General features: G+C 42.8%; 5 protein-coding genes across 10 annotated transcripts; 2 read left to right on the top strand and 3 right to left on the bottom strand.

Annotated features, from left to right (window-relative positions):
- Positions 1 to 865: 865 nt before the first annotated feature.
- cox7a2b (cytochrome c oxidase subunit 7A2b) lies at positions 866 to 4938 on the bottom strand. The gene is made up of 4 exons (XM_069657803.1): positions 4854 to 4938; positions 4421 to 4510; positions 1721 to 1805; positions 866 to 1130 (listed from the first exon to the last, which is right to left on the bottom strand). Exons 1-4 carry the CDS (start codon positions 4869 to 4871, stop codon positions 1072 to 1074), a joined length of 252 nt encoding a protein of 83 aa, XP_069513904.1. The 5' UTR covers positions 4872 to 4938; the 3' UTR covers positions 866 to 1071.
- Positions 4939 to 5298: 360 nt separating this feature from the next.
- On the bottom strand, positions 5299 to 10299 carry LOC138585460 (cell cycle control protein 50A-like). The gene is made up of 7 exons (XM_069657802.1): positions 9803 to 10299; positions 9011 to 9130; positions 8802 to 8909; positions 7870 to 7957; positions 7641 to 7787; positions 6977 to 7183; positions 5299 to 6857 (listed from the first exon to the last, which is right to left on the bottom strand). The coding sequence occupies exons 1-7, from the start codon at positions 10043 to 10045 to the stop codon at positions 6664 to 6666; spliced, it is 1107 nt and encodes a 368-aa protein (XP_069513903.1). The 5' UTR covers positions 10046 to 10299; the 3' UTR covers positions 5299 to 6663.
- Positions 10300 to 10977: 678 nt separating this feature from the next.
- Positions 10978 to 45425, bottom strand: filip1b (filamin A interacting protein 1b). Of its 3 annotated transcripts, XM_069657801.1 has the most exons (7): positions 45103 to 45425; positions 30710 to 30968; positions 27795 to 27968; positions 26944 to 27122; positions 18002 to 20780; positions 16393 to 16450; positions 10978 to 12060 (listed from the first exon to the last, which is right to left on the bottom strand). In XM_069657801.1, the coding sequence occupies exons 2-7, from the start codon at positions 30959 to 30961 to the stop codon at positions 12020 to 12022; spliced, it is 3483 nt and encodes a 1160-aa protein (XP_069513902.1). In that variant the 5' UTR covers positions 30962 to 30968; positions 45103 to 45425; the 3' UTR covers positions 10978 to 12019. The 3 variants fall into 3 exon arrangements, with proteins under 3 accessions (XP_069513902.1, XP_069513900.1, XP_069513901.1); XM_069657799.1 differs by lacking the exon at positions 10978 to 12060 and having other exon boundaries at positions 15747 to 16450; XM_069657800.1 differs by lacking the exons at positions 10978 to 12060; positions 16393 to 16450 and adding an exon at positions 17579 to 17864.
- A 5918-nt stretch (positions 45426 to 51343) lies between these two features.
- senp6a (SUMO specific peptidase 6a) lies at positions 51344 to 73895 on the top strand. Of its 4 annotated transcripts, none has more exons than XM_069686919.1 (24): positions 51344 to 51449; positions 56448 to 56541; positions 57282 to 57345; positions 58835 to 58941; positions 59175 to 59327; positions 60450 to 60470; positions 62079 to 62146; positions 62827 to 62921; positions 63000 to 63390; positions 63480 to 63718; positions 64170 to 64310; positions 65310 to 65343; positions 65654 to 65842; positions 66392 to 66585; positions 67025 to 67218; positions 67295 to 67411; positions 67505 to 67627; positions 67715 to 67807; positions 67901 to 68232; positions 70674 to 70762; positions 70894 to 70982; positions 71088 to 71156; positions 71457 to 71607; positions 72967 to 73895. In XM_069686919.1, exons 1-24 carry the CDS (start codon positions 51419 to 51421, stop codon positions 73201 to 73203), a joined length of 3315 nt encoding a protein of 1104 aa, XP_069543020.1. In that variant the 5' UTR covers positions 51344 to 51418; the 3' UTR covers positions 73204 to 73895. The 4 variants fall into 4 exon arrangements, with proteins under 4 accessions (XP_069543020.1, XP_069543029.1, XP_069543038.1 ...); XM_069686928.1 differs by having other exon boundaries at positions 67028 to 67218; XM_069686937.1 differs by having other exon boundaries at positions 60453 to 60470.
- Positions 73896 to 76673: 2778 nt separating this feature from the next.
- On the top strand, positions 76674 to 226962 carry myo6a (myosin VIa). The gene is given in 35 exon segments (XM_069657761.1): positions 76674 to 76802; positions 99573 to 99707; positions 106429 to 106498; positions 107203 to 107276; positions 110068 to 110197; positions 110458 to 110563; positions 111528 to 111583; positions 111666 to 111763; positions 113751 to 113915; positions 118868 to 118948; positions 128107 to 128287; positions 133263 to 133407; positions 152085 to 152242; positions 152613 to 152704; positions 153934 to 154006; positions 160342 to 160469; positions 162536 to 162631; positions 162929 to 163099; positions 168531 to 168569; positions 168851 to 168944; positions 176858 to 176988; positions 177091 to 177168; positions 180112 to 180241; positions 184059 to 184149; positions 186037 to 186187; positions 188376 to 188584; positions 192000 to 192078; positions 200253 to 200413; positions 202202 to 202240; positions 207782 to 207885; positions 212757 to 212888; positions 215590 to 215616; positions 218915 to 219133; positions 224423 to 224599; positions 224602 to 226962. Coding segments are annotated over 34 exon segments (4083 nt in total). The 5' UTR covers positions 76674 to 76802; positions 99573 to 99590; the 3' UTR covers positions 224883 to 226962.
- The last annotated feature ends 61396 nt before the right edge of the window (positions 226963 to 288358 follow it).

The raw sequence follows: 288358 nt of genomic DNA on the forward strand, positions 1-288358 counted from the left end.
ATCTCTTTGAATAAAAGCAAATGTTTAGTATACAGAGCGATTTCAAACAGACTTGGGGCCTGATCAGACAGACTGCGTTTTAGCAGCTGGCAGCGCCTTTTTGTCATCGTTTTCAATGAGAGGAATGCGTTTTGCAGGTTGCAAAACGCCTCTGTCTGATCGGGCCCTTAAAGGTCACTACCGAGGGAAGCCGAAGTGCTGCCAGATAACTTTTGTGACCTAGCAACAGTAAGCGCCGGAGGGAAGCGCTCTGAAATCAAGGTACCATTGGTGCAGACAGGCCCTAACAGTGATCTGATGTAATATATCTGATAGATAGTGAAGAGCAACAGGCAACATAATTCAGCTGTGAGCTTTACAAAATGTAAAATTTTAGATATCTACTCTACAAATCATCAAAACCCACCACATGTACTTTGGGAATTGCAGATAACTTCCTACTTTTAAAGTCTTAAAAGTCTTATTTTTTTGTAAAGAAAATCTTACCTGTTACATTTGCTTTTGTTAGATTGTGTCTGCTGTAAAAAGATGGCAATGTTTCACATGATTTCACTGACCTACAGGTGGCAGTAATAGCGAGAAATGTTGGTCGGAACACCCAACACAGGCTGTGAAGAAGTCAGAAGTTTTTCTTTATCATGTATTTAAACAGGATTTAAATGGTCAAACAATCAGGTATACAATAGTTTTTTTTAAACAAGAAAATGCAGCCATGATGTCAGTTTGAGCTCAAGCTAATCTTAAATTGTATTAATCAAAAGCTTTTTAGTGCCCAGACTGCAGGAACACATCCCATAGTTTAACTGCCTCCTTGTAACGGCTTATATACTGCATTTTAAACACAGAAAGTGGTGAAAGAAACCGGTTTTGGTCATGAGAGGCATTTTTTATTGATCCTCAGGTTATCAGAGAGTGTACAAGAAAATAAATATTGATCCCATGAACATGAAACAACATCCCACCATGACAGGAAACACACAGCCCGGTGCAGACGGAGGATTATCATCTTTTTTACAATATAGAGCGGCTGGCCGGTTTTTAAAGTGGAAGTAAACAGCTGCAGAGGAGGAGTTAGTCTCTCTTCTGAGGGAACGCTGCCTTCACCAGCTCGTATACGACATATCCAGCTCCTGAAAGGAAACAAGGCGGGTTAGTTTGATATTAAATATTAAACTGTTTGATTAAACACTGATGGTGGTTTCAGCTAGAAAGGCAAACACACTTCGACTGAAAATACTTTTTCAGGGAGCACTTGTTTCATTCTTTAATTTAGGTTAAATTGGTCCTTTAAGATATTTTTAATGAAGAGTGACAATATAAATATTTTTTAGCGGCTCTGTATTATAAGGGTATATTAAAGTTTTATACTCTGGGTCACACAAAACGGACCGATAACAGCTTTGAAGTTCATTATTTCTCACATTTAGTTAAAGATCTGCAATTAAAAGATCCACAAAATAAGCAGCTCTGGTGGACTTTTATTTTTCTAAAACATTCCCTGCTTTTTCTGAGTTTTAAAAAGTAAGTTTCTTTAGTCAAGAGTTTTTCATGGTTAAGTCAATATTATTCAAAGAACAGAATGACTTAAGATGGACACCATGTGTGCTTTGACTGGTTCCCTAGCCTAGCTTATCTTTTTATATGGGTACGAAAGGAAGGCTCGATTAAGGACACAAAGGAAGTAGGAAGACCATAGTGCTTTTAAGCAAAAGATTCTCACCGACGAGAGTGAGGGCCATCGTTGTTCTGTACAGCAGAGCGTCAAAGGTGCCTCCTTTTAGGTGAATCGGCATCCCGTTATCCTCCTGCGGGAGAGAAGCATGATGGGAATCTTACAACAGCAACACAAGGCACAGAAATGCTGTTAGGATGATTGACGCCTGTTTTGACTTGACCAAGTTTCCTTTTTCTTTCTTTAACATCATTGAACAACCACCCAAAAAATATACAAATGAGAAGTACAGTTTAGGCAAATGTCAGAATAGAAAAGAACGTTAAAGCCACATTAATCCTATTTTGTGATATTTGTTTACTTTAACTGACAAGTAAGGCGTTTTTTGAACCCTTTCTGTAACCAGGTGAATCCCATTAAGACTTGAAGATCTCCACTTCGAAGGAGACCTGGCAAAGAAAGCTGCAAACATTTGAAACAACATACAAACAAACAATAAAAACACATTACACACATACAGTAGCACCTCTCAGAAACATATGCTTCATAGTAACTAACAAGGGAAATTGCTCTGTCCTGGGAAGTGATTACAAACACAAATTGAACTAACCCCTCAGAACCATCAGTACATTATTTAATGGCCTAAACGTTTCCTGCTTCAGCGTCACGAGCTCACGACGTATTCAGGAAGCACAGGGCCGAAGCTGTAGCTAACCTCTGGGCTAACACAAGCCAGCAGCAAGCAGCAAGCAACACACAGGAACACGGCTTGAGTCTTGAGGAGTTGTAGGCTTTATTATGCACACACAGCCCAACTGTGCATTCATGGTGGTGTTTCTTACAGCGACTGATCACTCTTTCTCTGCTCTTACGCTGCTCCAGTCCATGACAACTCACGTAATTCATGCTCACACACACACTTCCTTTTTTCCCTCTCTCTCACTCGCTCTACCACCCACACACTTAGCTATTCCTGACAACAGAGCTACGCTTCTGGTATAACATTTAGATCACCTCCTCTTACTGAAAATCTGTCTGCATGTCTAAACAGGTGTAGAGAACACAAAGGCCTCTTTGTCAAGCTCAGAGCAAACCGTAGAGATCAATATAAAAAGAGTGTCTGTCTTCTTCCTGTGTGCCTTAGAGCTCCTTTTTTGTCCAAAGACTTACTAAAAATATATCACTGTTGCGCTTTGTGACGTGCTCCTTCATCACCATGGACACACATATTGTAGTTTACAAAGAGTTAATCCCACACACACCATCCTACTGCCCCAAATACTCACTAGAGCACCAAATGTGGATGAATCCGCTGCTTAAAATAGGCCCGGACAAATGCACTATTTCTCCCGTTTCTTTATAAAACTACAATCAAAAGCTGGTTTAGGATGTTACTGATCCCTTTGTCAAACTTCTTACATATGAACTGTTTCTAAAGATTAACATCTTCATTAGAAACCGAAAGACAGACATTCTGTAATCCTACAAAATGATTTTTAAAGCACCACATTGACCTTTTGGAAACAAGCATCCTTTGTTAACGTATTTTTCACTTCTAACAGCTGCAGTACCACAATTGGAGATCTAAAATGAACCTGTAATTGAGTCGGAGCTCTTGTTTAGTTTATCCTGCCAATTTTCTCTCATTGCCTTCAGGTTGAGCTGACGACCAGGCGAATCGTGCAAAAGGTCTGTAACTTTTAGCTGCCACAGTTCATCATGCAGGCTGGATTCAATCATTGCAGGTTATAAAAAGCAGATTCCAGCAGTCACCACTCGCATATTAAACAAACGGGCCATAAAAACAGTTAGTGTAGTCTACGGGTCATTAAGGCAGCTGGTTGAATCAACGGTAAATATTTCATTTGAACACCAGAAGTGAAAACATTTGGCTGCCTCAGACGTGAAAGCAGCAGACATCATTCAAAAAGAGAATTTCTACAGATAACGCTCAAAGTGCTGTATTTAGGTATTAAGTTCACTGCAGGACAGACACACACACAGTATAACATGCATAATTAATTAGTACTCCTCTCTGTTAAAGTGCTTTCACATTCTGGCTACTTATCTTTGCAGATAAAATAACTGAAGTTTCAGGGCTTCATGAGAAGAAGAGCCACAGCTAAAGAGATGAAAACATGATCCATTCAGCATGTGTGATTTACAATCATGTAAACTTTATGGAGCTTAAAACACTTTCCTTCTGTAGAGCTAAACTATCAATAGAAAAACATACAAAAATCTGTTGTAGGGAAGCTAATCTTTCAGTTTTAAGCTGTTTTTCCACCGTAGGAGCTTTCCCCAGAGGTCAGGGTGTTTTTGGAGGTATTTAGTGTTTCCATGGCAGTACAGTACAGTTATGCAGCTGTGACCATTTGTGTTGATTACAAAGACGGGGATGGGTGTAACCTCTGTAAATCTGGGTAAAACAGGTGTGACTTTCAACACTTCTACAGACTATTTTGCCTAATCTTTACAGGGCTTTAGAACCTAGTTGGAGACGCTGACAACAAAAGGCTTGAAGTCCCTTCAAAAGAAGCTCCTGTCAGCGAAAAAGTCCTGGGGACTTCAGGTGGAAATGCAGCTTTAGGTTTCATATTTTAGAGGATGTCTATCTCTTAAAACCACATTTGAGGATCGTGAAACCACGCTTTTACTCCAATTGAGGAAGTTACATTGTAGGAAACCGTTTCATTATGAAGTTGTGGGTGTAGTTATATCTATTTAATCAGTTCATTGACGTTTTACCTGAAACAGCTTCTGTTTCTGTGGGACTTTGTTGTCAACCTGTCGGCGGACAGAGCTGGAGATGGTCCGCCGCGCCACCTGCTGGAGCGCCTGAAAACAGCAAGAAACCAGCAAAGTCATCTCACACACAACAGCACGCGGACGGTGTCCTGAAATCGCGTATAACTACTATGATGTTAAAACAAATTAACACGCGGCAGGATATAATTACAGGCGAAAAAATGCTCAGAAAACTAACACGGAAGCTAAGCTAAAGCTAGCTCTTCCGGCGGCATCCTAACGTTACCTGGCTTTGACCCCTAGCTTACATTTTCTAGCGAAATATAGTCTCAATTTTCTTGTCGTCGCTTTTTTACAGACCAAATATCTACCTAATTAGTTACATTAAAATTGTATAGGGCAAACGGAAGCTATGACAAGAACATTGACTTACAAAAATGTGTCTGTTCATCTTAATAGTCTGTCTGCAGTCGCTCTTGTCACACAAGGACACAGGAAAACTCTACTTCCGTTCCCTTCTTCTTCGCGGTTATTTCAGGTAGAGTCCACTTATGCAACGCGCTCTGCTGCCCCCTACAACGTTTAACGCGAATTCATCGCTGACATGGATGATAGATGACTTAAACAGTATTTTACTCTTAAATTAATTAAAAGGTCACTGTAATATCGTATACCTACTGCAATTCCCGGGTGTTAATTCATAAACAAAATTAACATAAGACCAATGACTGTATATATAGAGATCTTTTTATACAGTCTATGGTTAAGACCTGTTTTTGTGCTGCAGTATAATGGGAATTTCAATCTGGGGATCAATATAGTCTTATTTATTCCAACAGGAATATTCAAACAAATGAGTCAAAGAAAGCTGCTTTGATTTAAATGACAAATTTATTCTTTAAAGCAACAAAACAACACAGATGAAGTATCAAAAGAAATGTCAAATCCAATGCTTGTTATATTTGCAGTTAACAATTTAGCTTGCTGAAATGACTTAAATGAAAATAAAAAAAATGTAATCAGCACGTTTTAACATGCAACTATATTACAACATAAGATGTCTAATCTCAGCTCCCAAAGATCTGATGTAAATGTCAGGACTTGTGTAAAACAAAGTGTGTGCATTAGATTAGATCTCAGCAGTGTAAACAGTGAGTGACAAACACAAACATTTACTCACATGTATTTGGTCATACAGTGTTATTGTTCTATCATGCTGTATTGTTAAACTTTTATTATTGCATGTAGACGACAAGGAATGAAGCAACAACACTGTGTTCATGTACATCATTCTGGATTAGAATTACACATTTACAGTTCCTCAAACAGAGACAGAAACCTTTAAACCCACTTTAGACTCAAAACCCCTGAGCTCTGACGTGCAAATACTGGCGTTCCAACGCAAGCTTCCCTTAAAACTCTGACATAGACATAAAAAATTAGAGACTTTCTCAAACAGCTCCCAAACATTTTGTCTTCCATGTAACATGGAGCAACGTCACAGTAAAAGCATGATTTTAATTTTAAAGTTGGCTGATGTTGCAGACGAAACGAGGCACAAAGACGAACCGTTCCAGCAGCTCATTAATCACATTAACATCTCGGCTAACCAGCATGCAACTCAACAACACTCAGCTCACCTTAACTGCATCTGCCATGAGATTAGAGATCCTAAAAAGGTCTGTAAAGTTGCTCAAACTCTCTAGATTCATTCCTGTTTGGGCTTTTATTTTACAAAGATGTTAGCAACCGGGCAATATGGCTGTCCACTAAAATAAATCAGACAGGGCCCGATTACAATGTCTGTAAAAGTAAGCGGAATCATGATTTAATGCTTTCTGTGTACGGTCTTGGTCCCAGCAAAGTATTGCAACCATTTCCCACAGTTCCTGTCAGATTCCCAAACGTTTCATGAACCTGCTTTAAACAACAGGAACTCAGTTTAAAATCTGTGATTTAAAGGCAGTTGATCATGTGACAAATCAGTCACCCTGCCCTTCTTACCAGGAAGGGCTGTTTTTAAAGTTGTTGGATGTGACTGCAATTTTTTGGCTACTTCTCTGTTCTTTTTGGCAAATAATCAGCCCCTGTCAAGCAATTTTAAATCCCTAAAATTGTGTGTGACTACTAAAGAATGGCATATTTAAACTTATCAAACAGCGCAGCCCTTCAGATTTTATTTTACCCTGACAGATTCATCACTGTTCCCTGCAGCAGAGGTGAGCTGGAGTGCAGCCGGGGTCTCAGTTAGAAATGTCAGCGCTGTTGTTGCGGTTGCCGCATTTGTGGTGGATGATCAGCAGGACGACGCCCAGGAAGAAGCAGACTGAGCCCACGGTGATGTAGGCGATGCCCAGGAACGGGTTCTTGCCTCCCATCCAGGAGATGGTGCTCAGGATCATCCGCTTCCTGCCCTCAAAGCTGCGAACGGGATAATCTGGGTTCAACTGGTTAAAGATGGGAACAGATTCATCTACAGAGCACAGTGATCTCAGGTAACCAGAAAATTAATAACAAGAGCAGTATTATATGCTGGTCTTTTCACATAAAGGATACTGTAGACGACCTCCAGGGTGTAGTTTCCTCGGGGCAGGGTTGGAACCATGTTGGAAGTCTTGTTGATGATGCGGTAGAGTTTGCGAAAGGTGGGCAAGGCAGCGGTCCTCATCCACACGATGAAGTCCTCGTTGATGAAGCCATTGTTGTCTGTATTTGTGTCCAGCTCATACACAGGTCTGCGCCAGTTCACCGGCTTTGTTGTATCTGAAAAAGAAAGAAACATGATTAGCCTGAAACCGACAATTAGAATTATTTTCAAGAAAGGATGAGACATTTCCAAATGTCGGCACTTTAGTTTTCAAACATTGTGGAAACAGGAGGATGTAGTGCATTTGTTCGAGTCTATATTCAGGTGATGTTAATACGTCTTTGGCAGCTGGACAGTGTATGTTGGGCTGATTAGAAATAAACTCAAAAATAAACAGAGGAATAAGGTATATTAGGCTCTGATGACATTGGTCTTTTGGGATTTTTAACAAGACAAAATAATAAACAGTTTTACTTTCAAATTAAAGCAAAGGCTTGCATACGTAATATACAGTAAGTTTTAAATCCTACAGAAGGAAATACCCTTCTTCATTCCGACATATTTGTGAGGGATGGCTGTAACTATGCAATATCCAAATAAAGGTGTGTACACAAGAAAAGCTGCTGCTGATACCTTGAAAAACAACTGTGAGGTTTGCCTTGTCCTCTCCAGGGTTCCTGAACTTCACATGCTTGTCGGTCCACCAGGCGATGCCCGTGTTCGACAGAGGAATCTGGACCTTTGTGCCGTTAGGATCGTTGTAAAAAAGCTCCAACGTGTCTGTCATATAGCAAAGATGGTTTATCAGAAATGTTCAATTATGAATCATATTGATCATTTGTGGAGCAGGAAACTGGCTCACCATTGAACATGCTGTTGGCGATGGCTCCACAGGGTGCAATTGGCTTGTTGTCATGAGTCGCATACGGCTCACACTCCTTACTGGGTCTCTGTGAATGATGAGGATGAGAAGGAGCCTTGCTTAGAGAGATTTTTTTGTCATGTCTGCATTGTATCCAGGTTAATGTTAGAAAGTCTCGACTGAAAAAAGCACACGAGATGTACCGGTAGTTCTTTGGTAATCAAATTGAAGCCCCATTTGGAGGTGGTTTGAAATGTGATACCAATTAGATTTCTACAAATGCGTCTCAGTCTGGTACTCAGCTGCTCAAATCGAACTTTAAAATGTCTTTTATCGATCGCAGCCCGACAAACAACAGCAGCTTCAAATCCTGTGTGTCAGAGCTGCTGAGCAGAACCAAACAGAATGCACGTTGCTACTAACAGAAAGGTTTGGATGACAACACAGAAAACATGTTGGACGGAGAGGTTCTGCACCACAACTTGACAGCACCATTGTTTGAAGGCTGAGATTCACAAGCCACATGTCACAAGCCTATGTAGTTATGAATGTCCAGACAGGTGGGTGTTCTCTGGTCACACACATCTGACGTGAGCACTTGCAAAAAACAGTGATGACATCTGTCTTAGAGACCTATTTTGAAGGAACAAATCTGATTTTCCTGCAGTCTGAACAAAGCCTTTAAGATAAATTAATTCACTGCTGGCTGTTTTTGAAGCTACAACAGGCATGTCTCTGTAAAAAAAATAGTCTTTTGCCAGTTTTGGTTGTTTTTTGTTGTTTAAATGAAGAGTATCAACAATATATCAACATAATAATATATCAAGGCTTCTGAAGTAGAAACCTTGTGTCCTCATGCACCTTAAACAGTGTGAACATGCATTATTACTGGTATCAGTGACCTCAGTCGTGTTATTGGCGGTAATTCTCACCACCAGGGATTCCATGTCTCCATGCAGCTGACTGTCATCTCTTGATTTCACGTAGCGACGGTGATTCTGGTAGAAGTTTGAGAGGCCGTAATACATGAAGACGTTGCTCTGTTGATTTAAAAAGAAAAATGCATGAAGTTTTCCAGATTCACTGAGTGTTGATATTAATGCAAAGTATCCTGAGTTTGGATTGAATGCTATTTTCTCACTTCATATGGCTGCTCCAGGTAGAAGGGTATTGTGCAGGTACAAGGCTTGGTGCTGTTCCAGCTGTAGTTCTGGGAGCAGTTGAAGCAGGGGCTGGACATGTCAACTCCTGTGTAATCAACCTGTGAGAAAGCAAGCAAACTTTATCATCAAAACACTAGCAACAAGGCAGACATGCTAAATGAAGGCAGCACACAGACAAACAAGGACACATTGTCTGACAAAATGACGATGTGCTTGTGTGGTAAAGCCAAGTGATAAAAATTATTGAGTGAGGAGAAATACATGCACAAGTACAAGAAAAGGTACAGCATATTTTTAAATCCCCATGAGCTGTCCTGCCCTGTAAAAGATAACAGTATACTCCATTAAAAAACTACCTATGCAGTATTGTATTTAGAATTCAACGTCTATTAATTTTAACATTCTTCACACATAAGTGACTATTTTGGAGGAAGATTATGGGATTACAAACTAACAAAACAATGTAATTTTAATAGGAATTTATTAATAACATAAACGCTTATTTTCGGTCACTGACTTGCCGAAATTACTGTTGGAACTTAATGTTTCAGAAAATGTTGACGTTATGGTACAAAAGACGTGAAAATGTGCCTGTGAGCAAAATAAAAATAAGTTGCGATTTTCGTAAATGGACTTTGGCGTGAGTTGTCTGGACATGCAAACCAGCTCTACAGGGAATGTTATCATTATATTGCGTTGCTGTGTCGTTGTGTAGGATAACAGGCGTCACATGTTAAATCTAGGTGTCATACCGTCCCTGTAAACATTACCTCAAACTCCTTGATGTTGTTGGACGTCACATACAGGCCGATGCCGATGGGGATGAAGATGAGTCCGATGATGAAGAAGGCAGGAAGCACGGTGCCCGCGGTGAGGATGGGCTGCCAAGCGGGCAGTCTCTGCTGTTTGAAGGCAGTGTTTTCTGGCTTCTTGCTCCGCAGAGTCCCACCACCAGGCCCGGACACGGTAATGTGTCCATCCTCGTCTTTGGCGTTGTAACTAGACGCCATCATGATTGCTGCTCAAAATTACGAAGTTATTGCTAACGTTAGCCAGTTAATATTGTTAGCTCCCCGCTGTCACTGCCCTGTAAACACACCAGATTTAAAGTCCTACTGGCGCGCTGACATGTGACGACTAACAACTTAAAGAACTAAATTATGTTGTCATTTGCTTTTGGTCATTTGTCGATTTAATCCATTACTTTAATCGCAAAAAGGCTAGCTTAAAAGCTAGCAACGACTGCGTCTCCAGGAAGTTTACAAACAAGGTAAACGCTAAACGTAATGAGCTAACGCGCGGTGACGTCACAAATGTAATCACAAGGGTTGCGGTTGCTGCTGCCTTCAGGTACTGTCATGAATGTCGGAAATTAGCATTTCAATCAATGATCCAAGAACGATCATGTATGTGATATTTACTGATCACTTTCAATGTTCCTATATTAAGAATACAGATGGCATGTAACTGTTCTGTGTTCAGTTAACAGCTACATGGTTTGTCATTTCATGCCATGTTAAACTTTCATTACACATCTTTCTTGTCTTTTTTTCACTATTTCTTTGCCTAATTTATTTTCATCTGTCTGCTACAGGCATCGAATGACAAAATACTTTTCTAAAAGGTAAATTTTGCGTCGGCTACATATTTCCAAATTGACTGATCTACAGTCAATTATTTTTCATGTCTGCTCTCGAATATAAGAATTTACGTAAAACACTTGAAGGCACTAGTGGAAAACGTTGCCAACTGTTAAATTACACAATATCACTGGAAACAAAAAGGATGAAAAACTGTGATTTCAGTATGTTTTTAGCCGTCTGTCTTTCTCCAGTGAACTGACAAAGAAATAATAATGTTTTACAAAAAAGGAAACAGTAGTCTTTCATTTCAATGTTTATAATTATTTTTTTTATCAGACAAATCAACTATTGGATACATCAAAGTATGGTCATCATTTAGCCAGTGCCTGCTTCCATCACCAAAAAGAGGTTATTTATTATGCATTTTCATGTCTGTGTGATTAAAGTCCTAAAATAATCACATGGACTTAAAGCAATGTGTATTATGTGTATTTTTAAAAACCCTAAACAGAAGTGCTTTTCAAAAAGATAACAAGACTGACATCCTCCATAGTTCCGTCTATGTTTAGATCAATACAAGTAATGTCTTCTAATATTCATCATACCAACAAACACACTTTAAACCAACATGCCATTCATTTAGTTTTGCTACTTTCCATACACTTTAAAAAGCACTTTTTAAATCCAACATAAAAACACATTTCCAGTACTGTCCAGAACCAAATCACCATATTTAAACCAAACACAGGCAAACAATTTTAATCCTTCCATGCCAGGAAAATAGATACCTAAAAAAAAGCTTGACTTATGGCTACAATAAGCTTCTCAATGCCAGGAAAAAGTGGGCCTATTAAGCCTTTTTATGTATATATATAGATATATATATATTGCCTTTCTATGGGGAAAAATGACCTATTATATATTAATTTGGAACCAAAACAAGTTTTGTGGCAGCATTTCCATGAAAATTTAAAAAAAGAGCTTACACCAAATTCAGTTAAAAAAAAATGCCTATTTTAAAGTTTCCTCTGATATCCAGTGCCACTTGCAATCTTTGTGCGCTTGTTAACCAACATGGGATGTTTTCTTTGTGAACAGAATAGCATTTAGCTTAAAATTATTTAGGAATATATGCAGAACTTGGCGTGAAGAGGTGACGATGTACATGTTAAACACTACATTGGGTGTGAATGTATTTTAACTTTATCTAACATACATAGATCCTGAATTCTCATTATATATATATTCTCTCTATTCATTCATTTCTAACTGCAGCCTCGTCTGTATCCTGTCTTTGAAGCACATATTTTATGTATTATTGCCTTAAGGGTCGGTTAAAGTCTTGAAGCTTTATCTCCCATCCGACACCCTCAGGTTTCTCCTCATGACGTCAGAGATCTCATCTCAACGTCGGCTGTTTGCAAAGAAAGCGTTGATCAGCAGACCTGTGGTGGAAAATTACAACAGATGTGTTTGTCCTTGAAGGCCACATTATAGTTTCATCAACAATCCCATTTATTTTCTTCCTTGTTATCATCTTAGCTAGCTCAAGGCAGCAGCCTAAACACTATCTTAGCACTTTTATGCTGACAAAACTTAAAACTCCATTATTTAGACTCAGTCTGTGTTTGTGTCCACCTGATGAATGTAAGTCCAATGTTCAATTTTAGCTCTGGTTTAGTCTCACCAACTCCTGAGAACAATATAAGCTGCTGAAGTTTCAATTTTCTTTACCAGCTTAGTTTTTTTTTTTTTTTAACTCTGTCATGTACAAGATAACTGAGCAACAACCAACCAATGAAGACTGCTAGCTCCAGATAAAGCTAGTAAGTAAGCCTTGTGTACAATGTTGATTTTAACAACTAAGTAATAATGATAGCAATATTTAATTAATCTTCAAAGTCTTTAACAATATTTTGCTAGTTATCTTTTAAATGTCTTCTTATGAAACTTCCTCATTGTTTGCATATCTGTAAGTTTTGAGCAGTTAGAGAACAAACAAGCTGAGGTTAGCCAGCTAGCGTTAACTTAGCAGTGGTGTATGGATTTGGTGTTTGTTGCTTTGTAATGTTAGCTGATAAAGAAATTACCAAACAAGAAGCTAGCCAAATTACCAGCTAGATCAGACCCAAGACAAGGGATGAGGTTTCCACTTGAGACAGTATTTTGCTGTTACCAAGCTAGTAATTTTTCCCGTGTGAGCCAACAAGCTAATGTCCCCCCATAAAGCTAATCATCTGCTTATGTTTACCCTCTGTTTTGCTTTGTCTTTGACTCTGTTGTGATGAATGTGAGTTGTATGTTGAAGTTAGCAGACTCCATTTCTAAGCTCATGTTAGATAGTGTTGTTGAAGCGTTGTTGTAGATTACATAGAAATCCGTCAAAAGGCTCTTATTAGCAACTGAGATACCGTGACTTGATTATCAGACAAGACCAGGGCCACAAAGATATACATATTATTGTTGGAAAAATACTGATTGCTTACATGTTAGCTAGCTTTGACTCCCATTACGTTAAATTAACACCACACTGTTTTTGTTTCTTATCATCACATGATGATCTACCTGAAAGCAGTTGGTTTTGGGGGGCTAAATTCGGATTGGTGCATTGTCTCCTATTTTGAGTTACATTTCAGTCCGTTCACACATTGACAACATAGAATCTTTAAAATAATCAACAGCCTCAAAGGTGATATTGATAATCAGCCCTGTTTAAAACTGGTACTGCAGTGAGAGTTTTAAGTCTGTCTTCTACATGTAGTTTCCCAACAGAACAGTTTTCTCAGAAGAAAAGGGACTGTTGACAAGAAGATCAGGCTCAGATGTGATTTTAATAATCCCGTTCAGCCTCTGATGTTGTTCCCAGGAAGAGCATTTGATCCACCTAAATCTCTCTGCAGCAGCCTCGGGGGAGTGATGGCCAACACACGGTTACTGAAGCGAAAACACTCAGCTTGTTATGAATCAGTGTTTTACACTCTCTTCATGTTTACCCTCCTGTTTTCCAGATGCTACTTCCCGGCTCTGTTACCGTCCCATCCCTCAGTCTTCACTGCATTGCTTAATATCCTTTCCTCACCCCATGTTTTCGAACATCAGCATTATTTCCCCCTCTCTCTCATTCTCCTGGCTGTTTGGTTATTGGGAAAATTAAATCCTTTGTTTTGGTCCACAGTCTCCTGCTAGAAAACATAATACCCGGAGGATAATTGGGCTTTATTGATTTGTGTTTAATCAGAAGTGAGAACAATTGGAGGATGTGTTTTGCTATTATTGTGGTATTAATCTTCTTTTCAGGTGTAGAGATTTCTTAATGGAATCAGTTTCTTCCTGGGGTCCGTTTCAGAAAGCGGGTTTAGTGAAAACCCCAGGTCTGTTAACCCTGAAATGAGGGAAACCTCGGGTTTGCCGTTTCAGAAAGAGAGGTAACTTTAACTCTGAGTTGGTTACTATGGTAACTGTGTCTGTGAACCTAACCTGGTCGCGAGCAGGTTTTCTTCAGGACACTCAGAGTTTCGCTCCTCCCTCTAGAATATAAAACCCTCATTCGACTTCCTCGTTCATTCAGCCCGTCTCACGCGTGTTTGAGCGGTTACCAAATTATAAAGACGAAACGTTGCGTCTCTGTGCTGCTCTGACCGCTTTGCAAAAGTCTTTTTTAATTATGATTAAAAAAATCAAAAGACAAATCTGCGTCAAAGTCATCATTTTTAGATTTTCCACCACCACTGCCTAGAGCACTCAAATAAGACGGCGTAAGTTATTGGATTTTTTTTTTTTTAAACTAACACAATTCAGTTTAACCAACATGAATTATAATGTATGTGAAGTCAGCATCATGTTAGGGATAAAGCTAATGCACATTAAAACAGCCACTGAATGATATTTCATGAGTTTAATATTTAAAATATGACTGAAGTGAGGTTCAGCCATGAGCCTGTTCTGCCTGAGCCGCACCTTTGAATGATGTTCTGGTGTTTTATTTTTAGCTGCTTCCATGTACGTTTTTTCTCCCGCTGGATTGCTCCCAAATTAATATACATTTTAGCTTCCGGTCGTGATTAAGTATTAAATAAATAGACCAGTTCAAACTTGCAAATTTACTCGAGCAGCAGTTTCTTCCCACGCCGCTTCTCTCTCTTTTGCAGCTGCAGCCGTGTTACTTTATTTTTCTAAAAACGTGCTCGTATTCGCTGAACGTCCGCGTGAGGACTTCGAGCTCCACTGGTGTGACGTAAGAGGACCTCTTTTTGTGTACCGTTGCCATGGTGAATCGTGGTATCGGGGCTCCATTAATACTGGCTTTTTAACTCCGGCTGAACCTACTCAGAGTTGATTGAACTAACTCTGATCAGCTGTCCTGAAACCAAAAAGCCAGCGAATTTTAACTCCGAGTAAGTCAAACCGCAGTTCGGGGTTAGACTGAGGGTTTGTTGAACCCCCTTTCTGAAACGGACCCCAGATGTAAAGATTTAATTATGTATTTTCATTCCCGTCCATGAGAGGGCGATAGATGTCTTGCTTGCAACCATAGAAATTGGACATTATCATGCAATGGCAAATTAAGCAATCTTCCTGTTTTTACATGTTTTTTATAGAAATTAAATCTTTGTTTAAAGCTAGAACAAGAAGATTTACAATTTACAAATTACTTATTCTCTGGTAGTACCTTGTTGGTTTGCAACCTTAATTTAAGTGTTAACGTTATTGTCTCTCACGCCTGGTGTCTCTCAGTTTGCACCCCCTTACAGTTGAAAATCCTCTGCTCTTGATAACCAAGAGGCAACCTTTTTCATTTAAACTACATTATTCCATAAAGAAAACGTCTTTGTCTTTAATTTGTGTAAAATAACCTGAGTATAGAACCTTGAATTTCTGTCCAATTTTGTCTGGTCAACAAGATTTATAAAGCTTTACTGTGTCTTGAGTTTGAAACACCTTTTTATACAACCAAAAAATGTATTTTTACTTTCACAGAGGGAATTGAAACATTAAACAAAGTTGAATAAGATAATTAGACTGTAGTTTAGCAGCTTGGGTTAATATTATGGAGGCCAACTGTTTTTAAGTCACACAAAGCTCAGACACACACACATCATGAACACATGAATGATATGAAGCAATGTCATACTTGTTTCAGAGATAAATAGTTTTTATTTTTGTGCCTGTCTCAAATGATGACAATTCATACTTTCACATACAATTCACAGTGCTTTAGTGACTGGAAACCTCCAAAAGCAGGGGTGAAATAAACACATGCTATGAAAAAGTGTAAATGATGAGGGCAAGTCCTCCTCTTTTGCCAAAAATCACCAAGATGAAGGTTATGAAAATACACTCAAATGCAAAAAGGACATGCAAAGAGATGCTTAATGGAAAACAAACAACCTTAAAAATATGCCCCTGATATTACATACAAACTTTATTGACAACATGTATTGTGTGAAACTGGATATCTGGATGAAATAAAATGGTGCTTGCTAAGCTGTTGTAAGAGGCCACATCACAGAGTCCCATTTGTGTACAGTGGGTGTACTGACGTGTTCTGTAACTCATATTTGGCAGCAGATTTAGCAACAAACTCAATTAAGAGACGTTCACATTGAGTCTTAGCATTGGCAGCCAGTTTAGCTCTCAGTTCTTGCCACCAGCTGCAGAGGCCGAGCCACAAACTGTCGACTTCCTCAGCTCTATTTTCATCGACTGCCTCTCTGCCCGTGACTCTAACCTCGTCACTGTCGACACGCCCATTACCGCCTTGCTGCTCGGTTTCATACCTTTTGACACAGGGATCCGTGTGGCTGCGCTCCGAGCTGACTGCACATCCGAACTGGGCTGGAAAATAAACAACAAAACAACATTAGGAAAGGATTTGGATAACAGAAACCCAAAACACAAAGTTGATCTGTTTGTGAACTGCTCTTATATAACTGTGTTTTAGATATCACTGTTATATTTAGGCAGCGATTGCACGGAAAGAAAGGGAAGCTCCCGAGTAAGCATGGTTTTGGTTAGCCCTGTGCCACATATCAGGGTTTATCAGACATTTCAGTCACTGAAACTTGTTACAGGAAGAATATTGAACTAACCAGCTAGCAACTTATTAAGCTTGTAAAATTGATGCCTGTAACAAACAGGCATGACTTAGTCCAATCTTGGAACCCATCAGCTACCAACAACATTTTACCCTCAAGAAGAGACTGCTATCTAGTAGATACCGAATGAATGACTTGCTCTGACTAAGAAATGTCCAATCAATTTAAGTTAATAAACCATTTAATATCCAAGATGTCACTGGATGTCTTTCTTGCTCAATGACTGGGGTACTGCCAATGAATTGAATGGAAAAGACCTTTCTTGGTCGGATTGAATAATTTGTCCATCCATCAATCCATTATCTACTACTGTATGTACCTGCTTATTCTTGGATTCAGGGGTTTAAGCCTGTCCTGGCACACATTGGGCAAATGGAGGCATACACCTTGAGCAGGTCACAAGTCTATCATAGGGCTGGCACAAATCCACTGACAGAGGCAATGCGCAGTTACCAATTAACTTGACCTGCATGTCTGGACTGTGGGAGGCAACCAAGAGAACCCAAGCAGATATGGGAAGAATATACAAACTATACAAACTGTAAGCCATCCGGGTCAAACCAAGAACCTTATTGCTGTGAGGTAACAGTGCAAACCATCGAACATCTGTGTTGTCCTCGACCAGAGCAAGTGTTCTTTTCTTTGAGTTGCTAAAATGATAGCCTACCATCCAAGGGATTTCAGTCTAAGCAAATGAAATGTCCGATTTACCAATGGTCCTAAATCAGGGCTAGACACTTTTGATTTGTTGACCTGCAAATCATCAAACCAATGCTTACTGGGTCCTATACAGAGGGCTGTCCCTCTTGGATATAAACTGACAGGGCAGGCTGGGTTAAATTTTGAGAGTTTGAACAAGGCTTCCCATCTGTAAATTCATGATCGTGAAATGCAAAAGTGAAACATCCAAATTGTTCACTTCTTGCCTGTGTTTGGTTAAAAGGAGTGAATTTGTCAGTTTGTCAATATGTGTTTACTCAAGACCCTTACAAAGGTCTCTCTGGGATGCGAGATCCAGTGCATGTCAGATCATTCCAGAGTTAGTTCATACCGGTGAGATGATATGTTTTTAAATTCACTGTGTTATACCTGGAGAGAGGGCTATCTAGGGAGCACACAGCACCTGATTTCATTTTGAAACATTTCAGAAGCAACTGCAATGTAAAAGATTAGACATTGATTAAGAGATTTTGTTTGTAGAAAAAGGCTCTATGCTTGTGGAGACACAATAAATATTCAAAAAGAAAGAAAGATAAATCACATAAACTACGAAAAACTCAAAAGCTCTCACCACTGACTGTGTTGGCCTGGAGGGTGCCGAGGTGATGGGTGTGATTGTTATGCTGCTTGTCATTTTGCTCATAGTTGTCTTCCCTATTGTGGATTGGCGTGGGGAGCGGAGCACTGTTCCTGTTGACATTTCCTTGCTGCTTTCTGAGGTAAGGCCGAGGGTCAACAATGGACTGCTGCAGCCCTCAGAAGGCCTCTTAAACTTGGGGCCCAAGTGGATGTGGATCTTGTTGTCTTCTGTCGTGATGATGTTGCTTTTGCCATTGTACTTGCTGTAAGTTGCTGGCCCAGGTTGCTTCTCTGGGGTCATTTTGATCACTGTTCGGCTTGCAGTAATATTGCGAGGCTCAGGTGAAGCACATGCTTCAGCCACAGGAGTTGTACTGACCGTTATGATTGACACAGGTGACAGAAGGCCGTCAGAGCTGCAGCCATTGGTCTTGTCTGGACTCTTGGCCCTGGAGATGGTGGTAATAGTAACTGGAGATTTGGCTCGATTAAGACCTCCCATCAGCTCACTGGTTTTGCTCTTTGAGGTCACAGTGGTGGGCTTGGGGACGATTGTGATGCGAGGTTTCTGAAGGCCAAGAGTCGGTATGATGGTGGTGCTAGAGAAGAAATCCTCAGCTCGAGGGCTGGTGATCTCCAAGGTGGCAGTACTGTTCTCATGATCTGGGGTCACTCTGATTCGCAAAGGCTGGCTGGACTTTTGGGAAATGTTCATCTCTGGTGGAGGGAGCAAGGATGCCCCATTCATCCTCTCAGGAGAGGTCTGAGTGAGCGGGCCAGCCTCCTTCTTTTTCATCCATGGTATCCAGGATTTTCCTGCCCCAAGTTCAGCTGATGCTTGAGGGTATCTTTCAAGAACTGTCGGCTTTTTGAGTTCCCGTTGTCTGAGGTTGCTCATTAAGTGATTTTCCTCTAGGACTGATTTTTGGATAAAGCCTGCAGCTGTCTCGTCCTCAGCACACTCACTGGCCATCACATCTGTTTGCACTGCTGTGGAGGTAACTGGTATATTGACCATCCTACTGCCATTCATACTGGGCCTCAAGGCACGGCTGTAGCGCTTGGAGGCTTCCAGCTCCATTGTAAGATTGGCAACTTCCTGGCTCATGCTTTTCTTCTTCTCTTCCTCCTCCATGAACCTCTGCTGAAGGACAGAATAATCCACCTGTAGCTGGGAGAGTTGGTCCTCCTTGTTCATCAATTCATGGATTTTCTCCTTCAAGGCCTGAACGTCCACCTGAAGCTCTCTGGTTTTAGTCTCTTCCATCTTGCAGCGGATCCTAAGCTCAGCTTCTGGACTCATGATCTCGCCTTTCTCAATAGCTTTGTTTCTGGCGATCTGACTTTTCATTTCTTCTAGCAGCCTAGACAGGGCGTTTGCTTTGTCCTGCTCTGTTCTGAATTTCTTCTCCAGTAGATCATACTCATCTTCTGTTTTCATTAAATCTCCTTCAACCACTTCAAGGTGTTTGAGCCTGTTCTTAAGCCTTTCAATTTCTAGCGTGAGCTCTTTTACTTTGTTGTCTTCATCTGGATTTCTGTTATTGTCCTTGTTTGCCCACATTCTCTGCATTTCCATGTCTGTCTTCTCAAGTCCGTCCATTCTTATTGTCATACCACTTATTTTGGTATTCAGCTCTCTACACTTGTCCTCTTCACTTGCAAGTTTAGTTTGTAACTCATCTTTCTCTTTAGTGAGAGTTGTCACTTTGACTTCCATTTCTGATTTAAATTTGAGAAGTTTTTTGCTCTCCTCGATCAACTTCTCTGTGACCTCTGTAACTTTGCCCTGCTCTGCTTTGAACATCTTACTTAAATCATCACTTTTCTGTTCCTCCTGTTTGAGTCTCTCTGCCATGTTTTTTCTTTCATCTACCAGAATAACTGTAAAGGACTTCAACTTCATAAGATCATCTTTGAGGACCATTTCTGCCATTTCAAACTTTGACTCAGAGCCCTCGAGTTCTTTCAGCCGGGTTTTCACTGTCTCCAGCTCCCCGGCCAGATCCTTCACAACACGTTTTTCCTTTTCCAAGTTTATATGAAGCTGAGAGCACTCTGTTTTGCTTTTATTGAAAACCCCCTCCAGTTTTTCCAGTTCAACCATTCTTTTCTGCAGTTTGTCTACCTCAATCCGCAGCTCTTTGCTGTGCGTCTCCTCGTCCTGCAGCTTTTTCTTCAGCTCTTTGCACTGATTCTCTGTTTTGGTAATCTCCTCATCCTTGCCCTCCATCTCAAGCACTCTTTTCCGCAGATTCTCAAGCTCGGTCATTAAAGACGAATTTCCACACTCTCCTTTGCTGATCTTCTCCCTCAGCTCCTGAAGGTCCTCCTCTGATTTATGCAGCACTTTGTTGCTCTCCTCCAGCTCTTCAATCTTGTTTGCCAACCCAGCCAGCTTCAGCCTAAGCTGTCTGCTTTGCGACTCTTCATTGGCCAGTTTGGCAGTCATCTCCTCGTGTTCTTGCGCAAATTTGGCTGCTTTATGCTCCAGCTCTGTCTCCAGCTTGAGGACCTTCTGGCCGTCCTCCTTGGCAGTGTCTGTGACTGCTGCCAAACGCTGCTCTTTCTCCTGCAGCTTCTGAGTCAGGTCCTGGACCTTCTGGCACTGTTGGTCGATTTGCTCTATATGCAGCTGCCGTTCGTCAACCAACATCAGGGCAAATGACTTGAGCTTAACCAGCTCCGCCCTGACCTTCTCCAACCTCCTGCTGTGGTCCTTGTCCTTACGAGCCTGGTAGGCCTTCTCCTGCTCCAACAGCCTTTTGAGCCTAAGAAACAGACGGAGAAGAATTGTTGTTTAATATTTCAATGCAGATCATGCCAGTCCAAAATAAAGTTTGCATCAAATTGTTTAAAAGTATGCTTGTTAACATGAATAAAAGGATGAAGATAAGGAATAATATATCAAGCACCCCTGTATCCTCATTTGACAAGATGCAGTATTGCGAAACCAAATCAAAACAACCTGGTGAGCTTCTCATGTTTTAGATGAGGAAAGATGGTGCACATATCTGAAAGAGCCAGACCAGACTCAGAAGGCCAGCATTAAGCCACTGAATGGGGAGGCAGGCAAGCAGAATAAAAGCATCAGCAGATAAGCAAGAGTACAAAGGAAAAGAAAAAAGAGGCATAAGAGGGGCCTGAACTTGGTATTATCTCTGACAGTGCCCTTTGTGTCTAGAGTACAGTCTAGGGGAGAATTACAGCGATAGGTCATGAACTCCATTAATCGGCAGTTGTGCTACATTAGAAATGTAAGAACAATTGTGATATTAGCTATGACTTACTCAGGTTATCTGTATAAACCACTGGAGAGGCGGTCAATAGTTCATTTTATTTGGGTATCAATGGGATCTATTGTGATGTCCACAAACACTCCTAACAGAAAACCCCATTCTGATCTCCACGATTGTTTTTTTGCTAGTTAACTGCACCAATTTGACTTTGACTTTTTTTTGTAGGCTGTGTTTTGACTTGCCAAATTCCTGTGTACTGAGTGAACAGAGGTCAGCTGTAAGTTTGATAACAAAATGTTGTACTGTGCCTGTGCGATAGCCTGACATTTACAGACCAGTTGCATATGCAAATTAGCCTGGAACTTCTCAGTTCATTTTTAATTTCCATGTCGCGTTATCAATGTGCCAGACCAAAGTGCTCCTGGTGGCTTCAGCTAATCAGAGCAACTTACAATAACACATGAGCCACGTTTCATCTAGTTTCCAGGTTACCTGTGTGACAGACTGTGCCTGATTTCAGGACTCTTATTTCCCTCGATTGTTATTTTTCCTCACTTGCCTTAAGTTGATGAAGTTAGTTTTATTTTTCGCTCAAGTTTCACCTCGCACATATGTGCCCCACTTTGCATCATCCCAGGCTAATTTGCATCAAATAGATCCACTATTATCTTTCCATTGTCTTGTATGCAATTGTGCCACCTTTTAAGTCTGGTTCTTGTTCTGTCTGGTCTTACCTTTTAAAGACAGAATATAAAAGCAAATGTGTTAGATATATCTCTACTACGATTCTGTTTAGAATCGTAGTAGATTTTTATGCTTTCACAAATGCACCAACACACCAAACAGCTTGGATGTAGCAATAGTAAGAGCCACTTCAGAGCTGCCAACAAAGTTCTGGGAACTTGTCTGAGTTAATGTCCTGTTTGTAGATGTTTAACTAATCTCTGCGGGAGTCTGTGAGAGTCTGCAGCAGCTTCCCTTTCATATGGCTCTCATGCACACTGACACTGAACACTCCAACACATAAAAAAAGTCTCAGCACTGCACAACAAGTGTCCAGCAAGTTTGAATAAAAACACAAATCCTCAAATTCAGATCAAGGACTCCAGACGATTACAGTCTTCCTCCTTTGTCAAAAAGTTACTTCCCTTACTTACCAACAAGTTGGGATGCAGAGCAGGTTGATCCATATCTGAGTGTGTTTTTAAAGCTGAGCAGGAGCCAAAGTGCTGCTGCTGAGACTCTCACGGGGTCAGAGAGGGAAGGAAGGAGGGGCACAGACTCCACGGGGAATTAGCCATCACATTCCAAACATGTCATCGGTGGACAATGAAAAAGGTGGATGTTGTGCTAAACAGTGCTGCTCCCGCTGGCTGGTGATGTCATCCACCTCTCCATATATGGCCATAGAGGCCCTGCCCTTGTTTGGACACTGAGGAGGAGGGATTCAAACCAGGACGGGGGAAGATTTCAGTAAGCTCTCCCTCTCCTTTCTCGCTTGCTTGTTCTCCCCCTCGGGAGGAGGGACGACTGGGCAGCAGGTATGACATAACACATGAAGCCACTTTGAAGTTTAAACCATCCATTTCCTAAAATGTTGCTCCAGTTTGACCTCATTGTCTCCTGTCCGTCTTGCAGCCGACAGTGTCTCCATAGAAGCGAGGCAACAATGCAAGGCGAGAGTTTTTGTTTTGGAGAGGACAATGCCAGACTTGCACAGCCTTTCTCATTATAATCTCCCTGTATCGTGCAAAGGGAAGGGACATGGATATAAATCCTCCATAGTGGCTAAATTGTATGTGTGTGAGATCATAGCTTCAGACAGCAGAGGCCTGTGGTTTGCATTGCAGAGGCTCCTAAATGAGCCAAATATGAGCAGTGCAAAGAGCTTACAGATGCAGAGGCTTTGTGTCACTGCTGCATGTGTACATAAATATCAACAGGATACAAGAACACTTTTACGTTTATCTCCATGCAAGATAGTTGCACATTTGTGGGCTGGCTGTAATTTTGGAGATTACAGGAAGAAAGAGCTTCTTCTGTCGCACACATTTCAGCAGGACAACAGCCTCTAAATTATCTTCTATTCATTTCAAAGAAGGAGAAGCAGAAGGACTTTGGTTCTGAAAAACATCTAGAACATCCTCCGTATTAAACCATCAGACTGCTGGCCAAGAAAACAGAATAAAATTAGTAACAAATGGCTACATCTTGGTGCAAAACATCCTTTTGGTCTCAACAACTGCCGGATAGAAATTTGGAATGGTGTTCAGAGAAAGAGGCCGTCTCATTTTGATCGTATCTCAAGGTTTCACCAGTCCCATCATCTGGCCAAAACATCAATTTCACAAATACTTTGGTTCATAACTTTCCATCAGCAGATGTACCTGGAGTTTAGTGCTTATTAGCAAATGTTAGCATGCAAAGTCCCAAAACAGAGATGGTGGACATGGTAAGCATTGTACCTGCTACACATTGTGATTTTGAGCGTGTTAATACAATATAGAGCTGTGGCTGTTATCCACAATTATGGTGGACTTCCTGTGAATGTGGCTCCAACACCTGACACCCAGGTTGTCAAAATACAGACATTTTGATGCACACTGTGGCCTCTTTTTTAAGGTACTCTTTAGCATCTATTTCCTTCTGTCCTAACAACGGGAGTTTGTATCGTCCTGTTAATGATCATAACGAGATAAAAATCTTGCTGCATGACAGAATTTAATTTAAACAACTCGTCTATCAGGAGAGGTTTCACAATCCTCAGTTTTATTTTATGAAAATCTTGCAGTGCAGCCTTTAACGTGTGATAATCCTCTTTAATTCCTATGATTAATATCTCAGATGGTTCCCCCTCACTCTCAGTGTGCATGAATCTCTGTCATTATAACCTCGTTGGCGGATGATGGCTCCGCACAGAGTCTCTCTCTGTTCGAGTCTATTCATAGCCTCGGTGCTGACAGAAGCCTGTCAGAGCGGGAGAAGAGAGCCCCAAACACTCATAAAACTGAGCCAAGCTGAGACCAGGAGATGCAGCTAATTATAGTCTCAATAATAACCCTCCTTATTAACATTCTGTACAGATGAGTCAACAGAAACGCTTTAACACCGAGGAGGTGCTGTTGTTTTTGACTGTTTAAGGGACAAACTTGTGATGTCTTTAAGGCTGACATTTAACATGAATCAGAATTGTACCACTGCTGTGAAATTACAGAGAATCAAAGCTACATTTTTCTTATGACAGACATAGTTTTGGGGTTGAAATTTTAACTTCTCAAACCACATAGATCTGTGCCAGGCCGGGATCAGGGGCCTCAGCGTGGCCTTAGCAGTCACGGTCACATAAGAGAAAGCTTAGAGTGCATGATAGAGTTTCTTTTCCTGTTGCAAACCTGTACGCTAAAAGTAGACGACAAACACTTTAAAAGACGCATAATGCATCTTGTGTTATGTTTATCAGCATTATAACACTTTGAAAGAACTCTTTCTCATCAACATGGCCCAGGACTCCCACTGACACTGCCCCCCCCAGTGGACACTACATGATACAATAAGGTCCACATCTGACTTAATTTTGATCCCTTCAACTGTTGGTAGAGACCAAAAAAGAGCTTAAAGAGGGGACCAATACATCCATTTAATTACATTACTTTGAAAGGCAACTCTTGACACATATAAGTTGACTTCTCTTCAAATAAGATGCTGCACTAAAGTGGAGTATTAATCGTACTATTTGCACATTTTAAACTCTTCTCGTGTAGTTCTGTACTTGCATGTGAGCATGTTATGAAAACAGAGCCTCTAATCATCCAGCAGCATCTCTGCAGGGAATGACATCATCCTGGATGCATTCATTCATGATATCACCTGCAGTGAATCTGCACGCTGACTGCAGCCAGCAGGAATGTGTTATCAGACCGAGCTGAGGGCCGTGAGCGGGGTCAGACCACACTAAAGACAGGACAACCTGACGGATCTGACTTAGAACTTCATATCCAAACTGACCATGAAGTGGAGCTTCTCTTAACCTGTAAAGCACCAACTCTCAATAAACGTTTACTGAATATAAGAAGAAGATTTGAAGGACGTTAGCTCAAGCCGTACAGAGATATAACCCCCAGTGACGGTGAACGACGTGCAGGAGAGCGTGGTTCCATTTTCAGGCTGGTATTTGAAGTTTGATTGAGCATGAGGAGCAGATCTGAGAGATTATTGTTTTTGGTCATCTCCCTCATTTAGCTGGTTTACTATTGTAGAGAGTTAATTAAATAAATAAATAATAAATAACATAAAATCTGCTGCATATCTGAAGGTCAGTCTCGGTGTAGTATTGTGCTGTGTGCATTGAGTATTGGATGTCTTGTTAAGGCACGATTCATCACTCTTCCTATCAGAGCCATCGTCAACAAACTGGAGGTGCTGGGTCTTATCTGATGCCGTCTACCAGGTGTATCCGCAAAGCGCACGTTTATAAAAGGAAGAGAACTTCTCACCACATTTTTACACGTAACTCCAAGAATCAGAGACTCTTTTTAAATATTTGTGAGGTGTTTTTAAAGTGTTTTTAAGTCTTCAGTAGGAACCAATAAGCTTGAAGCTGAGAGCCACAGACAGGAAGTCGAACAATTTGTCAGTTCATGTCTTTTCATGGGATTTGTTGACTTGACGTTTGATATTGAATTGCCATTTTGCCTTGTATAGTCAAATATTTCAGTTTTCATTTCCTGTTTTATTTTGTCATTCCCTCTTGAGTTCGTGCTTTTGTGTGTTTTCCCGCTTGCTTGATCGGTGCCCCGCCCTTGTGTCTAGTTAGTTTTACCTGTGCCTGATTACCTTCACCTTCCCAGTGTGTTTAGTCTTCAGCAGTGTCTCAATTCAGGGGCTGCATCCTTCGAAGGACACAGGCTACGAAGGATGCGTAGACCACTGAGGCCGGACTGAAATGAGAAGGTTTGGTCTACGGAGGATTTCCTGTTTGCGTCACCAGCTCTTCCCGCCCTTACCCCTGTGTCACAAAATGCTGCTCATGTCGCCTAGAAACAGGTAGCTAGCTGGCTAACTAGCTAACATATCTAACGTCACGTAACTTGACCTTTTATTTTATTGATGACTTGTTTCAAGGTCCCGTGTTTTTTTAAATATTTGCATCGCAGCTATTTGATTGAGTTGATCCAAAAACTTTTACATTTAAAAAGTATTCCTCAGCTGTTTAAGAGCCCGTCATCTCGTTTGAATTGCAATGAATCTCGGGATACGTTGGGCCGTGAAGGATGCACCTGATGGATTCTTTGTGGCCCGGGAAACTGAGGACGAATCTGAAGGAGCCTTTGAAATGGGACAGCCTTCGACGTGCTGCTGTGACACAATCAGCCTTCTAATACGTCCTTCAAAGGATGCAGCCCCTGAATCGGGGCTCAGCTGGAGTCTTCCCCTTGTTCTCCAGTGTGGATGCTTCTTCGTCTTCTTCCTCGTGTTATTTTCTTTTCTGGACCTTGTCGTTTTTTTTCTTTCAGAGATTTTGTGCTTACCTGCTTCAAATGGACAATTTCAGCCTTTTTGTTTTGCCTTTTGTTGGTATTAATTCAATCTTTATGTCTGCGATAAGGTTCTTTCTTTTTGTTACTGGATCAGAAATAACGTCAGCCTTGTTAAGCAGCATTTTAAATAAAAAGTTTTCCCACACAGCGGCCCTCACCTCTCCCTCTCCTGCTCCAGCAGGTTGGTGAAGTCGTCGCTCTTGTTCATGAAGTCGGAGTGTTTGCGTTTCTCGTTGTCCAGCTCCATGACGGTGCGGCGGTGACACTTCTCGGCCAGCAGCAGCTGCTCCAACATCCGTCTGTACGTCTCCTTCTGTTTGTCCTCCAGACGGTCCAACTGACGGGAAACACGACCACACTCATTATTAACAACAACTCTGTGCACACATCTGCCGGCACAGTATCCAAACCATTAGCTACGGTTGTGCTCATATTGTGTATGTGGGGTAACAAAGAGCTGAGACGCTTTTCACACAATAATGAGCTTTATTCAAATGTGTTCACACTAACTGCAGCCTGCAGACTCCACTGAGCATGGACAATTATACTTTACAGCGTTTTATAACACAAAAGATTTCAGGCTCTGATTTCACCCTCCTCCTGATGGTGTAAATGCACCGCCAAAATAAAAGTACAGACAGTGTTCGTACTCAGCTATTTTAACTCCTAAACTCTACTTTGTAAGAATTAAATATCATTATTTTGTAAAATGTTAAGTTTACTTCCTCGGGGTCTTCCTGTAAGGAGCTCCCAGAGGAGGACAACATTGGAGGTTGGAGGATTTCTTGGAGTTACTTCCTAATAATTTCCTTTTGAGTGTAATCCGGCAAATAAACTTCGCAACAGTTATTCATGTTGTTTAAAAGAAAACTAGCTTTAAATATAGATAAAAAGCAGAAGAAAATATATGTTTAAGTGGAGTAAAACCAAACACATGTACCTAACCTTGACCTCGATAAACTACCTGAGTACTTCTCCCCCCTGCCTTCAGTATATATCCCCCCCTCACCTCGGCCATGGGTCCCTCGTACACGTCCTCACTGCTGTTGTGGCTGCAGGTGAGCAGAGCGTCTCTCTGCAGACCCTGCAGAGGCTTAACGGGGACAGCCAAGCCGTAGTGAGCCTCCAGAGTCTCCGGTCGGGTTCTGTCCGTCTTGAGCATGCCGATGACGTCCTCTCTGGCCTGAGGACACACAAGATGTTTACTGCCTCATATAGCAGTGGCTGCACTCTGAGAATTACTTCTGTGTTGCTTTAATCCGATTATTTCACAGTTATATGTTGCCTGCTTTTTGGTGACTAGCGCTGGTTGGTCAGGATGTTTTTATGGAAGGTCAATCAAATGCCTGAGGTCAGAGGTCTCATGTCTGAGAGGGGTTTCTTTTTAACGGTCAAATATGTAAAATCATGAAAACCTAGAACAATTCTAATATTAATACAAATCTACTTTTAAAATCTCTATCAAAGGCAGTTTACCCCGAATGAATCTCTGTCCCACAGAGGAAGAGACACAACTGTGCAGAATAAAACTGTAAGACTTTTTATCTCTCTGAATTTTTGCACACTGACGCTCAGACACCAGCTGAGCAGCTATCAGCTTTGCTAACACCATCTGAATGTGATGCTGCACCCATAGTATGACCTCATCAACTCCTCTCGCATAGAAATCACATGACACATGACTTAATGTGTGCAATACACAGGAGGGAGGTGTGATCTCACCAGCAGAGGGAGACGTTTCTCTCATTCTACTCTGCACGGTTTAATTTCATTCAGCAAGGCCTTGACAATAACTCCTGTGCAGTGATAATAAACACCAAAAAAACGTTCGAAAAAATTCTTGTGAGGAATTCAAATCAGTCAATGTTATATAAGAACAAAAATGGTGGATGATTCAATTTAACCTCCCAGATTTGGGCGACAATGGTTCTTTTGGGAGCATCAGATCCAGCTGAACACCTTCTCTAATAAGTGTCACAACATTCACGAATGTCTCCACAGAATTTAACGATACCTTGATGCATTTGTAGAAAGACTTGCATGTAGACTAGATCGGTTTAAAAGTACACGAGCGGCTGATGTTGCAGTGCACCGCAGGACCTCTTACTGATAATGTATCTTGATGGTTGTCTCTGTGTACCATGATGGTGAAAGTAGTAAATAATCTTTAAAGGACACATTTCTTGTTGAGAACAAATAACAAACATTATTGGAGCTCTGTAAAGGCACAGAAACTTCAGATTGTTTTCAGAATGATCTTTCCAAACCTTTCTGCAGCTTTGTGCTGTCTTTAAACACTGCATGATGTTGCTTCATGTGTATTTTCCACACGTTGGGACAACCATAGAGTCTGTTTCTTTTAAAACAGTCAGATGCATCTGAAAGCAGCAAACAAAGCGGAACAATATATCACTCTGTGTCTGTCCCATCGCTGTGGAAAATATTTAACACACCCAAGCAGATGGAAACAGAGGGTGAGGTTGCAGCATCCTGCCTCTCTGGAGACCAGTTTTATAAATGTGTCTCCATTAGAAAATCACTGGAACCCAGCAGCAGCCAGTGGGAGGACAGTTTCCAGACCAGCAGAGGTTGTTTTAAAAATCGAACCCATCACACGCTGAGAGATGATGAAATATCTCTGCACTAAGGACAAACTACATCTAGTTTTGGTTTTTTTAAGAGAAGACTTCACAGTGATGAAGGGAAGAAGAAGAAGAAGAATTTGATTGACTGCATGTTTCTGAAAAAGATGATAACTGACTACAGCCTCTTTGACTTCAGCTGGCAATTTTATTTGTCACCTCAATCAGTAAGACAACTCCTCAACACCTCAGTAATCTCTCTCTCTATATATAATATATATAAGTCCACTGAATCAACACTTACTTCATACACTTGTGAAATATCGGGGTTTACATCAGAGTAATAATCTTCCCAATCTAAACACATGCTTACGCTGCTGTTGACTAATTCCATCATAAAAGCATGTCAAACCTCTCATTAAGAAATAAAATATATATTAAGTTTAATAAATATACGTCATCTATGCAAGAAACTTGAACACGAGATGTTGACTCGAGAGGCCAGTGTTCGTGTCCAAGAGTTAAATGTTGGCTTAGGTTGACTTATGTATGTAGGTTTATTTACGTAACGTGCTAAGTTTACGTCACGTTTACGTCACATGGCGCTATTTAAGTGACAAAACTTACGTGACGCCACTTACAAGAGGCTACTCACGGGATGCTTTTGATATGCCTCTACTTACGTGCCACTACTTACGTGACGCTACTTACGAGACGCTTCTTACGAGACGCTTCTTACGAGACGCTTTTTGCGTGACACTACTTACATGATGCTACATATGTTACCTTTCTTATGTGATGTTCCTTACATGACGTTGCTTACATTACATAACTTGCTTCTTACGTGACACTTTTAATGTGACGCTTCTTACGTGGCATTGCTGACACTACTTATGTAACGTTTCTTACGTGACGCTCCTTACGAGGCACTCCTTACATGACGCTTCTTACATGATGCTACATGTTACCTTTCTTATGTAATGTTCTTTACATGACGTTGCTTACGTTACATAGCTTGCGTGAAGTAATTAGTATGAGATAACTTACGTGACCTAAGCAATGTATGAAACTTTACATTACAAACGTTACAAACAAGCTTATGTTAACCCAACCACAATCAAGCCTATCCAAACTGCGACTGTTTCACATGTTAATGTTCTTGTTAGCCCATCACTGCTATTCTCAAACTGTCATATTTGTCTTATTGGGAGTCATTGCAAAAACCTTCTAGTTTGTCTTTTAGGTTATGGGGATGTTTTGATGAACAATAGGATGGTCTAGGTTATTAAACTTTGATAGAAATAACAATCTTTTATCCCTGTCGTGTGAATGTGATTCATACCTGAACTTCTCCCTCCATGATTCCCAGCAGCTGAAGCAGGTCTTTCTTTGACAGATCGAGCACTGCTGTCTTCCTGCTCTCCGCAGGTTTCTGAGGTTTCTTAGCGGTCCTCCCATCCTTCTCCTCTTTTTGGACTTTCATCTTCCTCTTTGTGAGCTCTGGTGTGTTCTCCTCTTCCTCCTTGATGAAACCTTTAGTGGGCTGGATGTGTCCATCATCTGGACCCTCCATGGTGCAGTTTCTGGATCGCATTTTTTATCTGGAAGGAAAAATGCAAATTTATGAAAAAGTGATGCCAGAAATCCAGATGTTTTAAGGGCAGATGTCACAGATATACAGTTCTTTTTGGCAAATGTTGACTGTTCCTGAAAGCAACTCAAAAGCATGTTAGCAAGTGTTGACAGCACGAACTTGACAAGAAAATATAGGCGCTGAAAGGTTAACCATGATGTATTACCTATCTTACCTATCAAAGGTTTTTATTTATATTGTACCAAAGCCTGCCTAGAAGGTAATATTCAAATATAATGGTGCGATATGCTGTAAAGATTCTTGCTGTAAAGGAGTGAATTTGAAGTTGAGTTTAACCCATTGAAAAACATAAAAACAGAGACGGTTGTTACTACTTCACTCTTCATTCAAGCTGCAGATGCCTTTTAAACACAAACAAACAATGATCAGATAGCTGATACTGGTTGGGGGGTCAGGATGGAGGGGGTCGTCCTGACAAAGTTATAGACAATCAGATCTGAACTAGGCCAAAGTTCCACGAGGCTGCAGGTCTGGATGAAAGCAGACCGTGACTCAGCCAGAGAGAATCCTGGCAGTAAAGCGGTAGCAACCACGTTACCTCTGCCTGTTATTAATAGTTGTTTCAGGGGAGATGCCAAGATCTCCCACACGTCAAAACCACAGGACTGTCTTTCACTCTGACAGTCAGCAAGGTGAGGTGGAAGTAACTGGTGGAGTTGGCAGGTACAATCTAACGCCAAGACCAGCCTGAAGCAGAAGCTAAAGATTCTGGCTGCAGGAGAGTAGCTATGTAGGGTATCTGGAGTCTATCACAAGTGCAGCGGGCTGCCAAGAACGTTTATATCTCCTATTCTAGACAAAGCTTGTTGGATAGACTCACATGACTTGTAAAGTTTTTTAAAATAACATTATTAGGATTTAGACCTCAGGTATGTATTTTCACCTGCTGGGGGTCTTTTAATCAACACAATAAACCATACTGTATTCACATGACGGCCATTTTCCCTTGTCATGCTCACGGCAGAGAGCTCAAATGCTGTTATTTTCAACCTTATAAATGACGGAAATCTGAAGGATATCTTTCATTTCACAGTTTCTAAATTGATCAGAAAGAAAATCCATTAAAAAGCAAAAATCCAGAGAGAAAATGGGCCATATTTCAAAGTTAAACAACGTATTTGTTCACCTATTAGCCACCTTCAAACAACCGTTACTTATGTGACGCTACTTAAGTGAAGCTACTTACGTGAAGCTACTTACGTGGCGTTTCTTACATGGTGTTGCTTATGTGACGTTGCTTGTGTTGCGTAACTTTCACCCTTCAACCTTCAACCACCTTCAAACAACAGCTAATGTTAGCATTCAACCACTTCCTAGCTAGCATTACCGTTAGCTAGAAATGACTGCCTTTCCTATTGAATTGCGTCACACTATCAAACAATAATGTTAGCATTCAATCAGTTCCTAGCTAACGCTAACATTAGCAAGGAGGTAGCTGATGCTAACATTAGCTGTTAGCTATGGAGGTTATTAAATATGTTCTTTTAACTCTAAGTATTGCCCAGTGTCTGGATTCTCACCGTTCAGTGGCTGATAACGCAACGTCATTTAACATTTTAGCTTCCGTCTGATGAATATGGTCAATACATAAAATAAAATGTAGTTTGATTATGTTGTGAATAAGCGTGGGATCATATGAGATGTCTGCATCGTTAAACAATTAGTGCTAGTAAAAATCTTTGTGAGATAACTCACTTTTATTCATGTTATTTCATTTTATTCAGGAATAACAGCAAGTAATGTGAGCAAACAGACTTTCTCGTCTTTCTGACATATCATCTGGTGTTTCCTCTGTTTCCCTTAGATTACAGTTACAAAATAAAACACACCGTTACCTAAAATCATGGATTTCTAAGGGTTTGTTCAATGTTGGAAACAAATAAGTTAATGGTATTACATAGCTCAAAAACATTAAACATTTTTGTTGCGTTTAGACATTTTTCTGCACTAATGTTACACCGTGTTCTTTTCAGTGATCCTTGAAAGTCTAGCTTTATTCTGAGCCTAAAAAGGTGCGGAAACATTTAGTATGAAGTCTGTAAACAGGGACAGTTTGTTTACAGGTTGTGTAATAGTTTTTATCCAGGTTGCCAAATGTCCCAGCAATATGTCTCAATTGAAGCGAGCCTCCACATGCCATTACGGTGTCGTATCGAGTCCCAGATGAGCAAACTGATCCGTGTAAACAATTTACCTTCACAAGAGAGGAACTCTGAATCATAGAGGCGTTTCACAGAGTGACCTTAACACCGTGATGAAGAAGAGCAGTCGAGCGCTGATGACAGATTCCACCACCAAAACAGTCCACTCTGCTTTAGGAAACAAACTCTTAGAACTACATGATTTCTTGGAAATGGAAACTTATTGGCCAAAAGTATGTGGACATCATGTGATTAAAAACAGGAGCAAATCCCTGCAGCAGGTTCAACATCCGAAACGAGAAGAGTGGAGGCTGTTATCATTTTAAAATATGATGCCAAATATGAGTGTTATGCACTTTACTTTACATTTGCTCCTATGGAACAAATGTAAACAAACTAAAAATAAAACCCAGCAAATGAATTGAAGATTGTATGTTTTGTCGTCCCTGCGGAGAGATATTTATGGAGATGCGATGAGGCTCCCTGATTTACGCCTCAGCCTGGATAAAACCCCAGACAGCTGTGGCCCGTGGTCGACACACGAGACCTACAGTGGATAAGTGGTTAGAGTTGGTATGTTGGCAGCAGGTTTTCTTAGTGGTTAGAAAGCTCATCCAGTAATAAGGTCACAGGTTTGACACCAGAATCAACAAGTGTCTCCAAAAATGTCTGAGGAAATGTAGTATGAGATGCAGCATTTGTCCGGAGTAAAAGTGACTCTGAATCATATTACAGTTTGTAATTTATTTCTTACATGTTAAGTAAAAGCTTTATGAGTCCTTTGTTTAACAGTACATCACATTTACATTAGCTCTTGAGATGGCAAGTCTGTTATTCAGTCAGTTTGTGGTTTAGTGCCTGAAGGGGTTTTCATGAAATGTGTCCAGACACTCATTGTTTTCAGAGGATAAGTTATAAAAACCTTCAGGCTAAGATCCCGCGACTTTTCACTTTTTACACTTAGTTTACACTACACTTTTTTTCTTATCTAAAAACCTAATTAAAATATAGCGCAGCTCATTCCAATTACCAGGCCAACTTAAAGCATGCTAACTGTACGGTATTGGTAAGCTTTAGCATGATTACATTTACACTACCAGTCAAAAGTTTGGACACACTTTCCCATTCACTTGTATGAGAAAATGTGTCCAAACTTTTGACTGGTAGTGTATATTGAAATATCTTCAGACCTATCAAAAGTTCCATTAGCTTTAATAAATACTAGCATGCTACAAACACTTTTCCATAAACCTAATAAAAGTATAGCGCACCTAATTCCTATCAGCATGCTAACTTAAAGCATGCTAACTGTAGAGTATTGGTAGCTTTAGCATGATTACATTTATATTTAAATATATACTGAGCTATCAATAGTTCCATTAGCATTAACAAATGCTAGCATACTTGAACACTTATCCAAAAACCTAATTAAAATATAGCGCACCAAATTCCTATCAGAATGCTAACTGTGCAGTATTGTTAGCTTTAGCATGATTACATTAATATTGAAATATTTTCAGCGCTATCAAGAGTTCCATGAGCATTATGCTAGTATACTAAACACTAAAATAAGACCGTGAGCATTAAATTGTTGTAATTTTATTAATAGGTTTACATTGTTAACATGTAGGGTTAGTTAAGCTAGCATGTTGCTCAAAGCACCGCTGTGCCTGCAGCCTCTAAAAGCCTAGCATAGATGTCAACACTTTTTTATGTTCCCACGTGGCTGTTTTTATGACATGATTTGACCACTGCTTTGTATTTATTATGCTAACTCAAAGCATTTAATTTAGCCAACATTAACATCAAATGACAAAGAACACACACAAACTGTTATACTAGCATGACTCAGCCGTAAGTTGCAGCTTTGTAACGTTAGCATGCTTTCATACAAAATGAGAAAAGCTGCCCAGTTTTTTAAGTTAACATCAGAGCCACTAAAGAAAAGAGCTCCATCGTAAAGCTAAAAACACTTAACTGTTTGGCTGTCCTTCGCCTCTATTTGTGAGCTGGACCCTGCGCAGCATGTGCAGCTGTTTCTTTGGTGAAATTTTAAAAGGGGTATTTTTAGGGTCTCCCCACTTGTGTCCAGTGTCCAACAAGGGGACACTCCAGGGCTATCACTTTATGATCTATCAGCAATCCCTCGGATGCCTTAACCTCCATTTTACTTCACAGCTGCAACTCTCACACTCCTCCACAACAACACTCGTAAACAGCTAGCATGAGGCCTGTTTATCAGGCTAGCTTAAAACGCCTCAACAGATGCTAACGAAACAGAGGTCACGAGTGGTAAATCCCTGTGACGAAAACACCAGAGCAACAACTTAACATCCAGTGGCTCATGTTTCCCTGTATTTGTTTCAGCTCACGTTGTAATGATATCCGGAGGTAAATATAGATCATGCTAGCATCTCTGGCCTCTGTGCTAAGTAATTGTTTTGCATCTTTGACAACACGAGCTGCACCGCAAGCTCCCTGTTCATTATCTAATTATTAAAAGCAAAGATGACACCTGTCTCACTTGGTCTACATTCATTTATATAAGAGTATGTTAGCTTTGCTGGCAATTTGCTGGATGAATTAAGGGCTTTTATTTTGCAAGGCTCAGCAGTCAGTCAAACATATTTTAGCTTAAGTGCTAACTCACCCTGCGGCGGCCATATTGGAAATCTCATATGGAATGGATGGCAGATCACTGAAGAAATAGTTAACATGATTGAAGAGTTGTCTTGTGAGTGTTAAAGTTACAGTTGCAATATGAACTCTATCCTTTAAATCTTGGATTAAATACCCTGAAAATAATCATTAAAATCTAAGCTAAAACTACGACACAAATTAAGCCTTTCTTGCATTTTGTGATACTTTACATTTTAAAAGAAGATATGATTAAAGTTAAGAGTTTGAAGGAAGTTTGTTGGTTCACTTAAGGCTTTCTTCTTCTCTTGTTCATGATATGAAACTGTGCTCTTGCTTGGCTGGCTAATATGACATTTAATACAAAATGACTAAATGCAAATGTGCAGAGGCTGCTTCCAAAGTGACGGCAGCCGTCCGAATTCACCAGCTCAACTTTGTAAATCTGCAAACTTTGTGCTTTTCTGGTGCAACATGATTTAGGCGTGTAGATTGAAAGATGACTATATAAGGGAAGGATCAGCTTCATGCGGAGGTTTAGAGAGGTCTGGCCTCTAACTCACCATAAGGGGGAAAGTAATGCAGTCAGTCATCTGTGCTGCAGGAGGGCTTTAGAGTCCTGAGAGGCAGGAACTTTACAGCAGAGCCAAAACAAACACACTCCCGTCATGAATCAGTGTTTGATATTTCAGACAAATTTGCATCATAGTGCAATTTTAAATCTCATTATTACTTGAGTGCCTCTGAGCTTACTCTTGATTTGACGTCCTTTTTTTTCAGCAGATCTGCAGGAGAATTATGTGCACGTCCTGAGACTGAATCACACCATTATCGTCTGCACAAAACCGCTTGCATGTGATGGTACGTGGGCTGCATAATGATGCATTTATGAAGCCTTAACAGGGTCATTCTCATAAAAGCAGATATGTTCCATAAACCTGCATGAACCACTGTTTTTGATATGAATAGAAAAATGGGAGACTTCAAATTTGACCCGGTGATGAGGCTAAAGGAAAAGACAGGATCACCAAAGATTCAGACTGAACTGAAGTGAACCAGTAGTGGGATTCAAGCGATATTTCAATGTTATAAGGGGTTTCCTTTTCCTGCAGGGAATGAGAAAAACTCTACCTTACATTTCCTTCAACACAACTAATTATCCCGCTGCAGACAACCTCTCTAACCCAGTCAGCTGGAGGTCACAAGGTCGAGCTTCGACAACACAGTGACACTTTGCACGCTAGTCCACCTTGCATCCCTTCAAAATATACCTGCACAGTGAGACATACAGCAACACAAATGCCCGGTTGCATGCTAACCAGCTGTGTCGCAGGACCTTTCTTGCACCAGAGTGTCGTTCTGCTGTTTCTGAATGCAACGGAAAAACCTCTTGACATTGCAGGCAGAAATATACCAAACAGTGCTCGACTAATATCAGGCTATCAAGCACCCGTGCCTGAAATAGTGACACTTACAGTTGAGGCTTAAATGTCACTACAGGCTCACATTGCCGCCTTTAGCGCGTCATAGCGCTATCAGAAATAGAACAATTATAATCAGCAACTGCAGCTGCAGCACGTGAACGGACCACATCATTAAAAGTGTTTCTATATTGAGGTTTAAGACCGAGCACGTTGAGTATTAATACCACAGAGAGGTGAAGGTGACTTTGTCCTCACTGACCCTCGCATAACCACACAGATAGAACCAGTGTCCACTAAGAAGTAAAGATATCACTTCCTGTACGTTTTGACAGCTGGACAGAGCTTTGAAGTACCTGAATAATTCTGCTTAAAGTGTAAAAACAATTTGTATTATTTCAGAAACAGGTTTTTATGCAGTCTATACTTGTTATGGACGCCTCTGCCTTTGACTGCAGCGACCTTGCCTTTATAACCTTCCACCTAATATGGGGGTCTTAAGGCTCCACAGATGAGTGAGCAGCAGGGCCGTGAAGACGCTGCTACTGGAATAGAAATCATACATGCAGTCCAGTTTAATGTGATCGGTCCGAGGTTTGACTTTGATGCAGATTTCAGAGATATGTCTGCATGTTTAAAGTCCTGTAGGGACGTTTACCTGCTGAAGTATTTTCTTTCAAAGACAAGTGAACTGAGCTGACTCCAGGGTGAGTCCATTTTCATTTCTCTTCACAGATTCTGAATAAAAATGCTGAATCTGAAGGCAAATGATACGATTTTAGGTATTGGAAGCATCTTGGTTTTCACTTGGAGTCTGAGTTTAAGGGTGCTTTCACACCTGGCAGCTTTGGTCCAGACTTTCGGACTTCACTTTTAAAGTCCGGTTTGTTTGCACAGGTGAGAACATGCATTCAAACTCACAACAAATTGGGCAGTGTCGTAAAACAGGTTCAATTCTGCGCATGCGCTGACTTTTGCACATACGCAGAACGGATCGGGCAGCCGGACGGATCGGGTACTGACAAGCCACGCAGCAAGATGAGTAGAGGACAGATGTGGGGGAGCGATGACGTGAAGGCTCTGATAGAAATATGGGCTGACAAACGCACAAGAACACGCAGGTGTTTAAACTGTTCAATGAAAAACTGAAGGAGAGTGGAGCTGATCCAACTGTGGAACAATGTCGGTTAAAAGTAAAAAAACAACAACATTAAAGTCTGTGATTCTCTCGATTGTTGTTCTCTCTCTTTGTTGAGTTTTCCCACGTGGAAATTCTGATCAATCAGAAAGCAGCCTGATTGTCCACTAGAGTTTAGCAGGCTTTGGTTGCATGCTGAAAAAACAGTCTGTGTGGAGAGCGAAAGGGGCGACGTAATACCATCCCAGAACCCATCATCGGTCATCTGCGTCGATCTACCTTCTTATTCATCAAAATAAACAGATACATGCACGTAAGTGAAGCTAACAGTTCATTCTTAGATGTCGTATCTCAACTCCACCTCCATTCTTGCTTCTCAATCTGCCAGTCGGACTGTAAACAACGTAGTGCTAACGGCTGGCTACACCAGAAGCCCTGAATTTGTTGATACACTTTGAGCGACGCCTCAGGCCGAGGAAGGGATGAGATTGTTTTTGGGCAGTGTTTGTGATTTCCGACTCTTTAACCAGGATGAGCGCTTTTTTCTTTTTTTTTATGAACAAAGGACATGTCATTACGCCTGCCTGCACACAGGACGTAGGTTAGGACATCTTCATTGCAAAAACTGTATGTATATCTGAGGAGGAACTGGTGTTGGTTTGAGTGTAAAGTCTGCAAAGTGCTAAGTAGCTAATGGCTAGGCTTACACTTGTGATTTTATGCCTAAATCAAGTTTCACCATCGAAACATTAAGCTGGTAAAGACCTTAGTAATGTGCAAATGATTTCAAGTATATGACAGTTCCACTTAGGCTGCATTTGTATTCAAAATCAAGATGTCTACCAGCATACACCTCAAAACAAATCAATAACGACCCTTTCTATTGCACTCAACATAAAATCTTTTCCAGGACGACTTTAACAGTCCAGATTACAAAACATTCCCGGACCACGTCAGTCATCGGGGGGAAATTTGTGGGCTGAGACAAAGCAGGTTTTTATCCTCCCGGCGGTTTGTGCAAGAGCTCTAATCAGCGCTGACCAGTCCAGAGAGCTGACATCACTCCCAACACGCAGCCGAGCAGCAGCCAACTCTCACATGCCTCTCGGATGGAATGAGCATGAAATCACTTCCCTCATAAACTCTGGGTGTAAAGAGAGCAGGGAGAGAGAGCAGGCAGGATATCATGAGGGTAAAGCAGGGTTAGACCGCTGCTCCTTTTTACGTCATTTTACGTTTTTACAAGCCATTACGCTCCCGAGTGCTGCTGAATCTCCTGTGGTTGGTGGTCAGCCCACCAGTGATTTAGCCTGTCACTGACTCGATAAATGACTCATGAGAGAGGAATAAGCCCCGACCATCCCAGCGGTGACCTCAGAGAAGACTCACCATCACATTAATCGATTTACAGACAAAGAAGTTTATGATTGAGGCATTAAATCTGTCGTAAAACTGAGCGGATCTTGTGTTTGCATTTCAGCTGAGGATAAATGTGACAGTGTTCAACAGAAATATGGAGTAACTAGACAGAAAGCTGCTTAAATCAACCCATTTATATCCAGGGGGGTAAACAAAAGTCTAGCCACAAGAGTTAGCACTTATATCTTGCATTTTAAGGGGGGATTCGGGTATTTTTAAACCCTTTTTACATATTTGGGGTCTAAACAAATAACGAAAGTTTTGGAATTGCTTCAGTAAATTGCTTCAGCCAGCAGCCATGAAACAGGCTGTAATGCCTGCAATGTAATCCTTGGGGTTCAAAGTGCATTCATTAAAAGTTCTTGTTGTTTCCACTGACAGGCTCAGATTGTTAATTTAAGTGCCTGACAACATTACAGAAAGGATCCCTACAGAGATAGACCTGTTTTTGAAGAGAAAGATCCTTTTACATTGTTACATCGCTCTCTTCAAAGACACCAGACTCCACTGATAAAAACAGTGATTTTACCCCGCAGAACATTGATTTGCTGGTCTATTACTGCCTTGATCGCTCAGTTTTGTTTGTGTTATTTTGTAACTTTGGTGTTTTAAACGGTAAATTTGGATGTATGACAATATTTCTGTAAAATACAAAAACTAAAACAAACTTGGCACCAAGGCAGCAGTAGACCAGCAACTCTATGTTCTGTGAGTTAAAATTACTGTTTTTTCTGAATGGAGTCTGGTGGCAGGGTAACATTACAGAAAGGATCCCTACAGAGACAGACCTTGTTGTTAAAGAGGAAGATGATTTCTTTTAAACCAGAAACAGACGTTACATCGCTCTTTTCAAAGACACCAGGCTCCATTGAAAAGAACAGTAATTTTACTTTGCAGAACATGGGAGATGCTGGTGTGCCGCTGCCTCAATTGGTTAGTTTGTTTATGTTATGTTGTGTTTCAAAATATTCTGTTTACTGTGAACTAACCAATTAAGACACCAAAGTCACAGAATAACACCAACAAACAACATCAAGCAATGTTAGACCAGCAAACTCTCGAAGGTAAAATTGCTGTTTTGTCAATGGAGTCTGGTGGCTTCAAAAGGAGCCACTTAAAAGCTACATCCTAACCTTGGCAAGTGGTTTAAATGATTGGATTAGATGCATCTTGGTGGTTGTTTACACTTTAATGATGTTTACTTGAGATTTGATTGTAATGTTTTTTTAAAACCAAACGTAATCAGGGTCTCAAACTGTCTCGAGGAGGATTGTAAATTAAACTTAATTGACTAAAATTTGAGCTCAGCAAGTCCCGGCTTTAGTCTGACAGAAAAATATCGTCATCGTCAAAGAAGCATCGTGGCTTCCCCGTAGTTTGTTTCTAACTCTAAACAGGCTCTTGATGGGGGTCCACAGTTGAGCTTCAGGAACCTCCAAATACTCAAGCATCCCATCTCTGCCACATGAATCCATCATGACGTTATCAGATGTTTGATATGCCCTCTTTGTAACAGAAACTGTTCCATCTCTGGTCCCTGTTATGCTGTCATGGGAACAACAGTGGCTGTTATGAAACCAAACATGAGGGCAGACGCTGCTGAGCGTCCCCCATGTGAACCTCCCGAACAGATAACTGAGCTGAATTAGCAGAATGATCTCACGGCTCTTATCAGCCGGCCTTGGGCTGCCACTGGAAGACACTGTTACCGGGTGAAGCAGCTGATTTAATGCAAACACTGTTATTAAAGACGGAGGACGTGCTGAAGAAAAGATGAAGGTCAGTGGAGGAAAGTTACTGAATGCCTGAGCAGATGAAGTCTTAATCTGTATATGAAGATGGAAGACTGATTTTATAGTTTGACCTATGTCCCATCTGTGGAGGAGGCGGGCTTTATGAGCTATACTGCAGCCCTTCAGCAGGGGGCGATAGAGAGGGTTTGGCTTTTGCCGTCCATCTTTTTAGACAGTCTATAGCTGTGGCCCAATCCAGGGGCGGCAGCCTTCGAAGGAGGCAGTCCACGGAGGATGCTCCATTCATGGCCTGCGTAGACCTTTAAAGCCGAACTGAAGTGAGACCGTCTAAACGTGTATCTCTAGCCTTTGGATTGATTTGAAACCAAAAACAAGTGTATTCCTCGGCCGTGTAAAAGTCCACCATCTCGTTTGAATTGGCGCGCAATGCATCTCAGGATATGTTGGGCTGCGATGGATGCACCCGATGGATCCTTCGCGGCCCGGGATATGAAGGTCTGCTGCACCTGAAGGAGCCTTCAAATTGGGGCAGCCTTCGACGCGCTTCTGTGACACAATCGGCCTTCAAATACAGCCTTCAAAGGCTGCAGCCCCTGGATTGGGCCACAGCTTATGACTGTCACATTTCGCATTGTTGTGGGCGGAGTCAGGCAGATGTCAATCAAAATGGGATTGGCCACGCCTCCACGGTCTTGAGAAATGGCATAAACAGCAGGATGAGCTTTCTGAACAAGGTTTTGAACATTTATTTTCACTTTTCGAGACTCATTTTAAATATTTGAACCGAAATTTCTAGAGAATGGAGCAATACAATTCGGTACACAGATTCCAACAAGTCCTAAAATTAAGTTCTGAATCTGCTGTGGTTCAGTGTTTTGTTTAAAGGCTCTGATGTCTGTCTACCCTCCAGACAACATGCTCCTGTTTGCCCAGCCTTCTAGATAAATATGGAAAATGTTCTCTGTGTGATCTACGTTAAATCCAAACAACAAACAGAGCAGCTCTCTGACCTGCCCGACCTCCTCCTTGTTATCGTACCCAGCATGCTTTGCCCTGCCAAGACCTCATGGGACTCTTTCTCTTTTAATAGCTTTTTTTCCCCTTGACTGTTTTCATTGCAAGCTATTTTTTTCTGTGCACAGCAGAAAACACGTTCTATTTTTAATATTTTCAACAGAATACTTTGACAAAAATATTAATGCAAAGATATTTTCCTCTTATTTAAAGTTTAAGCTCCCAAACTGTCAGGGTGTCAGACGTCGCAGGATTTATCAAGCTGAAATGCGTCAGCAGGTTTCTGTAGAATTTGTTGGACAGATCGGCCTCAGGCCAAAAATATCCCTGATTAGGTTTTGGTAACGATCCAGATTTTATATTTTCATCAGTTGTTACAAATCCTGCAGGAATGTTAAAAGGGTCGAAACATAATTTTCTCCTTAAATGTTGTGTGAACAGAAATGAAGTGTTTGGGGCGTATTGAACGATTGGTGATGACTGATCACTCCCTTACCTTTTAATTATCATTAAATCAGCGTACTACGTCATGTTTAGATCGTTTGATTGGTTCTCTCAACACTTTTCAACACTCATAAAGCCCGCCTCCTCCATGTTAACAGATGGGACATGAGTCAAACTATCAAATCAAAATACACGTCATACATTTCAGTCTGTTTAAAAGACATTCGCTTCCACAAAGAGTCTGTTTTCTTATCAGTGCGAGCTCGTCTCCAGAGGGCAGAGCTTAAGCACTCTCTGGTAAAGGATCTATTAAATGAAAGCCTCCTAATGTTCGGCTTCCTGTAGCAAAAGCATTAACTGGGCTGTGACTGAGGGGAGTCATAATTCACTGAGTCCCACAGCCGCTCCATTCATGAGTCAGGATGAACACACTGGATCTGTGGGTGCGTCGTCGTTCCAGTAACTCTCAGCCTGCACTCCAAACCTCATTACAACTTATTACACTTCATTACATCATGTTTACAGGCTTTATTTACTCAATACAGCTGTTCAGATTCATCATATTGTAATTCTGCTGCTGTTTGAACAACGTCAGTTCATCCTCAGTTGCTCTTCCTCCTGTTTGTCCTTTTAAAATGTGTTCGTGAAGCTTTTCATCGTCTGAATTAAGCTTCAAAACAGACATGGATGTCTGGTTGTGCCAGTTTTAAAGCTCTCTGACTGCCACTATCTGTGCGTTACGGTCATTAGTATTTAGTTTGTCACATGATTGACAATATATTTGGGAATATGTGTCATTTAAGCGCGATATGACTTGTATAATGAAGTCCTAACTCTAACTAAATTGATGCGTGCAGCCCTTGTGCGACACAGGATGATGGAATAACCCAGGTGTCACTTCAGGTTAATATTGAGCTTTTGTTCAGCATCCAGCATTACCAAACAAATGTGCATTTAATCAGATTACAGATGAATTTCCACATGTTGAGGCCGAAGCCTTCAGGGCTCCTGTGGGTCTGCAAACTAAGTATTCATGAGTTATTATTAACAGAAATAAACCCCAAAGTGGAACCATAGAGCAACCATGGGAATGAAACAAAGACAGCATTAATTATAAGTGACACTGTTAGCCAGCATAGTATCATGAATAATATAAATAATTAGTGATGTACGAGTCTGAGGTAAATCCACTTTACTGGAGTAATGTAAGAGCAGAGCAGAGGTGACCTGAAAACGTCACCCTCTTGAAATCGTCTCAGGAGGTCACTTGGACTTGGACTCGAGCATTCGGACTCGAAAGATGGAGAGGGCGTTTCAGACTTATTTACTGATAAGGACTGTTTTTGATTGTTTTTTATATTAATTCATTGAGTTTAGAGCGAGGGCTGGCACATGTTCCCCTGCATGTATGTTCACGTGCCGCCTTGTTCAGCAACAGTTGCCCAAAGAGGTGCCAGGAATCGTGTGTTTTGCTTTCAGAGACTTTACAGCGAGGGCAGTGCAACATGTTTGATCTGTTGAAGAAGCATCGAGGAGAAGAAGGGATGACCTCCGACCTGTACAGACACCTGTCCAGAATACACCAGGAAAAGCTAGTGCAATGCTAAAGTTACTGTTGATAATGTTACCGTTAGCTAGCTGCTATCTCACTGGGATTCAGACTCAGTTATGGGGACTTGACTCGGCTCAGGTAATGGGGACTCGACTGGGACTCAGGTAATCCATCCATCCATTGGACGGTGGGAGGAAGCCGGAGTACCCAGAGGGAACCCACGCATGCACGGGGAGAACATGCAAACTCCACACAGAAAGGCCCACTACGTCTGAACCGGGATTTGAACCAGGAACTTTCCAGCTGTGAGGCGACAGCGCTGACGACTGCAGGACGACGACGTGCAGCCCTTTAGCAGATCATATTTGGTATTTGTAACAAATGCCTGGTGCTATAATTCACTATATCGAAAATATTGGTTATCAATGAATTGTCTGTGTCGGTCTAGGTTTACAAGAACATCCTCTCTACATTATTTTTTTATTTTTTATTCTTCCACCAGCTGAAGTCAAACTTTGGAAAACACCTGTTAGTGATGACATCATGCTCAGTCTGTCTTACCTGCTCTCAGCTCTGTCAAAGGTGTCACAGCTGTTCAATCCCAAAATGACTCCAGTCCACTTTGATGAGTTCACCGACAGATTTCACAACATCACTGTGCTCACTTGTAAAGTATCTTCAGTCCTCTTCCTCTCCTCTGGAGTTTCTTCTTCTCTGACAAATGTGGACTTTAAGCTTCGTCCTCTCCAAGTTTGGTCTGTCAGAGAGAAAGAGTAAGAACTGAAAGAGAGACAGAGTTTTTCTTCCAGCTGAAATAAAATCTTTTCTTCACAGGATGTTCAGCGTCGTTCTTCAGCCTGTGTATCAGACTCTGCTCTATATTTAACCTGTGCTCTCAGTCTGTGTTAGCAGCTGAACTGACTGAGGCTTTAACAAACCCCCAACAGCTGAACTATCAGCCGGTCCAGCAGCCAGACCACTCCTCCTCCTCCTCCTCCTCCTCCTCTTCTTGCTCACAGCCAGGAGCTCGGCTTGGCTCAGCTTGGCTTGGTAGGATGAGGTTTACATTTAGTCATGTTATAGTTTGACGTTGGTGTAGCAGGTTTAACAAGCCACAAACATTTACTCTAATCCTGGTTCAGGTTCTAAAGTAGGCAAAAATACCAAATATGTCGAGCTGGATTTTGATGAAATTATGTTTAATAGAAATTCAGAAACCAGATTTCCAGTTGATCCTTTGTTGCAGCATCTAAATGTGTTATTTTCAGGAACGTAATTGTTCACGTACTTTATGCACTACGTGTGGTACTGGAGGATACCTCTAGAGGGCGCACCAGAGAGCTCAGGCCTTATGCAGCTACCGTATGTGAGGGATGTAAACAACAGACGTGGCGACACTCGAGGAGGTTGGACAGAACACACCGTCTGCTCCGTCCCCGCTCCGTCTCTCCAACATGTTCCTCTGTGCACGGATGTAACGGTCCCGGACAATTCCATTTAGTTTTGCAGGTTTCTATGTCGACCTTTAAAATCTGCTTCCAGCTAGGATATATTATCCACATGCATGTCATGTGGATCATTGTGGACTTGGTGTATCAGCTTGTCTTCAGAACTTTCTGCCATTGTTGTCCCTGCTGCTGTATTGACCCTGTCACATCCCCTCTGCCTCTACACTGCCCCTACTGTTCATACATGCATACATTGCATACTGTATCCTGCGTTTCTGTTCGAGGACACTCCAAAAACAAACAAAAAAAACACTCCAAACAGCATAGGGGACACATGGCAGCCATCATGCACATGTGTATTTAAAAGCAAGAATATATCCGGCTTCAGATGTATTTTAGGGTCATCTTGGTGCATCTTGGTGTTTTGGAGCCAGACGTGACCATATATGGACAAGAGGGTGGGGCTAGAGAGGAGTGAACGAGGGGCTAGCAAACAGTAGCTTATAAACTAAAGCTAGCACTAGCTAGCAACATGCACCCGTAATGGTAATTGAGATGCTAATTTTGGCTAGCAAAATCAGGCTTTGGACAAAATATACCTGCTGAAAATCAAAATTCTTAGAGTGTATTTTAGTACGACTGAGCTCTAAACAAGGTTACTGTGGTCAATCACAGGTAGCCCCGCCCTAAACCCTCCCCTCTTTCTGGTCTCTGTGACTCTAAATGGGAGCATCAGTGACTAAATGAACATCATGCTGTGTTGAAGAAGACTTGAAACTAGAGACTGAGACCATAAACTCATTAGGAACATGTTTACTGAGGGAATAAATCAGGAGAGGAGGAGGACCCCCTGCAGGCCATCAGAAAGAATGCAGGTTTAAGGCCCTTTTGTTGTTGGCAGTTTTTCAGTCTTTGGTGTGAACGTGCTGTCGTCCGACAACTGTTTTATTTCCTGTAATGATCCTTCAAACAAAGTCACGTCTCCGTGTGAACATATTCCACACATTCGTAAGATTTCATATTTCCAGGAAGGAGTGAGAGCTCTGCAGGACCAGATGGACCCGAAGATGTGTGTGTTCCCGTGTGTGTGAGTCTTATGCAAGACGACTTGGCCTCACTTCTTTGTTTTATGAAAAGATGAGATTATTTTTCAAGTGCTGACATGTTTGGAAGTGTTGCAGGATAAAACAAAAATGCTTTTACTGTGTTTATAACTAAAAATATCTTTGTAGTAAATCACCACATGTGACACATAACACCACACGCTGATGGGATGAGGCTTTAATGTCAGCTGTGTTGTGTCTGCTGCAGCTGGATGTCAAACTTTGTTACAACACAGAGCTCAAATTCTCACAGTTTCTTCTTTCTAACACCCAACTCCAGCTCGCTTTTATTAGGAACAAATGTTCTCGTATTTACAGCGAGGAATTAATCATTTTGTGTTTGAAAAGGCGCTCCTGGCCCCCGCTCGCTCCAGCTTATGTAAAACTCGCTGAGACATTCAGGGGAGCACGAAGTCCAAGTTTTTGTAGCTGCAGAACAATGAAGAAAGAGAAATTAGCGAACACCCGCACCCATTCATTTACAGCTAAGAGGCTAAATACAGAGCTGTGTGAAAAACTCATTGCTATTCTTTTTCCCTGCACCTCTTTGATTAAACACAAAGGTCAGCTCAGCATCATGGGAACACGGTTAGCTTTACAGGTGTTAAGCATCCAAATATAAGAGAAACGGACATTTTGAGCTGATGGTAAAGGGATCATTGGAGTCAGGAGGATTCATCCTGTGGGGATCATGAATGTGTGAACCATATTTTTGACATCAAATCAACCAAATGTTGTGGAGATTTTTTTATCTAGATCAAAAAATATTACCTCATGGAGTCACTATGGAGGAAAATTTAAAGTATTACCACCGTTTTTACGCTAAATCCTCTGGGGACCATGCATTTCTAAATTAAATTTCACATCATATTTTGATAAGGACACAGAGATATTTCAATAAAGAATCAAAATGACAGCCTCATTTTGGAGGTAAAGTAAACGTCAGGGGTCCCTGAGGTCAGGAGGGTTCATCCTCTGGCGAGGATGAACGTGTGAACCATATTTTTACATCAAATCATCCAAAAGTTGTGGAGAAATTTAATTTATGACCTAAAAAGTAAAACCTCATGGGGGCACTAGAAGTAAAAGTCAGATGATCACCAAAGTCAGGAGAAAACACCATCTGGGGACCATGAATCAATTTACAAAATGTCATAGCAATCCATTTAATAGTTGTTGTAGGATTTTCACAACAAATCGTCCAAAGTTGTGAAAACATTTCAATAAAGAATTTAAATGTGACCCGTATGCTGGAGTTTAAATTTAAAGTATAGTCTCTACACTACATCCTCTGGGGATCATGAATTTCTGATTTCATTTTCACAGCAACTCATCCAGAAGTCGTGGAAATGTTTCAATACTAAACTTAAAAAGTCAACTTTATGGTGGGGCGAGATAAAACGTCCACCACGTTCTACACATAGATCTTCTGGGTACACTGAAGTCTACATAAGATTGAATAGAAATCCGTCTTATAGTTGTTAGGTCAGAGTGCCCATCAGAACCATGCTGCTAAAAATGGCTAAAAATGCATTACTGGAATAATAGCTGATGCAGAGGCGTCATTCAGCACACCCAGACTTCCTCCTGCACTCACGCTGTAGCTGAACGTCTGCCACCTTTCCTGCTTTATCTGCTAATTTTCCTATAATTGAACCTCTGGAGTTACTTGAGATGAATGAGAGAACGTCAGCCTGATAATCATCACAGTGCATTAGCAGCAGGAGAGGCCATGACTCAGTTCACTGTAATGAGCTCCTCCTGCAACTCTGCACATTTCACTCTGAATTACCAGAGACTATATATATATATATGTCTGTACTGCGGGAAGCTGAGGATGTAACCCCTCGTTTTTTCACTGCTTAAAGACTGTAAATGGAAAGACACCTAGCATGGCTGGATCAAGAAAACACAACTGTATATTGTAGAGGTAATGTCAGGCACAGTGTAAGGATTCACCTGTGGAGACAGATGATAATTCCAAAAAACGTGATCTTTATTCGGGCAAGGTCCGGTACACAGAAGTCAAAAAGCGAAGGCAAAGGTAACAGAGATCCGACAGGCAAAAACAGGTATGAGGTCAGGAAAAGCTGGTCAAAAGGAGGGTCAAGGATTAACTAATAAAGAGGGCCGGATGTATCGACTGCTAAGGCTCGTGATAATCTGGCAGGGAAGTGAGGGAACACCAGGGCTTAAGAAGGAAAAGGGAGTGAACGTGACAAGAGAGACAAGTAATCTGATTGGATAATCAGAATCAGAAATACTTTAGTAATCCCCCGGGGGAAATTCAGGGTAAGTACAAAGTAGGAACCTGTGAGAGGCATTCCATGGGTACTGATATGAGAACAGCATCACTGGGACTTTTCACTCTGTGTATCACTCCGCCTCAGCCAGCTGTTCTGAATACAGTTAATTAACGTTACAGCAGACCGTGTAACAGCTGATCTGTGGACACCTGCAGACACAGAGTGCAGGAGGATGTCTGTCCAGTTTCAGCGGAACTAGTCGAGTTGGTGGAGTAAAAAAGAATCTGTTGATTGTTACTGCTTACTAAGCTACTGTTTGCCGCTTGTATAACCGTTGTATAAAAGCAATCTCACACTCCAGGTTGTGATGTTGTGCTGAATGTCATCACGGCTGTGATTCAGTCGTAGACACGAGGCCGCACAACATCACCCCCTCTCATGTTATATTGCTTAATTTTATTTTAGACTATTTATTGCACAACAAATATGCCGCCTTAGGGTTGAGATGTGCACATCCCCTCACTTTTGTTGCTTTAAGACAGTAAATAGTTAACTTGTTCATTTAGAGGATTGATAACAAAAACAAATTGTTTTATAAAAATGTCCCTCTATTCGATGAGCACAGAAAATATCAAGTGTAGTTCATTTAAATTATTTGCATGTAGTCTTCAGCATGATGACGAATCTCTTTGGGGTATCAGAACTTTACAATAATTATTAGGTGCAATAAAGTGAGTATAAACTAACCACTGTGGTGTTTGCACTATAATACTGATTATTCATCTCACTTTAATGAGGAACAACGCCACCTAGCTGTTATCATCGTCTCTTCACTTAATTTATGAATATGAATAATAACATCTCTCTCACTCTCCCCATAATAAATTATAATCTAATGAACCAATCTCTAATTATCACGTGATCCGAAATTAAATCAAATAAAAATACTCCTGTTGGAATTTAAGAATGATGTTTGTGTTTTTTTTATTCTCTTTCTATTTGCTAATCAAATGTAACATAATGAGCTGATTTTACTTTCTGTCGCTTTATTTAGTAAATTTCCTGAAGTTTTATTAAAGATCAAATTTACTCGTTTGTGTTCCTGTTTGGGGATTAATAACTGTCAGGATAAAAGCTTGACATACACAAACTCCAAGCTCCAGCTGTGTAGGTTAGTAGGCTACCAATTTTAACATTAAAGCATCGGACTTCCTGAAAATAACTTTCAAAATAAAACTAAAAGTGTTACACTTCTACAAAAAGTAAGTAACTAGATGTTAACAGGATTCTGCGGTAAATGTAAGCCACACTGAAGATACATTAGAATACGTTTTTTTTGGCGTTGAGAGGAATTTGCATTAACTCGTTATTATCGAGTTAACTTTGACAGGCCTAATAAAAATATGAATAGAAAATAGAAAAATCAATATAATCTGATGTCATAAGGTGTGTCTTTTTTGTCAAGAGTGTTAACATCTGACATTGATTTGAGGACACTGGGTCACATGACATGGAAACTATTGAAAAAAAACATACAAACTATTTTAATTAAAAATATTACACATGGCTTATTTTGTTATACACATGTTTTATTTTAGTTATAGACAATAAGATTCATTGAAACCTAAATCCCAGAAACTGACATGTGTGCATACAATTGTAATAATGTTAGTCAACATTTTAAACAGTAAGACAGGGACCGACTTGTGACTTTTTTTGTGAATTTTTCATCCTGTCCAGTTAAAATCAAGTACCAAAATATATCCCTATAGATTTTGAATGCAGGACTATAAACTGTATATTTGTATTTTTACAGTGTGGCATTAGTACTTTTACTTAAGGAAACAATCTGAATCTTTAAAAACGTCTTTGGAAACTACAGTATATTAGTTAGCTATTTCTTTTGAAAACTTTTACTTTGAAGCCTCACTTAACTTCCGGAAGTGAAGTGGATTTCGGCGGGTAACTTTCCGGTCAGCAGCTCCAAGCAGCAGTCAGACAGTCAGCTACATAGAGCCGATCTGCTACCCTCCGAAGCTGATGAGCAACACTATCATCCGAGGAGGATCATGAAATAAACATGGCCCACAATAGAAGCCTTTTTCTTGAAGGTAAGCTGTGACACTCCGCTCCGCTGCTCCGGGCAGACAGCAGCCATTTTACCCGCACACAGAGCTCGGATTCCTGCTTGCCGAGGCAGATTCTGGGTCCGCTGGTGTGACAAAAAAATTGGTCCAAAAATATGTGTGGATCCAGAGCGGGTGCACAGTTGGCTAGGTGGCTAACGTTAGCCTCATAATGCTCCCTTGCTGTTGTATGTTAACACACTGAAATGAGCGCTGCTAGGCCAGTGACAGTGCCACATCTTCGGGCCTCGATGGAGAAGATGAACCCCGGCTGGGGGCGGATAGGTTCGCGGGATTTTAAAGCTGAATCCCGGCTAGCAAGCCTGGGCTAGCGAACCTGAGCTAGCACCGGTAGCGCTGACGTTAGCTGTGTCTGCAATGTTGGAGCTGGATATTGAGACAGGCCTTCCTGCGCTCGCGAGGCTGTTAGCTGTCCCATAACGTTATAACAACACGTTTAAATATAAACATACTTTAATAAAACACATTTAAACTTCGCCCTGATTCCCAGCTAGCTGCTGTAGCCTCCAAGATAGCCTGCTAACATTTTAGCACGAAATATCAGCTGCTTAACAGTATTGTCAGAATGTGTAAACAATAATGTTCCCAGTGGTATATCCTGGTATTTATATTGTTTTTCACTCTTCTAATAGTTCACATTTTAAGTTTTGAGACAATACAAGTAAAAACATAAATAAAGTTTATGAAAATGATATAAAATCTGTCACTGACTTTAAGGTTAAGCATGCTATCACTGCCTTGCTCAGTGGCAGAGTCATGAGCACACAGAAGCAGGGCTGTACCTAGGGATGCATGATATTGGATTTTTTTGTTTTGCCGATATCTGATATGCTGATATTTTCAACCCTTTTGCTGATTTCGATACTGATATATTAGGCACATGTTTTTTTCCACCTAATGCAGAGAACATGAAGTCTCCCCTGTAGTGGAGTTGATATATTACTACTCTTATTGTAGTGGCCCGCTGGCAGATGCTGAAATAACATAATACAGTGCTTTTTGAAATGTGCACATTCACTGGGGAATATAAGAAAACTACTTAAACGTAGGTTATGTACAAAATGCCGTATTTATTTGTAACATTTTCTTTAAAATAAAACTGTAATATTCAAACTTAGACAGGCTTGGATGATGCTCTCCCTGAGACAATCCTGGCAGTAGTCACAACTAGGGCACATTTTACCTTTTGCACAGAACAAATACATAAAATGAAATCAACCTTGCTGTCCGTTTCGGACAGTTTGAAAAACTGCGGCAGACCTCTTGCACGCTTCTCCATGCCTGATGGAAGAGGCGTGGTGCAGGCAGTGCACGCACTCTCGCGTTGAGTTCATGTCGTAGCATTATTTCAAGATTTTTTAGGGAGTCATCGAGCATTTAGGCAAAATTACGGCGTTGTTTTATCGGCGGATAATATCGGCAGAAAAATGGCATATCTCCCGATAACGTGTCGATAATATCGTGCAGCCCTAGTTTGTAACAGTACTTTTAGTGGACAGTTCATTTTTTGTTGAAGCAGTAAAAACCAGTTAATCTTTTGTTTTTGTTGAGCCACCAAGCTTTAAACATCTCCTCACAAAGCAGAGTTAAAAACTTTAAAACTTTTTAAACATTATTGGACCCAATTTAAATGGTTAGACTGGTTATATTCTTTATTTTTCTTGTTGTCAACAATCCCCATTAAAACACCAAAACCAACAATCTCTCTCTACGCCTGCACTGGCTGACACGTTCCGTCATTACAATGAACACACACGCTGTAGTTTATTTTGACTTACTCCACATGCACTGTCTCGATGCCCTAAATTCTCACTAGAGCACCAAAGTTTATTCATTTTTTTAGATTGTTTTAAGATTTACCTCTGCAGTAGGAAACACAAGGTTTGAAGCTTCAAGCCACAGACAGGAAGTCAGAAAGAGAGCGGCTCTAACACACTGATGGTTTTGCTGTCTTTATGGGATTTGAATTAATTTGATCAGTTTTTGGATACTCTGCAACATGTACACATTTCAGTTAATATTTCAGCTTCCACACAAACAGCCTTGTTACCCACTTGACCAAAATAAGGTATCACTGGAGACTTATTTGTTACAGGAGCTGATGTTTAAATGCTCTTGGTGTCAAGTTTCCAAAATGACTGTTGCTTAGAATTTGCAGAAAAAAATGGCGTGTCACATCGGGCTTTCACACGCTCATGCATGCACTGTTTTGATCGTGAAACATGTCATTTTTTAGGGCATTAGTTGCTTTCATCAGATAAAAAAAGTGGACCGATGTCAGGAAACGTGTTCTTATTTTGCGGTCTCAACCTAAACCAAATGAGCACTCCCAAAATTGTCAGAAACACAGCAGACACTTTTCATATTGCACGTTTGGTGTTTTTCTGGTGGATTAGCTGCATGTTTATTACAGAGAAGAGTTACATTCCCTCTGAGGGTTGAGTGCAGATCTGAGTGACAACAAGCTGTTTGGATCTGAACATCATGTGAGAGTCAAAGCTCTCTTTCAGCCGCACAAGCAACCCCTCACTTCAGTGGACAAATAGTATCTGTGTGGTTGAAGCTGTCGTCAGAGGCCCCGTATCGTGGATCCGTCCTGCAGGAAATCCACTGTAGACAAAATAAATGAGCGTGTTTAAGCTCAGAAGGGACCTAAATGTCCCGTCCGACCATTATGAGGACATTTGTTACGATTTATGAAGCTGGAAAATGGAGCGTAAGTGGAGCATAAATCTGCAGACTCCAGTATTGACTTGAGTATTAGCTGGAGGAGATTGGAACAGGCTCTGGCATTATAACCTAATGTGTAATTGTTAAACTTTTGAAGATTATTTTTTCCTGTTTCCTTGAAATTGATGATTCACAAAAGGCCGACACCAGTTCTGCCACTATTGTCCCACATTTTCAGTGCCTGGTAATCCACTTCTGTGGCTGCCTGGGACGGACAGATGCAGAAAACAAATAGGCCTAGTTTGGAAATTACGCAGCTTTTAAGGCCTGTGTTGTAGCCACATGCATGAATAAAATAACTAAAACCGATTCTCTGATGAGCGAGGTCTAACTAATATTTACCTCCTGGGCTCGCAGCCAGCTGGACAACATGCTGAAACCCAATCCTGTAGTTGAAGTTTGGCCAAATGTGTTTAAAACCGCAGGACCAAAGTGACGTTTAATTGAGGCAGAGAATACGTCAGGCAAAATAAAGTATATTTATTAACTCCCCGGCCTGTTTTTCCAAGATGGAAAGGAAGAAACTCTTCTGCTTCTGGCTCCTCTGCTTTTTGTTTGTTATTGACCATTAATTTGGATTTCCGCTTCTCAAATTTCAGTTGATATTAGGAGGAAATGAGAAGCCAGGGTGTCAACAACATCAAGCAGATGTTCAACATTTCTGCGTCAACATCATTGTTGGTAGATGAGTGGTTTTTGTTGTGCTTTTGCTGTAGAGTGTTGGCGAGGAGCCCAGGCTTTCCTTTTGCTTTTGAGATAAAGTTGTCTTATTGCCAAAGACTTTAGGGAAGGCATTCATCACGTACAGTTGCATATGAACACACCAGCAGGCTGAAATCAATCCACATTATGAGCTACATTTCTCTGAAGAGTCTGATTCTAAAAGAGTCTCTAACATGTAGGAAACAGTCAAAGTTTACTTTGCAATGATAGTCGAACAGGGCTGCACCATTAATGTTCCGGCTCCACATTACCTGCATCGATCTACATGCAGTTTAGTCTATGTGGCGCTGCGAGTCTATATTTAACCTACAGCTTCTCTGATGGTTCAGGTAAACGGCCAGTATCTTAAATTGCATTAGCTTGTGATGCTTTCAACGTTTCTTTGCTTGGACCTTTTTATGGCTCTTTCTGTGCAGCACGCTTGTTACCTCAGGCTGCTTTCACACCTAAGGTCAGTTTGTTTGATCTGACTCAAAGAACAAATTGTTACATGTTGCATTTTGCCTCGAGTTTGGTTTTATGTTCACACGGCAGCTTTTACCAGCGGACCAAAGGTTCTGACCAATCGTGTGGGAAACCTCCCTGAAGTAAACAAAGAGAGAGAGAGCACACTGATCAATCACAACACGATCTTGGACTTTAATGTTTTGTCGTCAGAGTTGTTTTTTACTTTTAACCGTCACTGTTCCACAGATCCATCAGTTCCTTCTCCTTTAGTCTTTCACTCAACACTTTGAACACCTCTGTGTTCTCGTGCGTTTCCACGAGCATTTATGAAATTGTTTGGTCGCCCATATTTCTATTTCCTCGTCGCTCCCCCACGTCTGTCCTCTACTCATGCGTTTCTGTCTCTGCAAGTGTCAGCACCCGTTAACAACCCACAATGCACTGTGTTTTGGTTTGCTTCCTATTGAGGTCCTGCTTTAAGTCAGATTACGTTCTCACCTGAATCGAACCGGACCGTGATTTGTTTGGAAACGGACCGAGTCCCGTCTTTTCCAGCGGACCATGGTCCGGTTGTTTGGTCCGCACCAGAGTTTCAGGCTTTTGTGTATTGGAGAACAATTCACTTGTAGTCTGGACAAGTTGTCAAAAATGTGTATATTATTGACATGATTGATCTTTTTTTTAGTGAATCTAATGTTAAGAAATGTGTGTGTAAAAGGTACTGAATAACAGTACACGTGTGCAGAACTTTTACTCTTATGCTCATACTCATTTTTATTTGCAGACATTTATTATCAAATTAATATTACGCACCTGATTAATTAAAATAGTCTACAAATGAATGTAAAATAATGTCCTTTGATAAAACTTGAGTGTATTTTTGATGCTTTTGCAGTCTAATATTTGCGCTCTTCTCGTCTCATTTTAATTAACGTTTTTGTCTAGTTTAATAATGAGCCCTGGAATGTTGCTTAATGTTTTCTGGTCATTGCAGCTGATGGTTTAGTCCCAGCCTGTGTGCCTGCACTGATGGTTTGGTCTGGTTTTGTTATTCAATCCCAGCCCTGGATAGGTCAGAGACCAGGCGGGATGGAGGCTACAAGCACAACTGGAGCTTTCCTCTCTCTGGTGACAGTGAAGAGGAAAGGAGACATGAGTAAGCACTTCTCCGGCCCTCGTTTGTTTTCAGCACCACCAGCGCTGCACTGCATCACTTCTTCACCACACAGCTCAGCCTCCACACAGGAAAAGACCCCAGTGACACCTCCTGCTGATGAGCAGGCTATTCCCGTCTCTGATGATGTACTCAGCTGCCTTTTTAGAACAGCGGTGCAGAGGAGAGCGGCAGCAGAAAACAGTCCGGAACGGCGTGTAGTGGAGGAAAAGAACAATATTTCCCTCTGAAATGCTGCAGAATAGAAATAGAAAGCAGCAGAAATACTCAAGTAAAGTGAACACACATCTAGCTTCAGTCGGGTTAGATAGATTTCAGCCACAGTTAGGTTCAACCTGCAAACTGCAAAAATTCTGTTCTTATGACCGTTATAATAGAGAGGCATGGATCCAATTTTATATCAAGTGTTTTATTTGATCTGCACACCCCGATCAGTCGACTTAAGGGACAAAATATGTGCATCGCAGGACTCCATGTTGTGTTTTTCAATGTGAAAATGGTAAAATATGAACACATCAGCTGTTCAGCGCCAAAACGGTTGAATACAAACAATGATAGTAAATCGCTCAAACCCGAGAACACACTTTGTCCTATTTATTGTGCTAAAGTCCCATTTATACCCACACATACATACTCGCTTGTAATCAGACATATTGATATAAAATGTGCTGAGTAGAAAATGTATTCATGTGCACACTTAACGGTCTGTTTTCTCCTCTTAGTGCGAGTGTGGTGAGCATGGAGGAGATGGACAGGCAGCAGCCCACCTCCCCCGAGGAGAAAAAGGTAAACTGTTCCCCCTGAAATCTGCTCTCTGTCTCTTTTCTGTCTCCCACTCCTCCCAACGGGCCGCAGACGGGCTCCACGATCAGCCCTGCACCGCGCCAAACCCACTGCACCCAAAGGACCCCAGCAGTCCATGAGCTGACGCTGCTAAAGGCTCCTCGAGGGGCTGCTGTGTCTGGTTTTGTTGTTGTTGTTCTTTGGTGGTTGTGAGCCAGTGTGGGGTGTTGGCCTCTGATTGTTCTGTAAGGGTTGTATCCACATTATATTGTATTTATGTCAGACACAAACAGATTAAACTGAAGGGAATTTAAGTGTTTAACCTGCTTTTTGAAGTACATATTAACAATCACGTTACAGTTCAGGTCCACTACTTTAATCAGCAGGTAAAATATCTCAACAAGTATTGAATTAATTTGTAGTAGAGACGTTTATGTTCTGTGGACTTGATGTTCAGTGGGTTTGAAAATTAATGACACCAAAAAGAAAAGAGTTCATGATTCAAGGATTCAAAGGCTTCATTGTCATATGCAAAAAAAAAAGTTATTCTGTGCAGTGAAATTCTTCTTTCACTGTGCCACTACCTGATCGCTTATCAACTTAAAAGTAAGGATTAAAAACAAGAAGACTGCAATGCTAACAAGAGTAGAAGAATAAGAAATAAATAGGAGTTCAAGGCGGGATTATTACGCCTCTGTTACGTTCCATCTTCTATATAAAATGCACAGAGGGGGAATGGTGGAGCGAAGTCGTTCCACCTCTGAACCGACATCAGAGGTATTAACAGGCGTAAGTGTAAACTGCGGAGCCAGCAGGGCGGAACAGCGCCATGTGTGTGAAGCACACACTGTGTGTTCACACCTCGTGCTCGTTTTGCTTCTGCAGCGCTGGAGCGCTGTAAAAACACACACTGGGGCGGCTTTATACCGGCACTGCTTGGTCCAATGTAAAATGGCAAAGGCCACATGACGGCAGGAAATGGAATACAAACTGTCATGTTTATATTCTACATGTAAACTATGCTAGCCTACATGCATTTTAACATGCCAAGTTATTCATACCAACATAGTTTTAACATGCAAACTGCTGCAACATGCTAACATTAAAGAACTGTAAGGCTTTATTTGACTGGTTAATAACAGTGTAATTAAGCACAAATCATATGTAACTTAATGACAGTGTAGGGTTGATTAAATGTGTAATTATTTGCTAGTTTAGCAACTAAACAAATATATACCTGAAATACAGACTATATATATGTTATAGAGTAATAATTGCTTACAGAATGAAGCATAACCTTAAATCGTTTCATGCTAAACTCTGATAAAACTTTCCCCACTGGATTTAATGTGAGATTTAATATCTATTAGATGAATCCGATTTGTGTTGAGCTCTGCAGTCACGCGTTGTTGTTCGTCTGGCTGGAGGTGTTCCGTCTTGTTTCCTCTAACAGATGACCCTTTTTCATGAATGTTTTTGTTGTCTCCTCCAGACTCCCACGCTTCGGCACTTCACTTCCTCCGATCCTTTGAGAACGTATGAAAACCGGCCAAATAATCACATGAGGCCTCTGAACAGGCTGGCACCCAAGAGGCTCAGGTACACTTTAATATATCCTGTTTACAGAGACTCTGCTGCCGTCCACAGCTCTATAAGCACGGCTTATTATATATAAATGTTTTATCAAAGTGAAAGTGAGAAATCGGTCACTCTTTGAGACCGTTGAACACTGTAAGCTTGATTTACTAATGTTTAACTCGTGTTCCCTGTAAACTGTGGACTCACACTGTAAAATGTTTTTTTGACTCTATATTTTTTCTCTCTCCTTGCAGCGAGGTTCCTCTCACAGTAGCAACATCCTCCCCCATGCCCAACAGAACCAACTATTTCATCATCAGTCCTGCACCTTCACAAGGAATCGTTTTACAAGGGCGACACTTTCAGCACGCACAGATGCCCTCTGCAATAAGGAAACCAGTCCAAAGGTAAGACGCAGCGAGTCCACCTGTTTTCAGCTTGTTGTTGAGAGTTGACTTTGATTAAGTAACTCTGATTTGTTTACATTTTGGCACCATTCACAGTTAGCTGAATTAGCTAGTAGCTGTCCCTTAATCCATGGCTACATTGTAAACAGCAGCTGTTATAATTGAATTATTTTTATACTGAAGAAAACTTAAAAAATGGGAAAATTCAAGTTCTGCACCAACAGGGAGCATCTCTTTTTCCCTGTAATCTCTAAGCAAAAGTGGAAGAATGCCATCAGCAGTTGTGTGTAACAGGTTGTGTTTCTGCTCTCACTCCTGACTGCTTTGGAGGAATAAACATGCAGTCATTCTTTTTGTTCACTGCTTAATCGCTAGTTTAAAGTGCGATTATATATTGAGTGTTTTTTTCTGAATGGTGCTGCTGTGGTTCGATTTAAATAACAGATGAAAGGATGATTGACACTTTTCCTCAGTGTTTGTACAGTCGCCCTGTGTGATGCATTCAGGTTCAGTCCAAGCTTTTACTGCACCTTTACTGCTAACAAAAATGTCTCGCTCTGTACAAACTTGAGCTGAGCCTGAAGGCGGTGTTATCGGGGGTTGTTTCTGCAACTATATTTCTATTGATATGTCCGCTAAATTGATCAGGTCAAAGTTGTTCGTATAAACCCAATGTCACAAATATAGCATTCGACGTCCTCTATCTTTAGATGCCTGATCCAAATGAGGAAAAACCTAAAATATTGAAGATTTCTACATGCAAAATAGGGCAATTAGAAACTTGCTGTTGTTTTCCGACCACCAGCATGCACCTGTCCTTTATCTTCAAACAGTATCTTAACCTCAAGCCGCCCTGGCTGAGGCCCTCTGAACGCTTTAAACTCTCTTGTCTAAAGAAACGAGCGTATTTTCCTGAATCAGAAGAGAGTAAGCTTTTGTTTGATTGAACAGGGTCGTCTTAAAATGTACCCTGGTTCATTTAATTCGCCCTCCGTACAGCTCAGAGTCAGGGTGGGAGGTTTGGTGTTGCTTTAATTAAAAAGCAGGCTGTAAAAAATGATTTATGTCACATGATTTGAATGAATCAGTGAGACGTTTCTCTCCTTTGATTTTATCTTCAAGCAGCCTTGATTTAAAGGAAAGGTAAGACTCTGATCCGGCTGAATCTTCGTTAACAGACCGGATCTCATTTCACGCTTCATTCACGCCCCACAACATTTTATTTCAGGTTTCTCTGTCGACATGCTGTGATGCTAAATGTCTTTGTGGTTCCTTCTCCTTCATGATGTCTTATCTTATCTAATAAAGCTTAAGTGTTGTTTGTTGCTTTGTCATAACTGTAGGGAAGTTAGGGAACATCTCGTGAGCACAGTGATGCTGTGCTCCGTCGGTAACTTCTGCGACTCCTCGTCATCTCAGCTACAAATTAAATCCGTCTCTGTCCGAGCAGCGCTCGAACATCGTTCCAAATTTGTCGGCGAAATTGATAAACAGACTGAATGAGTAATAGACACATTAAAGACCAAACCACCGTAACATCTTCACTGGTTACTAACCCTGTCGACGTTTGTGACGTCAGACGGTGACGCAGCAGAAAAGAGGCCGACAGGAGGATACTTCACTGGCAATGGGAAAAGAGACAATCACCATCTATAAGCGGGTCTTCCCGGGTCTGAAAAACCTGCGTCAACGCGCTAATTTCGGTGGGAGAGGGATGTTATTGGGGCGAACTGAGGAGTCTTTTCACTGAAATCAACATCCTACAAGGTTTATGTACTAAATAATGTGTAGTGGATTTTCTTTAAATGCATAATTATGACATAATGAGGGAGCAAAGCTGTGAGAAAGTGGCAACGCTAGGTATCCCAGCGTGCTTTGAGCAGCGAATCGGCCGCTTGCAACAATGAATGGGGGTGTGAGTTCGTGTTCAGTGGGTACGCACTGTCAGTGTTTCACCGTGGCTAGAAAAATTCAGTATGTATAAGAAACGTTTAAACACAGTGCTAGCATGGATAAAACGTGATCTGTAATATGTCTAAATATAATCAAGAAAATGTTTGAAGCAAAAAGTTCCAAATATTCAAACTGTAGCGCCTCACAGCTGCTTGGTATGTGTTTTATCCTGAGCGAGGCTGCAGCTGTAACTCTTGATTATTTAAAAAAGCAAAATGTGTTGCTCTGAAATAAAGCGTGTTGGGGGTTTGGTGTAAACAGACTCAACAGATCTGGGTCAAAGGTCACTGGACAGATACAAGATGACTAAGATGAAAGGCATGAAGCTGCAGATATTTCACCACAGGGAGCAAAAATAGAGTCGAGGCCGGCTAATGATCAGCCAGACCGCAGTGACGAGTTTAATGTCTAAACTGCTGAAAACACGTCGCTGCTGCCTGAACAACACGGTGCGATTCAATCACAATGATCTTATTCTGCGGATGGCTATAGAGAGACTTATCAGCTGTGTGTTTTTATCCACATGTTCCACCGCTTAAAAATAGTCCCCAACACATGCTCTTTACATCCTGTTGGTTTACTCTTGATTTTTGACAATAGCACGGGGAGAACTCTAAAACTTCATTCCTTTCTATTCAAATAAATGAAAATGTAAAGCCTTTAAGGTCTTTAAAATCTTCTTTTAGCATCACCTGTCTGCGTTGTAAAAACCAGGTTCCAGTTGCTTTTGGGTGTAAATGTAAATCAGGTTTCGTGCAGCGACTTCACTGAACACACTGTTTCTGCTCTCTCCTGCAGAAATGACTCCACCACACAGCAAGCTGGAGAGCTGGACAGCATCGTCCTCACCTGTCCAGAGATCCAAGGTACACCTCGCTGCTCAAACACATCACACAGAATATTTTAAGAGTCAGACTCGAGCTGTTTTTGAAGTGAAGAGTCAGCTGGTGATTTACAGGCAGATCGATGAGCACGCTGTGTTCCGGAAAGGACTGTATCGTGTGTGTGTGTGAACTGAACCTCCTCCCTGCTCCTGCCAGCAGAGGAGGAGATCTCTGGCCTCCCACTTTTATCCTCAAAGCGCCTCACAGAGGGAGGAGAGCCTCCATCGCTCATCGCTCTGCTAATAAAGGACTGAAAGAGTCTGAATATGGGAAAAATGTGTCCCTCACTTTGAGGGAAGAAAGGTGACCTTGGAGAGGACCGATTCCCAAAGCAGTTTTTTGTCTCTCGCTGTTTATTTTTCATTTAGAAGATAAAAGCTTTGAGTGGAAGGTCAGAGTGTCCTTGGGCTGAACTGTGGGATGGTTGCTAATGCTCTGGTGTTATTATTATTTATTGATAATTGAGTGTAGTACATAAGAGTCTTATGTTAACCAATTCCAAACATCTGTCCAAGTTACAGATTTAGAGGTTTGAGTTTTCTGTAAAGTAACCCGATAAAAGTTTTCCCTCCAAAGTTTGATCATGTAAAGCAGAAACACGAACGATCTCTAATCAGGTCAAATTAAATAAATACATTTATTTTTCTTGTTTGATCTTTCAGAAGAGGAGAGCCTGAACATCAAACGTCGCGTCCAGCAGAAGAGGAAATCGCTGGAGGACTGCTGTAGTTTTCCTTCGCAGGTCAAAGCAGCAGAGGTAAGAGACTTCATTACCCAGAAGTCATGAGGACTGCACACTTCCTCCTCAGCTCTAACGTGTGTTTCTCACCTGCAGCCTCTCCGGCCGGCCGTCTACCAGTCAGTCTGCATGAAGTGCAACAAGCCGAGCGAGGACAGCAGTAAGTGTCAGACCTGCGGGATCAGTACCACGCTGGTGCCCTGTCAGCAGGCCACGCTGTCATCCCCAACCCCCCGACCCCCCATCAGAACCCAGCCCTCCCCCGGACCAAACAGCATACAACAGAACTTCTACAAACCGGCCACGACCATGAGGGCACCACGCGGGGAGACTCTGCCGATCCGGATCACGAGCGCCAGGGGAACCCTGCTGCCCCTGAACAACGGCAGGTCCCCTCTGTTAGCCGGGACGTCGAACTGCTGCGGAGCCAGAAACCCCCCCAAAGGGAAGAGGACGGCGGCCCAGAGGCACGAGCTCAACGACCCCAGTGAGTAAAAGAAGGATTTGGATTTGGGTCGAAGGTCAGATAAAAAGTTTAGAGAGTGTAAAAACAGCGTTCTCTGATCTTTCCTCCAGTCGTCCTGTCCAGTGACGAGGAGGAGGAGGCCGACAACGCCAGCACAGGAAGCGTCAACAGACTGGACAGCGTTTCTCCTCGACCCGCTGACTCGGCTCACTCCTCTCCGGCGCCCTCTGGAGGCCGCGTGGAGGCCGCGGTGAAGAGCCCCGAAGAGCAGGAGGAGCTGGCAACTGAATTCTTTGAAGACGTCAACATGAAGATCACGATACCACGGAGAGCCCGGATGAAAGACCAGGTGAGACCAACGTCACCTGTGTGATTCCTCTGATGAAGAGATGGTCCCGCTCGTCTGTGTGGACGGTGTTTGTCCTCTCCAACAAAAGAAGAAACTTTCAGTGTGTCGTTTCCCATCACTAATCGACACTAATCTCCGTCTGTTAGTGCAGCTCTTCATCGGAGCACATCGTTTATCTATTTGTGTGATATTTGCAGAATCGGTCTGTAGTCGAGAGTTTTAAGCACAGAGTCTTAAAATGATCTGAGGATGTTTTGTTCAATGCAGCCTTTTATTGAGAGCGTGCGAGTGTCATGAGTGCCTCCATTTAGAGTGAGAATAGATCTCTGACTCATTCATCCATTACTACTGAGACACAAATGTAGTCTATGTTAATGTGCAGTGAAGTGAAACAGCGTCCCTGAAGTCACACAAAGCTCATGTTGTGCTTTTTTTGTGTGTCATTTTTCAGTTTGGAAATCAGCCTCCTGAGCAGTTTCCTCCGAGGACGAAGAAGCCCAAAGTAATGGCCAACAAGTGTGACAGCATCATCCTGAAGTTTCGGAGTGTGAGAGTAGGAACTCTGCGCAGGATGGTGACCAAGCCTGTCGTCGTGAGTACTTTGTTTCAGCACTGAGAGCTGCATGAACCCAACCGCACAAAGCTCCACAACTTAGGCCTGAACAAGTTATGGAAAAGGAAGTTTGGTTAAATGTTTAGATGTCTCAAACTGTGTAGTGTGGACGAGAGTCAGCACCTCCAAGTCTGAGGGCGTGGTTCTCTGCCGGAATACGGTGGATTGCCTCTTCTGGGTGGGGAGAGAGGAACTGCCCCGAGTGAAGGAGTTCAAGTATCTTGTGGTCTTGTTCAGAGTGAGGGTAAAATGGATCCTGAGATTGACAGATGGTTTGGTGCAGTGTCAGCAGGAATGCGGGCGTTGTACCAGACCGTTATGGTGAAGAGGGAGCCTAAAGGCTTTCGATTTACCAGTCGATCCACGTTCCAACCCTCACCTGTGGTCGTGAGCTTTGGTTGTGACCAAAAGAATGAGGTACAAGCGGCCAAAATGAGTTTCCTCCGCAGGGCGTCTGGGCTCAGCCTTAGAGAGAGGGTAAGGAGCTCAGACATCCGGAGGGAGCTCGGAGTAGAGCCGCTACTCCTTCACATCAAAAGGAGCCAGCTGAGGTGGTTCGGGCATCTGGTTAGGATCCTCCTGGGCGCCTTTTCCTGGCATGTCCAACTTAGGGTAGACCCTGAGGTAGATCCAGAGCTCGCTGGAGGGATTATATATCCCACCTGGCCTGGGAACGCCCCGAGATCCCCCAGGAGGAGCTGGAAAATGTTGCTAGGGAGAGGGACGTCTGGGCTTTTATTGTGAAATATCATTTTAAGATTTTATGAGCAGCAGCAGTAAACATATACAGATATTTGTATAATATGTTTACAGACAAAAGAGTTGAATAAAGACCTTGGACATTATTTATTTTAGTTATTTTGCCATAAGAAGAAGAAGACAGAACATCTACTGATGTCGTTAGCATCCAGTCAGTCTTCATAGATCAGTGAAACAGAAACGATAAATAACTGTCTTTGTTTTATTTTGTCATTTCAGTTTTCTATCGACAGCATCCAGCTGGAGACTGAAGGTAAGAACAAGCAGTGATGAATTCAGGTGTGTGCAGAGCTGCTGGAGCAGATTCAGTCACACCTTTCACAACTTAATGTCCTTCTGAATGAGTGCAAAAACACCAGTGAGAAATATAAAGAACTACAAACTGTCACTTAAAACATACTTGGTTAATTTGGAAGCTTGAAAATGACATTTACTGTGATGTTTGTTTCTCTGCAGTCGTTACAGGAAAATAAAACCGTTCACACGCATGCTTCTTTGGTTAGCATGGAAACATGTTTTGTGATGTCATGTCTGACTCACACCTGTTACATGTTTGTCTTCAGGCGCGGAGAAAGACACCATAGAGAAGGTTTGTCTGCAGGCGTCGGGGCTGATCAGCTGCGAGTGGTGCAGCGTCCGGAAACTTCCGGTCTTGTTCTTCCAGACGACTCCAGAGGAGTGCGTCCGCCTGCGCACGCAGCTCAACATGTCCAGGGAGAGGGGAGGCCAGTGGTACGACTGTGCAGGAGACCGTGAGTACAGAATGACACATGCAGATCAAACATACTTTTGTTCGTCCTCGTCCTCCGTGTGCGCTCTGTCTCGCTTATTCACAGTTACATGCTTGTCAATCATTCATGATAGATAAAGAAATAGGAAACGTCTCCCGTCCTTTTCCGGACATTATTTTGAACCTTGAACAGAAGCTAAAGTCTGTAAGTCTGCATGTTAAAGTAAAGAGACAGTAATAAACGACCTGTTTTGAGCTGCGCACCGTCTCATTAGATAATTGAATATTCATCCTTTCTGCTTCACTGAGCCTGACGGGACTTTCTGTCCTGTAGAGTTAATATGCTGCTCACATTGCTCTTTATCTGCTCGCTTTATTCCACAATCCTGCTGCAGTACATTCAAGCACAAATGGTGCTTCCTGTAGCATGAAGTATATAATGTATATAGAGAAATATAAAGATTTATGAAGGAAAGTCAAAGCTAAAGGATGCACCTGCTGTGCAAAGAGTCTTTTAGGTTAAGGTACAACAAACATGTGCATAACGGGGTTCTTTGTTTCTCGCCGTCAGAGTCGGACGAGAAGTACATCGTTCTGATCTTCGAGAACGGCCTGGAGATGAAGGAGCAGAGGATCCTGGAGGACATCCTGGGAGAGATCGGCAGGGCCAACAACCTGAGTGACTTCCCCTCCAAGCTGCCCTTCGAAGAGGCAAACATCCGGCTGGTCAACTACAACAAGGCCTCCAAACAGAAGGAGGAGAAGGTGAGCATGCACCGACACGGTCAGTGTATTTATTACTCTCATCAGAGACTAATAAAACACTAGATATTTATAACATATCACAGGTACATTTTAATGTCTCATTTGTACATCTTTCATGTTTTTAGAAGCTTTAGAAACTGTCCTGACTGATTTTAGCTGCTGTGACGAAGTAATTTACTGTAAAGGATTAATGAAACTTCAATCTGTTATTTCACACATCAGGAAATTAAACATTTTCAGAGCTCAAGAAACAAAAACAAAGGCACGGCTTTAACGCCCGCTATCCTGTGAAAACTTTGGAAAAACTTTATGGATTTATTATATTAGTTTGGTTTGCAAAGAGCCGGTGCAGATTAAAAATAAGTAATTATTTACTTACAGTTATGACTGAAGTTTTTCTTCTCATGCTCCTCACAAACACACCTGTTCCTGTCTGCAGCAGAAGCCGACACAAACCCCTCCAGGAAACACCAACGCCTCCCCAGTTAGCAAGGCCGCTCCGTCGACCCCGCTGTCCCCCGTCATGCCGGCTCGCACACGGATGGCCACTCGTCAGCAGAACAGCTCGTACCGCGAAGATGAAGAGGAGGACATGACCGACCTTCAGCCCACCTTCTCCGGACCAATCATCAAGTGAGGGGCTCCTCTGTTACCTGTGAGGCTGCCATCAGATTAGCACACCTGATGTAACACGATGTTTGTCTTCCAGATTGATGGTGTACCCTCCTCCTCCAGCCAAAGGGGGCATATCGGTCACTAACGAAGACCTCCACTGCCTTAACGATGGAGAATTCCTCAACGACGTTATCATAGACTTTTATTTAAAGTGAGTGTTTGGGTCATTTGTAGCAGATAGAATCAGTGTTCACTTTTTGTCTTCTCAGCCTGAAATGATCGCCTCCTTCATCTTTGTCTTCAGATATTTAGTTTTAGAGAAATTGAAAAAAGAAGATGCACAAAGAATCCACGTGTTCAGCTCCTTCTTCTACAAGAGGCTGAACCAGAGAGAGCGGAGGAACGTCCCCGACACGACCAACCTGCCGTGAGTTTCCCACAGAGGAGGCTTCATTACGTCGCGTCTTCATGTCTTTGATACTGACTGCTCGAATGTTTGGTTTTGATCTCCCAGAATCCAGAAAAGGAAGCACAACAGGGTGAAGACGTGGACTCGGCACGTGGATCTGTTCCAGAAGGACTTCATTTTTGTTCCCATTAACGAGTCGTGAGTCTCCAGTTTGACACATCACACTGCTTGAATCCTGCTTTGCTTTAAAGCTTCAGTCCTCTAACTCGTGTTAATCTTTGTTTGTGTCAGAGCTCACTGGTACCTGGCTGTCATCTGCTTCCCGGGCCTCAAAGGTCCGGTGTACGAGCAGAACCCGCTGTACCACGGCCAGTTCCCCGCCTCCTCCTCCGCTGCAGAGCCCCCGTCAGAGGAGAACATCCCGGACCACTGTCGCCCGCTGTCCCCCGACAGAGATGGGCTGGACGGCTCCTTGGACGACCCTTCAACCAGCGCCTTTGAGGCGGCCGCAGAGGGTCTCACTGACCACGCTACGGAGAACTTCACAGAGGAGGGACAGGAGCCTTCAATCACCCCGGCGGCATCACGTAACGGCCAGGCTGACACAGAGCAACAATACACAAGTGAGTGAAGGTCCGAGACAGGTGAGGCGTGTTGTGGACTGAAACACTGAAGGTCTGATTTTTAATCTTAAAACATAATTGTCAGCTGTTCTTTCCCAGAATAAATCAAATCCTCTACTTAAAGCTTGAAGTGTGGAAACCTTCGTCTGTATATAATTTAGGGGACTGACCCCAACACTTTTAATTCTTCATTTTTGAAAGCTATTAATTGAAAAATCTCACCTCTTTTTGAGCCTTTCAATCTCTTGGATTCCCTGTACAACATTTTGTCTGAGCCCCTGACACATTTCATTCCTCTTAAAGGTATATGTCTGAAGATATTGAAACCTAAAGATGGCTTCCCGCCTAAGATGTTTCTTTAAAGTTGTAAAATTGAGCACTGGGAAGAAGATGACATCACCACCTCAACTGGTCCTTTTGTTGCTTTGTGTAAAATAGAAACAAAAGTTACCCTTGAAATTTGACTGATATTTACTTGGACGAGTTAAAGAACTTGTTAATGTCTTGAAACTCTTTGTTCTAAAGTCTTGAACACGATGACATCATAGCGATGCTGCACTGTTGGCGGCTTAGGTCGGCATGTTGACATATTCACAAGGATATCTTGTGTTTGTCTGAGTTTAAATGTAAACAAACTATCGGACTCAGATGTTTATAGATGTCTGAAGAGGCTAAGGATCATAGACCTGAGCAGGTGTATTTTTTTTTGTACCTCCATCAGTTCACTAATGTGGAGGGATTTTAATTGTAAAAGTTAGATGTTGTTTTTGTTGCTGTGTGTTTGTCTCTCTGGAGGTACACTACGAAGCAGTTAGCGGTTGTCAAGGTAACTTCAGGGTTAACTTTCAGTTCTACGAAGGTGGTTCACTTCTTACCGGGGGTAGATCCAGGGGCGGATCCAGAGGCAGGACTTCTACAGTATGTTAATATCATGTATATAGGCCGTGTTGCAACAGGCTGCTGGAAGCTTTCCTTCATTTCATTGTGACACATTTCCTTTTGTTAGTGCTCTGTCCAGTAACTCTGGACAAACATCGTCTTTGTGAGTCCTTAAAGAGTTAAGATAGAGGATGTAAACTGTATGTCCCCACACATGGATATAACATCTTTAGATACTTTCATGTTAGTAGCCACAGTAGATATGAGTAGTGGGGATAGAAAAGTGTCCCAGTTAGACCACCCCTGTCAAAAACGTCTGGATCTGCCCCAGGGTAGATCACCATGGTAACTTATGCTGCTCTGGAGCAGGTTATGTTGGAGATAAGAGATCAACCTGAACTAAACTACTGACCAATCAGGTCTCTTGATTCACGAGCTCTGTGAGCTGATCATCGAGCTTTACTGATACACATCTACAATAGAGACTGATCACAGCACTGAAGCCTTGTACCTGTTGTACCTATAAGATATGAAAGTAAGCTTCGTTCTGCTTTAAACTGTGGTTTTATGTTTATTTTTGTTTGTGCCATAGTTTGAAGAGAGAATAAGTCTGAATCAGTCATAAACGCCTCGTACTGTTAATGTTACTAATGTTACATATGAGTGTTATAATAAATATGTGGTGCTCTGATGATGGAGCAGTGATATTATAGACTTCATTTACACATTCACACAGTCTGTGGTCCTTCCTGCGTCCAGCCGCTGCAGCTGAGTGGATTTCAGTCTGACTTATTTTTCTAAAATCAGAGTTTCTCTGAGTTTGTAAAACATGCCGATCACCTGTGTGTGATTGGTGATAACACTTCTAGCCCCGCCTCTTTTATGTGAACGCGCTCATAGAAACCCTGGGTTGACTTATCAAGTTGATAACCAGCATCGTGTGACCACTTGGTGCAATCTCCTTTGTCAAGTTGAGTGGAGCCAGATCAGGAAGAGACCCTGGGTGTGTTGAACTCGCTTCGTGGTGTAGGTCCCCGGGAGCCTGTGCTGTTGTTTGAGGGACTGTTGATCAATGTCAGAAGACCTCATGTTTTTTTGAGAAAGCGTCAGTTGTCAGGATTTGTTCCTGAAGGTTTGTGTAAAAATAAATCTGCTGCTGTAAAGAAGCTAAAATGCTCCACAGAAACTCCCCTGCAGGGAAAAGAGGACTTCTTCAGGATAACAGGGGTTAAAAAAGTGGACACTGATTAAGGTTTTCTTTTCCTTTATCATCAGGCAGTGATGCTCAAACTGTTGTGTAATGAGCTGTAGCTGCGTATCTGTCTCTGATGTTAGCTGACCTCGTTCTAGCCCGAGTGTTTTCTGTTTGCTCGGCTGATAAGAGTTTAAAAAAAGCACAGACGAGCACATAAACCCGGCGTGTTTGAGTCAAAGGCCTTCAGATGACTCGTCATGCAGCAGCTTTTGCCTCTTTTGTTAGGGGGACAAAGATTACAGTACAAAGGAGACATGTTTGATATGGCACATGTTGATGGTGTGTTTGTGTGTTTGGTTTGTTTCAGGTGAGTTGCACAGAATCAGTGTTTGCTACGGTTCAGGAAAAGGAAACGACGACACCTTCACCTTCTCTGACGACCAAAGCTCCTGTCACGTACGAATCTCCCTTACTGTCCCTTTTCTCTCTTTATGGCCTCCCTCATCTCTCCATTAATATGTTGATGATCAGTTGGAATAGGAAATAAAAAGCGCAGTCACAGATGTTGGATGTTTTGTGTGTGTCAGGATGAGTGCAGCGAGGACGGGACTCTGGCGGAGGACGCTCTGGGCTCCGACGCCTCCACGTTGGCCTCCAAACAAAACCTCTGCAAACAGTGAGTTTGTGCACTTCTGCCTGTTCGCCTGCAGGTGGTGCTGCTGCTCAAAACATCAGTGAGCGTTTGAAAAAGATGACTCGGTTGTTTCTTCTCCTCTTTCAGGCCTTGTATCCTCATCATGGACTCCCTGCGAGGTCCGGCCCGGTCGACTGTGGTCAAAACGCTCAGAGAGTGAGTGTGACGTCCGTCTGAGGAAGTGTTATCGGTGCAGACAGAGATTTTAGAGATTTAATTATCTATTTTTTAAATTTAACACAGCATAAATGAGCCTGAAGAGAAGGTCTCTCCAGTAAATTCAAGTTTGTCTTCCGTATTAAAGTAACCAGTTCTGTTTGTCTGTACGTCCACACTGCAAACAGGAAGAGATCAATAACCAAATGTTGGAAGTTTAGTCTTGAAAGGGAAGTTGAACAAACAAACATGTTGAATTTAGATGATTTGTGACTGACACTGAGTGTGTGTTTGTTGTAGGTACCTGGAGGTGGAGTGGGAGGTGCGTAAAGGGAATCAGAGGAGTTTCGGGAAGGATGTGATGAAGGGCTCGAGCCCACGTGTGCCTCAGCAGGATAACTTCAGCGACTGTGGAGTTTACATCCTGCAGTATGTGGAGAGCTTCTTCGAGGTGAGACCGGGAACTTTATTCAAACATCCTGTCGCTCCAAACCTGAAGAGTTACTTTTATTTTATGGTTTTATTGTATTCATTTATTGTATTTTTGAACCTTTGGCCCTTGTTTTTACACCTTTGGTGTGTTAATGACTTGTAGGTTGATCCAGTAATTACTTTAAATGGCAACCACAAAATTGCTGTAATGGCTGTATGGGCCAAATGTACCCCTTAAAAGTTTTTTATTCCCCTGACAGGCTCAGATTGTTATTCTAAGTGTGTGACAACATGACAGAAAGGATCCCTACAGAGATAGACCTTTTTGTTACAGAGGAAGATGATTGTTTTAACCACACACAGACGTTACATCGCTCTCTGCAAACACACCAGACTCCATTTACAAAACCAGTACTTTTACCTCACAGAACACAGGAGATGCTGGCTCGATTTGTTAGTTTTATTTGTGTTATTTTGCAACTTTGCCGTTTTAAATGGTCAGTGTGGATCCAAAACAATATTTCTGTATCATACAATAACTTACACAAACTAACCATAGAGGCAGAGCTGAGGAAACTCCTTTGTTCTGCAAAATAAAATGACAGTTTTTCTGAATGGAGTCTGGTGTCTTTAAAGAGCCAGCAGGCGTGGAATGAGTTTAAGTGGTCACAAATCTAATCTATCAGAGATAGACCTTACTGTTAAAGAAGAAGATGATTATTTTTGTTACATCGCTCTCTTCAAAGCCACCAGACTCCATTCAGAAAACCAGTAATTTTACCTTATAGACCACGAGAGCTGCTTGCGCCTCGATTGGTTAGTTTTTTGTGTGATTGTGTGACTTTGGTGTTTTAAATAGTTGGTTTCAATCCAACTCAATATTTGTTTAAGACAACATAAAGCAAAAAAAATGAACTAATCTAGGCAGCTGTGGACAGAAAACTACTGTGTTCATCAGGCTTAAATCACTGTTTTTGTCAATGGAGTCTGGTGTCTTTAAAGAGAGCTATTTATTATCTGTTTCTGCTTAAATAAATCATCTTCCTTTTTGACAACATTAAAGAAAGGATCGCTACAGAGATGACCTTTTTGTCAGACACTTAGAATAACAATCTGAGCCTGTCAGTGGAAAAAACAAGAACAAGATGACGCACTTTGATGTGATGGAGGTTTATGTTGCAGCCATAACAGCCTGCTCCACTGCTGCAGGCTGAACACATCTACCGGAGCAATGTCCAAACTTTTCGTACTTAAACCTACCGCAAAATTATACATTAACATTTGCTGTTTGGACTTCCATATAATCCATGCTTGGTTTGAAAACAAAAGGAAACACATGCTCATGGAATAATAAACTCTCTCCTGCCTTTTTTTACAGAATCCGATCCCCAGCTTCCACCTGCCCGTGAACCTGTCCGAGTGGTTTCCTCAGCAGCGGATGAAGACGAAGCGCGAGGAAATCAAGGATCTGATCCTGAAGATCCAGGAGCAACAAGAAGTGGACAGGAAGGAGCCCGACCCGGTCGAGGCTCCGCCCGGCTCTCCTGAGGAGCCTGAGATCGAAGAGACTTCTGGGTCCACGGAGCGGCCTTCAAACTTTCCCATCAGCCCCTGAACGGACCCCACCCTCATCCTCCTCACCTGTCACTCCGGGCCCAGGAAGGGGCGGAGCCTGATTGTACGCTGCTGGTTTCACTTCAACTTGTCTGAAACGGTCCTTAACTCCCTCCATAACCACAGACATGAAACACCTTTAAATTTGTATGGAATAAAGTGTAAATATGCTGGAGTTTTCCCGCTGCCTTTGTAATTTACTGTTTTCTGACTCAGTCATGAAGTGGCCCATTAAGTTATGTTTTCATAGATGTTCTTCTCTCCAGGAGGATCTGTGCAGAAGATACTGTTGCGCTCATGCATCCTTATTTTTTATGCTTTCTAGTTGTGTAGAGGAAGACAAAGACTTTAAAGGAAACTGAATAGAGGAAGTTGCTGTTGTTTGTAAGTTATCGATCCACATGTCTGGAATAAAAAAAACTGTTTTCAAAGCGTCGCTCACGAGTCACCACCGTAGCTCAGCGCTTGTTGTGTCTCTTCCATGTGGAGCGGATGAATCAGCATTAAAAGCAACCGGAGATGCAGGAGCACTTCCTTTGCCTTATCTTTTTATTATTATTATTATTATTTGAAAAGAAACGATTTGTCAATTTTGTGTCAAAGGTCCAGAAAAGTCCTGAATGCATTCATGTTTATAGGGAAGTTTATTGTACGTATTTATAAATGTAAAGGAATTAAAAATGGAACCAAAAAATGTGTTCAAGAGGGAAGAGCCTCATGTCAACGTATGCTGCATTCAGGTGCTCCTCGGTTGTTCCCAATACCTGCCTGTCGCTGCGCTCTCAGTTGAAAATAGTTCAACTTTTGGAACACCACCACGCTCGTCATTTTCCCTCACCAACCAATCAAAATCATGAAAGGGCGGGGCTTCTGATATCGGCCTTTTCAACAACAATGGCGGAGAAGACTTTTATCCTCCTTTGGTTTTTTCAAGGGTACAATTTCCAGGTGTGGAGCTGCTGTTCACGCCAGGACACGACTCCTTTCACTGTTTTTATGTTTTCTTTGTATTAAATCAAATAATAAGCAAACAGAGCGATTTAAAACAGACGTAACGGTTACTACCAAGGGACGGGGAAGTGCCGCTAGACAACTTTCGTAACCTAGCAACAGTAAGCGTTGGTGAGAAGCGCTCTGAAATTGAGGTCGTGGCCGCTGCTAGTGCAAAAAAAAGCCATTAGAGAACACAGGCCTTGTTATTGTTCGGACATTTTTACAAGAATTTTCCAAGTCGCAAACATTTATTTCGGATAATTCCTAAGCTTAAATGAGTTCTAGAGACCAGGGGCAAGTTCAGTCTGAAAACACGGTGCACTATTCTGCTTCAGCTCCCAGGTAGAATGACTCATTTCCAGACCAGGTGTGAAACTGTGCAGCAGACTTTGAGGTATGCTCCATCAGCAGAAAGTCTGTATACTCCTGAATTCAATGGAGTTCTTCCTCACCCTGTCCTTCTGAGCTGTGATTGGCCGATACCTCAGGGTTTGCCTCCAACACAACTTAAAATGGGTGTTATCACAAAGAGAATAGTAGATATATTTATACATCTGAACGCCAAAAAAATGATGCATCGGCTCAGAGGTATTCAGTAGAAGGGAGTATACTACCTGTATGAATGAAGTACTGAGTAACTTCTGACTTCTGAATCAGGCAGTGAAAGAAATCAAGGAAAGCATTCGTCTTTAAAAATCAGAATAAAACAGAAAAGCAGACAGGTGCAGAGAGCAGACGTGTCTCAGGTGTTTGTTATGAGTGCCGCTCTCATCTTTCAGTCTGGTGTTGAGTGACTGATCCTTCAGCCTCAGAGGACTCACAGGGTTAAGTTACTGAACACTGAAACATTCATGAGTCCTGAATTGTTGTTTTGTCGTCCCACTTAAAGAGCTCATCAGGGAATCTTTACTTTATTAAATATTAAGTACAGCTTTATTAAGTGTTCACCAAAGAGAAAGTTCAGCTGAGGATGATGCCAATGTCATTAATTATGTAGGTTTAAGACAAATCTATCAATTCATTTTAATTTATACGGCACCAAATCACAACAAAAGTTATCTCAGGACTTACAAATAGAGCAGGTATAGAATGTGCACTTATTATTTACCCAAGAGACCCAACATGAGTCCACCATGAGCAAGAGAAACGTCCTTTAACAGGCAGAAACCTCGAGCAACACCGGAGCCTCGTGAGAAGGCCGCAGCTGTCTGCCTAACTGCAGAAACAAAAGTACTTTTCTAGCAAGCAAGGGACTGATGTTTTACTGATTTATTTCAGTGCTTCTCAAACTTTTTCATATCAAAAAGCCCTTAAATGACACAAAAAAGACCTCTGACCCTGATTTGGTAAGACTTTTGTTTTTGGAAAATATGCTTATTGCTTCTGTAGAGCGTAGATTTCATGCAAAGCAGAGGAGCAGGATACAGACAGTTTCCTGCAGGGTAAATTACTCACTCTATAACAGACTTTCCCCTTGAATAATAGAGTCTGTGTAGTGTTTTAAACACTGACTGAAAGGTTGTGTAAATGCTTTCAACATTCTTGATAATATATGGTCACAGTGAACCCTGTCGGACCGGATTTTTAGATGTTTTATTAGAGAAAATGTTGGAATCCAGTCCCCACAACAGTCACATTCTGTCCTTGTAATTCTAATCATATTTGGATTTATAGTGAAAATACATTTCTGGAGACCCCCTTAAAGTACCCCCGGGGGTCCTCGGACACGTCTGTCTGCAGTGACCAGTCGATGGTGCAGCAGCAGACAGATTAGCACCATTGTTGTCGTCTTTGACATTATCCCGGTTAATCCCGACCTTCTTCAAAGTCTTACAGCGCAGTGTGACACATGCCGACAGACAACAGAGATTGTGACGGGGTCGAGGTGATAATATGATATAAAACGACTTGATATAAAGAGCTGCTTTACAGATCAAACACGTGTACTGATACAAAAGGCAAAGGTTATTTAGTGACATTTAACGTACATTTAAATGTTGCTTTTTGGGGTAGGTTGCAACATCTGATGTTTTCCATTCAAATAATATTATATATAACAATATGTTATGTGTAATTGCATTTTAACAGTACTGATAAGAAGCCAATAGATGTTAGTTTAATATACAATCATTTGGTTGGTCTAAATAGTCTCTGAGGAACTAAGAGAAACTCAAGTGTTGCATCAGTCCCCTGTCTCCCCTACTTTTAAAGGGTTTCCTCTTCTCCTGTTGCCCCTTTAAAATCATCCTGCACGTGACTCTGAAGCTGAGGGGGCTCGCGTGGTCCCACCTTGGCTGCTCCATTGTGCAGCAGGGCATTATTAACCCCCATTGGATCGGGACAGCGCCCTCTGCAGGGAGACCCACTCAGCCTGTGAATATTTATCCAGCTCGTGACGTCACGGGGCCAGTTTCCCAGGATTGCTGCGGGAGTCGGAGGCTGCAGGGCGGGGAGAGTGTGGCCCAGCCTGCCGGAGAGGACACCTATCATCTGGAGACACCCGGCCGGTGCGGCTGCGTTTGGGACGTGCGCTTCCTCTCTGGGATTTTTAAAAGAAAATAACACAGTTTTCTTTGAACAAGTTGCGGGAATTCACGCACAAGCGAGGTAAGAAAACACCGACAGCCGTGTGCATGCACCGGGGAGAATTTATCGCAACAAGACGGTGATGTTAGCTAGCTGAAGCGGCTACAGATCGCAGCATTGCCCGGTGCTAGTAGCACAGGGAGGCTGTCAACACACATTGTGGCTTTCCCAGGAGGAATACCGTGAACACACAGCTGAGAGCTCTGACATATAACAGCGGTATATCCTTAATAACAAAATACACCTGCTTTCTATCATTTCGGCACTCAGAGGCTGACATTTTCATGTTTTTAATCATAGATATCGTGCTTCGATTTGTCTAGCTTTGTTTAGAGGAGTCTACACCAGACTTCATTCACAGCTCAAGCAATTTAATGTTTTATTAAATATTCAATGAGGGATGTACATTGAAAAACATTGTTCATGACTAAATGTGACCGTATATAAATTACTTAAAAAATCGGCTTAGAAAGAATCAACTGTGCCTGCCTTTATTGCTGTGTGGCTTCAACTTTTCAATACACTCAACGACGCTGCCATTGCCATCAAAGGGCTGAAAGAACATAGCTAAAATAACCGGCAAACCCCTTTTTAAAAGTTAGATTATTTTAGAATTAGCATACTTTATGGATCATATTAAAGCCGAATTAAAGAAAAGTGTTTTCGTAATCAGAAAAAGTGATGATTCATTGTTAATGATGTATGTATGTGGCTGATGGGCAACGCGATAGCAGATTCTCATGATTTTTAAACGAGGTTTGGCTCGGTGTGGGCTTGTGTTTGGACAGCTCGAGCGTTGCACACATCGGACGAGCATTTAGCACAAGCCTCATTACATTAGAGACAGTTCAAAAGGGACTGAGCTTGGCAGCTGCGTGGAGGATTCACTGGTGCGTACATGACATGAGAGGCTGTGTTGTTGTACAGCAAGTCCAATATGTCAGATCTCACAATGCGAGCACGACTGCGGCCTGCACACACATACACACACACCCACAGTGCTGCTGCTGAGCCTGGGAAGAAGAAGAAGAAGAATCAATGGACATGTTTTGCATGATAAAAAAAGCTGAGCCTGGTTGGTGGTGGTGGCTCTGGCCATTGTGATATTATTGCCTGAACGACGATGAAGGCTAATGTGGCATCCTCTGAAGTCAGGATGCAGGGAACAGGCTCAGTCACGGCTGTGGTTTTTATCTGTGTTGCATGATTACATAAGAGCTCTCTGTGCTTATTGTGTTTTTCCTGAGCTTGTTCTTTATGCTGAAGCTGCTTTGAAATCACTATAATGGTCATTTTAGTCTCCTAAAGCCACTGAATACCTTTCTAATAGATTCAAAAAGCACATTATGTTGTGCTTCTATTATTCCTAATGTTTCTTTATTAGTATACATTCAGGTTTTGGTATTTTTACTCTTCCTATGGTGCTACGAATGCTATAAGTTTACTAGCATGCATTAGTTAGGGTGGAGGCCTCTCCTGCAGCCTGATCCCTGCACAGACTTTGACTTTTGCTCCTTCTTTTACGACCGCATTGACTTATATTTGCATTATGTCACAACAGGAAACAGTGCTTATTGTAACCACACTGTCTTTCCTGAGTTCAGGGAGGTTCAGGAACTTCAGGGATCAAAGACCTCTCCCGGAAATGATCCTGAATGTCTGAATGATTATTGGATTAGTTTGCAGCCACGGTGATATACATATTACAGACTTGATGTAACAGCATTAAGTAAGAAGTGTGAGAACATGCTTTGCTTCTTGGCTGCAGAGATGTGACCAGTGAGAGGAGCTTGGCATCCTGGGTAATGGCGCATGTCCAAGTGTCTTATTCAGGATAAGCTGTTTACATGCATCTTCATCCACTTAAGATATCCTTGAATACATGAGAAAGCCAAGGATTCAGGAAATGAGACATCTACGACAGCAGAACATGTTAGTTTGACTCATGTGCGAGTATTTTCTTCCTGTAAACATATGTTTTCTGCTGTATTGTTTTGTGTTTAGTTACACAGAGGGAGAAGCGGCTGGAGGCAGGAGAGGGGAACTGGAAAGCTAGTAAAGGAATTCCTGGAATATCCTGGAACTTTATTTTGGATGTTGGAGTAAGGGGAATGAGATCAGTTCTTTGTGGAAGTTATTTCAGCGATACAATTTGGACACATGGAGCCTGCACTGATGACAACATTCAGGAGCATGAGAGCATCTGTACAAAAGTTAATGCAAAACAGCACAAAACTGCAGCTTTAATAGAGTTGGATTAAGGTGTCGCTTTTATTTTCTTAACTGCAGGTTAGCAACATAATTAGCTTGTCCAGTCGCTAACAAAATTTAGCAGCGTGTTTAAGAAATGTATTTTTAACACTGGATTTTTGTGGCGACTGAGAGCTAGCTAACCCCACAGATCTGTCGTTTAGCATCGCACTCTTAGCTTTGAGAATTGTTGGGCCATCTCAGCTAACTTTACATGTGTATGCTAACTGCTAGCTATGATATGGATAGCAAAGCGTGTAACTCACCAATTTGGACTTTGCGTGGCTTCTGTTCCTCCTCTGGATCTGACTGAAAGGACTCAATACTTTTATGTTGTTAACAAAATTAGCTTGCCAAAGAGTCAACAGTGTTTCAGGAGAGATCCGGTTTAGAGCCAGGATTTTTAAGGCTAATTTTAAGCTAGCTTTGCAGCTGGTGGGGCTAGCGCTAGCAAATCACAATAGTTCTTAAAGCTCTATTTTTCTCTTTACTTCCCCTCTTACTTTTTGTTTTTCAATTAAAATTAAAGGAGTGGATAATCACGTTTTTCATTTGGAAAATAGTTTTGCTCTTGCATTTGTCTTGGATTTTTTTTGTTTTTTGTCTCCACCTCCTCTCATTGCACAAAATTGAAGGCTTAATTCCCCCTGGAGCGGGCGCTGCCATCTTGCTCATTAGTATCCAGAGCGTGTGCAGTAGAGATCGGCTGTTGGAGCCGCAGTATCAACGTCCAGCCCCTTCCTCTCCTGGAGGAGGCGGGCTTTATGAGCTATACTGCAGCCAGTCAGCAGGGGGCGATAGAGAGGGTTTGGCTTCACTTTTACGGAGCTGTCATGTCGGCCATCTTTTTATACAGTCTATAGTTTCTCCTGATGGAAATGTGATTAAACATATAACACACCCCAATGACAGTACACCTCTCTGATGCTAAACTAACTAAAGTCTCGTTCACCTTCGCTCGATTACTCCTCCATAACATAAAAGCAGCACAAGATGTATTTTAAACGGTGTCAAACTATAAGACACAGATGTGAGTTCAGAAGTTGAACTCTGCTCATGCTAACCTCCCTGCAGCTCCAACAGCGTCGACTTCCTCCTGACGATGGAGCTCGAGGGTTCATACAGGTCTTGTTTCTGATGGTGTTAATGAAGGAGGTTATGAAGGGGTTAGGGACCCCCCCCTCCGCCCCCATCCTGCCCCCTCGTCAGTCTTTGTAATTAGGGGAATGTGAGCTGGATTAGCCGTGCCTCACAGAGCAGACCTCAGTCTCCTGTCGGTGGTGATGAAGAGTGTCGACTTACAGCACCGTCTGCGAGCGCGGCGGCCTCGCTCCGGGGGGGTCTCCGGTCTCTGAGGGAGCAGGAACGTCGGGGAAGGAGTCGACTTTGTTGTTGTATTTTGGTTTCACACACGCTGCGGGATTACAAGCGGACCAGGGCTTGTAAACAGAAATCATGTGGAGTCGCATGAACATAGTGGTGAGTTTTAGATGTTTCGGCCTCTGTGACTTTAAATCCACCTGATGGTTCTTTAATGTCGTTTTAAATCACACCATCGTAGCTCTTTGTAACACCGCCGGCTATCACATGTCAACATCTGTGTCTCTGTACCCATAAACCCCTCGTTTTATGAAGCCGTTTCCTGTAGCTGGGTTGGATTACCGTCCCTCTCTGAATGACGAAGCAAACAATGATCCTGTTTGAAAATAAAGGAGTTAAAGGCTGAATGTATTAACTCCTTCAAACAGGTGATCAAATGACAGAGTGGATGGATAATAACGTCTGTAATCAATTAACTTTTCTGATGTATCAAAGCTTCAAACGACGTCAGGATTAGTTTGTTTTTGTTTCTGTAGCTTGTTTTGATTGATTCCTTGGCTCAACAAGTGATCGATTACACGACAAGTGTAACATGGATCTATAAATTAAGATTATGTCGTTATGAGCCTACAGATTTTACATTGTCATGCAGATATCTAAATCCAAATGTAGGCGCTTTCTGAACATTTGTGTTTTACGGGTTAATTTCGACCCTGTCATGCTATTGTCACACAATATGACACGTGTGTTTGAGAAAGGTTTGTCTCGTCGTTGCTTTGCATCGATCAAATGTTTTGTTTTCTCTTTTTCATGCTTTTTAGAGCCGTCACAATACTGATATCAGTTTCTGTATCGGCCTCTGATACTGCCTAAATTTGCGGTATCGGTCATCAGCGAGTATACCAATTGATCGTAACCAATTAGCCCAAAATAATCAACTGCTTTCAGGTAAACTATCATGTGACAATAACAGACAACAACAGTGAGGTACTAGCAGAGACTTGAAAGTTAGTCAATGCTAGCTAAATGCTTTTCCACCAATTTTATGCATATTTTTCAATCACACTAGTATCAGAGGTGTGCTCGGTATCGGTAAGGAAAAAGTGGATTCATAAAAACTCTAGGTTTGGTTCGGCGTGAGAGTTTCCTCTGCAGGGCGTCTGGGCTCAGCCTTAGAGAGAGGGTAAGGAGCTCAGACATCCGGAGGGAGCTCGGAGTAGAGCGGCTACTCCTTCACATCGAAAGGAGCTAGTTGAGGTGGTTCGGGCATCTGGTTAGGATGCCTCCTGGGCGACTCCTTGTGGAGGCTTTCTGGGCACGTCCAACTGGGAGGAGACCCCGGGGCAGACCCAGAGCTCGCCCAAGGGATTAGATATCCCATCTATCCTGGGAACGCTTCGGGATCCTCCAGGAGGAGCTGGACAATGTTGCTAGGGAGAGGGACGTCTGGGCTAACTTGCTTAGCCTGCTGCGAATGCGTCCCGACCTCGGATAAGTGGAAGAAAATGGATGGATGGATAACTTTATTCAGTGTATAACATTGTACGCCCTATGTGAGGTCCAAACCTTTGCTGCTGAGTCACTCCTGTGCTTTTAAATGTGAACCTCTCTATCAAGTTTTACAGCTAAACAGATCACACGGATGTGTTTGGGCCACCATCAACCAGTCAGGGGTTTATATAACTTTTATCCCTGCCCTAACAGGCCACAAAGAAACTCCACTATTACAGTTATTTAAGCTTAAACTTATAAAAGTATATTTAGCTGCAGACTTTATTTTTAGCAGCAGAGTTCTTAATCTGTAGTTTTTAACAGCAGCAGACCTGTGTCTCACTCTCTCACTCTCCCTCCTGTCCATGTTTGACTGACTCACTCCGTCACATTGTGTCAACATGCAAATGAGCCCAGCCCATCATTATGGAGGCGAGCGCCGTAACTGAGCAACCTCGAGCACAGGATCACGGGCTGGTGACCTTTGAAACCCTGCTGGTATGGAGCGAGGCCTGACACGAGGCTCAGGTGTCACACATGTGGTGCATTGTGGGTAATAATTAGGGCGGAGGCCGGGTTTGACATGATGCGGGTGCTCTGCCTCGTCTGAAACAAGAAAATGTTGGATTGTAAAACCCGACAGAGTGAACGTCCGTCCTTCTCCTCCGGCTGTTTCTCTGAAGAGGTTTAATGTTGTTTAAAAAACCTCACACCCCCTCCTCTGAGATGGTGTTTCCTCGCCCTGCTTTGTCACATTGCTCATTAGTTTCTGAGGCTTTGCTCCATGAGGACTTTGAGCCGAGTTAATCCGCCTCCCTTCGCACTTCTCTTAAATGTTCAAATGCCACTGGAATACTTGTTTCAGGCTGCTGCCAGGGTTTTACAGCTCTGAACCTTGCACTGCTCACTGCTGCTTTCTTGTTGCTGATTTGGAGACTTTGGGATTCAGACTGTGGCCGTCTCTGATGAAACTGTCAGCTTCTTAATTTAAACGCAGACGACACGCTACAGGCGCTGGTTGCTTCCTTATTTCCTCAGTTACTCATTTACTTTACAGAATGTGTGAAAACAGTGAAGAACATTTCACATCGTCTGAGAGCCCAACAAGACTTCTTCAGACGTCCCAATGAGATATTGAAAATATGCATCGAAGAATTATTGATTGACACCACTATTGACCAAGATCTGCCCTGTTTGTCTCAGGTGTGTTCTTTGACTCGCTCTATAGTCCATATTCACACAGCGGCCATTTTCCTTTCATATCACGCTCAAGGTGGGAAGCTAAGATACTGGTAAACAACATATTTGATAACCAATTAGCTACCATTACACAACAGCTAACTTTAGCATTCAACCACTTTTTAGCTAATATTTCTGTTAGCTAGGAAATCACTAAAAGCCAAATCATTACACAGCGTGAATTCTTACAGGTAACGCTAGCAAGGAAGTTGTTGAATACCAAAATTACAGTTTGACAGTGTTATGCCATTTTAATAAAAGCATAAATGACTAGCTAACGGTAATGTAGCTAATGTTAGGATGCACCTGATCCCGAGATTCATTGCGCGCCAATTCAAACAAAATGGCGGACTTTCTCACGGCCGAGAAATAAACTTTAAATGTAAAAGTTTTTGATTTGAACTCGAATAGCTAGCGTCACACATGTTTAAGAAAACAAAAGAGCCCTTGAAACATATTATCTTTAAAATAAGAGGTTAACATACTCAATGTTATTTATGCAAGCTAGTTAGCCCGCTAGCTACCTGTTGCTAGGTGACAGGAGCGGCATTTGGTGACGCAAGAGTAAGGGCGGGAACAGCTGGTGACGCAAACAGGAAGTCCTCCGTAGATCAGACCGTCTCATTTCAGTTCCGCTTTAACGTCAGGCCACAAACGACTCGTCCTCCGTAGGCCGCGTCCTGCGAAGGATGCAGCCCCTGGACTGGGACACAACTGTCGTCTGTGGTGGCTAAACGTATTTCAGTTATGTTGTGTCAACTTGAAATAAGGCCTGATGTCCCACTGGATTTTCACGATACGTCGTCTGATCAGTTCATGATTAGAGTCAGAATCAGAGTGCCTTTAATGTCAGTGCAGCGTTAAAACCATACAACGCTGTGCTACTCCTGAAAAGGCCGTGTGTTGCTGTGGGAAAAAGGTTAGAGTCTGTTAGTCCGTGTTTTCAGCGATCTATAGTGCTGTCCAGGCTGCTGGCTGAGCTGCTGCTAACTGCCATAGCATTGATGTCATGTGACGATCTCTTGTCAATGATTTCCTGGTCTTTGGAGGATTATTGGACTTTATGGAAATGTTATCCCGATCCCATGATGAGATCTTTTTATCACCCAGCCCAACAAAGTGAAGAGGTGACACTGTGCCTGGCTGAAGGACACATTAACAGAGAAGGAAACAGCTTTAAGTGCTCTCCACCTGACCGGCTTCAGTGGTTGTTCATTGGGATCTTTCGGGGGCATATCGAGGCTCTTGTGGCACCAAATGCTGATGATGTTCGACACTATAAATGGGCCATTTCAGCAGCCGTGAGCAGGGACGGTGGATTTGTGTGCAGACTTTGAGTTTGACTTTTCCTCAGAGGGTTTCTATTATTAGACATCAGAGGAGTCTTTTCCTTCAGATATCTCACGTCTGTTTCCTGCAGGTTATATTTAGTCACTGCTGCACACTCAGCCCTCCTCTGGACCTCTGCTGGGAGATTTAGACATGCTCAGGACAAACCAGGTGGATTTTCTCTGCTGCATAAACACAGAGTGTCTGTTTTTCTAAAGATGCCTTTGGCTGAATAAGTGGATCCAGCTCTGGTCCTTCTGATCCTCCATGTCCTCTGTGTCCTCTGCATCATGTCCCTGTCTGTCAGGCCTGTTTAATAATCTGCTGGGAGGAAGCGACCCCACAGAGGACAGGTTACTGACATCAGGAGCAAACAAGACGGACAGACGATTTTTAGTTTCATAGACGGGAAGACGAAACTTTTTAATAGATTTCATGGAGGCTGCAAAAAAACCCCTTTTCATGCACAGATAAACTTTTTGTTCTGAACGTGCCCTCATATTTGAAAGATAAAATAGGTTCTTTCTCAGTTCCTCCTGAGAGAAACCAACATGGACTCAGAGATTGGACCTGTAATGTAGTTTCCAGGTGCCATGCTAATGTTTGGACAGCTCATCACTCCTGACTCCCAACAGTCTGAACCTTGATAATGGCTTCCCAAGCCCCGAACCCTTCGAGATGCCGGAGAAATCCAGTGGGACATTTGTCGGACTGTTGGGGATCTGGTATTATAATCTGTCTGGACAATGGGAGCTCCCAGGTTCTGCTTTCCAGGTCGCATATTTCTCCCAACTATCCAACCTGACACTTTTAATATATCGTATATCAAGTCCAGGTGGATTTAAGATGGGGTATCGTCCTACCGCCCAAAGAGTCCCTGCTCAGGTGGAAGGTCTTTCCACATGTACAGGAGCTTTGCAGGTTGGAGCTTGTGGTCATGAGGGTTCCTGAATAGTCCAGTGCTTCCTGCTTTTGAATGTTTTACTGATTTTACATGGCGTCATTGTGTTACAAAAGAGTTGCAGAAACAGGCGAGTTTATTCAAACATCAGGGAACTCATTCATCTAATCTTTGCAGGTGTTCAGGCCGTGTTGGGACTGAAGATAACAAAGAGCTAAAGGAACATTTTGGTTCCTGAAAGGTTCCTGGGACTCCAACATGTTGGGATATTTGTTAACAACTTCATTGACAAAGTTCTAGCAAAGAAAGATATACACATTTACCTGTTCAATCTGGTCTTTGTGTGCAGTTATATTCTGCGTGGATGCATTTAGTCACACGGGTTGTTTGTGTTGTGGAAACTTTACTTCTTAACTTTAACTCTTCTGTACTTGTCGATGCCGGACGTTTACTTCTAACAGAGTGATTTAAATAGTTTTATTATGACTTCCACTCCAGTGACGGATCTGAATACTTCTCCTGAGAACCAGTTTCTATCCAGTTTCATTTGTTGACTTTCTCCCTGATGATGTCTGCCTGCAGTGAATGAGATTACACACTCAGGTACCTGCCTTTTACATACTTGTACATGTTGTTAAAGCAGAAGGTTGCAAAGATAGAGAGCTTCCTGCAGCTCTGAGGATTACTCTGTCTTAACACCTCCTCAGTATTCAGAGATGCATCCTTAATGCGCTGCTGAGGCGACGATTTAACACTCTTTGTGTAATGTACAACTTTTTAGCTGCTTATGACACATTTTATTAGCGTTAGACTTCGCCTTCAGGAGGATGACTCTCGTCAATCTTTAAACGGCATCACAGGGAGTTTGTCGAACATCAGCACTTCACAAATTCCACAGATGTGCTGAAATCATCGAAAAGGAAGCTCCGGCCTGGAAAGACAAGAGAGAGGCGAGATCTTTGAGGGTCATGTGGTTATCAGGGAGTAAAAAAGAAACAAGGAACAAACTTCAGTCGAACAATAAAGTTAGATGTGTTTGAATAGTTTAATTGTGGGTCTGTTTGTTTCCGTGAGTGTGTTGGGAGGGACAGATTCATTTCTGCTCCAGTGAAAGGAATTACCTGCCAGCCGTCTGATCTTGTAACACACCCTGTTCAGGAGTCTGAGCTGTGGGTGGGGCAGCAGCAGCTTCAAAGGAATGCTGGGTAACAATCATGACAAGAGTCCTGACGACACAGGGAGGTTTCAAGAGCAAACCACAAAGCCAGACCATGACGCTCAGACTAAAACAAAGCTCAGGATGTCATCACTGTCAGGCTGATCCTAGGCCAGACTGCAGTTTGTTTACGTTGCTCTGTCCCCAGATGGACAATGTGTCTCCAGCTCCAGACACGATACCTGCACAGTGACGCTGCAGGGCTGTAAGCTGAGAGATTTCAAACTCCACGTTTGTATTTGTTTCCTCTCTGCACCCACTTCTCTGAAATGTCACGATGTGGCTGTGTGGGAGAGCGAGGAGGAGACACGAGGAATCATTACGACAGCTTGTGTAAAGATAAGCACCATGTCGGCCATCAGCTGTACAAAGTTCGTCATCCTCATCAGAGCGAGGAGGAGACGTTTGTTTCGGCACAATTAGAGAGAATAAAAGATAAAAACAAACAGCAGGAGGCCGATAAGTCTCTGCAGACTGGTGCTCGTTAGTGTCGATCTGGGTTTTTGTCCCTGAACACATCACAGCCTCTCTGTTCCCCACGTGACCCGACTGAGCGACGTGACAGTGAGCTCTCAGAGAGCGCCGACACACATCCAACAATCAGCTGTCTGTGTGTCTGTGAGCAGAGGAGGGTCCACACACGACACAGAGCAGCACTTCCTCTGAAATGTGTCGTCCTCTCGCACTCACAAAGTAACAGCTGCTGAAACTCTGGCGTCCAATCTGAGCACAGTTTGGTTTCATCACTGCTCCAACACATCCTCTGATTTCAAAGGATTGTCTCTTAAAGGGACAGTCCACCCTGTTAGCTTCATTTCACAGGTTGTTTGTTTGAAATACAACTTTAAAAAATGTACAGTCTGATGTCGGAGTGCTCCATGTTTTGCATTGTCCTTGGTTTCCTTGGTGTCATTGAAAATACTGTTGTAGGCGTGTTGTCCATAGATTGTATAAATCGCCAACGTTGCCATCTTGACAGTGGCAATGGTTGATCAACTGTTGTTTTGAGCATTTTCAGCCGTCTTGGTTTTCTGGAGCCAGAAGTGACAAGACGAGACGAGAGGGTGGCACTGGAGAGGAGTGAGAGTATCAGAGTTGTACCAGGCTGTAAACACGTTTATTTCTGCTGTAAAGTTTTAACATGGGGCTCTGTGGGGACTGACTCGCTTTTGGAGGCAGCCTCAAGTGGACACTCGAGGAACTGCAGTTTTTGGCACTTCTGTGTTTGCTGCTTGGTTTGTTGCTGCTCCACCTCTACCTAGTTAGCTTTGCAATACTCTTCATCAGATCTGCCCCAAAGAACACTTCAAATGACATTAAAAAGTAACATTACATTAGGCTGTGGCTCAGTGGTAGAGCGGGGCTTCCTTTCTGAACGGAAGATATCCTGTTCGTTTTCAGGCTCCTGCAGTCCACATGTCGACGTGTCTTTGAGCAAAATACACTCAAATGTACGAGAATGTTATTAGACAAGACCCTGATGAGCAGCTTGGATCTTCATATAGCAGGATGCTAACGTTGAGTGTGATGCCCTTTAGGTAGTCCATTTACAATGACTTCTCTTCCTTTTAAAGACTTCCTTGCGAGTCATGTGATGCAGCTCTGATGGTTACAGTACTTTAACTTCCTGTGTACACTGTGTCAGATGTTTAGCTAATCCTCTGCCTTTCTTATGGTGGCTGCACACTGCCCAGACTCATGCCAACCAACTCCAACCAACACCAACTGTCAGGTCAGCGTGTGCCGACAGTTGGTGTTGGTTTCATCCCTGTAAAAAAAAAAGCAAAAACTTAAACAAGAAAAAGTAAGCAACAGAAGTGTGTCCTGTCAGCTGATGTCTGGGCCGTGTGCAGCACCTTTAGTGACAATGGTACATGGAATATATGTAGTTTATTTGTGATGGAGGTGAGGCTGAATAAGTCGAAGATGCGGCTCTGCTCCATTGAAACTCATTCATTCGCTCAGTCATTAGCTAATGTTGCTAATAGCATCTGTACGACAGCAGGCCGACCTATGCGGCTCCTGTTAGCCGTCTTCCTGCGGCCCCCGAGGACAATGGATGGGTGACTGAACGCCGTCAGTTCAGCACCACCAGTTTCATGTCTGTTTGTTCATGTAAATATTGACCTGCCAACTCCAGTGCGACCTTAAAGGAACTGTTGAGTCCCACTTCACTGGTTTTTGGTTGCATAAGCGACCAGAATGGACGCTCCCTGGAGCTCTGTCTGTCTTGGTTTGTAAAAAGCCAGTGTCACCAAACAAACCCTCGAGTCCACCAGGACGTGTACATGGCCTGGTTTTCATTACAGCTCTGGTGCTATTAATAGATGTTGCACAGGCTTTTAATGTGTCAGCGCGAGGTGGAAATAACCAGAAACAAAGACACACATTTCCACAAATCAAAGATAAACACAGAACAGTGTTCCAGAGTGAGTACATCCCATAATAATCCCCCTGCAGTTTGTCTCCGGCCCTCATCGAGCTGTCGTTGACTCCGAGCGAGGAAGAATCAAACATTGTTCACCTCGTGGGAACATTCACACGATCTGATGCTCCTCCTGCCTCAGTGCATCGCGGCCGCTGCAGACGGGAAAGTTGAGTTTTGACAACGATGCTTCAGAGACACTGACTGTCAAAATAAAAGTCCCCTCTACGAGGCTTTTATTTGACTCTTTGTGTTGCAGCATCCACTAAATGAAAGTGACATTTTGTGAAGAAATAAGTTTTATATATATATAGCTATATTTGTAAAGTGTAACAGTGCATTAACACGGTTATATAACGGTGATTAAGAACTATCAACAGACCACATCAGTGTTCTTTCCACCACCAGTTGTCTCCCAGTCCGTACACGTGATGTAAGAGTTTGACATCACATCTTTTATGGCTTCATTCATCCATCATTGTCCAGGAGAGCAAACAGCTAGCAGCTATTTTGCCATTGATATGTTTGCACATGTAAACCCAGAGACTTTGGGACTTGTAACCAAATCCTGGCCCTCTTTGTTGTGGAAGGCGAAGCTCTGTGAAGGACAGGTGCGTTTAACTCTTTCATGTGGGGACAAGGACAGAGAAAGCTTTTCTGGGTCAAAGCGATCACATGCTCACAGAGCTGAGGTTTGTTTGCGTATCAGGTAAATCCTGGTGTGGTGAGTGTAGGTTACATGATGTTGGAATCCAGTTCACTGGTTTGATCTTGACCTGGAAACAGCTGTTTGACAAAGTAACTGTAACTTGGTGTCGACTTGCTGTTTTTTGGAGCTTAATGGTGTTTGAACCTTTTTAAGCCTCCAGTTTTTTTTTGCAGTGACCATATTTGGACGACAGGTTTGATACACATTGTTCTGTCTCTATTCTGGTTTACAGGTTGCTTTCAATCACAGGTAGCCCCGCCCTAAACCCTCCTCTCTTTCTGGTCTCTGTGACTCTAAATGGGAGCATCAGTGACTAAATGAACATCATGCAGATTGAGGTTGTTACAGGTTGTAACCACTGCTTCTGGACATTTTGATGTCTCCAGAAGAAGCCCACGCAGCTATCAGCTCCCCTCAGATTAACTGGTGTCAGTTTAGTGGTGGAAAAAAACAGCTTTTTGGATTCATGCTGGCTTCAGGACGGACATGTTGCAAACACAGGTATTGTTTTAAACACGCAGAACAGCAGAAAGACATAGAAGCTAAAAGTTCCAGCTAATATGCACTCTTTAATATTTGTTTATTTAACGCAGATTTCACATCTCGTATCGTGCTGGTTTTTAGTCACAATTCCACGTTCAACATTTTGATTCTGGCTGCATTCGGCTTTTTATTGTGTGTAGGATTTATTTTATTTTAAGTGTGTAGCAGTAACCTGAGGGTCTGAAGGACCTTTGAGCTGTAACCCAGAGAAACAAACAGGGAATACGTCTGCTGCATGTGGTGAACAACTTGTCTTTCTTGTTTTAAATGCACTGGACCGTTTTGCTAAAAGAAAAAAAGACGTAGACTGACACATTCAGTCAGATTATTTGCATTTTCTCCCTCGAATGAATGTGTTCACTCACTTTCCTGCAAAGCAAAAGCAAAATCTCAAATGACTTCCCGTTTATTAGCATAATGCTTCTGTGTCTCTGTGACTCATGTGAGTGCTGCTTTGGGAATCAGCAGCAGATATCAGCTCTGTTTGCACCTTTAATTTTTCACCTGACTGACGATGTTAATGGGAATGATGTTCCAGAGGCTCCGTTCACGCAGGATTGTAATATTTAGGGCAGCAGCTGGAAATAGATGGTGGCGTTTTTAAGGCTTTGGTAAGAAGAACACTAATGTGATCATGAGAGCTGCGGTCCGGGCTCGGCTCTGCCATTAGCTGACTGCTGTCGGGGCTTTGTGGGTTGTGAATTAGCTGCTTCAGAGCAGAGGGATCAGTCGACTCCACAGCGGGAGGCTTCTTCAGGAAACCAGAAATTATTGGGTGAGACTTCAGAGGATAAATGTAGCAGCAGTGTCCGCGTGCTGAGTGAGTTTAGCTGGAAAGTCACCAGCTTGGAAAAAAATAAATTAGGCTGAAGATAAAGGAGGTGTTCTTCCCTCGGGTCAAACTGTCCCGCTCATTTGCATATCAGCATGCGATCGTGTGCAAAGTTCACGTTGTGTTTGCTTAGAAACTAAATAAAGTAACAAAAGCTTTCATATGTTTTGCATCTTTTATTTACTGGAAAAAATGACGGTCTGACTGCACACTTTAATATTTTATTATATCCTGATAAGAATAATAATGAGACTTTTTTTAGTGTAAGCGAGGGTGAGCGTGGTGAAGTAACAGGAGGATGGGTTCAATAATTCAGGAGAGGCAGGAGGAGGGGTGGGACTGAGCACGCTGGCAGATAGCAGAGTCTTTTTTTAGCAGCGTTTACGTCTGTGTTGTGCTGATCAAAGCTACGATAAGTGTGCACTTCATAAACCCTCCTCTCTACCTCCATCATCCCACTTTCATGGCAACTTGAACGACTGCTTCACAGCACACTTCATCTCCTTAAAGAACACAGATAATGAAATCTCCCAGCTTGCATGAACGCAGCATCATTAGCTGCAATAACCCTCATTATAACCTCAGTGATACTTTCATCTTTCATCCACAGTTTTTATTGGTGTTGCTCAACCCAGTTTAACAGCTCGGGAGGGGGTGACATCACTTCCTGTGCTGGAAGGAGCTGTTCAGTGTATCAGTGGTGTGTGTGTGTGTGTGTGTGTGTGTGTGTGTGTGTGTGTGTGTGTGTGTGTGTGTGTGTGTGTGTGGGCTGCTCAGGGTGTTACAGCAGGTTTGATCTTGTTTTTTCACTTCCTGGTCCTGCTTTCAGACTCTCTCAAACCACTTGTTATTTTTTATGATTACATTTTGTATGTCTTACTGTTCAGTGCAACACCAACCTCCTACGTCAGCCTACAGGATTCTTACCTGCAAGATGCTCTTTGATCTTAGTTTTCCAAAAGCGGCAGCTGTCAATCAGCATTAAAACATTTCTAACTGACTACTTTCTTACTCTATCCTTACAAATAATGAAGGATTTCAGTCTGACAGTGAGCTAAAGTTAGCCTAGCTGCAGCTCGGCTCACAGCTTCCAAAGCCACGCCAAAGAGCATCGGCGAAACACTGAATTTAAAGTGAAACTGCTTTGCTAAGTGTTTTTTGCTGGTTATAATCTGAATATGTTTGTTTTGGAGATGATGGGACCTCTGTGGATCGTTCGGCTCTTCATACAAACTTGTGAAAATTGAACACTAAAAGAAACCTAACTTAAAAACAAGTTAAACACCTTCAAAAAGGCTAACAGCAGATCCGTTTGCAGCCCCTCCTGACTTCCTGTGTCCAGGAAAAACAGATTTTTTTTCATGACTGGACCTTGTTGACAAACTGAAACATAATCCGAGTGGCTGCTGTGATCGCTGCACGCGAGCACTAAACTGGAACAACATTGCATTGCGCGTTTGGCCAGCCTCAGCATCTGATGCTACTTTATTGGGAGCGACTACAACCCAATATCGCCCCGCTAAAGTTTCACAAAACAGTAAGCGGTTAATCTCCGGATAAATCCAGCTTGTTTCCAAACATCCACCACGCCTCTGATAGCTACTGATCGCAAGCATCGCTGGCTCGTGCAGAAAACAGGCCCCAGTCTCAGGACTTGATTTCGTGTTTTTGCCAGTCTGTTTGTGTTGGAGAGGAGGAGACCTTCTATATTTTGTAAACTAGAACGCCAAAGAGACATTTTGAGACTCGGTTTGTTAAGTTTACAGCCTGCTCAGATGTTGCTCCTGCTCTGTGTACAATGAAGTGCAGTTTAAACTTACAAAATGTGAGTCTACTGGAGCAGATCCATCTGTACTTACTCTGACTTTCACCCTGATTACTCTGCAGGAAATGCACCACCTTTGTCTAAAGTAGTTTCTGATGTAGAATCTTTATATTGATTAGAGGCCGATGATGAAACCCATTTGGCAGACGCGTTCAGACACGGTGCCCTGCAGCAGCAGCAGCCGCAGCACTGCAGACATGTTTCGTATTAATGCTCCCTGATGGTGTTTTGAATGCTTTCAGTAACCGGCTGCACAACACGGTTAGATCACAGAGCAGAGGAGAAATAACTTCATGTAAAGTCACATACTTCTGTTTTCTGCCTGTGCTTACTCGACTTCATCGCACTTCATCTGACAGCAGGAACGTTACATTGTGAATGCAGAAGCTTCACTTGTAATGGGGCATTTTAAAATCACAGTGAGGGTGAACTGGATCGTGAGATTGACAGACGGGTTGGTGAAGCATCGGCAGTAATGTGGGCGTTGGTTGTACCGGACCCTCGTGGTGACGAGGGAGCTGAGCCTGAAGGCAAAGCTCCCAGTTTGCCAGTCGATCTACGCTCCAACCCTCACCTGTGGTCATTCCGTCTGGCCTGGGAACGCCTCGGGATCCCCCAGGAGGAGCTGGAAAATGTTGCTAGGGAGAGGGACGTCTGGGTTTGAGGCTGATAGTAGAGTAAAGGGATGTTGACATTTTATCGTCCATTTAACTGATGGTTTGATGGCTTTGTATAAAGAATCCTGGTGAGTGCTGCTCTCACTGTGGCTCCATCAGATTCTTCCTCTCAGTGTTTATTCGTCAGACTGAGAGGTATATCGACGTCCTCTCTGTGATTTAAGGGACGGGTTTGTCTTTCTTCCTGCTCCTCAGTTATTCATTTGTCAGTGCAGCTTCCTGAATTTACCTTCCTGGTCTGAGAGTGCGTGACTGCAGATCTGTGGGTCATAAAATATTTGTAGACAGGACGACTCTGTAACCTGAAAGTCACAGCAGAGGTGAGTCACAGCCTGGAGGTGTCCTGTCAGCACTGACCAAACTGGCTTCTTACAAACATGAAAGTCGTATGAAGAAAAATCTTCTTGTCTTTACAGAGGATTTATTGATAACTCAGCAGTTTATGGATGCCAGCTGTGACACGTTACACTTCCATGTGTTTTAGTTTTACACATTATGTTGAAGTGGATGTATGAATCAGAGGTTTTGAGCACTTCTACGTCTGACCTGCCAAACGTTTTAACCAAAACATTTCAGGAGGAACAAAAACTGAAGATTAACTTAAAGTATAACAAATGTCGCCTCTTATATACGTATGTACTGAATGGATACTTAGGGAGTTCCAGCATATTTAGACATGGAGACTGAAAAGTTAATTCATGTGCATTTTCCCAAGTAAATAAGAAAGTAAGCAGCCTAAGTCAGTAAACATACACACATAAATACAACATGTCCATTTGTAAGTGAATAAATGCAAACAAAAGTTTATAAATCAATAAAGAACACCCAGACGTGACGGCTGAGACGTCTACCAAATGTCCAGAGTGAAACAATGGACGGGCACTTTTCATTTAATTAATTTGCGCATCCTGCATCCTTCACTCGTGTCGTTTCCTCGCGTCTTAGCTCCTCCTCACGTCACGTCTTTGATTGAAACACGTCCGTGTCGGATCCACCTGTGTATCCTCACCCGGAGCTCCTCCTGGAGCCTCCTCTCTCCACCTTCACCCCCAGGTGCATTTAAGAAATTGGAAGATCCTCCATCATGGCAGAGGGGACGGGTTTCCAGGTCAGCCGTCCTCGGAGGACGTGAGGATGTTGTACACAGAGTCAGTGCAGGAGGAAAGGCATGGGAGGCTGTTAAGCTTGCTAACAGAGCCTCAAAGCAAAAAACTTTCTGCCCTAAAAGCAGAGAGCAGTGACAGAAATGGAGGGCAGTGCACGATGTTACGATGGTAGAGGGCTGCTATCGGTGATTGACACTAGGGCATCAGCAGTCCTACCATTAACCTGCCTAACCTAATCTAAATAAACCAAAGAACCTTAAAATTAACATCATTCTTCTTAAAAAATCCCCCAAACCAAACCCATCATGTTCTCCGCCCTCTACCTAAAATCCTTCCTACCTACCTACATGTTTCCTCCACCTAAAAACCTCCCAACCTAAGCAGCCACTTACCGACCCACCCAGATTCCAACCATACCAACCTAACTATTAAAACCATAACCAACCGGCCTTCCTACTTATTAACTTACCATTAACTACCAAACCATTAATTACCCTAGCTTACCAACCTGACACTTACCTCACAAAAAACAACCTACCTTCCTCGAAATTCAGAATCGCACCAACCTGCTGACTTCCAAGTCCCCTTCCTACCCACAGACCTACAGTATCTCTCTGCCACTGCACCTCCCATAACATCCTTTAATCCTTAGAAAACACAGGTTTCTGTTCAGAGTTTAATGCTGGTCAGCAGTTTACACATGTATAGATTTTACACAGTGATGCAGCAGGATTTGATCTGCAGTCTGGCACTGAGCAGGAGCAGGATTGATTCAGCCTGCTCTCCTTTAATGCTTTTTTTTTGTATCACAAAGAAGTGCAGCGTGGTGCTTTGTTCACGGGGGAATTTTACAGCCCTGACAATGAATCACCAGCAACCTTTGATCTAAATGTAGTCGTCCTACCTGCAGGCCTCAGACGTCCCTGAAGCAGGCTGCAGCCACACAGTGTTCAGGCCTCTTTCTGCAGCTTGTTCAGGAAGTAAAAATATCTGCCTCACATTTATGTGCACAAGATGGTTCACTTCAACTCACACCATAACAGTAAACTTTCCCTAACCTTAACTGTAACTTTCACCTGAGCTAGTTGTGATGTAGGGATATTAAAGGGTGGATTAAGTCTAGTGCTAAGGTTTGGCAGGTCCTTTTTTAAACATGTCGGTTTTTGTTTTGCTAATTTGCAAATGTTTTGTTTTTGCTAATTTGGCAGCCAATCCCCCTGTAAGAGTAATTCTGGTATTTTTAAACCTGCTTGTTTTTAAATATCTTGTCCGGCAGCCATGAGATGGGCTGCAGTGGCTGCAACGTAATCCTCGGGGGAAATGTCTCCAATCAAAGTTCGTCCACTAAAAGTTCTTGTTGTTTCCACTGACAGGCTCAGCTTGTTATTCTAAGTGTCTGACAACATTACAGAAAGGATCCCTACAGAGATAGACCTTTTTGTTACAGAGGAAGATGATTTTTTTAAAAGCAAAAACAGACGTCAAATTGCTCTCTTCAGCGACACCAGACTCCATTGACAAAAACAGTAATTTTACTTTGTAGAACACAATTGCTGCTTGTGCCTCAAGTGGTTGGTTGTTTGTGTTATTGTGTCACTTTGGTAGTTTAAATGGTTAGTTCGGATCAAACACAATATTTGTGTAACACAAAATAAGGCAAAATAACGAACCAGTGTAGGCAGCGGTAGACGGATAACTATCATTTTCATCAAGCTTAAATCACTGTTTTTCTCAATGGAGTCTGGTGGATTTCAAGAAAGTGATGTAATGTCTGTTTGTGGTTAAACAATTCTTAAAAGTGTTTGTACATGTTGGTCAGGGCCAGGTTTTAGAGTCCCCCTTTAAGTTGAAGAATTTAATTGATGAGCCTGGAAATATTCTACTTTTCTCTCAATACTTTGGGACTTCCTGTCTGTGGCTAGCTGCTCAAGCCCATTGGTTCTTACTAAAAGACATAAACACCTTTAGCACAGAGAAAGAAGAACAAAAATATCGAATAAGCCTTTTAGAACTTGTTTGCTGTGTTTGTCGTTCAGCGTTCAGGCTCTTGTTCGTTGTCACGTAGGGAGCGATTAACACCTGGATTACAGGGGGAATCAACCCTGTTATCCTCCAGTCACAGGAGTTCATCAGTCTACACTAATAAAAGAGCTGATTGTTCTCTGGCGATTATGGTTTAACGTCCTCTAATTGAATTTAATAGGCTCTTCTCAGATAGCGATGGACTCTGGGGTACTTTATTTAAACTTCCCATAGAAGATTGTTGAGTGCTGTTATTGAGTTTGCACTTTGGCAGGAAGCCACTGTGTGAGGAGAGAGCTGTGGATGTTGTGAGCAGCTTCATGTTGGCCTCAGCTCTTTGGGTGGAAGCTGTAATAAACTACTTGGCTGAGTGCTCATTGAAGTCAACTTCTTCACATTATCGGAGTTGCTATTCTCCTTTTTGGCATTTCATTTCCTTCCTTGGATTTTGATGATTCCTTCGTCCCAATTTCCAGCCGTCACCGATCCTCTAGATGCTAATGTAACATGTTAAAGCGTTTCATCGTGTCAGTATTCTTTCATTAGTCTGTCCTGGGTTTTAAGATCATTATTTTAGGAGCATCTGGAGCCCGACAGTAACTTTCCAACACAGTTCGTCCTGAGTAAAATAATGATCTGTGTCTGTGTGCATGTAAACAAACTCTGGTCCAGGGGGGTTGGAGGCCTGTTTTTCCTGTTTTCTCACACATGGTGGTAGTTTGTGGTCTGTTGTCCCTCCGGCTGCTTGTGTTCAATATACATATACAGCTATAGTACTATGGTTACGCTAACATGTTTATTTAGAGTCTAGTTTGCCGTGTAATTGAGTGTATCTCTAGTTTTCTGTGTTGTTATGGCAGCAGTGGCTGTAGCGTTGCTCGGCCCACCACTTTGGTCCAGACTCAATAGTCTCATCAATAGTTCTGTCTATTGACCGTCATGTTCCCCAGAGGATGAACGTAATCATGTGGGTGATTTGTTGTGCCACTTCCCCAAAGGATGAACTGTTAGAACTTCTTCCAGCTCAATTATCAGTTCAAGATTTAATTTTATCCAACACTTTTAATGATGCAAAACAAGACAAATTCATGAGCTGCACCTTGTATTATTAGCCAATATTAGCATGAACTAGAATGCTGACCTTGCCATGTCTGAGGATCCTATGCCATCCTGGAGATATTACCATGCTATTGAACCATTAGCATTGCTAAAGCAAAATGTCTTTCTGCAAATGACAACTGCAACAACCGAGAACAACACCAACAACACCACCCACATTTACAACACCAACATTAACACTGACAACAGCACCAACATCAGCGACACAAACACCACAGACAACAACCATCACCAACAACAACAACTTCAACAACGCAACCAGCAACAACGAACAACTTATCGCCACAAACAGCAAAAGCAACACCAACCTACACCGCTAACACCCACAACAAATCACAACCAACAACAACTCTCACCAGTTCCATTATGAAGATTTTAGCATGCTAAAGAACCATCGGGTTATCGCTGCAAACACCAATAGCAACACCAACCAACAACACAACCAACACTTATGCCACCAACAACTACGGCACCACCCATAACAGCAACGCCAAGAATCAACAACAACAAACACCAGTCACAACAGGGATTTATGTAACGCTCGTCAAAATCAGCCATTACTACAAATGATCCTGGTTATTGTTTGACCCAAATGTAAGAAGCTGAAACCAGAAACGTTTTGGGTTTTTCTTTGGTTTCTGATCTTTTGTCACTGTAAAGTGAAATTCTGAATCCAACAGATTTCTGTCACACAGTAGCACATGTTGTTGTCGCAGCTTTGTCCGTGACTTTTTAAAAAAAGATTGAGGTTCACTGTCACAAACTAGCCACATGACCTGTGCTACTTTTAGCCCTTTACATCAGCAGAGGCCGAGAGTATCTCAGGTCCTCCTGGCGGGAAAAGCCCTCATTCTGTTACAACACCACCGCAGTAACACGATCAGCTGCGAGTTTGACTCAATAACACAGTAATTGGTTTGTTGGCCGCCACAAAGCCCCAGAGAGCTCAGTGAGGACACATGTGAGTCGATGCAGTTTGTGAGCAGGATGCAGTTTGAGGATCGCTCCTGTTGTTCCGTTTCAATGATTCATCTACAAACTAAACCGCAAAACAATCACGACTGCGGCTGTTACAGACGCGGGCAAGTTAAACTTGCTTTAAAATATCTTTGGAACTCTTTCCAGTAAAACGTTTTGGAACAGAAAGTAAGAAAATACACTCTCATCTCTTTCACAGCTTCGAGAAACGCTCTGAGATGCATTTGAAGTGATCTTACACAGGCTGATGAACCCAGATCAAAGCAGCCAAACACGTCTGAAAGTTCTAATGCCCCTTTAGGTCTTAAGATCCAGTGGGGGTTCAGTTTGGTTTATTAAAAACATACAGTATACAAGAGTTTGTCAGGAAGGCTTGCACTCTATTCATTCGTTGTCTCTATTGTTGTGAGAGTCCAGCAACTTCCTGTGACTTCCTGTCGTATGTTGTTCACTGGGTTTGCTAATGCTAGTGGCTTCTGGTGTTTGACTAAGATTGTTGCAGGCGAGTGTTTGCAGAAGAACATAAAATAATAACTGTTCTTAGTTATTCTTGATTGCTGTCTGTTTGTGGTCCTGACATGAGCTGGGGGAACGATATTTGTACAAGAAAATGACAAATAAATGAATCTTGAATCTTGAATGAATGCGTCTTTACTTTTGTGGCAGTTGTGACTCATGTATTTCATAAGGGGCCTGAGTGCTGTAAAAATAAACTCATGAACAGCCGCCTGAACTTCGATGTCAAACAAGAGAAACCTTACAGATGGTAGAAAACAACCTCTGACTGTTTCACATGTCATGTTTTCCAGAGCCTTCCGAGCGGTGCGATGGAGGATGGGAAGCCGGTGTGGGCGCCACACCCAGCGGACGGGTTCCAGCTGGGAACTATAGTGGACATCGGAGCCGACAGCCTCACCATCGAGCCTCTCAAACAGAAGGGAAAGGTGAGAACGTATACAGACACAGCACCTGCACAGGTCCTGCTGTGGATTACACTGAAGGGTTTTCTCATCTGGGACCATTTGGTAACAAATTGTTGAGTGTTGTTGAGTAGAAAATGAGTAAACAGATTGGAGATAGATTAGGTTGTCGCCTTTTTAACAATCACTTCACTTTCATTCATGGTCCTGAGACCAAATTCTACAATACCCATGAACCTTTGCAGCTGTTGCTGTGGATTGGACTCAAGTGATGTCACTTGAGTCGGCATTAGCTGACGCCGACACTACAAGTTAGAACACCTTTGACCTTTATAGGTCGCTGCTAATATCTGCTGCAGCCTAGACCATAGGCTTTATATAAGAGGTGGAAATATCTCTGGTTTCAAAAGTGACTTCAGTGTGGAAGTGCCTTAAACTTGCATTATTTCTTATGCCCAGCAGGGGGCAAATCCTGTCTCTTGATTTATTCCCTCAGTAAACATTTTCCTAATGAGTAGGAACTTGGCTACCTACTTCCTTCCTACTGGTAGAGCCAAAAAATTAGGTATCCAACCCTAATATGGTCACTTCCTGCTCAAAAACCAACATGGCGGCCACCAAAATGCCAAACTTGAAGCTTTAAAAGTTTCAGACACCAATGGGTTAAAACATGTTGGCTACGTGCACTTGTTTTATAAAGTCTTTGTGCTAGAGGCTTGAGGTAACGTTGGCAGGTACAAGGATAACACGGCTCAATTTCCCAACCAACTGGTCAGCAAGTTGGGGTGCATTCTGGGTAATGTAGGCACCCGGTTTTGAAGGGGATTGCTTGGATCGCTCCTGTGTCTGCTGCATCGATTTTGCTCCTTTCTTTTAGTAGCAGTAGTCGTCACATTGAAGGGTATTAAACGCAGAGTCTCCGGCAGAGTTCTTGCTCTGACGGTGTCACTGGTCCTTCCTGGATCTCTTTATAGATCCCTGCGAAGCCTCGTTCGATTGCTTTTACCTTCAGCGTGTTAATGATTTAACGTCTCACCTAATCTCACGTGGAAGAGGCCGCAGCTCTGGAACCAATAAAGCATCGTTCACTCAATGATTCACCACCAGACGGTGCAGTTTACATCCTGCAGGCCTAATGTGCTTAAGCACAGAATTAATCAGCGCTATCTGAAGTCAAGTGGCTCTTCACAGCAAGACAAACAGGCTTTCCCTTGTCATCTCCCCCCTCCTGTTAGACGCTAATTCACTTTTCTGCTGGTTCAGGTGCCACATCGTCCCTTAGCCAAGCCTTTAATGTCACTAAGGGCCTGTAGCTGTGGTTACCCCCAGAGCTTGGTGTCCGTCTCGGTAATCCTTTCCCAGAAGGCCTCAGTGAGTGAGTGGTCCCTTTGAAAGAGCCCCCTCTCTAATTCTGTGTAATGTCAGCCTATAAAACACACGACTGTCAGGTTTAATGAGAACATGGATCTCAGGACAGACGGAGTGTTTGCACTGAGTGTCGTGTCCATCATGTGAAAAACACTTAAAGTAGAAAACAGTGTGTTGTTTTTAATTCTTTTTAATCTAACCAGTCAGGTCAGATTACCGTCCCTGTGAGCGTCTGGATTTGCTCGAGGTTTCTGCACATTAAAGGGACGTTTTCATGCTTGTGTTGTGAAAGGCTAGCAGACTGATAGGTATCTAAGTTATATTACTTAGGATAGACCTGCTTTATAGGTGAAGTGTCACAGGATAACTGCTGTTGGGATTTAATGCCGTATAAAGAACAGTAGATTGTAGTCGAGAAGTCCTAAATCTTAAATTTAAATTCAGTTATTCTCAGGTTTTATAACCCTTCTGGTCTCAGCATGATCTCTGTGTGCAGCGATTTTTACTCCACCTGTTAACTAGTTGCCATGACTCTGGTCTTTGCACTCTGCAGTATATAAAGTTAACAGGGCCGCCTGGAATTCAGAGGAAGGCCCCGCAGAAATCTGTTGCTTTGAGCTTTTCATGGAGGCTGTATCTTTGATTCAACACTGCTCCAAAGCCTCAGATAATGGAAGATAAAGAAGGAACTTATTGCACAAAATAATCTTGTTTCGTTAGATCTTAAGTTAACGTGCTGAAGCTTAAAAAAATAGGAAGTAGTTCGGGAAGTTTTGAGGAACCTTTTCCGGCAAAATATCAAAACGTCTATCGTCAAACTTCTGAGATATTCCTGCAGCACGATCAACTCCTCTTCTGTGCATCTATATCGTACAAATGAACTTGTTCCAAAGAGCCAAATTTGCTTAATTAACTTCTATTTTGACCAATTCATGATGTGTAACTTGCAGATAATAATTGCAGTTGCATGCAACAAACAAAAGCTGTGTGTTTGGATGGATTTGGCTGCAGGAGACGTTTACGTGTTTATAGGGTGTTTAATGTTGTAGCTTCGACACAGCGGCTCCTCGTCTCTGCTGCTGCTGCCTTTGTGAAGGAGAAACATTATATTAAATTATGTCCGTGGATTATATGTAAATGCCTTACTGGAGCAGCTCGGTTGCTTGGAAGCGTGTTGAATGTCAGAAGCCCTCATCTCTCCCCCTCATCTGTTTGTCACCTGACAACTGACCAATCCAAAATCTTATGTTGGTCATGTTCATGCTCTTCGTTCTTTGAAATGATGCATCAATTGCATCAACTTTTACATTATATTTTAATGAAAGGCGTCAATATGTGTTTATATTCTCATTTTACATCTTTCAACACATCTCAGGTCGCAGTGTTAACCTTTAAAGTTTTAACGGTCTTCTCAAGTGCACGTTTGTTATTTGACTTTCTCCCTATTGGTCGTCTTTCGTCCTCATATTGACTCGACAGATTTTCCATGTGAGGATCAATTCATCACAACCTTCCTTAAAATCTGATTTTTGCGCCTTTGATTCACTGAGGTCAGAAACATGATTGCTGGATCCTTTTGTCGGACACTTAATCTAATCCCTTTGCCCTGAGTTGTGTCTCCCAGGAGCTGATAGGCCCATCCAACAATGACTCTAACTGTCTTTAACCTTCAGGGTTTTATAGGTTGAGGGTTGTAAAAGCAGCCGGTGTTGCAGTGTTTCCTGGGACGTTTCTGCTGCTCAGAAAAACCTTAAATCTGCGTCTCATTTGAAGCCAAGTCAAACAGTATTTCTTACAGAATCAGCATTGTTTTGGAAACATGGCGTCTTGTCCTCTTCAGATCTGTCCTCAGAGAGTTTCCGGGCTGCAGCCGAGGCCTCCAACGCTCTGAACAATGTCCCGCCTGTCCTCCTGCAGCCAGTTTGTGCCAGTGTGTGACGATGTGCTCACTCGCTGGCAGACGTCCTGTGATGGACGTCAGGAGAGCGACAGAGAGCATGATACTCTGTCATACTGTCAGTCACAAAGGCTGACTCTTTGTCCTGTAGAGTCCGTGTGTCCCAGGATGTCCACGGTTTGATCGGCCTCAGTGTAGTCGAGGGAGAGAGAGGTCATTTTGATAAAGGTGCAGGGAGGTAAAGGAGGCTGTCACTTCAGTTATATAACTCTACATATTCTAAGTAATCAGTGATTTAGAGACTTTTGTCATATTTGAAGGTAAACAAACAGATCAAGCGTAACATTTAAAATCCTGAAGGTACTTCCTGTAACCCTGGCTCTCTGAGAGTTTGCACCCTCGGAAGCAGCCTGGATGAAGCTCCGCTCTCTGCTATTCAGTTAGCGTATTCCCGAGTGTCCACGTAGTATAAACGTAGGAAATCTGACAGACATCATTTAAACGTTTGATTAAGGAAAATGTGGAAGAACATGGTGCTACATTTAAGTTAAAACACCATATTTGATCAAGAATTAGCTACCATAAGACAACAACTAATGTTAGCATTCAGCTACTTCTAAGCTAAGTTACTGTTTGATAGTGTTGCACAATACAATCATAAAGGTATAGAGTCCTTGCTAACTATTATATTAGCTTGGAAACAGGAATAGTAGCTAGCTAACACTTTGCTAAACATGCTAATGTTACTTAACTGACAGTACGTAATAGTTTTTAAATGTTTTGTAAACTTATAATATGACCCGATGTCCCTCCAGACTTTCACTATTCGTTGTCTTAGAAACGCTAAAGTGAGGATTCCTTTTTGTTTATGCTAAAAACACAGCAGCTAGTGCTAGTGCTACTTGGCTAGGTAGCACAGAGCAGTGTAAATGGTGTTTAACTGGTCAGCTAATTGTCTGCAAACTAGTAAACAGTATGCCAAGCCTCTAACAAATATGGTACATGCTAGCGTCTTAGCTGTGATCAAGGAGCTAGCATGCTATGTTAGCTAGGTGCTGAAGATACAGGAATAGTTTGATATTTTGGGAATATGCTGATACACTTTATGTTTTATAGGTCAGATTCAGAGCTAGAGCTAGGAAATAGCAATTAGCCTAGCTTAGCATAAAGGCAAAAAACAAAAAAAATTGCCTGGCTCTGTAGGAAGTTAAAAACAAACATACTAAAAACTGATTAGCAGTTTGCCCAGTGATTCTTGGCAAACGACAGCCGGATGCAGCGACTGACAGACTTCCCGGACGCTGCACAGAGGGATCAATAGATTTCCAATAAGTCACTAAAGTTCAGCTAAAACTACAAGTTGTCACAGACTTGTTACGCAACACACTGAGTTTATCAGGGTTCCCCTCTAGTACTGACTCACTCAATGTGTGCTTTTAAAAGTGGTCAGAAATTCAGTTTATATCCATAAATCCAGGCTGAATGCCGAAGTAAACAAGCTGTTTACTCCAGTGGTTCCTTTGATCGTAAACCCACAAATTAAAACGGTAATAAATGTAGAGAATTGAATCATTTACGGAGCACTTTACTGGAGAAATCTTTGCAGGGCGTCCTTAAAAACCGGTTAAATATTACAATTTAAAGAGAACCAAAGAGTCCATCGATAAACATACCGTACATGTTAATGCGGTACACTTGAAGTTAGGCACCAAGACAGCAGTCACTTGCACATGCTGCTCATGCTGCACCTCCTTCAGCCGTGTAAAAGGCCGAACAGTGTGAGCTCCTCTTTCTCTCTGATTATTGGCCTTCAGTCACCTCCCCCCACCTCCACCTCCTCCTTCTTTCCTCCCTTCTTTCTCCTCTCTCCATTCTCCTCACGCGGCGCAGCGTTGTGGAATCCGTCCAGTTTGGGCTGAGAATGTGGAACATGCCACCACTGGAAAGAATGAATCGACTGTACGTCACTTTGGCACTGCAGCGCTGGCGGACATGAAGGCCTGCAGCGCCTCGCTGAACAGGCAGATTAAAAAGGGCCGGAGCTGCAGAGGGAGCCTACAGGAGCTGGCACACCCCCCTCTGCAAAACACTGAGGTCACATGTGTTCTTATAAACCCGCCGTGATTACTTCAACATGCTGTTAGCTTCAAGAGTGTGTGTGGACAACGACTGCATCTGTGGAGCAGGAGAGGGGACAACGTTTGTTTCTTTAACAGTACAAATCAAAATGTGCAATAAAAACATTCATCAAACTAAGACTTAAAATCAGGTTCTTTACCTGAGTGTGGTGCATCATGGGTAATCTTAGTGTGTCTTTGGGAGTTGGGTGATAGAGTGTCTCTGTGCAGCGTCTCTGTTCTGGATGTCTGACGTGACGCTGGAGGACGGGGAGCAGCTCGTTCTCCCTCTCGGCCTTCACACACTCATCATGCTGCACTTTGTTCTTTCAGCTGCTTCAACAAGTTAGTAGTGTTGCTTTGCGGCGCAGACGCAGGTTTCATGACCTCTCTGCTGATAATTGTTTCTTCTTCACATCACTTAAACCTGAAACACCTCCGAACAAGCCGTCAGTCATGTAGATTTAATCGTGGGGAGACAAACTCATGATCAGGATTAATACTCGATTTTCGGATTTTAACTTGTGTCAGATTCTCAGTCTGAAATCTTCCTGATTTATTTTCTCCTGTGCGTTTATTAAACGCTTAATAATTCAGACTTCGGTCTCCCTGCTGCCGTCGCGGTGTTGACTTCTCTCTGAACTGTCTCTGTCTCCGGCCGGCCTTTTCTCACTCTGATCCCGTTTCTCCAAATAATTCATCAGGCCCTCAGCTACCGGAGCAGCTGCTGAATGTGTCCCTCTGGATGAACACACGAGTCCGGTCCTGAAAACAACACACGAGTTATCTGAGTACAGAGACAAATGGACAAACAACAGCCGTGCATTGTTACTTTAAAATCCAAACATTTCATGAAAGATTTGAACTCAGGTGTTTTTCTTACTTTATGGTTACTTTATGTGTTCATTACTTTTCCAGTAGACACAGTTAGACACAAACAGACAGTACAAACAAGCATTTTCACATCATGAATATAAACTGTGATGTGTGTCAGACTCTCCTCCCCAGGTGGTAGAAGGTGGTTCACTGTCGGACATGTTCCTCTTTTACCTCCGCCTCCTCCACTCAGAGACTCTCACATTTTATCTTTTTTTTTCTTGTGTTATTCTTTATTTTATATTATCTATTTATATGTATGCAGTTATTTTCTCTCTCCTCTTTCATGTATTGACCCGTCTGTGCCGTCTTCTTATCCTCCAGATTAATCATGAAATATCGTCATCTTTAAATCCTCCCGCGGGCATTACTGACACTGTTACAGACACGATGCTGTTTTCTGATATCAGGAAATGTTTGACATTACATCATAAAGTTTTATAATCGTTCCTTTGCTTAATTCTTCTCTCGTCTCTTTTCTTCTCAGACATTTCTGGCTGCTATCAACCAAGTGTTTCCTGCAGAGGACGACATCAACAAACATGTGGAGGATAACTGTGAGTGTCTCCTTCCTGTTGAACACGATTCAACTCCTTAATGAGCTGATCAAAAGTTAATTAATAAATAACTTATACACTTGATTTTGCTCCTTTAAATGTTGACTAAAGGTTCAACCTCTGTGCTGTCTTTGAGTGACGTCACTCAAACACATTTAAAGCTGCACAAGTGAAAGCTTTCATGTCTCATGCGCAGAACACTCTTTACATTTTTAACCCTGATTCAGTCACTGAACATTTCTGGATGTTATTTCTACATGAAGGAGGTGCTTAAGGCGTCTCTGGCTTCCTTTGCACACTTCAGATACAGTCTGGTTTCACCCTCAGAGCCTCGTATTCTCCAGTTTTCTCTAGCTGATAACATCTTTTATTTCAACCCATCGGTGGGTCAAAGGGTGAATCTTTCTGATTTATTTTTAATTTAATGTAATTAAATTTTAAATTTTAAATTTTAAATTTTAAATTTAATTTAAATTTTTAATTTCCAGTTGTCAGAAAATCAGCTGTAGTAAAAGTTTTACCTCCTGAGAGCCACAGACTGGACTTAAACCGACCACGTGAAGATGCAGCAGAGCGAGTTCCCCTGAAGCAGAAGTTTTGGTTCTTGTGAGGCGTTCCCTGCAGACTCTTGTCAACTGAAGTGATGTCGTCCGGTATCTGGTGTTTATCGCTGCAGTAACTTCCTGTCTTTTTGTGTCTCTCAGGTTCTTTGATGTACTTGAATGAAGCGACTCTGCTGAACAACGTTCGAGTGAGATACAGCAAAGAGAAGATTTATGTAAGTGCTGACACGACGACTGAAAGATCGTGCTTCTTCCACCACAACATCCACAACATCCACAACATCCACTTTGTTCTGTGCTGATAAAACCCTTTAAATATACACTACTGTCCTATCTTAAAGAGGATCCTTAAAAACGAGAGTTACAACCTTAAACTCGAAACAATCAGAATAAAATAAATCAATCTATGAATTAAAGAAGTCGTAGCGATGACAAATGCAGTTAGTTTGAAGATGAGAATACACTTTTAAACAAGTGAAAAGATAAAAACAAACAGACATTTTTCAGTCAGAGTGAGCCTGAAACACGAACGCCTCGTTACTGTTTTAAATACAAAGGGATGTTTTTACAGCGTCTCAGTGTACGACAGAGTATTACAGCCACGTTAACAAAAAAACCTCTAAGATCTCAAGAATAAAGTCATAATTTTATTAGAAGAAAGTCTTAATATTACGGATTACTTAGTACAGACCAGGCGCCAGCTCCTTTCCTGGGCTCCTTCGAGGTGTCCTTGAGTAAGTCTGCTCGGGGCGCATGTCCACGTGCAGCCCCCTCATTTTGCCATCTCTGCATTAGTGCATGAGTCCTGTTTGTGCATGTGTGTATGTCGGGCCTTTGTGTGTGTAGCATGTTTGTCAAAACAGAGTGAAACATTTTTTATTTCCGCTCAGGGATTAATAAAGAATAACTTCTTGTTCTTCGAGCATGAAGCACAGCGTACATGTACCTCTGAGAACATGTGAGATCTCCTGGTCTCCTAGTTTCACTGCAGACTGTTACCATATAACACGAAGTAATGCACAAGCACATGACACAGCTTTATATTTAGCATAAGTTTCACAAATACAAAATGCTCATGCTTGTGGCACAGCAGCACCTCTTTGTCTCAGGTCTCAGGACTATAGGTGACTTTATTCTCATATTACGACTTTATGCTTGTAATCTCAGATTTGTTCTCTTGAATGTCGGCCTAATACTCTGTTGTCTCAGTGAATGAGTGGACATGAAAGGAACGAAATATGTTTCTGAATCATGAAACATCTGATTTCTGACCTGCGTGCCTCTCGTCTTCATCATCTTTACGTCAATAAGAAAAACAAGCAGCTGATCTACAGATATACAGTCCTGTTGATCGATGAACAAGAACTCAAATAACTTTAGCTGCTGCAGCATTTCTGCTTCTCTACAAAAAGTCCCCTGCAGTAAATCAGAGCTTTGGGGCATCTCTGTTCTTCGACCCAAACAAAGATGTCTGCTTCCTCTTTCTCCGCGGTGTCGCACAACACGAGACGAACCTCGATGTCTGAACTAAAGCTGCTGTGTGAACCTGATGCAACGTCAGACTGAATGTGTGTTTGTTTTAACCTGCCTGGAACACCCTTGGGTGGAGCTCTCACACACACACACACACACACACACACACACAGACAGATAATTACATGCAAACACTTAACTGCACACTCACCTTTTTGCTTTCGCTTGCAGATACACGTCTCACTCTTACACAAACAGTCCTGCAGGTATTATTAATAATGATAATAATAATCATGTAATTGTTTGAACAGTCTCTAATTTTCCACAAACATCCTTTCTCTCCAAAGAGTCTTAACTTTACCAAAATGTTTGTCTTCTTAAATCTTCTGAAATCCTAAAAACGTCCTCATGATCTTCACGTTGGTCCTCTCAAAGACAGGAGTCTCACATGAACACACACATGAACACACACATGAACACACACATGAACACACACATGAACACACACATGAACACACAGTACTCAGGTGATCTCAGGTGTGTTATTATGAACTTCCTCTTTCTCTGAAGCGAGTCGTGTTTTTGTCTGACTCACACTGACATCTAGTGGCAGAAAGACGAACTGCCTCTGTTGTTAAAGCTGTAGCTGCTCCTCTCAGTGTTGGCATGGTGACGAAAACAGGGGAGAATGTAGTGTTTTATCATCACCTGATGATGATGATGATGATGATGATGATGATGATGATGATGATGATTTCATCCACAAACAAGCAGGTGTGTTTCTGTGCTGCTGTGACCTACCTGAAGAATATTTGTTCCTAAGTCATTTTCTTCTTCTCATCCTCCTCTTCCTCCTCCTCCTTCTTATTCTTGTTCTTCTTCTCCTCCTCCTTCGCCACATTCCCCTTCGTCTTCTCTTTTGTCTTCTCCTCTTCTTCCTTCTTCTTCTCCTCCTTCTCCTTGTTGTTCTTTTTCTCCTTCTCTTCTTCTTCCTACTTCTTCTTCTCCCTCTTCTCCTTTTTTTTCCTTCTCCTCCTCCTTCTACCTTTTCTCCTTCCTTGTTGTCCTCCTCGTTGTCCTCCTCCTCTTCCTTCTCCTTTTTTTTCTTCTTCTCCTCCTCCTTCTACCTTTCCTCCTTCCTCATTCTCCTCCTCGTTCTCCTCCTCCTCTTCCTTCTCCTTTTTTTCTTCTTCTTCTCCTCCTCCTACCTCTCCTCGTTCTCCTCCTCCTCCTCGTCCTTCTCCTTTTTTTCCCTTCTTCTCCTCCTACCTTTCCTCCTCCTCCTTCTCCTCCTCTTCCTTCTCCTCCTCCTCTTCCTCCTCTTCCTCCTCTTCCTCCTCCTCCTCTTCCTCCTCTTCCTCCTCTTCCTCCTCTTCCTCCTCCTCCTCTTCCTCCTCTTCCTCCTCCTCCTCCTCCTCCTCTTCCTCCTCCTCCTCCTCCTCCTCCTCCTCCTCCTCCTCCTCCTCCTCTTCCTCTTCCTCTTCCTTCTCTTCCTCCTCCTCCTCCTCCTCCTCCTCCTCCTCCTCCTCTCAGACCTTTGTAGCCAACATCCTGATCGCAGTGAATCCGTACTATGACATCCCAAAGCTTTACTCTCCGGAGACCATCAAGAAGTACCGGGGCCGGTCTCTGGGAACGCTGCCGCCGCACGTCTACGCCATCGGTCAGTGAACGCAGCACACTCACTGCTTTTAACCTGTTCATTTAGGGGGGACTTAGTCTGCTGCTTTTATGTGCTCAGTCAGTTCAGTAATAATCTCCTGTTGCAGTTTCCCGTCTGTCCACCAGGCAGCAGTCGGCACTCAGATTTCCCACAGTCCCCTGAACATCACAGTTTATCATGTTTAAACATCAGTGTGATTTTTGAGGTCAGGTTTGGAGGGTCTGCTCTGACAGCTGCTTCTGTCTGTCTCCCTGCTTCAGCTGATAAGGCGTACAGGGACATGAAGGTCCTGAAGATGAGCCAGTCCATCATCGTCTCAGGGGAGTCCGGGGCCGGCAAGACCGAAAACACCAAGTTTGTGCTCAGGTGAGGACGGCGCTGCGTCTTTATTCACCACGGAGACGAGACGCTGAGGGAACGTTTCACTTGTCGTGTTAAATATTTGTTTTTTATTCACTTTTGTGACTTTTTACAAACATAACTTTTTTTATTACATTAGTTTATTTTAACAAGTTCACGTACAAAAGTTGATTTGATTCTTTTTAGATATTATCTGGAGATTATTGTGGGATTGATTCTAAAATAACTTTACACTTACATTATGTTATTAAATGGTTAAAAGTATTGTAGAGTGTAAACAACAGAATTGGTGTTAAAACAGTGAACTGTTAAATTTAAGGAAAGTCACAAAGAATAATAAGAGTTTAAAAAAACAACAAACACAAATTTGTAAGTTAAAGAATTTAATACATACATACGTTAACTTCATCTTACTGTATGCATTTTATGTCTCTTCACTTCTTTTCACTTTGGTTTAATTAAAGTTATAATCTTTAAGATCTCAGTTTCGATCTCTTTGGCGGCACCTGTGGCGATTACTGGTAATTGCAGGAGCACACTTCCCAGATATCCAGACAGTGCTGCATGTGTGAGCTAACAGCTAAACAGCGCTACAGACGCGGTCAGGAGCACCACGTACGTTAGCCACTTAAAGAGTCCTAATATAAACTAACATGTCAATTTAAGTGCACGCTATGCCCTACGCCTCGGCACTATGTCTCACTCTGCACAACGGCCCTGTATCCCTACGCACGCATGCGAACTGTCCCTTTAAGTTCATAAGAACAGATCTGACACACATTTTCAGTTGTGAGTGTGATGACTGAGTCTCTCTAATATTAAATCTCTTCTCCTTCATATGAAAGAGGTGATAAAGTTGTAGTTTTCTGCTGCTTCTCTGTGTTAAGCAGTACGAGTCAACAACCTGAGAGTAGCTGCTGTACTGAATATGACATCACACACTGAACTGTACCTGTCCTGCATGTTTCAGGTACCTGACCACCTCGTATGGGACGGGTCAGGACATCGACGAGAGGATAGTGGAAGGTAAGACTTGGCCACACGAGTTTCTGCGATGGTTTCCTCTGTATGAGTGTGTGTGTGTGACTCCTTCTCTCTCACCCTGCAGCGAACCCGCTGCTGGAGGCGTTCGGAAACGCGAAAACTGTCCGGAACAACAACAGCAGTCGCTTCGGAAAGTTTGTGGAGATCCACTTCAATGAGAAGGTAGTGCTCCTGTTTTAATAGCCTTAAACTTCAGAGTTAGTCAACGCGATGAATTAAATATGATGTCTAATAGCTGTGGTTATTCAGCATGAACTGTTCCATTATTAATATGTATGAATGTTTCTGCAGTCATGAATAAACACAATATTCCTGCTGTCACATCGGATGCTCACACGGCGAAAACAAACAGTAACGAGGCCTCAGATCGTGCAGCTATTATGTGTCTGCATATAAATCACTGTGTACTCTTATATTCTTCATGCGCTCAGTGCGATCAGATATGTTGTTGTTTATTGTTTATCTTCTCCTGTTTCCTGCTTCATTAACTGCAGCTTCCTCCATGTAAACAACGTAACATCTGATGTTCCTCCGATATATACCTGTCTGAGAGTAATTCTGAGCATATAAGTAACAGGATATGAGGTCATCGTGTCATGCAAACATTCAGACAGGAGCAGAGTGCTGGGATGTTTTTCCAAATGATGCACAAAAAAAAAACACAAACAAAAAAGACACCTGAAGCATCGTTCACGCTCCAATCTCTTCAGCCCGGCGCCGTCGACATGCAAATCACTGACATAAAGAAAAATAAACAAACAGCAGAAAGAAAAACTTAAACGTGACTGTTCAGTGCAGGAAAAATCTGAATTAATACAAATGAAGTCATTAAACTTTCAAACACATGCCTCATTTCCGCTGCACGGTACGCTTCGACTCACCTGGAACTATTTCTTGGTGTTCCAGCTGCAGAAGGTGAAGCTCATAATAATCATCATCACGAACATTCTGAAACATTTCTCGTAACTTTGCAAACACAAAGTTACAAGTGATGCACATAAAGGACAGCGAAGCAATGGACAACCTGTGGGACAACAGACGTCATGTCAGCACAGATTACAAGCAAGCTGAACCAATGCTCATTCTTCAGTGAGCACGTACTTTGGGCAGTTAAAGGGCCAGTTCGCTGACTTTCAACCTCAGTCCTATCATGCTTCTATGGGGAGCTAATGCCGTTATAGTAGAAGAAAATGCAGTTTCACTCTGTTCCTTTGGAGGACGCTCTGTGCTTCTCCTATGGGCAAGTCATCTGGCGGAGGCCAGGGAGCTCGCTAAACTACACTTCCTCAGTCTAGGACGCCGCCTCCGATGTCATGTCTCGTTCAGAATCATCAGGTTTGAAATGTAGACGATCCACCGGTATATTCTCGTCGTATTTCAGATTCTGTTTCCGCTCTGAGTCGTCGCCTGCAGTGCATTTCACTCCAGCGTCTTTCGCTGGGTCGTTCCTTTTAGCAGGAGGGGCGCAATGCATGCTGGGCATTGTAGGAATGTAGAATGGGCGAAACCACGAGCTGTTTGTACGACTTTCTCCACAGCTATGGCGCCAATTTCAAATATTATTGCTTTGATCGATTACGGAGAATACCAGCTGTGACTGACAGTGGGCGGACTGCTCCTTTAAGAGTGAAGTGGAGAAAGTTTTAGTTTCAGTTCAAAGAAAGTTGAATAGTGCTAAAGTGCTGTGACAATCAGTGGCAAATGTAAGCACCTCAACACATCATAATGTAAGAGATGTTCACATGTGGGCTCATCTGTCAATCAGAACATTTCAGGGTTTTCTGGGGCCCACTTCACACGGCTCAGACAATCGGGTTCCACCTGATCACCAGAGGAGGGAGGAGTCTTTAACTTCAATAAATGTTACACGCCTTTTTATTTTCATTTGGGTTTTTATTTGATCTTATTAAGGTTCAATTCCATCAGTTGGAAAATGTACGTTGTGCTGAAGCCGTTCTTTATGTTCTGTTTGTGTGTCTACATTTTTCTTTTGGTGTTTGAGGCTTTAAAACGTGTTTCCTGTTTGTGTGTGTGTGTGTGTGTGTGTGTGTGTGTGTGTGTGTGTGTGTGTGTGTGTGTGTGTGTGTGTGTGTGTGTGTGTGTGTGTGTGTGTGTGTGTGTGTGTGTGTGTGTGTGTGTGTGTGTTCAGAACGCCGTGGTGGGCGGCTTCGTGTCTCACTACCTGCTGGAGAAGTCGAGGATCTGCAGACAGAGCTCTGAGGAGAGAAACTACCACATCTTCTACCGCCTGTGTGCCGGAGCCACCGAGGACATCCGGCAGAAGTTCCACCTCAGCTCCCCCGACACCTTCAGGGTACGCACACATTAACGTTATTGAAGTTTAATGATATCAGTCAGCTGGACACAGATGGAAATAAATACATCAGACCAGCACAGATGGATGATGGATGGATTCTGCAGGTGATTGATGAAACAAAGCAGGGTGAATATGAACAAAGCAGCAAATATGGATTAATCCGCCGCTTAAAATAGTCCCAAACAGATGCACTTTTTCTTACAGTTTGAGAGACTTTTGTCACAGTGAGAAGCTGTTGGAGGAAATTCTTATGATTTTTGAGAACAACTGTTTATATAAAGGGGATTTCTGTCTGCAGGAGGAACCAGTGGACTCGGAGCTGAGAGGCAGAAACAGGAAGTTAGAAAGTATTTAGAGATTTGCTGACAGTAAGAGAAATATTAAGTCTCAACAGATAATTAAAATCCTTTTTCTCTCAATTTCTGTCGGATTACTTTCTGAAATTGTAATTAAACCAGCAGCCTGGATTAGAGAGTAGAGTGAACAGTGTTGTCCCTAAAGGAAGATTAGTTTTGGACACTGAGCTGCAGCCTGTTGCTTTACATGAGATGAGAAGTTCACACAGCTGCTTAAAACATCTTAGAAACACAGAGGCAGGAGCCGCAGTCGCTGTGTAGCAGCGTCAGGCCCAGAGAGCCTGCAACAAGTCAGATACAGCTTTCAGATGCATCAATCTTTATGTGCATGTGTTCTTTTATTAAAATGGACAGTTGCTCTAAAAATTTTAGTCTTTGTTTAAAGGGCCAGTCCGACGATTTTCCACCTCAGTCCTATCATGCTAATATGGGGAGCTAATGCCAGGCTCTGTGTCTTTGGAGGATGCTATCTGCTTCTCCAATAGGCCAGGGAGCTCGCTAAACTACACTTCCTCAATCTAGGACGCCCGCCTCCGATGTCGTGTCTTGTTCAGAATCGTCAGGTTTGAAATGTCGACTGCAGACCTGAAGAGTTCTTAGACGATCAACCGGTATGTTTCTGTTTGCGCTCTGAGCCGTTGCCTGCAGTGAAACAGTAGTACTTCAGTCCAGCGTCTCTTGCTGGGCCGTTCCTTTCAGAGCGAGGGGGCGGACTGCTCCTTTAAATACCCAGCTGCTTTCTGTCTTAATTCAGAGCTCTGACCGAGCCTATGTCCTCTCACACATCTAAACACACCGTACTTTCATTTATTGCAAAGTGCCATCGTAGGTGAAAAGAAATGGTACTCAGGTAGATGGATCCTCTGTGTTATACTCTGCCCAGCATACGATTTCAGCAGTCTGTCTCCAGCCACATGTTGATTAAAGTCTGTGCAGCTGTAATATGCAAATAAGAAAGTTATAAAGGGCTTTTTAAATGTGTCTGTGTGTCTTAGATATACCGGTACATCTGTAAACAGGTTGCATTCAGCAGCAGGTGTTGGTGAGAATAACTCCATCTGCAGGTGTGAATCACTGTCTGGAGGTTTTAAATTAAAGGGATGTTTGTGTCTTCAGAGAAACATTGTTTTCATCTAATTGTTGAACAGATGTTCTGCAACATCTGGACTCTCTACAGGAGACGCTCCCGCTTCAGATATTAAGAGCTCATTCCAAATTTTCAGGTGATTATACAGACATGAAAAAAACATCCTCATTAATATTTGATTACTTTCTGCCAATAATAATAATCAGCTCCATCTCGAGCTCCCTCGCTGTGCGGTAATCACGTCGACGAAACTGAAGGGAGGGAAGTTTTTAAGGCCCGGCAGGACAGGAAGTGTAAACTAAAACTCTGATTCAGAGCTTAAAATCTCCTCTTCTTTGTCTTATTTTGGAAGGTAAACAACAGAGAGTCACTTCCTGTTTGATCTGCAGAGTCTGCTTAAAGCTTCTGTGCGATCATCTGTTTTAATCGCTCGCAGTAAAGTCGTTCTCATCGTCAGATTTTTCCTGTTTCTGTTGTCAGAGAGCTCAGCAAGCAGAGAATGGAAGTCACACACCTGTGCTGTGAGAGGCGATGTGTTCACAGACATTTCACCTCCACGAAGCCTCCAAACCAGGCTGACGTCTTTGTCTCCGCTCGCTCTTCTCTGTAACCTCTCTGTCGACTTTAAACAACCTGGTTTCTCCGTGGATATTAGTCACACGGATGCAGAACATTACCTAAACTATACAATGCAATCTGAATTTTGTCCTGGTTCAGATTTCTGTCACTAAACACCAAGCCAACCCTCTCACCTTCAGGCTGTTTGACACACAAACGTTTGCAGACATTCTGGAAACGTCTGGCTCACACCTTTGTGCCCGTCATGGACAGCAGAGGGCAGCACTGAGCCGTCACTGAGCCCAGCTGAGTTTAGCAGCGTGTCTTCATTAAACCTGCAGCCCCTGTGGCTGTGAACGTTTCTTTCTGAGGACAGAAACACGAGAGGACGGTTAAAGAGTCGTGTTTGTTTCCCTCTGAGCATCGATCTCTGTTACAAACACAGTAATGGCTGCAGTAAGAGAGGGCAATGCTCCGATAATGGCGGCTACATTTCAGCCCAAATGAAGGAAGTATTGATCTTTGGCCTGTAAGGTTTAGTCTGTAAAAAGTACAGGAAGAAGAAAACTTTGTGTCCTGTTTCGGACAGGTGGTTACTGAATGAACACTTGGATGGAGGTTAATGTGGAGGACTTAAAGGAGAAACAAAAGCATCTGTAGGAAGAGATAAAGACGTGTTTCCAGGTCTCTTTCTTCTTCACAGTCGTCTCTTTTATTGGCAGAATCTAAATTCCCTTTCTGTCCTCACCTGCGTCACTCTCAGTGCCGACGCTCGCTCCGCGTCTCCTCCAGTGTCCCCCTGAAGCCCATTACACCTCCGCAGTCGCTCCTACAGCCTCTAATGGCGTCATATATCCACAGCTTTCCCGCTGCCGGGGTGAGTTAAAGAGATTCACTGAGCTCTCCTGTAAAAGTCGGAGCGAGTCCAGGAGGCGTGATGAGTTTTGTTTGCAGGCCAGAGGGGAGGTGGTGCGTTCAGGTGCTGTTCAGGGCGTTTTCTACAAATGTCTGTGTTCTCTAACAAAAGAAGAAGAATAGATACGACAGAGCAAAGAAATCTGAAGTCCTCGGGTACAAAAGGGAGACTTTAAGAAGCATGAAAGGCAGGAAGATGAGAGGAAAAGGAAACAAATGTGGTTAAAGAGAGAGAGAGAGAGAGAGTGAAAGGAAAAAGAAAGGAAAGCAATAAAGGAACAAAGTAGAAAATAAATAAATGACGGAAACAAGGAAAGGAAGTAAAAGAAGGAAAGAATAAAGAAAACTGAGGAAGAGAGGATAGGAAACGGAAGGAAAGGAATAACGAAAGAAAGCAGAACAAAAGGAAACAAATCAGAATGAAAAAAGAGGAAGAAAAGAGTGAAAGGAAGAAGAAAGAAAAAGACATGGAAGAGGACGGAAGACGAAAAGAGAAAGAATGAAGGAAAGAGAAAGAAATGAAGGAGAAAATATATGACGGAAAGGAAGAAGGATGAAAGGAAGAGTAAAGAAAAGAGAGAATGAAGGAAAGAGAAAGAAATGAAGGAGAAACTATATGACGGAAAGGAAGAGTAAAGAAAAGAGAGAATGAAGTAAACAAAGAAGGGAATGAAAAATGTTAGACAGCAGAACAAAAGGAAACAAAGAGTTAAAAGAAAAAGTAAGAAAAAAGAGGACAAAGGAAAGGAATAAGGATAGAGAATAAAATAAATGATAGAAACAAAGAAGGAAAGAGAAAATGAAGAGAAGGAAGAAGAAAAGAAATAAGGAAGAAAGCAAAGAAGGAAAGAGTAAGGAAAATGAAGAAGGGAAGAAAGAATGAAGACAATAAAGAAAGGAATAACGATAGGAAGCAGGACAAAAGGAAACAAAGCAGGATAAACAAGAGGAAGACAGACAGAAAAAAGAAATAAGGAAGAAGAGAAATGAAAGAAATGAAGGAGAAATTAAAGAAACAGCATGAATGTATGAAAGAAACAAAGAAGGAAAGGAATGATGTTAGAAAGCAGGACAAAAAGAAACAAGTATAGAAAGAAAAGGGGATAGAAAGAATAAAAGAGAGAGAGAAGGATGAATGGAAATCATTCCATCTATCTTCTATTTCCTGCAAGAATGGAAGGAAGACTAAAAATAATGCTGTAAAGAAAGAAGAGAGAACAAGCGATAGAAGAAGAGCAAACATGAGGATTAATATCCAGAAAAAAGACATGAAGGAAGGATGGACAGTGACAAAGAAGGGAAGACTGAAGGAAACAAGGAAGCAAAAACAAAGGAAAGGAAGGACAAGAAAGGAGGAGGAAGGAAAGACGAAACCTGAATCATAATAAAAGGAGGAAAAAGATTGTAAGAGTCTGTGTTCAAAGCTGATCTCTGTTTAAGGTGTTAACTTTAAGAAGCATGTTCTGTAGAGTATACAGAACAGTCTCTGAGGGGAAGGACAACAGTACGTACTGGAGTTAAAGCTGCAGAGCGTCGCGTCCTGCAGGAGCCTTGCAGGTGTTTTGTTGTTACTTTGATTGGACAAGCGTTTGCAGAGGAGAGGAGCAGGAAATGTGTCCCATCTGAGGACACAGAGGTCTGAAGGACTGTAAACTCCTCCCTGTGGCTCCTCCTGTAATGAGAACTCCTTCTTTACGTGCACCTCCTCGACTTAAAGGACTCCTCGTCCCTGAACAAAACGAGCCCACGCTCTCTCGTGTTTCCTCCAAATCTAAATCCGCCCGGGGAGTTTGTTGTTTCTCTGCACGTAGCAGGCGAGGCCGGCTGGTGTGAAGCCGTTAAAACTCACACAGAGCCAATCACAGCGGGAGGGAGAGGCGTTCTGTGCACATGCAGACGTGATTATTTTACTCCATCTTTCCTTTATTATCATCTCATTCTCTAAAGCTCTTTGCAACTATTTATAAAAGTGCTCCAGGCTTGTTGTCTCCTGATTGTTCTGCTGCTGATGTTCTTCTCTGTCTGTGTTGCAGTACCTGAACAGAGGGTGCACGCGCTTCTTCGCCTCCAAAGAGACGGACAAACAGATCATGCAGAACCGCAAGAGTCCGGAGGTAAAGTACACCACCGTCTAACTCCTCTTTTATTCTATCAAAGCAGGCACTGTTATATTTTGGCTCCCATTAAATCCATCATCCGTCAAACTGCTGATTATTTTCACTCTAATTCGAGCAGATGAAATCAAAAATTGTGTGTTTTTGTTTCTTTGTTTCTTTAACAAACATTCTTCACGAAATGCAACAATTTCTCACGTTTTGGAAGTTTGTCTTTTTTATTTGAAAAAAAATCCATGTCCCTATGTACTATGTAGAATCTGTAAAAGAGAGATTAGTGGAGGTCCAATATGCTCCATGATCCGCCATTGCGATGTCGCAACTCTCTCTCTGTACGGCTTTGAAAGTACCGTCAGTCAGTCACATACAGACCCGTGTGTAGGGCTGACCCCGGCGGTCAGCCAAAAATAAAAGCGTTTTGATCTCACACTTGAGAAGATTTATAGTCAAAGTAGATAAAAATCATCATTTCAGCTCTCTGTTACTTTAACATCTTCTGTGTTTCATCGTCTAATGTAATGTAAACACAGGTGCAGACTTGCTTCACGGGTTAACCTGAGCTTGGAGATTATGGAGCAGAATCCCAGTGAAAGTCACCTGCTCCAGATGATAACTCTGACTGAACTAAAGCGGGCGAGCGCGCTCAAAAGAGTGTTAAAAAAGTTTGTTCACACTGTTAACTTCAGTCAGCGGCCCTTCGCTTCAAAATATGAGGAGTTAGGTCCTCTGTCGTCAGATTTATACGAGCAGAACGTTTAGGACAAGAAAAGTAAAGAAGGTAACCAACATAAGTTTGTGTGATATATATATTTATGTTCTCAGAGAAAGAGTTACTGAGCTCTGTTACTTTCTAACTCCACAGAGGGTTATTCTTGTATTATTGATATAGTTGGAGTGTTTGTGTCCCCTTGTTTCTGTCTCAATCTTACCTTCAGACTCATGAACACTTAAAGAGCAGACACAGCAGACCCGTCGTCGCCCTGAGGGGCCGTGACGAGGGAAACGAACGCTCTGTAAACTCCATTAGCTCGTCTTTAAGCTGACGCAGCAGGTTTCGTTCTGCCTCCTGTTTCCTGCTCTCAGGACAGTTTTGATTTACCCTCCGTCTCCTCCTCTGTTATCTCTCTCTTCACTGTATCTGTTCATCTGTTTGATGCTCTTTGTCCTTCTCTCTCGCACTTCCTCCTGCTGTTTGTTCAGGATCAGGTTTATCAGGTGTGGTTCTGATTAGTCCTCTCTGTTTCAGCACTGATACCTGTATAATCCTCTCGCCCGTGGAAACAGAACGTCCTCTGATGTGTCTGAATTGTTTTCTTACTCGAAAGTCGTGAAATTGTTTCGCCCCACTGAAATATGAATCCAAATTCTCTTTTAGGTGAAACCACAGTTTAATTATTGTCCAAAGAGGAGCAATGTGGAATTTCCTAATCCCATGTTGGCTTGGGCGTATAATATACGCCGCTGCCTGTGTCCACTAACAGCGTTTTTTGTCGCTGCGCTCTCAGTTGGAAATAGTTCAACTTTTGGAACACCGCCGCACTCGTCAATGTAACTTCTCCCTCACCAACCAATTGAAATCAAGAATGGGCGGGACTTCTGATATCAGCTTTGTCAACAACAATCGTGGAGGAGAAGTGGATCGTTTCGTTTTTACGAGGGTACAATTTCCCGGTGTGGAGCTGCTGCTAACGCCAGGACACGATTTCTGAATAAAAGCAAATATTAAGCTTCCAGGGCGAACTTTAGCACAGCATCCACTTGTGCCACGTGACAGTTAAACAGAAAATCATGAATGTTTCAAATGTGTAGCAGTAGCACACATAGAGAAACGTCATCTGCTAACCGTCATCACAAGCTACTTACTGTCAGACCAGACCATGTGCGGCTGCAGCAGCTGTGTCTCCCTGAGCAGAGTCTCGTTTTATTGAATATAAAGTCAACTTTTCAAAGCTACTCACTTCAAGGCTTTAAAAAGTTGTAAAACAACAAAAATATCAGAGGCTGATCGAGTCAGGCAAATCTTCTCTCCACAGTTCAACTCCCTGGAAGAATGGTTGTTAAAAACTTGTAACACAACACGTATTTGTGCTTGTGTCAAGCAGCTACACAAGTTGTATAAAGTTGGTTAAACTTCTGGCAAAGAGTCTGATTTAGTCTCTTAATTAAATGTTTTTCTTTGAGGGATTTAAGGTGTGAAACTTACTGATTTGTGTTCAAACAGAAGCTCATAACTCTGCTCCACAGATGGAGATAAGGCACTCTTATTTTGCTTCATTAGAGTTTGTTCAGACCTCGACATGATTTGCAATTTGTTGGCAATAAGAAGAAAACTTGTTCTCTGAAGCAGAACCTGCAGACAATAGAGCGGAGAATACCTCTGCACTGTGTGAATTTATGTGGGTGATTATGAAGGTCTGCTGCGCTACAACCTCTTTAAAGGAACGGCGCTCGGCAGCAGAGAGCCTCTCACATCTTTCATTAGTGTTGTTGTGTTTGTGGCCTCCTCCTCTGCTCCTGTAATCTGCTCTCAGTATAAGTTCAGATGCTTACATTCAAACAGCAAACACTTTAATTAGCAGGCTGGCTGAGAGCCGCCGCACAGAGACGTCCAATGCATTAATAAGAAAAGCTCATCGTGTGGAATGAGCTCCTTCCCCTGCCTTCAGCCTTTGATTAATTATGCACAAGTATTCCATTACTGCGGGTGTATGTGGCAGCATTATTAATTATTATTCCCATTAAGAGGAGCACGGACATGAGATCGGGGCTCTGCTGAGGAGGCTGGATTAATGGAGGAGTATTCCACGGAGACTCATAAATCCAATCAGATGGATTCATAATTAAGTTCATCACTTTCCCCGAAGCAGGGAGTCCACTGTCTGCATTCTGTGAAACCAGGACAAATGTTCATTTGTCTTCTGTATTTATTTTAAGTTTACATTCCAAAATAGTATAGATAGTGGTTGATTTTAGTACAGGAAGTTTTCTGGTTTCCGTTTGTAGTACGTTTGTAGTCCGAGTAGTATTGACCAATCGTGCATCAGCAGGACAAACAGTCTGTGAGAGCAAAAGCAGGCGGAACACAATCTGAACAATTTAACATTTTATTAATCTCTATAAACAGCAACATGTGCAGCAAGTTCAGCTAACAATCTGTTCAAGATCAAAAATTCAACTTGACACAAACCTGCTTGACGCAGTGTCACGAAAGCCGATCAGATTTCCCGACTTCCTTGAATGCATCAGAAATGATGGCTCAGTCATGTTACAGTAGTTGTCTTCTCCTCTCGAGGACAGACCTGACAAAGCTTCGTTTGGGCTTGTTACTAATCTGCATCATGCTGTTGTTATCTAAGCAAACTTAAAGGTGGAGAAACACGTGTCTTTTATATCAACATCAACAGACAACTTCAATGTTCAACGTTGACCGTACACTTTTACATTGAAAAAGGGCAACATCACAAATGCTCCAATCACAGCCCAGATTTGGGGTCATGTGCTCTCTCTGGCTTGAGAAATTTTCTGAACAATGGCGGCCATCCCGGCGCAGTGGGCCGAGGAGAAACTTACACTACTCCTCCGTTCGAGTCACAATTACGGCGTTACCATAGCAACTCCAAGTACGACCGCAATTTAAGCTAGCTCAAACGATCTAATACAAATGTGCTCACTGACAAACTTCACGGCAATAAACCATCTCAAGTGTGTTTTAAGTTTCTATTCAATTATTTTTACCTGACAGGTGTTCTCCACACAGTCACTCACCAGAGTAATGTTTCATCAACAGAGAGCCTTGTTGCCCACAGACCTGTTGCCCTGTGTCTCATCATGTTGCTTGTTGATGTTTACATCGTCTGTTGACGTCGATGTAAAAGTTGATACGTGTAACACAACCTTAAGAGCCGTTAATTTAAGTCAATCACAAGAAAATCTGCGGATCGGGGGGGGGAAGGAACGAACCAAGAGATGACAGCGTTTATTTAGCAGACATACCTGGAGGGGAGAATCTCACTTTGATCTGAACACACGGTCGCTGCTCGAGCTGCTGACTGGACTGTAAACAACGCAGCGCACGGAGAAGGAAGTCTTAGCTGTTTATCTCTAAACGCTGGCTTCACCGGACATTCCTGAAAAGTTCACCGTTAATCCCAGACGATATATCGTCATCAGATGATAGCTGATGGGTTCACTGATTGTGAATGGATGTTACGTAAAGCTACGCACATTTGTCTGACGTTATTTGCCATTCCTTTACAATTATGCACCTTATCTAAAATCTAACATAACACACGTTTCTTACATGATTGCGTTTTGGTTAAAGGTTATTTTAACTCTTCAACTTCTTACATATTCTCCTGAAAACAATCAGAATGTGTCTTTGAGCTTTCTAAAAGCAGTTTTTCTACACAGGAACTCTGAAAACGTTGTTTCCCGTTCCTCTGGCCTCCTCACATCACAGGTTCACCAAACAGCCGTTATTTAGAGAAACGTACCCCCCGTGCTGCGACCTCTCACTGGGAGTAAACGCGGTGTAATGGCTCTGAAATTAAACCTAAAAAGCAGAATGTGCTTTAATTGAGGTCCTAAGTGTCGAGTTGAAGCAGTAAATTTCACCCTGATGCTTCAGGAGATTGAAATGGGATTGTGAGATCAGTTTAGTGGCCTCTCCACAGGCCAGTTCACTGTGAGAAATAGACTGTAAAACTCACTGGTGCTTTAACACATTTTATTTATTCACTTTCTTTTTTAGAAACTTAGATTTCAGAATAAATCCTCAGAAGAAATAAATACTAACAGGTCTGTTTCTATCCTTTATTACAGACAGTTCCCTCCTACGTCCATCATACTTCCTTTCTTCTATTCTAACCCCCTACTTTATAATTCCTCTTTTCTACATGTCTTATTACAGGGAAATTAACCTTTTTAGATAAACCAAACTCCCTTTACATTATACCAACTTTATATTGTGACCTATAGGGATAAATAACCTGAAACATCCTGCACGATTTGTTAAAATCTTTGTGTTTGATAAAAACATCTTCCCATTGAATATCTGCACACAGATCACATATGTGTCTTCAGAGTAAACACAGGTATTTATTTTAAAGAAGCAACAACCAGGGACAATAAGATTATAGAGAGTTTAAAAGAAGGAGAACAGTTACACAAAGGTAGACGAGCTCTGCCTTATTATTCATTACGCGAGCCTGAGAGGTGAAATTGAAAAGGTGTCGACTGTGGAGACATACAGAGACGCAACAAAGCAGCTAAAAGAGAAACACAGTAATTAATCCCTTTTGAAGAACCAACCAAACAAACAAACAAACAAACAAACAGACCGCAGAGACACATTGATTCCACGTCCTTTGTTGGGATCATCTCAGCTCTTAGCATGTGAATGGGAGTCTTCTTTTTGCACCGAGAAGCGCACAAAGAGATGGGTATTAGACAGAAGTTTGGCCTCAGAGAAGTTTGGTTTTGTAAAGTCCCTTTTTTCATTACTGCAGAAAAATGAGCCTGCAGAACCTCGTATGAAATCTAATTTGCAAACAATCCTCCGCTTTGTGCCTTAACTCACTCTCACAAGGAGGCAAGAGCTGGCACCCGAACAGCTCGGGTAATATTTGATCAGAGAGAGGAACCCTGTGTTCACTGTGAAGGGGAATTATGGTGTTTTTAAACCTCGACCCTATTTCTTCCTATTTTGGGTCTAATCTAATATTAGTTAGAGAAGGATTTGGAGTTGCTCCAGTAGATTCTTTCAGCCTGCAGCCGGGAAAAAGGCTGTAATGGCTGCACAAAGTACTCTGAAATTTTCTGTCTGTGTGTCTGACAACATGACAGAAAGGATCCCTACAGAGATAGACCTTTTTGTTACAGAGGAAGATGATTGTTTTAACCACAAACAGACATTACATCGCTCTCTGCAAACACACTAGACTCCATTCAGAAAACCAGTAATTTTACCTTGTAGACCACGAGAGCTGCTGCACCTCTATTGGTTAGTTTTTTGTGTGATTGTGTGACTTTGGTGTTTTAGATAGTTGGTTCCATTTTAACACAATATTTGTTTAAGACAAAATAAAACACACAAAAAGTAGCTAATCTGGGCAGCTGTAGACTGAAAACTACCGTGTTCATCAGGCTTAAATCACTGTTTTTGTCAATGGAGTCTGGTGTCTTTGAAGAGAGCTGTTTCTGGTTAACAAAAAGGTCTATCTCTGTAGGGATCCTGTCTGTAATGTTGTCACACACTTAAAATAACAATCTGAGCCAAACAAAAACTTTTAGTGCACTTTGATCGGGAACATAAACCCGCTGGGGTTTTGTAGAACCATTACTGCCTGTTTTCTGGCCACAGATTGAAGAGATCTACTGGAGTTATTCCAAAACCTTTTTGCAACTGTTAGTCATATAAACCGCAAAAATACCAGGACTTCCCTTTTAAAGCTGACTCAGATTAAGGTAGGATTAAGTAAGCTTAAACTTTAGAGAAAAGGTGCACACTCGCCCTACAACCGGATGCTTCAGGTTAGAAAACACAAATGCACTAAAGTATCAAATGTAGATCTGTTCCCACAGGTGTAGTCGTAGGTGCTTTGCTTTTACCCCTTATAAATAAAGTGATGTGCTGTATGTCTCCTCACTGCTCCGTCTCGTGTCAAACAGGACGACCAGGTGATTTAGTTCTTCTTCTTTAAATCTTGACTCTGATGTGAACCTTGGGAAGCCTTCCTGCTGGGTGCAGAGCTCTCTGAGTGTCTTCAGCTTTAATGCATGTTGATGTTTTATGTTGTGAGTGCACAGTATGGTTTCCTCCTTTCCTCTGCTGTGTAGAGCTTAGAGCGTTTCAGTCGAGCTGAAGTCTCTTACTGTTGCTTCGGTGTATCTCAGAATGTCACAGTGCAGGGCTTTCAATCCCAAACAGGTCGATTCAGATCGGCTTGTTTCAATAAGCCGCAGAAAAGAAAGTGCTGATTTGAAATGTGAGAGTCTCCTCATGTATCAATGTTCATATTTTATGTTCTAGGAAATGAGCTCTTCACAAGATTGAATGTTTATTAGTTTAAAATCCACTTTATTGGTAACTTTGCATTATTGCTTTTTGTCAGCAGCCTCACCAGATCAGAGAGTGTTCGTTTATTACAGTTTAAGGAAGATGGTTGCTCTTCATTTGAAAGGATCTTGAGCGCCTAAAGTCTGTAAGCTCCAAAATTCCTCAAGAAGCTTTTGTGTTTATTTATTTTGGACTGAGTGTCACAGTTTTCTCTATAAACCAGCTGATACATGAGCAGTCTGACGGCCAGATATCCTCCATTTAACCCTTAAAACTCTGCAGCGACGTGCAGAGCCCACACTGGCATGTTTGCTTATTAAGTTGGAGTATCTTAAAATGATTCGTATCCCTTAAATCTCTACAACCTCAAGGATTCATAACTTATATCTCTATCACGGTTTTTATTTTTAGCTTAATTTAAACTGCACACAACTATATCTCATGACCGGGTGTTGGCCGCCGCCTGCTGTCCCTCAATGTCACAACGTTTTATTACACACATAACATAGAGTAATAACGTAAACGAACACATACAGGTCCAATACACACGCTTTAAAATCTAAAGTTTGTGATCAGCCGACAATAGTTGAATATATATTTCATATTGATTAACTGAAGTGTAGCGCAGCTCGCTAAAGTAAAGAAATGCTCCTTCTTACAATATTAAAGCATCATTTATGTTTTTGGTCACTAGGGGGCAGAAAAACATCCGAACAAGCTCGGAAGAAAAAATAATGTATGCAGATTTCTGAGATCATGAAGTCATAAATGTGCGAGAAACAAAAACTAGTTAAATCGTGAAACCTTTCTGAGCCACGCCTCGCATCACGAACAAACCACATCAACAACCTGAGACACGATTAGCACCAGGTCAGAGCCTTAGATGCAGGTGTTGGAAATATAATGAAGAATCTGAATATGTGGTAATAGAAGAGAGATAAAATAGAAGCTTTAATTACCCTCTTAAAATCAGCATGTGATTAAAACACTTCATGATGCAGTAAATGTCTCAGCAGTCTGACCTTCTCTGTGTTCTTCTTCTTCTCCTCACTCCCCCTCCTTCCCTTTGAATCCTTTCCTCACGTTGTTATCCTCTAAATAAACTCATTGTACTTCACAGAGGCTACATTTCCAGGTGTCTTAATGCAGTTTATCGGCTCTTATTTCTCTCTGACTGCCATCCTTCCTTCCTGACCACAAACCAAACTGCTCAGAAAGCCGTTGAGCTGCTTCTGATGTGACTGTAAATAAAATCAGCATCCTCTAAAGTGGTTGTTTGATTCCTCCGAGCTTTGCTTTGCAGCGAGTGTTACCTTCCTGCTGTTGATTTACTCCAGTTGACTTCATGAGCTCCAATGAAAAGGCCAAATGAAAATCCAATGAGAACCTGATTAAATAGTGGAACCAACTAAGCAGCAGAATTCATTCTCGACTTAATTCGATCACAGGGGACGCCGAGCGCTTGGCAGCTAGTTTAGCCTGCGGTTATCATCAGACTGTGACATTCTGGAGTGGGTTACTCAGACGTGTGCTTGTGTTTCTCTCTTCACCGTCTCTTCCTTCTCTCTGCTGCAGATTGAGTTATTTTACTCTGCTTTTCACACTTCTTTTGTGCAGTATGTTCAAGGCAAACAGAGAGATGTGTGTGCATAATGTCTGTAGTTCTGGGTTACTGAATTAAGATGTTAAATTAAACAACTCAGAAAATAATTGGAGGCTCAGGGTCAGTCGGTTTTCAAAGATTGGTACACAAGGCCACACTCTTTAGCTCGAAATATTCCAACTTTTTTTCATTGACCTGACTTTCAATGAAAAGGATGCACACTAAAAAGGTGGTGAGGCAGGTAAACACCTGAAGGAGAAAGGAATGAAGGTCAGTTGTTTGCAAGGAGAAATTAAAGAAAGGTCAGTTGGAAGGAGGTAAAGAAACGAAGGATAAAAGGAAAGATTACACAAAGTTCAAAGGCCAGAACGAATGCACAAAGTAGCCGTTAAGCTAGTACGCTAAGGGGAATGAAGCTGTGTAAATAGATTATATGTAGAAATGCAGCTGGAAGTATCAGCAGGAAGGTAACAAACCGTCTGCCCTCTTGTTTCTCAGCACGTGAAGTCGGGCCCTCTGAAGGACCCGCTGCTGGACGACCACGGCGACTTCAACAGGATGTCTGTGGCCATGAAGAAGATCGGCCTGGACGACACGGAGAAGCTGGACCTGTTCAGGGTGGTGGCCGGCGTGCTGCACCTCGGAAACATCGACTTCGAGGAGGCTGGAAGCACATCAGGTGAGCTGCAGCGGGATGTCTGTAATAAACTACGACCGGATCACAGCCGGGACGATGTTCAGTACGACACGCCCTCTCGTGATACTGCTTTAGTTTATGATTGTCTTGCAATAGCCTATATCAATAATCGCTGTATCGTGATATTAGTGTTATTGTTGGCCGCAAGTCGTATCGCGTATGGTCTGCTGTGAGTTCCCCTGCGTTTCCCAGCCCTTACCAGTTCATCTACTGAAGCTAAGCTCCTGAAATCCTCCCCCCGCCCCGCCTCCACCTGCCGTCCCATCCGAACTCAGAGACCACAGGTGTGATGTGGAGGAACTTTATCATCGGCTCGGTTCAGCCCGCAGCGCTCTGTGATTGCATTCGCTCCGTATCAGAACCCATCCATCTCTCCGGCTTTTCGGCTCCTAAACGGCGCCGCTTTGGATCCTCAGAGGCGGCTGCCATTTTGATCTCATCCCTCAAGACTCTGCAGTGTGATTGATCGCAGTAATATTCAGCCTCAGTCTCACTTCAGACTCATTGTGGTCAAAGATGAATGGTTGTATAATGTGGGACTTGGTTGCCTGGCAGGTGTCATCCTTTGTCTTTTATTAGCAATTAAAGCCCAGGGGACTCGTGACAGGAAATGTCTCTGACGCTTAAATTAGTGTTCTCACTCTGAGGAAATTCATTAAATTATGTCATTAACATGCAATAATTACTCAAGCGATATTGTTAAGTATTATATTCCAACATTTCAAACAGCGTGGCGTCTCAGATGCTCCACCTCGCCTCAGTTTTCACAGCACTTTACTCTAAACTCCTTCAGGGCGGCTCAGTCTCCATAAAAATCAACTAATCCGTTTCAACTTCCAAAGTGAAGTTCCTCTGCTCGAGGTTCCTCCCCGTCGTTTTGTGCCTCCGCGGGAAGAAGGGGGAGCCCGGCAGGGGGCCTATTAAATGGACTGGTTCTCTCAGCAGGGGGCGTTCATGGCGCGTGTCTTACAGCAAGTGGGAAGAACGTGTTCAGGCAGAGGAGCGGGCATCGAGCTTTACAGATTACATAGAGGGCTCTTTAGGGGCGGATTTTATGGAGCTCGTTATAAATAAAGATTATTTATTTGTCTTTGGTGCAACCAGAAGAGCTTTTCTTAGCCGGGAACATTAAGTTAAATCATTTCAAGCACAAATATAGACCTGTTTAAAGTCATGTTTCACAGAGCTGAAAATACAGCCTTTTATAAACAGCTGGTATCGAAGAACAATACAGAGCTGATGGATGGACTGATTGGAAACACTGACCTGTGACAGAGAATCAATCAGGGCCGAGTGGAGAAGATGATTGATAAAAAGACGAGAGAGAGAGAGAAGAGCAGGTAAAGATGTAGAAACATCTGGAGAAGAGTCGTCTGTGGCTCGAAGAGCAGATTAATAACTTCACACTTCGGTTTGGTTTCTTGTCTTTAAGGCGTTTTTAGTCCGAGGTCAGCAGCAGTCTGACCTCTAGAACAAGTCGATGCCGAGTACAGAGAGGAACACATTTACATATTTGTGGTGTAAAAACATTGATTGCTGACAATTTGCTCACTTTGAATAACGTTGCACTCTGTGTCAGCACTGTGTTTTTGTTGCTCGTTATCGTCTCTTTGTGATAATTCACCTGGAACCAACATCTCTAATACAGCCCTTCCTAGTGGCAGACGTATTGCTGTAACATCTACTGTTCTGAAGAAGAAGAACAAACGAGTAGATGTTTGACGGGTTATAATTCATGGTTTCTTGGAGGGTCAGCACCTCCAAGTCAGAGGCCATGGCTCTCTGCTGGAAAATGGTGGATTGCTCCCTCCAGGTGGGCCAGGTGAGTCTCTGCCTCCAGCGAAGGAGTTCAAGCATCTCGTGGTCTTGTTCACAGTGAGGGGAAAACGGATCGTGAGATTGATAGACGGGTTGGTGCAGCATCAGCAGTATTCCGGGCGTTGTGCCAGACGGTCTTGGTTAGGCTTGGGACAAAATATCGATACGGAATAATATCGCCATCCTGACTTATCGTAGAATCGTTGTATCGTGATATTATCGTTATCGTGGGCCATGGATCGTGTATCGTGTCATTTTATGAGTTTCCCTGCGATTCCCACCCTGATTGTGGTGAAGAGGGAGCTGAGCCTGAAGGCGAAGCTCTCAATTAACCAGTCGATCTACGTTCCAGCCCTCACCATGAGCTTTGGGTAGCAACTGAAACAATGAGATACAAGCGGTCAAGATGAGTCTCCTCTGCAGGGTGTCTTTGCTCGGCCTTAGAGAGAGGGTGAGGAGCTCAGACATACGGTGGTTCAGGCATCTGATCAGGATGCCTCCTGGGCGCCTCCATGTGGAGGTTTTCTGGGCATGTCCAACTAGGAGGAGACCCCGAGCAGACCCAGAGCTCGCTGGAGGGATTATATATCCCACCTGGTCTGGGAACGCCTCGGGATCCCCCTAGGAGGAGCTGGAAAATGTGGCTAAGGAGAGGAACGTCTGGGTCACCTCGCTTAGTGTGATGCCACCACGACCCGACCCCGGATAAGCGGAGGAGAATGAATGTATGGATAAATGATGCTACTGTTATGGTCGTACTTGTCAATACCCTTTATCTTATCACAGCTCGTATCCAACACTTCCTGCGTCTCCAGCTCCTTTGCCGACATTAAGAGAGGATTGATTTGCACACTTATCTCTGTATAGTTTCTGTCCATAGCTTTATCTTGGAAAACTTACTCCTCCCATCCTTTCATACACTATGTATCTGAACGTACTGCAGACTTGGACGTCTAACCGATCTGGATGACCCTGTCTGAGTTCGTTGTCATATTTGTCTTCCCATAAGTCTCACGACCTTTGAACTGACAGTCAGAACTTCCCCTCAGCTCGAACTTCTCTCAGAGCAAACTGAAGAAATCTATCAGCACAGGCAGAAATAATGAAGCTTAATTAAGTAGGACTTAGGTTTGAGTCCCTGGCTCTAATGTATACTTGGAGCATCTCCTTCCACCGGGTCTTCATTCAGTCCAGACATTGATTTAATATTAGCTTAGCTTAGCTTTCAGGGGCTATCGATTGTTGGCATTGATCAGGGGAGACTTCTAATGTCGAGTGTCGCTCTGGTGCTGGTTAGAGGAGTTCATATTTTACCGTCACCTCTGGTTAGCTGCTGCTGCCCTCAACATGCCAAACTTAACATGCAAACTTCCCTGTTTGACAGATTCCCCTCTGTGTCTGCTCCACTCTTCTCCTCAGCCCTCCCAGCTCCTCTCCGTCTTTGTTCATCCCTCTCCTGCTCAGCTGGCATCACGTGGGTGTGTTACTCCCACCGGCTCCGTACATAACGAGCGCTGAGTGTCGCCCTCACCTTTAAGAAGGGCGCACGTAGACCCGCTTGTCAATTTCTCATCATGGAAGTGCACATTGTAGCAGAAATGTGGGGGATTTAAAAGATTACTTCCTCATTCATATTTTACACCCACTTAATCTTTTGGCACGTTGTGGGAGTTTTTCTCCGGCGTAGATCAAAGAGAGACAACCAGGTCAGGGCTTCAAACCTGAGAGCAGCCGAGCTCTCTGCGACTTACACGACTTCTAAAGACCTTCTCCCTGAGAGACGTCTCTGATAAAGTTCAGCCTACATCTTAACAAACATCACTTGCATGAATCAACTCTGCTTTGCATCTATAAAAGCTGAGGTTTGCAAACTTCCTTCCCTTTGAACTTTTGAACTGTATTCAGATCCGTTTACATTCTGCAAAGTCAAACGGATGTTTAGAAAACGAGAGCTTGAACTCAAATCCTGTTCATTTGTTGAAACCTTGAAGTTACACATCATCAAGGAGGGGTCTCTCTCCTGTTTCCCCTCGAGAAGTTTCTTCCATATTTTCCCCGTTAAAGCGTTTTGGGGTGTTTTTTCTCACCCATCGAGGGTCAGAGGGGTCAGAGGGGTCAGAGGGTGTCGTAGAAATTATTTTATATCCATGGACAGTCAAAGATTGTGATTCTTGATCTCCAGACATTAATGTGCATTTTCATCAGAAAACTTCAAGGACCAGTTTGCTGATTTTCAACCTCAGTCCTATCACGCTCTTAAGGGGAGCTAATGACATTCTGGTGGAAAAAAACATGCTGTTTCACTCTGTGCCTTTGGAGGACGCTATCTGCTTCTCCAATGGACCCTGGAAAACCTCCGCAAGACTACGTAAAACACGTCATCTGGCGGAGGCCAGGGAGCTTGCTAAATACACTTCCTCAACCGAGGACGCGGCCTCCGATGTCATGTCTCGTTCAGAATCGTCAGGTTGGAAATGTCGACTTTAGACCGGCAGTGCAAACGGTTGTATTTCACTCCAGCGTCTCTCGCTGGGCCGTTTCTTTCAGAGGGAGGGGCGCAATGCACGCTGGGAGTTGTAGGAATGTAGAATGGGTGAAACCACGAGCTGTTTGTACGACTTTCTCCACAGCTGTGGCGCCAATTTCAAATATTATTGCTTCTATTGATGACAGAGAACACCAGCTCTGAGGCCTTTTCCAGGGGAGAACTGCTCCTTTAAATATTTCCAATATGTTTTGGCAAAAAACAAAACAAAACAACAATTTGAACTTATTTTGGTTCGTGGCTGGAAAGTGGCAAATAAAACACAGCTGATGTTAGGCCAAAAATCTAATATGAAATATGAACAGATTTTTATTCATCGGCACCTGCGGCAGCTGTGGCCGGAGGCCTTGTGACTTTGGTGTCTGTTGATGGATCGCTGCGTCTGTTCCTACATTCTTATTCCTCTGACTCTGGTGAACTCGACGGCTCAGGGAATTTCTTTAGAACAAAAGGCTGAAGGCTCACCTTCAGAAAACATGTTGAGTCCCGGTTCAGACGTAGTGCGTCTTTCTGTGTGGAGAGACCTCCTCCTCAAACAGCCTCTCGGTCCTGACGGTGTGGGCGCTAATGTCTGCCCTGCTCTTTGTCTTCCAGGCGGCTGTACCATCAAGAACCAGTCGAGTCAGACGCTGGAGCACTGTGCCGAGCTGCTGGGCCTGGAGGAGGAGGACCTGAGGGTCAGCCTCACCTCCAGGGTCATGCTCACGACAGCAGGGGGCGCCAAAGGAACAGTCATCAAGTAAGAGGCCTGAATTTACACACACACACACACACACACACACACACACACACACACACACACACACACACAAACACACGCACACACACACACACACACACACACACGCACACACGCACACACACACAAACACACACACGTTCAGAAACATTAACAAATTCAGTAAAGGGAGCAATGAGAGATTTGTAAGCGGAGCACAGTGAGGCCTGAGAGATGGATTCTTGTGTGATTGTTATCCTGTGAATCTAAAACACGTCAACTTATTAGCACTGCAAAGAGGTCTGATCTGCAGGGGTGCATATAGGCATAAGTAAGCTCTACACACACACACACACACACACACAGACACACACAGACACACACACACACACGCACACACACGGACAGACTCTCTGTAGAGCAGATGGTTGATGTATTTGTTGCCTCGTTATCACCGTCCAGAGAGACAAACACTTAGAGCTGACATCAGGATGTACAGTGAGCTGAAAGGAGGCTCCGAGGAGCAGCCGAGGAGCAGCAGAGGAGCAGCCGAGGAGTCTGAAGAAGCTGACTGACTCTGCTCCTCGTCTTCAGCCTCTTTTCCACTGGTCAAAAAACCTGCTAACACTCGGCTTTATTGCTTAATGGGAAAGGTTACAATCAGCATTCAGACCCGGGTCACATGACTCTGCAGTAGACCCGGGTAACTATCGCCTCGGCTCCGATCAGCATTGATGGGAACACAAAACCTGTGTCGACACGCTAATCTCCGTCCCCTTTCTGGCGCGATGCTATGCTCCGTTGGTAACTTCTGCGACTCCTCGTCATCTCAGCTACAAATTCCGCCCGTCTCTGTCCGAGCAGCGCTCGAATATCGTTCCAGATGTGTCGGCGCTGAGTTTGATAAACAGACGGGATGAATAATAGATACAATAAAGACCTAACCACCGTAACATCTTCACTGGTTACTAACCCTGTCTCCGGTACATTTGTGACGTGAGACGATGACGCAGCAGAAAAGAGAGCGACAGGAGGATACTTCACTGGTGATGGGAGACAATCGGCAGTCATAAGCGGGTCTGAAAAACCTGCGTCAACGTGCTACATGTAGGTTGGAAAGACAGAAAGACAGAAAGACGAACATAAACATCACTTCTGAATGTTCCTGTAAACTGTTATGAATGAATAAAGTGATGAGCCATCTCGACTCTCAGTAAAACATCTGCACGCACTTATAATCCCAGAGAGGTGACTGAAAATCATTGAAGGTTTCTGTTCTAGTGTTTTTATATTTTTATACCTCAGTTTGTTGTTTCCTACATTTCCCAGAAGGCTTTGTGAAACTCCAAGTGAAGGTGGTGAGTGTGTGGAGTGTATAAACAGAGGGGTTAGTTTATGAGCTCACTCACAGTGTCACATAAAGGAGGCTGCTGTTGATGGAGAAAGTCTTTTCATTATTTAGATGGTTAAATGTCGTATTTCTGTAACGTTTATTTTCTGCACGTTGAAGATCTAAACATTGTTCCAAAGACTTTTCTGGATTTATTTTTCTTGCATAGGACGATCTGATTGAAAGTACTGTCACATGCACGATTGTGTTTTCTTTATTATAGTAGTTTCCTTGAAAATAACGGTACGATTGGTGCTTATTACTGTGCAGAGAAAGTTCCTACACTGGTGGGTGTTAAAATCCTTTGAGCCTGTTTTGCTGCCAAAACTGGTCATTTTTTCCTGCTGGTGTTCACCAGATATCCAGTCAGATGTCCCGCAGAGACATGAGCACTTTCAAAGAACTGTGGCACGTTAAAGAAAATCTTTATGTACTCTTATAAAGGCTGCCGCGTCTGTGTCCAACTTTGTGAATATTTTTTGCATTTTTAAAGCCAAATAAATAATCTATGAAAAATACAGCACATGAGATTACACTGAATGACTGTATAGCGGCACATCCGCAGCACAGGTAGACTGCGCGGTGTCACAGTCCGTGCGGTGAGGAAACAGTCTCCACGTCGTCTCTAAATGTTTGACTCCTTCTCCCCTGTAAGTGATTTTCTGCAGCCTATATATCTATTTATTTCACAGAGCCACAGACCAACTGGGAGGAAACATTCGATTTCCATTTTAACACGATATATTTATTTTTTTGCAAAGGCAGCAACATTTCTGTGAGCTTAATAGTGTGGCTATTTTAAGGATGGAGTTAGGGAAGTTGCAGCGTAAACACATCTGCAGGTCCTTTGGGATGGAAACACCACGAGGACCGGAGAGGGTGTCACAAACCCCCCCCCCGCGAGGAGAGTTTAGGGCGCGGCCGAATGAGCAGTTTATACGGCTGATACGGAGCAGGAAGTTAAATCACCTTAACCTTCAGAGCTGCACACTGTCCCCACAGTATGTCTCCAGACCAGGTGTTAATGAACTCTACATAAGAGCGTCATGGTTCAATTCAACAGACCTTTATATCAGATTAGGAAAACTTTATTGATCCTCGCTGCAGGAAATTAATTTGTTACAGCAGCTCAGAGTCGGAGCAGAGGACGGACTCATCGAGGGATGTATTTGTGAAACAGTTTCTTATTCTGAGGAAGATTCCCTCCTCACAGCAGAGCTCGGGGCCTGTCGCCTTTCTCTCACCACACTCTGAAGTGATGATAATTCTTTATGGTCAGTGTCTGAAACTTTTGCTGCAGCTCCGTTTGCACATTAAAAAATGAAGACAATAAACAATAGTTTGACATTTCAGTTACACAGAGTTCGAGGCCTCTCCCAGTACTTTTGATGTGGGATTAAGCTCCTCTATTCTTAAAGTTATAATCTCTAAGATCTTTGTTTCGTTCTCTTTGGCGGCACCTGTGGCGATAAACGGTAATTGCGGGAGCACACTTGTAACTCTTGATTTTCCTGGCTGACGGTCGCTTTCCTTTTCAGACTGTTTGCTTCATCTGAGCGTCGAGTTTGTTTCTTCTTCTTTGGATTTTCACTTCTTGTTGAAGTTGTATCTGTAGTCATCCATCTTTTCTTTGTTTGTTCAGCCATAGTAGATTACTGTTTACTCGCAACACTGGCAGAGAGCGGAGAAGCAGCCGCTTAGCTCCGCCTACCCTCTCTGGCAGACCAACCACTGCTGGCTGATGGAAAACGCGTCACTAACTGGGCGCCGCCACAGACACCCAGCCCATAATAATACTATATACTGCAAACACAAAGGCTTTCATCAGTGGGCCATCGGCTCAGTCACCATGTGTCACCTCAGGCAGAGAGAGAGAGAGACTTACAGACATTTATTTACATGAAAATCTTCCAGATTATTTCTTTAATGAGGCACCAAGTCATCTGAATGTCACCACTTGTTGAGCATAAATACTCAAACAACCAAACGGACCCTGAAGTTACTCATCAATGTTGCCGAGCTTTATAAACAGGACTTTAGAGCCTCTGAGTGAAGCTGCCTTTACTCCTGCTCCACTAATGTTTGTATCACCTCACGGATCCCTCTGGTTTTGGCAGTGTTTGTTTTCTGATGACAAAAGCTGCGAAAACAATATGAATTTTAAAAGGAACAGAATCAAAAACAATGAAAATATCTCAAATAGTCAAAATTACCCATGAACCATTGTGTCACAAGGCTTCATTATCCTCCTCAGTGCCTCGGAAAGCGAGGGACTTCCTGTTTACATGCTCTGTTACTGAAGGTGACCTTTATGGTCTGCAGTGGAATTATCCTACAAACAACATCCTCCTGTAATCTTATTTATGTCCCCTGTTAGAGAAGGGAGGTAAATAAAAGCTCAATCTATCTGAACAGGAGCGACGTGATTTATCTGTCAGACTGTCACAGGTCTGAGAGAAGGACGCGAGCTGCTGTAAGGGCTGCAGCTTGTGTACATACATTAACATTCTCTCCAGTTACTGATCACACCACATGCTATACTGTGAGAGCCCCATTTACATTTACTGTGTTTAATTAAATGTGACAATTAGCATGTCGGAGCACGTATGGTCTCTCCTGCTGCCGAAGGAAACACTCGACACACGCGCAGATCTAACGCTCCAGGGTTTGATTGATTTCAGGAATGCACCCGCTGTCCTTTCGCCCGCGTCACGTCATGTTTTTAAATGTTCTAATGAAGACGACAAGCTCTTGGAAATGAGCTCAAGTGGCTAACTTAATTTATGATTTACGTTAGATGCATTGACTTTAGTTTGCAGGCTGCACTTCCTGCATCACCTGTAGGCTAATCTGTGTTTCTGCAAAAAGATGCAGGATCTGTAGGAGCAGGACCGGATTAAGGTACAGTGTTCTGCTTTCTATCACCGCTGGTTGAGAGATTGCATGAAGGCTGATGTTTGCCACATACAGGCCTGGACAGTAAAGGCACCACTAATGGTGTCTCCTTCCTCTCTATGACTGCAGGCTCTTTGCACCAAATGTGTCCGATCAGCACAGATATCAACACTTCTTCCTTTTACTCCTGCGGGCAGTTTCACTACGATGGACTCTGACAAAGGCTTAGATCAACGTAGCAGTCAGACGCATCAAATAAAATCATTAGCTGCACGACACTCTAAGTAGGATCCATTTGCCATGAATTCTGGGTAATTTAAGTCTTTTTTCAAATAAAAAAGAAACATGGCTGACCGAGTAAGTGGGTCAGTTCTTTAGCTGTGTCCCAATCCAGAGGCTGCATCCTTCAAAGGACGTATCTGAAGGCTGATTACGTCACAGCGGCGTGTCGAAGGCTCCTTCAGATGTGGTCAACAAATGCGTCGTCCTTTTCCCGGGTCTCGATGGATCCACCGGTGCGTCCTTTGTGGCCCGACGAATCCCGAGATTCATTGCGCGCCAATTCAGATGAGATGGTGGACTCTTACGCGGCCGAGGAACACACGTCAATTCACTTCAACTCAATCAAATAGTTCGCCATACAAATATTAAACAGTGAAAGGGGCCTAAATGAATTGAAGTAAAATAAGTTATGTGACATTAGTTATGCTAGCTAGTTAGCCAGCTGGCTACATGTTGCTAGGCGACATGAGCAGCACTTTGTGACACAAGGTTAAGGGCGGGAACAGATGGTGACGTAAACAGGAAATCCTCCGTAGACCAGACCGGCTCATTTCAGTTCAGCCTCAGCGGCCTACGCATCCTTAGAAGCTCGTGTCCTTCGAAGGATGCATCCCCTGAATTGACGCAAAGCTTTTGTAACCCACTGAGCTAAATGGTGAATCACACACCTGCTACACATCATTATCATCGACATTCGGCTCAAAGCACCGCAGAGCATCACATCACACAGCTGCCTGCACGGCTGCAGACTTTGATCTTGTTTATATTCTGATAGAAGTCGTTCTCTTTGCTGACTTCCTGTAACTGAAGAGCTTGTGAAGGCATTACCGATAAACCAGGCGGATGCCAACACGACTTACACCCCGCAAACGGGCTCGAAACTCGAAATCTGAGCTACCGGAGAGCTTCAACACAAACCACAATAACAAACTAAAGTCACAAAACCGAGCACGCTGACGTGTGCATGGGAAGGGGAGAAAAATCAGGAACTGAGCGCCTGGGCGTGTGATTCCCTTCTCCCTCCTCTCCTTCTCCTCTGGCCTCCTCTTATTCTCCTTCTGATGAGGAGGCGGCCTGATTATTATCAGGTGCTCAGCTGGCACCTAAACAGGTAGAGGGAAAGCCAGAGAGGGAGAGAGAGGGCAAAAGAGTGGGGGAGGAGAAACAGGAAAAACACCAACGACACCACGCCTACAGTCGGCGTGTATTAAGACGCGTTCACGAGCAGCCGGCACGTAACACTTTGTATGTTTTCAGTGCTTTCTCATTATCCTCATCAGGACCAGGTCTCTGTCCTCCCGATAATCCTGCACGTGAGTCATTTAAGGTGGCGGCAATTTAGCTGTAGGCTGTCAACATCAGCAGAGACAAACCGCTGGCTTTTGTATCATTTATCTTCAGCTCTGCGTTTCATCAGAGTCCATCACCGGCCTCGTTCTTCCCTCGCCTTGATGCATCTCTGTAAACGGAGATATTTCTTTCCTGTTTGCTGCATGGAGGCGAGTGTTCCATCTTTACCTTTCGCTCGATACTTTCCGGGTAAGATGTCATCAGTTCAGCTCATTTTGATACAAAGAGTGCTCAAAATGAAGACGTATAGAAAGATATAGAAACTTGTGAGCATGTGTGCCTCCAGATGTGGTCAGACACACAACATATTTACACCTTGCATTAACCTTGAGTTTTCCAGATACTGCGTCAGGATGCAGTTTATATTCTAATAACATGTTAAAGGGGGCTTTTGGCGAAAGGCTTAAACAAACTGGAAGGCATAACTGAAGCGTCTAAAACCCGACCTGCAGCCCGGGCCGCTCACAGCCTCGCCCGTCTGCTCCAGCTTTAGATGTGAACCTGTGAAGCGTTTCAGAGGAGGCGTCGAGCTGAGCATTTCATCATTTTTACGGCTCAGTGATCAACACCAAGGGAGAGCTCCAGGTATTAAAGGGAACTCCGGGCTCAGAGAGTGAACAGAGACCTAAACAAACCCCCCCCCCCCCCCCAGACCCCGCTGCTCTGTCATGGAGGGTTCAGCTCAGTTAATAACTTAATCCTGAGAGTGATGAAGAAGATGAGACCGGAGGGCAGAGACACAAACACTGAACGGCGGGCAGACGGGAGAAATAAGACGACAGTCAGACCCAGACCAGCCGGGAGGCTGTTAACTGGGTTTAGTTCGACCCACCAGAGTTCAAGTGAGGACGAAGCTGAGTGACAGAGCTGCAGAAACACACGAGTCATACACAATGAAAGTAGAGAAAAGCAATAAAAGTCACTTTGTTTTCTGAATGACTTAAAAAGCAGCAGAACACCACAAACAGCTCACTTCTGACCACGTCCGTCAGAGATACTTGGTGTGATCAGAGGTCATATAGGCCAGAAACGCTGACCCAAAGATGGTCGTGGAGTTGCCTGTTTAGCCTGGTGCTGAGTAACTCTCTAAAGGGAAAACTGTTAGTGCAAAAATGAAAGTGCAACACACAGGCTGTGTCTCAGACTGTCATCAAGTTTACTCGAACACACCATGAAGTAGTCAAGTAATACATCTGGAACGATGTTGGAGCGCTGCTCGGACGGAGACGGGCGGAGTTTGTAGCTGAGATGATGAGGAGTCGCAGAAGTTACTGACGGAGCATAGCATCACGCCGGAAAGGGGGCGGAGATTAGCGTGTCTACACGGATTTTGTGTTCCTATCAATGCCGATCGGAGTCGAGGCGATAATTACCCACGTCTACTGCAGAGTCAGGTGACCCGGGTCTGAATGCTGATTGTAACCTTTCCCACTAAGCTAAAAAGCCGACTCGTCTCCACCTCCTCTCATTGTCTAAAAATTAATCCTAAACCCCCCCCAGAGCGGGCGCTGCCATCTTGCTCATCTGTATCCAGAGCGTGTGCAGCAGAGATCGGCTGGTGGAGCCGCAGTATCCACGTCCCGCCCCTTCCTCTACCCGACACACACCTTCACCTTGTGTCCTTGGCGTGTTGGAGCCCTCAGGTGTCCTTGCCGTGTTGGAGCCCTCAGGTGGGCTCAGTCTGCAGCAGAACAGCTTCTTGTGTCGGTCTGAAGCAGATATTCATCTCATGGAAAGTTCAATGACTGTAGTGTTAGTGTTAGTTACGTCTCCTCTCGCCGTTCCTCCTCTACTCTGCTACTCGGGAACAGAACGCTGCAGGAGCCACATTTGTCAACACAGCTGCATTGCGTTCTCCTTAACACCAGTCTTGAAACCCCTCGGCAATTGTCTGTCAATGATTGAACCTCTCGGGATAAACACAAATACATCAGGATATCGGCTGTCCGAGCCGAGATTTCCTCTTCTGTTTGTTGGCCATTGTTTCGGTACACTGAGGAGACGTCTACGTTATCTGGACTCGGATGCAGAAACATGTTTAAAGAAAATAGTAAAAAGCTAAATAAGTATGTTATTGGTTGGGCTATCCACACGGCTCTGTAGGTAGAATAGGTGTTTTGTGTTTGGTAATGGCAGTCAGACAAAAGCAGCACTTTGTTTTATTATTCTGTATTTAATCGGTGGATGATAGACGTTCCTCGCCTTGTTTGAGTCTGCTGAGCATAAAGATATATTTCCAAGGAAACACCAGAGACAGTCAGACAAAGACAGACAGGCAGACAGACAGACAGTGACAGCCCCCTCAGGCCGGGTCCCTGCCTGCATTCAGCCTGAACCCAGTCTCTGTAAAGCCTGTGATTGTTGTGCTGGCAGCTCGGCCCCTGCACGCCATCTGAATGCCAAGCCGCTCGCCTCAATTTCAAACCTCCCACGCTAATGTTTATTTCTCCTCTTTCATCTGTGGAGCACAGAGCCGCGGCCGACGAATTAAAGGCTGCTTCCTCTCGTCGTCCGGCGCTCCGAGTGTCAGTCCACGCTGCCCTGCCTGTCAGTTAGTCTCTCTGCAAACTGACGCGTGTCTGACACATTCCCAATAACGCTTTGTCCCCCTGCTGACTGCTTTTATTCACTCCCTACTCCCAGATTAAACGGTGTACATCTGTAAGTCGTCATCACAGTCATTTGGTGTAAATGTGGCAAACAAACAGAGGCATCACTGGGAGGAGTGCCAGCCTGTAGCAGCATAAATAAAAGCCATGTATAACTACCAGGTGTTGGATTACTGATTGATAAACCTTTAGTGGATTAGTGCCAATTTAAAAAAGAAGAAAAACAAAGGAAGGAGCTCTTTGAAAGCCGCGTTTGTGTCACCCGAAGACGGCGCTGTTCTTCCAGAGCAAAGCGAGCCAGAGCTGTCAGAGTTTGTGCCGGAGCCAGATGGTGGGAGGAATGAAAAGCTGATGGGAAAAATCACTTCCAACATGTTTATTCTCTCCATTAAAGCCAAAAAGAAAAACCTTTCGACTGAGGAAGCAAAGGATCCTCTCCGCACAAAGAGGCAGCAGACTTTGTGGAGACGGCAGATGGTTGAAGGATGGAAAAAAAAGGTTTCCAGCATGTTCATCCCCTTCAGGGAGGAGGAGGCGGCCTGACAGGAAGCTGCACAATGAATTCAGGAGTGTTGTGGGAAATGCAGTCCTGATTTTCAGACACAACAGTCGTGGTGCCGATATGATTTAATCAAACACTTTGAAATGGATCCACCTGTCAAATTGAAGAACAAAAATGTAATTGAAATGCAGCTTAGCTTTAGTCATCTTTTATTTTTGTAAAACCTGGAGCATACATTACCCACAATCCAACACAGACAACAATGCAGTCCTAGACAACATTCAGGGGCTGCATCCTTCCAAGGACGTATTTGAAGGCTGATTGTGTCGCAGCGGCGCGATGAATGCACCATTGCTCCATCGGGTGCATCCGTCGCAGCCAAACGAATCCTTTGAATCCGAGATTCAGTGCGAGAGGTTGAACTCTTAAACAGCCAAGGACTACACTTTATAATGTGAACGTTTGTGGCTTCAACTCATTTGAATAGCAAGAGATACAAATATTAAAACACGAAAGGGGGCTTGATACTTTTACATTTTCTTTAAAATAGATTAATGTGACGTCAACTAGTTAGTTAGCTAGCTAGCTACCTATTGCTAACCGGAGCGGTGCTTTGTTACACAAGGGTAGCGATGGGAACAGCTGGTGGCGCAAACAGGAAATCCTCCATAGACCAGACCGTCTCATTTCAGTTCGGCCTTCCCGTCTACGCAGGCTACGATGACTTCATAGACCGCCTCTCTCGAAGGATGAAGCCCCTGAATTAACACACAGCTAATGTCTGTGTAAAAGATGGATGATGCGTCTACACCTCCTCTAATAAAAGTGAAGCTAATATCCTGCCGGAGCGGGCGCAGTATCGACGACCCGTCCCTTCCTCATCCCGATACACCTTTACCTTGTGTCCTTGGCGTGTTGGAGCCCTCAGGTGTCCTTGGCGTGTTGGAGCCCTCAGGTGGGCTCAGTCTGCAGCAGAGCAGCTTCTAGTGTCGGTCTGAAGCAGATATTCACGCATCTGGAAGTGGAATGGAAAGCCCCATTTGTCAACAGAGCTGTCAATCATGAGGCCACACCCCCTTTTTATAGCATCAAGTAACTAATTAAAAGTTGTCATAAAAATGAACACTGTGACATAAATCAGCATGATAAGAACTAACTATAATGACAGAAACCATGTTGGAGAAAAATGTATTTGACGTGTATTTTGATTTTACAGTTTGACTCATGTCCCATCTGTTAACATGGAGGAGGCGGGCTTTATGAGCTATACTGCAGCCAGGCAGCAGGGGGCGACAGAGAGGGTTTGGCTTCACTTTCAGGGAGCTGTGATGTCGGCCATCTTTTTAAACAGTCTATTGTCTGAGATTCTCATGTGTTATGCTAGTAGCGGCTAACTTGGCGACCCCAACAGATGTTTCCGGTCCCATCTGACCCTGACTCAAGTGACATCACTTGAGGACATTTATCAGACTCCTCCCTCTGAGGACATCTTACAGACCTTCTTGAGTTTGTGGAGTTCTCTGTAGTTTAATTTGCTCTCATGCTTTCATTATGTCGCTCTGGAGGACTGTGGCGTCCTCATTGTCGCTCTGAAGGCGGCTCTGTCTTTGCATCACCACCTCCTGTGTGCTGCCTTTCATAATGTTTTATATTCCTAACCCACTAAAAATATAAAACACATTATTTCCAGAGGGAATTACGCCCACGTAAGAGCCACCAGACAACAAGTGTTTACAGCAGAAGTTGTTAAAGCCGCCTGAACTGGTTGAGTCAGTGTTGCGTTATAACAAGAAGCGAGTGGTGACACAGCCCAATCCCTACAGCTTCTTATTTATATGAAAATTTCACAGATTATCGCTCTGATTTCACACTCTGTGAAAGCCGATAAAATGAGAGCAGTAGGTGAATTTGAGAGAGGCGTTGGGCTGGAGTCCTTCCAGCTGGATGCATCAGCCGAGCTGGTTATTTATTTGTCTGTGTTATGTAAGCAGGCGAGCAGACGGCTCTGTGTGCGGGGCTGAGAGAGGCTGAGCGGCAGGCAGGGAGAAGGGGGAAATCAAGAGCGAGGAGGGGGACGACGTGGGAGGGAGATTGGATTTAGACAGAGAAAGAATTAAAATTGGATATTTTTGTTTCCTTTATTTGTGTGTTATTTTCTGCTCTGTGTACTTTGGGTTACAGAAATTGAATTATGTGCTCTGACGGTAAAGCAAATTGAAAGTGAGTGAGTGTTTACAGGCACGTTAAAGTGTGTTGTGTGATTCACTGTGCAGCCTGATTCCTCACAGTAACCTGTTTCTGTGTGTGCAGGTGAGCTCACTGATTAAAGGAGAACTTGGGCCAGAAGAAGTTGATTGATTGATTCAGAAACAAAGTGCAACAAGTGGGGAAGAGATACGATGATACCAAGACATCAACAGTGTGATTTGCTGAGTATAGCGATAGAAGTTATTGTGATTTATCATCTTATTTAAATGCAAATTATGTCCCAGAAAGACACGAGTTTGTTCTTTTAAGGTAAAACTGATGCTGACACCGTTTTCATCTCACTTTTCTGGATTTTATTGCATGAAAATTTAACTGTCGAACTTACTGACACAGAAAAAAAAGTTTCAGTTAATTTATTGAACCTGGGATGTTAAGTAGGCCAGCTGTAGGTCTATTATATTTAAAAAAAACAACCAAAATAAGGAGCTCAGTGTGTCAGATCCCCCCGGCAGTCTAAACCTATAGCAGCATAACTCTGGGCTGGTCCCAGCCTGAGCCAGGCCTAACTATAAGCTTTACCACAGAGGAAAGTTTAACTCTTAAAAGAAGAGAGGGTGTCTGCCTCCCGGACCTTGACTGGTAGATTGTTCCAGAGGAGGGGGGCCTGGTAGTTGAAGGCTCTACCTCCAACACTACTCTTAGAGACTTTAGGTACCACAAGCAGGCCTGCATCCTGGGAGCGCAATGTTCTAGAGGGGTAATATGGCACTATGAGCTCTTTAAGACATGATGGTGCCTGACCATTAAGAGCTTTGTAGGTGAGAAGAAGGATTTTAATGATCTCTTCTCCTAGTTCTTGTCAGCACACGTGCTGCAGCATTTTATACCAGCCGAAGCGTCTTTAGAGACTTATTAGCGCAGCCTGATAATATAAAGTAACAAACAGAAGTAACGGATGCATGGACTGGTGTTCCTGCAGCGTTCTGCGACAGGATGTGTCTGATTTCTGCCTCGTGACGTAGGTGAAAAAAGGCTTTGGAAGGTGTTTGATGAGGGAGCTGAAGGACTCATCCTGATGGCTGGCAGCTTCCAGTAGGTGTAAACCAAGCGTTGTTTTTTAACCAGCCAAGGCAACAGCTCCTTAACAAGCGGGATAAGTAACTGTTGGTGTTTGGTAACTTATCTTTGGATCCTGCAAGAGAACGCTTTGCAACCAGCTCTTTCACTTTACCTGTGGAGGAGAGAAACTTTTTGAGCGACACCTTTTCTTCAAGGATACCTTCTACGCCCCGCTGTCTTTCAATTAAGGCGACCTTTTCGCTGTCTGGCCGCGAGCATGCACAAACAAGCAGCAAACACAAAGATGGATGTAGTTTCAAAACAAAAACAAAGTGGACTTACACAATGTTAAACTTGAGTAACACGTTGCTATTAATCTTTCTCTGCACAGACAAAACCCGGGATCGCTTTGAGTAGTGATTCATGAGTGTTGATGTCGTCTGGAGCGTCTGGCATTGGAGTTGACATTAGGCCTCTATATCGCCCAAAAGGTGACCTTTCTGCTTACACGATAACACCCTTTGTGCAAAATGTAGACAGTGTAAGTTACTGATGAAAGTAAGGGACATTAATGCGTCAATCCTTCAATGGTGAAACTTGAAGAAAGGAGGAGAGGAGTAACTTGAAAATGGAGGCGAAGAAAGAGAGAGCTGGAGGAGATGATGGCAAGAAAAATAAGTTCAGTCAGAAGAAGGGGAAAGGAGTGAGGATGGAGGGAGAGTCAGATAAAGTGAAGAAAAAGCCACAAGAAAAGATGGAAAAGAGTGACGGGAGAGGGAGGAGACGCCTGACAGTCAGGGTTATTCGGTGCTTAAACTCCGAAACATCTAACGTGAGTTTAATCTCAGCAGAGCGAGGGGACGGATGGAGAGAATGAGTGGGAGGGCAGAGAGAAAATGGGAGATGCCAATCACGGCGACCCCGCTTGGTGAGGTCAGCAGTTAACAGCTTGTGAGAGTTGGGGGGGGCGGGGAGGGGGATTAGTCCATCAACCCGGCGGCCAGACGAGCCATTAAACAAACCTGCAGAAACTTCTGCTGCCTCACCACGTCCGCTTGAATTCCACCCAGCACTCCTCCACCTTCATTTCATTCACAGGTCGGGATCGTTTTCTACCTTGAAGCTTCTTCTTCTGCCGTTTCTAAATGTCAGTCTATCACTGTCAAATCAATTGTGCGAGCGCGTACACCTCCGAGAGGGTGCAGGGTAAATCTGAGGGATCCTGAGGTAACAGACGAGTAGGAACACTTATTTTCTGCTGCACAAAAGGATCTAAAATTCAAACATATCGATGGATAAAACATCTTATACGGGGAGGATTAACATGTTTAAAGTGAGGGTTTAGTGTGAACACTATCAAATTTCAACCTGTCAACAAGTTGTGCTGTAATGTAGGGTTGCACAATATTATTGGCACGTTATTGGTATTGGTATCTGCAGATTATGGCTTTCTGCCGATATGCCTAAATGCTCGACGATTCCCTAAAACGCTTGACGTAATGCTACGACTTTAACTCCTGCCTGCACGAAGTTATCAACAATATACAGATAAAGACGAAACCGTCACAGAAACTCGAGCCAATGAACAGAAGTTCAACAACTTTCTTAACTAGCTCACAGTTAGCTCACATTCTCCTCATTTTACCGATTAACAACATCAAACAGAAAAACACTCGCAGCCAAAGCCGACGCTCACAGAGAGTCACATAAACATCAAAACTAACTCACATATTCACGGACGCACACACGATGAAAAGAGTCCACACAAAGTGACATCAGTAATAACACAGACAGAGAGACAGAGAGAGAGAGAGAGAGAGAGAGAGAGAGAGAGAGAGAGAGAGAGAGAGAGAGAGAGAGAGAGAGAGAGAGAGAGAGAGAGAGAGAGAGAGAGAGAGAGAGAGAGAGAGAGAGAGAGAGAGAGAGAGAGAGAGAGAGAGAGAGAGAGAGAGAGAGAGAGAGAGAGAGAGAGAGAGAGAGAGAGAGAGAGAGAGAGAGAGAGAGAGAGAGAGAGAGAGAGAGAGAGAGATATTAGGATACTTGTACGATTAGTGTTCTGACATTATGCTGCCCTGGCATTTAGACCTCTTGGTTTTTAAATGAGAGGCCTCAGCGCGGCGTTAAACCTCTGGAGCCGCGCGTTCAGCTCGGAGGAGGCGGCCGCATGAATTAAACATGGCAGGTAGAAGAGCGAGGGCAGGGGTGAAGGTGAGGGGCTGTGGGAGGGTTGGGAGGCGAGAAGTCGTCCGCTGTGTGGGTGTAACTTTGTCTGGCTGCTGGATCACTTTGTCACAGCACTCAGACATGCAGTTTATATGTCAATAAATCTATGTTTAAATAATCGATAACAATGATGGCTTCAGTTCTAAATGGGGTCAGAACATCTGTTTCAGCTGCACCGTCACCGTCTGAGAGAGCAGAATAACTTAATGAGATGCCGTGTGACGGTTATAAGAAGAGCTTTAGTTTAAATGATCACATTAAACTACTTTATCCAAGTTCAGGAGTAATACATCCAAGGTTTGGAAATATAAAGCTTCAAAGAAGAGTATGCAGGAAGAATTTATACTTCATATTAAAAGTTAACGTATGATTACATCCTGCAAGGAGGTTATATTTCTGTGCTATGTGTGCGCCTCGTTGTCAGCAGGACTCTGTAAAAATTAGAGCCTTTATTTGAATGAAACTTGGTTGAAGGCTGAGGCCGGGTTCAAGGAGAAACCCTCTGAAATTTTACACCGAATCAGACTGAAAAAAACAAGCTAAAATAGTGGAATTAATTCACAAAGAACTGCAAAGATTTTCCCTCATCATCCATCATCTATACAGCTTATCCTGTTCAGGGTCGCGGAGGGCTGGAGCCTACCTCAGCTGTCATTGGGCGAGAGGCGGGGTTACACCTGTCACTCACAGGGCTGGCACACAGAGGCAGACAATAAGCGTTTAATAATTTAATAAGCGTGACGTTAGTAGTGAAACTGGTTAATCGCTGCATCCCTGGTATCAAGTAATACAATTGATCGACAGCAGTGGATAGTGTTGGAAACAGGAAGAGAGAGCGGGGGATGATACGCGGCACGGGGCCGAACCGGGGCCGTCACATCGAGGACTGTTCCCTCTGTACATGCGACGCACTATTTAACCGCGTAACTTAACCGGTGCCCCTGCTGCTGCAGTTCATCCTGCTGTCCCTCTTTGCCTTGGTGGACTCATCGTGCTCTTTGGTTTGATGCTTCTTCAAATTGCCCTTGAAATGGGACACACTAGTACCACCCCTTTAAACTGGAGCCTTGCATACTGTAATTGGTTAGTCATCTGTTTTATTGCTCAGATTTTCCGGCCTGAAACATTTCCAAACGCTGATATTTTGCCAGCTCTGAGTAATGCTAAACTCTCTGCTAACGCTGGTCTGTAGTTGTTTGCTATCATCGAGGGATAAATGACCGAACATAAGTTCTTCTTCACTGCTCTGAAACAGTAGCTCCTCGTGGCAGCGACAGAACATCCATGTTGGCAGCAGAGACACATCGTAAGTGTGCACTGTTGGCCTCCGCTGAGGTCTGCTCTCTCCCCTTTAATATCATGTTTTCCGTACAGCTGAAGACCAGCGCTCAGTTTGTGCTCCTGGCTTTGTGTTGGTCACAGTTGTATGTAACGGCAGAGACAGAAAAAAGAAGCCTCAAAACATTTAAAGTGCAGGAACAAAAAAAGCAACTGAAGCTTCAGATTTGTCTCCAGAAAGTAACAAGTGGTTAAAGACAAGTAGGAAAGTAAGTAAGAGTGATGAAACATTTCACCTGTTGTCACAAATATCAAACATCTGTAACTTCCAGTGTCTTAAATGGAAGGACTTCCTCTTTCATGATCGCAGACGAACAGTCTTTGGGTTTCAGACGTGACGTCTGTAACAGCCGGAAACCCAAAGACTCTTCGGGCTCAGGCTCTGCAAAACAAGCTTTTATTTTCATCATTTATTGACTGATTAATCAACTAATCATTCAAGTAATGTGCACATAATGGAAATGATTGTTGTCTGCAGCCGTGGTTCTGTAATGTAACAGCTTCATTCACCTGCCTGGAAGCATATGGCGCGTAAACACAGCTGTTAGGAGCCTTGTTTACGTCGATGCTTGAATATAAATGGGAAACATATGTCTATAGGGTTTTATATATGCATGGAGCACATACTGAATCCTGATGGGAGGGCACATTCAGATGTGGAAGTAAATAACAGATTGCAGCTTTAGGGGGTCTGCCCTTCCTGAGTGTGTCGTCCCAACACGGCTTAATGTGTTTGTAAAATACCAGCGAGGCACCTGCAGGGATCAGGCGTCCCCGTGATGCTGCATGTGGCTTAAAGAGGGATGTGCACAGGAGATAATTTGACGACCAGAGAGGGAGGGAGGTGGATTTTGGGAGTCGTTATTGGGGGCTTTAGCAGCCTCAGACAGCCTCTCGTATAGAGTTATTTCCCGACGTGTCCTTCAGTGCCTCGTGGCTGTGCCGAGGTAAAGTCCAGAGGTAAAACCTGAGCACAAACTTCCTCACACTGCGCAGAGTTTTCTCCAACCCCTGCGATCGGGTCACTCCTTTTGTCTGCCGCTATTGAACCGTGCACTCACACGCAGTCAGAAGCAATTACAATACCTCCACAGAGCTCGCTGCCGGTTATGGTTTCTGCCACCGTCTTTACGGCCGCTCCCTCACACACTCTCTCTCTCTCTCCGTCAATAACACAATTATGTGCTGGGAGAGTCAGACAGTCCTGTTCTCCTACACCTGAATGTCCGTCTGCAGGTGAAGAAGTCGACTCACTTTATCCCCACAGACAGGTTTATGTTTACTGTCATTATTTCAGGCAGTTATCTCCTGGGTTAATTAACAGAAACAGTTTAGTGTCCAACAAGAACAATGAGAGTGCTGAGGTCAGAGCAGCGTCTCCTTCACAGTCACCTTGTGATCGACAGAGACGGACATTGAGCTTTAGTCTTGTTCCAGCACGACTTTAGCAGCTATAATAGCTGTTTATTTCATGTAAATACTGAAAACTACTTTTTTCAGTCTGTTCAGTTAATGAAATGTGCAGAAGTGCTGAGAGGCAGACGTGCATCATCCTTTTTATTGACTCTGTTTTCCCGTGATAACGAGTCATTTCAGTTATTTATCTCGTTATCTCGAGATAACAAAGCTGCACCACTGTAGCATCACATGATCATCACTCGTATGCCCTCAAACAAACAGGCTTAGCTTATTAGTGTGGGCGATGTCAGCATGGCATGTCCTGCTCTGTGACATCACAGCGGCCGTTGTTCTGTTTTATAGATCAGGAGAAAACCAGCTTTGATATCTCGAGATAATGAGATAGATTAATCCATTATAGTAGCGTTCGCTTCGGCTGAACGTATCACGTTTGTCTTGTTTACTGTTGGAGATGGCAACATTGACATCGACACAGTCTGTGGAGCGCTCGAACTCCGGTGCAGACGAACGTCTCAAGTCCACACCAGAGCAGGCGAGCGGTCACAACAACGACGCCTGTACAACTACCCAGAACTAGATACTACGGCACCTTAGATAGTTCCAGAGGCAAGGTGACATTAACAGTTAATTAACTGTAATGAATTCACATGACTGACATACTAAATAACATGGAGTGTATGAACAATGATAGCACCATCGCTACAACAGGAAAACCAGCGTTCTCTCGAGATAACGATAACGAGTCAATATCTCAACTTAAAATAATCCGATATAACGAGATGAAAACAACCGGAAAGACTCTTACCATAGGGAGACTGAGTAAATAAAATGTATGGATGCATGTCCGCTCAGGGCTTCCGTACTCAAGAATAGGTGACAGGTGTTTTTGTTCTCTAAACAGAGGAACTTAGAAAGAACCAGTCGGTGAAAACTTTTTCTCCAGCCTGTTAAAAGTTACACAAACTTCAGAGAAAGAGAAAACGTCTAAGAGCTAAACTTTATTTAATAACAGACACATTTTAATCTAACTATACTCTAACTAACTCTTCATGCCCCTTCACCACGTCAACTTCAACACTTCAGCCCCCACAAGTGATTTGACTTTAACTGACACCTCCACTCCATCAAGTGGTTCTTTTTCAACAGGGACCCCTTAAAAGACTTCACACGCAAAAGTTTAACATTTTCAGACGGATAAGTTTTCTATAAATCACCAATAACAGAAGGACGTGCGTAATAGTTCAGTAAAGGTGAAAGTGTTCAACTGAAAACAGACCCTTGTTGATCAACATCAACACATTAAGGACTTACTCAGAGGATGCATCACACTCAAAGCCCGCCCTCTGTATCTTCTCTTCTGTAAATATTCAGGACTCTCTACATCATTTCATCCTTTGCTTTTCTCCCTGTGTGTCTTTCCCAGAGTGCCCCTCAAACCCGAGCAGGCTAACAATGCTCGGGACGCCCTGGCGAAGGCCGTGTACAGCCGCCTGTTCGACCACGTGGTGACACGGGTCAACCAGTGCTTCCCCTTCGACTCCTCCGCCAACTTCATCGGCGTCCTGGACATCGCTGGCTTCGGTTAGTAAAAGCTCAGATGCTCTCATCGCTCTAGAGTCATCATTAACAATGATGATAATATTCTTTAATAGAGATTGTAGTTTAATGAAGCAGCCTTCTGGGTAACTTTGCATCAACATATCGATGCAAAATCGCTGCTTCATCAGTGTAGAAAAGATCCAACTAAATATTCTCTATGGTGGTAATCGCTTAATTATTGTTCTCTTAAATTGGTAATGTTATCGGTCAATACATATATTGATTTAAGTAGTGCAAGTACAAAAGATGTTTAAGACGTTCCTACGGGGCGAGTGTTATAAAGACTGTGTGTCAGATGTTCTGTTTGCTAAGCAGAACCTGTAACTGATCTGCTTCTGCTTCTGTTTTGCAGAGTACTTTGAACACAACAGCTTCGAGCAGTTCTGCATCAACTACTGTAACGAGAAACTGCAGCAGTTCTTCAACGAGCGGATCCTGAAAGAGGTCAGAGCTGTCGCTGGGACGGTTTCATTCTGAACACATGCACTCTGTTTCCATTTAGGGGGAAAGAATGAAAATCAAAGATGCATTAGCGATCACTTACAGACACGGCTTTGATATATTTTTTGATACAAGTGCCTTTTTCAATGTAAGCACTTATATTTTAAGAGCAGGTGTCACATCTTTGAGTTAAAGTATTGATTATCTGAAGACGAGACATCTCAGACCGTAAACTTTCATCTTCAAATGTGGAGATAAAACATTTTCCCCTTTGAATGTGGACTTTAAAATGATTACTGTTTATGTCAGAGAAGTAATGATACTGGATGATTACAAGCTGTGCAGAATCCCACCTTCAGATGCAGCTGCAGAAACAGGATGTAGAAAGTTTTGTGTTGCATTCAGTAAACTTATGTGTTTGTTATTTTCAGGTAAAACTCTACATTTACAGACGTCTTTAGCACCCAAACAGCCATTAGTAACGGTTGAGATGAAAACGAATGCTGTCCGAGTCTACAATGATCCAAAACAACACATTTCTGTTTGGGAAAATAATGATGTTCAGTATATAATTTTTGTAACTCATGGTGTTCGTATAATGAACCCGAATGCACTGGAGTGGGTAAACCTCCACCAACGCGTGGAGAGATGCAGCCTCCATTAGGATACGCTGTTTTTTGGAGTGGCTGTGTTTCTTACCAAATATACTGTGAAAGAAACGCTGCCTGGCTGACGACCCTGCTGTCTGAAATGTCACTGTTGTGTTATTTTAGTTCAATTTCAGAAACCACAGTTAGGATCAATAACTAATCAGTGGATGTGTCTGCAAATTTAAGCCAACATTGTTTGAAGTGGGTTTAAAGAATTCTTAGAAATCTCTGAAAAGGGCAACTAAAGGACACTCTGGATTGACTTTTATATTGATCATTGTGCAACAATTGTTCCCTTTTTTCCCAAATGTTAGATGTCCTATTTGACCTTAAACTCCTCACACACATGCAGAGAAGTTGGTTCCCAAACATCTGTTAGCAACATTTAGCTTGAGAGCCGTAACCTTAAGATGCTCATTCTGCCTGAAAGTGAAATAACAGAGTCTGGTCTAAGTGTCGTTTGTTAGAGAGTCAGGATGCCCTCCAGGCGGATCCACGGAGTCGTCCCCGTCCTCATTAGGGCCGTATACGCTCTGAATATCGTTATGGATTCTCATTAGAAATATCTCGTTTGCATTCCAGGAGCAAGAGCTGTACCATAAGGAGGGGCTCGGAGTCAACGAGGTGCACTACGTCGACAATCAGGACTGCATAGGTATGAAGATGCCACTCAGCAGTCTGCACTCATGATTGTGTATTCAGAGCAGACCCCACTGCTCCTTTTCCATATTTGTGCTGTTCAGTCCAGAACAGAGAAATTGTTCTGTTCTCTGCAGAGAAATGTAATATTTTTACCCATTTGGAGACATAATGTTCATGAAACACAGAATGTTGGGTATACTAATCGGAAACTGAACATATTCCTATTTACACAATGTATTTTAAATATTTGAGGTTATATCCAAGTGTTCAAATTACCCTTCAAACATCCAGATGGTCTAATAGCGTTCAAAATGTATTCAGAACAGGGGATTAATCAGCGTATATACCTGATTTAGATGCTTATATTATAAATAATTGGTGAGACCATACATTGTAGCATTTGACACTGGGTATTTGTCCTTGGTTTGACTCTGAATATATCACCTGCACTGCATGATGCCTTATAAGGACCTCTCTACCTGCTGCTCTCAGAATGTCAAAGGATACATCTCTTTCCTTGAAGATCAAAGAGAATGTTCTAGAGAGAACTAGGCTCCATTTTTAATCCCGACCTGTGTCTAGTGCTGGATAGTTTTCTGATCTCTAAAGCTAAAGGACTCTATTGTCTTGAATCAGGACTTGTTGATCTTGACTTGGCACTTGTTGATCTTGACTTGGCACGTGTTGATCTTGACTTGGCACGTTTATTTTGACTTGGGACTTGTTGATCTTGACTTGGCACTTGGTGATCTCGACTTGGCAAGTGCTGGTCTTAACTTAGGACTTGTTGATCTTGACTTGGGACTTGTTGATCTTGACTTGGCACTTTGTGATCTTGACTTGGCACTTCGTGATCTCGACTTGGGACTTGTTGATCTTGACTTGGCACTTGGTGATCTCGACTTGGCAAGTGCTGGTCTTAACTTGGGACTTGTTGATCTTGACTTGGGACTTGTTGATCTTGACTTGGCACTTCGTGATCTTGACTTGGCACGTGTTGATCTTGACTCGGGACTTGTTGATCTTGACTTGGGACTTGTTGATCTTGACTGGGGACTTGTTGATTTTGACTTGGGACTTGTTGATTTTGACTTGGCACTTCGTGATCTCGACTTGGCACTAGTGATCTTGACTCGGGACTTGTTGATCTTGACTCGGGACTTGTTGATCTTGACTTGGGACGTGTTGATCCTGACTCGGGACTTGTCGATCTTGACTCGGGACTTGTTGATCTTGACTCGGGACTTGTTGATCTTGACTCGGGACTTGTTGATCTTGACTTGGGACGTGTTGATCTTGACTCGGGACTTGTTGATCTTGACTTGGGACTTGTTGATCTTGACTCGGGACTTGTTGATCTTGACTTGGGACTTGTTGATCTTGACTTGGGACTTGTTGATCTTGACTTGGGACGTGTTGATCTTGACTCGGGACTTGTCGATCTTGACTCAGGACTTGTTGATCTTGACTTGGGACTTCTTGTTGCCTTGTTGTGGGACTTGCAGCTTTTGATTTGGGATTTTTGGGTCTTGACTTTTTAGATGTAGATCTTGTGACGAGACGTGCGATTTTCCTTTTTTGGGACTTGTAGTTCTCCACTAAACTCATGACTTGGGACTTTCCCATGTTTTTAGACTTGTAGTTCTTAACTTTGACCTTTACATGGGACCTGTCTGCCTTGTTGTGGAGCTTGTAGTTTTTGATGTGGGGCTTCTTGGTCTTAGCTTGGGAGTTTAAGAATCTAACAGGTGCCATGAACTGCTATGTTTCGTTTTGGACATAACTTAGGACTTGAAATAAGACTTGTTTGCCTTGACCTGTGACTTGACTTGGGACCTTTAGGTATTTGATTTGGTAATTAAATGGGAATTTAAGATCGTATGTTGTGCCTTGACTTGGTTTTCATTGCATTGACTCAGGATCTGACTTGGGACTTGTAAGTCTTGACTTTGAACTTAAGTTGTGTTTATTTTGGACTTGTTGATGCTGCTCTGTCACCTGATTTGCAACTTTCCTTTCTTGTTGTTTCTTTCTTGTTGTTGTTTAAGTTCTAAGCTTTGGACTTGATTTGGACTTTTCGGAATTGACAATTGACCTACAGGTTGTCAAATTTGGCTGAAGTGGGTTTTGCTCTCCTTGATTCAGGACTTGATGGCCTTGTAGTTCTGATTAGGGACATGACTTGCAGCCGTCCTGTTTATTCTTGTGACTTGTTCGTCTTGACTGAAGACTTTCCTGTCTTGTTGTTAAACTTGATACATTTATCTTTTCTGGTCTTGACTTGGACTTGTAGGTTGTAACTGTTCAGTTGGGACCTGTCTATGGACTTTAGGGACTTTTCGTTCGGGACGTTTGACGTGAGACTTGTACTTCTTGACTTGTGACTTCTTCACTTTCCACTTCCCTGTCTTGTTGTCTTATAGTTTCTGAGACACGACTGAAATGTTTTGGTCTTGAATGTCTTACCTTGGACCTTGACTTTTTTTTAAAATCTTAATTTGGGTCTTGACTTTTCTGTGTAGTCTTAGGCCTTGTAGATTTAGACTTGACCTTAGACTTAATGGACTTGACTTGGAACTTGACTTGGGGCTTGAATCTGGACTTTAAAGACGAGACTTGGGATTTTATATTATGTGTTTCCGCCCAGCATAGCTGATCAGTTCTGTCCTTCTCACCGGATCTCCATGCTTTTAGAATCCAGTGTGTGCGTGAGGTTTTGGACTGTTGCTGCTGCTTGTTCGTGCTTGTAATTTTCCCGGTTATGCACTCACCGTCTTCTTGAGCCTCACAGGAGGAGGCAGTTGTGTTTACGAGCCACGAGCGTCGGCATGCTGCTCATTATTGTCCTTAATGCACTGCTGGCTCAGAGCCCTCAGTTTTGTGAGAGCTGCCTCTCCAGGGTTTGACCCCGGAGCCTCGGCGCTGTTTCACGGACAGACAAAGTAAAGAGGCAGAGTGATGGAGCCTGCGAGCGTGTGAACTCGTGTCCTGACTGAGAGGTGTCTGCGTTACTGCAAACACAGCGAGGGAGATGGATGTTAGGTGATTAGAGGTGACGAAGGTTAATTATGCTTTTTGCTGATGTCCAGCTCTGTGAAATAGCATCAATATTACATACTTAACTACAGCAGAGTCAGCTGCAGGGAGGCAGCGAGCAGGCCCTCACACACTGTTTACTATGAGCTCTGCCCAATGGCTCGAGACTGTAGATTACTGAAATGTTTGTTCGGGTCCCTGCTGTGTGTCGTGAAAGCAGCGGCGACTCCGTCCACATTACAACCAGAGGGAACATAAGGATCATACTTGATGTAGCAGAAAATTAAATCTGTATAGACAGAAGATACATGAGTGCATGCAAGACTAAGAAGAAATTAAAACAAAGATTAGAAACTAATGGAAAGAGCAAAACACGTTTGTCAAAGTCTACGAGGGCAATTTATTTGTTCTACATTCGTTCATTCAACCGTTCAGCTCCTAAAGTTTCCTCATCAAACTCTATCGATCCGTCCATCCGCTGTTTCTGCTGAAGAAGTTGAGTTGTGTCGGTTGATTTGGCTCCTCTGTGTGTGTTTTGATGCTGTGAGTAGATGGAGGGATGAAGGGATAGATGAAAGGATGAGGCGATGTCTCCTGAGGTTGTCAGTGGAGAATCTGGCTGCTGGTCGGAGCTGAATGTGCTCAGGGCTCCTCAGACTTCCTGAGTAGGAGTTTGCATCAAACAGCCTCCCTCCGCTCTCCTGCGTTCATGCCAATTCACGTCAGGAAACATTACTCAGAAACACTGTTTGTTTTAAAGCGTAGGTAACCCGATCACTGCGTATCAGAACCTCATCACATCCTCCGAGTCCGTGAATCATCTGCTATCACTTCCTGCATGTTAGTGCCCCTGCTGTTTTATGGTGAGGTCTCTCCTCGTTTCCTCACCAGCATGTCAGCAGCGAGCTTCTGACTTCTTCTCCCTGTTCCTGACTTTATATCATTGGGATTATGTTTGCCGGGTTTATACACGACGACAGTCAGAGCCAACAGACGGCTTAGGGCACAACCACCGATCATCACATCCTGTGGAGTGTATCGTATTGGATGACGGCCAATGCTGCATCTTTAATGCCTCACAATCTCCTAAAGCTATGAAAGCATGTTCAAGAGAAGGCTTCACACGAGGCCGCCAGCGTTACTCACGTGTTCTCAAGTTTGTGTAAATTATAAACTGCTTATATTAGTGGACTCCGGCTTCCTCCCACACCAAAGACATGCTCGTTAGCTTCATTGGCGACTCTAAATTGTCCGTAGGTGTGAATGTGAGCGTGAAGGGTTGTCTGTCTCTGTGTCAGCCCTGTGATTGACAGGTGACTAGTCCAGGTGTAACCCCGCCTCTTGCACAATGACAGCTGGGATTGGCTCCAGCCCCTCGACGACCCTGAACAGGATAAGTGGTATAGATGATGGATGGATCTATAAGTAATATCACTAATTGGTTTGTGGACAATTGTTTGACATTTTTTGGACTCTATATATGGATCAGAAGGTGCAGGTTGAGAGGAGCAAAGCGGTTAGGAAATGCTAAGCTATATCTTAATGCTAACAAAAGTTTAGTTAGCAAAGAACAGCTGTTATTTAGAGTAACCTGGACATTTATTGGGATGCTCATTTTGGCTAGCAAACAGTGACTTGTCAATCACAGGTAGCCCCGCCCTAATCCCTCCCCTCTTTCTGGTCTGTGTGACTCTCAATGGGAGCATCAGTGACTGAATGAACATCATGCTGTGTTGAAGAAGACTCGAAACTAGAGACTGAGACCATAAACTCTTTAGGAACATGTTTACTGAGGGAATACATCAGGAGAGGAGGAGGAGCATTTTCCCACAGATTTTCTCACAGCAGTTGTTCATCTCTTTGAGTCGCCCTCTGCTGGCCATTAGGTGGTGGATGTATGGGGTGGCGAGTATTGATATTATGAACTGGAAGACAATTGTTTGTATCCTGTTCCAAAGAAGAAGTCATTGCTGCTTTCAGAGTCTTTGATCTTTTTTGACATGACTTTTTTGTCTATGTAATTTAGCGCCTTCTTGTATGTAGTCTTATCATAGTGGACGACAAACCGCTGCCTCATTCAGGACGCCTCACAACGTCCCAACAAAACTCAAGCGTGTGATCTTTACTGCCTCATCCTGCCGGCGACACATTCCACAACGTGTTCCAGGATGTTGACCCAAAGGTGCACAGGTGCATCTTAAGAGGAACGACACTTGAAACTTTTGTGTTGAGCTGCATTGCTGTTAAACTAATCTATCACACATTTTAATGTTGAATTATGTAGAAAAAATGAAAAAAAGTTAATTAAACCTGGAAAATACATTTTAAAAGGAGTTTCACGTTAAGAGTCTACGTCACTTAGAGGCTCTTTGGGTGGTGCATGACACCTGGAGGGGCTTTTACTAAACTGTCGTCAACTTATACAGCTATTTATTTCACTGACACAGACCTCTGCTCGCCTGGTGAGTTCAGTAATGTAGAGTGGAGTTTATGTTGGAGGGATGGATCAGACTTTGAGACTTTTAACTGGAAGACATCCAGTTACAAAATTAAAGTACACTATCTTTTAACCATGAGATCTTTCCAAACATTAAACCTGCAAAAGCCGACGCTGAATAACAGAGGATGTGGAAACTAAACAATATGAAGCTTCTGCATGTCCAGTATAAACGTGCAGAGGCTTCGTTCACCCTGTTTGACAGCTGTTGGTCTAATCTGATGGATCAGATTTTGTAGAGAGGAACAAACTTAGCAGCAGGTGTTGTAGAAGTCCTGCAGTTGTGACAGTAATACTCGGTGTCTGATTATTCAACAAGTCAAACGTGAAGCTCGGCTCCGCTGACCAGCAGCTGAAAGCTCATTACGTCTGTAAATTGAGCTGCACTTTAACTAAAGCTTCCCATCGATCTGCTCAGTGAACTGCTTGTTCTTCTGTCTCACCGTCAGCTTCTTCAGAACATCACATCTTTCACTCACCCGACGGTTTCTGAGTTTTCAAACTTTAAGTCTACTTTTCTGAATGCGTGGTGATTAAATAAAGCACCTTTTCACCTTTAAAGCCTAATATTCTGGACCGATTCAGGTAATGATAGTGGAAATTAAAATTAGGTGACATTCTCCCGTCACCTTCAGAGCGAAATCAGGCCAAGGAGAGACTGCTATAATCTCCACGCCTCCTCCAGTTCCATTAAACTTTAATTTAGATTTTTAATCGTCTACATCACCCCTCCTTGATTTAATTGGCGTTGCCCGGCGGCCTCAGGTAACCCTCAGCAGCTTCATTAACAGGTTTTATCATGCTTTCTTTCACAGACCTGGTGGAGGCGAAGCTGGTCGGCATCCTGGACATACTGGACGAAGAGAACCGACTACCTCAACCCAGCGACCAGCACTTTACCGACACGGTCCACAACAAACACAAGGACCACTTCCGCCTCACTGTGAGTCGATCTGCAGCAGGAGGAGGACGTCCCTCCTTTTTTATGTTCACAGGAGATACAGACGGATAAACAGAGGGAACAAGACAACAGATCACGATTAGCTTTTGGGCATCTTAAACTAATTTAAAGTCTCTTCCAGTCGGAGTTTCTGTCTCAAACAGAGACTGGGGCAGTAATTATTGATCGTAACTCATTACCATTACAACCACACTGAGGTTCTAGCATACCTGACACAACCATGCAAACTTGAATAAAGGATTTCTAGGGTGTCCTGGGGCTGACCTCGGCTTAACTCCTGCTCAGACCTCTGGACGTCGATGCTGATGCCTGATCTCACCCCTGAAATCGCTCGATAGCAGAAGAAGTACAAAGTCAGCACCAAATACAAAGACCACTTGTCTTTTGTTTTGTCACATTTAGCTGAACGTAAAGCTGCTTTTTACTGCAGGAACTTTTTACTCCGGAGAGGAGGAACCTTTAGAGAAACTTAGTGTCTTTCCATCCGTGATACCAGGGTCCAAATTAAGATCAAAGTTATTTTTTTTACCTCCCAAAAAGTTCCTGCTTTTGAAATGCACAGGCATTTTCAGGGCTGAACATTTCTGATTTGTAAAGTAATATATGCATTTTATTTCAGCAACCATTTTTAAAAATCTGCAGCTTTCTGCTCATTGTACTTCGACTCATCGATAGAGACACAGAATAAAGCATTCAGCGGTTGGAACAAGGAGGAAGTATAGCTTACAGTTGGTACAGTGTCACACAATATACGATGCCTGTCTGTTACTTTCTATGCCGACATCTTTGTTGGAGCCGAGCACAAAAAACGGATGTTTAAAACATTTGTCCCTTTTCATAAGTCAGCAGATTTATTTGCCTCGTCTTGGTGAGACTTCAGACCTCAGTGTGAATGCAAACACTGACGGCTGAAGGAGAGATTTGGCTCCTGAAAAAGTAGCTCCTGGGACTAAAAGTTCTGGGACTTTGGGTCAGTCAAACTACAGTCTTTAAAGAGACTCTATACGGTTCATCAACAACAAGAAATCCAACACTCTCATCCATGTTGAAAACTGTTAAAGGAGCAATTCGCCCCCTCAGTCATAAGCCGGTTTCCTCTGTAATCGATAAAAGCAATAATATTTGAAATTCGGAGGCGGGCGTCTTAGATTGAGGAAGTGTATTTTAGCGAGCTCCCTCACCTCCGCCAGACTAACCTTTTTTTCCTACCATGATGTCATTAGCTCCCCATAAAAGCATGATAGGACTGAGGTTGAAAATCAGAGTCTCTGTTAAAGATGTGAGTCAGTGTTGATCTCAAAGAGTGTTTGTACAGTGAGACAGTTCACCGTCTCCTATCAGTGCTTATTTACAAACACAGCACCTGAAGTAACGAGTAGAGCAGCTTACGTGATGATGAATGTGTAGATTCTTCTTTGGGAACATGCAGAGCATTGAAGCAGGCACGCACAGTGAGACATGACGGCTCCATGGTCCATTTGACATCTTTACACAGAAATCAACAGGGCGTGATGTCAGAAGACAGCTCGCTCAGCCAGCAGATGGCTTTACTGGAGCATGTGTAGCTCACAGTGGATGTGTCATGTGTTACAAACAAACAGCCTGAAAAACATCACAACGTGCTTTGAAACTTTTTCAAATATCTGAAATTTTACGCTGCAATAATCACGGAAAAAAAACAGCCAAATCCTATTATAAAAGAAATTTCTGTTTTAGTTGTTTTATTCAACAATTTTTAATGAAACGTTTTAAATTGAGGCTGAAATCTTATAACACGGTCGCCTCACATTGAGTCCAATACAATAAGTTTCAGTGCAGGATAATGTGGAGCCTCGCGGTGATGTGGTGTCGCTGACAGGTAAATTACTGAACACGGACTCTTAATCTTCATTTCCAGCCGAGAGTGATTGACAGCAGCGGGAATTAGCATGTCATTGTAAATGGAAAATATGCAGGAACTCTGCTGAGTCTCAGTGTCTGACTCTGTGTGTGTGTGTGTGTGTGTGTGTGTGTGTGTGTGTGTGCGCGCGCGCGTGTGTGTCCCTCAGGTACCCAGGAAGTCTAAGCTGGCCGTCCACAGGAACGTGAGGGATGATGAAGGATTTATTGTCAGACACTTTGCAGGAGCCGTGTGCTACGAGACGGTGCGTCCACAAACACACTGTGCTTTACTAACATAGCCATCTTTAAAATAATATCACATCAAATTATAGATTTGTTTTTCTTTGATCGCTGGACGGCAGAAAACCTCTCACCAAGTAGCTTTTTAACATGAAAGCAGGTGACCGTGTGGAGGAGATTAGACTCACGCACCCACAACAGCTCTGAGTACATGCAGCAAAACATCACACTGTAACCTGACTGTCGCACTCACATATATTAACAAGCCTTGAATCTGAACGCATGTTTCTCATTCTGTTTGAAATGTTCTCCTCTCTCAGACCAAGTTTGTGGAGAAGAACAACGACGCGCTGCACATGTCTCTGGAGTGTTTGGTCAGCGAGTCCAAAGACCGCTTCGTCCGCGAGCTCTTCGAAAACTCCAACAACAGCAAAGACGTGAAGCAGAAGGCGGGAAAACTGAGCTTCATCAGCGTCGGGAACAAGTTTAAGGTGAGATTCAACGATTCGTAAACCTGAAAGAAAATCAACATGCAAGTGTAGAAATATGCAAAACACCAGGACAGTAAATCTGCATTCTGCACAGTCACTGCAGATCTACATTACTGTTGCCAAAACTGTCCTGATGACATCAACTTATCGGGTATCAGAGTAAGTGGTGGAGTGATTTATGGAGCCCTAAAATGCCTCACGCAGCACCTTAAACAAGCGAGCTTTGGTTTTGGCCGCTTCACCGAGTATAGATCTGACAGACTGTGGTCCTTTTGGTCAGAATGAGGCTGTCAGCACTCAGGTTCATCTTCACAAAGATGCCGTGAGTAAATGACTAATGGGTGCAAAAAAGTTCTGGTATTGCATCAGTGGAATTCTTCAGCCAGGAACTGCAAAACGGGCTGTTATGGCTGCAATATAACACCTAATCAAAGTACGTCCACTAAAAGTTCTTCAGGCTCAGATTGTTATTCTAAGTGTGTGACAACATGACAGAAAGGATCCCTACAGAGATAGACCTTTTTGTTACAGAGGAAGATGATTGTTTTAACCACAGACGGACGTTACATCGCTCTCTGCAGACACACCAGACTCCATTCAGAAAAACAGCTATTTTTCTTGCAGAACACTTGAGCTGCTGGTCTATCTCTGCCTTGATCCGATCTGTTATTTTGCAACTTTGGTGTTTTAAATGGTTTGTGTAGATCAGAAAAAGTATTTCTGTATCATACAATAACTTACACAAACAAACCATAGAGGCAGCGGTAAACCAGCAACTGCTTTGTTCTGCAAAGTAAAATGACTGTTTTTCTGAATGAAGTCTGGTGGCATTAGAAGAGCCAGCAGGATCCCTACAGAGATAGACCTTTTCAAGAGGAAGAGGGGTTTTTTTTAACCAGAAACGGGCATTCCATGGCTCTCTTCAAACACACCAGACTCCATTCAGAAAAACAGCTATTTTACTTTGCAAGACATGAGAGTTACCGGTCTGCTGCTTCCTCGATCAGTTTGCTTGGTTAGTTAATTTGTGTTACACAAATTTTGTGTTGATCCAGACTAACCATTTAAAACACTAAAATCAAACAAAAATCCAAACAAACCAGCGAATAAAGCAGCAGTAAGTAGACAAGCAACTCTTGTTTTCTGCAAGGTAAAATCAGTGTTTTTCTCAATGGAGTCTGGTGTGTTTGCAGAGAGCGATGTAACGTCTGTTTGTGTTTAAAACAATCATCTTCCTCTGTAACAAAAAGGTCTATCTCTGTAGGATCCTTTCTGTCATGTTGTCACACACTTAGAACACAAGAACTTTTAGTGGACGACCTTTGATCGGATGCATTTGCCTACAAGGATTACGTAGCAGACATTACAGCCTGTTGAGAGCCGCCGGGTTAAGAAATCTACTGGATGAATTTCTAACCTTTTAATTCCTATTAGTCCTTTGGTTCCGAAATACGTAAAAAGAAAATCAGGCCCAGGTTTGAAAATACCTGGAGTGACCCTTTAAACCTTTAAACACTGATACAGGTATGTGAAGGTTCTCAGTACAGGTATCGACCTCAAAGAGCCCCACACTCTGCTTTCATGGGAACAAAAAAATGCACAGAAAACTTTCTCTGCTGAATTTCTCCGAGTACGTCTACAGAACAGAGAGAGCAGCGCCTTTGTCATCGGCTGTAGTTATGGAGGAGGGTTTTTACTCTCCTCCGCTATGACTCATCTGGCTCAGCATCTCACCTTGATAAAAGCTCTAATGTGTCACCTAACCCAAGGCAAGGTGAGCTAAAAACCACAGCGCCCGGCTCCACTCAATCAGAAAGGCACATAACCCGAGGGAACGATGGAGCACGGTGCGGTGCAGGAAGCAGGGAAATGTTTTATGTGAGTCACAGGAACACCGCTGTCTTTGATGTAATAATATTTTAGCCTTTCATGCATGTGGAGACGTGATTTATATGCGATCTACGTCGCTGAGGATGTATGGACTCTGTCCATCACCGAGGTGTTAGATCCTGGATCAAGAGCTGCTCTTTGAACTGGATTCATAAAAACACTGCTTTGTGTCTTTTCATCCAGGAAGAGATTTCACAATAACTTCCTTTTGTTTGAGGTCTTTTATTTGACTGTACGCAGACTGACAGGAGACATGTAGAGAATACATCTATCAGCTGTAACAGTATGACCACTGACAGGTGAAGTGAATAACATTGATTAACTTGCTACTATGGCACCTGTCAGTGGGTGGGACATGTTAGGCAGCAAGTGAACACTTTGTCCTCGAAGTCGACGTGTTGGAAGCAGGAAAAATGGGCCGGTCAGGGTGCCCACGCTGACCTCTGTCCACCGCTGAAAGCTCCGACAATGTTCACGTGAGCATCACAACTGGACCACGGAGCGATGGAAGAAGTTTAATCTGTTTAATCACATTCTATCAGATATTATCCATGAGTATATGAGCGCAGAATGTCTGACAGTCGTGGTTAGACAGTGGAAACATTGAGCAGTTATCTGAGAGGATTGAAGCACAGACTGTCTCAGGGTGGATTTGGACTCGCTGCAGAGTAGACTGACTTCTTATTACCCCTGAGCTCTCTTACCTGTAGTGTTTTCCTAAATCCCCCTCATCCCCCCGGTTCTCCTCCTGCTCTGCCCCGGGTCCCCTCTCTCTCTCCGTCCCGGCTATGATTAAAGTCTAAAAGGTGCAGAGGAGGATCCAAACAGGCAGGAACAGAGCTCAGGGCGGTGAGATAAATCTGAGTCAGTCGAGATGACGGAGACCATTCTGGCTGGAGCATCGGAGGGGAGTCGTGAGCCGTGGAGAGCCTGTAAGGTTTTAACCCGATACCAGAGCTTCGTCCTGATTCAGGGACCGGATGCGTCATAACAAGGTGTCCTATTCCAAAGGCACGGCCGATCATTCACGTGGCTTTGGTCTGAATATGAAAAACAAAACCACTGTTTCCCCAGACGAGAAAATCAAGTCATATTTCTGAAATTTAGCTTCAATATTACGGATGAAAAAGCTTCTTTTGTGGATAAAAGTAGTTAAAAAAACCCATTAAACTTTATTTCAATGGAACAATTCATACAGAAACCAGTTTCACACGAGAGACAGACATTTGAACGATTAGAAACAAGTCATTAACGCCGCCATTTGTGCTTTTTAGCTGCCTGGACAAATGATCTCATCACTACAGAAACAGGAAGTAATGGAAGTGCTGATAGACTCCGAACCAAGTCTTTATTTCTCAAATTAAAACTAGACGTTATGTATATCTTTAAATTAAAGCATCGATGTGACCCGTGTCCTGTAAGTCAGGATGAAATTAAAATCTTTCATCGGTGAGGAAAATGTGGGCTGTGCAGTGGTTAGCGCTGTTGCCTCACAGCTGGAAGGTTCCTGGTTTGAATCCCGGTTCAGACGTAGCGGGCCTTTCTGTGTGGAGTCTGCATGTTCTCCCCGTGCATGCGTGAGTTCCCTCCGGGTACTCCGGCTTCCTCCCACGGTCCAAAGACGTGCTCGTTAGGTTCACTGGTGACTCTAAAATGTCCGTAGTCAGCCCTGTGATTGACAGGAGATCAGTCCAGGTGTAACCCCGCCTCTTGCCCAGTGACAGCTGGGATAGGCTCCAGCCCCCCGCGGGCCGCGACCCTGAACAGGATAAGCGGTGTAGATAATGGATGGATGATCTTGCATTATAAATGTGGTCACTGCGCTTGAATGGCCTTAAAAGACTGCAAAGGGCTGCAGCTCGCCCCTCTGATTCTACTGATGACTTCCTGTTCCCTTGTTAAAACAGTTCTCCAGGTAACAGTACCTGTAAATGTAAGCATAGTTGTATCTTCTTGTGCCTCTATCTGCTCTTTAAATGGACATTACTTTTCCATCCTGTCCAGCTAACAGCTGCTAGCGGCCGCCACATGTCCTCTTCCTCATTGACCTGATGTAGTAAACATTTATTGACCTTTACATGTTTTTACATTCACATAATGTCGATGCTCCTCGTGTCCGCAGGTTAAATAATGCAGCACAACACTGCGAGTAAGTAGTAATGAGATGGAGTTATAAATGATGAAGGAGTTTAGTTCGGAGGCCGGCTTTTACTTTAATGAGAAAAGAAGTATGATAGTGAAAACACTGGAAAATAAATAAAAAATGCTCTTTGCAGGTTAAACCTCGTCACAAACCCCGCCCAGCAGGGCCTCCACGCTGGCTAAAACAATCGCTCTGAATGGAAACTCTTTGACTTCAGCAGGTCAGCCGCTGAACAAAGATGTTGATGATGCAAATTTCTAAAAGTTTTACTCATCAGAAACAAGCGAGTCCCATCAAATGTAAAGACTTAATCCTCTCTGACCCATCGCAGCCTGCAGAGGACGAGACCTCCTGTTAATGCATACCAAATTAAAAGTCCTTTCTTTACACCTTATCAGGGGAAATGCCTCTCTGCTCTCTTACGCCTCGCTCGTCCACCTCAGCAGCATCTTCCGCTGAAGCTCAGATGAATTTGTTGCATCTTGTTCCAGACAGTAAGACAATAAACCAATTGGAGTCTGGCACTGGACTCTAGCATTGGCCGGCGTTGGCAGCTTTTGGTACCTTCTGACTGCTGCTGAAGTTGTGCATCATTACAGATCAGCAGAGTTCGACCTTCACTTGATAATCAGTGTGTTTGAGTTCATATCTGATCTGCAGCTGAGAGCAAACGGTCCACTGTCTGAGAGAATTTCCTTTCTGAAGTTTAGAAAGTATTTTTCCCAAGACTAAACTGAGCTGAGAGAAAACGGTGCGATTTCAGATTCAGTCTGCAACTTCAGCACCGCGGACAGCTCCATGGGTTTATTAACACACAGCACAGTTAAGCTGCTGATATTTCAGAGTCACGGTCGAGGCCACGGACTCTAACCTGCACACACCTGAGTCAGATAAAAGATCAATGACTCTGCAGACTGACGCATTCAAATACAGCCCCTCAGCGGTGCACTCTTTCTGCTAATTGGGAATTGCAGGTAAACTAGGAGGCTCACCGACAGGCTATGACTCTACCTGAAGCTGTAAGTGTATCTCTGTAAATAGCGGGTCATATTTTTTCCTTTTTTTTCTCCACATGGAAATAAGACAAAAACAAACATTTACCAGCTTGTAAACCAAAGAATTGACCCTCTTAGGTTTAGCTTGAGTACACTGATTTTATTGACTTCATTTGGAAACACAGAGTAACAGCACTCAACTTAAAACGTGATCCATCTATTCAGCTGCTGCAGTATGATTTAAGAACATAAGAACATACAAACATGGGCTGTTTTCCATTTAGAAAAGAGAAAAAGAAGTTACATAAACAGAGCCAAACAAAGGAGGGCGTTTCCTACTTGAATAAAGTTTTCTGAAGGTGATCCACTTTAAGATGTGTCCGTCTCTTCTGTCTTCCTGCAGACCCAGCTGAACATCCTCCTGGAGAAGCTCCGCAGCACGGTCAGTGTCTCATCTTCTCTCTTTACTCAGAGATGATGTTAGAGGCCTCACAGCTGCAGTAAAGGCCTGTGGTCCAGCTGCTCTGTACGAGTCATGAGAGGCAAACACCTGCAGTTTTTTATCTCCCCGGAGACGCACAGAGCATCACGACCTGACTCAGACTGTGATGGAAGTCATGAATGTCTGATTCGGTCTGCGGCCCTCCGCTGTTACTGTAATGATTTCTTGTCTCTCTCTTTGTTGTCTCTCTCCGTGCATCCCTCCCTCCTTCCTTCCTGCAGGGCTCCAGCTTCATCCGCTGCATCAAACCGAACCTGAAGATGATCAGCCACCAGTTCGAGGGAGCGCAGATTCTCTCCCAGCTGCAGTGCTCCGGTCAGTCAAATCATCTCACTTACGTCCAGATGAGACTTTATCAGCAATGTTTCTCTAACAGTTCGACAGCCTGATGTCACTTCCTGTTTAGCCCTTGTCCCATAAGTTTCATTAACTTTATGCAACCTCTAGGGAGGGTTGTGGGTTGATTGTTAGCCTGAAACATATCAAGCTTTCTCTGGTGGCAGTTATTCTTCTTTGGAAACAGATCCAGTGTGTGGGGAACACTCGGGGGGAATACTGGGATCTCTGCTCTAACTCTGCTCTAACTGTAATGATTGAACCAAATTTCACATCGATCTGGAGACAAGACTGTTTTCTTTTTGGCTCTGACTCGTACTTTTACAGAAAACAGCCCAAACGTCCGATTAGTTAAACTGAGAGAGCAAGTCAAAGTCTGTAGACTGAGCTGTCACAGAGGTGTACAGCAGCATACACAGGTTTTGGAACAGAACTGCGTTTCACTTTTACTGGAAGTTCAGAGTTTACAGAGCACGCCATTTAACCCTCCTGTCGTCTTCGTTTCTCCCCCCTTACTTTGGTGTTCCCGGTCTGTTTTAACTGCTCATCACCAAACACCGTTTTAAGCTGTAAACAATGTCTCACACTGGTGTTTAACATGAATAACTGCAGTGAATATACAAAGAATAGACACTGAAAATGTGTTCCAAAATCCATCGAGGTTGTCTTCCATCTCTGAGACGTCCTCCTCCATCTCTGGTTCAACTTCAATCTCTTCTTCTTCTGGTAAAAAAACTCTGTCCCGTTGTTCAGTCTGAGATGTGTGGTTCATGTGGGGGGATGTGTGGCTGTGAATGGGGATGTTTTCCATCTGATGGATAAACATAATCTAGTGTTACCCCTTTATTTCCTATATGGTGGTAAGTTGACTAAACCACTGAAATATCAGTGAAGGTGGTGATCAGCAATTTATATGTTCATTCTCGTGTGGAGGGCATCTTGAGACCTTGAGGCAATCAAATGGAAACACAATATTTATGATTGAAAGTTGTAAATCGGTCAGATTTGACCCGAACACGACAGGAGGGTCAAAGGCTTAATGATGTCGCACTTGAGCACCAGCATGAAACCAAAACAAACGCTCTGTCTACGTTTTCCGCCCGGCCTTTTCTGCTGCACCGCTTCAGACACATTTCTGTGTTATGTTCTCCTGCAGCAAGAACTGAACATAATTATAGGCAGAATGCATGTTACAGCTCGAGCTGCAACAAACCGCGGCAAGCATTGTGCTGCTGCGGGCTAACGTTAGCACACTTTAGTTTACTATGCATGGTGCTGCAGCCCCCCGCTAGCATGGTTAATTACACAGAATGACCGTGATATGATAACGCTACCGGACAGCAAGCTGAACATTCAGATTAACAGTGAGTTAGCATCGTCCCTAATGGTACTCTTGTACATGAACTCTCATGAAGCGGGAGCGCGGAGCCGTCCCATAAGTGTAAACACACACAGAGGGAGTCTGACTTCACTCTCTTTATAGGAAGTTATTTTTCCAGGATATATTTACACAGGACATACTTGTTTTGGAGATATGAATGTGTAAAATGTTGCATATTAAAGTCGAGGTGAAATGAAAAATGTCATTTAAATCCTTTTAGATCACATTGCTGGTAATATTGTGCATCTATTTGACAATATAGGCCGAAAAACAGAGTTACAGACACTTTTATTGGGTTCTCAGAGCAGAAAGCATAATGTTAGTTTACCTGTAGAAACTAAAGACATGTTTGAATAGGTCGCTCGATGTCTGCCCTTCAGATTCAGGTCATTAAAAGTAGGAAAAAAACCTGAATAAAGTTGTTTCAAATCAAAAAGCAGCGTCTCTCTCTGACACAGGATCCCAGCTGTCGCTTACTTTAGATCCTGACGTCCTGTTAAATGACAGGTAGAAAACAAAAGTGACCTGAATTAAAAGAAGAAAGTAGTCCGCTGTTTAAAAAGGGATTTAATCTCTGGCCGTCTGGTAAACAGGCTGTGTGGTGAAAATGTAAGCTATTGTTTAAGCAGTAGAAAGGTTGTGTGTCGTTTTGAGTTATCGCTTCTGAAACGATTTAATTTTCCTCATCGACTCCAAAACGGAAAAATAAAGAGGCTGAAAGTTTGTTCTGTTTTGTACTAAAGACCTCTCAGAGACGGTTCAGACGCGCTCGGTGTCATTAACCAAATAAACTGGTGGAAGAAAATGTTCAAATCTCCTCTAAACAATCATCTTTAAGAACTCTAATGAATATTGATCTCTCTGAAATGCCATGAAAACACGGTGGAGAGCCGTCTGTGGATAGTCAGGTCCTGAGCAGCTCGTTTATAGGAAGTCATTAAAGAAAATTAAAGTCTGTCTGAACAACAACAAAGCTCAAAATGCTCAAACGACAGAGCATTCGACGAGCTTCTGGTCCCAACACACAGCAGCATCCAAAGCTTCGTATTTAAAGTGTAATCTGACCACATTCTGAGTCAGGTGCGGCTTTATGCCACCTTTAGCTGAAGAGGAAATACATTCACACGGTGACAGACTTTGAACAATGCATGGCTCGACTAGAACGTGGAACGACCTGAGCAGACCTTTGCATTGTGGGAGCTCGACAGACTCTGCGTATAAAAGAATAAGAGTCTGTATTAGTCAGGAGTGAAGAGGACAGAATTCAGTATGTTTTTAAAAAGTTTAAACCCCTTGTAATTTTCTTCTGCCTCAGAGAGCCACTCAGACCTGAGAGGACAAGAGGAGTGTGCGCAGGCCTTGGAAAGTTTTACATTCAAATCAGAGTCCTTCAGAAGTCTTTAGAATTCACATAAAACAAAGTCTTTTTCTTATTATCTTTGCTCTCTGTCGGTAGGACTGTTAGAACATGTCTCTTAAACTCAGACTGTGCTGCACGAGGCCGTTCAGTCCGTGTATAAGCCGGCCATATCAGCCCGGAAGCTCATCAGCTCATAATGGGAATGAGTCAAATCTAGCACAAAATTAAATGAGCTTAAATGATTTAATCATTCTTATCTGCTTAATCCATCCAGGGTCCAGGCCTCATTAAATGTAATTAATTATATCATTAGGAATTATTGTTATCACTTGCTGGGGAGTTCTAACTCTAGGCCGTGCTCTTCCCACGGGTTCTCCTCTGGACTTACGTACTTTGACCTTATGATTGTGAAAAGGGTTTAATTAATAACTCTTAACTTTAATGTGGTGAAGTACGGGCGTGTGTTTTAAGGGCTTTTGACTTTGTGTATTTGCAGCACGTTTGATGTTTGAGAACGTTTCATGGAGGTAAAAGTATTTCCTCTTGGAAGGCGAGCCAGACGGAATTTAATTCCTTTTCTGTACAGCGAGTGTTTGACTGTCTGTTGGCCAGCGCCACGCTCACATCGGGATAGAATGGATGGAAGATCCAGTTGTCGGGCCCATCTCAGGGCTTTGTCCTTCTCCTGGAAGTTGTGGAAACAGACCACAAAAGCTCTTGGGCTCGCAGAACTCCCCCGTCGTGGTTTAGGGCCGAGGGAGCGGGGGGTCCGGCTCTTGGGGATCGGTGAAAACACCCAGAACTCCCCCCAACAAGTCTGAAACAAATTTCACTGGATGTTGCCCGTTTTCGCTTCTCTCTGGTACGTTTACTGTATGAAGATTGGATCACCTGGATCTATTTTCAAGACCCTCAGCCTGCTGCAGTAGTACTTTGTTCTGGGATTGTAAGACTTCACAGTGAACTCTGTGGCAGACTCGGTCTGGGCCAGGCGGGCATTAAACGACGCCATTTGTTCTCCCAACGATTCCACAGATGTCTTTAGGGACTGGGTCGACTGCTGTATCAGAGGAGACGTGTCCTTTTTGAAGGTGTCGTGTTGTTTGTCAAGAAGATATTCCTGCTGGCTTTTAACGACCAGGTCATAACCTTCCTCTTCAGCTTCTTCAGACGGGGATGCCATGGCCAAGGCCATAGCAGATATTTTGCTAGCCAAGCCATCTCTTCCTCCTGTCAGCAGCTTCTTGCTGCTCATTTTGCTGCTATAGTAATCACTAAAGTTTAAACGTCGTTTAAATGTCTGTGAAGGTTCTCAGTCATCCTGGACACGGTCATTTTAAGCTTACTCCAAAAGACAACTGGACCTGGTTGATGTTCTTGAAGACGTTTCACCTCACCTAGTATCACTAGGTCACCACTGATACCAGGTCAAAGTTCAGGTTAACGACTCACCCTTGATGACACATGTATTGGCACACTAATGACCTACACAGTCTTATGTCTCGCTCCGTCCACCAGTCTAGAACTGAGGAAGCCTTTCGGATGAGAGGTGACACGTCTTCAAGAACTTCAGCCAAGTCCAGCTGCCTTTCAGATGAAGCTTAGAATAGATTGCTGGATGTTTATATTGTACATGTTTAAATTTAAAGATAACTCAGGTGACCTCTTTCGTACGTGCACTCTTCATATCGTCAAACCGGAACTCCTTGTTTGATTTTAGTGTCTTTTAGCATTTTTTGCCTTTTCCATTGCTGTCTGTGTTTTGGGCTTTTGCATGTGTTTTTGAATTTGCAGCCTGTTTCTTGTAATGGAAATCGTTTGGCTGTTGCAGCGAGTTTGACCATGTCAGCCACCGTAGTGACCCTTCCCAAAAAACCTGATAAAAGGTTTGTTTTTTCAGAATGAAGAAAGAAAGAAAGAAAGAAGACCTCAGCTGCCCTTACTTCCTGTATCCTGCGTTGCAGAAATACATTCCTGTCTTTTAAACTTGCTGTGAGACTTTTTGCAACCTTTTTTTAAACTCTTTATTCCCTAAACCAGAACCTCTTTGACGCTCCCTCTTAGCAGATCAGATTTAATGTCCTCAGAGATTCTGAGTTTTGCTTTCAACTGCACAAACTCAATAATTCCCAGTTCAGATCCTGCACTATAAGAAGCTCTTTACCAGTTTTATTGGACTGGGAATGAAAGCGCTGATAGTGTGGCTTACACTGGGGAGGCCTCTGTGTACCTGCCTTGTTAGGTCCAAAACACAGTCAGCAGACAAACGGCCCAATTCTATCAAACGAAAGTGTTGTGGAGGGACTGGAGTTGGCCTCGTGTGTTGGACTTCTTTTTATATAAGAAGATATAAATGTTTGCTGCTGTTCATAAAGGGATATTTGTGTTTTTGAACTGTGAAGAAAAGTTTCTTTCTCTCCGTCGCACATTTAAATAACTTCTTAAAAAGTCTTTAACGTCCCGTCAGTCCTGCTCCTCAGATGAGACTTGGCTGACATTTATATTCCTCCTGTCCCCATCAGGAGGCTGACATCTCAGCTCCAAACTCCAGTATCTTGACAAATATTTGATTGATTGTCATGAATGTTGGTACCAATGTTCAAGGTGCCTGGAGGTCAAGTTCTTATTACTTTGCCGAGCCTCTGACGTTTCCTCCAGCCGCACTGACACGTCAAAGCTTTCCATTATTCTGTCTCAACATCTACCAGATTGACTGGCACAACTTCTGATACAGACAGCCAAACTGAAAGTGTCCTAATGATTCCTCTGACCTTTTAAAGTTAACTTTTAGTTTTTAATTGCAACTGTCGCGTCAAAGTACTCTAAATCTTGTGCTCATTATGGACTTTTAGCATGTGAGGATGATCTAATATTAAGTCCAAACCAATGACTGTTTATAAAGATGGCCGACGCGTCTCCACCTCCTCTGGACGCATCAGAAGTGTTGGACAAACTTTCCCGTGATGGGTCTGACGCCTGAAATCGAGCCGTAGATTTAGTTTCACTCTGAGGAAAAGCTGGATTCTGTGACGAGAGCAGCCTTGAGCTCGTTTTCTTCACCGGCTTAGAGGGCTTAAGTCAATCAGTGACATACTGAAACTGAGTAATACCTTGTAAGTTAGAAGGAGGACTTTATAACCAGTGAGTGATTTCATGGGGACCCAGTGGAGGGAGACTAACACTGGGATAAACTCTGCCTCACATGACACACTTGGAATACATTGAATATCTCAGAGAAGCTTCAGGTTCTTTTAATCAAAAGTCTGGATCTGGTTTAAGAGCCTGCTCGCCCGAAAGGACTCCAAGGTGCACACACACACTTTCAGGAATCTCCTTGATGTAATTGTTGAGGAATATATCTGCAGGAAGGGTGACAGAAAGATTTCATTTCAGCGGATCCTTTGGGAAACTGTAGAGAAATTACAACTGGAAGTCTGAGGTGTGTGCAGCTCGGGTTTCATCTTCATCTGAATACACAAGAGGACAGTTATATTTTCATGAGCGTAGGACTGAGGAAGTTGTAATATTCAGTGGATTAAAGTGCTCTTCACTTTTCCCCTCAGTATTTTTAGCCTTGCTTTGTGGCTCTGAAAAATGCCAATGTCACTCTATTCATTAGTCACCGTCTGTTGGCCCGACACACAGCTGTGAGAGGTTGAATGGTTATGACTTTGGTTACCCTCTAACATCACCAACAAGTCAACACGTCTTTATGGTTGAACACCTCCTATCACTCAGTTTGTGACAGTGAAGTTAGACATGAAACATGAGGATGTAGCATGCCCAAGCTAACACTGTAATACACCAGTGGACATGTTAGACGTGAATGCTAACAGCAGCTTTTAGTAGTGTTGGAAATATGCTGACATTAGTGTTTTAAATAACACCGACAGCTCAATCAGGAGGCTGGTGAGGCTGCAGGTTTTAATATTCTCTGATTCCAGACACTTTATTAGGAACTTTGCAGTTCCCTTTGACGTAGCTTTACCTCCTGCTCTGTGACTTACATGATGACATCATCCTGCAGAAGCTGAACACATGATGGTGTGCAGGGTATTTGCAAAGTAACATAAAAACACCTAATGAAGAAAGGACTTCTGAAGGCACTTAATGACAGTTAGAGACTCTGCTGCGAATAGGGTTCATTTACACTGAATGCCAATTAGCAGCATCTGCCTGCTATGAAAGAGGCCTGAAAATTGGCCCTTTGATATAAGCTTTCAAAGCAAAATGAGATGACTAACAATGCTTCAAAGAGGCCAAATCATCCGCGCTTACAGGGGGTCTGTATGAACAAATTAATTCAATATGTCAAGGGAAGCAGTTTGAAAAGGCATGACAACATAAACAAAGACAGAATGGACAAAAAGGGAAAAAGGTCACAAAGTTGGATGTACAAGTCGAGAACGCAGCGCTGACAGATGATGCTGATTCTAATGCAGGCTGGTGTGACTTCCTGTTTCAGCAGTGATTTTCTGTTCTGATATTTTTGAGTATTTTGTACGTTTCTGCTCTGTAGTGGTCTGTAGTTAATGTAAGCTCAATGAAAAGCTTGTTGTGTAAAGAGAGGATTGTTAAAGCTTTACAATCAGAGTGACTAAACAGTACTCTGCTTTAGATGGTGATCTCACTTGTTGGTAGCCTCAGCAGCAGTGTGGCTCTCGGCGTGGGAACATCTGTCGGTCTATAGACAGAAATATCTCAACAAATATGGATGGTTGAAATAAAATTTTGGCTTGGTGTGAAATGTCTCGGCATCTATCGGACGTATTAGAGAAGAATTTTTGACAAAAACTTTTGGTCTCCAAATGATGTAACTTGATGATTCAGGGCTGAATGGATGAAATTGCCATGAAATTTGGTGGACAACCCGTTTCTTTCAGTATTAATTGGCATGTTGTTATGAGTTTTCCAATTATAAGTCTTCAAATATTCATATAAATAAAGCTGTAAAAAAAAATCCCCTGGAGTTGTCTGATCAACAATAAATGAACAAAGTTATCAGTCTTACCGGATCCCAGCTTCCAGTTCGTAATGTTTTCTTTATGTTTGTTTTGTGCACATTTAAATAAATCAAACTGACCCGGCTGTCTGACACCTGAAGGAACTTTGACTTCCTGTTTAATGAAATTCTCTCCCCTGCCTCTGTAGGTATGGTGTCAGTGCTGGACCTGATGCAGGGCGGCTTCCCCTCCAGAGCTCCCTTCCACGAACTCTACAACATGTACCAGCAGTACATGCCTCCCAAACTCACCCGCCTCGACCCGCGCCTGTTCTGCAAGGTCGGTCCTCCGAGCCTCGGCACCGGCTCAGATAGCAGCTTTTACCTTTTTTATACAGCTACATTTTCATTTGTATCAACGTCCTTCATGTTTCTGTTGCAGGCTTTGTTCAAAGCTCTGGGACTGAATGAGAATGACTACAAGTTCGGCCTGACCAGAGTGTTTTTCCGGCCTGGGAAGGTGAGACCTCATGAATACCTGCTCCTTCCCCCCCTGCAGTAGCTAATATAGGTATTGTTGCCCCACTGAAAGACAATAGATTCAGAGGTATAGCACATTAGTCATTTTGGCTGCAGAGGTGAGTTGAGATGAGTTTTTTTCAGAGCCAACAGATGGGATTTTTATTTCTCCACCAGATGCATAATTCATCACATTTGGGTTCGACATGTGGTTTCCGGGGGGACTTTGTAAAAGTGCCTACGTTTGTTTCAGAGGACCTCTGGACATGCTGTGCAGGACAAACTGTGAGCGTGACAGTGTAGATTTAGCTCCGAGGAATAGATAAATACTTCCGTCCTTTGTTGGCTGAACTCGGATGCTTTCATTACTCTTTCTGTGTCTGTGGAATCTTCTGGGATCTGATGTTTGCTCTGCAGGCAGCTTTGCCCTTAAAGAGAGATAAAACATCATACGGTGCTTGTAAATAATTGTTTTAAGTCTGCAAGAAGCTAAAGATGGAAAAAGTGGTATTGCTTGAGGCCTCAGCTAATGTGTCACATACAAACAGTCCAGGATTTCTGCTGTTTTTAAACCTGGGCCTAGTTTTAAGTCTTTAAGTCTTAATGATTAGAAGGTTGCAGCGCAGTCCTGGCCAGTATGTGCCTGACAGGCTCAGATTGATATTAAAAGTGTCTCACAACATTACAAAAAGAATCCCTACAGAGATAGACCTTTATGTTAAAGAGTACACTTTTTTTAACCAGAAGCCACCAGACTCCATTGACAAAACTGTAATTTTAATTTCCAGAACGCAGGAGTTGCTGTTCTACCGCTGCCCTGATCGTTAGATTGTTTGTGTGAATTTGGTTTTTAAAATGGTCAGTTGGGATCAAACACACAATATTTTCTGTGTCGTGCGATGACATAAACAAACTAACCAACTGAAGCAGCCTTAGACGAGCAGCTGTAATGCTCCGCGAGGTAAAATGACCGTTTTTCTGAATGGAGTCTGGTGTGTGTGCAGAGAGCGATGTAACGTCTGTGTGTGGTTAAAACAATCATCTTCCTCTGTAACAAAAAGGTCTATCTCTGTAGGGATCCTTTCTGTCATGTTGTCACACACTTAGAAGAACAATCTGAGCCTGTCAGTGGAAACAACAAGAACTTTTAGTGGACGACCTTTGACCAGGGTTAGGGTTAGTGCATTTGTCCCAGAGGATTACATCACAGCCATCGGTCCTTTAGACCCCCAAAATATGTAAAAAATCAGAATTAGTTTTAAGAATATTTTGTGATTTTTCTTCTCATAAATATGTTAGAAAACTTTGAGGCTGATAATAAGCAGACACAGAGGAAATAATGATATGTATTCTGCAGCTCCTTTCGTTATTGAAGCAGCAGACGTTCAAGGTTTGGAAGTCAGAGGTTTACAGAGAACAGGATTACAACAACAATAACAACAACAGATGTCAGATGCACTCGCTGAGAGTCTCTGCAGACGTGTTAGGAACTATTCAACAGCACTGCTATGAGCTTTGACTTTGGTATAAAAGATGCATGAATAAAGAAGACGAGACCAGATCCACTGTAGCTCATATAAATATACATTGTTGTGCTTCAGGCCCGGCTTTAGAGGAATATGAGATGTATTTTCAGACGACAGATATGAATCAGAAATGTCAGCGTGTTGGTGTCACTAACACAAAGTGACAGTAGTTTTTGAAAGACACTAAAGGAATGGGTTTGGTTTGATGCTTTATCTAGTCGTCCACCTGTATTATCCTGAGAGTTTTATTTGCTTTGGCATCTCATGGTCTCTCAGTTTTACCTCCATTCCCTGTGTTTTACCTCTCTCCCAGGGAATAATGATGTTTATATGCTTGTTTAATTGCACTGCAACAGTCTGCAGAGGAGGATGAGTGCTGATTACCTGCAGTGAGTGTGAGGACATCAGCAGAGCGCTGGCTTTACCACGGCAGTCTTTATTTACGGTTCTCGCATATCTGCTGCTGAATCCAGAATGCTTCCACACAGCTCATGGTTCGGTCTGCTTGCTTTGTCCTGGTGCACTTTGAATATATCAGATCAAACATTACATTCTGTCATGTTCCTGCAGCAAGCCAAGGAGTTCAAGTATCTCCGGGTCCTGGTCATGAATGACGGTAAATGGATCGTGAGATTGACAGACGGGTCGGTGCAGCGTCCGCAGTAATGTGGGCGTTGTACCGGACCGTCGTGGTGAAGAGGGAGCTGAGCCTGAAGGTGAAGCTTTCGATTTACCAGTCGATCTACGTTCCAACCCTCACCAGCTTTGGTAGTGACCGAAAGAATGAGATACAAGCGGCCGACATGAGTTTCCTCTGCAGGGTGTCTGTGCTCCGCCTCAGGGAGAGGGTATGGAGCTCAGACATCCGGAGGGAGCTCGGAGTAGAGCCGCTACTCCTTCACATTGAAAGGAGCCAGGTGAGGTGGTTCAGGCATCTGGTCAGGATGCCTCCTGGGCACCTCCCTGTGGAGGCTTTCTAGGGCACGTCCACCTGTGAGGAGACCCTGGGGCAGACCCAGAGCCCACTGGGGGGAATATATATCCCAGCTGGCTTGGGAACGCCTCGGGAACCCCCAGGAGGAGCTGGAAAACTTTGCTAGGAAGAGGGACGTCTGGGTTACCTTGCTTAGCCTTAGCATGGATAGATGTTTAAACAGTTAAACAACAGACTGACAGCCCAGGTAATAACTCGAGTAGCCCTTCGCTTTGGTTTGAGTTTATTTTTGTAAGTTACAGATGAATCGTTTCATCTGTTAGATATTAGAAAACAGTGAAAACTGCCGTTGAAATATCCTCGATCAGAGGTTTTATTTACATCTGTTTCTCAGGCTGTAGAACACAAACAGGTTCAAATCGACTGTTACTTCCTGTCGTGTAACACCACAGCTCTGACCATGTGACCTCTCACCTGTGCTCAGTTTGCAGAGTTTGATCAGATCATGAAGTCGGACCCGGACCACCTGGCCGAGCTGGTGAAGAAGGTGAACAAGTGGCTGATCCACAGCCGCTGGAAGAAGGTGCAGTGGTGCGCTCTGTCCGTCATCAAACGTAAGCATCACCTGCTCTGCTGTATTAATCGAAGTCTGTGTTACCATGGGAACCAAATCCTGAAAAATCAACAATAAAGAAAGTGAGCAAGCTGTTCCGACCTTCATCAGGGGACTGAAATTATGAAGGCATGAAATGATTCAGTCGAGTGTTTGTACTCTCCAGAGCTCAGGATCAGACCTCCAACACGCGCTCTCTCAGGGCGGCCATGTTGGAAATCCGATCATGCAAACACTACATTGATCAGTATGCACAGAGGCCCGACAAAGAAATACCCATGAGGCCTTGTGGATGGAGCCGTGGTGTGTAGATATTCAGCAGACAGACTGATGTGAGGCTGAGCTCCTGCAGGAGGCGTTTATCTGTCTGCTCCCTTTATTCATCACCGCAGAGTCGGAGGAGGGTCCGTCACTCACTCACCTCACCTCTCTCTCTGTTTGTCTCTCTTTTTCTCTGTCTCTGTCTGTTTTCCTTCTTAGTCTCTTTTTTCTTCCTGTCTCTCTTTCTTTCTCTCTCTCTGCCCCTGTCTCTTCCCTCTCTGTCTCACTCTCCTTTCTCTCTCCATCTCTCTCTCTCTATCTGTCCCTTTCTTTCGATCTTTATCTCTCTCTTTCTCTTTCTCACTGTCGGTATCTATCTCTTTATTTCTCTCTGTCACTCTTTTTCTCTGTCTCCCTGTTTCTCTCTCTCTCCCCCTTTCTGTCTCACTCTTCTTTCTCACTCTTTGTCTCTCTGTCTGTCATTTTATCTCTTTGTCTACTTGTCTTGCTCTTTTATCTTCCTGTCTCTCTCTCTCTCTTTTCCTTCTAAGTTTCTCTCTTTCCTCTCTGTCTCACTCTCCTTTCTCTCTTTCTCTTTCTCACTGCTGGTATTTATCTCTTTATTTCTCTCTGTCTCCCTCTCTCTCTCTCTGCCCCTCTCTTTCCTTTCTGTCTCACTCTCCTTTCTCACTCTTTGTCTCTCTGTCTGTCTGTCTGTCTTTTTATCTCTTTGTCTACTTGTCTTGCTGTCTCTCTCTCTCTTTTCCTTCTTAGTTTGTCTTTTTTCTCTCTCTCTTTCTCTCTCTCTCTGCCCCTCTCTCTCTTTCTGTCTGTCTTTCTTTCTCTCTCTGTCCCTCTCTCTCTTTCTGTCTGTCTTTCTTTCTCTCTCTGTCCCTCTCTCTCTTTCTGTCTGTCTTTCTCTCTCTCTCTGCCCCTCTCTCTCTTTCTGTCTGTCTTTCTTTCTCTCTCTGTCCCTCTCTCTCTTTCTGTCTGTCTTTCTTTCTCTCTCTGTCCCTCTCTCTCTTTCTGTCTGTCTTTCTTTCTCTCTCTCTTCCCCTTTCTGTCTCCCTCACGTTATCTCTCTTTCTCTCTCTCCTTCCCCTCTCTCTCTCTTCCTGTCTTGCTCGATCCGTCTAAATGGCTCTTTTTTATTGTCTCCAGTAGTTTCTCTCTTTTCTGTCTCTCTCTCTCTCTTGTCTCTCATCTGTCATCTTCCCTGTCTCTCTTTCTTTCCTCCCCCTCTCTCTCTGTCATCCTCTCCATCCCTCTCTCTTTGTTCTCTCTATCGATCAGAGTAAAAATGAGTTTTATTGGCAGAGACTGAACAGAACAGTGTTTCCAAATCACATCATCTGGTGCCATTAAAGATGAATATCCTCTCACTGCCTCCACATAAACATTACAGCTGCAGTATAAACCACAGTGTATAAGTACACAGTGTGCTGTGCAGCCACTTTGTGTGGAGTGAATGTAAAGTCATTAATCCGCTCCTCCTGTTGATGGTGGAGTAAATATTCTGAAGTCATAACCAGATGAAATGAATTTGGCAGCGAGTGGTGATGATATCGATCTCTGTCTCTATTTATCTTTCACCCTTCATCTCTCCAGCTCTCCCTCTTTCTCTCTCTCGCTCTTCAATTCAATTCAAACTCGCTTCATTGACGCGACAGAAAGAGAAAAATCTATGTTGCCAAAGACTCGCAGAGGGATGAAATCGAATCACACAAAAGGAGAGAGATTCTGCACACAGCACAGAAAGTTTGAAAGTTATTTACCAAATTCACTGCAAATTAAATCAGCGAGCAACAAAACAGGACGTGAGGAGGGCTGACGGCTCGTTTTTATGATGACAGCGCGTTAATGTATTCTGAGACGTTGTTGTTTCCTCGATATACCTGCAGCCAGGTGTTTAAAGCTGCTGCAAACTGTGCTGCAAATCCATGTGATGAACATGTTACACCTTTAATACAACACAGATTTAAGCCTTTTAAAGATACTTGCACATTAGCACACTTGGCACATCGTCGTACCTCAACCCGGGTCAGCAACGGGTCTTAGATGTGACTCTGTGACCGTGTTACTGAACGAAGTCAAACCGTCTGTGTGCTGAGGTTTCTATTCTTCTTATTAGTCTGCTGTGTTTGGGACATTTCTGCACATCCTGAGTGCTCTGCTCCCTGTCTGTCTCTCTGCTCTGCTCCCTGTCTGTCTCCCTGTCTGTCTGTCTCTCTGCTCTGCTCCCTGTCTGTCTGTCTCTCTGCTCTGCTCCCTGTCTGTCTCTCTGCTCTGCTCCCTGTCTGTCTCTCTGCTCTGCTCCCTGTCTGTCTGTGTCTCTGCTCTGCTCCCTGTCTGTGTCTCTGCTCTGCTCCCTGTCTGTCTCTCTGCTCTGCTCCCTGTCTGTCTCTCTGCTCTGCTCCCTGTCTGTCTGTCTCTCTGCTCTGCTCCCTGTCTGTGTCTCTGCTCTGCTCCCTGTCTGTCTCTCTGCTCCCTGTCTCTCTGCTCTGCTCCCTGTCTGTGTCTCTGCTCTGCTCCCTGTCTGTCTCTCTGCTCCCTGTCTCTCTGCTCTGCTCCCTGTCTGTGTCTCTGCTCTGCTCCCTGTCTGTCTCTCTGCTCTGCTCCCTGTCTGTCTCTCTGCTCTGCTCCCTGTCTGTGTCTCTGCTGTATCAGAGCTGCAGGTGTGACGGAGGGCAGAGCAGACAGACACACAGTCGACTTCGGCCTATAAAAACTAAACCCTGTCCCTTCCTGTGCGGTCGTACGGAGGTGTAGCCGTGTTAGCTTGTTGTTGAACCGCTGTGAAACAATCCGAACATAACGTCTTATTTCTCTCTTTCTCTGCTTTATTGACATTAACGGCGCTCTCTCGACCACCGCTGCTCTCTCTCTTTTGCTCGCTGCAGCTTTGGGTTGAAAATCTGTTGTTTCTTTAAAGCGTTGGTACTTTTCGGTGCTATCGAACGTACAACTGATTGTTTAGTTTTAAAACACGTGGTATCATAGTCCACACGTCGATATATTTCGGCACTATTAGTTTTTTCGAGTATAAATCAGCAGGAACTCTTGTCACGGCTGCAGCCCTGCTAGCAGGTGCACAAGGTGTATTTTTTATGTCGATGATCCCAAACAAACACTTCATCATCTCTGTGAACTTTAATTGCTCATAATTAATATTCATGGTTAAATGACTGAACGGGTTTGGAGGAGAAACGTGTTTCATGTTTGTGTCTGATCATTTCTCACTTTCTTAAAACACACAATCTAACGTCCACATCTGCTCCATGCTGTGATTGTTCGGCTGAGCAGAAGGAAGGCAGCGTCTGAACTCTGTTTCATCATTTCTAACACATCTGTTTTAGTGAACCACAAAGTGCTGCCTCCAGGAGAGGCTGTCTGTCCCCTGATTTAAAAACAAGCCTCTAACCTTTCCTACCCCAGCTTTTCCTCCCGCCTCTCAGAATGACTGAACAACTATAAACACAACAACTTCTCTCTCTCTCTCTCTCTCTCTCTCTCTCTCTCTCTCTCTCTCTCTCTCTCTCTCTCTCTCTCTCTCTCAGTGAAGAACAAGATCCTGTACCGGACCAGCGCCTGCATCAACATGCAGAAGACGGTCCGGATGTGGCTCTGCAGGAAGAAGCACAAACCTCGGTGGGTGGCCCATCTTTCTCCCTCTTCCTCCTTCTCTGTCTTTCCTTTCCTCTCGTCCTTTCTTGTCCATCCTTTTTACTTTACATCCTTTCTTTAGTCCTCTTCCACCATCTTTGATCAATCCAATCAGTTTTCCATCCCTCCATGTCTTATTTCATCCTCTCATCCTGCTTCCTTTCTGTCCTCCCTTTTCCTCTTTCTCATTCTGTCTCCTCTTTCTCCTTCTTCTCTATCTTCTCTGGCTTCATTTCCTTCCCCCGTCATCCTCTTTCTCCTGTCTATCTTCAATCCTTTCCTTCAGTTCCCTCCCTCGTGTTTCCTCCTAAGGCTCCCTTCCTCCCTTGCTTTGCTTCTTTCCTCTCCTCCTCTCCTCCTTCCGCTTTTCCTTTCTCATCACATTCATCTCCTTTGCTCTGTTCCTTCCTCGCCTCCTACAGTCTCTCTCTCTCTCTCTCTCTCTCTCTCTCTCTCTCTCTCTCTCTCTCTCCCTGTGTGTCTCTCTCTCTCTATCTCTCTCTCTCTCTCTCTCTGTGTCTCTCTCTCTCTCCCTCGTCCTCCTCTTCTGCTTCATTATCTGCCACTTTCACAGCTCGGCGCTGTCAGTCTGCCTACACACACACACACACACACACACACACACACACACACACACACACACACACACACACTGGTGGGGACACGTACAGCTCTGCTTATTACCTTCGATATTTGGCGATAAACAACAGAGCCCCGGGGGGAGGCAGGTGGGAGGAAGATGGAGGTGAAGACGACTCTTTTCGTCCTCTGCAGGGGGTTTTATTCTGATCTGGCAACCTGCTGCTACATGCTAACAGGCTGTGGGATTGTGTGAATAGAGTTGCTGATGAGACGCAGAGTGTGATTACAGGGGGCGGAGGAGTGTAATGAGGGGGGCGGGGCTTGGGAGGAGACAGATTTACGAAGCATGGGGGACAAATGGAGAAAAATAACAGCAACAGCAGCTGTGGGACAAAATGTTTATTTTGGATAAGAAGTCCTCAGTCTGCTCAACTGGAGTCGAGATCCAAACGCTGCCATCTTACTCGTCTGTATTCAGAGCGTGTGCAGCAGAGATCGGCTGGTGGAGCCGCAGTATTGACGGCCCGCCCCTTCCTCTACCCGGCACACACCTTCACCTTGTGTCCTTGGCGTGTTGGAGCCCTCAGGTGGGCTCAGTCTGCAGCAGAACAGCTTCTCAATGACTGTAGTGTTAGTGTTAGTTACGTCTCCTCTCGCCGCTCCTCCTCTACTCTGCTACTCGGGAACAGAACGCTGCAGGAGCCCCATTTGTCAACAGAGCTGTCAATCATGAGGCCACACCCCCTTTTTACAGCATCAAATAACTAATTAAAAGTAAACTTGTCAGAAAAATGAACACTTGGACATAAATCAGCATGATAAGAACTAACTATGATGACAGAAACCATGTTTGAGAAAAATGTATTTGACGTGTATTTTGATTTTATAGTTTGACTCATGTCCCATCTGTTAACATGGAGGAGGCGGGCTTTATGAGCTATACTGCAGCCAGCCAGCAGGGGGCGACAGAGAGGGTCTGGCTGACTGACATTAAGATACAGGATGAGGGGGAAACACTCCCAGAATGTAGATGCATCATGGGATGTGTAGTATCCTGTGTTCTGCATCTTAGTGTAGACTTAAACCCAGGATATGTTGACCTTTCACCCTAAGGTATATAATGTACAGAAATGGCTGCCTTGTTTATGCACTACATTATGTAATGAGGTTTTTGGATATGATAGAATTTGTGATTTAATGTAGTTGTTTATGCATCTTGTAAAAACCCTTTTTTAAATCGATCAAATCAAAGCACACATGTTTTCACTCGTCGCTGTGTTTGTGTTTCAGGATCAACGGGTTAGTGAAGGTGCGTAACCTGAAGAAGAGGATGGACCGCTTCAACGAGGTGGTGGCCGGGCTGAAGGAGGGCAAACAGGAGATGAGCAAACAGATCCAGGAGCTGGACGGCGCCATCAACGCCCTGATGGTTAAAATCAAGGTGGGTGAGACGGAGAGTTTACCTTCGCCTGGAGCTCCTCTAAGCTGCGCTCTCTGCTCTGACAGACGTGTGGTTTTAAAAATAGGATCTCCTCCTCCTGCTCAGTAAATGATGGACAGGATGAAATTAGACCTCATTCTGCTGCAGTCTGACGGACAGGTGGAGCCTGACAGAGCGGGTTTGTTTTAAATACGGAATTATTAAGGTCGAGTTTCCCCACTTTTAAAGCTTTTCATGTGGGCAGATACAGAGATGGTGGGATTAGAAAGATTTCCGACATTATGAGCGTCTGATTCGGAGATATCAGCGGTCAGGACTCTTTACCTTTCATTATCATAATGGTGTTTGCTGTTGAACTGGACGAGTGTGTGCTCTCTCTGACTTTAAGGCCTCTACTGTCAGGACTCTTTAATATCTCACAGCAGATTTCTTTGTCTTTTTAACTTTAATCCCATAATTTAGCATCGCTCAGAGTTGAGTCTTTGAGTCTGACGGGTGTTAACGCAGTAAATGTCGGCATTAGATGGACAAACGCTGGTGGATGGGACTCAGCCGTGAGGAGGCTCTCTCGTCACGTCTCCAGCCTGCAGATTCATCGTAGAGTATCAGAGGAAAAGTTGCAGAGACGGCAGATGTGTATGAATATTCATCTCAGGTTTACACAGCCGTCACACGTGCCAGACGACGCCTGAACATACATTTAACTCCTATTATTCTCTTCTGCGACATTCATCCTTTTTTGCATAGAAAGCTTGCCCACAAAGAAAAGGCTGAGTGTGAAAATACTGGAGGAAGTTTTCAGTTTTATAGAGACGAGTCCGGGGAATTACAGGAAGTTGACAAGCAGCCATTACTGCGCTGGCGTCTCCGTTTGAATGCAAGCTGTCCTCAGAAGTGAACAATTTTCTCCTCTTACCACTTTCCATCTAACTTTTGACAACGATGTCTAAAGGACATCAGGAAAAACCTGTGGAGTCATCGGCTGCTCTGACAGTCGAGACAGATATACACAAGCCTTTACGTCATAGAGAGTCCGGACATCTCACAGAGATTCACTGGCCGAGCAGAGGACGAAGACATTCTTCACAAATGGAACGACGATATTATAAATGTCATATTATTATTATGATTACAGTCATGTTGTCCCTCTCTGAGTGACCTGTACATGCATTTTGTCGTTCAGCGCCAGGTGATTCTTGATCTTATATATATATAAATATAACGTTCCTCTAGTAGCGAGCTAGCTTATTCAGGTAAGAGCTGCATGTAATCATTACAGAGCAGCTGCATTAACAAATAAACAGAAAATACGTGCTGATTGAAAATACATAAAGCACTTATATTGTTCAGGGTCGCGGGGTGAGAGGCGGGGTTACACCTGGACTGATCACCTGTCAATCACAGGGCTGGAACATAGAGACAGACAACCTTTCACGCTCACATTCACACCTACGGGCAATTTTAGAGTCACCAATGAAGCTAATGAGCATGTGTTTGGACTGTGGGAGGAAGCCGGAGAACCTGGAGGGAACCCAGGAAGCCATCATATCGATGCTTTAATTTAAAATATACAGAACTTAACTTTAACTTTTAGTTTTCATTTGAGAAATAAAGACTTGATTCGGAGTCTATCAGCACTTCCGTAACTTCCTGTTTCTGTAGTGATGAAATCATTTGTCCAGGCAGCGCTAACTGTGCAGCCCTGATAAATGCAGCTATGAAGCTAAGCTAACTAGCTAGTAGAATAACGTTTTATTATGCAGCACTTCATCACAAACGTGGCGGATTTTCTCCATGATGTAATCAGGCTGTTGTTGTAACAAAGATCACCTGATTAAGGTTCCTTCATCAGTACCTGGAGGCAGCTGTCAAACAGCTTTACTGTCTCTGCTGCCGTCACAGTCAGCAGGCAGCAGCAGGCGCTGAGATGCCACCGCAGACAAGATGGCCGACACAAATTAGTCGCTGGATTCGGCCATAATTGAGCAAACCTAGTTCAGTGAAAAAGTCAACGAGGAACATTTTACGTGACTTTTGTTGTGCTGATGGAAGTAGTTAAAACACAGGTGAACAGTTTGAGTTTGTTTTCAGCTGGTAAAAGAGAAAGTTAAGAATAAAAGCCTTCATATAAACTCCTGCCGTCCACCGATGCATCATTCTAACTTCACTTTGACTTTGTGTCCATCAGGGCACCATCATGACCCGGATCGACATCGACCACGAGTACCAGGCCCTGGTGACGCGCTCGGAGCAGCTGCTGACCGCCATGCAGAACAAGAAGAAGGAGGAGGAGGAGCGGGAGCGGCTGCGACGCATCCAGGAGGAGATGGAGCGGGAGAAGAAGAGGAGGGAGGAGGAGGAGCAGCGCCGCAAGCAGGATGAGGAGGACAGGAAACTGTACGTGTGCATTTTGGTTTATCAGAAAATGAAGAGGCATTTGTGAAAGTTTGCATTCTTCGACCCGGACAAACAGACTCTGTCCGGTCTAATTAAAGGTGCCAGCAGGGATTTACATAATGAGATTTATTCTGGAAGAAGCTCTAAAGTTTCATCAAGTTTATTCTCATATTTTCTGTATTTAGCTGACTCTCTGCTGCAGGTGAATTACAGCGAGAGCAGCGGTAAAAATAAGCTTCAATTCCCCCGCTGTCCGTCATTACAGGAGAACAATAGCAAGGGGGTCAAAGGTCACAGCCTCAGAGGTATGAGAGAAAGGTGAACAATCTGTGTAGCTGAGAGAGTGAGGAGAAGAAATAAATGAAACTTTAATTAACTGATTTAAGTTACACATATTATTACATTATGATTGTTAATTTTAAAGTGTGTCAACAGTCAGCTCAAATCTGCAGGAAGTCTTGTTGTGTTGTCGCCGTGCCAGCAGTGAAAAGTAACGTAATAAATAGATGACCACAGACGTAGAAACACGTCTCTGTTTTAAGATCCAGTCTGTGAAAGCTCTGCTGTTTGATTCACTTTAGGGTTAAGACGAAGATTAGATCAGCAAGCAACATTTGAGGTCGCAGTACTGATAGTTTCTCAGATCACCAAACTCAATAGGCCACAAGAGGACTCACACAACGTGGCCGGACAGCAGACAGAGGGGAGATGTTAGAACGCAGCAGAGAGGAAACAGAAAAGAAAGCGTTAGAGCAATAAAGCCAGTCAAAGAGAATAAACGAAGCAGGAAGAAGTAGAAACAATAAATACGAATAATAGACATAAAAGCAATAAAGGAACTAAATGAGATAAAACAAAGGAAATAATGAAACAAAAGAGATAGATAGAAGAAATAGAAATAGAAGATGGCAGATTTAGAACGTTCCACAACAACAGCAGCCATCTTGGTTGTTTACCAAAATGCTTCGACAGTGCACAGACCCGCCCATATTGAATAAACAGTTGTGACTGGCCTGACCGGAATCAGGGCGGATGGAAATCTGTTTAAACTGGAGTCGAGCCAAACGTTTCTGTTAGCGAATAACATATTAGCTGGCGGATTAATAAAGGCTCTGGAAATTGAATACATATTTCAAACCAGAGCAAAAACACACCTCCAAATCTACTTCAAGATGTTTCTCTGCAAAGAAATCCTGCAAGAATGATCATGTGCGCCATCTTTGTTGTGTGTGTGCCTGTTGTCTGTTCTTTGACGTGCCCTCTGTTTCCTGAGTGACACCATGTTAGCGGTCTGTGAGGTTTTGATCCAGCACACGGTTCTATGTTAAACTGTCATTTCCTGCCCTGATTGCTGCAGGCAGACTCTCCCCTCTTGTTTGACCCCACAGTCCTCCTCCTCCTCCCCCTCTGATGGTATGGGAAGTCTTTACGGAGGACTGATGGGGGCCATTGTGTTCGTCACAAACCACTACCCGCTAATATCACACATTAGAGACAACAGACGAATTTTTATGGCTCGCTCTCTCTTCCCTTTACTCTCCTCCTCCTCCGGCGAGTTATGAACTCCTGAGATGCACCTGAAGGTCGCAGACCGAAGGTCATAAAGCTGGAGAGTGTTTGCACGCTGGGCTGCATGAGGAGACCTTGATGAAGTCAGTGACCCGTTAATCCCGTGTTTTATAGGATTCTCCATTTCAGGTTTAATCCAAACATTATTTATAAGGACGAGTTAGAGCCCAGCAGAGACGCGTCTGAAGCCTTCGAGCCTCAAACACCGAGGCTTCTTTCTCTTAGCTGATGTTTCCTTTCAGAGCAGTTTGCAGCAGCAGCACAATAACCTTCAGCTCCTGCATGAGTACAGAGTAAAAACAGTCGGTAGTAAAGAGGCAAAATGTCAGAGCTTTAGAGATGTAACAGTTCTCCTGTGAGTGCTCGACAGAAATAAAACAGGCAAAGAGGAAAATGAATAAAACTCCACAGACGCAGGAGAAAATCTTTTTGTATCGTTTACAGCAAATCTGTCCAAGTGAGGCTCTCGTTATTCATCGATTGGTTGTTCGACAGGAAATTAAACTATTTAACTACTTTGAGAATTACCTTAAGAGGACGTGCATCCACAGTTTATTTCCTCTGTTTTCTCTTGATAACGATTCAAATCCGGTTTCTCGAGATCAGGACTTATGTATCTCGAGATAACAAAGCTGCAGCACCGTAACGTCAGATGATCATAAGTCGTAAAACAAACAGAAACAGGCTCGACTTCCCTCATCAGTGTGGGCCAGGGGCAGGAAACCCGCGGCTCTTCTGCCCCTCTCCAGTGGCTCCCTCTGGCTTTTACATTTTAATAATCATTTATTATTGTTGTAGCAAAGTGCTTTTAGCATATGGGCCTTGCTTTGTTGCAGCAGACTGGCTTCAGTAGTCATGGATGTCAAATCAATAAAAAGAAAAGTCTCATGAAAACTGAGAATTTAAAAGTGCATGGACAGAATCGTTTCCCGAAGCCTAACCCTGAAAATAACTCTGAGTCATTGGAAAAGCAGCGCTGTTGTCTCGAGATAACGAGATAAAGTAATATGTTATAATGAGAAAAGCTGCGTTATCTCAAAATAACGACATAAACTCTTTATCACAGGAGAATGGAGTACATAAAATGTATGGATGCACGTCTGCTCAGCGTTTCCATAAGAAACAAAAAAATAATTTGAAAGACATTTAATTATTTTTAAAGAACTTTAAAAAATTAAAATTGAAGTAAAATCAGGAAAGACTTAAAGAGCTCACTGACTCAGCTGACCTGAATCAGCAGAGTGAAGCACATGCTTCCCTGTCTTTGGACAAATTATTGACCAAACAATTAATCAAACGATCAAGAAAGTATTTGGACAAAATATCTCTGAGGAAATAATCACACTACCACTCCAATGTTGTGGACTTCTGGCCTTCCTTAGCTAGGACAGCTGAAAGGAAAGAGGATATACGGGGAAGACAGAGTGTGGATGACATGCAACAAAGAGCCGAGGGCAGGAGATGAACCCCGGGTTGCTGCAGCAGGGACTCAGCCTCTGGGTATGGTTCTCCTGACATCCTGAGGTTTGCACAGAAATGTTCGATCTGAATCCCAAACAGAAAACAAACACCGTCCTGGAGGGCGATTATTAGCAGGTTGTTTGAGCAACATGCATAAACACAAATTATCTTGTCTAAACACGCTCCAAACTTCTTCTCCAGTCAGAGAAGAATAAAGCTGACTCAGCACCATTTATTCAGGTCACTAATCAAACTTTCTCTCTCTCTGTTTGTGTCTCCTCCCTTCTGCTCCTCTAAATCAACGTCTTTCTTTCTGTCTGTCTCTCTCTCTGCTTACATCTGTCCTTTCTTCTTCCTCTTCTGTTTCTCTCCTTTCCTCCAACAGGAAAGCAGAGATGGAGGTGAAGAGGAAGCAGGAAGAGGAGGAGAGGAAGAGGAGGGAGGAGGAGGAGAGGAGGATCCAGGTGAGTGTGTGTCCTGCAGGCGTCCTGCAGACAGGAGTCCTCTGTTGTCCTCTTGTTGTTTTAACCCAGCAGCTGCAGATGCTTCACTGTGTCGATGCCTACCAGTCAGTTTAACACAAACTGGCTGTGGAAGCAGAGATTTATTACAGTAAGTCAGAGTCAGAAACTCTGTTGTTTGTTTGGAATTAAAAATGTAATTCACTGCAGCTCGTTAAGAGTGTTCAGCAGACTGAAACTCTCATATAAATGAAACACTGAAGATTTTCCTGTTCGACTTGCACTGCTTCATTTTTCATGCATCAGAAAATAGTTTACACAAAATGTACGACTGCAATAATAAGACATTGACGTATACACTGATCAGCCATAACATTATGACCACCTGCCTAATATTAAGTCGTGACCCATCGAGGCATGGACTCCACTAGACCTCTGAAGGTGTGCTGAGGTATCTGGCACCGAGACGTGAGCAGCAGATCCTTTAAGTCCTGTAAGCTGCGAGGTGGGGCCTCCATGGATCGGACGTGTTTGTCCAGCACATCCCACAGACGCTCCATTGGATTGAGATCTGGCGAATCTGGAGGCCGAGTCAACACCTTGAACTCGTCGTCGTGTTCCTCAAACCATTCCTGAAGCATGTCTGCAGTGTGGCAGGGCGCATCATCCTGCAGAGAGGGGCCACTGCCATTAGGGAATACTGTTTCCATGAAGGGGTGGACTTGGTCTGCAGCAATGTTTAGGTTGGTGGTACGTGTCAGAGTAACATCCACATGAACGGCAGGACCCAAGGTTTCCCATCAGAACATTGTTTCTATCAGAACCAGCATTAACTCTTTCAGCAGTTTGAGCTTCAGTAGCTCTTCTGTTGGATTGGACCACACGGGCCAGCCCTCACTCCCCAGGTGCATCAGTGAGCCTTGGCCGCCCATGACCCATCGGTTCACACGTTGTCCTTCCTTGGACCACTTCTGGTCGGCCCTGACCGCTGCAGACCAGGAACACCCCACCAGAGCTGCAGGTTTGGACATGCTCTGACCCAGCCGTCGAGCCATCACAGTTTGGTCCTTGTCAAAGTCACATCCTCACGCTCCCAACACATCAACTTCACTTGCTGCCGAACATGTCCCACCCACACAGGGGCCATTGTAACGAGATAATCAATGTTATTCACTTCACCTGTCAGGGGTCGTAATGTTACGGCTGGTCGGTGTATATATTAGATTCTGAATGTGTCAGAGCAACAAGCAGGGAGACGAAACACTTTGTTAATTTATTTCAACACAGTATAACTCAGCTACATAATGTAATATGTGCATAATATAACAGCTTTTCCATACATTGGATTCAACTCTGCACAGCCCATCCTGAGATGCTTTTATATTAAAATCTGTGACTAATAGTGAGGGATAAAAAGTGACTCTGAATACATTAAAGCCCACAGTTTAAACGCATTTGAAAAGTGGATGTGAGTTTAGGTTAGCGAGTGATGTAACAGGATTCGGCTGCTCTGTTAAAGTAGTTCAGGTTTCAGGTTCAGTGCAGGACTTTGCTCCTTTCACTGTAAGAGACGTTCTGCAGAAGGGAAGATTACAACGGCTACCTGGAGCTGCTCTCGTGCACAGCAGCTCAGTGATCCCTTCATGTATCTGTTATATTTGTTCACCATACGGCACACAGGCACATGAAAAGTATGCCGAATTAGCTATTAGCGTCTCCTGTTTGCAGTGTACTCATGGATCTATGGACAAATATCACCTGATTACTTTGATACTGAAGAAAGCTGAAAAACGTGACAATTCTTAGGCAGGTTTGGCAGGTGAACGAAGTGTTATTTTCCTTAAGATTTGTAAGACAGTTTGTGCCTTTATTCTCGTTGGATAATAAAGATACGATTAATTTTTATTATCTTAGAAAGTGTATGTGACACTCAATCCAAACGTGTGTATCATGTCTTTGTGTTATTGGAGGAAATCGACACAGACACACAAAGAAGACAAATTTAAATGGGACTAAATGAGTCGGGTGTCATATGTACAGGGTGTACTCAGTAAGCAGCAGCAGAATTACAATATATGGAGAAAGTAAATGAAGTACGTTCAGTTTAAGTGAAGTAAATATTCATTGAGTAGAGTAATAAGCTGAGGCGTTTAAGTGACACCTTTGCAGAGCAGCTTCAGCTCTGTTTGCTCCAGCAGACCTTGTGTAATCAGTTCCAGTTATTCCTCGGTGAAATGAAATCACAGGCGCCATCATCACTTCCTGCCTCGCCGCAGTTTGAAACTCACACAGCTCCGTGCGCACATTCACTCCTGCCTCCATCCTTCAGGAGCGCAGGACGAGGGAAGTTTTAATCTAAATGAAGAGCAGCACGGAGCAGGATTATTACTGTGAAAACACCTCGCTCCTCTGCACAGCGTCGTCGTTTGTCTGAGCCACAGCTGATTCAGTTCAGTGTTCAGTCTGCGGTCGTGTTATTACCTGAGTATTCCTGCTTTTAAATCACACTGGACATAAGCGTTATTGTTTCTGCTGCACGAACACTTTCAGCAGAGAGAAATAAGAAAGAACGCTGTCGCACCCGGATTGGCTTTAATGACGACTTAAACTTTTCTCACTTTTTCTACCGATACTAAGACACTTTCACGTCAGTAAAGTTTGGACTTGTCCTTGTTAAAGAGCCTTTTTTGTTGTGATACCGCTGCGTTTACTTACATAACACATGTAAACACTTCCTGCACCGCTGCAGATAAGAATAGTCCAGTTCAAAGAGAGTTTAAAAAGCCAGCAGCAGGACTCTGAAAGCAGCAAATGACGCAAGTCAAACAGACAGCTGTTGTTTTTTAAAAGCTATATTTATACACTGTAAATATAACTTAGAGACATGGCATCAACAGAGCTGCTTCAGACTAAAAGGTTCCTTTTTAGAGGTTATTACATAAACAGACGAGGGTCTCCTTTCGTTCGTGCTCCGTCCTCACCGACTCGTCTCTGCAGGACGTCTGACTATACACCCCCTGAAGTCCCTCCTGTGCAGCTCCGCTCCTCTCTAATCGACGTCTGACTGTTCAGACGGGAACATGGCCGCGCGTTATCTCTCTCCATCACACACTCTAATGGCCCTCTGTGTCTGTGTGTGCGTCTCTTTGAGAGTCCTGGTATGCTGCTGTCTTTGTGAGGACGAAGTGAAGACATTTGACGGAGCGTGAGTTTTATGACTACTTAAAGTCGAGGTGAAATAAAAAATGTAATTTTAATCCTTTTAGATCACATTGTGTAATATTGTGCATCTATTTGACAATATAGGCTAAAACTAAATTTCCCGCGTGCTTACGTAAGTTAGCACCAAACAATTTCAACCAATCAATCTGCAACATTTAGCCGCAGAGCACCAAGAACGCTCGGCCAGTTAGCTAGCTACTGCGCTGTGGAGAACGTCTGTCTACGCCCACTTCTCAACGATCACATCAAATCCCTCTAATGATATGTCCCGCCTGCACTTCCTGTTTCACTCAGAAATACGTCATGATACGGAAGCTAGATACTCATTTCAGCTCGACTTTAAGGGTCGGGATTTAAGCGGAGGTAGATTGATAAATTATTAGATAGAGAGTGTATTTGATGAAGCCAGATTATTCTGTGGATTATCTTAAATAGCAGTTTCTAGAAATCAGTTTCAGGTGGAGGGAGAAATCTCAGAGACAGATGTATAAAAACCTAAATAGTTGGAGGATAGAATGGAAGCCATTCATGTAGCATCCTGCAGACATGGCTGTGTTCATGTGTTAGCCTTAACTATAGACTGTATATAAGAAGTCGACGTAACCATTTGACTTCACCCATTAGTTTGTGGACTAGATTTGGAGGTGTCAAGTTTGGTATTTGGGGGGTTTTTGGCACCAGAAGTGACCATATTTGGACGACAGGGTGGAGCTGGAGAGGAGCAAACGGTTAGCAAGTCATAAGGTAACGCTAGCACTAGCTTGGTTAGCAAAGTGCATCTGCAGCCGACTCCTCAGTGTCTTTTAGTACAACCGAACACTACGAAAGACACGTTTCAGGTAGGCATGGCTGTGACTGGTCACTCACAGGTAGCCCCACCCGGTAGTGTGACTCTAAATGGGAGCGTCAGTGACTAAATGAACATCATGCTGTGTTGAAGAAGACTTGAAACTAGAGACTGAGACCATAAACTCTTTAGGAACATGTTTACTGAGGGAATAAATCAGGAGAGGAGGAGGAGCATGTTCTCATAGACTTGGAGTGGAGTCGCCCCCTGCTGGTTATTGGAAATAATACAGGTTTAGGACACTTTCCAGACCCAAGGTTACGCCCACTTCTTAGAAACACGACTCAGCTAAATATATCTGTAAGTTCTGGCTGTGTGTGACGGAGAGACAGCAGGCCTTTACTTTTTCCCCCGGGGCGTCGACCCGGCACAGGTCGAGCACAGATTTGATCGGCGAGCAGCGTCTGAGTGGATCAAAGCTGCAGGCCGGGGGCCCCAGGCAGGGTTACCCACGAATCCCCTGCACCTCCGTCAGCTCGGAGCTTCTCAGCAAGCTGTCCTCTCTTTAGAATATTCACGAGTCGCTCTGCAGAGACTTCAAGAGAGGAAGTGACATCAGTCAGTCGGTTTGTTCCTCTCATCATCCAAATAGTCTTAGTCATGATGCTCAGTGTGATCAGGAGTAAATGTGACCGTCATTGTAAAGCCAAAGTTAATGCGTCTAACTTCACACTCTCTGACTTTAAACCATCAGTGTGTGAATGCCCTCAGTGCAACACAGACATCATTCTGCTGCTGCATGAGCCGCTCCATCACAGTTAGTGACTCTCCCTGATTCATTACAGTGACACCATCCGTCCAGGAGCGTTCCACAGGAGTGATTTGTGAGCGCTGCTTACATGCAGATCTAATATGCCTCACAAATGACTGTCGCTCGCTGATTGCAGATGAATGTGTGACTCATAAAGAGGACTCACATCCTCGGCTCAGTTTGAAGTGTTTTATTTTGAAGTGTCAAACGAACACGACGGAAAATGATCAAATCATTAAAAACAAACAGAAAAGAAGTGACAGTAAGTGCTGTAGGGTCCTGAGTGAATGATCGATGATGCACGGCCTGAAACGCATTCACGGCGTCTCCACGTCTCTTTGCTGGTTAAATGGTGCATCACCTGCACGTGTCCTCAATATTAAATCCCGCTGCAGGGATGGGAAAGGTAAAATATATACACAGCAGCTGCATGCTGTTTTTTAGGCATTCAAAAGTTAGCTCATGCTTTGTTTGTGCGGGAGGACACGGGTTGGATTTCTGGATCGTTAGGTGAAAGAACACGACGGTGGGTTCGTTTACTTTCATACGTCAGGAAACAGGGTCGATTAAAAGGTTTTTCTAACGAGTAAAAGGCACAACTCTCCACGGGCTACAGAGTTTCATGCTGTTTCTGTGCAAGCTGAATTACAATATATGTATATGAATAATTAATCATGCAGCATGAACACAATTAGAAGAAAGCTACTCGCTAGAATTAAAGAAAAATGGTAAAGAGATACTTCGCTGCAGACTTTTAAAATTAAAGTAATCGGAGCGCAAAGAAAGATGCAAAGGGGTCGTGTGTAGTCTGTGAATTAATTATAAATGTGTCACTTATCAAACCAATCAGAGTCTCTTCTCTTTTTACCTTAAAAGCCGGGCTCACCTGCCCCACCTGCCCCCAGCCGAGGCTTTTTAAAAGGCACGTTCGGCAGGTTGGGTAAGTGAACGCTGAGAAAATGGATTCACTCGCAGCAAAGAGACAAAGCGAGCAAAGAGAATGACTGTTTGAAAGGAAAATGCCGCCTCATTGACTCTAGACCAGGTTTGTGTTGGTCTAATCATCCTGCTGACTCATTGTAGCGATGCACCGACGATGCACCTGAACACACCTCATTTTAACACCAACACACCCCGGGGCGCACAGGAAGACAGGAAGTTCAATTACAACCTACACAACCTGGACGCTTTGCATGAAAGAGAAAACTGCATCGCTCTGAAAGCAGCAAAAACAGGCGCAAGAGAAGTCCTTTGATGTCTCCAGAGGGAGATGAATGTCCTCGAGTGATGTCACTTGAGTCAGGGCTGATAGGAGCTGATGACTGCGAGTGTGTTCATGAGAACCTGCAGGTGTTAGGTTAGAAAGGAGAGTTTACCACACCTGCTGCGTATCTGTGCTGCTCCAGGCAACTTTAGCCGCTACTAGCATAGCATTTGTCACAGTTGAAGTTGCATTGTGGGTAATGTAGGTGCCAAGACAAAGAAGGAAAATGACAAAAGCTCTGGCACATTGATGTTAAACTTTATTACTACAGATTAAGTATCAAAAACACGGCATGTACGCCCTGAGGCGTGTCCATCCTGAGTCTGACGACAGTTTGACTGATTTCTAACTGCTCAGAACAGAAAGAATAGAATAAGAAAAAGAAACATCACAAATGAAAAGTGTTTCCTGGATGTTTAAAGACTCCAGGTGATGAACACTTTCATCTCCTCGCGACCTTCCCGTGTCGGTCAAGGAGCCGATTTACTTAGAGAGGTCGTGTTAGAAAGGTGGAAGCATTAATCTTCCGGGTCGGACCCGCCCTTCACTCGTTCCTTCTTTAATGAGCAGGACAGAGAAGATGAAGTCCCCCCCCTCCCCTCCTCATCTCTGTTTGTAGAGAGGTTGAGGGGCGTCTGTGTGTTCATGCCGCTGCATCGATTGGTAGTTTTCTGCTTTCATGAATACCAACAGCTCTCTGTGCCCACTGCTCCTGCAGCTGTTCACTAAGTCGTTTTATGTGTGAACAGAATTCTGCTGTTTTTCTTGCAACCTTCGATTGTGTTTAAGGTGACTCGAATCGATGTCAGAAAACTGTGAAAAGACCAACGTGATGTCTTCAAATTGTATTTCTGGATCAATAGTCTGAAACTCAAACGTATTCAGTTCACTGTGATATCAAACTAAGAAAAGTGGAGAATCCTTGGATTCAGAAGCTGAAAATGATTTTGTTCTTTTGCCTTTAAAGACACAGAAACGATTATTGGTTAGACAAACAATCAGCTGGAACAAAGTCTGAAGTTTTTCCTGCACGAGGTGGATTTAAAGTCTTTGAATCTGCAGAGTTGCTGCTCAGTTTAAACGTGAAGCTGCTATAAGAAACTGAAACGTGCATGACAACAACTCGCGATCACATGACACCTGTCAGTCATCAGCTAACCTCACCTGCATGTTTTTGGACTGAGGGAGGAAGCTGAAGTACCCTGAGAAAAGCACAGTTTGTGTGTTTGTGTTGTTGTGTGTTACACCGATGTAGTGATGGATCTGAAGTACCCAATAAAAACACAGAAGACGCACAATACGACAAACTACCTGAGTAATGCCGGAGTAGAGCAGCAGCTCCTGTGTTCTGCAGGGGAAAATTAGCACATTTTTCAATGGACTCTGGTGGCTTCAAAGAGCAGAGAAGGCACAGGTGTTTCTGGTGTAAAAGAAAAGGATCTTACCTGAACAAAAACTTTAACGTCAGAGATTTGAGCATACTTTTAGGTTGCATAACACAACACTTATCAGATAAGAATCTTTACTTTTATCTCGCTCTGATGTCCAAAATGTCAGCCTCAGCGGTTTGATGAATTCAGGAGTCCTCTGACCAGAGTTTGAAGGAGAATCACCTCACGAGGAGACAAAGGGAAAGAAATCACCTTTCCTTCTCTTCGTTCAGTGAAGCTCCTTTTTATCTCAAAGAAGCAAACGACAGCCGGCTGAAAGGTTTCAAACCAAGAGCCTCTTCTTTTCTGAAATCAGACGAAACTACAGTTTGCAGTTTACTACAGCTGCAGGTATCTGCATGAGAGGGGACATCTTCATCTGTAAACAGCTGCCTCTTAAAGCAGTCGTGCTCCTGACAGAGCTGTCATATCTTCTGCAAATGAACGACTCTAATGTGCTGAATCAAATCCTCTGCAGAGAAGGCGGCATGAGACAGCAGTCATGCTCCGGTGGATCTGGCAGACACGTCTCTCCTGCAGATGGTCGACAACTCTGGCAGAAAACTCCAACACTTCTACTCATGAACATATGTTAGCTGCACACGCGCGCTCCAGCTGGAAGTGTAGACTGATTAATGTGTGTGTGTGTGTGTGTGTGTGCAGGAGGAGATGGAGGTGCAGCTGCAGGCGGAGCGGGAGGAGGACGCGTCTCGGCAGGCAGTCCTGGAGCAGGAGAGGAGGGACCGCGAGCTGGCGCTGAGGATCGCTCAGAGCGAGGCCGAGCTCATCCCGGAGGAGACCCAGAACGACGCGGGGCTGCGCAGGTAACCATCACACCTGCCGTGTGTGTGTCACACTGAAACATCACCACTGTGTAACTGTCTCATGTTTTAATTTATACTTTCTTTTGTTACACCGAGAGGGAGGAGAGAGAGTGCTTTGTCTCCTCAAGCTGAGTGAGGTTCGGAGGTTTTGGAAAGGGAAGAGGCACAGAGAGGTTTAGTTTCACCAAATTACCAATAAAATCAGAGTAATAAGAAAAGAAAAAGGATTCTGGGAGGCCGACCTGGGCAGCAGAACCCCCTCATGGGTCACAAGAGCCTGCCCAAAGAGCAGGGATTAAATAACCTGTAAAATAGCAACCATAACAACCCCCCGTCACAGGATCTGCTCTTGTTTCCACTGTTTACGATCCTGCACCTTCGTTTGGACTCTGCTCAGGAGGTCCGGGTACGACCCTCACTTTGCATTATATGTTTAATTGGGAGGTTTACTGACGACCCTGTCGCCTTATTAATAAAAGTTTAAAAATAAAGTTTCTGTCAAACAATGAAACATGACGCAGAGCCTAAAACACATGCATCCCAAGGTGTTTAAAATCGATCGCCGGTCGGAGCCCAGGTGGTAATTACCCGGCTCTGCAGAGTCATGTGACCCGGGTCTGAATGCAGATTGTAACCTTTCCCATTCTTGGGTGTTTTTTTGACCAGTGGGAAAGCGGCTTTAGGCCACCTCCTCTGTTCAGAGATGGTTTTCCAAGCTTAATATAGAAGGCTTCCTGAAAGCCTTTTGGATGAGAAGATCTTCAACACAGTCCAGCTGCCTTTTGGATTCTGCTTTGAATGAAAGCTGCAGTATTTTATGTGCAGGACTAAAAGCTTAAATGAACTTGAGGGATTGTTTGAAAGAGGGGAGTGAGGGAGAGTTCTGGGGGAGAGAGTTCCAGAGGGAGGAGGCAGCAAGTCCGATGCTTGGATCGGGTGACAGGTTGTAGTCAGCCACAGGTGTAAAGACTATTTAAATTAAACTATTAAAGATGCAGAGAAGTAGATAATGTAGAGCTGTGTGCTGCAGTGACAGAAGGGTCACAGATCGCTTTAAGAGCTGGATATCACACCTCAGTTCTCCTTCAGTTTATGTTGGTTATTTTATTAGAAGGTTACCTGTTTATATCCTCATTTAGATGTTTTGAACAGGGAGAATGTTCGCCTCTGAAGCATCGAAGTTCAGCTTCTTTTGTTCAATGAAGATGTTTTCCCTCCATGAAGACAGTTTGGGAGTTTTAAACTTCTCTGATTTTTCAGACCATCAAACCTCAGTGAGCTTGACGAGACAAAACTCTGAACACATTTAACTTCAGTTACATGCAACAGTGCTCAAACAAACTGTCTCTTTAGATTACACCCTGCGCAACCAGTTCACCTCTACATGAGCAAAGGCACTCTGACAGTCCAGTATGTTTGTTAACCTGTAGCAGACGTGGCATCAGGTGATCAGCTGCCCTCATTATTCACAGCAGCTGATTTGATGCTTGAGTACGTTCAGTGTGGATTTCTGTAGCTTGAAAAACACTGAATGTTTTATGATCCTGACGCCAAACAAACCATTGATAATTCATCACGATCTGTCAGCAGTCAGACTTCCTGTTTCTCAGTTTGACATTTTGTTCTCTGGAAGTTCCTCTGCTCCTTTTCTGAACCAACTTCCTGAAGAGTTCTCACAGGACACACTCTGTTTATTTAAACCCACGTCAGTCAGGAGGAGCCATCACTTGCATTCAATCCTGTGTTTAACCATTTTCTTCTTCTTTGTTTTCTGTTTCTTCCTCCCAGTAACGGCTCCTCAGTTCCATCGTCCCCAGAGAGAGCAGCGTAAGACCCGGCGATTCAACCCTTTAATTTGATCCCCCAACCCCACCTGCCTTTAACCCTTTTCAAACCATAACCCACCTGCATGCTGTAACAATCTGCCAGCCGACACACAGCTCCCAGTTCTGTATGACATGCTGAAACAAACAGTAGCTCCAGTTTATAGACGGCACTTTTGTTCCTCTGATTCTATTTCTCTTGTGAAATAGAAGAACTGTTATCGTCCACAGCTGGTCGAATATTAGCAGCAGTTTTTAGGTGTAGCACCGACGTGATTGTCGCCCACCAGAACGTGATTATGGCCTGAATTTATCAAACTATATCTGTCACATGATTCACTCTTATACACACAGAAGTGTAGGTTACACCTGGGCCCTATTCTTAGATATGTTTTAGACTTATAGGTTCAAAAAGTTTGGATTTGCTCCAGTAGATGTATTCATCCTGCAGCAGTGAAACAGGCTGTAATGGCTGCAACATAATCCTTGATGGGTCAAAGGTCGCCCACTAAAAGTTCTTGTTGTTTCCACTGACAGGCTCAGATTGTTATTCTAAGTGTGTGACAACATGACAGAAAGGATCCCTACAGAGATAGACCTTTTTGTTACAGAGGAAGATGATTGTTTTAACCACACACAGATGTTACATCGCTCTCTTCAAAGGCACCAGACTCCATTGACAAAATCAGCAATTTTACGTTGCAAAACAGAACAGTAGTTTTTTTACAGCTGCTAGTTTGTTGTGTTATTTTCGTATCCAACACAATGTTTGTATAAGACACAACAATGCAAAAACCTAACTGATAGAGGCAGCTGTAGACCAGTAACTTCTGTTTTCTTTAAGGTAAAATCGCTGTTTTTTTTAGTTTGGTGGCTTTGAAAGGAAGTGATGTAACAGCTCTTTCTGGTTACAAAAAGTATTTAGCCTTTACAAAAACGTGTTTTTAAGACTTAAAGAAAACTTTCAGAACAAACAACTCTTTGCTGATGTTAGTATAAACAGTTTGATAAATTCAGGCCGGTGTCCTCTGATCAGAGTTTTGAAGGAGAATCACTTCTTTAAAAGACGAAGCGAGAGGAATCACCTCTCCTTCTCCTGTTTTATTCTTCAGTGCTGCTCTGTTTTATAATCCTATAATCCTCTTGTTTACAGCACTGCTGGAACCACAAAACTCAAGAGCTTGACCATGTAGGTGTCCTCTCAACGCACAAACACCTTCACGACACTGTGCCATGCTAGATGTAGATCTGCAGGATTACTGTGTTTATTTAAGGGTGTATTCATAGCGGCTGCATAATTCAGATCCTCTTTACTGTCTGCAGTGATTTCCATCATCTGTTTTTACTCCGAGCACGCACAGTTAGAGGTTAAACCGGTTCATGTTGAGATATTACAGCTTCGGTTTTCATGTCAGAGCGTCGGATCGTAGGCTTCAGCCCGGCACGGCAGCCTCCCGCGCACTTCTCTCTGCTCTTACCCCGAAACGACCCACATGCAAAGTCTCTCTGAAAGTTGAAATGGATGCTTCACGTCATGAGTCAGATGTAGTAGTGGCCACATTACACTGTTACACGCTCTGAGCATGCTGGAGTGGTGCATCGTGGTACTTTATGCACCAGCTGCTTCCAATCTGCAGGCCTCCTCGTCTCTGAAATGTGTTTTTTAAAGTCCCATCACTGAGCGCTTTTTAAAATTACTCATTATCATAACAGAATTTCAGATGTTTCTCTGCCAAATGACTGAAAATGTAAAAGTTAAAGACCTGCGGTGATGAGCAGCAAAACAAACAAGAGTTTTTGGTCCCTTTATGCAGAATAAGTCAGACGTAAAGAACGAGCAGGTTTACCCAGAGGCAGAGATGGTTTCACATTCACACAGATAACTTCTGCATTTTCACTCCCTCCATGTTCCTACAGTTTCTCTCTTTCATCTGTCTCATCCTTTTTTCCTTTGTGAGATTTTCTGTACCTCAGAGTTTACACCTTTCCTGTAGATGTACAAAAGGTATCTCTATTTAAGATTCTACATAAAAATGTAGGTCCTGGTTTCTGTTTGTCGTACGTTTGTAGTCTGAGTAGTATTGACCAATCACGTATCAGCAGCCTTCAACGTATGCAGGTAAAACAGCAAAAGAGGAGGAACGTAATCCACCGTAACGACATCCCGGCTCCCATCAGTGGTCGACGATGTAGCTTCTCTATAAACAGACGTGCATGCTAACAGCTAACAATCTGTTCTAGGTCAAACATTCAACTTGAGACAAATCTGATTGATGCTGCGTCACAAAAGCTTAGGAGCGTTTAGATTTCCTGACTTCCTCGAATGCATCATAAACGATGGCTCCGCCCTCCGTCTCATGTTAAAGTAGTGTTCTTCTCCTCTTGAGGACAGACCTGACAAAGCTTCATGTTGTTCCTAATCTGCATCATGATGTTGTTCTTTCAGCAAACTGAAGAGCCGTTAATTAAAGTCGATCACAAGAAAATCTGTTTCTGTTTGGGCTTCATCCCGCTGCAGTAAGCCAGAGTGCAGCCTCTGTGTAACTTCCTGTTTACAGTGAGACTGAGACTCAGCACAGACAGATGAACGGGCGCTCCTCCGGGGGATGGGACGAACCAAGAGATGACAGCGTTTATTTAGCAGACATATCAGTGGGAGGATTTCACTTCACTTTGATCTGAACACACGGTCGCTTCTCGAGCTGCTGACTAGACTGTAAACAATGCAGCGCACGGAAAAGGAAGACGTTTTAGCTGTAACCATGGTTACCAGACTCGAATCAATATTAAAGAAAAACCGAATTGTTCATGAAAGAAAAAAGTGCGCTTATCCCTAAAAATGTATCTGCTGTTGCACTGTAGCGCTGCACAGCTTTCATGTTTTGCAGGTTTGTTTTCATACTTTTTATTTCGTCTCCATATTCATCCATCTCCTTTCTTCTTTTGTCTTTTTGTTTCCGTCCTTTTTCATCATCCGCTCTGTCTTCATGTTCTTATTTATCTATATTGATGCGGCTCAGGTAATTTATCTATAAGTATCTATAAGTATTTCTGTGCAGTCAGTATTTGGATACACACCACATCTCCTCACTAACTCTTTCACACGGGGACTGTCGTGCTCTTTAGGGAAGAGATGGCAAAGGAGATGACTGAACTCCTGGCTCGGTGGGTAGAAACCGCTCGTGAAACACTGAATGTCTGTCTGCGGTGAAAATCTCTCACAATCAGTCGCCTCATTTTTTCTTCCAATGAATCGGATTGTTGATTAAAACGAGACCATGTGATGCAGAAATCCTCCTAAAGGGTTTGGATGATTGTGTTTGCTGTTGATCACAAATCAAAAATCAGGTAATCTGATTAAAGGTTGATTCAACCTGAGAAATCAATTTAATTTCCACCCACGGTTTCTGATTTAATTCTTCATTTTGAAACTTTCTCTTCTCAAATTTGATCCTCTGTTAAAGGCACGAATTGAACTTTGTGATGAAGTTTTTGTGGGTTTACTTACAGAATGCAGGTTACATTGCTCTGATCTGCTTCTGACTGTTTATAGCAAATCGAAAACATACTTCTTATGACATATTGATCATAAAAATCACCAACGATTCACTTTGACAGGCATTTAATTTAGTCTCTAGCCTCTTTAACACATCCCGTTCCAGACAGGACTGTTATGTTCTGTTACACCTCGTCATCAGTGTAAAACTCAGAGGCTGGATGGTGGGGAGAAGTTGTTCCGCCGCTAAGCTGGCATCTGAGGGATTAACAGAGACAGAGGAGAAACGGTGTCAGTGTTCACAGGCAGGGCGGGACAGCGCCCGGGATAGTTACATGACGTCTCTGTGTTGTTCAGCGTGAAAGTATAAAGGCAGCGTTGTTGCAGGATCTCTGTGTAAAAAGAGATTCTGTTACCATTCGTCACAAAGTCTCGTTCAGTCTCAGAGTGACGTAAGCAGCCTTGTTCATGCAGTTTTACAGATTCCCAAGTGGAAGTTGCCCAGTAAAACCTTCCACTGTCCAGTTCAGCAGCAAGGCCAAAACTTTCATTTGAATTAGGAAACCAAACCCAAAGCAGGAGGAGTTTTTAGTCATGCATAAAGACGTTTGTTTTCCACTGATTATTCTTGAGAATATACGAAAATGTGTTGATCATTGACCTTTTTGCAGCTGCTGTAGACAAACCCTTAACATCAGGACTCAAAGTGAGCGGTACTGAGCAGAAACATTATCTTTTTGGACCACCAGTGTGGTCTTTAGTGAAGATGTAGATTAAAGTAAAGCTTGAATGTAACTTTTTGCACCCACAACAGGTCAAAGTCACGCAGCGCCTGTGTGACAGACGTCAGATAACTGCAGCTAAATGGTATTTTCCGAGTATCTTCCTCTCGACTGTAGCGCTGTTGTGATGGATGTCAGTTGAAGTCGTGCCAGTCTCTCCTCGTGGTTCTCCTGTCCGTCTGTCTGAGGTTAATTGGCTCAGGCCTCCTCTCACTACGCCTCAAACACACAGCGACAGGAAGCAGAAGGTGACTGCAGCCGGTTAGCTTAGCTCGCTGCCAGAAGCAGCGTACGCTTCTGGGATCACCGCCCGGGTCCGAGGCCAGCTAACGCTAATAAAGAGACGCAGAGCCAGCCAATAGGATTAAAGAACCAGCAGGATCACGCCTCCGACTTCCTGGTTTTCTAAAAAGGGCAGATCCTGGTTCTGCCCTTAGTCCTGTCAGCGGCGTGCCAACAGCCCAGGCCGCAGCTGGAGAGGAGCTGTACGCTTTAAACTGTCAAACCTTCATTTATAATTTAGCAAAGGGAGCTAACGATCCACTTCAGCTCCACGCCGTCATACCAGAGGCTCTTTTTGGCTTCCTGGAGACTGGAACAGCATGCTTTTTAACAACGTCGATCTCAAACCCCTCTGTAGTTCTGCTGTAGAAATCTTTCTCTTTCCTCTTAACGATTCTGCTAATCTGACACCCCTGTTTCTCCTGTTTCCACCAGTTTTACCTCTTTGTACTGTTACACCTGTGACTCTTGATTCTCTGATGATTGTCAGGTGGGTGGAGTTTGCTCTTATGTAATAGAAGATTCCTATCAAGACTTTAGCTCTTGATAGCTACATCGCTCCTTCCAAGGCCACCAAACCCCATTGAAAAAAACAGTGATTAGACCTCTGAGAAGAGTTGCTGGTTTACAGCGACCTCGATCAGTTCGTTTTTTGTTGCGTTACACAAACATTGGGTTGGATGGTGATTCAGCTACTTTTCGAACTACTTTTTAGTCTCTGTTGACACGTTAAAGTTGAGATCTGCTGTTTCACACAGCTACAATTATCATCAAACCAAAGACTCATTAATCAACAGGAAATAAGTTAGACACACTCTGTAAGCTCCACCCATCTTCTATACCAATCAATACTTTTTTACCCATGTTCAGAGTGAAGCGAATAACCCCGCCCTCTGACTTCCCTGCTGACGGTATCCCACAGTTCATAGCTGTGGGTCTTTGTTTCCTGACTTCCTGCATCCTTCTTGTTTGTTCCCCACATCAGAGGTCCACAGGTCCAGGCCTCCAAGGCTGCTGCTGGGGCCAAGAAGTACGAGCTGAGCAAGTGGAAGTATGCTGAGCTGAGGGACGCCATCAATACCTCATGTGGTGAGTGTCACGGTGTGGTATGTCACTAAAGCATTCATGACAGTGATATGTTGCCCAAGGTATTCAAGAATGGGTATATCCTCTGGTAAGCCCTTCAAAATGAAAACCAAAAAGTACCTCAACAAATAAGTTAAAAGTAAAGCTCCAATATCTGATAAACCTGTGCTCTCGACTGATATTAATAAAGGCATAGATGCCTCAACGACCACTGGTCAGATGGACTTAAAATTTCAAATGTTCATGGTCTCCAGAGGATGACCTCAAGTCATTTGACATCTTGACTGTTGTTCTAGGACCTTGTAAAAGCTGAATTTTGCCTCAAACAAACACTTAAGTCCGTTAAGAAGTACCTCAAACTAGTAGCTATATTTCTATTATTTTTGTTGCGTGTATTCGTGGTCCCCAGAAGATAGAAGATTAGAACTTCACCAAAAACTTAACCAACTTAATCATGCCAAAACTTCCCTTTGATTATAACTTTACTTTGTCCATGACAATGTTTCTCATACTTATAGCCATATCTTCATTAGGTTTGAGGACCAAGAATACTCACTACAGAGGAGGATCACAAATAATTGTATCCTGGGCTTTGTTCTAGCATCACCATCAAGCCAATTTGATTGATTGATACTTCAGTCAGTGATCAGGTTTCTCAAGCTAATGGTTATATTTTCATTAGGTTTGTTTTGAGTATTCACGGCCCCAAGAGGATGATTTCAAAGACGTTTGCAGGCACTTTAACCTTTGTTGTAGCGTCTCCATGCAGCCAAAGTTTCCCCTTGACAAATACTTCAGTTCATGACTGTCTCAAGCTAACAGCCATATTTCTATTAACAAGAGTATTTATGTTCCCCAGAGGATGATCACAAATAATGTCACAGGCATCTCGACCTTTGTTCTAGAATCTCCATCAAGCCAAGGTTTTCTCTTTGATTCATACTTCAGTCCATGACAGATTCTCAAGCTAATAGCCATATCTTCATCAAAGGAACACATTCCTGGTCCCCAGAGGATGATTCCCAGCAGTTTTGCTAACCCTCTCTGACCTTTCCTTGGCACAGCATCAGGCTGAAATCTAATATTTGCATGCTCGATAGTAAATAATCCTGCTTACCAATGAAGGAGCGCTATGAGAATTGTGTAGCTCGTGAAGCTTCTCAGAGGATGAACCGGTTTGATTTGTTTGCCGCAGGGGATTCCCCCCCCCCCAGTGCTTTGCTCACCCAGTACTTTCCCGTGATAAACACTTTACAAAGTATTTCAGAAGAAAATGCTTGTTTTTGCATATTCTTGGTCCTCAGAGGAAGATCTCTGGTGTCTTTCCACCATCAGCCCAACATGTCCACTTGTAACAATGAAATATCAAATCTTTTATATTTCCAGGACATTGATGCTCAGAGAGGATAGACCTTTTGATTTTTTAACCACTCTTGCATGCATACTTAATTTTTTTAGATTTAAAGATTTATCATATTATTTGATTGCAATTAAACATACTGATGACATTCGTGTTACCCAGCTGCTAGACCCTTTAGGACCACTCCTCTAGTATCTGCCAAACGTGTATCAGGAAGATTTCCATAAAACACGTCGATCACATTCAGGCTCTTCTTTTAGGGCTTTTTAAGGACCTCATGATTTTTGTTTTAGCTCTGCTGTTTGGACAATCTTTATAGTTTTTATCTCCTGCAGTTAAACCACTGAAAACTGTTAAATCATTCAGACTCCTGTCCACCAAACCGGCAGCTCTGACAGGAATATGTGCCACAGCTCTCTTTCCACACCACTTACTTTTATTTCTGTAAACTCTGGCTGGTTTACGACCACTTCTTTCGTGTGGGGGTGAACTGTTGGTCCAGAAGAACGAGCGTACAGCTGTTTTAACAAAGCTCGTCGAGATGATACGACAGTGTGCGGCTTTTATCAAAGTATGACAACAACAGATAGCAGCATGATGAACATATCAGACTCAACCTTCAGCCTGACATTTGAAAAGTACATAATGATCAGTTCCATGGCCGTCTATAATTATAATGTCATCATTTTAACTTTGATTTAAAACTATTATTCTGACAGAATCGGCTTAAAAGAAATCCATACGAAATATTAAGGTCAGAGGTCACAGTCATTGTGTATTTAGAGACAGCTAAAGACTTATGTAGCAGAGCAGTTCTGGTTATTACAACAAAAATATGGAACAAACTGAACCTGCTCTTTGCTGAGCGTTCACCAGCGCCCTCATCATGTCAAAATAAAACATCCAACTGTTTAATTTAGAACCAAATGTAGTTCAGTTTGTGTCCAAGTGTTCAGTTGTTGTTAGGTACATATTGGTATCGTTGGACAGAGCTAGGCTAGCTGTTTCCCTCTGGTTTCAGTCTTTATGCTAAGCTAAGACAACCAGCTGCTGGCTATATCTTTAGCGTCGTCAAACTTTTGCTCTTAGCAAACCCTTAATAGTAACCGCAGTATTGTCGTCCCGCCCCTTCCTCTACCCAAAGCACTCCTTTACCTTGTGTCCTTGGCGTGTTGGAGCCCTCAGGTGGGCTCAGTCTGCAGCAGAACAGCTTCTCAATGACTGTAGTGTTAGTGTTAGTTACGTCTCCTCTCGCCGTTCCTCCTCTACTCTGCTACTCGGGAACAGAACGCTGCAGGAGCCCCATTTGTCAGCAGAGCTGTCAATCATGAGGCCACACCCCCTTTTTATAGCATGAAATAACAAATTAAAAGTAAACTTGTGAGAAAAATGAACACTTGGACATAAATCAGCATGATAAGAACTGGAAGCCTGTCTGCTTCCACCTGACGTTGAACTTGGTGATCGCCGGTCTTTAAAAGTACCGTTTGTTGGCTCATATTCCAACATGATTTGAGTTTGAAGTGTAAAAAGAAACAGGAAGGAACTCAACACAGAGCGACTCAGACACTAATATAAATGCTCACAGTGTCCCCACTTTCCTCTGTTGTTTTTCTCCTTATAACGTTGAGTTTATGTTGAGAGCCCACCTGGTCTCGTCCACGCAGCAGGCAGCGTGAAGGACGAGGACGGGGAGGGGACGGACACCTGGTGGCGTCCTGCAGATTAATGTGTGAAGAAGCCGAGCCTGCGGGCGGCTGCACACATAAACACACAGAAATGACTCGTTAGCTGTTAACAGGCCGCTCAGCTCGCCTCCCAGACGGAGCGGGAGAGTGAATACTGATGTGATCACGTCCTCATGATGATCTGCAGCGGCGGAATAAAAGTCCAACATAACAGAGCGACGAGGGGGTTGTTGACACCTGCCACACTCTAGTTTATCCTGCAGTGATTTCAGCTCCGCTCGGTAAATGGAAGTGTGTTTTTTTTCCACCATTTGTCTGCCTGCAAAGTATTTTTGTTCCTGACGTTACCTAAGCACTTAGAGTGCATTAAGCTTCTCATCGCACACTGTTAGCCCTCGCGCTCCGGATGATAAATTGAATTTTTTTGCCTGTAAAGTAATTTATCTGAATCATCCCGATGAACTGTGTTGTCTTAATGCTGCGGCTGTGTTAAATGTCCTCTGTCAGGCTGCCTGTCTGCCTCTCTGCGACGCTGTGGATCGTTTTTAGAGATGTAAATGAACAGCAGCACTTTGGAGGTGAAAAGAACAAAAGTCAATGTTTCTGTCGAGAGTAGTTGTGCGGCGTGTCACAGTTTCTAAAAGTTTATAACTGTGGTTCCATCGCTACACAGATTTTGTGGCCAAAGGTTTGTGGACACCCTTTTTCATGTGTGTCTGGTAAATCCTATAAGCAGAGCATCGAATATGTTAAAGACCTGTGAGTTAGGGATTGCATATATCATTACTGTGAGTTCAGGAGGTTAATAAACATTTATGCAAACGTGTGATATTTAGATTTACTGAAGAAAGCCACACGTGATCCATTAAACCTGGGGGATCATTTTACATATATTAGGGTCTAAATGTCATTCAGGTTGCTTCAGCCGTCAGCTGTTATGGCTGCAAAACGATCCATCAAACATCCACTACAAGTTCTTGTTGTTTCCACTGACAGCCTCAGATTGTTATTCTAAGTGTGTGAACACATGACAGAAAGGATCCCTACAGAGATAGACCTTTTTGTTACAGAGGAAGATGATTGTTTTAACCACACACAGACGTTACATCGCTCTCTGCAAACACACCAGACTCCATTCATAAAAACAGGGATTTAACCTCTCAGAACAGGGGAGTTGCTTGCTGTCCAGGTCAGTGAGCCAGATTGTGTTATTGTGTGTTGCTCAAATATTGTGTTGCATCCAAACTAACCACTGAAACACCAAAGTCACACAATAACAAAAGACAACTTACAGATCAATGCATCGATAGACCAGCAACTCCATATTCTGACAACTTAAATTATAGCTTTTATCATTGAGTCTGGTGTGTTTGCAGAGAGCGATGTAACGTCTGTGTCTGGTCTGTCTCTGTCGGGATCCTTTCTGTAAAGTTGTCAGACTCTTAGAATAATCTGAGCCTGTCGGTGATAAAAACCTTTAGTGGACAGATTTCAGTCTTCCTGCAGAGATTACGTTGCAGCCATGACAGCCTGTGTTGCAGCTGCTGGCTGAAACGATCTACACGAGGAACTTTTTGTACCTATTAATCATTTAAACCTGCAAATATGAAACAAAAATAACAAAATCACCCTTTCAGGTGAAAGAAAGAAAGCCAAACATAATGTGTTCATGTTGAAATGAGTCAGTAGCATGAATGCAAACTTCCTGGGAAATAAAAAGTCTATATTCTTAAAGGTCGTTTTACTACAAAATAAAATACAATGACTTCTGACTTTTGACAATGTGTATTTGTTTTCGCTGATTTATTCAAACGTGTCTCCTGCAGACATCGAGCTGCTGGCCGCCTGCAGAGAGGAGTTCCACCGCCGGCTCAAAGTCTACCACGCCTGGAAGTCAAAGAACAAGAAGAGAAACACGGAGACGGAGCAGCGGGTGCCCAAATCTATCACCGACTACGGTACGACTTCACAGCACAGCATGCGGACCTTTAAATGATGTTTGTTTCTCAGGAAACTAAGCAGCAGTAGTTTCTAATATTATCACAGCTTTTCAAACTGTCCAGGTTTAAAACTTTTAAGTGATCATTTCTGAGCAGGAGAGGAATATATTCATTTTTAAACTTCATTAGTCTGTTTTTATTCTTAACGGAGCTTTAAAATCCTGAGTCTGAAAAATGTATAAAAAAGGGCGATTGCACTGCTTCTGCGTTCACATGGTTTTCATCTTTCTTCAGCTGTTATGTCAAACTTTGGTTTAAATCTGTTTTTACATGATGATATTTTACAGCAGGAAACGCCTTCATACCTGTTTTTAACGTCTGATCAAAGTCAGAAAATCTGTGAATACATGAATCAAAGAAAGACGAACTCCTCGGGGTGTCCGGGCCGACTGAACGCTCCCCGTGTTCGTCGGTCTCGTGTGGTCCAGGCGACGATCCGACACGAGGCACAATGGCTCTCTGTCTCTCGCCTCTCAGAGAGCTCTTATTCCGAGCAGCGATCTTGTGCTCTGCTCAGACTACTGATTAGACCACACGCCTCACAATCCCATCATCCCTTTCATCCCTCTACTTCATCCTCAGCGCCCACATGAGAGTCAGAGCTCCGTCCTGCTGCTGATCGGCCTCACAGACGCAACGAGATGTTTGTTAGTTAATCTGTGCACAGACCTTTGTCACTGTTAACAACCTTCCCTCTGATGTTTATAGCATCTTTTGTTTTCAATTACTTACATTCATTCTAGTGAAGGGATGTAGCTCCTATTCTGTGTTAGTAAGATGCTTTTATAAGACACGTTTTTCCAGGAGAGATAAAAAGAAAAACGCAGATTTGCACAGAGTTTGTGATGAAAGCAAAACAGATGAACCTTTTACAAGCACACAAGGGTTCAATGCCACGCAAGGCTAGTGATCGTCCTCTGCAGGAAACATCATTGTAAAAGTCTGATTCAAATAACAACACTGCAGTTTTTATGCAGCTTCCTGAGTGATTTGGACTCTAAATAAGACTTTAATTTAACCCTAAACTCGGCTCAGTCATGGGTCAGTCAGTATGTGACGGCTCAGTTTGTGTTTTTCTCTCTGTCACAGTCCACAGATTTACTGACACAAGATGGATTGGAGGGATAAAGACCAGGGGAGTTATAAGTGACAAAGGTCCAGCCTGGAATTTAAACCAGGAGCGCTCAGTTCATTTTAAACATCTTCTCCACTGAAGCAGTGAAACCCAGAGGAGTTCAGAGTCTGTTCGAGAAAACGGACTCAGGATGAAGGTTTCAGCTTCAAAATGCTGCGTCATTCCAAGATAAACCTCCTAAATCCAAAATAGACTGTGTATAAGAAGGACGTAGAATTACAATATCTACCCTACTCTGTTAAAGGAGGAAAACATGATAGTTTTCATCTTTCATCTCTCTTCTATCATATGTCACCATATATGTCATGTTAAAGGGGAATTCCAGTGTTTTAGTCTGGGCCCTTTTTTCCATGTTTTCGGGCCTCCATGAAAAGTTTTAAACGTGTCCTGTAGATCATTTTCAGCTGGCGGCCGCAGAACAGACTGTGATGGCTGCAGAGTACGTCCACTTAAAGTATTTGGATTGAAGCTGCAGGAGTCTCTGACAACACTGAGACCTTAAACATTTGGTTAAAATGTTCTTACTTCCACCAGAAACAGACGTTACATCGCTCTCTTCAGAGCCACCAGACTCCACTGACAAAAACGATATTTATACTTTGCAGAACACAGGAGCTGCTGTTTCACTGCTGCCTCGATTTATTAGCTTGTTTGTGTTATTGTGTTTGACTTTTTGTTTTACTGCATGTTAAGCTCTAACACAGCATTTGTGTCATAAACAATAAGACGAAAAAAGCTGGAGTAATGATGCAGAAAGAGACAAGCAGCTCCTGTGTTCTGCAGGGTAAAATTACCGTTTCTGTCAAAGGAGTCTGGTGTGTTTGAAGAGAGCGATGTAACGTCTGTTTCTGGTTTTGAAAAAACATTTTCCTCTATAACAAAAAGGTCTATCTCTGTAGGGATCCTTTCTGTAATGTCAGACATTCAAAGCCACCAGACTACATTCAGAAAAACAGCCATTTTACTTAGCGGTACAAAGGAGTTGCTGGTTTACTGCTGCCTCTATGGTTAGTTTGTGTAAGTTATTGAATGATACAGAAATATTATTTTGGATCCACACTAACTATTCAAAACACCAAAGTTGCAAAATAGCTAACAGATCGAGGCAGAAGTACACCAGCATCTCCTGTGTTCTGCATGGTAAAATTGCTGTTTTTGTCAATGGAGTCTGGTGTGTGTGCAGAGAGCGATGTAACGTCTGTGTGTGGTTAAAACAATCATCTTCCTCTGTAACAAAAAGGTCTATCTCTGTAGGGATCCTTTCTGTCATGTTGTCACACACTTAGAATAACAATCTGAGCCTGTCAGTGGAAACCCAGAAGAAATGGTCAGATACCAGAGCGTTAAACACTAAGTTAAAACACTCTGGGATTCCCCTTTAAGCTTATTTATCATCATCAAATATATCAGCAGTGTTTCTGTCTGATTCATTGTTTGTTTTCATGTCACGTGTTTCACTGTTGCTGTCGTGTTGCATCACTTCCTGTTGTGTTCGTCTGTGTAACCTGGCATGTCTACTTTCAGATCATTCACCTCCTGTGAAAAAAGCATGTAAGTGGTCCTCCAGTGTGTAACCCTGCTACTAACCCGCAGAGCTACACCCCGCTTATTAACCCCCCCACCCCGACCTGCTGTTACCTGGATCAGTGCTGGCCTCGGGCGTGTGCTTGTTGCTGCTCAGTTTGATGGAGAAGTTTCCCTTCAGGTGGAGGAGGGGGCAGTGGTGTGTGTGTGTGTGTGTGTGTGTGTGTGTGTGTGTGTGTGTGTGTGTGTGTGTGTGTGTGTGTGTGTGTGTGTGTGTGTGTGTGTGTGTGTGTGTGTGTGTGTGTGTGTGTGTGTGTGTGTGTGTGGAGGAGATTATCTGAGCTGCTGTTTCGTCTTTATGACCGGTGCAGCGGTGCCGGCTATAAGGGTTTGATAAAGAGCCGAGGTAATTCCTGCACGCTCTTCAGGCTGTTATTGATGCTCCCACACGGAGGGAACAGAGACCGAGGCAGAGAAGGACGGAGGCTGGTTGGCTGTTTGGCGACAGACGATAGCATCACGTTCCCCGGAGCGTGACGGCGGCGGGAAAAGGCCGCCGCACTCGCTGATTGGGAGACGAATGTTATAAAAAGGTGTCGCCGTTCAAGCAGCGAGCAGACGCTTCACTCCATTCACCCTGAGCTAATGAAGATTTTAGATACATAACAGCCCATTCAGCTATACGAGGCATCCGTGCAACAATCAGACTCTGCGTCTGTCTCTATACCTGCTGCTCTCACTGAGGTATTCAGCTCTATACAGGTTCAGTGTTGTTTTGTGTCATTTGGAGGCTGCTGATGTTTTAGACTAAATCTCATTTTTTTCTCACCAAAATAAAAGTTTCCTCAGAATTTAGTTTGCATTATGTTCAGAAAAGCCTCATTTAGATTGTTTCGATCACCAAGAGTCACAAGTAGACTTGTGAAAACTCTTATTTAAAGAGTCAAAGGTTATGTTTGGGCCTTTGTTAGGACAGGAGGACAGGGTTGGAAACAGGAAAGAAGAAGAAAGAAGAGGCTGACACGTGGCACGGGGCCAAGGGTGGGAGTTGAATCCGGGCTGTGGTATCGAGGACGATTTAACCGCTGAGCTAAACCGGCGGCCTGGAAGCTTATTGTTATCCTCACAAACACGTCACAGATCCAACTTGTTTTACGTCGGCTTTAGATCCTGGATCCAGCTCTCGACCGCTCAGTGAGTCACTCGAAGACCTCGTGCTCTTACCAGCAGCAAAACAGGAAGTACAACAAGCTGCAATCGACAAGCTGAGAGTTTCCAGCCGAGAGTGAAGTTCAAGTGTCTGTGAGAATACTTGTGCTGCTTTTATAAACTAAACAGGATGAAGGATGTGCGTATTTGTTGGCGTCGTGCGTTTTAAATATCTCTTCTCTTGGAGGGCGGTGTGAGCGCGCCATGATGCTGCTGACGTCAGGATGTTTGGCTCTGAGACAGGAGGTGGTTTCATGTTTCCAGACGCTCACTTTAACACGTGTTTCCTCCTGGAGTCAGTTTGAAATCGTGTTTAAAAAAAACCGTTTGTCTTGTTTCAGTTTCTCAGCTTTTGAAACATGAATTAAAATCTGAATAAAATCTTTGAACTCGCTGAGCAGATTTGGAGACGAGATTTTCTTCACATTCTTTGATTCTCAAACTGAAAACAAGATGAATCTTATTAAAGTGAAGTTCTGCAGACAGTTGGTGCAACAAGCTGCTGTTAGTCTCTGTAGAGAAGCTTCCTCACTCTGTAGTTTCTGACTTTACGCTCCACTTCGTAGAGAGATGCAAATAACGTTTATGTTTCATACGAAGCTTTCATGAACATCTTTACGCTTCACGTCTCCATGATTTGCCCCCTCAGTCGTCGGCTCTGCTGTGACCTCTGCTGTGACCTCTGCTGACCCTCTAACAGCAGGACGCTCTGAAACATGGAGACCAGGGAGCGGGTTCATTACTCGAAGCTGATCTGAGAGCAGCCGAGCGGGGTTCAGTGTTTACATGCAGCTAACCGGGACTCACTGAACTGATGTTAACATTAAAATCAGCTTTATATTTCATCATTCTGCCTGAGCCATGGTCCCGTGCGTCCACCTGTGTGTTAACAGCCTCATAATTAATGCAGGTTTACCTTTGAAGCTCAGGCAGAGGTGAAGCTGTGCTGCTGTTCTGAATTAGTGCTGCGTGTAGTTCAAGGTCACACATCCTCATGTTCATGTGCTGGTAGCTCACAGGTACAGTTTGCATCTTAACAGGAGCTTAGCTTAGCACAGGGACTGAAAACAGGGGCAACTGTGAGTCTGACGCTGTCCAAAGATCAGAAATTTCTAAATTAAACCTCACAGCTGGAAGGTTCCTGGTTCGAATCCCGGCTCAGACATAGTGGGCCTTTGTGTGCATGTGTGGGTACTTCCTCCCACCGTCCAAACACATGCTCGTTAGGTTCATCGGTGACTCTAAATTGTGAGTTTGAAAGGTTGTCTGTCTCTGTGATTGACAGGCGACCTGTCCAGGAGTAACCCGCCTCTCGCCCAAAGACAGCTGGGATAGGCTCCAGCCCCACCGCGTGGATAGATTTTTCTCTGATTAAACAAAGAACACAAATGTTTTTAGGTGAGCTTTAGGTGCTGGTTGGTGTTCATCACCTTTGCACAGGGCCAGGCTAGCAGTTTCCCTCTGCTCCCAGTCGTTATGCTAAGCTAAGCTAAGAGGCGAGAGGCTTTGTGTTGTAACTGTATCCTCTTAAAATTCTGTGTCCTTTTATGAATAATTCCTCGATTGTTATTCCAGCAGACGGCGAGAATCAAGGACACGTTCGATGGAAAAGAAGCATCAAAGCATCGAAACACCCTGAAGCCAAAATAAGTTTAACTTTGACCTCATTCTGAGGCAGGAGAGATGAAGTTTCTCCAGCTGTCGAACAAAAATCTGATCTCCTTCTGAACCTTTCTGAAAGTTTAACATTAAAGAGCCATAAAAGCATTTTTAAAAGTAGACAACAGAAAACTGCAGCTCTCTTACATCACTGAAGAGCCTCAAACTTCAGGCTTTTATTTTGTAGGATCGATACTTTTGAAAGACTTTACTTCCCCATGAAGTGAAATCCAGTTATTCTGTCCGGTCAGACTCACACTCACTGCAGCAGGGCAGGTCTTGATGATGGTGCAGGTGTAGTTATATAAGTTAATACACAGGCTGATGAACAGGAACGAGGCTGTTTTAAAGTAAATCTAGTGTCTCCATTAACCGACCCCCGGCTGCATGTAAACACGGTCGCTGACTCCTGACTGCTTGTGAAAGAGGCCTAACTTTTCTCTCATCCAATCAACAGCCCAGCAGAACCCGGCTCCGCCCATCCCGGCCCGGCAGTACGAGGTGGCCATGAACCGGCAGCAGCGCTACTTCCGCATCCCGTTCATCCGGCCGGGCGACCAGTACAAAGACCCGCAGAACAAGAAGAAGGGCTGGTGGTACGCTCACTTCGACGGGCCCTGGATCGCCCGGCAGATGGAGCTGCATCCAGATAAACACCCCATCCTGCTGGTGGCAGGTCAGTACTGCAGGGAGACGGGGTGGGAGGAGGGAAGGAGAGGTGATTAATGGACGGCAATGTCCACAAAGGAAGGAGGAACAAAGGCATGGAAGGGGAAACGATGAAAAGATGAAAAGATGGAGGGCTTAGGTAGCGAGGAAGAGCAGGTAAGGGATGATAAGATATGAAGGAAGGGATTAAGGAATGGAGGGAGGACTGTAAAGAGGCAGCAATTTACTGTAGAGGAGGATGTCAGGCTGAAGGTAAGACGGGATAAACTGCAGACTGATGGAAGGAAAGGAAATCATGTTTCCCGTTCCCAGTCTGCACGTGTGCACTTCATGCTGATAACGACGGCAGATTTAACACTCAGCATGAACGTCCGATGATCAAATCATCCTCCAGCTCAGACGTGGAGGGGGAAGGAAAGTTTCCATTTTAATAGCGATCTTTTTTTCTGCTTGTGGAAATCTTATTTAGTGTTTGATGTCCAGAGACACAGACACACCGGAAGTTACACATAAAGTAATGAGACTGTTGAAGCAAGCACACTCTCCCAACTCTACAGCAGTCACTCAGATGTAGCGTCAACAAACGGAGTGAGACAGGTTTCATTTACTTTACCTCAGGTCGGTTAAAAACTTCTTTTTAAAACAATGTTTATAACTGTATCCTGAACAAGGTTAAATCACATTTGATGGATATGTACATGAGCAGCGTTGGGTAACGTTACTTTAACTTGTTATGTTACTGCGTGTGTCATATCATCAGGACGGCGTGCAGCCTGCCGTACGTCTACCTTTGAGTGTATCGACTCTACCGTCTCTGCGTCGCCTCGTTTATGGTGCATAATCTGTAAGTGTGCAGCCTGATAACAGGAAGGACAGACGCAGTATAACCTTTATAGCTCTTTATCATGCAGTCTGACAGCGAACTGGGCAGAGACATACAGTATTAGGCGCAGCTGTTTCCATGACAACAATGGCGATCATGACGGTGCGTGTCTGTGACGAAGCGTTAGCGACAGCACTGAAGCATTTTGTAAAAAAGAGACGTTGTAGCGGCTTTGACTTAACAACCGACAACTGTAGCTAGATTACAGCGCCATCGCCTGGGTAACATACCCTAACACAATAACATACGTCTCTCTGCGTTTTATACTGGTCGCACCGGTTTACAGGATGCAGCCCACTTTTTAGATGAAAAAGAATGTATCATAAGTGAGTCTTATACACCAAATGTTACGGTAATTCTTGTGTTTTTGGTTTTGGAAAAAAGTGGACGAGGTTGTGATAGAGATGGAGACAGAAGAAACAACAGTGGAGGCAGGGAGGGGAGGAGGAGGAGGAGGCAGGGAGAGAGGACGGAGAGTTGAAGGACAGACGTGAGATCGATCCTCTGACACTGATACACACAAAAGGAATGAGAAGTGACACTTTATTGGCCGGCTTTAACAGACTGTCGGGGATGTGACTTAATGACATCACAGCAGCTTCCTCATCATCATCTGTGACGCACCGTCAGCTCCATCACCGCCCGACAGCCGGGAGGACTGTAAGGCTTTTACTTTGTCCCGAGCTGGACGTCCATCGGTGAGATGTTCCCCACGAGGACGCTTTCTCTCATCAGACTGTAATAGTGACAAACGATTACATGACGGTTCTTTAAATGTAGAGCAAAGAGAGTGAGGACATCACGTTTGAAAGAGGATTAGACATCTTTTATTCAGCGTCCATCCTCCGCTTCAGAACCATCAATAAGAAACCCAGTGAAGTGAAACAGAATCAGAAAAGTTTTCCTTTGTTGCAGATGAAACTCGTGGCAGGAGTGGGTTTTAGATTTATTGTTTGTGATTTTTTGAGTAAAAAGAAACATAAAACTCTCCGTTTGCCTTGAAGCCTCTGAGTGGGCGGGTTTATGTGCTCTTTGATTGACAGCTGAGACAAAGGGTGCTCATTCTGGAAACTTATTTTTGCAGGAAGTCGACCACACGTCACAATTTACACGTTCAAAAACATGCATTTCAACTGCAGTCCAAGTCAGATGTTAAAAAGCAGTTTGACGAGTCTGAGAGGCACATTATTATTTACACCACATTACAACAGGCGGGACAATACTCTGCATCCATCTCTTACCAGCCCGGCCCACTCAACTCTTCTCTTTCCTTGTTTTTCGAGTCTCTTAAACTCTTAAATCAGTCCTCGTCCACGTGCACGTCGTCAGTGTTTGCTGCTGAAGCAGTTTAAAGTTTAACTGATGCCATCAAAAGCTTTGGCGGACAAGTTGGACGATAAACTTCCAGAATAATGCCATTTTTATTTCCTCCACTTTGGCTCAGCAATAAAGGAAACAGAGTTCCTTCAAACTGTTGATCAGACAAAGCCTCACATTAACTTTGGATGGAGTGTGGGAAGTGTGGTAAAGATCTGTTTGCTGCTCGTGTGTAAGAGAAGAACAATAACAGCAACCAAAAACTGTTCATGTACAAATTAACATAAATATTCATTTAGAAGAAAGTGGACTGATCCTTTAAAACACTCGAACGTCAAACAAAATAATCCATCTGATTATCAGTCTGGGCATAGTTAGCCTAGCTTAGCATAAAGACTGGAAGCAGAGGGAAGCAGCTAGTATCCATCAAAGTTCAGTTATGACTATAAACATAAACATGAAAATATCTTAATATTTATTGACTCTCTCTTTAAAAGCAAAACCACAAAGTTTTCTTTTTACATTACAAATTAAACAGACTTCAGACACATGAGCTTAAGAGGCGGTGTTTACACTTTGGAGACCTTCAGGCTAGCTGTTTTCCCCTTCTTATAGCCTTTATGCTAAGCTAAGCTAAGCTTTTCTGGTAGAAAAGTGTAGGCTGGGCCGTGAGAGAAAAAACACTGCATGCAGGTTTTGTTTCTATGACAACAAGAAGTTTAACTTACTACACAGCTAACATCAAGCTCACAACGTGCTCACAACGAGCTCACAACGTGCTAACAACAAGCTCACAATGAGCTCACAACGCGTAGGGCAATTAAAAACATTTACCAGGAACACTTCCATCTGACCGATCTGCTGCCACTAACGGGCTCTCTATTGTGATTCTGGTTCACAGATCACGGCCAAAACAAGTTGCTCCTCCATGTTTGGTGGTAACCAGGGTGACAAGTGGCGCCCATCTGATTGGTTGCCTGAAATAAGCGGCGGCGACGACACCAGCGCCTTTCTGAAAAGTTCAGAGATTTCGAACTCGAAGCGCTCGGAGCGGCCGCACAAAAAAGTGAAGCGCTCTGACAAAAGACGCTGGGCGGAGCGCCTTTTCTCTCGGCGGCCGCACACGCTCCGTCCTCACTGGGAACGACTGAAAAAAGACGCTGCTCAGAAAAAGGCGCTGTGTAGACACCTTTACTTCAAGTGATACAATAGTATTTTTTAACTGTAATATCTTCCTATTTTTGCACCTTTGTTAGAAGCATTAACATCATTTATTGTAACAGGTGACCCTCACTGCTTCAGGCTTAGTTAAAGAAAGCACCTGTTCACGCGCTCACAGTGTTGGTGGCATAACAGGCTGTAAAACCACAGACTGACGAGTGAAACATCGACACTACAGATAAAAAGATGTTTGTTTACCCGTCTGTCTCGGCATATGTGTGTGCGGATGAGTTAAGCCCTCTCCCACCAGCGTTTGCTGCACTTTTATTTGAGGATTCGGGTCGTTTGTGGGTGTTTGAGCTCTGAGTTTATGAAACGATGTCGCCGCTCTTTGTGTGATTTAAAGACTGTGTGTCGTCGATCAGAGAAAGGCCATATTGTGCTGGAATAGTTGGTATTTTGGAGCAGCAGCGCTCACAGACAGCAGCAGTATGTGGGTGAATAACTGCCTCATATAACACTCTGCTAACACACTGCTGAACTTGTTATCGGCCTTACAGCTGCAGATGTGGTGTGTCACGCTGACTGAATGTAAATTACCATCTTTGAATGTGTTTGGGGATTTAATGTGTCGTCTGCTGAACTTCACTTGTTCTTATTCCAACAGTTTTTTTATTCATGATGCAAAACGAGTCCAAACTTCACCAGGCTAACCGTCATAGCTTCAAGGAAGCTACAGATATCACTGTAACTGTAATCAGCAGTGAAATAATGGACATATTACACGTGACTATATAACTATCAGCATGCTAACTTAGCCATGTTAGCATGCTATTGTCTAAATGTTAGTTTGTACCATCTCATTATGCTACATTTAGCATATATATGTTAACAATAGCATGTTAGCATAAAACATCTGAATAGGATAATATAAATTAAATGTTGGAACGTTAGCACAATGTTAGCTAGCATAAACAGCTGCTAACATTTTAATCTTCGTATTAGCAAATATACTAAATCTAAACCACAGGATGCTAATATGCTACATGTGAGAATGCTATAACCTGAAGCTGAGGTTAAGAAATGTTACCTTTATTTTGAAAGGGAGCACATTTAGGTGTTTCACTTTTAATTGCCAGATTTAAATACGTCACGTTCGTGTGTTAATCCGATTCATTTAAAACCTGCACTCTGGGATGTTATGTAGGCTGCACGGTTGTGCAGTGGTTAGCTAGAAGGTTCCTGGTTCAAACCCCGGTTCAGACGTAGTGGGCCTTTCTGTGTGGAGTCTGCATGTTCTCCCGGTGCCTGTGTGGGTTCCCTCCGGCTTCCTCCCACAGTCCAAACACATGCTCGTTAGCTTCATTGGTGACTCTAAATTGCCCGTAGGTGTGAGTGTGAGCGTGACAGGTTGTCTGTCTCTGTGTGTCAGCCCTGTGATTGACAGGTGATCAGTCCAGGTGTAACCCGGCTCTCGCCCAATGACAGCTGGGATAGGCTCCACCTAAGCAGTATAGATAATGGATGGATGGATGTGATGTAGCCAGTAAGCATGCTTTCAAACTAAAAGTATGTCATTTAGGATTGTAATGTTAGCATGCTAACGTGCTCAACATGAGGACGATCACCAACATGTAGTACATTTAGGATGTTAGCATGCTAACAGGCTAACCTGAGTGTGAAATGACCAAACATGCTGCATGTAGGTTAATATGCAAAAAATAGCTTGAAAAAAACCACATAATACATCTGCATAGATAATGTGCATGTAGAGCACGGAGGTGAGGGGTGATCAGCAGAGACAGAAACAATGTGTGGACCTGACTGTTAAATCTGACTCCCTACCAAGTTCATTCTTTATTGCAGTTTGCTGGACTCTAGTTAATTATTAGAGGCTGTTTTACGAGGCTAAACCTGGATTTATTACCTTCACAGGAAAGGACGACATGGAGATGTGCGAGCTGAGTCTGGAGGAGACGGGCCTGTCGAGGAAGCGTGGAGCTGAGATCCTCCCGCGGCAGTACGAGGAGATCTGGGAGCGCTGCGGCGGCATCCAGTACCTCCGCAGCGCCATCGAGAGCCGGCAGGCGCGACCCACCTACGCCACGGCCATGCTGCAGAGCATGTTCAAGTGACGGGGCCCGGGGCCTCTCACCGCAAACAAAGGGACAAACGCACCAGCTACCTAACACAGATGGCGTGTGAGCGTACTGCACCAGGTTCTGACTGGCATTCAGCGATTTCTCTCCCTTTTGTTTTTCTGTTTGTTCTTTCGGTTCCTCGAAGGGGGGGGGGGCGAGGGCGGGGACGTTTTGCATTGAACCCTATGCAGAAAAATCACACTAAATTATCACCCCCGGTTGTTTTCCTCTCTGTAATGTTTCTGCAAGTCTAACTCTGAGGCCTTAATACTACTTTAACAGGGTTTAAATGCCAGAAGTAGGACTTTTCTTTTTTTGTTCAGAGCTGCCTCCCCAACATGAAACTTAATTCCTTTGTAATTATGCATTCCTGATTATGACACTGAAGTCTCACTGGTGTGTCGCTTCCATCCTAACAGCTAGCTGGTGACCCCTCTCCTGCTGTTTACATTGTCTTCATGTGGTCGTTTCAGGGCACTTGCACAAGGAGCCGTCACAGTGAGGCCGAGCTGCACGAGTGTCACACTATTCCAGAATTAAGTCGAATATTTGCTAATACTTCCTTTTTTATTTGACCTTTTGTCTTTCCGACCGAATGTAACTCAGACCTCGTTGATTCATGTAGTGATTCCTCTCTTCTCTCTCATGACGTGTGATTTAACGTGTAAAGCTAATGAGAAGGTCCAAAAGACTTTGAGACCAAACATCAAACCCTCGTTGGGGTTTTTGTTGCCAGAGCGGTAATTCAGCTCGTGATTCGTTTTTGTCTGCGTTTATCAAGCAAAGCAGAAAATGTGAAATAATTATGCAAATCCTCGTGGGCTGTTTGTGAACAGATCAGCGCTGCAAAAAAACACTCATTCACACCATCTTTAGTCTTTAAATTTGATCTTTTTACACGAGGAAATGTAATTTGCCAACGCAGTGATTCCCAAACTTGTTTTCGTTGATCCTGAAAAATCATGAAAATAAAATGTAAAAAAAGCGTTCAAATCTCAGATTGGACGTTTGTCTGCCGCGTGAGAAGCTTTAAAGGACGTCTTTAACTGTACGATGCACTGGTACTCCTGAACTGGAACATTCTTATGACACTGAATCATTCGATACAGCGGGTACGGTTCATGCAGCCAACAGCAAGAGTTTATTTTTCACAGAACGGTTTCTACGTGTGTCTTTGGGACGTGAGATTGTCAGCAGAAGCAATAAATCAAAGCTAAGAGATAAAACAAAAACGGGCCTGAAGACAATCTGCTGCGACGTTCCACCTGCTCTGTTCACCTGATGCCAACTGTGTTCCTGAGCTTTCTATCTGCACTCCTCTCTGCAAAATGTGACTTAGCTGGGCTGACCGTACGAGGGTTTGTCTTGTTGCAAGGTAATGGATCCCGTTTACAAGTGGCGTTAACATGCAGAGAAACAGGCTGGACATCAACCCGAGAACCTGAGACACAGTGAAGACGGACTGAGCAGCAAACAGACGGAAGGTTTGATTTGTGAATTTAGTTGAAGCAGTTTCCCTCCTTTTACCAAACAATGATTTAATGCAAAAACAAAACAGTTTGAACGTTTCTACTAAAAACTTTGGCTGTAAAAAATGTAGTCGTTGGCCTGATGATTTAAAACCCGTCATAAACACTAAACTAACACAGGAAGGAGCGTCCTGGATTTAAAGAGATGTCAGTTTACATGCTGCGATAAAACACAAGAGAAACGTATCGTCATTAGGGATGGGCGTTTGAAGAACTCCACCATCAATAACGATCGATTAATTGATTAATTATTATCTTACAGACAGAAAATACTAAATGTGTTTCTCTTAATCAAATCTTTATTCTCACGTTTTCAGAGCCTCGACCTCGTCAACACTAAGATGATAAAAACGATGATGTGAGTGTTGCAGTAGTAAAAACAGCCGAGCCTTACTGTAGGGCAGCGTGTCGTCGCTATTTGATACCAACATCAGATCGATCATTAATCAATCATCGATTAACCATCACCCATCCCTGATAGTCATATTAGCATTTTAACTGTGCCTCGAGTTTTTCTTGTGTTTTATGGGTCATAAAAAATGTTCAAACACTTAAAAAGAGACGCTGACGATCGCTACACAAAGCTGTGGTGCCCTTTTTGGCCTTAACACAAAAACATTCAAACTTTTACCTGTTGATTATAATGAAGCTGGTTTTTCTGTCTCCAACCAAAACGTCGTCGTGTTTCTCTCGTTCTGGTTTCCCTTTAGTTTTGCTGTTTGCTGCTTTAGTGGACGCTACCTGTAACATCACACACAGACAGTGTATTCAACTTCTGCTTGTCCCAGACCCATCAACAAAAGCAGAATGTTTTATACATGAAGTATATAATAGTATATCTAACATCTGTCTGCACACGGATCCAGGTGAGACGAGGGGTCTTCCTGCCTGGTTAAACGCATGTTAACGCCGACTGTAAAGGGGCCAAAACCTGAGCTCTGTCTCCATGAAGACCCACGTGTTGGTTTGAACACCTTGAAATATTTCCTCTGATGTAAAAGAGAACATCCTGCATTTGCTCCGATCCGTTTCTCTCCACACATTACAATCATTCCTCGGGAAGCACTGCCTTTGTCCACTCTGTCGTTTTTCTAACGCTGATCTCTAACAGACGAATAAATGCATTCCATGTTTCACTCACCTCTCTGCTCCTTCTTTCACCTCACTTTGGTGTCACAAACACAGACGGGAATAAAGATGGACGACATGACCAAAACCTCTCTATCGCCCCCTGCTGACTGGCTGCAGTAAAGGCATTTAGGCTTCACTGTTGTACACGGAGAGGAGGGGGAGACACGTCGTCCATCTTTATACAGTCATTGGTCACAAACAATCTGAAGCTGCTGTCAAACAACAACCTTTAAAGAAATGAAGAAAGGCTCGTCTCTTATGTAACACAGTTTGTATTTCAACTACTGACATGAATAAATAATTAACACATTAAATACCAAAAATCAAAGTTACAGTTTGGAGGGTTTCCCCCCAGAAGCAGCAGTAAACATCAGGAGATCTGTTGACTCTGAGACCCTGTTTACACTCAGTTTTAAAATGTGTCTAATGCATCAAATCACAAGTGTACACTTAACCAAAGTGTAAACCATCGCTATGAGGTGGGATGGTCTGCTGTAAACTCGTCTTCTGATCACTGAAACACGTCTTAGACTCGAGTGTAAACGTGGTCAAAGAAAAGAACAGTAATGGTCTATTTACACGAACTGTACAAGAAGACATGATGGCGATATTACACGTCTACAAACTCCCAAAATGTTCATCGTGTTTGGAGTGGAAAACAGAGACAAAGACAAGATCCTAAACCAGGGCTGTGATTTATGTACAAATAAAAAACTAATGAATCTGACACCTGATGTCATGCACAGCTCTCATGCACATCTTAATGCACAGCTGATGAAGGCTGTGGAAGCTAACAGGTGGACGATGAGGTGAGAAACATTGTACACTTCAAAGTTACAGCTGGTACCGCTCCGGGTGTTCTGTCCAAATCTAAACACAATTCACCTTTGAACCAAAATACAAACACATGCAGAAGATGTTCAGAGTTTACAGACGTCCTGATCCCCAGAGGCTGAATCCCCCGAGTTTTCCCCGAGCACCATCACGTGTTTTCAGTGACTCAAAGACTCAACAGCTTTTAAATCCATCGAGAACGTGTCATACAAACATTCATGATCCCTCAGGATGAATCGGAAATACTCTGGTAAACCATTAAGCTCTACACTTAGCGCCACCATCAGGTCAAAATGTTAATTTGTCAAATACTAACGACCTCTAAAACTTTCCCATCAGCCTCAGCTGCACTTTATAGCTGTGTCCCAATTCAGGGGGCTGCATCCTTTGATGGACGTATTTGAAGGCCGATTGCGTCTCAGCAGCGCGTCGAAGGCTGTCCCATTTCGAAGACTCCTTCAGATGCGTCCTTCTTTTCCTGGGTCATGAAGGATCCATCAGGTGCATCCTTCACGTCCCAAAGTATCCCGAGATTCATTGCGCGCCCTTTCAAACAAGATAGACTCTTACGCGGCCGAGGAACACACTTTAAATTTAAACGTTTTTGGTTTCAACCCAATCGAAAAGCTAGAGATACAAATGTTAAAAAGAAACTTAAGGGGCCTTCAAACAAATAACAGGTTAACTTACGTGACATTAGTTATGCTAGCTAGTTAGCCCGCTAGCTACCTGTTGCTTTGCAACAGGAGCGGTGTCTGGTGAGGGCGGGAACAGCTGGTGATGCAAACAGGAAATCCTCCGCAGACCCGACCATCTCATTTCAGTTCGACCTTAGCGTCTACGCAGGCTACAAACGACTCGCCCTCTGTAGGCCGCGTCCTTCGAAGGATGCTGCCCCTGAACTGAGAAGCAGCTTTGTTCGTGCTAATTAACAAATGTTAGCATGCTAACATCATACACTAAGATGGTGAACGTAGTAAACATTATACCGGCTTAACATGAGCATGTAAGCACTGCCAATGTGAAAACCTTGGCATGCTAATGCTAGCACTTTGCTCAAAGCACCATGTAAGTACAGCTAGCATGGCTAACACTAGCTTTAGACTTTTGATAGTTTTTCCTTTTTCTTTAAAAACAAACTTTTTAAACCTAAAAAATCCTTCAAATCAAACGATCGGAGAAAGAAAAATCACGTGTGGATGAAAAGGTCAAAACTGATGAACACGCTGCATCATATCTGTGAGAGCACGACGACATGAAGAGCAGATCTCCTGATTTATCGGGGATAGGCTAGGAAAAGTTTGGAACCAGAATGATTTTCCTACGATCACATCTGCAACTTATCCAAAGTGATCCACGTCTTCTGTCCAGTTAGGAGGTTCAGGTGTACCACAGGTAAGGTATGTTTGGATTATGAAGCTTATAAAATGATGTGTTGGGGTCTCTACAGTATGAACAGACTAAAAGACTTGAGGTGAGGTTTGTTATGAGATCCTGTGTATTTTTAACAACGACAAATCTATCACCTACAGGAACACGCTCAGTCAGCAGAGGGATACAAAAACAGTCCAGGGTCGATCATTGTCCACCTGATCGATGCTGCAGAGTCGTCTGCTGAGCTCCTCTCCGTCGTCATGCTGTTCACGGCAGCAGACAATGGTGGTCCGACAGTTTTCAAAGTGGCCTAAATGTCTGTTTCCCCTGCTGGGAGATTGTCCTTTGATATGAAGCTCAGAGCTCTGGAGAGTTTTTAATGTGCACAGTTTGTCCTGGAGCCTCTTCAGCTCAGCATCAGGGTTTTAAACTGCCAGGCCGTGAGGAATCTTGAGTTCCTGCTGTTGAGTTCTGTTTCATCGAGTCTGCAAGGAGAAGATAAGATATTAGAGAGCGACTCCACCAGAGAACAAACGACTTATAGGTACAAAAAGGTTTTAAAAGGCTCAGGTAGATTGTTTCAGCCAGCAGCCATGACGGGGGCCGCAACATAATCCTTGATGGGTCAAAGGTCGTCCACTAAAAGTTCTTGTTGTTTCCACTGACAGGCTCAGATTGTTATTCTAAGTGTGTGACAACATGACAGAAAGGATCCCTACAGAGATAGACCTTTTTGTTACAGAGGAAGATGATTGTTTTAACCACACACAGACGTTACATCGCTCTCTGCACACACACCAGACTCCATTGACAAAAACTGTGATTTAACCTCACCGAACAGTGAGTTGCTGTTTTACCGCTGCCTCAATCCATTATTTAGTTTTTGGTTTCTATGTTACAGAAATATTTTGTTGGATCCGAACTAACCAGTTAAAACCAAAGAGTCACACATGAACACAAACAAACTAACCAGTGAAGGCAGCAGTAGAAGAGCAGCTGCTCTGTTCTGTGAGGTTAAATCACTGTTTTTATCAATGGAGTCTGGTGTGTTTGCAGAGAGCGATGTAACGTCTGTTTGTGGTCTTCCTCTGACAACATAACAGAAAGGATCCATATAGAGATGGACCTCTTTGTTACACACACTTAGAATAACAATCTGAGCCTGTCAGTGGAAAAAACAAGAACTTTAAGTGGACGTAAATTGATTGGTTACATTGGTCCTAAAACATTACCTTGCACCCATTACAGCCTGTAGCAATTCCAACACCATCTGTAGCTTTTTGTAATTAAGACTGTATAAAATAAAAGCCCCAGGTTTAAAATATCAGAATCCCCTTTTCAAAAAACTGTTTTGAAAGCTTTATTCTCTGTAAATGTAGATTTCGACACTTTGCTGTGAACAATCAGCTGACCTTCTGCATGATCGGCTGACCTTCTGCATGATCAGCTGACCTTCTGCATGATCAGCTGACATTCAGCACTCTGACATAAAATCGGAGGTTCCACAAGCTTTGAAGATAGCAATGATTTGGGATTTATTACAGTAATACGATTAAACCGGACTCTTATAATTGGTGCCAAATTATGTGGTGCTTTCCGGGTAATTATTATTATTATATTTATTAAGGAATTGCAAGCCTATAAAATAAAGTGTTGCTCATCCTAACAGCCGCTGTTCCACTTCTCAGCTGGAACTTTAACTTCTCTGCCTTTTAATGCATTCAGCTTCTTAATATGTCTTTAAAAGAAAAAGGCAGCCCTGTTACTGTTTGTAGCAGACAGAGTGAGACGTCCTGATTCTCCTTGTTGAGACCCAAAAGACGATCTCAGAGAAGCAGACTAATCACCCCGAGGGGAGACGTGGACTCGGGACAAATGCTGCTGATTTCAGCTCCAAAGCAGTCGTGACATTCAGTCCTCCCGCATCCTTTGGGAGGTTTAATTAGTCACCGTTCAGCTCCGTGTCCGTGCAAACACAGAACAGCTCTAAACCAATTTGGTTCCAGACTGGCAGAAAGGATTACCGCTCTGCCACTCGTCTACATAAAATCAGCACAGGAAGGTAACGGTGTGCACAGGTGTTTGAGATTAAACCTGAAAGCAAACTGTGGGCTTCTCTCTGCATCTTCTGATAACTCCATCACCACATCCAGCTCTAATGTATGCACTGAAACTCTGCTGAGTGTGCATGATCTTCTGTTTCCCCCCCAGCAGTAATACATGATAGCACACACGGGATTTCACCAGAACAACCTCGCTCCCGGCAACAAGAACCCTCTTACCTTTTGTAGTATTCTCAGGTGGCGTCCAATCCGATATTTTGTCTTAACTGGCCCGGCCTGGGAGGGAGACGCTGTCTTTGTGTCTATAAAAAAAGACAAATGAAGCAGGTGTGAGAGGGGGAAGAAACTGCAGCCACAGCAACTCTGCACTGAGGCGAGACTGAGACAGGAAGCAGGGATCTGCTGGTGTTTGTGTGGAGAGGAGAGATTCAGAGACGGTGTCACACAAGACCTGCAAATGTTTTACATGCAAAAGAAACGGCAGGGAAATCACATCAACTGAACAAGGAGTAAGAAAACATACTCAGGTGAAAATAAAATAAACGTTTTTCATCCTTAAATAATGCAACAGTCCCCCCCGCCGACGTTCAGCTCCTCTGAGGACGAAGCTTCAGACACATTAAACATCTTTATTTGACATTTCAGGGGATTTGTTTCAGACTAGCTTTAGATTTGCAACAAACAAACAGGTGAGGTCTTAATCATACCTTTCTCACTGCGCCTCAGAACAGGAAACCTTTTCCAATCTGAGGCAGCATACGGACAGAGGTGTTATTTCAGTTAGATAAATAGCATGTTTCCAGGCCTAATGTCAATCCTAGCTGGTGGAGTAAATCACACAGCATTGTAGCTCGAACACTGCAGATGTTAGGTCAGAAAACCTCCTGCGTCTTCCTCAGGACCTTTTCTCGTCTTTGTCATCTGTGTTGTAAAAACATCAGATTCCACTCAGAGGAAGTTCAAGTGTTTGTCCTGGTGCTCTTTGGATTGGGATATATGCAGTCATTAAAAAAGGTCTACAGGACCATGCCATGACAATAAAGGTATTTTAGTTGTTTGGGGCCTTTTGCGCTCAGCTCTCACTGCGCTCAGCTCTCACTGCGCTCAGCTCTCACTGCGCTCAGCTCTCACTGCGCTCAGCTCTCACTGCGCTCAGCTCTCACTGCGCTCTCAGCTGAAGATAGTTCAACTTTTGGAGCACTGCCGCGCTCGTCAGTGTCACTTCTCCCTCACCGACCAATCAAAATCAAGTAGGGACGGACTTACGATATCAACTTTGTAAACAGTAATGATGGAGGAGAAGCTCATCCTTTGGTTTTTTTGAGGCTACAGTTTCCAGGTGTAGAGCTGCTGCTAACGCCAGGACAGGACTCCTTTACATGGTGTCTATGTTTCTTTGTGACATTTCCTTGAATAAAATCCAATATTAATCAAACAGCGATTTAAAACAGACTTAGCGGTCACCACCGAGGGAAGCTGAAATGCTGCCAGACAACTTTCGCAACCTAGCAACAGTAAGCATCGGTGAGAAGCACTGCCAGCGCGACAGACGGACATTAGTGGACACAGGGCCGAAAAGTCTTAGAGTTTTTCCTGTGTTTTAAAAATATGTATTTTTTAAAGTGTCTTAAACCTTGTGTCAAAAATATCACTGCCATTTGGAATATAACACGTCTGCAGTTACAAATATAACGAGTGATTTTTAACACATATTGGTCCCATAAAAACATCAAGACAGCCAGTTAATCGTATTAGAGACATTCTGTGAATCCAGTGTTGCACTTTCACAAGCTTTAAAACACGTGAACACACACACACACACACACGCACACACACGCACGCACACACACACACACGCACACGCACACACACGCACACACACACACACACACACACACGGCTGACTCATGGCTAACTCAGAAATCTGTTTGTTACACAAACAGCCGGGCGAGGAGCCAGCCCTAACACAGCCTGGCAGGTGAGCCGGTGAGTGTGTAGAGTGTGTGTAGAGTGTGTAGCTGCAGGACAACACACGTGACCTGGAGCACATGGAGCACATGGAGAGCAAGGTGCAGGGCTGCACCTGAAGGAGTGTGTTTTGATGAACACGCCTTTATTTCACAGCGGAATGATGAAGCTGCCTCCTTCACCGGCACTTTGTGTTGTCAAGCAGCCAAGTGAGATTAAAGGGAACTCCGCAGTATTAACCTCCGGGGTTCTGCTCACTGTTTACTGCTGCTTTCTGTCCTGTTCCCGGCCGGCCACGGCGCAGGATTAGACCAAACAGGGTTCAGTGTTAATGACAGCTGGCAAATCCAAGACGACTGCAACCCCCCCAAGAACCTCCACAACCCCCCAGACCGGACTGAAAGCTGCTGGTACCTCAAACCTCACAGAGAAACCAGCTTTAGCTTCACTGCTGTGTGTACATGAAGAACTGATCAAATAAACCACACGCACACACACGCGCACACACACGCGCACACACACGCGCACACACACACACACACACACACACACACACACACACAATGAAGACATTCAGTTCATCGACTAAATGTCAGTAAATTAAATGTCTGACGTTGCTTCAGGTGGTTTTATATCATCATCATGCAGAGTTCGCTCTCACTGGCATGCAGACCTGCTCTCATTATTAGAACGTCTCTTTATTGGAGCTGATAGAAGAATATAATAATATATATATATATATATATATATATAATATAATAACTGTGTTTTATATTTGTTAGTTAATCTGGCTGAACAAGAAGATTTACATGTTTTAAAAACATTTGCAGACGACTTCTGTCTTATTGTTTCCAGTCACATTACGGTGTTTTAACTATATTCACTTTAACAGGATGAAAGACGAATATTTTCCGCCCGTCGTCATAGTAACAATATAATACTTTCTTGTTTCTTATACTCTGGAGCCTGCTGAGGCTGCACTTTGTGACGTCACAAAGTGCAGCATGTACAACAAACTGTGTGAAACAGCAGCCTGCAGACTGAGCTGAGGAGTCTGAGGATTACTCCGACATACTTTTACATACTGATCAGAAACTTCACCCACGACGTCCAACGCTGTAACATTATATATATGTTAACATGAGAAACAGCTTAATACCCCCTCTTTAACAAAACAAACAAACAGGGGAGATGTTGGGGACTATTTTCAGTTGAGGATGAATCTACATTTGCTACTCAATAGAGCATTTAGGGCAGGAGGATAGTGTTTGTATTAAGTATTGTTAGTGACTAAATGATTAATCAATGAAAAAGAAAATGATATCCCGTTGTTGAAGCACAGGTTGGAATAATCAGACTTTTTCTACTGTTTAAACTTTCATAGCGTTGCCCTGTATTTTGTTTGTGTACTCTGTTGTTTTTCTGCCTGCCTTCAGATTCAGTTGGAAAACATTTGGAGTTCAGCAGAGAAACAAATAAACTATAATATGTGGTGTGTGTGTGTGATGCTCTGGAAAATCCACATGTATGCAGCTCAACACAAACACACAATCTGTCTCTCTCTCTCTGCTCTGTAAATCAATGCTAAGTTGATTTTGAAGAGATTGAAAGCGTTTCTTTTATTAACTGCTGGCTCAGAGACGCAGCCTTTCTGCTGCCAGAAAAATCTAATTTCAACCCTGTTAGACTTCAGCAGCTCGGCTCCTGACACAGAACACCGCAGAGATATTTCTATTGAGACATTAATTCCCCTTCATCTGAACCTCTGCAGAGGTATTTCAAGGTTACGTTCTTATTATCTTTACAAGACCTGTTGAACCGTCAGACAGGTGGGTTTCATTTTCTCTATTTCCATTTCACCCTCTGGTTAGAGATGAGACGTTAGTGAAACTACAGAGAAAAACTACAACATCATAAACACCTCTGTGAGCTGATGTAGTCCAGTGCAACAGAAAGAAGTGAGATCGACTCAGGCGGGGTGCTAAGGTAAAAATATGATCATTTCTTTTTCTACGTCGGTCATTTAAACTGAGATTTAATTTGCTAAAGCTGACAGGTTGAAGCATAGACTGTTTAAAAACATGGCCGACATGACAGCTCCCTGAAAGTGAAGCCAAACCCTCTCTGTCGCCCCCTGCTGACTGGCTGCAGTATAGCTCATAAAGCCCGCCTCCTCCATGTTAACAGATGGGACATGAGTCAAACTATAAAATCAAAATACACGTCAAATACATTTTACTCAAACATGGTTTCTGTCATTATAGTTAGTTCTTATCATGCTGATTTACATCCAAGTGTTCATTTTTCTCTCAAGTTTTAATTAGTTATTTGATGCTGTAAAAAGGGGGTGTGGCCTCATGATTGACAGCTCTGTTGACAAATGGGGCTCCTGCAGCGTTCTGTTCCCGAGTAGCAGAGTAGAGGAGGAACGGCGAGAGGAGACGTAACTAACACTAACACTACAGTCATTGAACTTTCCATCAGCGTGAATATCTGCTTCAGACCGACACAAGAAGCTGTTCTGCTGCAGACTGAGCCCACCTGAGGGCTCCAACACGCCAAGGACACCTGAGGGCTCCAACACGCCAAGGACACCTGAGGGCTCCAACACGCCAAGGACACCTGAGGGCTCCAACACGCCAAGGACACCTGAGGGCTCCAACACGCCAAGGACACTGCACACACTCTGGATACTAATGAGCAGGATGGCTTTGGCTACACTTTTAAGGAGACGCGTCGGCCATCTTTATTTACAGTGGTTTGAAACGTAACCTAATAAAGGTCTGAAGAAACCAGAGAAACTATCATTCAATCAATTTGTGTTTATATGAGGCCGAAGTCATCTCATGATTCCTCACATTCTGAGTTTGGACTGAAGTCTTTATTATATTTCAGTCGGATACCTGCTCAGGCTGAGTCTCAGTTTTCCCCACGAGGTCCTTTATTAAACAGTCGCTGCAATAACTTTTAATTAAGTTAAAGTTTTATAATTTAATAGTCTCCAGAGGACAGACACCGCAGTAATAATTGAGCTTTTGTGCAATATGAGCTTTTGATAAATGGACCCAGATTTTTAACACTGAGATTGTGGACAGCTGATATTTAAAACCAGCATTAGAAACGTTTACTTTAGTGTGCTAGCTTCAGCTTCAGCTTCAGCTTACCGTCATTAAAAGCTTGTTTAGGTGGGTTAAAAAAGTAAACTCAGTAAAAGGTACATAAATGTTTACATAGGCTATTATAAACAATTACACAAAATCTACCTGGTAATAGTTTATATGTACCTGTGAAGAAACTCCAGAATGTACTAGTCTTGCAGTTCAAAGCGCCTCCTCCTGTATTTCTTCTTCTGTGGTAATTCCTACATTTTCCCTTTGCCCCACCTCCCCTCTCCCCGTTCGTACAAGTCACCTATGGGAGAAGTGGGTGTCATTTCTTGTTGATATATTGATTTCATTGAAATGGCATGAAGAGGTTGTAGCTTAAAGTTATGCCAAACTAAGCTAATGTTCGTTTGGTATATGTATTTTATTTTGTAGGAGCTGCAGCGGGCCGTAGATTTAACATGGAGTTTCTGTTTCACTTTGTGTTCACCAGAATAAACGGGGGTCATCCGTTAACAGATGCTCTGTAGGGCTGCAGATATTTCTCTGCGGGTTCATCAACATGACTGACACCTTTCACATTACATGCAGTCGATATAGATATGCTGATCATTTGAGGCTTCAGTTGGATCTTTAATGAGCAAACGATTTCTTGAGTATCCAGTCGAAACTCATCTCTATTTGTTGGCTTTCGAGCAGCTCACAAAAGTAGACTTGTAATCTAATAATCGCTGATTGGAGGTTTTTATTTTTATGTTTTTGGCATCCTACCGATCCCTGAATCTGAGTCAGAATCAGCTTTCTCGACCAGGTATGTTTAAACATACGAGGAATACACAGAGATAGATGTACACTTAAGACAAGCTCCACAAGCTCCACAAGCTCCACAAAGGTAACCTAAACATTAAACTACCTTTACAGGCCGACAGATATAAACAATAACATTTGTAGACAGTGAGACAAAAGAGCAACGGTAGGGAGTGCAAAGGATGCTAAGATAAATATGAGAGAATGTCAGGTTGGTTTATAAACAACAGATCAATAGGTTTGCCAGGATGTACAGAGTTCATAGAGTGCATATAGAAATGATAACCGATGTACTTATTTACCTGCACACTGCTCCCTGTCCAGGAACTACGTGACACTCCCCTCCTTGGCAGTAGTCGGGCTGGAGGGCGCACAGACTCTGACAGGGCAGGCCGTCCACCGACAGGAAGCCCGGCTGACACACACACTGAGCCTCCTTCGTCCGGCCATTCACCACGCAGCGAGAAAACTCATCGCAGGCCAGGAACTTGCAGGGATCGGCCTGATCAGCTGCGAAGACAAGAGGAAGAGGAGTCGACATTAGTATTCATGAAGAGTGTGGCTGCGCCTCCCTCTTTCCAGCCTCCTCTCGCCAGGAGGTGCTGAGGAGTGTTTGATTTTAATGAGATCCTCAGCTTCTGGTCTGCATTGAAATGTAGGATTTAGCCTGTGGCGTGGACGGCTTCCGAGACTAAACGTCAGATTCACTCTGGGGAAATCAGCATGTTTGGGGGATTCATGGATGAAATATGTGCCGTGTGATGCCTGACGTGCAGTCAGTTTCCATCAGTGTAACTGTAAATCATACACATGCACGTGTGTGTCTGTGTGTGTTTGTGCTGAGGTCAATTTGGATGCACAGAGGGAGAAAGTGTCAAAGAATAGATCTGCTGATTTTATCTTAACACAGACATATCACCTGCTGTGTCTGTCAGTGAGCACGTATCAAGAAGCACAGGAATGAAGAACATGTGGTTTAAGTACCTGACCATGACCTTGTGCTGCTTTTTTCAAGGTCATATAGCAATGTCAATGTTCAGTGTATTTAGTCCTCCAGAGAGCAGGACAACTTCATTTAACAGGTTAATCTTGGGCGCAAGTATCTCGTACATCAACCACTGTAAGTCCAGCTGGAAAGATTACATTTAGAGGTACTTGTTGGCGAATAAAAACATCAGACCCTGACTTGAGCTGCATTTTGTCAGCTCTCTGCACTTTTGTTTTCAGCTGTGTCACCGTCCACAGAGCAGTGCAGGAGCCTCAGCACAGCAGGGTGCTCAAAACCAGTCTCAAAATGACTCTTCAGTGTTCGTCGTTTGAACTTTTTTATTGTTCTCAGGAGGAGATTAAAACCTGTAAAGGCACTGGATAGGCAGCTTCATGTTAAAAATCAGTTTTGTTCAATCAATCTGTTTCAGGGCCAGTGTTGGAGGTAACGAGTTACAGAGTACTCTGATTGCTTTTTTTGTTGTAACGAGTAATCTTACCTTTTTATAAAAAATAAATAATTACTTTAAAAATAAATCACTGTATTTCTCTTTTCCTTTTGTCTCCACAGAAACAGAAACTCCCCGAAGCTCTGTTTCTGTTTCTCTCCTCCTTCTTGGCAGGTCGCTGCGTACCAGCAGACGGTAAACACAGCTGTGTCAGTGCGCATGTGTAGCTAGCTAACTCAGCTAGCGAGCTGTCGGAGAGGGCAGCGCTCAACATGACGGTGAAATGTAAGCTGTGTCTGGAGGAGAAGTGCTCATCAGCTGTGAAGAGCTCGACTTCAAATATGAAAAAGCATTTGCAGCTCAACACAGCTCCACAACACCGGTGGGACTAAGAGCCCATGATGTAGTGTTGTCATGGAAACAGCTGTACCTAATACTGTATGCCTCTGTAGTATTTCCGACACTAGCCACTGTCCTCTCCCTCTCTCAATAAAGGCAGAAAAACACCAAAAAATTATTGCAAAATTAAATTAAATAAATCTGTTTCTCTGTTGCTCTTCAGAGGACACAGGCCGTCAGGAGGGGCTGCTAGCTGAGCTCAGCTGCTCGCTGAGGTCTCCTCCTCTACGAATCAAACAGACGCGGTGATTAAGTCTCAGTAAAATCACAGACTAAAGCAGTTCCATGACGTTTCTCTGACGCTCTTTGCCAGGGACTCGAGGATTGTGAGCTGAGCTGCTGCTAACTTCAGCTCAGCTCGTTTCCTTGATAACCTATGACATACATCAATAATATCCTTCATCTGGTTAAATGATAGTTAAAAAGGACAGTTATAGGAGAATCAGCTGTCAGTGCCTCAATGCTGGTCTGACAGCTGGGACTTATAGAAGACATTGATGAATCTTATAGAAGGAACAGGCACAAAAAATAATATTAACAGTGTTTTGATATTTTCAGTCTCATATATTCAAATAGATTTGTACTTTGCAGTCAGCCTGCAGGCATAGCTCTTTTCATACTTCTACTTCAGCAGATTTCAAGCATTCATGAGCCCTTCAGTACTGATATTAATAGTCTTTGTTAGCAGAAAGCAGATGATATTAATTCCAGCATTTAATAACATATAAGAAACAAATATAATGAGTGAATATGACAATACAGTATTGAGAGTATTAAATCACAGCCGGTCGACTTTATGACACAAAACTTGATCCTCAATCAGCCGCCTGCGAGGCGAAAGCCGTGTCAGCAGCACTCCTCCTCCCTGCTGCTCCCCTCTCATCTTCATCACTATTATTCAGCCCTTCAGTGTTCAATACAATCCCACTGTGTATTGGTGGATTTGACATATAGACCTAATTACTGAGTCTATTTGAATGTGTTTGTGATCTCTGCTCTCTGTGCTGCATCTCATCTGTGGAGAATATTACAACACAAAGCCTATGAAGAATGAGATGCATACAAAGAGGTGGCGCTGATACAACAATGGGACTTATTACGAGACGCCGGTTTGTGATCTATAACTCACATAAAAAAAGATATCAGATGAAACATCACTGGGCTGCAGCTGGAACATGAGTGAGGAACCTAAAGGCATTCAAAGGCTGTTTCATTCTGTGAAGTTCTTAAACATAAAACTGTAGACAGTAAGGATTATAAGAGATACAACTGTTAACGCTGAAGTTTATTCTCACTGAAATAAAAGTAAAAAGAAAAGATCCACTAAAAAACGTGTTGATTTGGCTGAATGATCTAAGAAAGTTTCTTACTTTATGGTAATAAAAACGGCATTAAAATAAAAATTAAAAATCTGTTATCTGGATCTATTTCTTAATAGTCGACATTTAATTTCAGAGCGAGCCACAGGCTTCGGTCGTATGATCATTGTGGCTAAAAAGTTCCATAAGGTTTTGAAATGTAATGTATTAGTTGTTTTTTCAGAGAGCAGTTGTTGCAGTAAGAAAAGCAGGAAACTCAACAGCTGACTAAGTTCTATTTGCATCCATCCGTTCTTCAGCTTATCCGGGGTCGGGTCGCGGTGGCAGCAGGCTAAGCAAGTTAGCCCAGATGTCCCTCTCCCCAGCCAGGTTTTCCCAGCTCCTCTTTGGGGAACCCGAGGCGTTCCCAGGCCAGATGGGATATATAATCCCTCCAGTGAACTCGGGGCGCACAGGAGGCATCCTAATCAGATGCCTGAACCACCTCAACTGGTGCCTTTTGATGCAAAGGAGAAGCAGCTCTACTCCGAACTCCCTCCGGATGTCTGAGCTCCTTACCCTCTCTCTAAGGCACATTTAACAGATGAGACTGCATTCATGCTGTTCAAACCTGACTGTACCTGGTTCAACATCCAGAGAGCGCGTGTCGATCTGGATGTGCAGGTTTTGGTAGGCAGCAGAGCAGAACTCCTCCAGGACGCAGTGGACGGCCTCGGTGATGTTGTACGGCACCGTCTTGGCGAACTTCATCTTGCTGTTGACGACCACGCTGCCCTTCCTGAAGTTCAGGATTTCCATATCCTTGAAGCCCGTCAGGTTGGCGTGCAGGTACGGCAGCAGCTGAAGACAGGAGCAGAGAGAAACAACACTTAGCATTCAATGCCTGATGTTTTGAAACCATTTTGTTCCTGAAAGTCTCAGAGGTCCTGTGGGAGACTGCGTGTCCCTCAGAGGAAAGAAGCTGTTAAACAAGTTGACAGCTAATTTGATATTTATGGCCAAGTGTTTGGTTTCATTTGTCAAATCGCCTCATCTGTTATACATGAGAAACTGCATCAGTCATTCACACAGGGAAGACATTAAGGTGAAACTAAACCATTTTCTAAAATCTACACAGAAAATGTAAAACCTTTGCAAAGATAATAAACAGTGAAAACACAAATCTGCTGCAAGGAGGAGAAAAAAAAGGGTCGATTAAATCGTCTCATCCTACATTGAACTTCATCTCTTCCGTCTAAACCAGCTGAACTCATAAATAACTTTAAGATTCTCCTGTTAGAAAGCCATGAAACGGTCCACAAATCAACACTTTTAATGCTGCCCAGCATTTCATGTGAATGCCTGAGTGTCCATCCATACACAAGATTTATAAGTTTATTCTCTCGCTGTAAAGATGAGAGAAAAGATTTTAAATCATACGAACATCTGCAAGAGGCAAAGCTGCTTTGGAGGAAATAATCATCTCATTGGTCGAGTTAATCCTCCGAGTGCCAGATGTCAAAGACAGCTCTCTACAGATGTGGTTAAAGAGATGAAAGTCAGATTTTCAAACAAGCAACTAAATTCAAGTGAAATTTTAAATAAGAAACTCTAATCAAGCAGCCTCTTTGTGCCCCGAAAAATGGTTCTTGTTCTTGAAGAATTTCTCTTTGAAAGGTAACTCTGGGTTTTACTATAAAAATGTGATTAAGTTTAAGTTGGTGTATCCCAATATGTTATTAATGGCATAAAAGAGAAAAACTTGAATCGTTTTTTTTACATTTCTGCTTGTTTACCAATTTATCTGTTAAGGACCATTCTTTAAAAATATTGTCTTATATCATTCTTTTAGATTTTAGCCTTCTTTTAATACAATTAACAATACTGTTTTAACTATTAACCCAAGGAAATGGTTCTCTAGGGCTTGACTAGTTTTACTCACACCAATGTCTGCATATGAGTACTGAAACAATACAGTTGTAATCGTTGTCTCTCAGTTTGCCGATCGGACTGTGAACAATGACCAGCACATTGGCTCGCATTATTGATTTCAGTTAACCAAATATCCACTGGCTTCGACTGAAGCTTCAAGATATTGGTTGCTTCCCCAAGACCCTAAAATTGTTGTCAGACAGTAGCTGATTTGTTCCAAGATTGCACTCATATTTAGTTTAGCTAAGTTAGTTAGTAGTTAATTAGTTGAGGGTGATTTGGTGACCTTTGTATTCAATTTTGATGACGGTGTTCCTCAGGGAAGCATTCTGGGCCCGGTCTTTTTTTCTCTTTAAATGTACTCCCTTTGTCGTATTGGTTTTTATTTGGTCAAAGAGCATAGTTTTAAATTATTCAAACAATTACTAGAATACATTTGACATTTTTATTTTATAGGCAGTGGTTGGGATCCACCTGTCTTCAGTGAGTGATTACACGTTCATTTTCACCTTTCAAGCATAAACACTCAGGTGATAATTATATTGGGATACAAAAATGTTTCCACAGATAATAATATAATTATAATAATAAGATTTTTTACTTTCACATGATGTACAGTTTGTCAAGATCGAGAGAGGATTCAGCCAGGTGTAAAACCCAGTCTAGCAGATGCATATTAGTGGGTTAAACCTCAATAAATTTGAATTCATCAGAGACTTTTCCCTAGAGTTTTCAAATGTTTAAGGCAGCGATCGCACATTTATTTTGTAACTGATGTGTGTATGTGTGTCTTGAAATGATAAATACACTTATAAGTAGTACTGGCAGCGACTGCCACTGATGTGATTATGTTGTTTACTGGAGAGAAGCAGTTAAGCGGCACACTGCTCGCTGAGATGAGTAACGATTGCCTCAGTTTGTTTTAGTCATCAGTTCCCTTCACTTATTTCTTCTGTCATCAAGGTTCTTTTTTTCAGAGAATCCTAAACTCAAAATAAACACCACATCAACAAATTAGTATCTTTCTGAATAAAGTTTGACTCGTATACACTCTCTCCAACAGCCTCAGAGGGGCTACATTTCTGCACAGCACACAATTAAACTCAAAATAACAGAACACTCAACAGTTTTGTTTCTCTAATTCCCATACGGCCATACATAATTACCTCTATTGATGCAGTTAACAAAACCATTCAGCGAAATGAATAGTAAAATCTATTCAGAAAATGTGGCTCTCTTAAGGATTTACAGCCTTTGATTTTACAGGGCAATATATAGGCCTGAGCCAATATATTCTATTCATGTGATAATAACTGTGCGTTTCACCGTCTGAATTAATTTTTTACTCTTGTCAGCAGACCTGGGGACACAGTGAAAGAGCAGAAGACTGAGAGGATGATAGTTGGATTCCTGAGAGAAATACTTATACAGCTCCTCTTGGGATCCTAGTGCCCATGAGCAAGACGTCTATTTGTCATCGGGGTTTGTTGAGTGGAAAAGTGACATTTTGGATTTGGTAACTTCATCTCAACAAGAATAAGAGGTGTTTTTATGTTATTAATAACCAAAGTTAGCAACCATGACACAAAATATTCAGCGCTAGAAGCTTGGAGATGTAGAAGCAGAGCTAGTTGGTAAATTCCTTTATCTGCCAAGCAAACAGCTGGCTGACAGACTTGTCCAATCTGGAATGTGCTAACGGTAGTCATCAGTCTAATTTCTCCAAAATGGGCCATTTAGTCACCTGTGCCAATTTCTACTTAGGATGGTTCTTTAGTTCATTTGATAAAGAGTTATTGAAGGGGCTGAACGAGATTATTCATGCTAATTAGCTTGCTAACTAAGCATGGGATCACCTGACCAATTCCCAAATGCAAATTAGCCAAGAACACCTCAGTTACGACTCGATTTCCACAGGTCGCCATCAATGGACACACACAGAAATGCTACTGGACATTACAACCAATAACAACAACAAAATGTGTGACCTGGTGTTTGGCTGCTGGGCTAGGTAGCTAGTTCAAACATCCAATCACACATCTTTTTTTTTTTTTTTTTTACACATGACACTAAACAGGATAAGCGGTATAGATAACAGATGGATAATACAACGATTTAGTAGACAACACTTATCATTTGTATCTAACATGAACCACGGACCAGTTTGTTTAATGAAAATGAAAGAGGACTGGGAATGTTTCTCGTCACTGGCAGCCATCTTGGTTGTTTAGAAAAGGCCTCATTGGAACCTGCCCCAAGTAAGATCAGAGGTCAAACGTCTTCAAGAACTTCAACAGAGTCCGGTTGGCTTTTGGATTAAGCTTTGAATGATCAAGACCCAGAAGACTGAGAACCTTTACAGAAAACTAATTTGCATGTTCAAGACATTAGTTGACACAATCCATTCAAGAAATGTGTCTATACCCCGGCTTCCCATCTCACAACCAATCGCAAATCAAACTTTCTCCTCTGCAGACCAGTTATTACCTCCACAGAGTGGGTTCAATAAAAGAGGATGGTGACACAGCTGATGAGCTACCATGAGTTTCTTTAATCTTATCCCCTCAGCTCTCCGTTCCCTCAAAGGTCAGCTGTATAAAGCAGATTAGCAGAGTGGTAAGTGTAACTTCACTGTTACTGTACGGCCGCATTAAGGTTACTTTATCTTTCAGTTCCTTTTCCCGGCCTTTAGATGTTCATAGTTAACAGATTATAAGTGGACATATTTGGATTTCGGTCTTGCTATCCACATTATTATACCTTTACCTTTGGGGTAGACAGTAGCTCAGTCTGTAGGGACTTGGCTTGGGGACCGTGGGTGGCTGGTTCCAGGCCCGGCACAGGCCAAGTTAATTCACTATAACGTGGATATTACACTGATACTGCTCACATTGTACTCGTCCTAACCTATGTGTCTATGTGTATTTGAGTTTTCCCTTTTTATTTCTTCAATTTTTTACCCTGTTTGTTTTTTCTTTGTTTTGTTTAATTGTTTAATTGCTGCATTTCATTGCATAATTCTGTATTGTAATTAGACAACGTAGCTAAACAGTGTAGTCAAAGTAAATGGAGTATAATGTCCTTTTTCCCAGTCCATTTTCTTATGATGGGACAATATAATGCTGTGCGAGTTAGCCTAATCGCATTGCTTGTTCAGTGGGCATTTAGCACAGAGGAAAACACAGGCTGTGTTTAAAACTTGATCCAGTATATTGTCGCCTGTTTGACCCACAGTGACTTTACTTTCAGCGGGGAGTCAATGCACCTATAAAGCATCAATATTGTTTCTGTTGTTACCTGTAATCTAAGATACAGATGGGTTATTGACAAGGCACGCACCATGCAGCAGGACACAAGAGCACAGTGAATGGTTTTATGACAAAGGTGTATGCCGTGTGCATTCATTGTTGTGGATCAACTGTTAACACAATGATGTGAACTCCTGCTGTAAAAACATCTTGCAGGGATGTTTAGCTTCCCTGTAAAGACTTTAGACTTGCTCCAAACATAAACAGTATTTTGGCAGTTGTTTTTTCTGTTCACACACTGATTGGTGAAATGATTTTATCCTGAAATGATCCCTCTGGGGAGTTTGTGGATGCGCAATGAAAGCACCGACTGATTGAAAGTAAAATCAAACATTAGAGCTGGAGGATATAAATTAAATACATACATATACCCTCCTTCTGGCCATCACTGCACTGCGTCAAAGCTGAACTCAACTCATCTTCAACAATTCATCAATAGTTCTCTACATGTGTATTTAAAGGAACATTAGCTGCTTTGTCTAAAGTCACAACAGGTCTAAGTTTATATACAAAAGACTGGATCTGTTGAAAGAGCTGCTGGAGAGCAGCAGGACTTTATGGAAGTTTGTGACATTTAAGCCCTTGTCAAATTAGTTCACACAATGCTCATGGAGCTAGTCAACACCAGGTAAATCTCTCCAGGTATTTTGTACTTTACCAGCATTTCTTAGTCTGGTGTCTGTGGTGAGTTACCAAACACTGAGATATTAGTAGGGTTCTGAAAACAGTCCCGCTTAAAGTTTGTGTTTCAGCCGAACTAAATCTGAGCCAACAAATTGTCACCTCAACAGTTTTTACTCGCTAACAGCCTGCATGCAGGATAATTGGTAAATTAATCAAAGTTACAAGAGTACACACGTTCTCATTGATTTCTATTTCTCATGTTGGAAACATGTGCTGAGGAACAAACAGCATATAGATTGTTTTTGTCCTATCGAGTGAAGGGATGCTGACTGTGGATGATCTTTCTCTGCATGTTTATTGTTCACACCTGGGAGCTTCATGATAAAACCACAGCCCTCTAATAGTGACCACTGGGACTGTCCCAGTACGGATGGTTCACAGATGAATTATAGCTACTTGAGAATTGATCGATGATAAGTTCCTATATTAATGAAAGGCTGTGAAATGAAGCCTCTTGTTTATAAGCTCCCAAAGACCTACAACACTAACCTACCAATACATTAGATTTATATTTAACTCTCTACTTAGGGCATACTCTGAGAAGGGTTAAAATAAAGATTGAATGGATATGTGGCATTTGAAAGAGTTGATTCAAATATACGATATTTAAAATATACAGGATCCAAACTGTTATCGTACTGGCAATCAGGAAGTTGAGGTGCAGCCTTGTTTTATTTTATAGAAGAGCTCATCCAAATATCAGAAAATATTTGCATTGTTTTAATGTTGATAAATCATTTAGGTCTACAGAAGCATAGGCAGCTCTGTTAGCCTGAGGTTAAGAACAACAGCTAAAAGCTAACGTCAACATGCTCATAATAAGAATGCTAACATGTGCTAGCACAGCAATTATGTTTACCATGTTAACATGTCATATAAGCGCGTTAGCGTGCTAACAGTAGCCCATTTGTACCAAACAACAGGTACAGCTGAGGTGGATGAATATGTCACTAGTTTTAAAGGTATTTGTATGTTCTGAAAAACTGAAATACTGACATATCGATATCGGCAAAAAATCCAACACCACGCATCCCTGATGAACCTGAATTTGTCTGGGTTTTGGACTGTTGGACTGCCACTCATCTCAAATGGATGCATGTCTTGAAAATCTTGAAGGCATTTTTCATATTTATAAAACTAGGAGAATAGAATGCTTCGTGTTTAAAGACCAGCTTCTCACCTCACAGAGAAACCACCTGATCCACATAATTTAAACCAGCTGCAGCCAAAAGGGCATCTAAATTAAAGTGCTGCCTAGCTTCTAATTTAAAGAATTTGGAGAATATGCTAATCAGAGCTACATTCAGATGAGAGTAAATAACTATAATAAATAAGCAATAAAGAGAGAGTGTGTGTGAGCGTCCCACTGAGTATTAAGTCTCATAAAAGAGGAAGAAATGAAGAGTTTAACCCTATTTTGGAACAACTGTCTTCTATTATCTTAAACAAACCTAATCCAGTCTCTTTACAAATTAGTGAAAGGTTAAACTGATTAACGGAAAAACCACCCACAGTATTCCTCTCACAAAAGAACTCAATCTCCTTTTTGTGACTAAATTCCCACCGCATTGTTCTCCCCGCCTCATTAATTTAGCCCTGTCATTGTTTGTAGTCAAAATGAAGGCTTTATTGTACCTGCCTGAGTTTGAAATTATTCTTTCACTTCCTCTATTCATCCAAAACATCAAAACATATCCATTCAAAACCCAAAGAGCCGCAGGTCTGACTCGGAGGGATTCTTGGGAACTCTTTCAGAATAAAAACAAAGCTACAAATTAGCGAGGCAGCTGCTTCTGTTTTACCGCTCAAGTCATAATGAAATTCATAGGGAAAGGTCACACGCAGCTCAATAGGTTTTTCAATTCTCTTAATTGTCTGAAGCTTTACAAAGGGAATTTACTTTCCTAAGGTCACACGACTCTATACTGAGGTTAGAAGGCTAAAAAGGATTATCACACAGAGACTGAGAGCTTGTCAGCATCAGAGCCAGACTAGACAGCACAGCTTACCTACCAGATGGGGCACCTTTATAGAGCTGGTGTAATAAAAACATTGAGTATGTGACAGTTTAAAGATCCCATCTGTGATCTAAAGGTAAATAAAACAGTTGCCCCGCCACCAAAATCGAGCTAACTTTTAACCAACCAACCTTATCGAGGAGAATACAAACCCTAAAACAGCATTCGTAGGCCTACATTAAACATGTGAGGTCGCACCGTCTCATCATCTCTCACCACCTCTCTCTCTGATTGTCCACTGATGGATCGCAGATGGCTTCGCTGTCTTTTCAGATGTAACAGAATTCTCTCCTGGCTTTGCTAAATCAAATGGATTTGAGGTCACAGTGACTTTGATTTTTGACCATCAAAATCTAATTAGTTCATCCTTCCGTCCAAGAAAAGATTTGTGCCAATTTTGAAGGTATTCCCTCCATGCGTTCCTGAAATCTCACAAAAATGGGACCCAAACAACGGCCAGAAGTCTTTTGAAGTTATAATGATGTAGAAGTAAAGTTAACCCTCGACTTTTTGGAAAAGAATGTCATCATTTCATCCTATTAGGTATTTATGTGATTTTTTTTATCACAACTAAGGTATGAATTCTTGAGTTATGAGTTGTGACCTTGACCTTGGACTACAGGATAAACTGATTGCAATGTGGTTTTCAAACATCAAAGTCAATGGTTTTGTCAAATTTGAAAATATAGAGATGTAAGACGGTGGTACAGAGCTGGATGGATGGATAGACGGTTCACAGCTATAGACGGGCTTGAGATAAACAACAAAGTGTTGTTCTTGATGACATATAAATTCAGAAGTCAACTAAACAACTAACCGGTTGTAAAAGAGGCCTCAGAGTTTTTGTTGCCCACAAAGTTTTAAATGAGATTCTAAGAATGAATCATGAGCTGAGAAAACCCTGAAACTTGGAATGCTTGATTTAAATATTGAATGTGTCTCATCTATTTTCAGTTTGAATCAAACTTAGATAGGCGAGCCATGTTTTGTCCCAGTTCTTAAAAAGTGACTGACATGGACCAAAGCTGTTTGATTTCACTCACCAGTTCTAAGAATCTGTTCTCCAGGGATCTGTACTCCGGAGAAGTCTTGTTGAAGAGGTCCTCAGAGAAGTCCATGTTGGTGACCCTCAGGCTGAAGAACACCACCAGCTCCCTGCCCTGGCTCGCCGTGGTCATGGAGGGTGTGGTCAGGTATCTAACTGGAGGCGGGACTGTGACGCTGACAGTGGTGAGTTCCTCACCTACAGGTAAAAAGCCGCTCCCCTCGTCCAGCAGCTGGTTTGTCTCTGTGGCTGGTATGTCCATTTTATCCAGCTCCTCTGCCAGGTCCCTTACAGCTTCATCAACGACGTCTTCAGTAGCTGCTGGTAGGCTGGTTTGACTTTCAAGTCCTTTCTGCACTGCCTCTTCCAACTCTTCATCAATAATGACGATGGCTGACTCACTTTGCTCCAACTCTGGCTCTGTGATATCATCCTCCGAGGGCTCAGGATCATCGGGGATCACAGAATACTCCGCTACATCAAAAAGTCCAGAGTCTATAGACGGGATGGGTGCAGACAAATCGACAGAACTTGTCGGAGGTGTCGTGAAGAAGTCTGAAACTGGTTCTGCTGTTACACTGCCGTCTCTCTCAGGGGAGGAATCGCTTTCTTGTGTCTCCTCCGGCAAGTCTTCTGTGACTTGAATGTCCTCTGATGTCTCGGGCTCATCTGGACCTGCCACCTCTTTGAAATATCAGGCAAAAAAGATGCATTAAGTCAGGAGTGCTCACAAAGGATTCCCAAAAATAACTAACGTGCCCACTGAGCGAATTATGCACAATATATTCATCTTTGTTCTTCCTGAATTTTAAGTTTGAATTTGAACAACATGCATTGAAATAACTTCTAACTAACTTTTGTTTTCTACATTTCAAAATAAGAACACAGGAGATCACATTTCAGCCGGCGGCAGCCTTAAAATGGAATATTAATGTCAGCTGATCTTTAATTAACTTCTGTAATGTCAGTGCACAACTCTATTAACATAATTCACTGCCTTTAATCACAAATTGTTTCATGCTCTGCAAGGCAATGCTTCTTCCTCACCTGCAATATCAGAGGTTTCCTCAAGTTGTAAATCACTCTCTGGGGCTGTCACACCCCCAGAAACATCAGTGTCACTCTCCACTCGTGTGTCTTCATTATCAACATCTTCCTCTAAGTAGAAGTTGTCAACGATGGGATACTCGTGGTCTGGTTCAGCTGCATCTTCTTCAGAAGCTTGGGCATCTACTGGTACGATGGTTAAGTTATCTTCCTCATATGGATGGGGATTGTCAGGATTGGCGGGAGGAAGGTACTCGAATTCTTCATCAATCTGAACAGTATCCTCTCCAAACTGAAGATCTTCCATGCTGTCCAAGGGTTGAAGGATTGTAATAGACTGGGCAGGCGGCTCAGTATTATCTTCCTCAGGTTCTGGTTCTACAAGTTTTACTATCGACTCTTCTGGATTTGGTTCTGTGACATCAGCTACTTTATCTTCTGGGTCTTCCACATCAACAACTAGTTCCTCTTCTGGTTCTGGCTCTGGCTCTGAAACCCCAGGTAACTCCATAACATCTCCTGTTGTTGTTTCTGAAATGTCCAAGGGCTCCTTAACTACTTCTTCCACTGGTTTAACATCCGCAACAACATCCTCCTCTGGTAGTTGTAAATCTGGTTCTTCTATTGACTCTCTCCCTGGTTCTGGTTCAGTCTCTGTAACGTCTATCACTTCTTTACTTGTTTCTGAAACCTTTTCTGGTTCTTCCTCTGATTCTGCAACGTCAACTATCTCATCTACTGTCTCAGTCAATTCAGTGACATGCCCTTCCTGTTCTGGCACTGATTCTGGTTCAGAGGTTGGTTCCAATATCTCAACCACACCTTCACCTGGCGCTGGAGCTTCAACATTTCCTTCTGGTACTTCTGAAATCTCCACTACATCCTCTGATTCTACATCTTCAACCTCCAGTTCTTGCACATCAGCCACCTCTTCTTTTTCTACAGGCTTAACAACATCAACTGGTTCTGCCTCATCTACCTCTGCTTCCGGTTCAGAAACTTCAGGTACCGTTTCCTCAGAAACTTCAGGTAATGTTTCCTCTGAAGCTTCAGTTACTGTTTCCTCTGAAGCTTCAGGTACTGATTGCACAGAGACTTCAGGTACTGATTCCTCTGAGACTTCAGGTACCGTTTCCTCTGAAACTTCAGGCACCGTTTCCTCTGAAACTTCAGGTACTGATTCCTCTGAGACTTCAGGTACCGTTTCCCCAGCAACTTCAGGTACTGATTCCTCTGAGACTTCAGGTACCGTTTCCCCAGCAACTTCAGGTACTGATTCCTCTGAGACTTCAGGTACCGTTTCCCCAGCAACTTCAGGTACTGTTTCCTCTGAGACTTCAGGTACCGTTTCCCCAGCAACTTCAGGTACTGATTCCTCTGAAACTTCAGGTACTGTTTCCTCTGAAGCTTCAGGTACTGATTGCACAGAGATTTCAGGTACTGATTCCTCTGTAACTTCAGGTACTGTTTCCTCAGAGACTTCAGGTACTGTTTCCTCAGAGACTTCAGGTACTGTTTCCTCTGTAACTTCAGGTACTGTTTCCTCAGAGACTTCAGGTACTGTTTCCTCTGTAACTTCAGGTACTGTTTCCTCTAGAACTTCAGGCGTGGTTTCCTCTGTAACTTCAGGTACTGTTTCCTCTAGAACTTCAGGTACTGTTTCCTCTGTAACTTCAGGTACTGTTTCCTCTGTAACTTCAGGTACTGTTTCCTCTAGAACTTCAGGTACTGTTTCCTCTGTAACTTCAGGTACTGTTTCCTCTAGAACTTCAGGTACTGTTTCCTCTAGAACTTCAGGTGTGGTTTCCTCTGTAACTTCAGGTACTGTTTCCTCAGAGACTTCAGGTACTGTTTCCTCTAGAACTTCAGGTACTGTTTCCTCTAGAACTTCAGGCGTGGTTTCCTCTGTAACTTCAGGTACTGTTTCTTCTGATTCTGATTGTTTAACTACCTCTTCTTCTTCTTCTTCTTCTTCTTCTTCTGGCTCTTCTTCTGTTGCTTCACCTGTAGCTTCGACTATTTCCTTTTCTGGCTGAACTTCCTCACCTTCTCCCTGTGCTTCAGATTGTTCTGACTCTGAAACCTCATCTGGTTCTGAGTCTGCCACCTCTTGTTGACTTTCTACCACCAGCTCTTCTTCTGGCTCTGAAACCTCAGCCTTTTCTTCCTGTTCAGCTGATTCGTCCTCTGGTTCTGAATCTTTTCCTACCTCTTCTTCTAGCTCTAAATCTTCATATACGTCTTCCTCCTCTACAATTTCAGGTACTTCTTCTTCTTCCTCTTCATCTATGTCTTCCTCTGGTTCTTCCACTTCAGCTACTTCTTCCTCTGCTTCTGAAACTTCACCTACCACCTCCTCTTTATCTACTTCTTCTGGCTCTAAATCTTCATCTACTTCCTCATTAATCTCTGTAACTTCAGCTTCTTCTTCCTCTTCAGCTATGTCTTCCCCTGGCCCTGAAACTTCAGCTACTTCTTCTTCTGGTTCTGCAACTTCATCTACCTCCTCTTCTTCACCTACTTCTTCTTCTGCCTCTAAATCTTCACCTACATCTTCCTTTGTCTCTGAAACTTCAGGTACTTCTTCCTCTTCAGCTACATCTTCCTCTGGCTTTAAAACTTCAGCTAGTTCTTCCTCTAGCTCTGACACTTCAATGTTTTCTATCTCAGGTCCTGACACTTCTAAATTCCCTTCCTCTGACTCAGAAATGTCCTCATATTCCACTGACTCTGAAACATCTGGTGCCTCGGTCTCCTCACTGGGATCAAAGGTTTCAGTGTCAGTGTCTTCCTCATCTGGAAGAGCATTAACTTCTTTGTCTTCTTGAAGGTCCACTATTAGCTCAGTGGGCGGCTGGCCTGTGATTTCTGAAAGTGTTGTGATACGTAAATCAGACAGTTCCTCTCCAGCAGGAGCTGTAGTTAATAAATTATTAGTGGTAGTGGTAACAACATTCAAACTAGGATTCTTGCTGTCCTCATCGACAGGAGTCAGGTCTTCCTCTGATATCAGGTTAGGAGACATGCTGATGTATGGAGCCTCTGTCTCCACCTCAAGAATCACAGGAGAGGTGGGAATGTAGTGTCTCACAAGTTCACCGGTTTTGTCGTGATGAATGGTTTCAATCTCATGTGTAATGATTGGCAATTCTTCTTCCTCCCCTTCTTCATTTGCGGGCTCGGGCTCGCTCACATAAATTGCCTCTGACTCATCAGTAATATCCTCCGAGGCAGGGGGAGGATGGCTGCTCTCTGCCATCCCCACAGTCACTGCCATCATCTCATGATTCCGGAGAGACGCGGGGTCTGCCACAGTCACAAGGACATTTTCCTTCTCCGTGGGGTTGAGGGGAACCACCAGCCCAGGGTTAGCAGCTGGCTTTTCAGTAGAAACGTCAAACTCGTTGTGTGATTCAGGTTCATTGGACTGCAGAGAGATGGATATATGACATGATTAATCCAATCAAAAAGACTGTCGATGACATTGCATTACAGTGTTCCAAAACATTGATATATCATTTAGTTTTTTTGCTCACATAACAAATTGTCTTTTAATCAATTAGGTTATTCAATTTATATGTGCAAACATTCCTTTGATTAGATGTGGAGAACAATGTTTCCCAAACAAGTAACTCTGTATTTCCTTGAATTCAAATAGATGTATTGCTTTCTAGTTCATTTATATTTCAGAGTTTACTGAGGAGCAACACCAACTCAAAACTATACAAAAAGTTGTCTTTAAATTGCATCTAATAAATATGGTCCGAACAAACTGATCATTTCAGGCATGTTTCTGTCCAATCATTAGGACACCACTCTCTATCACCGTGCATTAATCATCATTTTCATTTTAACACTGATTTGAATAGCTTCATGTAAAGTGCCCAGACCCCCTGGGGATTTAAATGGTAAATGGGCTGTACTTATATAGCGCTTTGCTAGTCGACCACTCAGAGCTGCTTTTACACGTCTCATTCACCCTTTCACACTCACATTCACACACTGATGGCAAAGGCCTAAGAGCCAATCTCCAATCAGTATCAATGCACATTCATACCTTCATGCCTTCAAGAGCAATTTGGGGTTCAGCGTCTTGCCCAAGGACACTTCGACATCGATCGAACCTACAACCTTCCAATCGAGAGACGACTGACTCTACCACTGAGCCCCAACTTTCACTACTTTACACTTCTTGCAGCATAATTTGACCATGTTGTTTTCCTTTGCACTATATATAGCTATACAAACAACTGATTACCATTAGACTCTTCCCAGAAGTTGGTGGAGACGAAACCAGCCCTTCAGCAGAGTGGACCATGGACTTACATTTATCATATGGACACAAACAAAACTGGGATTAGCTCCAGTAGCATTTATAAATCTCTTACCTCCTTTGGTACTTGTACTGAAGAGGTTGATGTCAGTGCTGGTAGGAGAACTGCCTCTGTTAAAAAGAAGAAGCACAATGAGTTTTTATTCCTGAGATCCATGAGTTGAAGAACGTTTTCCCACCAGCCTGCCATAATGTGAAATTAAGTTACTACAACAGAAAGTGACAACATCTGTACCTCGTTCGAAGTTAAGCGAGTCCAGGTCGATTGGCAGCGAGGCTTCCTCCCTCAAAGCCTTGGTCACCATTCCTCTGAGGACGGAGCTGCCTGGAGACTCCGGGGTCGCCGTCTCTGAACCCTCAGGGTGGATTTTAGGGAAATTATTCTCAAAAATCAGCGAGTAGTGCACTGTGATTCCTCCAAGCCTGAAAAGGAGATATCATCTCTCTGAGTTGATGGCTCTCATTCTTCACACTAACCGTATTGATCTACCAATCTATATCACCCTTCTGCAGATACAGGCCGACTGTTGAGGTGATTTTGTGCTCTTGGCCAGTAGAAATCTAATCTATACTTCCATTTATTTTGTGATATTCAACACAAAAAGTCTAATTTGTCAGTGTCACAAGAAATGAAAATGTTAATAACTCCGGATGACTCTGGATTGAGGGGATTTGGACTCTCAGCATGACCAGAGCCAGACGACAGTTTAACAACAAGTGTCATAAAAAGTCGTGTAATGCACATTCAGAAAGTCAGACATCTTTAGTTTGATTTTAAATAGAAGGGGAAAGGACAAATCAAAGCTTCATTAATATTCTGCGCAGCTATTGTCATCAACAGAGAATGAGCTGATTCGCTGAGATGTGGCTCTGATTAGAAAAGCGATAATGTGAATTTCCCTTCTTTTGTGAGAACTAATGTCTGCCAAACAAAAGCACTTCTTTATTAGGTTTCAGTGGCAGTTCAGCATCTACAACATGTACGGCATCACTTTGTTCCAGACTCAGACAGATCTTTGTCTGGAGAGGACCCCATTGTGTCTGCAAACACAGTCCCCGTCTCCTCTCCAAAGGTTACTGAGTTTTAGAGGGAATATCTCCCGATGTTTTGCGCCTTTGAGCCGTTTGTAAGTCAAGGACGACCTGCAGTATGTGTCTTCACCTACTTCCTTATGTTTAATATAGTACACCTGTTGCAAATCATGTCATCACCCAGCTTCTATTTTAAGCATCTAAGTCGAGCTTTTCTTTGTTCTTCTCTCTGCTCTGATGAAGGCAGGCGGTGGAGGAACCAGGATGCAACCCACACACCAAAGGCCTTTTAACTTTTCAAAGAGAACTGTGCCTCCAACTCTTTATCTGGGGCAGATCAACCTTCTGAACACAAACAAAGCCGCTTTAGTTTTCACCGTTTGTCTTTTAAAGCCAACACTTTGGTTTCTAAGATCTCTCTTATATCTGATTTACAAAACAGCACTTTGGCTTTTTTTTACCTCCACCTTTGTCCAGTTGCTCCTCACTACCTCCTGTTCTGTGACGATGTCAACAACTTAAACCTCCACTAATCAATTTGTCTTGTATAAACAATGACTCCATTACTACTTGTAGTGTTTAAGTGGTTGCTCACTGTCACAAACCCACAGACAGATACTAACAATGCAGCTCCAAAAACCTTTAAGCCTCCTTAAGCCATAAGTGTTGAGTTCAGTCTCAATGTTTTCAGCACCGAACAGCCGACAGACACAGGGAGAGGGTAGCTGATAAGGATAAAGGTACATCTAGCGGCTAAAGATCCACATATTCTCAGGAGTTGGACCAGGGCAGAAAAAAGGGAGGGAAAATTTAAGCAGTTATCATCCTCTAAGACTTCATGCTGTATTTACTCTTTGAGTTTTTGGTATTAAGACTTTTCTGACAAAGGACGTAAAATACAGTACATACATAATGTCTGCTGCAGTACATGCACGTAAACAAGCTCCTGACAGAACAGATACACGGGCCATGAATTCACACCACTTGACCAAGAAAAAGAAGCCCTGACTGACTGTCATTTGGTGGCGACTGCAAGGTTAGCTAAATGATGGAAGGATACTATCAAGACACACAATAAAGAGACATAAAACAACTATGCAAAGATGCAAAACGTCCATAAACACACACAAAACAACTACAAACACACACAAAACAACTACAAATAAACACAAAACAACCACAAGGTGCAAAATGCCAGAAAGGGCAAGCAAATTAACCGCCAAAGAGCGGTGGGGGCATTCTTCATTGTCTCATAATCACTCTATTGATGAGGTGATCCTTTTTTGTTTAGGGATGTTATTATCGGCACGTTATCGGCAGATGTGTCCTTTTTCTGCTGATATTTTCAGTAGATAAAACAACGCTTTTATTCTGCCTAAATGCTCGACGATGCCCTAAAAAAGCTTGATAAAATACTTGTGTAATGTGATTCTGAGGTGGTTTCCTCGTCTCGTGAGCGCTTGATTCTGGCAGACAAAGCAGGAGGAGTTGTGAATCCTTCATGAGATTAGAGGACGAGCTCCCGCTGAGGCCTCGCCTCCATGTTATTGGCCGTGACAGCGCCAGACACCACAGGGGAAGGCAAATTAACGTGGTGGAGCAGCTCGACAATCACGGTATCCACAAGCCTTCCTGTCTCACTGCTCACCTGCCTGCTCTGATAATGAGAGGAAAGGCCGAGCGCTGTAACAAACTTTAGGGAAACAATCAGCACAATGCGCCTCATGTTAACCTTTAACAAGTACAAGATGCACAGCAAGACATCCTCTCAGCTCTGCAGAGTTCTTCCAGGTCACTGTGCAATTCCTGCTTTGTACTGAACTGTCTGGAGAGTTCTGAGTGAAATAATCCCTCTTTCTGCACCCGACTTAGATCCAAGTAAATGTTGAGCTGCACACTGGCACCTGCACAAACACACGGGGGGGTGGAGACTACAGGAAATATTTAATCTCTCAGTGTCATTTACCCGTCGGTGTCCGGCGTCTCGCTGGCATTGGGGAGGAAAAAGAAGAATGAGCTGAAATGAAAACTGTAACAGGAGGAATACCAGCAACAGGGCGAGGGAGAGCCACAAGAGGCGTCCCTTCTAATCCCACACTAAACAAGGAACATTTTATCGACTCAAGCAGCTGAAAACTTCATTTCAAGAGTTTTACAGCACAAAACAGCTGTGACAAATGAGTTGAGCCATCAGAAGCCTTGTTTATTTGCTTCGTCTGGACTGTGTGGAGCTGATTTTTGGATGATTTTATGGATCTATGAGTCACATGTAATCCCAGGGATAAAAGTGAGAACAATCATATCCAACAAGATGTTCAAACTGAGTCAAAAATACAACAATTTAAGCTTTAAAACCCAAATTACATTAGAACTAACTACCAAAATGCCAAAACAAAACGTGTAATCAATGTGCTGTCAGTCTGCTGCAAGGACGCATCAGAGTCATCTTTAGTCTTGTTATTGTATATTTATATACAGTTATTATCTACAACTCGGCTGTTTGTGCATTTTGATTTCAAATAAAATCAAGTTTTAATATCTTTCAGATTAAATTGTCACATTTGAATTAATAAAATGCCTTTCAACATTTCAATAAATCATTAACCATGATGTTTACAGAGCAGTCCTTGAACAGCTGGGTGACAGCTCTGGTAACGGGCAGACCTTTGTGGGCTCGCTGTCTTTGGACATTACCCTCTGTGACTACGTATTTCTTGGCTGCTTGACATGTTAAATGACTCGGCTGCATTGATAACAATTCTTTGGCATCATCACTCCGCCTCAGTTGTTGGTTAACTTGGCCAACTTTTGCGCCTCTTCCGATCTTCCGATCACCGTGTCTCTCCACCTTTCATCCGCCCGGCTCTGCAGCTGTGAGTGACAGCTGGCCTCAGTCATGAGGGGTACACTCGCTTTACAGAGAAGTGGAGCCACCTACTGTTGTGAACGTATATTGGTGTTGAAGAGCCGAGAATATAAGACGATGAAAATATTACATTCGGACCAATACGGTATGTCAGATTATTTACTCTAAAGTAAGAGTACAACCATCACACAGCAGTGATTGACTTAACTTTGACCTGCTTGCAAAGACTTGACTTGTGACTGATTGGATTGGATTTGACTCGCCTCGCTTGTCCTACAGTAACTTCTTTCCACCTCTGCTGTCACGTTCTTAAATTCTGATATAAAAATCTTAAAACGCCCGACCCAATTCAACCCAGTGTGAAGACCACAGACAGAAATGTTAAGTGGCTCAGATGAAAGCAGAGAACACTGGTAGATAATAACGTATCATTAGAGAGATGGAATAATCAGGACCTTTAAGTCCTCACCACTCAGAAATCAGGACCTCTTTTTGAAATCAGACTCATTTGTCCGAACACACAGACATTAAAGAAGTCTTGAGCACACTTTGTATCCGATCTGTGATGGTGAGGAAGTGAACTCTACATGTATCCATCAGCCTCCAGATTCATCCTTTAGAAGCTGTATTTCAAAGGAACGCGTTGATGTGTCTGTGACAGCCGTCGCTTCAGTGTCTCCTCCGGAAGATGACTTGTGGCAGTGATGGTGATCACACGTCCGTCACAGGTTTGCTGCCTGTTCTGACAGTCAATTTGTCAACGTTACCTGAATCCCTGACAATATCATAGGAAAGGAAGAAGACAGGACAGTAAGTCTATCCATGCTAACGCTGGAAGAAAGTTTAATCTAGTTTCATGTATCATATTTTATCCACCCACATTCTGCATTATTGCTGGTTCCTTTCAGTACAACCTGACCTGACCAGAGAGAAAAAGCAGGTAGATTTTATTTTGAAGAGGAGAACGATGCTCGATCCGTTTTTCTTAGCTTTTGTTCCATCATTTGTATTTTTTCCTCGCCTTGTTGTACTTTTGGGTATTTTCATCATTATTATAAAGAAATGTTCAATTTGGGGGCTGCACGGTGATGCAGCGGTTAGCTGTCGCCTCACAGCTGGAAGGTTCCTGGTTTGAATCCCGGTTCAGACGTAGTGGGCCTTTCTGTGTGGAGTTTGCATGTTCTACCCGTGCATGCGTGGGTTCCCTCCGGGTACTCCGTCCAAACACATGCTCGTTAGGTTCATTGGTGACTAAAAACTGCCCGTAGGTGTGAATGTGAGCGTGAAAGGTTGTCTGTCTCTGTGTGTCAGCCCTGTGATTGACAGGTGACCTGTCTAGGTGTAACTCCGCCTCTCGCCCAATGACAGCTGGGATAGGCTCCCCGCGACCCTGAACAGGACAAGCGGTATAGATGATGGATGGGAGACTTTGGTGACGACCTCTTGCAGTCTCTTCTACACTCAACTTTAAAATGTGTTTAAATGTAAAACTATAAAAACAGTTTTTATAGTCTGAAAAACTCAACTCACTTCTAATTTCATTGATCATCAGAGGCTGTGTATTATTGGTGGTTAAATGGATGTTAAGAAAATACAAATATATCTCGTCTCTGTCAACCCTTTCTTCTTATGTGGTGCTTTAATTGTAGAAAACATAAACTAATCATCCTGTCGTGCACTCCCCGCTCCCTGAACAGCAAAGCAAGAACAAACAATCTCTTCTTTCCTCCTCTGTCTCGTTAGTCGTGGCACCAAACATTCGCCTGCAGCAGCATCTGACACAATCCCAATGACAAGCAGCCTCTTATCTATTCAAATGGCTGTCCGTGCCAAACGATCCGCTCATTTAAAATTTAATGAAATTATCGAGGCTCAGTGGAATGTCTCGCCGCCGCTGTGGCCATGCTGGAGATTAGATTACGCTTTAAGCATGGGTCCCTCGTTCTCATCTGCTCAGTTAAACTCTTTAATATCTGTGATGCTCGGGACTCACCTGATCTGCCGCACACGGAGGGCTTTAAATCCAGGAAGTTTGTCAAAAACAGGCTGCATCTGTGAAAGTGGAAAGTACTTTTTAATACCTTGAACGTCAGTCAAGACAGCGCTGATAATCACCCTCCCTCTGCGGAGACTAATGTAATTAACTGTGAGGCGTCAAACAGGAGCTTGTTAATAACCTGGCAGGAAGCCAGCGTGTCGTTAAAAAAGAAGGACCGCATGAATGGGAATCCCTCATTGATATCTATCTTTGGGACATTTAAGCACCTGAACGTTCTTATGACGTAATCGTCTTTACTGGATTCATTAGAGAACATCCTGCTGAGAAACGTGTGCCACCTCTGATGCTCCTGAAGCCTTTTTAGGAGTCTTTGAGATGAGGAAATAACATTCAAGTACTTAATATCTCCACGAGTCTCTATGAGGAGCTAAATGAAAGGAAAACCCCGACAGAGAGAGAGGAGCATGAGTAAGCACCCTCTCTGGCACCAACCTAACAGGCCTGTAAGCTTCTTTACCATCAGGACTGAGGAGAGTCGCTGAGGCTGAGGCAGGTGCTGACCTCAGATACCTGACAGAAAACCTACTGCTGCTAACCGAAGCTGTAACCTGCTGAAACATCTGGTCAAACACAAGATACAGCTAAAGAGTGTAGAGAGGAGACAGGGAGGGGTTCTGATGTTCTGAATTTATAATGTTAACATAAGAAGTTTGGACTTACAATACGGCTGGAACTACATGTTTGTTATTACGGAGAGAGTAAAGTATGGGGGAAAAACTGCCTCTGGGTACCAGCACCAAAATCCAGGTAAAGGCACAAGTCTCTTGTCCCGTGTAACTGCCTAACACCTGGTTTAAGGGGCGTGGTTTGCTTGTCTAGATATGTTAAAACTCGTCTAACTGGCCGAGCTCAGCTTTGTAGAAGTGGCCGAATTTCTAAACAAGGAACTGATCAGGCCCCAAAAACCAAAGTAGAACAGTAGCACACAATCAAACACTGTCTTACATTTGCACAAAAAGATATTAAAGACTATCAGTGACAACTTCCCTTTCATAAGAGAGAGAAAGAGGTGGTTGTCAACCAAGTTTTATTTGGTAAAGAAATAAAGAGGTTTTGATTTCAACAGGTGGGTAGTTTTAAGTGTATATTATGATTGTCCCACTTTTCTACAAACAAAAAGGTTTCCAAGAAAATCTTGATAAAAAATAGAGAGGGCTACACAAGACATGTCCAAAGACCCACCTGGTCCTGCAGGTGGTGAGTCAGGTCGATGTACTGAGGAGATTCTGTATCTTCAGGGTCGTCCAGCAGCTCTCTGTAACCCGGATCCACCAGGTCAATACTGAACTCCACAATATGCTCCATCAGACTCTCAGGGACCACGTTGGGGAGCTCCGAGTCCTTCAAGTCAAAACAAACAAGTCAGCATGGAGGAAACACTGGAGGGAACAAGGTGAGTTCTGCACGCAAAGAACCAATAACACATGGCATCAGATAACAGAGTGGAGGAAGAACAGAAAGTCTCCTACAATTAAAAAGTAGATCCGATAAGTAAATGTTCTCACACAGGGACACAGGTGCGTGCGGGTGCATCACATAATATTTAAACACTAAAATTCAGCAGTAAAAAGAGCGAATAACCTGCTCTTATTAAACATGTGATGGTAAAAACTGAAATTATTCCGGTAATTCTGACGGTCCTGGTTTCAACCGACCTGCATCAAGGGGCTCAATGTGAAAGCTCAGGTGAGGCTGTTCACCTTTAGTGCTAACCCAATCATTCACAGTCAGGTGAAAGCTGTAATTATCTCTGCAAAGACCCGACGCTCTGCTGCAACCATCTGCTGCTGGAACAAACAGCCGCACTCCGAGCCTGGGCTGAACTTTAGAGCAGGGACAGCCCCAGCTGGGCCCGCGCTGAATGAGACCTTGTTACCTGCAGCAGGTAAAATGTCCTCGCTGCTACAGAGCTGCTCGCGAGGACAGACTGCAGAGAGCCCATCCTGTGTGTGCAAGGTCACATGATCAATCTCGACAGTGGAAGTGTGGAAGTCCAGTTAGATTAAGGACGAGGACTGGGCAGCTTTTTGTGTTTGCTTGCACTTTTTCAAGGTTTTTACAAAGTTAGTTTTCCAGAGTTACTTGTTCCTGACTTCCAGACAGAAACTGGTTTACACCTATTTCAATATGCCTCATAAGCAACTGTAAAGAACAGGACACCTGCTTTAGGTCAGTTTTGTCGCACATTAAAAACTAGAATTACCAGCGTTTCCCAGAGAACAACAGCGTAACTGTGTCCTGGACGGGGGATTGGACTGGACAATATGTATTTATCGGTTGACCTTCACACAGCAGAACAAACAGGTATATAAGGAGTAGAGCGAGGCGCAACTGTCCACTGATTGGTCATTAAACGGATTAAAAGAACAGAAAACATTTCACAAGAACAGGACAGAAAAAGTGACCAGAAAGGAGTTTTCATCCTGATATTACTGGGAAGTTGACCTTTGATCTTTTGGGTTACAAAATGTCTTTAATATATTTTATCTTATTACACAACTGTGGAAAATTGTTTCGTAATTACAGTATTCAATTTTGAGTTAGTGCCAAAAACGTTTTTGTAAGATCTCAGTGACCTTTGAACTCTGATGACCAAAATGTAATCAATTCATCTTTTGATTTGAAGATGCTCCCTCCAGGTGTTCCTCAGGTATGTTCACAAGCGAGGGTCGACAGGAAACGTAAACACATACAAGCTTAACGTTTTAAAACACATTGGAACACAAACACGGCTGACTCTCGGCTGACTTAGAAAAATGGTTGTTACACAAAAGGTGAGAGTCCAACCGAAACACAGCTCAACAGGTAAGCCAACGAACGTTCAGCCGCAGGATAACAAATGGACGGGAGCACCAGGAGCAAGGTGCAGGGGCACAAACCTTGACCAATTTTGTTGTTGACTTTGTGTAGAATTTAAAATGAATACATTTGTAATTATTAGCACAAAGAAAAACAAACTTTGAAAACTTTTATCTTTGGCCACCAAAATGTCAGTTCATCCCTGAGTTTGAAGACGCTCCCTTCAGGTGTTCCTCCAACATCGTGTTAACATGAATGGGCGGACCGGAAACGTGAAACCTAATGCCTCCGTCAATGACTGTCGCCAACGCTAAGTCGTAAAAACACTTGTGTGTAATCCCTTCACTAATACGGTTATGTTTTCAGTCCAGTTTGGTTCCGACAGCTTCACGTACACATCCCTCTGTGATCTATAACGTAGTAACACGTCCGCAGTTTGATTCAAACATAAGAAGGGTTCTTGTCTTAAAACGCTCACAGCTGAAGATTCAGTCAGTCAGCACCTGTGCTAAAGACTCGAAAGAGATTTGAATGTTGCACCCAAGAACAATCTTTACAAGCTTAACGTTTTAAAACACATTGGAACTTAAACACGGCTTACTCACGGCTAACTTAGAAATCTGCTTGTTACACAAACACCAAGGCGAGAATCCAACCAGCTCGGCAGGTAAGCCAGCGAGCGTGTGGACGCAGGACAACAAACGACCAGGAGGAGAGCATGGAGAGCAAGGTGAGGGTCTGTTGGACTTTGGGTGAATCTTAAAAGCTGCACTCATGACTGAGAAATGTCCAAAATGATTCCTGTTTTTTTTGGAGCACCGCCATCTTTGATACGAGTCCAAGTGGGAGATTAATGTGAACACACTCCCTTCAGGTGTTCCTGAGATATCTGGTTAACAAGAACGGGCAGACGGGAAACGTGAAGCCTAATGCCTCTGGCCATGACTGTCGCCAGCGCTGCGGTACTTACGTGTAATCCCTTCACTAAGCAGGTTTTGTTTTCAGTCCAGTTTGGTTTTAATAGTTTAATAGTTTTGAGGGTGGTAATGCCTTACTATTTAACTAAAACACTGCACTAAAAAAAGCTGGTGTCCTGTGCAGGGTTTGGTTGGCTGGTGATACTCAAACAACTTCAGCCTGGTGTCTGAGCTGCAGAATCATAAGATTGTTTCTATTGAAACTAATGCTGGACTTACAAAAACATAAAACAACTTTTCAAGCAATTTTGCCGGCAAATTTATACACGTGGGAAAAACCATGCAGGTTTTGCCAAAGTTGCGATCGTCTGGCTACGGTGGTCATACAATGATCTTTTTCTTTGTTGAAGTTCTGATCAAATCAAAGAAGTAATATTACGAGAAGTTTTTAGTCTTGGCTCATGCAAATAGTGAAGCTCAATGACGAGAACATTGTCAGCAACCAGTGAGTGACCCCTCTCCAGCGCCAAACAGGAAGCAGCAGGTCATCTGATTGATGCATGCTTAACACCTGCCATCAATGAGTCTTTGAGCAAGGCTAATAATCCACTTAACTTGTCGTCTAAAATATCTTTAAATTCCATGTATTTAAGGTTTAAAGGCTGATTAACACAGTGCATTAAATTGCTGACTTCTATATTTAAATTTGCACCAGTTTAACTCCTTCTGAAGTATAATTACAGGAGAACAAGTGCTCCTACTTGAGTGTGACATTTGCAGCCCTCAGTGGCGCTCCTGTCAAAAACCTCTTTGAGCTGCTGCTTCCTTTGACTCGTTGCCTCAGATAAGAGCGTCGACTTAATACCTAAAATGTAAATGTAAGAGCTCATTGGTACCTCTTTGACCTCCTCGGCTGGCTGGGTCTGCTCCAGGCCGGGGCTTGGAGAGGCACTCACAGGGCTGAGGAGGACGCTGGTGCTGGTGGGGGGAATTGTCGGGACTGCAGACGGGGCATCGGTCTGAACTTCTGCCTTTGGAGTGACCGTCTGTGTGACTTCAATCACAGACACAAGAGCAGGAATAATGTGAGTCAGCCTGTCTGAATAGTATGTTTCAGTCCAGATGCACAAACGCTCAGGATGCATTTAATGTCATCACTTAAATTCCACATATTTTCTATTTTCTCTATAAGACTCAAAGTTCATGGAGATAAACACGACACTAGGACAAAACAAGACTTGTAGGGTGAATCTGCTCTTTGTAATTTGGGCCCTATTTTATATTTTGGGGTGTAAATGTCTAAAACATTTATAACGGCTGCAACATAATTCCCGTGTGCACATGCGCCAGATCAAAGTGCGCCCACTTAAAGTTCTTGACAACAGGAGATGCTGGTCTACTGGTGCCTCGGCTAGTTAGTTTGTTTCATTAGATGTCTGACTTTTGTGTTTTAAACCAATCGATGCAGCAGTAAACCAACAAGTATTGTGTTCTGAGAGGTAAAATGTTTATATCAATGGAGTCTGGTGTGTTTGCAGAGAGCGATGTAACGTGTGTTTGTGGTTTCTGTGATGTTGTCAGACACTTAGAATAGCAATGTGAGCCTGTCTGTGGAAACAACAACAACTTTTAGTGGATGTAATGTGATCGGGCATTGATTATGTTTCAGCCATCGTTGCCTGTTTTGAGAAAAAAAAAAACATGGCCCAATTTTTAAAACAACAGAATTCACCATTTACTTTTACGCAGCAATAACTTTGTCTAACTTCTCTTTATATCACAGGCATCTACTGCTGGACTGAGTAAACACAAAAATCAATGCACATTTCACAGTTTATGGTGCCAAGACAAAAGATCACTACAACACATACTGCGTCCAACAGCAGCAGATGAGAGTTCAATTATAACTTTACAATGTTCTTACTATAAAAACAGGGCTGCATCAGATACTCAAACATTTTGTACCTGCTATCTCAGGGAGCTTCTGTGTCCCTGCAGGAAACAAGACTCCTCTGCAGGAGAAGAAAGAAAATGACAACATATGAGGCTAAAAATCTTCATGAAACACATGTTATTCTGAAAGTGGAGCATCGTTGTGTGCTTGAAACAAGAGCTTTGAAACAAAGAGAAATAAAACATAGATGTCGAAACGATGTGCTTATGTTTTAATGTCCTTAAGCCAATGAGGTCAAAGACTGCTTTTACAGAGATGAGGGTAACTATGTGAACCAGTCGTACACAGTCTGTAGACACCGTTCTTTTTTTCCCTCTTATTAAAAAGTGTCTAATTTTTTGCTGAAGAGATTGCAGATTAAAGAGCCGAGGCGTGTGATGAAGTCGTGAGCCCGAACGTTTCTCCGAGCTGTTTTCTGTCCTGATTCAAATTAAATCTCCCTCTCAGATTTACATTTGTGAAATCGCTTCAGTCAGAAAACAGAACTCAACTGGTGAAAAGCCAATGAGGACATAAAACTTTACATACTCTGAATAGTGCAATAACTTTCGGGTAAAAATGACACATATGTGACATTTAATTATTAGGAGAAAATGCTAATTTTTCTCGTTAATACTCAGATTCATCAGTAGACTGTGCACTTATTCAAATGATGACATCTTCAAATGTTAAATAATGCTGGAGGAATAATTTGTGGAAGCTTAAACCTGATTCATTATGTTGGCCGCACGAAAAGAAACCTCTTTCTTTTTAAATTACATATATTTTCTTATTGTTACAGTTATATTATGGTGATAATGTGCCCCTTAATTATCTAAGTGCCCACATCTTTGGACTGTTGGAGAAAAAATGTAATTGTTTATTATGTTTCCTACACTGCACTCTGTTGCTCTTTTGCATTCAGTCACATTTCAAAATGCACAAGAACCAACAAAAACACACGTTGTTCCTGATATTTCTACAAACAACACACAAATGTTAAACAGCTGCTGTGTTTGTGTTCTCTCTCTACCAGGGTCTGAGCAGGCCTCACTTTGTGCCCCTGTGCTTACTAATACTTTTCTTAAAGGAGGGTTTCAAGTATTTTTAAACCTGGGCCCTGTTTTTACATATTTTACATCCACTTAGGGTCTCAGTTGTTGTTTGTTTCCACTGACAGGCTCAGATTGTTAGTCTAAGTGTGTGACAACATGACAGAAAGGATCCCTGCAGAGATAGACCTTTTTGTTACAGAGGAAGATGATTTTTGAAACCAGAAACAGACGTTACGCCGCTCCTATCAAAGCCACCAGACTCCATTGACAAAAACAGCAATTTTACCAGCCAAAACCTCTGAGTTGCTGCTTTGATTGGTCATTTATTTCTTGTGTTATTGTAATACATCGTTGTTGTTTTAAAGGGTTAGTTCTGACCCAACACAACATTATCAAACAAACAAACTACAGTGTTGCAGCAGTAGATCAGCAGCGACCCATGTTCTGTGAGGCAAAATCACTGTTTTTGTCAATGGAGTCTGGTGACTTTGATAGGAGCAATGTAACAGCTGTTTCTGGTTTAACAAAGCACATTTCTCCCTACAAAGAGAGAACACTTTTGTTAGGCTCAGATTGATCATCTAAATGCCTGTCAGTGGAAAAAACAAGGACTTTTGGTGGACGTGCTTTGATCTGGAATACTTTCTCCCAAACAATTTACTGGAGCAACTCCATACCTGAATTTCCCGGAGCAACTCCATACCTGAATTTCCCGGAGCAACTCCATACCTGAATTTCCCTTAAATAATTGTTAGTCACTTGAAAAGCCTTCTGTGAGATGTATGAGAGGGTAATTGGGCCAACCTGGTCCTCTAAGGGTTAGTGAGTTCATCCGTCCCATCGGCCTAAAGTTCTTTATTTGCTAGTTATCCCCCTTCTCTCAAGACAAACATTCCCCGTCATCTCCATACCATTATAGCTCTGGTAAAAGTCTAACCACCCTGACTGAGGAGAACAGTGACCCTCACACAGTCAGCCTTTATGTTCACATCATGTGTGTATATGTACAGACAGAATGAGGACAGGATTGTCCCGTCACTCCTACCGTGATGGAAGCCGCCCGTCTCTCCTCCGGCTCAACCTCTGCAAACAATCAAAAACACAACAATCATTTCCCTGCATGTGTCACACAAACACACACACACTGTCACCCTGCTCATTTTAACACTCAGGCTCTAATTGTCCACATGATTATCCTCTTTGTGATAATGATGTCATGTGTCAGCAGCTCTTATCGCTGGTGGTTGTTTGTTTTCTGACTGATGACTGATTGAACTCATTAACTCATTCATTCACACATGTTTTTTTCTGCTTTACAGGCAGGCAGACGGCGTGAATGCAATTACGTGTAAATTACTTGTTGCGTATGTTGTGATTTAAAAACACATTTCGCTGCAGCCGCCGCTGAAGTCTTGAGCAAGTTTAACAACCCTTCAGGCCATAAAACCCATTAAGTCTCCACAGTATCATTTGAAAAATGAGCGTGGACTTTAATGAGAAAAGAAAACTTTCCTCTCTCTGCTTTTTAAAGGGTCAGTTCAGCCAAATTGCCCAATTGTGCTCAGACCCCTGGAGGCCTCGAACATGCACAGTTTTATTCTATTTCTGACAAAATTTTCAGTTTATTCAAGTTAAATATAGAAAATCTTTTTGGTCCTTTTAGTATCTACAACTGGAATATGTAGACAGATTTCTCACTGAGTGGCCACATTACAGGTGTGTCTTTCTAATGCTTCTAAAAGACTCCTCTTTCCCCTCAGAACAAGGGATGGGTATCGAGAACCGGTATTTTCTGGTACCAGAACGTGATTGGTCAGTACCAAAAGTACCAATTAACCCATGGACAAACGGTGCTCCTACTGGTCTTCAACTTAAACAGTCTTATTTCATGTTCTTTTCAACCGTCCACTCATGATAAGCTAGCTGCCGGCGTCCGGCACTAACATTTCATTGTTGTGGTCTCATGCTGTAGAAAGTCTAGTGGGTCTATACAGTGGACAGGGAAAGCTTTCAATAGTTTGAGCTCACTTTAACAAATTTAACTCTGGTGCATCTTTGTGCAATTTACGTAAAAAGGTAGTTGCGTCTAAAAGGTGGTAACGCCAGCAACCTCACAAAACACATTCAAGTTCAACAGTCTGTAAATCTGAAGCAGTGCAGCAGCTAATGCTAACGTCGTTGCGAGCGATACTGCTAGTACATCCTTGGTGCAGCCTCTGAGTCCCGGTGGCTCCGATAGCAAAGCTGCAGATGGGATTAACCAAACTAAAAATGCAGTTAAAACACATATAAGTAAGCCTGTAGTTATTCAGTCACCGTTGTTAGTTAGCTTCGGTTATTAGCACCTCTAAATTATGTTCCAATTTAATCCAAAGACCACGTCAGTCAAGCAGCAGCCCCAGCTTCTTCTGCAGTGGGCAACGTCAGCAGAAGTCAGACAGGCATAGCCACATGAGAAGTCATACAGGAGAGACCAAACGACACCGAGTTTCCAATTCTGTGGCCAGAGAAGCTACAATAAACAAAAAGAGTCTTTTGACATCTTTCATGTCATGCATTTTTGCACCAAATAATAGTAGTAGTAGTATCAATAAGTAGTATCGGTATTGATAAAATCCTAACGATACGCATCCCATGCTCAGAGCAGACTGAATTCTTGGCCTCGTTAATTCAACATAAAGCTGGAATCTTGATTGTCACCAACATTACATCATCACAAAATTCAAACAATAATGCTCTTGTTCCTAAACCTTTTAAAAGGAGCTTTGTTAAGGCCAGCGCAGGCAAAAATGTGCAACAACATGAGCTGAAACTTGCAATGCGGTGGTCCACAACGTTCAGAAAACTGCAAGTTTACACCAATGCAAAGAGAGCAGATGTTTCCTGCTGTCTGTGTCGTGTGTTCATGCCTTCAGCATAGAGCCACAGGTCTGTGTCTGTTTGACAAACACACACACATAAAGAGCAGAGAGGCCACAGAGGCAGGGTAAATCATGCATTTCTGCTCCATTCACACAAATCTGCCACATTCGCGGAGGTGAGCATGTTTTTCATTGCTTTAGATTGTAACTGCTGTGAAACAATCAGAAAATAAAGTTTTATTTCTGCTTCACTACTTTCTTTATTCAGTCTCTAGCTTGCTTGACCACCACTGCTCTCCATTGCTTGTTGAGTCAGACGGGGAAGTAATTTAAAGAAGACGAGGAAGTTGTACCTGCAGAAAAAGTAGAAGCTCAGAAGTAAACTAAGCTGCTGAATTATTCCACGTAGATTTTCAAGGAAGCAATAATCCCACTGATTGAGAACAACTTTACGTCTGTCTGGCTATGAAACAGGTGACTGGTGTTACGTGCTAAAACCAGTCACTGGCAGGCTGACTCGCTGGCAAGGCCTTCAGCTGGCACGAGTTCAAACCGAGTCGAGGCACCGCTGCAACTTTTCCCTGTAACGCCTGAATGATTTTGTCTCTATGCAAATGTTTGCTACAGATCTGCTGACTGTGGAGGCGGCTGGAGCACCTGAACGCATCGTCATTTATTAGACTACTTGTACGTCGTGCCTTGGAGTGTTATCCTGCTAAAACAGCCATTAGAGGATGGAGACACTGCGGCCATAAAGGGATGTAAATGGTCAGTAACAACACTCAGGTGGACTCATGCTGTTTTCATGATGCTTAATCGTCGTTAAGGGGCTTAATGTGGAGAAAACATCCACCTCATCATTTCAACAGGAGCAGCCTGAACCAGAGACACAAGGCGGGATCGTTTCATGTTGTTTATGAGCCTACAGCCTGAACGTGGCAGCACAAACACAAACCGTTAGTATAAGTATTTTACCTCTAGTTCTTTTGAGTATGGTTGTATCACTACTTTTACTTTACTAAAGGTAGTAGATGATTAACAGGCTGATTAGATATTTGCATGAATCAGCAGGTGTAGTAAACAGAGCGAGGACTGAATGAAAGTCTCTGGCTGAGAGTGAGGGTGTTTTCTGTGTTCTGGGTGCTTCATGAGGACATCTGGCAGCTCTACAGACTTCAGGATTAATGTTCTGACAGCGACATGTTTGCATGTTTACTGAGGAATTTACTCACAAGTGCTGGCCAACAAACTAAAGTGACACTGCCCGTCAGCCGTGTCGATGGTTTGGGGTTTGTGCAGAGTTGTGTGTTTCAGGAGGTCACCAGTTTGACAAGTTTGAACAAATCCCATGAAAAGACCAAAACCAACAATGTGTTGGCCTTTCCCACGGCTCACAAACAGACGCTTTAATCTTTGACAAAAAGGCAGGGCGGCAAAACTATTGGCTTCTTTTTTAGACGGTTTAATCCCCATGTTGTCCAGAGGGTGCTGTCCATCTGCCTGAATCTGCGTGAATGCAGCAGAGTTTGAGCCTTTTCTGGAGGGGTGAAAGTGCACCTCTGTAAATTAAAGCTGTGCGCGTTAAACACAACACAAAACAAGGGCTTCAAATTGATTAAGAATGGAGCACAATAATAACTTTATTTTGATTATCATAATCTCTACAAACTGGTACTGAGGACGAATGCAGAAACGGCAGGAAAATCCCCTTAATTATTGGCTGTTGCCCCAATAATTAGAGGCTCAATCATTGAAAGAGCACAGCTGATGGGTCACAGACTTTGTTTTCGTTTGTAATTAAAAAATACAATTAATAAATGTAATAACCTGATTGCCAATCCTTATATGCAGGGCTAGTTACATTTTGAGTCGCTGAACTCAGAAAGGTCTTTTTGCTGCGTCAGTTAACTTTCCTGAACTGTGTTACAGCGTGCCTAAACATGACCATAAACCATTAATCATGCTTATATGAGTGGATCATTTTCAGCACATATGTTGCTATGCTATGCTATAAAAAAATTAACTACTTTGAAAACACATCTGCAGGTCTGTTGGTAAAAGTTCTGCATGTCCGCAGACACAGACTTGACTGTTGTTAGTTGGTGATGCAGCAGACAGGAAGCTCTGTAAGCCCGTCGTGCTTTCCTTACCCGGTTGATCATGCTCATGTGCTCTTCCGAGCTGCTGAAGTTTTTGGCGAGGTCGGAGATGCAGAGCGACTCGTGTTGACACGTGTGAACCCATCTCTTGTACTCCGACGTCCCGGGAATTCTGTCGAAGAAGATCCTGAACGCCTCCCACACGGCCTCCTGACAAACTGACCAAACAAGCACACACAGAGACACATCACAGTCTGAGACTTTCAGCACTGAACACACTGCTACCAGGATCTCCTCTCCACAGAAACAATCTGCTCTAAACTGTGAACCGAAATTTAAAAATGAGCCAACAACAGAGTCACAGTTTAGTCTCAAATCTCAGAGCAGTGTCTCTGCACTTTGTTTCCAAGAGATCCAACTGTCACGACTGTTTGTTTGGTAGCAGGAAATCTCTATGAACTTTAGAGGTTACTGTTTGGTAAAGAAGCAAGAAAAAAGCCAATGGTAGGTTATCCATCTTATAGTAAACGTTTATCAAAAGGTGACCTAAAATATTTTGTGTTCCCAAATAAATCTATTTATGATTTCTGTAAATACTGAACACAACTGTGGCTAGTGCGGAGGACACATTTGTATAATCACATGAATATCTCTTTTACGTATGATAAAAGATAAAGAGCAGCAGGTGATCTGTGCTGCATTAGAAGGACAGCTTCTTCCTGAAAGACGTACATAACTTGTTTTTATCATCCGAGTTAAATCCATGAGAGTCACTTTTTTCTCTGACTTTTAAGTCCATATTGGAGAAGGATAAAAGATCAAAAATAGAAAGATAAAAGAAGACAAGATAATGATGAGCAGAGGAAAAAGATCAAATATACATATCTCAGTGGAGATAAGAATTAATGTGCAGAAAAGAATTAAACTGTCAGACTGAGTTCAAGACTTTTAATTCTCCTGCAGACATGAACTATCTTTGACGTGTACTTTAGTCCAACAAGAACAAAAACACAATGTGAAGCAGCGCTGCAATACTGCGTACACACAGGGTGCACTGTGTCACTGGAGCTGACAAGCACTAGTTAGAAGGCAGCTCTAAGAAATATCCCTGAGGCTTTGTTTCTGTGGTCCAACAGGTAAGGGAAGGTAAAATAAACCTTTCCGTAGAAGCTAAACAGCCAGGAGTTTGGAGAAGAACAGACCTGTAACTGACGGCCTGAGTGGAGGAGGTGAATGAGTCACTGTGACTCACTCCATCACTCCTGAGAGCTCACACTGAGACCTCAGGCGGCTGCAGGGCGGATCACGTACCTGTTACACCCTGAGGTCTGACCTGATCTGGTTACTCTCTTCCTCGCTGTCACCTTTCTCGCTGTGGTTTGGATCTATGATGATTTCTGAGCACTTAAAGCCGAAGCACACTGAACGGATTTTTTTTAGAAACAGTTCTGTGCAGTATACTCAAGTCACAACTGCTTTGTGCTTTGTTTTCTTGTCTTGACACAGCTACAAGTCTACGAGCAGTTACACGATTTTGTGTGTCGTGCTTCTTAACAAATGACAATGCTTGATAACGATTGGATCTTGGCTTGGTAATGAGTGGATGGTGAGTCATAATGGTTTCATTTGTTAAAAGAAACACTAAATGATTGAAAAGTCTTTTTCCCTGTTGCATAAATGACAGCTTAGATCCCACAGCAGCCCTACAAAGTAGAAGCATAAACAAAGAACTTCCACTGACTGCTTCAATCCTCTCTGGCTTTATTGTCAGGACTGAGCGCTCTCCAAGGTGCTGATCCTGCTGCTGGGAACAGCTAAAGGTCTGTCCAGAGTGCTCCATTGCTTCCACACTTCTGCATTTGGGTCCTTCTCAGTGTTGCACACAGCTTTATTGCACAAAATGTTTATGTAACTTATTTATAACTTACTCAGGTTTGTTGTTACTATTTGCCTCGTCCGTCCCAACCAATCTTAATTTAAAGTAATTTCCAGTTAGAGCACTTAGGTCACCTGACCATTTTCTCTTAGAAATCCCAGGATCAAGACCAAACAATAGAGGGGATCCTGCCTTTGCAGTGTCTGCTCCCAAGCTAATGGAACAGTCTACCTATTCATATAAGAATCGCATTTACATTTTCAAGTGGCTGCTAAAGATTCACTACTTATTAATATAGTTGCTGAATTTGGTGAAAACTGCCGCTTGCAATCAACATTTCTTTGATTTTATTGAGGCATAAAATTTTATTGAGGCATTAAATTTTTGTTTTTGGTAGACGCAGCTGTTGATTTCTAAAAGCACATCCTTCACTGCACGTCTTTCCACCTGCTGCAGGAGTGCTTTACCTTAGAAAGTTTACAGCCGCTTGCAGATGGATTACAAACTTTAACATCAAATTGAATTTAATCTAACAGACCAAAAGCTATGGACATCTGCCCACCTCAATCAATCAATACAAACAAGATTTATACTTTGGAAAACTGGTTTGATATGTTTGAGCAAAAGGAGATCAAGTTTCTGACCAGCCTCTTAAAAACCACCAAAAACAAGACAGGCAAATCTCAAGATGAGAATCGCTGCCTGATTTATCAACAAATAGGTCTCATGTGCCCTTCAGCAAAGCAAGTCGAGGTGATGTTAAAATGAAGTACCTCTAAGCTGGTAGTAGGACCGGTGGCTGGCAAGGATTTCATTGAGGGTCTCTTGGGGGCAGATTCTCACTCCAGAGTGTAAAAACACAGACCTCTTTGACCGACGTCTTTCCAGTTCAAACCCTGAATCTTTGGAGTACGAGGACGTCTTCAGCAGATCCACCAGACGGACAGAACCAACGGCCTCAGCGGTTTTTAGTCCCGAGTCCGGCCTGATGCTGCTCTCTGAAACAGGAAACACACAGGCGAGTATTTAGGGTCAAACTCAGTGCAGACCAAATCCAGGTCCAGTAACAGATGGACTGTGTTTACTACAAATGCACAAAACAGCTAACGCCACAACAGTTTAGTGTCTTTTTCTGTCATCAAACAACAGAAATGATGCTAACGCCTCCCGCATGGTACTACCAGCAGCTTTAAACACACAGGAAAAATGTTTCGGGGACATAATTTGTCCTGAAATCTGAGTTTGAAGCTGAATCTTTGAAGCAGAAGCAGATAAAAGTAAAAAGAACGTTTTCAGCACATGAAAACAAACAGCCAGCAGCTGCAGCTCTGTGTAATGTGTTGATCTCAGCTGTGTTTTCCTGCTGCTGCACGTGGTAAGTGTTTCATCTGATAAACTGTTTGCTGAAATTTCAAGCAGATCTAAATTGACAGTCTGGTAAAATTTCTGCAGAGGTTGTAACCTGCAACCCAGGTAAATGGTAAAATTAGGTCTTATGCATTTCTGTGGCATTTAATCAATTGCAAAAATTAAAAGGGCGACTATTTTGATTATTTATTCAAGTTTGAATGGCAAAACAATTAGCTTGTTTGACCTTCTCCGCTGTAAAGATTTTCAGTTCTTCATGATTGTAAATCAAATATTTTAGAGCTTCACACTGTTGGGACCCAAAACGAGACTCACAATGGGCTCTGGGAAATTGAAAATATTTTCCAATCAATTCTGACATTTTGTTGACAAAAGAAAAACATCAGTTGTTGAGAAAATAACTTGACAAAGGAGTTATTTTGTTTGTTTCTATTTCAGTTTTAATAAACAAAAAAAAAATCCAGGTACCAAAATCCATTGGTAGTTATTGGTGAATATTAAAAACAGGTACAATTTGGGTTTACCAATAATTGATTTAGAAACACATTATTAGATTGCAGTTTCAACCTGATGAGTGCAACATGTTCTTTCTCCTAGGGAAGGTTTGATCATAAGCCTAATCCGAAATAAAGCTGCTGTTCTCGGCCTGTTGGCAAAGTTTCTTTCACAATAATGTAACCAAACAGCAGACATACAATATCTATCATGGGCAGATAAATCCTAAACACAAAGTACACGCGTGCCGGTAAGAAAAAAACCTGTTTGTGTGAATCGTTCTCACCTGAGGCTCAGTTTTTGACCTGTTTTTAAAATTCACGTCCAGAGACTCACAACCAGCAGTTCACCTGACATTTCTCTCCTGTTCTCTGTACAGTTTTATTAATAGAAACCTGTTCTGGGTATTTTCAGAGCTGCTCTCTCTGCAAGAGGACCTTGTTTGTTTGCTGTACACTGAGGTCTCTTCTTGCAGAGCAACATGACCTTTAGAAACACAGGGGCATAAATAAGTAAAGAATATGTTTAGAACAATCAGCAACAATGAGTCGATCAACAGAAAATGATTTCCTGACTGATCATTTCACTCGTCGTTAAAGCAAAAACGTCAGACATGTGCTTGTTGAAGCTTGGATGTGCTTTTCATGTATAAACAGTACATAAAGAGTCATTAGGGTTGGCTGTATTATGGCTGCCACTTGTAACTACTGATTCAGAGCCGCAGAGAAGAACACATTTCAGGTTAGGTCACTGATCATGTGATGTTAGCAGTAACGTCGATCACTGAATAAAGCAGTTTCATGTTTGCGACTTACTCGACTTACACAGCTCATTTGAAGCAGCTGCAACCAGAGCTGCAGCTAATATTAGCTTAGCTTGTTTCCAGGGGACCCTGCTTGTTTTTAAGTATCGATTCCTTCAGCGGTCACTTTAAGAGATTTTTAGAAGCAGAAACAAGTGGACCTGGTGATTAAAACTGCTAAAAACACTGACTAAAGCAGCCTCACTTTAAAAGTCAAGGTCTCTCCAAAGCTCTATAGCAGACACAAGTGAAAGCGATGCGTCAAACAAATCTGAATTCAGTTTGACTGACTGTCAAACCAGATAATTAAGGAAAGTTTATGGCAATTATTCTGTTTGTATCTATTCAGGTTTTGAGCGAGGCCATGGAGACATGATAGATGTCCTATCCCCTGCATCAGAGTGTGAGCAGTACGCAGCTTTTATTTCTACTTGGACCAACTAGTATCTGATCTTTACTCTGCATCTGCTAATTCAGTAATAAAAATCGGTATTGAGAAGGAAAAACAGGTATTGGAACATCTCTACATCACAGACATGGATCAAGACTAACACCATGAAGGTATTTAAATGCATCTTTTTCTATATAAAGCCATTTACGTGTCCCTCTGTACGTCTCTGTTATTTGCGTCCATGAGCCGATTGGAGTGAGTGGAGTTTAGCGTATATCTGCCTGCCAGGGTTCGGGGTTCACTCTCCATCCTTATACCCACGCATACTAAAAATAAAAGCACTGGCTGTACTTGAAGGGCGCTTGGAATAAAAGCACATGCACCAAACAACAGTGTAGTGTACACACAGGTGTTTGATCACACAGCCAACAGATATACATATGACTGCATTTTTTCGAGTGGGTGTTGTAATTCAGTGGGTGCTCTAAGTATTGATGCTTTTGGAATCAATATAGGAATTGTTCTGAAGTGAAGGTGATGGTTTTGCTTTCGACATTGCAGGCAGGATATTTTGTTTTATTTGTGATATTCAGCCGGGGCCCTTCAGATTAAAAGCCCCTCTCTTCTGTCGTGTTTAAAGCTCTCAAATACGCCTGCAGAGCTCTGTAATTCAAAATGTCAAGCTGTCACTGTGCTGGCAATAATTCCACTAAACTCTGCTATTATCCGTTTTTTTACTTTCATTTGCATGGTGGACATGTTTGCACACGTTGTAAATACTGATTTCACTTTGGCTTTATGTCAGATTAAGACAAAGATGAAGGGTTTTCTTGCAGTTTTATTATTCAGCCTTTCTGAATCTGTTTTCTCAGGTGAAACGGTGACAGTGTCCAACACCTTTCACAGCCAGGTACTTATGCAATCGTAATAGGCTTTGCTTAGCATTGAGACCAAGTTTAGTACGTGAGGAGATAGTTTAAAATCCCTGAATATCTGACTGCTGTTATCAACTGAGGAGAATAAAGAACTTTATTCCTTGTGCAAAGAATAAAAGCATAAAAGCATCTTTTTCAAGTTGTAAAGGACTTGGCGTGTCAAAGCTCAGAGGATTGTGGCTCTGTGAACAAAACGAGGCTTACCTTTAATTCCAGCAGCCTGTGGAGCGAGGAAGACCAGCAGCACAAGTCCAAATTCCCAAAGCATTGTGGTGGAAGAGTTCCCAAAATATCAGTAAATCCAGCAGGCAGGCAGGGTCAGGGGAGGTGAGGGGGGCGTCCTCAGGTCAGGTGGAGCTCATGGGTGCAGTCGGCTGACTTTGCATGCAGACCTTGGATCATTCAGGGCCCTGAGCTTCTGCAGAAACGCTCCTGATGAAGAGTCCAGGATGTGCATCTGATGCGGGGAGGCGTTCCCGTCCCTCCCCGGGGGGATTGTGGGACATTAGGAGCTGTTAAGTGTGGCACGAGTGACGAGGTTAAAAAAGTAGGCACCGTTTCGGGAATAATCTGTTTATCTACTGCTCAGACATAATCCGTCTTTGCCCCGTGGCCCTTGCAGTGCTGGCGTCATCCTGTTAGTGGCTTTCTGGGGGCATCTGTCAACCACAGTGACCAGTTTGAACAGAACACGCCCCTGCCCCCCCTGACTCTGTACAGTGGGGTTTCCCCTGAGTTTTTTATTCTTAGCAGGCCTGGAAAGCAGCGTTGAAAGGAGGTGACCCAGCACTCCATTGAAATCTATAAAAGTCCCATTACTCGACAGCACTGACAGCTCCTGTAAACTGCACGGCTTGTACTTATCCAGTAAAGTCACATCCTCAGCTCAACACCAGTGAGAGAGTCGTTACTGGTGAGAGACACGTGCGCTCAGATTAAAGGTGACCACGGTATTACATACCGGAGTTGTACTTCATTTTATCGTTATTAACTTTTATATTTACTCAAGTTTATTTCAGTTTTATGTCCCTGGAGTTGCTGCTTTTTAATCTTTCTTCATTGTTTTAAAATATCAGGTAACAAAAGATTATGTTTCGTATCATCATCTTGATGCAGACGCCGTTTCTACATAAACTGTGACATTGCAGTCTGAGGGAATAAATGAATACTTAAATCCCCTGTTGAATGTACTTTCATGCTTTTGTTTCAAATCCCATAAGTCCAAAAGCTTATGCCATCTCAGGCTTTAAGTCTCAGAGGAAGACGGAGACAAAAGATGCGACAGAAGCAGAGACCTTTTAAGGATGAATCAGGATCTTATAGTACGCCACAAAATATTGTTTTTTTTTAAGATTCTTCATTTAAGATGGACAGAACTATATGTACATAAATATCTTGACGTGTAGTTTCTCTTAGCATCGGGTGTTGCATATATACATAGTTTAGTTCTTTAGATTTATGATATAGAATTCTATGTCTGTTAGGCTGTTGTAACTCTGGTTTTGAAAGGCAACGTAGAAAAAGAAAATTAATGACTTCTCAATTCTTTGCATTACATGACCCAACTCTGGAGGCTGGGGTGCAAAATATTTACATTTTTTCAGATCCCGGATTCACAGATACTTTCCAGTGAATTTTGATATGGATGTCTACAACTAACAGCGTAACTGACACATTTTATGTCTATTCTTTAATAGCCAAATTTTCCATTACGCTTTTTGTATCGGAGTGTGTAGTGGAGTCATGACTGTCAAATATTCGAGTCATTCAGTTCTAAAAAAAATCAAAAAGTTCCTGCGACGATTATCTCATCTTAAAAATATATTCTTTCCATTGTTTTTACCGGCGCCTGGTTGTAGTGTGGTAGCTGTATCTGTAGCACATCTGAAAGCTGTTTGCTCACCGCCACTAAATAACAAAAGAAGAAGAAAGCTTTGCCAGAGGCCATGACGTGCTTATATTAAACTTGACCCAATTTAGGTTTTATTATTACTGAGGGGTTTCTGCATTAAATATTGGTTAGCTTAGTATTCTTCATATGTCCATTTTTTGGTTGAATTTGTTATCCTTTTCTGAGTTTACATTTATATAAACTTCATTATTTTTCTTTTTTGGAGCTTTTCTCCTTTTTTTCCAAATCCAACCGACAATAATGTAATGTTGAATCCATGATGCATTTGAAGAGAAAATTAATCATCATCATTTCATAAAGCCTTAGTTTGCATAATGCTTTTATGCTGATGCTAATAAAATTTACTGTTCATATGTCAGAAGCTGGAAGTGGAGCATGTTTGGCTTTAGCAAAGATTAAAACAGGAAATGGATTATCAAAATAGCTGCAGATTATCAACTAATCCATTAATTCACTAATCATGTCATCCTGAATGTGTGTAAATTAAATGCATTCATTTGCAGCTTCTCAATAGAATGAACCAAGGCATCAAAAGTTCTGATACTTGACATCTTTGTAACTCCTCTCCACATGGCCCCACTCCCAGAGGAGGAGCAGGATGATGAAATGTGGAGGAGGGCTGCTGGGGTCAGTGTGTCGTGTCTCTTTGAGGATTTGCAGCAGAAATCAGACCGTGGATTTACTCTGTTCACAGGAGGACGGGCCGCTGGGTGCCTCCCCTGTTGTTTCCCCCCTGACAGAGAGTGGCCACTTCGCTGCTCTTCACTTTGTTTGTCTTTACAGGTGGGGGGTGTCACCCTGAGCCTCTGTAAAGAGAAGAAGACCATCAACAAGTGACCTTATTGATGTGGGGGAAAGTTGAAGGCATTAACTTATTGTGGGTCAGCTGAAGCTCAGACATAACCAAGTTTGGATATGTATGTGAAGAGCCTAGCAAAAGAAGATTAGAAATTGCTTTTAATCTCTAATCCGGTGGCTGGTTGTCGGTCCAACTCTGTTCTGTTTGTTTTACTGCTTCCCGTGTGGAACAGCTGCAGCAGCAGCAGGAGAAGCACAAACAGTAATGATCTTAGTAGTAGTCGTGGCATTAGTATGAGTAGTAATAGTAGTAGCGGGATTAGTGGCTGCTGCACAGTAGAAGTGACATTCACAGATTTAGCAGAACAAGCTGTGGGTGTTGTATTATTAGAGTTAATAGCAGTATTTAATCTAGGTTAACAGCAGCACCTGTGGTAGTATTTGTAATGCTTGTAGTTGCACTAGCGTTAGCAGTAGTAAGTGCCAAACAGTGGTAGTACTTGCATAAGTTGTAGTAGTAGTTGAGTAGGATTAGTAGTAGGAGCAGTAGGAGTCATGTCAATACAATAAGCAGGATTTGCTATAGGTGGTTGTATTGCAAGTGTTAGCAGAAGCCTATGTACTAGAAGCAGTAGCAGTACTGAAGCAGTAGTTGGTAGTGGCAGCAGTAGGTAGTGGCAGCAGCAGAATGGTATTGATAGTAGTTCAGGTGTCGGTAGCAGGGACAGTGTTAACACTTCACAGTTGTGGTAAAAAATATTTGTAGTAATTTGTAAAACTTTTGTTAGCATTAGTGGTGGTAGTAAAACGTTTGTTTTCACAGAACATGACTTTTACATTTCAATGAATAATTGACATTTTTTTATTTATTTTTGTTCATGTCCTTTTATTTATGCAAGTATCACAGTTAATGTCGGCCGTGTTCAGTTGCATTTATTTTTTGGTATTTGTTTTATACCACATTTAGGGGCCTGGTGGCCAATCAGAATCAGAAATACTTTAAATCCAGGCGTTACAGCTGCTCTGACACAGATAGAAGGACGAAGAAATATAGGGCATAAAGAAATATATAGGATCTATAAATAGAAGAAAGATTCATTAAATATGTGCATTATATATACAATAAAATAATAAACAAACATAAAACATATAATGCTAAGAAATGGGATCTATGGTGATTTAAATATAATTGCCAGAGTTAAATACAACAACATAACATTGTTAGATTAACAGTATATATTCAGTATAATGTCAGGAAGTATGGGTCCAAAGAGGAAGTTCTTCTTTATCATTTGTGGCTTTTCAAAGACACAGGAACAATTTAAAGGTATTAAAACAAGGAACCAATTACTTTAGGTAGTATGTTAAATATCTTTAATATTTTACACCCAAATTCAATCAGTCTTGTACGTAAGATTACCAATGTATCAATCAACCTTCTGTCATTTGTTAACAATTGTTAAGTTAGCTTAAAAATGCCTCTTCTTTTGTGTCGTGGAGCCATGTTGTCTGTAATTCAAAGTTCAATAACTTTACACTGGATGCCTAAAATTAAATCAATCATATCAAAACAATTAATAACTCAACCTTGTTCTAATCTGTCACATGATTACCTCTGGTTTTTGTGCTGAGTTTTTTTTACGTTTTGTTGACAGTGACACTTAAGAGGTTTTTAGAGATTATAACACTCCTCTGCTCGTTCCACCTCAGCTGTTTTATGTCAGGTCAGGGAGCTGCTCTTAAAGCTCTCACTACAACCAATAAAATGAAAATGAAAAGCAGGTTATAAGCAGTAATCTCCAAGGTTTAATAATTGGGTGACATAATTAAGTATTCAAATCCCTGCTGCTTCCTGCTCAGAAAATACAGAAACATTTTAGTATGTTCGACCTGTAACCTTTTATAACCCTGCTGCTTGTAATCCCAGTTCAAAAGGAGGTAGTCATGTACTGCTTCTGTGTGATGATAACAGGTGAAAACACTACGAGGGCTTTTCTCCCACAGAATCCTATTTTGTTGAAATCCAGACGAGAATGACAGATAATCCAGTTAATTTAGTCTGTCAAGCCTTTCTGCTTAACCTTTCACCGGTATAAATAATCCTTCCGACACCCCCGCAGACGTCTCTCTGCAAACAACGCAGGTGATGAGATAAATTCCTGTTTCTGATCTGTGCCTGCTGGGGATCAAGACCTCTACATTACGTGTATTTACAGAATCATCAGCTGACTATTTACATTTAAGACACAATGTGTGTTCACTTGCAGTCTCATCTAGAGTTATTTACTGCTGCAGGAGACAGGTGGAACACTTTGAATGATATGAACACTGATCACAGAGAGCAGCAGTGGAATAAACATAAGTACTGTACTTCAGTATTATTTTTGAGGTGTTTGACTTCACTCCAGTATTTCCTTTTTAAACTACTTTTTAACTTCTACATTTTGGAGGAAAATCAAATCAGGTTTGGTGCAGGGCTTTTACCTCTAATAGAGCAGTCTTACACTTTTGTATTACCCATTTTTGTCAAGTAAACATCTGAGTGTAGCTAGCTCGATTACTGTGCAAACTAGAGCTGAAATGATTAGTTGCTTAATACATTTGTTTATTTTTTTAAATAAACTTTAAGTCATTTTTCATGCAAGAATGTCGAACATTTCCTGCTTTCTTTGTAAATTAAGTTGGTAAATGAACATTTTTGGGGGTTTTGAACTGTAAGCTTGACAAAAGAAGCAATTTGAAGACATGACTTGATTCTTATTTTTCCTAACTTTCTAGAGAAACTGATTCATCACAGAAAATACGGATTAATCAATATGAAACGGATTGTTTTTTGCAGCCCCACTTGTAACCATTCAAAAAGATATCAAAAGAATTTGTTAGCGTTTGACCCAAGACAAAAGTATGTCCAATTTTTGGCAATTTTTCAAGAACAAAACCTGCTGAAAATACAGGCGAATGATGCAAACATTTCCTATCATGAAGTTCATAAATACAGAGGATTGTGCAGCCTTGGTGAACATCGTGGTGCTCTCTGATAAGTTTCTAGCTTTAAGTTTATTTTGTATTTGTGAAATAAAAAAACAGAACCCACAGTTAGACTTGGGATTGGGTCTTTCTCTATTGACGTCAGTGCTTCAGATGTAAAAATCCAAACAGGTCTTTAATAATTTATTCCAGCAGAGCAGCTTTGACAGACAGAGATAAGGATTGTACAGAGTTTGTGTCTGTTGCATCATGCTGCATCATACAGGTCTGTTGAGCCCTGCTGTCCCCGCTCTATGTGATGTGAGTCTGTATATTATTCTGTATTATCTGCTGTTTAACTGTGAAGACGTCTTTCACATTCACAGGACGAGGTGAAGATGAAGTTGTCTGACAAATCCTTTCTTCCTTTTACAGGCTGCATGACCTTGGGTGAGGAGAATCACAAAAGCGTTTGTTTCTCTTGTGACCGTGTTGAAAAGATTTTATGTAAGTCAGAACCAAGCAGCTCGAAGCCTCAGGGTTTGTACTAAAACAGAAGATTTCCAGCTTCTCGAATTTAAAGATTTGATGCTTTTCTTATAAACCCTGAATTTTTTAGGCTTAAGACTTTTAAATGAAACTAAATATTTTAATTCTTCACCTTGGGCTACAGAAGCGTATCAGATGTATATAGATTACTGTACTGTAAAACAGGAATATGTTTGACTAACAAAGTGTGATGTGCAGCAGCTTGTCTATACAATGCGGTATTCATTGATCATGGGCTGGAGGATTTAAGGCTAGACAATAGATTTTTGAGGCAGATGGTGAGTTAAAAAAACCAACAGACCAGAAGACAAAAATATTCGTCCTATTATGTAGATTTATTTTTACAGATATCTTTTTGTTTTAATTTAAAGATGTGTAAAGATTACTATTTTGGTGCACTTAGTACGTAATGAATACCTGATCCAGAAAACCTTAACAGGCTTGTCACATCAACTCTATTAAGATGTAATTGAGACTGAATACTCCATCATTAGCACTTAATTTGCAATTCATACACACTGTATATTTACAATTTAATGTGATTACCTTGACAATAAATTTCCCTCAGGTCCGCTCTGCACACTTGGAGGAGCCAGGAGCTCAGACTGCATTAACCCGACAGATCAACAGTCGGTCCAAACTGAACTCTGCCGACAGAATAAACACTGAGCTGAAGGCCTGTTTACATGGCAGCAACAGCAGAAATCACTCTGTGTACTGAGACTGACACCAGACACACTGTCCCAACTGTCTGAGTCACAGGTAGGCACCCATTTCATCAAAAGGTCAAGGACTCTATAGAGAGGAAGTATTGAACCTTTAATCGCAAAGTGTTTATCTGGAGGCTGGAGTAACTACTCAACTTAAAGGAAAGGTTCGGTACTTTTAAATCTGGGTCCTATTTGTACAAAAGTGTGTCGACTCATAGACCAAAAACGGTCCAGTAGATAGCCTCCGCCGTAGCTGCGATACGGCCACAATGGCTACAACATAATCCAGGGCAACTGCGCCCGATCAAAGTACGTCCAATAAAAGTGCTTCATCTACATTCAAATATTCCTGTTGTCACATGTCTACGTAAAAGTATAAAAATGTTATGTTATCTTAAATGAGTGACATCACACAGGTCTTAACCATAGACTGTTTAAAAAGATGGCCGACATGACAACTTCCTAAAAGTGAAGCTAAACATTTTGGGCGCCCCCTGCTGACTGGCTGCAGTATAGCTCATAAAGCCCGCCTCCTCCATGTTAACAGATGGAACATGGGTCAAACTATAAAATCAAAATACACGCCCCATATTTTTTTCTCAAACATTGTTTCTGTCATTATAGTTTGTTCTTATCATGCTGATTTACATCCAAGTGTTCATTTTTCTGACAAGTTTATTTTTAATTAGTTATTTGAAGGTATCAAAATGATGATTGATGATCTCTACTGCGCAGTCTCTGGCTCCATATGACATCACCATCGCAAGATGGCAGCGCCTATCACAGGGGCTATTTTGGCATTAATTTCGTACAATGGGAGCAGATGGAGACGCGCTGTCCATCTATATATACAGTCATTGGTCCTAACAGTCAACAGCAGACTTCTTATTTGCGACAGGAGTGCTTATCTGTCCTATAATGAGATATTATACTGATATTAGGCCTGCACAATATGAGAAAAATCTGTGATGCGCGATTATGTTTTTCAATATTGCGATCGATAGAAAGTGTGCTAAATAATCAAATATAAAAGAGTGCATATTAGCTATAACTCTTAGTTTCTATGTCTATCTGTAGTTCTGCATGTTTTACACAATACCTGATTGCTTTTTGGATTTATTTTGAATTCAGGAGGAACATAATGCAGTTTTTTTATCACCACTAAATTGACACCAATTAATCTGAGGGTAGCTGTTAGCTTCTTGGGCTTCATCTAATCGCATCAAAATGGTGTGAAAGCATGGACATTAAACCCAGGGCTCCATCCAACAGGTAAAATGTATGCATACAGAGTGAGAAAGCATGGCTTGTTTACATGAAATAATTTACTTATTTGTTTTATTCAAATTGCGATTTTTGTGCAGCCCTGACTTATAATAGTAAATTATTCTTAATGGTATCATATGAGGCGGGGCCACAACGATGACATTTTACACATAAACTGAGTATGTCAAAAATAAAACAAAACATTAACCTTCAGGAGAAACATTAAAAGCACCACATATTTAAAGTAGTGGTTATTGTATGAGCTGTCATCTGCACACTAAATAGATCAAAAATAAATAAACACCCAGCTGTCTTATTTGACAAGTTGGGAGTGAGAACAGGCTGAATATAGCAGGCATAAAAAAATCTATGCTAAAAATCTATCTCCATCCAGTGAAAAGGAGCAAAGGTATTTTTTGACTCAGGAGATGCCATGTATCTAATGAATGCTGCTTTTGTTCCGACTGTCATCAACCTTCATTGATTACAAAAAGAGATGTCATGAATTGTGAAGCTTACCGCCCCTGCTAAACAATATAACAGGGGAAACTGTGAAGCAGTGTGCTACTGAAAAATACCAAAATTGTCCACTAACACCTTAAACTACCAAATATATTCAAGGGTTTGCTCTTTTATATTTTGTACATATCATAATATCCCTGAACCTTTTATGATACTGCAGAGACTTCAGTGTTCAAAACGAAAGGAAGGCCACCTCACCTCGAAGTAGGCCTCCTGCACTAACAAAAAAATCAGCATTTTTTCTAAATATCAATCATAGCAGAGTGTTTTCACAGAGTGGAAGCCATAAATTTAATGAATACTGCTTTTGTTTAGGCTGCCATCAAGCTTTAATGATCACAAAGAAAGATGCGTCATAATTGAGAAGCTTACCGCCTCTGCTAAAATATTTAGCGGGGGAAATCCTGATGCTTTCCTTATGAAGAATTTACAATACTGTAGTATCAACATTACCTCAAATAGACATATATTAAAATGTAAACATCTAAACTCTACACTTTACATTTCCATCACCTCCTAAACTTTGACTACAACAGTTTACATGCACTTCTTCCAATGACTTTTATTGTGAAAACTTTGTCCGAAAAGACAAATAGCGCTACAGGGAAATCTCTGTCTCAGCCACTTTATCAATGAGCACAATTAAAGCAACGCATGACCCGACAGACCTGCTAATGAGTCCAAATTCATTAAGACCAAATTGAGTCTGTTTTAGGAGTTTGTTAAGTATGATGAATGCACTCAGACCATTAGTGATTACTTGTTTAATGAGGTCATAGATATTCTCGTACTGACTTCCTGCCTCCAGTTAGATGATATTCATAAGAAGAGAAGAGGGTGGTGAGCAAGTGTAGAGGAAAACCCGGACTTTTGTATGCGAAATTCCTATTTAATACATTTGTATTTCTAAATTGTAACTGCTTTATAAACTGCTTGGCAACTTGCAAGTTTCTTGTCTTAGGGGTAAACAAAGTTTGATCTTTTCTTAACCTATAATAATAATTAATAATTTCATAATAGATTATATTTTGTGCCATTATTCTGAAAACTGCACAGTGCCTTCATTTATCAAATAAATAATGTGCAGTATAAGTAACCTAAGTAGCAGAAATGGAATAAAGTAAAGAATAAAGTAGTAAAATTGTACTTGAAAACAGTAGTTGGGAGAATTACCCCCAGGGATTAATAAATATTTCTGATTCTGATTC

This window comes from Semicossyphus pulcher, unplaced genomic scaffold (assembly GCF_022749685.1).
Source record: "Semicossyphus pulcher isolate SPU_LCO1_2020_fin unplaced genomic scaffold, fSemPul1.0.p SCAF_11, whole genome shotgun sequence".
Lineage (NCBI taxonomy): Eukaryota > Metazoa > Chordata > Actinopteri > Labriformes > Labridae > Semicossyphus > Semicossyphus pulcher.

Bases quoted from the DNA above. Each gene is read 5' to 3' on its own strand.
- cox7a2b (XM_069657803.1), bottom strand. The intron at 1,806-4,420 runs GTAAAACGTCAA...TCTCTCCCGCAG, and splicing joins AGAAACAGAAGCTGTTTCAG to GAGGATAACGGGATGCCGAT. The intron at 1,131-1,720 runs GTGAGAATCTTT...GTTTCCTTTCAG, and splicing joins GATGGCCCTCACTCTCGTCG to GAGCTGGATATGTCGTATAC.
- LOC138585460 (XM_069657802.1), bottom strand. From the start codon at position 10,045: ATGATGGCGTCTAGTTACAACGCCAAAGACGAGGATGGACACATTACC. The intron at 9,131-9,802 runs GTAATGTTTACA...GCTTTCTCACAG, and splicing joins ACAACATCAAGGAGTTTGAG to GTTGATTACACAGGAGTTGA. The intron at 7,958-8,801 runs GTGAGAATTACC...CATCATTCACAG, and splicing joins GAGACATGGAATCCCTGGTG to AGACCCAGTAAGGAGTGTGA.
- filip1b (XM_069657799.1), bottom strand. From the start codon at position 30,961: ATGCGATCCAGAAACTGCACCATGGAGGGTCCAGATGATGGACACATC. The intron at 27,969-30,709 runs GTATGAATCACA...GTGTGTCCTCAG, and splicing joins TCATGGAGGGAGAAGTTCAG to GCCAGAGAGGACGTCATCGG. The intron at 27,123-27,794 runs GTGAGGGGGGGA...GTTTCCCGTCAG, and splicing joins ACGAGGGACCCATGGCCGAG to TTGGACCGTCTGGAGGACAA.
- senp6a (XM_069686919.1), top strand. From the start codon at position 51,419: ATGGCCCACAATAGAAGCCTTTTTCTTGAAG. The intron at 63,391-63,479 runs GTGAGTAAAAGA...TCTTTCCTCCAG, and splicing joins GCACGAGCTCAACGACCCCA to TCGTCCTGTCCAGTGACGAG. The intron at 68,233-70,673 runs GTGAGTGAAGGT...GGTTTGTTTCAG, and splicing joins CACAGAGCAACAATACACAA to GTGAGTTGCACAGAATCAGT.